This window comes from Lepus europaeus, chromosome 20, assembly GCF_033115175.1.
Source record: "Lepus europaeus isolate LE1 chromosome 20, mLepTim1.pri, whole genome shotgun sequence".
Taxonomy (NCBI): Eukaryota; Metazoa; Chordata; class Mammalia; order Lagomorpha; family Leporidae; genus Lepus; species Lepus europaeus.
The window spans coordinates 7,379,428-7,652,638 of NC_084846.1; the positions used below are offsets into that span (position 1 = coordinate 7,379,428).

Genomic DNA, 273,211 nt, shown 5'->3' on the forward strand with positions numbered 1-273,211 from the left:
ATCAAATCGGGGAACCCCAGCAGGCGAGAAAGAACTGTAGCCCCGTTAATCCTCCAACAAATGCACCTCACGCATGCGCAGCACGCACGATCAGGCCACACAAATTGCTCCGCCCCTTATGTGACGTCACGCTCTGGCCCCACCCCTCCCCTCCCTGACGCTCCGGGCCTCTTCAGAGAGGAGTGACGCGCTCCTCCCCTGAGGGGGCGGGACTCTGCCCATCATAGCCTTCAATTGGTCCAGCCCTCATCAGTGTCGCTTCTGGATTGGCCAGCTTGGCCTCCTTTCCCTCCCCCGCCCCCGCCCCTCACACACGCGCTCTCGGGGGCTTCCGCTTCCGGTTCTGACGGACGCGTTGGCCGTAACGATGATCGGAGACATCCTGCTGTTCGGGTAATTGGGGGTCGGGGGGGAACCAGGGACTGAGGGAGAGAGAGAGAGAGCCAGACGGGGCTGGGGCAGCCTTGGTAACTTAACTGTCGCTCTGCAGGACGCTGCTGATGAACGCCGGAGCGGTGCTCAACTTTAAACTGTGAGTAGGCCGCGCCGGACTGCGGCTGACACCCGGGGACCTCGCGGCCCCGCCCCCGCAGGCGTGGCGCCGCCCCGCAGGCCCCGCCTCTCCAGGGCCCCGCCCCCGCAGGCGTGGCCCCGCCCCCAATGCCCTCCCACCGCGCCTGCATTCCGGTTTGTCCCCTGTGCCATCCTCTGCGACACTCCTGGACTGTTTAAAGCCTCAGGGCCACGCCCGGAGACCTGGAGGCGCCCTTGTCCACCTTGTCAATGGCTGCAGACCGGGCTGTGACGGGCAGGGCAGGGCAGGGGGTGAGCCGGGAGTGGTGGGGGCGTTGGACCGCCCGGGGTCGCACAGCCTGGGCCCGCGACGAGGTGAGGGCTGGGGTGCCCCGTCCCCAGCGGCTGCTGTCTGCTCCCGTCTGTAGGAAGAAGAGGGACACGCAGGGCTTCGCGGAGGAGTCGAGGGACCCCAGCACAGGTGAGGCCGCCTCTCCCGGGCCCTGGGCTGGGGAGGGGGAGGGGTTGCTCCGGCGCTGGGTGACCACGAAGCAAGGGTGAGCGGTGGGTGGTAGGCCTTGGTGGGTGAAATCGCCCCTCTCCTCCCGCTGGACCTCCGTGCTGAGTCAGCACCCCCAAGGTTGCAATTTTTTTGTGTGGGTGCCGTGGTCTCTTCCCGCAATGCCCGGCCCTTGCCATTGCCGGTGAGCTCGGGGAAGGAGGAGAGGCCTCCTGGGGACCAAGCAGGTCGCCGCTTGCTCTCGGGATGCTGCGGAGCTGCCTTCCGTTTGGTTTTGCCTTTGAGTCAGACGCCCGTGCTAGCTTTTTAGTAAGGGGATTTTTGCCTAAAAAACTCACATGACCTGGTTTTTCTTGAGAAATTTGGAACATTCTGCGACTTAGAATTTGAGAGGCGCAGCGGGTTAAGCCGTGGCCTGCAGTGGCGGCATCCCATATGGGCGCTGGTTCGAGTCCTGGCTGCTCCACTTCCCATCCAGCTCTCTGCTATGACCTGGGAAAGCAGCAGGCGATGGCCCATGTGCTTGGGACCCTGCACCTGCGTGGGAGACCCGGATGGAGCTGCTGGCTCCTGACTTAGGATCAGCTCAGCTCTGGCCGTTGGGGCCATTTGGGGAGTGAACCAGCAGACGGAAGATCTCTCTCTCTCTCTCTCTGTAACTGCCTTTCAAATAAATAAATAAGCCTTTTAAACATTTTTTGAAGAGGGCTATTGGTGCCAATTGAGTGGGTTGAGAAGCCTCATTCCAGCCTCAAATCCTTAACGTTATTAAAAAATTTTTTTCTTGTTTGTTTGAAAGGCAGAATGACAGAGAGGTAGGGAGAGAGAGAGAGACAGACAGACAGAAAGCGTCCATCTGCTAGTTCACTCCCCAAATGGCTACAGACAGCCAGGGCTAGGCCAGGCTGAAGCCAGGGGCCAGGAGCTCCATCTGGGTCTCCGACGCGGGTGCAAGGATCCAAGGACTTGGGCCATCTGCCACCTTGCCAGGCGTGATAGCAGGGGGCTGAGTCAGAAGTGGAGCAGCCGGGACCCTGAGCAGTCGTCTGGCAGAGGATGCTGGTGTCACAAGCAGCCGCACCACCGAGCCCACGCCGTCCACTTCATGTTTTCGTCCTCTCCCCTTCCTGGCCCTTGGAGGCATCCGAGTTGATACTTCCTGCTGCGTTGACTGACGAGACACTTTGTGGGATCCAGGGAAGCCTGTGTGTGACTTTGTATCCATCTACTGAGTATTTACTGAGCGCCTGCTGCACACTGGCCACTGTGTGGGCTGCTGGGACTCAGCAGGGAACAAGACAGACGGCAGTGCCTGCCTTGTGGGGCTCACCGTGGGGAGAGTGAGACGGACAGTTCTGGAACAAGGGACAGACGGTGAGGGAGGTGGCGTGGGTGCTGCTGGCACTGACGGGGCGATGGCGATGGGGTTTGTGCTTGAGCTGGGCTCTGTGCAGGGAAGACCCTGGGAGCAGGGGGCATGATAGAGCATCGCACGGAGACAGAACCCTGAGAAGCAGGGTTTTTTTTTTTTCTCCCTAAAGGTTTATTTGAGGGACTGGTGTTGTGGTGTAGCAGGTAGAGCCGCCACCTGCAATGCCAACATCCCATATGGGCGTTGGTTTGAGTCCTGGCTGCTCCACTTCTATCCAGCTCTCTGCTGTGGCCTGGGAAGGCAGTGGAAGATGGCCTAAGAGCTTGGGTCTCTGCACTCACATGGGAGACCGGGAGCAGGCTTCTGGCTCCTGGTTTCAGATCAGCCCAGCTCTGGCTGTTGCAGCCGTTTAGGGAGTGAACCAGCGGATGGAAGACTTTCTCTCTCTGCCTCTGCTTCTCTGTAGCTCTGCCTTTCAAATAAATACATAAATCTTTAAAAAAGAGAGATTTATTTGAAAGGCGGAGAAACAGGAAGAGGGATCCTCCTTCTGCTGGTTCATTCCCCCAAATGGCTGCAACAGCCAGGGCCAGGCCAGGCTGAAGCCAGGAGAGAGGTCTTCCATCCGCTGGTTCACTCCCCAATTAGCCACAAGGTTGGAGCTGGACCAGTCCGAAACCAGGAGCCAGGAGCTTCCTCTGGGTCTCCCATGCGGGTGCAGAGGCCCAAGGACTTGGGCCATCTCCTACTGCTTTCCCAGGCCATAGCAGGGAGCTGGCTCGGAAGTGGAGCTGGGATGCTGGCGCCGCAGGTGGTGGCTTTACCCACTGTGCCAAAGTCCATTTTTTGACTTTTATTTGAGAGAGAGAGAGAGAGAGAGTGAGAGGTTTCCTATCTGCTTGTTTGTTCCCCAAATGCCTGCATCAGCCAGAGCTGGGCCAGCCTGGGTCTCCCACGCATGTGGCAAGGGACCAAGGGCTTGAGCCTTCACTGCGGCATTCGAGGGTGTGCGTTAGCAGGGAGCTGGGGCCGGAAGCAGGCACTCCAGGGTGGGGTGCAGGCGTCCCACCGCGCTGAACACTGCCGCGGCCCCTGGGCTTTACCCCAGAGGCTGTCTTAGTCACCATCCCGCCACGCGTCCGTGCGTGTGTCTCATTCAGCAGCCACACACACTGCTGGGCCACTCTGTGGAAGGCAGTACGTCCGCCTCCGGTGGGCGATTGGGCACAAGGGCTCGGAAGGGGCGGGAGCACCAGGAAAGGCAGCCGTGCCCCCCAATCAGGAGCTTGATTGTGCACTCTGGCATCTGCTGCTTTCCAGTGCGATTGGCTTCCCCTGCATGCTCCTGCCAGCCAGGACCCTGTGCCTGCTGCTTGCACGCATAGCTGTTCCTGTCCTCTGCCCTCTTTGCCTGGCTGACCAGGGACTAGCCCTAGGCACCTGCCCGCAGGGGCACAGCCAGACTGGGGCCACCGTCAGCTCCTGCCTGCATTTGAGGCCAGAGCTCGCGGGCTTCCTCACGGAAGCCTCTGATCCCCGTTCTCGACCCAGGCCCATACTAGGCCAGGTCTCCCCAGCACGTGTTCCCAGAACACCTGGACCCGCCCACTGTAGCGGCCATCACAGTGGGTAGCCACATGTGTGGTTCTGCATGTAGTGTCTGTCCCCCCTGTGGAGCTCCTAGGGGCAGGGACACCTGGCTAGGACCTCCCTGTACCCCTGAGCTACTGCCTGAAGCCAGGAACTTCCGGTTGGCACCTGTTGATGGTGGCAGAGGCCATGTGTGCCCATGATCCTGACATTTGGGGAGGGGTCTCGGCTGAGCACTACCCCTCAAACTTCCTGGTGCAGACTCATCTCTCTTGTGTTTATGTTTTTATTTTTTAAGAATGCACTTGTTTCAACCACTTTTAACCCTCTTAGTTTTGTTTCTGGGTTTATTTATTTGAAAGACTGTTACAGAAAGAAAAAAGGAGAGACAGAGAGGGAGATGGCCACTCCCTCAGTGGCTGCAGCAGGGCAGAGCCAGGCCAAAGCCAGGAGCCAGGAGCTTCCTCTGGGTCTCCCACATGGGTGCAGGGGCCCAAGCACTTGGGCCATCCTCTGCTGCTTTCCCAGGCGCAGTAGCAGGGAGCTGGATGAGAAGTGGAGCAACCAAGTCTCAAACTGGCACCCATGTGGGATGCCAGCATCGCGAGCGGTGGCTTAACCCTCGGCACCACATCGCCAGCCCTTAGCCTCATCTCTTACTGTTTCCAGCCTGTGTTGGGTCTGCGCTGAGCATGGGCTGTGCTGAGCACAGCGACCCCAGACCCGCGGAAGCTGTGTCCTGAGGGCGGCGAGCCTCGCCCGCCTGCTGTGTCTGAGCTCCACACTCTGCAGGCAGCACTTTGGGTTGCACCCTTGTCCATCACCTCCTCTGCACCTGGTCTTCTTTCCACTCCAGAGGCCCAGAGAGTCTCAAACCAGCCCTGTAGCGTCTGACTCTCGTGCTCTCAGCTCTCAGGGTGACTGTTTAGCCAAGGCGACCCCAGGGCAGGGGTGGATGTGGGCTTCCTGGTAAACATTTGAGGCTCTGAGTGCCTGGCCCCGAAACCTAACCCTGCCTTTGTCCTGCAAAAGTAACCTGAGATGGTATGTAAATGAGTGGGCGTGGCTGTGTGCCAATAAAACTTTATTCAGAGACGCTGAAGTTTTTCATCTTTGTAAGATTTATTTATTTTGAAAGAGTTGCAGAGGGGGAGAGAGGAGGTTCACTCCCCAGATTGCCGCAATGGCCAGAGCTGGGCCAGGCTGAAACCAGGAGCCAGGAGCTTCTTCCGGGTCTCCCATGTGGGTGCAGGAGCCCAAAGTCTCGGGCCATGTTCTGCTGCTTTTCCCAGACCATTAGCAAGGAGCTAGATCAGAAGTGGAACAGCAGGGACACAAGCTGGTGCCCGTATGGCATGCCGGCATCGCAGGTGGTGGCTTTATCTGGGCACAACGTTGCCTCCCAGACCCTGAAAGTTGAATTTTGTGTCTGGTGAAATATTCTTTTCATTCTCCCCCCTAAAAAGTCTAAAAGGTTGGGGCAGTGGTGTGGCACAGCAGGTTAAGCTGCCGCCTATGAAGCCAGCATCTGTTATCAGTACGCCAGTGGGAGTCCTGCTAATGAGTGTGGGAGAGCAGTGGAGGACGGCCCACGTGCTTGGGCCCCTGCACCAGTGTGGGAGACCCAGAGGAAGCTCCTGGCTCCTGGCTTTGGCCTGACCCAGTCCCAGCCATTGCAGCCATTTGGGGAGTGACCCAGTGGATAGAAGATTTTTCTCCCTCTGTCTCTTCCTCTCCCAGTAACACTATCTTCCAAATAAATAAATTTTTTTTATGAGATTTATTTATTTACTTGAGAGGCAGAGTTACAGACAGCTTCCACTGCTTTCCCAGGCCGTAGCAGGGAGCTGGATTGGAAGTGGAGCAGCTGGGACTTGGACCAGGACCTTTATGGGATGCAGGCACCATAGGCGAAGGCTTAACCTACTATGCCACAGTGCCGGCCATATTAATAAATGTTAAAATTACTATCGCTATCTCTCTCCCTCTCTCCCTCCCCCCCCCCCCCAACAGCCTTTCCTAGCAGACGGGCCACACAGGTCTGTAATTCACTGATTCCCTGCCCTAGAGCACTGAGCTTCCCAGTAGTTAGAGCAGAAGTCCCAGGGCAGGCTGCTATTGGGACGTGGGTCACACACCCCTCCCTGAGCCAATCAGAGGCGGCCATGGGGCTTGGTGCTCTCACGGCAGTGGCCAGTGGCTGGCGCAGCCTGCTTGCCAAGGATGGGGGCCCAGAGGGGAGGCCGCAGCTGTCGTCACCGGCGGGCAAAGCCACCGAGAGCCCCGCAGCTGTGGTGTAAGCCTGCGTTCTGATTTTCCAGGTGACAACATCCGGGAGTTCCTGCTGAGCCTGCGCTACTTCCGCATCTTCATCGCCCTGTGGAATATCTTCATGATGTTCTGCATGATCCTGTGAGTGTCCCCGCCTCAGGGCCGTTGCCCAGGGCGACCGCCCACCCAGTGGGCCTACTGCGTCCCTGTCCCTTCAGTCTATATGCTGTGCGCTTGCCAAATGGGAACTCTGCACGCGTGAGAGGCCTCTGGGGGCCCTGGGGCGTGGACCGCATGATGAGTTCCCCCGGGGGCCAGGCTGCAGTCTCCCCTGGGACGCATTGTTCTCCCGAGTCCCAGCTGCACCTGGCAGCCCTGGCCGGCTGTGCCGGACTGCGTGCGTGCGCGCTTGGCATCTGTCAAGGCGGAGAATATTTATCTAGAGTGTCGGGTGAGCTGTGGGATCCTGCCCCACCCTCCCTGGAAGTCCCCAGAAATGTCCTCGGACTGTATCTCTGCTTCTGTGCCTATGCCCAGAAGTTAAAGGACCTCGGGGAAAATGCTAGAAGGGACCAGGGGCTTCCCCCAGAAAGGAGGAGGAGGGAGAGTCAGCTGTCCTGAGCGACTGAGACGAGTCGCCGGGCAGTCCTAGTGTCAGCCCCTACAGGCTGGGCAGGGGCGTTTCGCCGAGTGGCCCAGAGGCGGGCTGAGGGCTGGGCTGTGTTCCTGGAGCACCCTTTTCAAGGTGTGCTGGTGGCCAGGCAGCCCCGTGACCGACTCCGGAAGGGGTCGGGGAATTGGCCGACGCTGTGGGAAGTGTGACTGGGGCTCACCCAGAGCAGACTCGTGTCGCGGGACCACGCCAGCCTTTTGTCTCTGGGTCTCTGCTCATTCCCAGTTGTCCATCCTGGGCGGTGCGCTTGGATTATGGCTGAGGCCGAGAACACGGCGTGGTTCCTCACCCCGGGCAGGACACTGTGTTAACAGCTGGGACATGGAGAAAAACCCAGCACAGATAGGGAGCAGTTGGTTGTGAGACGACAGTGGGAGGGGGCTCCTGGTTTCCAGGTCGGTCAGAGAGAGACTTCTTGGAGAAGGTGCTGCCTGTAGAGCTGGAGGAAAGTGTGGCAGCGCAGACGTAGCAGGTGCAAAGGCCCTGGGGCCAGAAGAACTGGGCGTGATTTCCTTGTTATGTTTTCTGTGCCTCCTCTTTGCCCTCCTCGTCCGACCCACTTCTGTTGGCTGTGACCAGGGCGGCAGCCCGAGGCTGAGTGACTTCCCAGCTCGGTTCTCCCAGGGAAGCCTCCCCAGTAGCTCAGGATCCTGACTGCGTCTCCTGAGAGCAGAGTCTGATTGGCCTACGCTGTGTCACCCGGGTCAGGTGTGGCTGGGAGTGTTTGATTCCAGCACAACCATTTAGCTTAGGGGTCAGCAAACCACGGCCCCTGTGGGCCAGACCTGCTCGCTTTGCCTGTGTTTTGTGCGTGAAGTTTTATCGCCATGGAGCCACGCCCTTGTTGGCTGCTTGCTGGCCATGCTGGAGTGAAGAAGCCGCGATTGTGACGGCGGCTGCCTGGCCTGCACGGCCTGTTTCTCTGTGACCCTTGCCCACCCGCAGCTGGGCTGGCTTCTGCAACGGGGGTGATGGGTGAAGGAAAATCCTCTTAGCGTCTGGCTTTTCCAGGGTGTTAGGATACTGGAAATCACCTAAATATCCCAGGAGCAGGGAGGGGTCAGGTAGCTTGAAGGACCGCCTGCGTGACCAGCTGTCACATCACCGCCGGTATGCCGGAGAATTCTTGTCCTCTCGGAGAAACGTTTGTAAAGGGAGGAAGGCCAGGTGTGCTGTAGGCACCGTCTGACCCCGGCTGGGGATAGCTGCTGGGTGAGCGTGGCACGGAGGCACTGTTCAGTGAGGGCATTGGAAGGGTCTGCTCTGGACGGTCCACGGTGGTGATCGCGCACAGGTGCTGAGCACGTTGGCAGCGTCTGGGCCATGATTCAGCGCTGCCTGCACCTGCCCCCATAGGGTTCGAGGCAGGCTGCTTTGCAAATTCTAAGAAGTTGTGGAAAATGTGAGGAATACAGGGAGAACCGTCCCTGAGTGTTTAGGGAGCAGCAGTGGTATTACATGTAACTTATTTCTGAAACGTCAAAAGTGTGTTGGATGTATAATTTGATAGATTACCCAGTACAGCAGAGAGTTCATTGCAGAATGTGGGTAGTGCAAGTACCTGCCGGTGTGCGTGAAACCGTTCCTCTAGCTCTTCGGTGTGTTGTAATTTTTCATCATAAAATATTGAGAGGAGAAGCCAGGAAGAAAACGAAGACGTCAGGGCACAGAGAGGGCCTTCCGAGTACAGTGGGAGTCTGCGCTCACAAGTCAGCGTTTCATTGTTGTCCATGGGGTTGTGCAGCCTCATTCCAGAACATTCTCATCACTCCCCAAAAGGAGAGCCCGTCCCCATGAGCAGTCAGGCCCCCCGCCCCCACTCCTCTACCCCAGACCCTGGCAGCCCACGGGTCTGCTTCCTGTCTGCCTCTGCCTGCCCCGGGCATTTCCCAGCCACTGAGTCTTGGCCTCTGTGGCCTTTTGGTGTCGGCCTGAGGCCGTCAGGCTTTGAGCCCGGGGCTGAGTGGCACTCTGCAGATGGCACCCCGTCACCTGCTGTCAACCAGGGGGCAGTGTGGAGGTTTCCCGTTTGGGGCCGTTAGAAGGAGCGCTGAGGCGATGTTTCACGTGCGTGTGCTTGCGTGGACCTAGGGTTAGGTGTGGATACCCAGGAGGAACTTGCTGGGTCATCTGTAACTGTGTTTATCCTTCTGAGGAGCCCCCAGACTGTTTCCCAAAGCAGCTGCGGGATTTGAATCTGCACCAGCCGTGTTGAGGGTTGGGATGTCTCCCTGTGCTCGCCGGCGCTTACCTAACGGTAGTTTTTGTTATAGTCATTCTAGTGAAGGTTTTGATTTTCATTTCCCCGATGCTTAATCATGGGGACGTCTTTTTTTTTTTTTTTTTTTTTTTTATTCTCTAGTAAGTTCTTTTCTTTTTAAATATTTATTTGAGGGGCCAGCGCTGTGGCATAGCAAGTAAAGCCTCCACCTGCAGTGCCGGCATCTCATATAGACGCCGGTTCGAGTCCCAGCTGCTCCACTTCCAATCCAGCTCTCTGCTGTGGCCTGGGAAAGCAGTAGAAGATGGCCCAGGTCCTTGGGCCCCTGCCTCTGCATGGGAGAAGCTCCTGGCTCCTGGCTTCAGATGGGCCCACCTCCGGCTGTTGCGGCCATCTGGGGAGTAAACCAGCAGATGGAAGACCTCTCTCTCTCTCTCTCTCTCTCTGCCTCTCCTCTCTCTGTGTAACTCTGAATTTCAAATAAATAGATACATTTTTCTAAAAAATATTTATTTGAAAGGGAGAGGCACAGAGAGAGAGGGAGAGACAGGCAGAGTGAGATCTTCCATCTGCTGGTTCATTCCCCAAATGGCCACAACTGCTGGGCCGGGCCAGGCCAAAGTCAGCAGCCAGGAGTTCCATCAAGTTCTCCCACGCAGGTGGCAGGGGCCCAAGCACTTGGGTCGTTCTCCACAGCCTTTCCAGGCACATTAGCCGGGAGCTGGATCAGAAGTGCGGCAGCCAGAACTTGAGCTGTGGGATGCTGACGTCACGGGCAGCGGCTTAACCCACGGCGCCTGCCCCTTGAGCTCTTGTAAGGTGCATGTCTGCCATTTGTACATCTGCTTTGGAGACGTGTCTGTTTGGATCCTCTGCTCACACGGTAATTGTGACTGACTTGTCAGAGTTTATATTCTGGGAGCCGGCGCTGTGGCCTAGCGGGTTAAGCTACTGCCTGCAGTGCTGGCATCTCATGTGGGCTGTGGTTCGAGTCCTGGCTGCTCCACTTCTGATCCAGCTCTCTGCTATGGCCTGGGAAAGCAGTGGAAGATGGTCCAAGTCCTTGGGCCCCTGCACCCATGTGGGAGACCCAGGAGAAGCTCCTGGCTCCTGGCTTTGGGCGGGCCCAGCTGTGGCTGTTGTGGCCATTTGGGGAATGAACCAACAGATGGAAGACCTCTTTCTCTCTCTCTCTGCCTCTGCCTTTCAGATAAACTGTATATTAAAAAGAAAGGTGACACGGGCCGTTCCCATCTATATCATTCTAGCAGATCTCTGGTTTTCCCCTGTAGGGCTGTGTCCGTGGCTTACAAACTCTTCACTCCAGGTCTTTGCCGTTCCAACATTTGTTTCAACAAGTTGCCTGTAATTTTTTTGTTTTGTTTTGTTTCCTTTGTTTATTCAGAGGTCCTTTTGAAAGTCCCCGCTAGCTTGCAGAAACAGAAAGTGGACCGCTGTGTCGCAGGGTCCCGGGAAGTGCAGCCATCCCTTCTTGTCCCTAGGGATTCGGTTCCAAGGCCTAGCTTGGAAGCCAGGATGCACGGATGCCCAAGTGCCTTCCACAGGATGGCGTCGTGTTTGCATTGCACAGGGGTGGGGAACGTGGGCCGCGTGAGGCCCACAAAATTATGGGGTCTGGCCCTGTCCACCGCAGCCGCGGGACTTGAAATTCCACCTGTCTACAGCCGGCTGATTTTGTTTTTTCTAGGGTTTATTTATTTATTTGAAAGGCAGAGTTATAGAGAGGGAGAGAGAGAGAGAGAAAGAGGTCTTCCATCCGCTGGTTTGCTCCCTAATTGGCTGCAATGGCTGAAGCTGTGCTGATCTGAAGCCAGGAGCCAGGAGCTCCATCCGGGTCTCCCACGCGGGTGCAGGGGCCCAAGGACTTGGGCCATCCTCCACTGCCTTCCCAGGCCACAGCAGAGAGCTGGAGCGGAAGAGGAACAGCCAGGACTTGAACTGGCACCCATATGGGATGCTGGCCCTGCAGGTGGCGGCTTTACCCGCTACGCCATGGCACCGGCCCCAAGTCGGCTGCTTTTTGAGGTGGTTGTTTTGTGTGTGACCCGTGAGCAAGGTTGCCACCTCTCGATGACTGACACGGTGCGAGTAGTGTCACGTAATGTTTAGGGGCTGATGACAAGTGGAAAACAAAGAGTATACATTCAGTGCAACCGCAGTATTTTGTTTTCTCCAAATAATTTCTGTGCACAGTTGGTTGGATCTTTGGCTGTGGACAGGCAGGCGTGGAGGCTTTTGTGTGTTTGTGACTGTCTGTGGCTTGGTGTTAAGTAGTTGGAAGTAGCGGTCAGTAACCCGGAATTGTCCATGGAAAGCCGGCCCTACCGGTTACATTTAGAGCAGTGTATTCCCGATCCTCACTGCCCTTTTTTTTCTCTCCTTTGATTTTCCCCAGGCTGTTCGGCTCCTGAGCCCCAGCCCCGGACCCAGGAGCCCGCCCTCCCGGCCGCCGAGTGTCTGTTCCTCCACTCCTGATGCCTGCGAGAAAGCCAGCGATCTGCCCTGTCGACGCGAGCTCGTGGTGGGTGGAAAAACATTTGCCAAGCTGCACGCAGCTCCCCAGCCCCCACCCCACAGGTGGTCTCTGACGCAGGACCCCCGTGCCCTGCGGGCTCCCGGGGGCTGCGGACTGTGCTAAAGTTGCCTTCCCCTGGAGATGAGAGAACACCGTCATGCCGGCTCCCTCCTCTCCCCTGGAGATGAGAGAACACCGTCATGCCGGCTCCCTCCTCTCCCAGGCTGGCCCAGGATGCCTGCTTCCCGATCCTGTGGGTTAGAATCACAAGGATTTCTTTTTTCCTTTTTCTTTTTTTAATCCTGGGGTCCAAGCAGAAGGGTTAACTACTGTTGGACAAAGCGTATCCTGTGGGCAGCGTTTGTAAAATAGCAAGCGAGCTCAGGCCACCAGGGTCCCAGTGGGTCCGACAGGGGTTTATGGGGTCAGCCGGGAGCCCTGTGTCCTGGTGCCAGAGTCGACGCGGGCTCTTGGTGCAGCTGAGGTCATCCAGGGGTGGGTGGCCCATGACAGGGTCACCACGTAGCGAGAGGGCCAGGTCAGGTTGATGGCTGCGGCTGAGGGGTGCAGAAGAGGTGGCTGGGGTGTGGGGGTGGGGAATGCCAGGAGGAGTTTCCCTTCGCCTTGAAGCTTCCTGTTAAGCGAAGTAGCCTGGGGGCCTTTCACAGCAGTTGCCAAAAAACCAGAGTGGGTTTTTTTTTTTTTAATTGGTGATAATTGAGACCCTGTTCTGAAGGCTTGAGTTTCTTCAGTGTACTTGGCCAGCAGTCGACTGATTTCAAGGTGGAAATTCAATAAATCTCAACCAAAGAAACACCACGGCGGGTTTTTTTTTTTTTTTTTTTTTTTGGTCTAGAAGCTTCTTTGAGACAGGCTGCCCTGGTTTGGTGGCCGAAGCGAAAGGCCTGGCGGCGGGCGCCTGGAGCCCAGGGCTGGGGTGGTGCGTCTGTGGTGGTTTCTGGAGCCCTGGACTTTGTAGGTAAACACACAGGCCTGTGGGGCTTCAGTAGCACTGAAAATAAACCTCATTCCTCCCAAGGACCTGTGGTTGCTAAGTTGTTTTTTGGTCCCCACCACGACGTCCACCTCGCAGCTTGGCGTTTCAGACTCCGCGGTGGGCGGGTTCGTAGCAGAGCGTGTCAGAAGTTCAAACAACAGTCAGTGGTAGGTTTGTTTTTCCCCCCTCCCCTTCGGCTCTTGCTCTGTAAACCCGTGGGTGAGAACTGAGCCCCTGAGCTGGGCTGCCTGCACCTGTAAGCTGATGGAGCCGGTGGTCCCGATGGGGGCTCGGCCAACCAAGGTCAAGTTGCCTTGTGCCTCACTCTGTACTTCTGCCTTGTGTTCCACCACTCAGAGCTGGGTTGGGTGTCCCCCAACGCCTGGGGCTCTGTGAGTGGTAGGGGTGGGGGTGGGTGGTCAGGGGCCTCTGAATGGAGCCCCGCACAGGCCGGGGAGGAGGAGGAACTGAGCCAAGGTCACGGCCGGCCCTCGGTGGACCATGTGATTGAGGAGAGGAAACCTTGGTTGCCTCATTCCGACCGGGGCTGAGGTCTCTGCCAGGCGAGGCTTTGTTCGTTAGGTGGGGTTTGTGCTCCACAAATCCTGTGCCAGAGTTTGTTTGGAATAGTCGTATTTTTCTCCGGAGAACTGTCATCCCATTGTCAAGTTCTTTATCAGCTGCGGGGGCTTTTCAGATGCCTGCTGGAGGCTGCTGTATGTTTAGAGGAAAAAAAATAAATTTTTTTGTCATATATTTGAAAGAGAGAGAGAGTGTTCCGTCCCCAGATGCCTGCAACAGGCCAGGCAGGGCTGAAGCTGGGAGCCGTGGGTGACAAGGAACCCAGTTAACTTGAGCCGTGCGTCGCCACCTCCCAGGGTCAGGAGCCGGAGCTGGGTGCCGAAACCCAGGTCCTCTGGCATAGGTCGAGAGCGTCGTGTTCACCGCCAGGCGAAATGCCCCTGGTGTACACTTGCAAAAATGCAAGTCCCGGGTGCGTCTCCTGGGAGCCTTGGCGAGACCCAGCCTTGGCATCAGAGGCCACAGAAGTCGGAACGTTGGGCGCCCGGTGCTCCCGTTCTGGGTCAGCCAAATGCGGGTTCAGATCCGCTCTCTGCCGCTTCCTTGTGGGACCCTGGGTGACAGGTTCCCTCGCCTCGACCTCAGTTTGCACCTCTCAGAGACGCGGCCCACGAGTCACGCTGGCCACTGGGCGGTCACAAGGGCTTAGCCACGTGCTCACCGGGACCTGCGTGTGTGTCTTTCCTCGCCCACCGCCATCTCTGTAGGCTGCACACGCGCCATTAAACGAGTGAGCGGGAAATTTGGAAAATGGGAGAAATTCCACGACCAGGGGCGTGGCCAGCGTGCCTGGGTGGGTCAGGCCACGTGGGTTCTACTGCTCCTTCCTCCCTCCTGTCTGCGCTGCCAGAGAGACTTCGGGGTTCTTGGTGTCAGGAACGGGGGGGGGGGGGCCCTCAGCTCTCACTGGACTTGACTTTGTACTTGGTCCCCCAGGTGTTGCCCTGGGGCAGAGGCCCAGGAGGGGCCCCACCCCCGTGCTGCATCCTCATAGTGGCTTTCAGTGGCTTCGGTTGGTTTTATGAGCGACGGTTTCTTGTTGCCAGTGCACATTCATTGCAAAAAGGTTAGAAAAAATGCAGATTTGCTAGAAGAAAAAGAAAAAAAAATCGCCCATAATCAGGTTCTCCCAGCGACGTCTTTCTGGGTACAGGTCCTTCTGCCCTTTCTCTGTGCGAAGCCATTGGGTGTGGTGCGCATGCTTTACTTATGAAAAATTAGCTTAGTGTCTCCCAGCCTGCATCTCTCGACTGATAAGACCCTGTTCCCGGCCGGCGCCGCGGCTCACTAGGCTAATCCTCCGCCTTGCGGCGCCGGCACACCGGGTTCTAGTCCTGGTCGGGGCACCGATCCTGTCCCGGTTGCCCCTCTTCCAGGCCAGCTCTCTGCTGTGGCCAGGGAGTGCAGTGGAGGATGGCCCAAGTCCTTGGGCCCTGCACCCCATGGGAGACCAGGATAAGCACCTGGCTCCTGCCATCTGATCAGCGCGATGTGCAGGTCGCAGCGCCAGCCGCGGCGGCCATTGGAGGGTGAACCAACGGCAAAAGGAAGACCTTTCTCTCTGTCTCTCTCTCTCTCACTGTCCACTCTGCCTGTCAAAAAAAAAACTTAAAAAAAAAAAAAAAAGACCCTGTTCCCATATAAGCAAATAAGGCTCCCCCCACCCCCCGGCAATATCATTGTTTTTTAAAATATTTTATTTGTTTATTTGAGATGTAGAGTTAGAGAGAGAGGGAGGGACAGAGAGAGAGGTCTTCCATCCGCTGGTTCACTCCCTAAACGGCCACTACGGCTGCAACTGATCTGATCCAAAGCCAGGAGCTTCTTCCTGGTCTCTTCTGTGGGTGCAGAGGCCCAGGCACTCGGCCGTCTTCCCCTGCTTTCCCAGGTGTGTTAGCAGGCGTGTCGCCGCCTACCCTACCCTGGAGTGTGTCGCTCGGAGTTTCCGTGGAAGTGAGACGCCATCCTTGGCCTTGGCGTTCCCTTAGCCTGCGCCCTTGCCGTTTCAACACGTGGAACGCATCTTTCCCTTGTGTGGGTTTCTCCTTGCATTTTAGTTCCGGTTACGCTGCAGCAGAAGTCGGCAGACTCCGGCCCACAGGCCAGGTCTGGCCCACTGCCTGTGTTTGTCAATAAAGTTTTACTAGCATCCAGCCACGCCCCTGTATGTCCGTCTGAGCGATCTCCCTGCAGAGTTGAGTGGTTGTGACAGGGACAGACAAGAGCCGGCCACCCTGCGTTTGCCGGGCAGGTTCACTCCTGTTACCCTGGGGCTGGGGCTGGTGGGCTCAGGTGCGCGCTTTGCTGCCAGATTGCCCCATGTGGATCAGCACCATTTGCTCCTCACGGTCTAAATTGTAAAGCCAGCATCTGCAAACCTGTTTTTAAAAAGTGAGCTGACGGTCTAGCTGGCCATTTCCAAGGGATGTGGTTAGCAGACAAAGCCCCATTTTATTCCTCTCGCTGGTGTGGGGGGGGGCGGGGGGGGGGCTTTGACAAGATTGGCTCTGCTCTGCCGTGGTCGCTTTTGAGGAGCCAGCGCGCGTGGCCCGAGCCGGACCATTTCTCTCTGTTTCATTGTCTCTTCCTCAGCCAGATCTGAGCGTGTGGACAAAAAAAAAAAAAAAAAAAAACCCTTGATGTTTTCCTGTGTGGATGAGAGACCATGTGATTTGCAGACAGAGCAAAAGGCAGGCCATTCAAAGGGAGAGAGAGGGGTCCGTGGTGCTATGATGCCGAGAGAAGCGCTGGGTCGGCCCGGAGCCTGGCTCTGGCTCCTGAGTTCCTGGAGAGCTTGGAGGCGGCACACATTCCCACGCGAGCAGCCAGGCGGAAGGATCGGGGCAAACCAGGAACACGGAGTCGGCGCTCCCCGAGAACGAAGCCCGCGCGTGGCGTGGTGGCTTTTTCCCTGCGCCTGCTGGGTTGTTTCTGATCTGCCCAGGGGCCGGCTGACTACTGTAGCCTAGCCCTCACCCTAGGAGGGCTTTTCCTTCCTGGGCCGGTGCGGAGACGCAGTGGGTTATGCTGCCACGAGCCTGCAACACCGGCATCCCACGTGGGCGCCGGTTCCAGTCGCAGCTGCTCCACTTCCCATCCAGTTCCATACTGATGCACCTGGGAAGGCAGCAGAGGACGGCCCCCAGGGCCTGGGCCCCTGCCACCCACGTGGGAGACCCAGACGAAGCTCCTGGATCCTGGCTGTTGGCGGCCGTTCGGGGAGTGGACCAGCAGGTGGAAGATCTCTCTCTGTCTCTCCCTCCCTCCCTCTGTCTCTTCTGTAGCTCTGCCTTTCAATAATTAAAAAAACAGGTGTACACAAAAAGAGTTACAGATGCCCTTCATCTGTGGGGTCGCTTTCTGTGGCTTTGGTGGCCCATAGTCTGAAATACTACATGGAAAATTCCAGAAATGCACAACTTGTACGTTTTATTATCTGTGTATTTGAGAAGAAGGACACACGGGTGTGCGCGTGCACACACACACACACCTCCCTTCTGATTTCACTCCCCAGATACCTGCAGCAGTCAGGGCTGAGGCCAGAAAGAAGCTGGGAGCTGAGAATTCAGGGCAGCCCCCCCACCCCCACCCGTGGGCAGCAGGGACCACAGAGTTCAAGACACCACCTGCTGCCCCCCAGGGCGAGCCCGAGCAGGGAGCCGGAGTCAGAGGGGGAGGAGCCAGGGCTGAAACCCGGGCCCTCCGAAGCGCCTGCCCTGGGTTTCATGCCTTTGAAATGGTTAGAACGTGGCACCTCCTCTGTGGGTTTCACTTTCCCTGCTTGTCATTGCCCAGGGTCCAAGATCTTAGGTGGAAAATTCCAGAAACAGTCCATGGGTTTTTAGATAACTCCCATTATTACAAGATATTGTTAGGGCTGTCCTGTTTTCATATTAGTTGTTATTAATCTCTTATTGTGCCTAATTTAGAAATCAGACCTTGGCCACAGATGCGTGTATGTAGGCAGAAGCGTAGCACATGTGGGGCTTGGTGTTGTCTGGAGCTTCAGGCGCCCACAGAACCTCTCGAAACACAGCTCTTGTAGGAAATGTCAGTTTGATCCATACAGAAGTTTTATTGGGATGCCGGCCTGCCCGTTCATTTGGATCGAGTCTTTTTTTTTTTTTTTTTTTAAATCAATGTATTTATTTGAAAGGAGTTACAGAGAGGGAGAGAAAGATTCTTCCGGGTCTCCCACGTGGAGGGCAAGGGCCCAGGCACTTGGGCCATCTTCTGCCTTCCCATGTGGATTAGCAGAGAGCTGGATCGGATGTGGAGCAGCCAGGACTCGAGCCAGTGGTGCGGGTATGGGATGCCGGTGCTACACACTGGCCCTTTGGGTTGAGTCCTTGCCCCCGAGAGACCAGCCAGCCCACAGAGCTGCCCCCACTCCTCGTCTGGCCTTCTGCGGCACATTTGGACGACCCCTGGTCCGTGAGCTGCTCGTTACTCTAACTGAAATACCTAAGAGGGAAGAGGGTTTGTTTCCCTCCTGAGCCCACGGTCGGGCAGCCCCATCAGCCTGGTGTCTGGTGGCGGATCGGAGTAGGGGTGGGGTGGGGGTGTGGTCTTCCTCTGTGTTCCTGTGTCTCTCTACAAGGCCACCAGGGTGCGACCCTGGGGCTCTACTGCAGGCCAACCGCTGCCCAGAGACCCCCGTCTCCCTACAGCACCATTGGCTCAGGCCTGTGCCATAACCCATCAGCCGGTCAGCCCTTGGCTGCTAACCTCAGACTTGGGGATTTAGACTCCTGCCGGAGTTCGGGCAGGCGACCCCTGTTTGTTCAAACCCTAACCCCCCCGGGCCAGGCTAAACCAGAAAGAGAGAAGACCCTCCCAGGTGGGTCTGGGTCGTCCGGGTCCAGTTCACGTTCCTATCACAGCAGTGCATGGTCTGAGCGGGTACGGGAGTGTGGAGCCGTAGAAGGTTCCCTGCAGGGGACTGGAGCCCCAGTGTGCATGTGGAAGACACCGGGCCTGGTGGCCGCAGCGGACACCGGGCTCCGTCAATTAGAGGGAATGACTTGGGGCAGTGCTGTGGTCTCCCTGCACCTGCACATCCCCCTGTGTGATGTGGGGATGGGGAGCGAGGGAGCCGCCATGTGGACGGACGCTGTGTCAGGGTCGATTGTGGTTTGTGTCGGCCGCGGTCTCTGCAGGCTTCTGTGAGGCCTAGGTGAGGGGTTGCGTCAGTCAGCTTGGGCTCCCTTGACTAGATACAGGGCACAGGTGGCTTAAACAAGAGCTTATTTTCTCACTGTTAAGGAAGCTGAAGGTCAAGGCCAAGGTGCTGGCAGAGTTGGTGTTTCTGTGAGGACTCTCCTGCTGCCTTGCAGTCAGCTGCCTTCTTTTTAATTAATTAATTTTTTAAGGGTACACATTTCATAGGTACAACTTCAGGAATATAGTGATTCTTCCCACCGTACCTGCCCTCCCACGCACACTGCCACTCCTCCTCCCTCTGCCCTTCCCAGTCCCGTTCTCCATTGAGATTCATTTTCAGTTACCTTTGTACACAGAAGACCAACTTTGTACTAAGTAAAGATTTCAACAGTTTGTACACACACACAAACACTCACAAACTGTTTGAGAAGAAGTTTTACAGTTAACCCTGATAATACAACTCATTGAGGACAGAGGTCCTGCACAGGGAGTATGTGCACAGTGACTCCTGTTGTTGATTTAACAATTAACACTCTTATGTATGATGTCAGTGATCACCCGAGGCTCTTGATATGAGCTGCCTAGGCCATGGAAGCCTTTTGAGTCCACAAACTCTGTCAGTATTTAGACAAGGCCATAAGCAAAATAGAAGTACTCTCCTCCATTTAGAGAGAAGTACCTCCTTCTTTGATGGCCACTTCTTTCCACTGGGATCTCACTCACAGAGATCCTTCATGTGGAACATTTTTGCCACAGTGTCTTTTTTTTTTTTTTTTGACAGACAGAGTGGACAGTGAGAGAGAGAGAGACAGGGAGAGAGGTCTTCCTTTACTGATGGTTCACCCTCCAATGGCTGCTGCGGCCAGCGTGCTGTGGCCGGCACACCGTGATGATCCGAAGCCAGGAACCGGTGCTTCTCCTGGTCTCCCATGCGGGCACAGGGCCCAAGGACTTGGGCCATCCTCCACTGCACTCTCGGGCCACAGCAGAGAGCTGGACTGGAAGAGGGGCAACCGGGACAGAATCTGGCGCCCCAACCGGGACTAGAAACCAGTATGCCAGCGCCGCAGGCAGAGGATTAGCCTATTGAGCCATGGCGCTGGCACCACAGTGTCTTGGCTTTCCATACCTGAAATGTTTTCATGGGCTTTTCAGCCAGACCAGGAAGCCTCAAGGGCTGATTCTGAGGTCAGAGTGTTACTTAAAGCAATCGTCATTCTATGAGTCTGCTGTGTGGCCTGCTTCCCATGCTGGAACATTCTCTCCTTTTTAATTCCATCTGTTATTATTATTACCAGACACTTGATCCTATTTATATGATCCCTTTAACAATTAACCCTATCCATAGGTTCACTTTAACACTTAATATGATCAGTTTAACACTTAAGATATTGGCCGCCTTCCTGCCTCCTCCTCACCTGGCCTTTTTCTCCATGTTTATATGTTGTTTTTTTTTTTTTTTTTTTCCTTTTTGACAGGCAGAGTGGATAGTGAGAGAGAGAGACAGAGAGAAAGGTCTTTCTTTTGCCATTGGTTCACCCTCCAATGGCAACCGCGGCTGGCGCGCGGCGGCCGGCGCACCACGCTGTTCCGAAGGCAGGAGCCAGTTGCTTCTCCTGGTCTCCCATGGGGTGCAGGGCCCAAGCACTTGGGCCATCCTCCACTGCACTCCCTGGCCACAGCAGAGAGCTGGCCTGGAAGAGAGGCAACCGGGACAGAATCTGAAGCCCCGACCGGGACTAGAACCCGGTGTGCCGGCGCCGCAAGGTGGAGGATTAGCCTGTTGAGCCACGGCGCCGGCCTCTCCATGCTTATAGCTCTCTGGATCCCCTCCTCTCCTTATTAGGACACCACCCACCCTTACAAACTGATTTAGCCTTACTTAACTCCTGAAATGCACCGTGTCCCAGTCCAGGAGGTTAGGGCTTCAGCACACACATTGCAGGAGAGGGGCACATGACACAGTCCCACCCCTAAGAGACGGCCAAGGGGCTGGCCCGCGCCAAGTATTCAGCAGCCCGTCGCTCAGCCCCTTGGCTGGCAGTGGGCCTTGAGGCGCTCCTACAAACACCCCTGAGGAGTTCTGTGAAGGGACTTGGCTCCTGACATTCCAGGATAAACCGCACTTGGCCCTCAGCATCCAGGTGTTGGATCCGCCTCAGATACCAAAGTCCCCGGACACCCAGCGTCCCTTCTGTCGGAAGGACCCACGCACATCCTCTTGGAGACTACACCGTGTCCATGGTGTCTGACACCTAACATAACACCTGGTATGGAATCCTGATAAGAAAAGGTCTCTGCTGACTCAATTTTTTTTTTTTTTTTAAAGATTTCTTTCATTTATTTGAAAGGCAGAGAGAGAGAGAGATCTTGCATCCAGTGGTTCACTCCCCAGATGGCCTCAACAGCTGGGTCTGGGCTGGATGGAAGCCAGGAGCCAGGAGCTCCACCTGGGTCTCCCATGTGAGCCCAAGGACTCAGACCATCATCCAGTGCCTTCCCAGGGAGCTGGATCAGAAGCAGAGCAGCTGGGATGCCGGTGTCGCCAGCAGCGGCTTAACCGCGCTGTGCCACGACACTCGCCCCACGTCGTGGTTGGTGGACGCCATGGTTGTGGCACCCGTGCAGGCAGAGACTGACTGTACTTGTGTGTGAGTGGATGCTGTGCTCCCCTGCAGTGTCCCAGAGTTTTACATCCCCATGCGTCCCCTGGGGACAGGTGGAGACCCCGCACGGCTACGAAGCCGCCTGCTGTCCACACTGTGAGGAGCCTGGGCCTGTGCTGGCCAGGATGACAGCCCTAGCCGTGAGCCGACTGCATGGGAAAGAGGAGCCCAGTGCCTCGGCCCCAGAAGCTGCGTTTTGCGGCCGAGGGTTCTCTCTGCAGGGCACGTGTCCCAGGGGCAGCTCGGTTACGTGGTTTGGTGAAGGACCCGGTCGTGTTTGTTCTTGCTGTGTCGCAAACGGCCGCGGGCGGTGAGCCTCACAGCACACACTGACTTCTCTCACCGGAGGCTGGGAGGTCAGGGTGGGCCTCCCCGGCGGCCGCAGGGCGTTGGCAGGGCTCATGGCTCCTGGAGGCCCTGGGGAGAATCCATGTCCTTACTTAGCCTGTGCTGTAGCTGGAGCTGCTGGGGTCCTGGGTCACAGCCTCCCCCCTCTGTCTGTGTCCTTGGGTCACGGCCTCCTCCCTCTGTCTGCCTCCTTGGGTCATGGCCTCCTCCTTCACTCTGTGTCCTTGGGTCATAGCCTCCTCCCTCCGTCTGTGTCCTTGGGTCATGGCCTCCTCCTTCTGTCTGCCTCTTGGGTCACGGCCTCCTTCCGTCTGTGTCCTTGGTTCCTGGCCTCCTCCCTCTGTCTGTGTCCTTGGGTCACAGCCTGCTCCCTTCGTCTGCCTTCTTGGGTCACGGCCTCCTACCTCCATCTGCAACTTTGGGTCACGGCCTCCTCCTCCTGTCTACATCCTAGGGTCCTGGCCTCCCCGCTCCGTCTGTGTCCTTGGGTCACGGCCTCCTCCCTCCCTCTGTGTCCTTGGGTCATAGCCTCCTCCCTCCGTCTGTGTCCTTGGGTTCTGGCCTCCTCCCTCCGTCTGTGTCCTTGGGTCCTGGCCTCTCCCCTCTCTCTCTACATCTTTGGGTCATGGCCTCCTCCCTCCATCTGCCTCCTTGGGTCACGGCCTCCTCCTCCTGTCTACATCCTAGGGACCTGGCCTCCCCGCTCCGTCTGTGTCCTTGGGTCACCGCCTCCTTCCTTTGTCTTCTGAGCCAGCAGTGGCCTTTGGAGCCCTCCACGTGGCGCCCTCTCCCTAACCCTGCCCTCCTGCCTCGGTCACCCATGAAAGGGCTCGTGGGACTGCTCGGGGCCACCGGGATGATGCAGGCCAGTGGCCCGCCCCGTCTCGAGGTCAGCCGGGGAGCAGCCTGAGCTCTCCCTGCCCAGTACCGTGGCACATTTGCAGCTTCCAGGGGGTGGACGGTGCTGAGGGGCCCGTGCTTTGCGTAATACAGGCCACGTGGCCCGTAGTTCCGTCTTAATCCACCTTCCCAACTCTGCCCTTGTAGTCTGAAAACAGCCGGAGACAGTGCGTATACAAAGGGGCCCAGCTGTGTGATGTCTTTTCTTTTTTAAAAATCTATTTATTGGGCCGGCGCTGTGGTGTAGCATGGAAAGCCATTGCCTGCAGTGCCGGCATCCCATATGGGTGCTGGTTCGAGTCCCTGCCGCTCCACTTCCCATACAGCTCCCTGCTGTGGCCTGGGAAAGCAGTGGAAGATGGCCCAGGTCCTTGGGCCCCTGCACCTGCGTGGGAGACCCAGATGGAGTTCCAGGTTCCTGGCTGGCCCAGCCATTTAAGGGAGTGAACCAGAAGATGAAACCGTCTCCCCTTCCCCACCCTTGTAGCTCTGACTTACGAATAAATAAATAAATCTTTAAAAAAACACCAGGAAAACGACAGCAGCTGAGCTTGGGGAACATTTGTCTTCTGCACACCTGTGCTCGCTTGCACGTTCCGCCTGCTGCTTGTACTGTGGCCGAGACGGGAGAACTGCGGCCAAGCCACCTGGCCTTGGTTGGCGCCGGGCTCCAGTTCCGGGATCTGCTGGAAGGAATAGTGCCGTGTAGTTAGTCACCTGCGCGGTGTACTGAGGGAGCACCGGGGACGCAGGTGGCTCCCTGGCCTTAGTACTTTGCATCAAAAAGGAAGTCTTGATTTGAGGTCAGTTGCATGGCCTGGGCAGGCAGCGGCTTGGGAAAGGCTCCCCGGGGCGGGGGATCCTGGTCATTAGGCTGCGAGCAGAAGTCGCTGCCGTGGGGCCAGACCTCTGGGCACACGCGGGGCGGCAGAGAATGCTGGCATTGGCCCCCTCTGCGGTGGGAGAAAATGGAGGCCAGGTGCAGAGAGGTGACTTGTGCAGGGTCACATGGAGTTGTGGGCGGAGCCAGCACCTGCCAGCTGCTGCAGGGGTGTGTGCGTGTGTGCGTGCACGCGCACGGGTCCAGCACACAGTAGGGCCTCAGGGGATGGTGGTCGCTGGCGCAGCGGCTCCCGAAGCTGGGGACACCCGGGGGCTGTTTTCAAACGCAGAACTCTCCTGGTTTTCCAGTGGAGGGGGATGGGCATCCAGAACCCGAAACGCTCCCACGTCCGGAACTGGTGCCATCAGTTCCACAGCACGGAGCTTTTGCTCTCGCCCAGAATCACTGTGTCCGGGGCGGGCATCGTGCTGCGGCGCGTTAAGGCGCCGTGTAGGATGTCTGTGTCCCGTATCGGAGTGCCTGGGTTCGAGTCCCGCCTCTGCTTCCCATGCAGCTTCCTGCCTGATGGAGTTCCCGGCAGTCCTGCTTCATCCTGGCCCGGCCTTGGTTGTCCTGGGCATTTGCGGAGCGCACCAGCAGGTGGAAGATCTCTGTCTTTCTGTCTCCCTCTCTCCGTCGCACTGCTTTCTGCTAAATAAATAAATACATAAAGCTTAGTAAAATTACTGCATAAAATTCACCCTCTAGGCTCTGTGTCAGAGGTGCAGATGGAACGTAACTGAATTTTGTCCCCGGGGTATCTTCGTATTCCTTAATCCAGAAAGATCAAAAATCTAGAAACGCTTTTGGTCCCAGATGTTTGGGCTAAGGGACACTCAACTTCCATTGCCCGTGGAGCTGGGATAGGACAGGTACTCTGTCAAAAGGGTGTTGGTTTTTTTTTTTTTGGGGGGGGGTATAGATTTCTTTGTTTCTTTGAGAAGCATAGTTACAAGTTACAGACAGCACGAAAGACAGAGAGAGAGAGAGAGAGAGAGAGAGAAAGAGAGAGAGAGGTCTCCCATCTGCTGTTTAACTTCCCAAATAGTTGCAATGGCCGAAGCTGGGCTGATCAGAAGCCAGGAACCAGGTCTTCTACGTGGGTGTAGGGGCCCAAGGACTCAGGCCATCCCCTGCTGCTTTTCCAGGCACGTTAGCAGGGAGCTGGATCGGAAGTGGACTAGCTGGGACTTGAACCTGCACCCATATGGTTTGCTGGCACTGCAGGGCAGAGCTTTAACCAGCTTGTGCCACAGTGCCGCCCCCCTCCCCTTGGGTTTTTGACATCAGCTCCTTGGCCTCTCCTGGGCTTGTCCCTGATGAGATCCAGATTCTGGGAACTGAGCTTTTAGGCAGGGCCGTGGCTTGACTGTGTCCCCGGGAAGTTCCTTGGAGAGGCGGACCCAGAGAGAGAGGTCACCCATTCGCTGGGTCACTCCCTAAATGCCCAGGAGCCAGGAGCTCGGTTCAGCTTGGCCACGTGGACGGCAGGGACCCAGCCATCACTGCTGCCTCCCAGGATGTCCGTTAGCAGGAAGCCGGAATCAGAGAGCCTGGATTCCCTGACTCCCGAATGGGACATGGGTGCCCCAGACGGCTGCAACAAGGGCCCGTCCCTGTCGGAATTTTAATCCCCGAATTATTATGTTACTGGGACTTGGAGGCGGGACCTCTGGAAGTAATTAGCATGAGGTGAGGTCCTTGGTGCTGGGAACTCCATGATGACACGCGCGCTCCGGCTCGCCCTGCACCACCCTCCACTGCCTTACATACGACACAGCAGACGCCAGCAGCTTAGTCTCGGCCCTCGTGAGCCTCCGGAGCCGTGAGCTGAGTGAACAACTCCTGCTCTTTATCGACCAGCTGGTGTCGGGTGCGTCATGCCTGCCATGGACGGACGGCCTCTGAGGCCTGAGGCCCAAGTCACCTGGTTGGGTGCCCAGGGTGACAGGTGCGGCGAGGACACACCCAGGGATGGTGAGAAAGAAAGCAGAATGGGAACCCCAGGCGGGGGTGGGGGGTGGAGGGTGGGGCGTGTGGATGGCACCTTTCAGTGCGTGTCGCACGGGGCTGGGGCAAGATGAGGTGGGAGACGGTGAGTTTTCTGAACGAAGAGGCAGAAGGATTCAAACCCCAGCTCTGTGGGCAGGCAGATCGGACGGGGCACGGCGCTGACATGGATAGCACGGAGTCCCACTGGGCCCAGAACCCAAGGGGCTTTCCCTCCTCCCTCCCTCTCTCTCTCTCTCTCTCTCTCTCCCTCCCCCCCCCACTCCCTATTGAGAGATAATTCACACCGTTTACCTATTTCTAAAGGGTACAACTCAGTTGTTCTTGGTGTGTTTACAGAGTTGGGCGACCACCACCAGGATAATTCCAGAATCTTTTATTTTTATTTTTATTTTTATTATTTTGACAGGCAGAGTGGACAGTGAGAGAGAGAGACAGAGAGAAAGGTCTTCCTTTTGCCGTTGGTTCACCCTCCAATGGCCGCCGCGGTTGGCGCGCTGCGACCGGCGCACCGCGCTGATCCGATGGCAGGAGCCAGGTGCTTCTCCTGGTCTCCCATGGGGTGCAGGGCCCAAGGACTTGGGCCATCCTCCACTGCACTCCCTGGCCACAGCAGAGAGCTGGCCTGGAAGAGGGGCAACCGGGACAGAATCCGGTGCCCCGACCGGGACTAGAACCCGGTGTGCTGGCGCCGCAAGGCGGAGGATTAGCCTAGTGAGCCGCGGCGCCAGCCAATTCCAGAATCTTTTATGACACCCTCTCCCCCCCACCTCCCCCTCCAGCCCCCCGCAGCCACATCTTCCTCCTGGCTGTGGATTTTGCCTGTTCTGGCCGTTTCTGTGATTGGAGCCACGCACCTTGTGGCCTTTCCTGCCTGGCTTCTCTTCTGCAGCGTCACGTTTTCGAGGGTCTTCCCCGCTGGCGCAGGTGTCGGGGCTTGGTACCTCTTGATGGCCGAGTAATATTCCGCCATATGGACCGGTGTTGATCCGTGCGGGTGCTGGTGGCCGTTTGAGCTGTTGGCACTGTGTGGCCATTCTGAACAGTGCTGCTGTTTGTTTTCTGTTTTCTTTCTTTTTTTTAAGATTCATTTATTTGAAAGAGGGAGAGGGAGAGAGAGAGAAAGGTCTTCCGTCTGGTTTACTTCCCCGCAAGTGACCACAACAGCCAGGTCTGGGCCAGGCTGAAGCCAGGAGCCAGGAGCTCTGTCCTGGTCTCCCCTGTGGGTGGCAGGGGCCCAAACACTTGGGCCATGTTCCGCTGCTGCCTTCCCAGGCACATTGGCAGGGAGCTGGGTGGGAAGTGAAGTAGCCTGGGGACTCGAGCCGGCGCCCACGTGGGTCGTCAACATCGCAAGCCAGCGGCTTGACCCACTGCACCACCCCGCCCAGCAGCCCCCGCGGAGCTGGCTACATAGAAGTCAGTGCTCCCTAACGCTCCCCTGCCACTGAGACTGAAGCTAGGAAAGCGGCTCCATCGGGATTCAGCCTTGGGAGGTTAGGCTCTTACTGGGGATTACCGAGTCACCTGGTGAGGGCCCTGGCGTCTCCCGGACATCACTCGGGCGGGATGACTCAGGAGCAGGGCACGTGTATTCCAGAAAAGGAGGAACTCCAGGAAGAAGTGTAAATAGCACCTGTCAGTCTGCCTGCGCGCACGCGCGAGCGAGCTGCTGTCAATATTTTGGTTTCTTCTTATTTTTTTTCTATTTCCCATATGCATAAATATATGTATAGTTTAATCAAACTAAAATCAATGCATATATGATTTATGTGCCCGATTTTATCATTGACCGTTCAATGTGGAGTGTCTCCCCACGTTCCCTAGTAGAGGCCTTTTAAGTCTTTATAAGCCGTGGAGGCAGGCGTAGCTTCTGTCTCTTCACCCTTATTTTTTTTTTTTTTGACAGGCAGAGTGGACAGTGAGAGAGAGACAGAGAGAAAGGTCTTCCCTTTGCCGTTGGTTCACCCTCCAATGGCCGCCGCGGTAGCGCACTGCGGCCGGCGCACCGCGCTGTTCCGATGGCAGGAGCCAGGTGCTTCTCCTGGTCTCCCATGGGGTGCAGGACCCAAGGACTTGGGCCATCCTCCACTGCACTCCCTGGCCACAGCAGAGAGCTGGCCTGGAAGAGGGGCAACCGGGACAGGATCGGTGCCCCGACCAGGACTAGAACCCGGTGTGCCGGCGCCGCAAGGCAGAGGATTAGCCTGTTGAGCCACGGCGCCGGCCTCTTCACCCTTATTGATGGACTTCTGAGGTGGAGGACACCTCGGTGACTTCCTCCCAGCACCCAGGTCAAGGTCTGGGAGACCGTGGCACCTGCAAGGCCCATCCGGAACCTTCCTGTCAGAGCAGCTCGCCCTGCCCCCTCCTCCCCCGCCCCTCCCCGTTTATTGTGATGGACTCCCCTGTCGCTGGGCATTTAGGTTGCTTCCAGTCTGCTCTTACAAACAGCACCGCCCCCGATGGCTTCCTAGAGGTGGATTCCTAGAAGCCGGGGAACACCTGGTCCAGGGCTCCGACCGCATGGGCCGTGCGCGACCTTGCCATCGTCTCTGCCTGGGCTGGCGTCCTGGCACAGCGTTCCCGAATTGGAGCAGTGATCCGAGACCCTGCCGCTCCGCTTCCGGTCCAGCTCCCTTGCCGGTGCACCTGGGAAAGCAGCAGGCCCCTGGCACCACGTGGGAGACCCGGATGGGAGCTCCTGGCTCCTGGCTGGCCCGGCTGTGGCTGTGTTGGCGACCCTCTAGGGAGGAGACCAGCAGGGATGGCAGACCTGCCATTGCAATGGACGAGGGGAATCTTCAAACAGCGCATGGAAAAACACACGGCGTGGATTTCCGAGGCTTTCTGTACCAGCGCAAGCTTCCCTTCCCATTGCATTTCTCCACGAGCTGTTGGAAGACCCCCTGGGCTAACGGGGGCCCCCATCCCAGTCCCAGTGCATGGCTTCTTAAACCTTGTGCTCAGGAGAGCAGGCTTCGCGCGTGGTGACGTTGGATTGCTCCTGCCTGTCTGTGAAGCCCTCCCCGAAAGCCACAGCCGTTTCCGGGCCGCGCCAAGCCAGTTAAAAGTGGCTCCACTTTCAAAGTAAACAGGACTTTACGCAAAGCCGAACAGAACCCCGAAACCCATCTCTGGCTGCTGCTGAGATCACGGATCCGGTTGAATGCGTTGAAACATGAGAAAGGATTTTTTTTTTTTTAATTCCCAGTGGACTTAAATACAGAGCAAAACAAAAACAAAAACGTGTGGGTCAAAGCAGGGTGGTTGATTGCGTGCCGGTTGTTTTTCCCATCCCTCGCTGGAGCCCTTGCATCCCTTAGGAAGGCCGCCCATCCTGGCCAAGGCCTGGCTCCTGGAAGCAGCCAGCACCTTCTGGCCAGTGCCTTCCTGCCGTTGCTCCCTGCCACCACATGGTGTCGCTGTCGAAGGCCAGTCTGGTACAGCTATGGGAGCCGTGGCTCTGGGCGGCCAGGTTCCTGATTGGTCCCCAGCGGATGTGGCAGGTGGTCCAGGGAACAAGACCCCCTCCCCTCACTGGCAGGCGCGGCCGAGGATGCTCTCCTGGGCTCAGAGCCACATCCTGTCTCCCCCCTCCTTTTTTTTTGGGGGGGGGCACCTCCCCAGGAGGTGAAAGGGATCTTTTTGACCATCACTGCAGGAGGATTTATCTTCGGGGGTGGGGCACCTTGCATGACTGACAGGAGCCAGGTGGACCCCGGAATCTACCCTGGACAGGGGGAGAAGCTGCTGGCGTTGGCCAGGATACCAGGTGAATGGCTGGCCAGTGTCACTACGGGCACCCTTTTCTTTCACGAGTGGAATAAAACTCTGTAGGTCTGTGTTTATGTGTACCCGCATTTATTTACAGCACTTTAATATCAGTGATTGCACACACTCCAGAACTGTGAACACCCATGTTATGCCACACCGTATCCATGGAACTATTTTATGCATTGACGTGCCTGGGTGCGGGCATGCAGGACCATGCATTCGATGGGCCGTCCATCCTCTGATGCTACAGATAATAAGTACTCCTGTGGCCACTGGAGATAGTACGAGCCTCTGCCCTTGTGGTCATCAGTCATGTTAACGCTTCTCCTTACTTTAAAAAAAAAAAAAAAGGTAAGTTGAGCGCTCTCCAGATTTTTTAATTTTTATTTTTGGATTTATTTGAAAGGCAGAGAGAGAGAGAGAGAGAGAGAGGCTGGTCTTCCACCTGCTGGGTCACTCCCCAAACGGCTGCAAAGGCTGGAGCTGAGCCGATCCGAAACCAGGAGCTTCCTCGGGGTCTCCCTCGTGGGTGCGGAGGCTGGAGCACTTGGCCCATCCTCTGCTGCTTTCCCAGGCGCATCAGCAGAGAGCTGGATTGGAAATGGAGCAGCCGGGACTTGAACCCACACCCACGTTTGATGCCAGTGATGCAGGCGGTGGCTTTACCTGCTCAGCCACAGCGCCGGCCCTTCCAGATTTTTCTTAAAATAACAAGACCCATGCAAAAACCAATTGCTTATTTCTATGTAATCCTTGATTTTTTTTTTTCTAAAAAAAAAATGAATTGGACATCTAAGTTAGCAATTAAGAGGGAGCAAGATGGGAATATGCCTGGGGAAGGGTTTTAAAATTTTTTTAAACATATTTAGCTTACTGAGATAAAGAGTATATCCAGACAGGCCAGGTCCCAGCTTGGACGGTGTACACGAAGCACCTCCTGTTGCGGAGGTACAGTGAGATACATGGCCAGTATCGGCCGACCAAGCACGACCTAGAACTGTTCACTTGTGGAGACGCGAGCAGCCACAGCCATAGCCACGTGCAGGAACAGCCGGTTTTTTTTTTTTTTTTTTTTGGGCAAATAAAAGTGCTTCCCAGAAGCATGACAAATGCAAGACTTAACAGGTGTCGGGCAGAGGTCGCACATGTGGTTCGCATCAGCCGCCTCCCTCCTGTTTTAGATCTGGGGGATCTTCCGGTAACAACGCCCCCCCCCCCAAAAAAAAGTGGTTTTTCTGGAGGCCAGGGCTGATAAGCCGCTCAGCTCGCTCGCTCGGCCCGGCGTCCCCGGCAGAGCTCCCGGGCTGCGGGGGGAGGGGAGCCCGAGGCCTGACCCCCGCGGCTCTGGGCTGACCTCCAGCCCCGGGTGACCTCCAGGCAAGGCGGCGGGGCCAGGGGACGCGCGGCCCCGTGCCTGCCACCTGGAGATGCTGCCCGCGGCGCAGCAGCAGGTGCGCGACCCCCGGGGGCCTCTGGCTCACTCAGTCCAGCCGGGGCATCGGCCTCCGCTTTCGCCGTCCGGAGCCGTGACAGAGCCCCCGACCCCCATGCCAGCCCCCCACCCACCGCCCACCCATGAGCAGCATGGGCCCCCTGGCCCCCTCGCCCCCGGAGAAGCCCTGGTGGAACGGCCGGCGCGGACTCGGAGACCTGGCAGCTCCTGTCGCCCGCGGCCCTGGCCCCCTCGGTCACTGCTCCCCGAGGACCGGGCTGGGGGGAGTCAGCCAGCCTCGCCGCCCCCACAGCCAGGAGACCGCTGCTGAAGAGGAGCCCAGGGGTGCACGGACCCGGCGCCGCGGGCTGGCGTTTCCGCAGGGAGGCCCCGCCCCCGGGCACGCCCACCAGGAGGCGGCCGTTGCCCCGCCCAACTGCCTCCCAACGGCTTCTTTGGCCGGACTGCCCAGCCGGGGGGGCAGGTGCGCCTGCGCGCGCCTGCGCGGATGGACGGGGCGTGGTGCGCCCTCGGCCCCGCCCAGGCCCCCTCGTCTCCGCCCGCCCCCATCTCCCAACCTCCTCAGCGTGGCGCCGACGCTGCGTGCGGCGCGGGTTACCCAGAGTGCTCCGCGCGGGGGCAGCTCACTGGAGTTTGGTTCTCGAGGCGGCGGCGGCAGCGGCGGCGGCGGCGGCGGCGGCTCCGTCGGCTCCTCCTCCTCCTTCGGTGGCGGCGGCGGCCCGGGCCCGAGCCCCGGCTCCGGCTCCCCTCACCGCCGCCCCGCGCGCCCCTCCTCCCCCCGGCGCCGCGGGGAACATGCGGCTCCGCTCCCGGAGGCCGGCGAGTGAGTGACCCCCGTCCCCCGCCTCAGCCCGCCCGCCCGCTGGCCCGGCCGCTCCCCCCCCGCCTCGCCCAGGCAATGACAGCGGCTCCGGCGTCTCCGCAGCAGATCAGGGACCGGCTGCTGCAGGCCATCGACCCCCAGAGCAACGTAAGTAGCCGCCGCGCGAGCCGGGACGGAGGCCGCGTGGGCCCGGGACCCTCCCCCTCCCCGGTACCCCTGGCTCCCGGGGCTCCGGGGGACCCTCCTGGCGCCCACCTCCTCCCGAGGGCCGCTGCCATCCCGGGCTCTCGCCCCCCGGGCCCGGGCCGGGGGCAGGTCGGGCAGCCGGGCGGCGTTCGGTACGTGAGGCCGAGGCTTCCGTGCGGCCTGGGCGGAGGGAGCAGCCGGAGGCTGAGGCCAGAGCCTCTCCTCCCTGCGGGCTGCAGCCCTGCGACCCTCGCGGCCGTGGACGGAGTCCACCTGCCTCGCCCTGCCCCCGGGACCGAGACCCTCGGGAAGCCCTCCCGGCAGGGGGGGAGGGGAGCGAGGCAAGCCGTGGAGCAACTGGTGTCCCGGGTCTGACTCTGGGAAGCCGTGCCTCCTGGGTGATCGGGGAAGTCGGCCTCCCGTCCCCTCCCGCCTGGAAGCGCCTCCCTGGCTTGCGAGGGGAGCCCCGGCCCGCTGTGCCCCCTCGCTAGCTGCTCGCGGCGCCTGGGACCGGACCCTGCCTTGGGCCGAGCCCCCCTCGGGGTCGTGGCGGCGGAAACGATGATGCTGGGGCGGGGGGCGGGATCCTGTCTGGGCCCCGGTGTCCGTGGCGACCCCCGATGGAGCCGGAGCCTGGCTCTTTTTGACAGTGGGCCGGGCTGTCCTCTCCCTCCGCCCACCTTTTCCTGGGGGTCTCAGCCTTGGTGGTTTGTGGCCAGGGCCGCGGCTGCTCTCTGCGGCCTGTGTGTGTCTGGTGTGCAGGGCAGGGCTCGCCACCGACCTGTGTGTCCCCCAGGGTGTGCTGGCAGCGTGGGGGTCCCTTCTCCCCCGTGACAGGAGCGGGGCCGGAGGAAGATGTGGCTGCATCCAGGTGCGCAGTGGGACCAGGAAGTGGCCGTGGAGAGCACTTTGGAACGGGCTGGGGCTGGAGGAAAAATTGTCCTGGTGGCTCCGGCCGGCATGGGAGCTCGGCTTCCCCTTTACTGAGCGCGGCTGATTCCGTCCTTAGCAGGGCGCGTTGGTCTGGGGTCTGGGGAGTAATTCACAGCGACCCGTGTGGTTTCGGTAGGGACGGAGTGGTGCTGATCTCCACAGGGCCAGGGTTGCCGTGTCATAAATACTTCTCTTGTCCCTGGTCTTGAGGTGGACTCGATGGTGCTTGTCACAAATGTCACATACAGTTGTGTTATGCCTTCGGGGGTGGAGTAGGCACACACTGTGGAAAACCTTCTAGAACGTCCTCTCTGCAGGGACTTGCTCGTCGCAGCTCCAGGACCCAAGCACAAGAGGGTAAAGCCAGTGACTTGAGCCAGCAGCCCGGGTGATGTGGGTGTCTGTGGTGGCGTTGGAGTGGATTCCACTCCGTGTGAGTTCCATGCGCCTGCGAGGTTGCTGGGATGTTCGCGCTGGTGCTGTGGGCTCAGGGCGCGGGCTTTGACGGGCGGGCACGAGGCTGTCAACTTGCTGGGGCTGTGACCGAGGGGCTCCCCAGCTGTGTGAGGGGCTCCTCTGGGAGGACGGGGAGAGGAGGAGGGAAGCGGGGTGTGCGTGCCGACCTGGAGGGATTCTCGTGACAGGTGCGTGGCGGGTGGAGCCCTCCTAACACGCCAAGGGCCCCGGGATGCAGCTGGGAGGTGGTCTGTGATGGCGACCGCTGCCGATCACGCCTCGCCGAGGTGGCCGTGAGTGGGCGCAGCGTCTCACCGAGGGCTGGGCGTGGGCCTAGGTAAGAAGAGGGCGGCTCCGGCTTGGGTGCTGCTGCCCCCTGCACGCACATGCGTGCGCACACACACGCGCACACACACACACCCTCTTCTCTGCCTGCCCCGTCGTGAACTCCACTACTGGATTGTTGGTTGACACATATATTTAAGGTGCTCATGGGAAAAAAAAAAAAAAAAACGGGGACAGTGTTGGAGAGCCAAGACTAAAATTAAACTCTTCTGAGAGAAGCGACAGAGAGTTGTGTCCTGGAATGCCTACCTTTGTGGGCACGCAACTGGTGAGCAGACAGCCGCCCCGCTAGCCACGAGTACCTGGAGAGCTGGGGACGTGGCCACATAGTGCTGAGTGCCATCTCCCGGACACACAGGCCCTGTCGCTGCTCCCCGAGGACTTGGGCCTGCCCATGCGCGCTCCTCAGCAGGCGACTGGCTGTTGGTCAGTGCCGAGACAGCGTGACCTCGCCTCCCTGGGGCTGTTCCGATTCTTGTCACCCCCTCTCAGAGTGTACTTCCTGGGGGCCGGGGCTGCTGACTGAGCCCTAGGGCCCCGTCAGACCTGTGGTCCGGGGGCTGTGTCGGAGTCTCCTTCTCTCACGAAGCCCCTTGTGGTCTCTGCACACCCCGAAGTTGGGTCGTGGGGTACCCTGAGGCCGACCTTTGCGTTGTGAGGGGCTCATGGATAGCTGAGAACGTGCTCTGTGGAAGTGTGAGGACTTGGTGCCAGCACCCCTGGTGGGTGCTGATTCCTGTCTCCGCTGCTCCACTTCTGATCCAGCTCCCTGCCAGTGGCCTGGGAGAGCAGCAGAAGCTGGCCCAAGTGTCTAGGCTCTTACCGCCCGCATGGGACGCTGGGATGGAGCTCCTAGCTTTGGTCTGGCCCAGCCCTGGCTTTTGTGGCCATCTGGGGAGTGAACCAGCAGGTGAACCAGCAGATGGAAGGTCTGTAACTCTTTCAAGTAAAATTAATATTAAAATTTTAATATTAAATAACTTTTAAAATTATGGTTATCAAACTTCGCTTTTAGAGAAACAGTCTGACAGGGACAGCTGGAGGGCAGATAACATCTCGATGAAAATCAAAATCACACGACAGAGCAGGGCTTGTTTTTTGTTTTTTTGTTTTTTTTTTTTTGACAGGCAGAGTGGACAGTGAGAGAGAGAGACAGAGAGAAAGGTCTTCCTTTTGCCGTTGGTTCACCCTCCAATGGCCGCCGCGGTAGCGCGCTGCGGCCGGCGCACCGCGCTGTTCCGATGGCACGAGCCAGGTGCTTCTCCTGGTCTCCCATGGGGTGCAGGACCCAAGGACTTTGGACCATCCTCCACTGCACTCCCTGGCCACAGCAGAGAGCTGGCCTGGAAGAGGGGCAACCGGGACAGGATCGGTGCCCCGACCGGGACTAGAACCCGGTGTGCCGGCGCCGCAAGGCGGAGGATTAGCCTAGTGAGCCGCGGCGCCGGCCGTTGTTTTTTGTTTTTAATAAATTTTTGTTTGAAAAGGAAAATGACAGGAAGAGAGAAGGAGAGACTTCCATCTGCCGGATCACTCCCCAAATGCCCATAGCAGCCAGGGCTGGGCCAGGCCAAAGCCCGGAGCCTGGAACTGCATCTGGGTCCCCCTGTGGGTGTCAAGGGCTCAAGCACTTGGCCCATCTTCTGCTGCCTCCCAAGTGCATTAGCAGAGAGCTGATCAGAAGGGGAGCAACTGGACTCGAACCAGCACTCTGATACGGGGTGCCAGCCTCGTAAGCAGTACCGCAAGCTGTTGTGCCACAGCACTGACCCACGCGGGGCTGGTTACGTGCAGGTCAAGGGGGAGTGGACGCAGGAGGCCCTGGGGAGAAGGGAGGTGAGAGCTAGTCTGGACATCCGCGTCGATGCCTCCCAGCTGTCAGGCTCTGGAGCAGGAGACCGCCTCCCCAGCTGCCGTCTTCCCCCCAGGTCACAGACTTCGGGGTCCCCGCGGAGATGAGCAGGGGGCTGTGCAGAGAGAGAACCCGGGACGTCTCGTTTTCCCACCTGGGAACGCGAAGGCTGTACTGTGGCATTTCTTCCCTGACCTGGGGGGGTTCCTCGTGGGATCGGGAGCTGGTGTACGTGACCCCACGTGCCCTCTAGATCCGGGTCCAGGTTCTGGAAGGGACTTAGAGAGGCTGAACATCCAGCATCCGTGCAGATTGCATCGCTTGAACTTCCTCAAGTAGCCGAATTCTAAATTCTAATTCAGAAGCTTCGTTTGTGTGGTGCCCTAACACCATTCTGCTTTTACCCAGCAACCCTGTGGTGGGAGGTGGGGGTGAAGCCAGCCCCCGCTCTGCAGGTGCAGAAGTACCGGCAGTGGGAGGCGCTCCAGGAGAGGACGAGAGGATTGCTGTGAGGCCCTGGCTCTCAGCACGGCCACGTGCTCCTGGAAGCTTCAGAAGGGGCATGCGGGGCAGTGATTTTGGCTGGTAAGAAAAGATTGGGGAGCCTCTTGTCTCAGAGTCCCCGGTACTGGATCTAACAGGTGACGAGACGAGATGACGTGCCCTACCAGCATCTCAGGAGCTCTGTTGTGGGCAGAGTCTTCGACTGGGCCACAGGGTGGCAGCTGCCAGCCCATAGGGAACTTTCTGTGTCTTTGTTCTCTTTTTTTTTTTTTGCTTCAAGATGCCAGCACTTTGGTTATTAACTTAAAGCACTTCTCGCCGAGAGGAGTCGTGTAAACTGGGAGGTGGAAGGTTTGACCCTGTTGCCAGTGTGGTGGAGGACAGGAAAGCTAAGCCGTGGCATTGCTTGCCCCCACCGGCTGCCCGGGTCCACAGACCGTCCTCCCTTTGCTGTCTGTGCTGTGGCATTGATGGCTGCGGGAGTCAGGGAGGCAGGCCACGGCAGTCCTTGTTTGTCACCCTGCCCCCTCCTCCCGGGGTCTCCAGGTGGGCCTCGGTCAGCTGTGCTGGGTGCAGGTGGGATGGTGCCATGGTCGCCTCCATTCCTGAGCTCGCGACACAGCCGCACGGGGTAGGACAGGCCTCTCACCATGCCAAGCTCAGGGTTAGGGGGACAGCTGGCTGCGCTTGCCTGTGCCTCCATTCTGAGTATGGCGCGAGCGACCGCAGGAGCTGCAGGGTGGCCGCAGCCGGCCTCCAGGTGACTGTAGCCCCCGTGGCCAGATCTCCCGCCCACTCCCCATGTCCTTCAGGAAGCTGGGTGCTGTGTCTGTCAGGGGAACTTGTACTTTTTATTCCTGGGGCCGGGCTGTCCTGAGGCTGCCCGGCTCTTGGGGGCCCAGGAGCCAGCGGTCCGAGCGGGCGTGGTCTGAGGTTCCGCGCGTGGCGGTGGAGGTGGTGTATTGAGCACCTTTCCAGCGCCATGCCTGGGGCGCCCTGTTCTCAGGGCATCGGGGCACAGGTCCCCAGCACAGACGACCTCCCGGGGTGTGTGTGCCATGTTCACGTGTGCCCGCAGAGTGGGGCCGGGGGAGGGCGCATCTCCATCACCAGCTGCTCGCAGGCAGAGGGCAGTGCTGAGAGGTACGCGTGAGCGCCTGTGATGCTGCGTGTGGAGGGTGCAGACTGCGGATGCCCAGCCCCGGGCCCCTTGTAGGGAGGGGCAGACACCCCGTATGCCCCAGATCGCCTGGCCTGGGCGGGGGTGGGCTGGGGTGGTGTGGATGGCCTGCCGGATCTGCGGTCGGGGCGATCTGACAGGCTGCAGCTCCAAGGTCCAGGTGGACGGCTGTCCCCGTGTCTCTCTGAAGACAGTTCAGGATGCTAACAAGAGCACGGCTCCATGGTCCGCACGTGCAGAATGAGGTTTGCAGTCAGGTGTGGGCAGTCCTTGGTGTGTCCCTGCAAGAGGACAGCGAGCTGGAGGGAACAGTGGCAGATCACTGAGCAGTTCACCCTCTTGGGTGACACCATGGGACACCATGTGCAGATGCTGGGCTCTGTGCGGGGTCCCGGGGTGGCGGCACGGGAGGCACCGTCACGGTTAGGGGGGATGTGTGCGGCTTTCAAGGGCCAGCCTCAGGAGGAAGGTGGAGTTCCTGGGGGGGAGCTCTGGACAGCCCAGGGCCCCTGGGGAGGGAGTGTGGCCCAGGAACAGGCCCCGCGTGGTGAGATTCTGTTTGGGGGGTCTGCACTCGCTGGGGGGGGGGGGGACACACCCCTCCAGGACTGCCAGGTGGGCGGGACTAACAGCCTCCAACTGCATTCCTGGACTCACCCATTGGAGGAACGGGAGTCTTGGAAACCCCAGGGAGCACATCATTCAGCTATCCCCTCCCTGCCTTCTGGACTGGGCGTGGTGTCCTGTGTGCCCTCAGGGGCCTCCGTGCAGGGCAGCCGAGGCTGCAGGGTGAGCAGCGGCCTCCTCAGGAGCACCTGCTCTGTGGCCCGGGTGAGGACGCCGCTTACGTGTTTGGACTGTTCCCAGAGGTCGGTGGGCGAGCCCGAGTCCCATGCCGGGTGGCTCTGAAGCCTTGGGTGGGCCTGATGGCTACCGACTCCCTCTTCCCGCAGAGGTAGTGCCCTGCTTGAAAGCCGAATCCTGCTGCGTCCTGAAGTCCAGCCTTGGGAACACGAGGTGGGTTTGAATGCTAGGGTTTGCGCCGCCGTGTCCTGCCTGGTCCCTGCAGCCTTTCCCCTTCGCGGCTCTCCGGCCTCACAGCCCCCGGCGTTTCTTACGGGAGCTCTCAGGGACCTGCGCATGCCCACAGGTGTGCTGAGGAGCTGTCGAGAAAACTCAAGGAGACAGGCTGCTCCTGATGCAGTCATTCTTCAGAATGGAGTGCGAGTTCTCGTCAGTGCGCGTGTGACACCGAGGAGTTGGCCTTTGGCCTCTGGTTGGGGACCCCATCATCCCAGGTGGTGTCCCTCAGAAACTGTGCAGCATTTCTTTCCTTCCTTCTTTCCTTGTTCTCCCCTCCCCCCCTTCCTTTCTTTCTTTCTTTCTTAAAAGATGTATTTATTTGTTTGAGAGGCAGTTACAGGAGAGACAGAAAGGTCTTCCACCTGCTGGTTCACTTCCCAAATGGCCACAACAGCCAGAGCTGAGCCAATCTGAAGCCAGGAGCCAGGAGCTTCCTCCGGGTCTCCCATGTGGGTGCAGGGACCCAAGGACTTGGGCTATCTTCCACTGCTTTCCAAGGCCCTTAGCAGGGAGCTGGATTCGAAGTGGAGCAGCCAGGATTAGAACCGGTGCCCACATGGGATGCTGGTGCCACAGGTGGAGGCTTAACATGCTACACCCCAGCACTAGCTCCCCTGTTTGGCATTTCAAGGCCTTTATTCCTGTGGCATTTTCCATGGGACTAAAGCTCCTGGCTAGTTGCTCCCTGGGTATCTGGAACGCCACAGCCTGTGGGTGCCCCAGTGCGAGGTGATCTTGCCACAAGAGGGCCAGGGCGGAACTGGCTGTCAGCCCTCACCGAGGTGCTAGCAGTGCTTAGCACTTCATGTGTATCCAAAACACGCCTCTCCTGGACAGCGCGCTGGGGAGGCAGGTCCTAGTGAGGAAACTGAGGCTTGGCAGCCACTCGGCCGGAGGCTGCTAGGGAACGGGCTGAGACTGGAGCTCGCCCACCTGCTAGAGGGAGCAGGCCTGGGTCCGGATCCCACACCCACCTGCTCCTTGGGGACAGCAAGTGCTTGGGGCCAGGCCAGGAGCAGTTCAGGCTTCAGAGGGTATTTTTTTGATTTTAGAATGTTTGCATGGATTTTACCAGTTGAGCATCCCTAACCCCACTAGGAAAGGTTTGGATTTCTCTGCACTTTCTCTAGAAGTGGCTGAGGAGGAGGTGTTTGTTCCTTAGCTAGCAAGTTTTTTAAAGATTTATTTATTTGAAAGAGTTACAGACAGAGGGAGGGAGAGACAGAGAGGTCTTCCATTTGCTGGTTCACTTTCCATATGGCTGCAACGGCCAGGGCTGAGCCAGGCCGAAGCCTGGAGCCAGGAGCGTCATCTGGGACTCCCCTGTGGGTGCAGGGGCCCGAACACTTGAGGCATCTCCAAGCCATGAGCAGGGAGCTGGATTGGAAGTGGAGCAGCTGGGACTCAAACTGGCGCCCATACGGGATGCTGGTGCCCAGACGAGGGCTTACCTGCTGCAGCACCGTGGTGGCCAGAGCTGCTGTTTTGTCCCCTGACAAAGGTGGTGCTTGATTTTTTTTTTTTTTTTTTTTTTGACAGGCAGAGTGGACAGTGAGAGAGAGAGATAGAGAGAAAGGTCTTCCTTTGCCGTTGGTTCACCCTCCAATGGCTGCTGCGGCCGGCGCACTGCGCTGATCCAAAGGCAGGAGCCAGGTGCTTCTCCTGGTCTCCCATGGGGTGCAGGGCCCAAGCACTTGGACCATCCTCCACTGCACTCCCAGGCCACAGCAGAGAGCTGGCCTGGAAGAGGAGCAACCGGGACAGAATCCGGTGCCCCGACCGGGACTAGAACCCAGTATGCCGGCGCCGCAGGCGGAGGATTAGCCTAGTGAGCCGCGGTGCCGGCAGTGCTTGATCTTAGATTTCCTGCCTGACCCAGGTACCTGGGGACAGTACTCAAACGCCAGATCCTCAGATCCTTCAGCCCTTGGTCAAGTGACAAAAATAAGGCATTTCTAGAACTTCCATTTGCTGTGGCCAACAAAATGGAGTGATGCTGTCTTCAGGGCACCCCCGTGGTGGGTCAGCCTCATGGCTGCTGTGAGGGCCCCGGTCACTCATGGGCTGTGTGCCCGGGGAGTTTTGTTCCCGGGGGCTGTCCGTGACTGGTCCTGACTTTGGTGAGGGCTCTGTGTCGCCAGCTTTCTGGGCAGGCTGAGCCATGCCGAGAGCCCAGTGGCCAGTCCTGCGGCTCTCCTCCCAGCCCTGGCGGCCCCACTGCCCTGCGAGTGTCCTGAGCTTGGGCAGCGCACGCGCACTCTTCTCCATCGCCTTCCCACACCTCTGACTGCGCCAGGCTCTCTGAGCAGCCTCTTGCACGCAGTGGGGGCTGGGTTCTTCTCGCCCCCCTCTCTGGCTTGTTTTGGCTCCTCCCCCACCCATCAGCAGGTCCCTGGCCCAGCTAAGGTTGGGGTGGCCACATCCTCTTTCCCCAGGGTGACCTGGCCGTTTCCATGGTAGCCAGCAGCCCTCCTGGAAGCTGGTGTGGTAGACACTGTCCAGCTTAATTCACCCCCTCCCTGCATGTCGCCGGGGCCCACGTGTGGCTGTTTCGGATGAGAGCTAGCGGGTTCACGGCCTTCCTGCAGCCGGCTGCAACGGCACCTGGCTTCACTTCCTCTCCCTGCTCCTGACCTGTCCAGTGCCACGCTGGGGCGGGAGCGTGCTGTAGAGGGGCTGCTTGCCACCGAGTGGCCTGACACGTGGCTGCCGTCAGCCCTGTGTTCTCTCCTCTCTCGGCTCTGCCGTCGGTTGTGTTGCCGCACACTGTGGGCACTGGTGTGGCGCTCGTCGCCTGTCGTCCTGACTCCTTCCAGACGCGAGTGTCTCCTTGTGCTGTCTCTGGACTTCCCCGGGTCGGCGGTCTGGGTTGCATGGTTCACCCCACGTGTGGGCAAGGTGTGAGTTCTATACAAGCAGGCCCAGAATAGAAGGGGCTACCCCCAGGGGACAGCACAGTCCCGCTACTGGGAGAAGGAGCCCTGGGGGGTGCCTGCTTAGTCCCAGGCTGGGGGGAAGTGGGTGTTCGTGCTGGGCCCGGGAGAGCTGGATCCAAAAGGCAAAATGGGAGTCCCGGAAGTGGCCAGTCCAGAGCAGATGGTGGGTATTTTGGGGGTGTGAGGTCACAGCGTGGCGCTTGGGGTTCCTCCTCGGGCTGACTGCAGACTCCGGATTTGCCTGTAGTCACCCTTGGGTGCCTCCCTGCCTGTCACGCTGTCTCAGAGCAGCTGCTGGCGGGCTTGCAGCCTCCACTCGTCCTGGGCTGAGGAGAGGATCGCATCCGCCGGTCCAGGTAGCCAAAGCCAGAGGGGTGACCAGGCAGGAGCCAAAGCATCTCTGGACTGAGAGGGCCTGGAAGGGTCTGATTGTCCCGCCCATTTCCTCTGTCAGCCCCGCCCCCTCACCAACATGGGGAACCGGAAGCAGGTACCTGCATTTCCGGGCCTGGCTTCTTCCTCTTAGGGTAACTGAGGGGTGAGGTCAGATGCTCTTTCTTTCTGTGTCTCCATTTTCCCCTCCTTGCACACCTGAAAGTGACGTCTGCTCCCCCTTTGGCTGGCGGCGTGACAGTGACTGCCGTGGGCCACGTGTTAGCAGTGAGGCTCGTCTCAGGAGGTCTGTGGACCGGCCTGCCGCTCAGCGTCTTGTGGGTTTGTGGGAGCTTCCCAGGCGTCCACGCTGGAGCTGCTGCGGGGGGCGGGAGCCTCGCCTCCGTGCGTGTGCGTGTGCCCGTTTCCCTCTGATCGCTGAACACAGCGTGGTGTGTGTGGTAGGAGCTGGAGGGAAACTGTTGTGCTTTCTGTCCTTGGCACCGTGTGTGTGACGGAGAGGCCGGCCCCTCGCTTCTGCCGCTGAAGGCCAGGCTGGAGCAGCCCCTTGGCTCCGTGTGACGGGAGGCGGGGAGCCTGTAGGAAGGGGCAGTGCCCACAGGAACTCGAAAAGTTTCCAGAAGAAGCAGAAACAGTAGGTGCCCTGGGGGCGCATGGCTGCTTTGCGTAGCCCCTTGCAGGTGGGGAAGCAGTGGTGGGAAGGCAGGTGCTCCGTGGGGCGGTTTGGATTTGGCATGGCACGGAACTTGAGCGTCCTCTCGGAACACACCGCCAGCCTGGGAGGGGTTGGGGGCGTGTCCTGGCGGTGGCCACGCCCAGCCCTGAGAGTGATGCTGAGAGCTGGTGGGTGTGGTTTTCCATCTGCTCAGGCAGCAGACTGTCCCCCTAATTGGGGACTAGGCAGTGGCATCATCTGGCTTGTAGCATGAGCCATCCCTGGGCACATGGATGCCTGTGTGTGGCTGCAGGTTGTCTTCCTGGCTCCCAGGCCGGTGCCGCGTGCACGCTCAGTCTCTTGTGGAGTGGTGGCCGCCCCGTGGCCCTCCTGTACCCTGCTGCGTTGGCCTTCCAATTCTGTCCACACCACACACCCTTTCAGTGGTGCCTGCTCCCCTGAGCGGCCCAGCCTCGCCCAGCATTGCTTGGAGTTCCTGTCTGGCGTCTGTGCCACCTTGCCTGCCACTCACACCTGGCTCTCGAGGCCTCCCGCTTCGGAGTCCGCATGCAGCCTCACTCCTGCTGCGGCACGCTGGGTGTGGTGCCAAGGGTCTCTGCCCTGTGGGTCACCTTTGAGCAGCTCAGATCCCTTTCTGCAAGCCGGATCTCTGGAGGGGGGGCTCTGGTGCAGCTCTTCCCTGGCTCTGCCTTCTCCGTGTCAGCCTCTGTGAGCACCACAAAACCCAGAGGGGGCTGTTTCACTTCCTCTGCTGGAGAAGGTGGCGGCTCCGGCAGAGCCCAGTGCGGCCTTGCTCCGCCGTGCGTCCTGCAGCCTTGGCGAGGGTTGGTCTGCAGCCCGTTTTCTCAGGAGGACGGGAGAGCGCTGCTGCGGGAGGCTGCTGAGAGTGGTTTGTGGCCCCGTGCCTGCAGGCGCCCGGGTGCTGGCGGGAGTGGCACTACTGGTACATAAGGTTGGTGGAGGGCAGCCATCCTGGTTTCCTGAGTGCTGTCTCTCCCTCCCTGCCTCCCTGCCTCCCTCCCTCCGGTCTTTGCCGTTAGATGGGGAGTAACTCAGGACTGGCCAATCGTGGAGCTGCCCGCATCCTCGGGGTACCCCTGTGACTCGGTCAGAGCTGCACTGGGGTAGGTGAGGGAGACCTGAGCCAGCAGCTGCTGGGGTCTGCTGCCCGGAGACGGCCAGCCTCCAGGCCCCCAGCCCTGAACTTTCAGCTCGGTGAGCCTGCGGCTTCCTCTGCAGTTAAGTGCACCTGAGCTGGCTCTGCTGCTGCTTGTAACCAAGAGTCTGAGCAGGATGGTCCACGCACCTCGTGCCCCAGGCTGTGACTCCCTTCCTGCTCCAGCCGCGTGCACCTGCTCATCAGTCAGCTCCCCTGCAACCAGCGCCTTCCCACTGCCTGTCTGGGCCCCTCCCCCAGTACGGCCAGTGCCCCGTGTCTTGGGAGACTGTCCCTGGGCTCCGGTCCTGTCTTGTGGAGCACCCCCATTACCCCATCTGCCGTGCCTGTCGTTGCCCGCCCCGTCCCCTGGAAGGCAGGAGTCACCCGGTTCTTCCCTTGCTGGTGTGGCGAGAGCCCATTTGTTCTGTCGGGCCTGGAAGCAATCGATAATGGATGCAAACTGCGGCCAACAGCAGTGCCTAACCTGGGAGGACTGAGTGGAGCGTGGCCCTGGGCAGGGGCGGGGGCAGCTGGCTGCTTGGCCCTCGCAGACTTCAGCCCTCTGGGTCCTCAGGTGCTGCCTGGGATCTCCCGGGGGTGGTATCCACTCCCCTTTGGTGTTGTGGGGAAGCCCTCGGGGCAGCTCCGAGGTGTGGGTCCTCTTCCATTGTTTTTGCCTGGGTGACCCTGAAGAGAATGGTGTCATCCGAGCCTCAGTCCCCTCTGACGTGGTCCTGGAGGTGCCGCAGCTGGTGATGTCCTGTGGTGCGTGAGGCATGTTGGGTGCCTGGCAGAATACTGGCCTCCCTGTAGTCACCCTGGTCCCATTGCTGTGGCAGCATGTGAGGGAGGCTCTGGGGGGCTGTCCTCACCCAGGCTCAGCGCACCAGGGCACAATAGAGCTGTGTCACCAAGGCCAGAGGGCCTGGGTGTTTGTAAGTCTAGGGAGCAACCTGCGGAACAGACCAAGTGCTGAACATCCTGCAGTGTGCGTTTTGTGGTTTTTTTAAAGACTTATTTTATTTATTTGAAAGAGTTACAGAGAGAGGTAGAGACAGAGAGAGAGTTCTTCCATCTGCTGGTTCACTCCCCTGATGGCTGCAACAGCTGGAGCGGAGCCAATCTGAAGCCAGGAGCCAGGAGCTTCCTCTGGGTCTCCCACGTGGGTGCAGGGGCCCAAGCACTTGGGTCATCCTCCACTGCTTTCCCAGGCCACAGCAGAGAGCTGGGTTGGAAGTAGTGCAGCCGGGACTCAAACCGGCACCCATATGGGATGCTGGCGCTTCAGGCCAGGGCTTTAATCCACTGCGCCACAGTGCTGGCCCCCAGTGTGTCTTTATTAGGGCTGTTTTTTCATGGGGACTACATCTTTGGACCATACAGAAACATGCGGACAACCACCTTTAGCCTTACTGTTTGCTTGCTCTGTCTGAAGAATTATCCCATTTCACAGACGAGGAGACTGAGGCCTAGCGAGGTTCAGTAGCTGGCTGCTGGCAGCTGTGGGCTGTAAGCCTGGCTCTGTCTACCTAAGATCCTTTCTTTTGTCGGGAGTAATGCGTCTGGCCACTGTAGAGGAGGGGGTGCCACCTGAATGGGACAGTGGCCATCCAGGGCTTGGGCCACCTGTGTTTTGTGTTGAGCTGTGGACTCTGCTGTCTTGTACCTGGGAACTAGGGGAGGAGGTGTGTCCGGGCTGGCATGGGGATGCAGGGGGTCTCCTGTGTCCTCCCCAGCCTGATGTGGTTTACCCAGGGTCTCTGGAACCCCGGAACTACGCCAGGTCCAGCCCATGAGGTCTGTCTTGTGGAGAACAAAGAAAGAGAAGTACTGAACGTGCGAGAGTGTTCAAGACGGACCTGGGTTCACATCTCTGCCACTCTGCCTGAGCGTTGGACAGCCGTGTCACTTAGCACTGGTGTGCGCTTGCTCACGCGTGTGCAGCGAGCACAGCCTCTGGCCCCCTGCAGGGGATGGCGCCCAGGGGAAGCTGCTGGTGCCCTCGGAGCCCCCTCCCCACTTCTCAGGGCCGGGGGACGCTACTCCCTTGCCTGAGTTTGTAGATATTTAGCTTGGGTTTTCACAGATGCTATTCTTTCTCAAATATAGTCTTTCCTTTAGTGTCAGCAATGAGCAGTTACAGAACAACATTGCATAATTTTACACATTTCTAAACGTTCCCTCGAGGGAAAACAGGAAGAAATTGATTGTAGAACAGAATCCCAGACTCGAGGAAGGCAGGCGGGCTCTGGAGGAGGTGCTGAGGTTGGAGTCGCAGTCAGGTTTAAACCCAGCCTGGGCTTTTCCAGAGCCCTGTGTGCCGCAGCTGGGGTGATGAGCACAGAGCGTGTGCAAAGGCTGCTCCTGGGGAGCCGTGTCCCTCCCGCCTGGGGAGTGCTCTCCGGATTTGTGGAGATCTCCATGACTTCAGACCTCGCTGCGCAGAGAAATGCCGATGTAACTACGGCCGCAGGAGAGACGGCTGTGCTCAGACGTGTGGGAAGAGTGGCGGTGGCAGGTCATCAAGCCTGGCCACCCGGCCGGCCAGTTGCTATCTTATATCTCCCGGCCCGAGTCCCGCTCCACCCCTCACCCCAGGCCGCCCCGCTGGCTGCAGCAGTGAGCTCCCAAGCTCCCGCCCGCACTCCTGTCACCCTTTGGAAACTATTATGTAGCAAGAGCATGGGCATGTTTTCATCCTTTGACCCAGTAATTTCACTCCTGGAAATTGATTTACAGATGCATGACGATTTTCAGTAAAAATGTTAATGGGTGGATTGATGCAATGATCACTGTTCACTGTATTAATTAGGTGGCATGAGAGAAGCTCCAGGAACTGGCGTGTCCCAAGGCAGGTGCCCTGCGTGGGGGAGGGGTGGCAGTGGGAAGCACATGGGGATGGCCACAGGAACTTGAACTTGGAGGTGGGGGAGGGGTGGCAGTGGGAAGCACATGGGGATGGCCACAGGAACTTGGAGTAAAATGGGGAGGGCTTGTGTTGGTTGGGGCAGTGGAAACGTTTGATTTTTGGTTTATTTTCCCCTACATGCCATTATCTTTTCGATTAAATCATTAAAGTGAAAGTAGTAGTAGACTGCTTTAGCCTGAAGAGCACTCGAACCGCAGCGAGCGGTCGGCGTGAAGTGGCTCCCAGCCTCTGGTCTGCAGCTGTTGGGGAGGGTGAGTGCCCCCACCTACATGTCTGGAGGCTCAGGGCAGGGGCGGGTGGCACTTAGGTCGGCCAGCCAGGGGTGTCCCTGTCCTTAGAGGCCTGGGGAGGACAGCCGTGGACTCCTGGGCTCTCCCTGTTGCGGTCTGCAGAGCCAGCCTCGGGCATCGCCCCTGCCTCAGTCGCCCTGCCCACCCGCGAGCCCCAGCAGCTGTGCCGCCCTGGCGCAGGTCTCCATCCCCCCTCTCTTCCGTCTCCCGCTTGCCCTCACCACCTGATAGCCAGATGCCCGCACTCTGTCCCTTCACATCCTTCCGTGGTTTCCAGCTCCCTTAGAATGCACGCCACCATCAGCAGATGCCACAGCACTTGCTCTTTCCTGTCCCCTCAGCTTGGGCTCCTCTCCCTGTCTCTGATGGTGGGTGTACTCTTACAGGCCTCCCTGGCCCCTTGCTGGTGTTGCAACCCACTGGGTCAGCCGGAAGGGGGGCTAGGAGGGAAACATACATGTTATGTTCCTTCAGTATGAATGCCAAGAAAAGTAAATTGCAAGGACCGGAGAATATGTTCAATACTGAGCTGGCTGGGTGCCGGCGCTGCAGTGTAGCGGATAAAGCCGCCCCCTGCAGTGCCGGCATCCCATATGGGTGCCGGTTCGAGTCCTGGCTGCTCCACTTCCCATCCAGCTCTCTGCTATGGCAAGGAAAGCAGTGAAGAATGGCCCAAGAGCTTGGGCCCCTGCACCCACGATGGAGACCTAGAAGAAGCTCCTGTTTTCAGATTAACCCAGCTCCGACCCTTGCAGCTGTTTGAGGAGTGAACCAGCAGATGGAAGACCTCTCTCTCTCTCTGCCTCTCTGTAGCTGTGCCTTTCAAATAAATAATAAAATCTTTTTTTTTTTAAATTTTTTTATTTTTGACAGGCAGAGTGGATAGTGAGAGAGAGGGAAGAGAAAGGTCTTCCTTTGCCGTTGGTTTACCCTCCAATGGCTGCTGCGGCCAGTGCACCGCGCTGATCAGAAGGCAGGAGCCAGGTGCTTCTCCTGGTCTCCCATGGGCTGCAGGGCCCAAGCACTTGGGCCATCCTCCACTGCCTTCCCGGGCCACAGCAGAGAGCTGGACTGGAAGAGGGGCAACCGGGACAGAATCCAGCGCCCCGACTGGGACTAGAACCTGGTGTGCTGGCGCCGCTAGGCAGAGGATTAGCCTGTTGAGCCACGGCGCTGGCATAAATAATAAAATCTTAAAATAGATAGTGAACTGGCATTAAAGTTATTGAAATAACTTTTTTAAAAAGATTTATATTATTTATTTGAAAGGCACAGTTACAAAGAGAGGTAGAGACAGAGAGAGAGGTCTTCCATCTGCTGGTTCACTCCCAAATTATCCACAACAGCTGGAGCTGCACCAATCCGAAGCCAGGAGCTTCCTCCGGGTCTCCCATGTGGGTGCAGGGGCCCAAACTTGGGCCATCTTCCACAGCATTCCCAGGCCATAGCAGAGAACTGTATCAGAAGAGGAGCAGACAGAACTCGAACTGGCGCCCATTTGGGATGCCAGCGCTTCAGGCCAGGGCTTTAACCAGCTGCGCCACATAGCACCTGGGGCCGGCGCTGTGGCATAGAGGTTAAAGCCGCTGCCTGCAGTGCTGGCATCCCATATGGGCACTGGTTTAAGTCCCAGCTGCTCCACTTCCCATCCAGCTCTCTGCTGTGGCCTGGGAAAGCAGCAGAAGATGGCCCAAGTCCTTGGGCCCCTGCACCCACATGGGAGACCTGGAAGAAGCTCCTGGTCCCTGACTTAGGATTGCTGCAGCTCCGGCCCTTGCGGCCAACTGGGGAGTGAACCAGTGGATGGAAGACTCCTCTTTCTGACTCTCCTCCTCCTCTCCTAACTCTGACTTTCAAATAAAAATAAATCTTAAAAAAAAAAAAAAAAAAAAGAGCACTTGCCCGTGAACATTCCTCTTGTGTGGTAGCTTGATTTGTGTTGTTTCTGTTTTGCTTGACTTGGATAATCACTGTGGAAGAATTTGTTTGCATGAGGCAATGATAATACCTACAAGCCCTTTTTTTTTATTAAGTAAACACTCAAAAATGTGTAAGTTGGCATATCCAAAGAATCTTAATTCTTCCCTCTTTTCATGTATATGTAATGTTGAAATATGGTAATGCAAATTGATTTTAGTTTCATTCAAACTTTATTTCAAGCACTTCAGAATAACAGGCTTTAATTTACATAATGCTCCTGCTTGGGTACAGCAACAGTGCATTGCTAAATATTCAACTACGGGCTCTGCGAGGGAAAGGGGAAAGAAAGCACGCACACGCAGACGCAGACACAGACGCAGACGCGTAGGTGTGTGACTTCTGATAAGTCCGGGCAGGTAACACCCGCACAGTGCTCTCCCCAGCGGCTTCCGTTGAGCCTCCTGGAGCGCTCTTGCAGCCACTTGGGAGTGTGGTTCTGAGGGCATTGGCCGTTGATACATCTGTTTATCGTAGTGAGTCAAGTGGTGTCTGTGCTGAACTGGAGGGTGGTTTTCAAACGCTGTGAGGATATTTCCTCCCTTGCTCATGCTGTCCCCAAGGCAGCAGCATCAGGAATGACAGACTCTCTAAACAGAATGGCACTGGGGGCCGGCGCTGTGGTGGAGCCGGTCAATGCTGCCTGCGGCGCCGGCATCCACATGGGCGTCAGTTCCAGTCCTGGCTGCTCCACTTCCAAATCCACCTGCCTGCTAATGCTCCTGGGTGGAGGGGCAGCAGAAGATGGCCTGAGTACTTGGGCTGCTGCCACCCACATGGAGACCTGGAGGAAGCTCCTGGCTCCTGGCTTCGGATCGGCGCAGCTCTAGGCATTGTGGCCATTTGGAGAGTGAACCGTTGGATGGAAGACCTCTCTCTCTCCCTCTCTTCTCTGCCTCTCTTCTCTCTATGTAACTCTGACTTTCAAATAAATAAATAAATCTTAAAAAAAAAAAAAAGGAAGACTCCATTTTAAAAAACATACTCTCAGCTTTGCAGGCCATAAGGCGGTGGGTCTCTGCCCCGGCTCTGCCTGTCTAGCCCCAAAGCAACTAGAGATAGTAGGGGTGCGAATGCTCCTGACTGTGCCAAGAAAACTGATATTATGTTGGTGGGAATTTCGCCTCAGCAGTGCAGGAGCACTTCAGAGACTTTGTGGAAAACTGAATTGAAAGATTAGTCTATTATGAATTTTTTTTATTTTGTTTACTTGAAAGACAGCATAGAGAAAGGTATCTTCCATCTACTGGTTCACCGCAGAAATGGACACAGCAGTTGGGGCTGGACAAAGCCGAAACCAGGAGCCTGGAACTCCATCCGGGTCTCCCACGTGGGTGCGGGGGCCAAGCACTTGGACCATCTTCTGCTGCTTTCCCAGATGCATTAGCAGGAGCTAGATTACAAACAGCGTTTGGGACTTGACTGGCACCCATGTGGGAAGCTAGTATCACAGTGGCATGAACTTTCTGAAGTTTTTTATATGCTTGAATTCAACATTTTTTGCATTAAAATAAACTCTTAAGTCTTCCATGAGCTTTTTTTAAAAAGAGATATATTTATTTATTTGAAAGTCAGCATTACTTACAGAGAGAGGAAGAGAGAGAGCTCTTCCATACACTGGTTAACCCTCCACCCCCACCCAGATGGTTGCAGTGGTCAAAGCTGGACCAGGCCAAAGCCTGGAGCCAGGAGCCTCATCGGGGTCTCCCACATGGGTGACAGGGACCCAAACACTTGGGCCATCTTCTGCTGCTCTCCCAGGGCATTGGCGGGGAGCTGATGAGGAGGTAGAGCTGCTGGGACACAAACTGGTGCCCACATGGGATGCCAGCCTCGCAGGCGGCGGTTTTATCCTCTAGGCCACAGTGCCGGCCGCTCCATGAACTTTCGGAAGTACGCGTCTGTGTAAAATGAACAACTTTACTTAAGTTGACAGGGTTAAGGATATGGGGGTGGATGTCGTTGAGTGTGGGGTCAGGAAGAGCTGCCCCAGGAGCACGCCCCTTCTACTACAGATACCGGTCACTGACAGCCTCTGGGACCTAGGTGAGTGGCCTCTGGGGCTCATGCCGGCCTTCTTTATCATGGTAACTCACTGTGTTTGTGTTTTAATACTGGCACCCAAGATTCCTGGAATTCCATGGATTCTCAAAGACTTGTGGGTGGGCCCCTTCCTGGAGTCCCTGTCCCATCACTGGACCAAGTGCCCAAGAACCCAGTGAGCCGCAAAAGGCAGAAGTACCCGGCTGTGTGCGGGCCTGGAGCCTAGCTCGCTGGGGTGCAGGCCCATCGTCCAGTGCTGCGGGAGTTCTTTTGGTTGTGGCTTCCGTCGGCCCTGCTCAGGGCCCTGCCCGTTGGGTCAGGGTGAACCGGCCGCCCCTGAGGTGGGACAGGAGGCAGTGCTGCGATCGCTGTAGGAACTTCGTTGCTGAGGTGCCCACCTTCCTGGCCTCGTGGTCACAGAGGAAGCCCTCCTGTCACCCGTGACACTGGTCATTTTTGCCGTAGTGTCGAGTGCAGTGTAGAACCTCGTTTGTGTGTCTGTTGCCCCCCCTCCCCCCCCCCCCCGTGTGAACGCAAGCCCCACTAGGACAGGGCTCCCTGCGCCCTGGGATGTCCTGCGGAGCGCGTGCAGGGAGCTTCTCTGGTCCTGACCCGTGGGCTCTGTGCGCCCCGGCTGGAGCGCATCCCACGTGCAGCTGGGTGGGTCTGGCTCCCATCTCCCGAGGTCCTCCCGCTGCTGGAGGCCGCGAACCTTCTGCACGCCCTCCCCCGGGAAACTTGAGCAGCTCCGTTTCCCTGCAGGCAGCAGTGTCTGCTGCTAGCGGCGCCCCTGGCCAGAGAGCATCGGTGTAGGTTTCAGCGTGGCTGATGCCTGTGGATCCCCAAAAGGAGCCCCACAGCCATTGCACCTTCAGGCTGGCTCATCTACTCCTGAGAGTCACGAGTCGTGGCACCCGCCCCTCCTGTCGGCCTGCTGATCCCCCCTTCTGTGGGGAGCTGGGTGACTCGCCGAGACGTGGGGAGCTGCAGGCTGGCTCTTCCTGGTTGCCTGCCATGCTAGGCCCCTCCACAGGACTGAGTTGAGGGAGGAGGGAAGCTGGCCTGCGGGAGCGATGGGTTTTCCCTGCAGTCTGCACACAGGACGCAGGCAGAGCTGCGGCCCCTGGAATGGGGCATTGGGGGAAAAGACCGAGGAGGAGAAGCACTTTGTTACCTGCAAGGCGCTGGGCAGCCAGCGGCTTCTGTTTCAGCCCCTTCCTCCCAGCCCCTCAGCCCCTCAGCCCCTCCCACCTTCCATCCCTGCCGCTCCTCTCCTTCCCGCTGCCTGTTGTGCCCTTCTCTTCTGTGTGGCTGGGGTAGGGGTGGGGACCCACGGAAGTTCAGGCTGTGGCCAGCGCGGACGCCCTGTCTGTCCCACACCCCCACGCAAGGGCGTGGTCTTGTTAGTGACCTGCCCATCTCTGATGTCTTCCTGATTCTGCCCACCCCCCACACAGTCGAATTCAAATGTTCTGATTTCAGGTGAACATTTCGCAATGGGAATTTGTGCCTTAGGTAGCAAAGTGCTTAAACTCCAGGTGAGACTCACACACATTCAACAGTCCTTAACCTGTGTACCACAGCTGGGGGATAGAGCATTTCATCACTTACAAGGCTCTCATGGGGCCGGCGTTGTGGCACAGTGGTTAATCCTCCACCTGCAGTGCCATCATTCCATATGGGCGCAGGTTTGAGTCCTGGCTGCTCTACTCCCAATCTAGCTCTCTGCCATGGCCTGCGAAAGCATTGGAAGATGGCCCAAGTGCTAGGGCCACTGCACCTGTGTGGGAGACCTGGAAGAAGCTTCTGGCTTCAGATCAGTGCAGCTTTGGCCGTTGTGGCCATTTGGGGAGTGAACCAGTGGAAAGAAGACCTCTCTCTGTCTCTCCCTCTCACTGTCTGTAACTGTACCTCTCAAATAAAATCTTTTGTTTAAAAAGATTTTATTTTTATTTATTTGAAAGAGCCACAGAGAGAGGTAGAGACAGAGAAAGAGAGGTCTTCCATCTACTGGTTCATTCCCCAGTTGGCCACAATGGCCAGAGCTGCGCCAGTCCGAAGCCAGGAGCCAGGAGCCCCCTCCTGGTCTCCCATGTGGGTGCAGGGGCCAAGCACTTGGGCCATCTTCTACTGCTTTCCCAGGCCATAGCAGAGAGCTGGATCAGAAGAGAAGCAGCCAGGACTAGAACCACACCCACATGGGATGCCAGTGCTTCAGGCCAGGGCACCAACCAACTGCACCACAGCACCGGCCCGTCAAATAAAATCTTAAAAAAAATTAGAAAGCCCCCTCTCTTGCTCAGGGCCACCGCCACAGCTGGGCGCCGGCACCCTGGGTTCTAGTCCCGGTTGGGGCACTGGATTCTGTCCCGGTTGCCCCTCTTCCAGGCCAGCTCTCTGCTGTGGCCAGGGAGTGCAGTGGAGGATGGCCCAAGTGGCTGGGCCCTGCACCCCATGGGAGACCAGGAGGAGCACCTGGCTCCTGTCTTTGGATCAGCGCGGTGCGCTGGCAGCAGCACGCTGGCCGCGGCGGCCATTGGAGGGTGAACCAACGGCAAAAGGAAGACCTTTCTCTCTGACTCTCTCTCTCACTGTCCACTCTGCCTGTCAAAAAAAAAAAAAAAAAAAGAAGAAGAAGAAGAAGAAGAAGTGAGCCAACGGATGGAAGACCTCTCTCTCTCTCTGCCTTTCAAATAAATGTAAAGAAGAAGAAAAGATGGGGCCAGCATTGTAGCATAGCAGGTTAAGCTGCTGCCTGCGGTAGTGGCATCCTTATGGTCTGTTCTACCTCTGATCCAGCTTCCAGGTAATGCGCCTGGGAAAGCAGTGGAAGATGTCCCAAGTGCTTGGGCCCCTGCACACACATGGGAGACCTGGAGGAAGCTCCTGGCTCCTGGCTTCCGCCTGGACCATCTCCAACCATGGGGGCAATTTGGGGAGTGACCCAGCAGATGGAAGACCTCTCTGTCTCTCTGTCTCTGTCTCTCTCTCTCTCTCACTCTGCCTTTCAAATCTTTAAAAAAGAAAAGAAAAATTACACTGGACAACAGGTGTAAGTAGGTGTGACGCAGCAAACCAGGCCTCTCTGTCTCTGCCTTTCAAGTTAAAAAAAAAAAAAGATTTTATAGGTCTATATATCTATATATCTGATATATCTATATGTAGATATATCTGTTTGATATTCCCTGCTTTTAGTTCTTTTGGCTGCATCTAGAAGTGGGATTGCCTGTAGCTGCTGTTGTTGGTTGTGATTGGAGAGCTTGCTGGGGGCTGGGGGTGGTGGGGGCAGGGGCAGGATGCCAGCCTCAGGTCCCGGGAAGAATCGGCGGGAGGAGAGGCCGGCTCGGGGTGGGGGGTGGGGGGTGTGTGCTGGGTGTGAGGACGACCATCCTGCGAGTGCGCTCGGTGACTGAGGAGGGGCAATGCCGGGTTCAGCCACACTTCGTGGCTGAGGGTGGACTGTGCGTTCCTGCGTTCCGGTCGGCACCACGTTCTCCTTTCAGTCAGTGATGTGCTGGTATGCGGGTGTCTGTAAAGTGGGAAGTGGTGACCGCGGGAAGTCTGTGCCCAGTGTCACCCACCCTCCATGGCCTTCGTCCCCCTGTGCACACACACACACCTTCCTCACGGGCCTGCCACCGAGAGCCCTGAGCCCTGCTGTCCCAGCACCCCTCCTCGTGCCCAACCTCTGCCGTGCTGGCTGACGCCTTGCCGCGGCCCGAGCTCTCCACCAGGCAGCCTGGGTGAGCTATTTAAAACTGCAATCTGACCGTGTCACTCCTTGTGCTGAGCATGGCCTGGGATCCATCACGAGGCCCGCTGTGAGGCCCTCCTCTGCCCTCTGGCCACACTGCTGTCCCATGCCCCGGCCTTTTGCATGTGCAACCCCCACCCCCACCCCCATCCCCTGCTGTGTCCTCACCTCCCAGGTCTGGCCTGCAGATTCCACGGAAGCCTCCCTGAGGGCTCCCTCTGTCTCCCTACTGGGAACGTCCAGGGTCACGGCCCCTCCCACCCACTCTGTTTGATGTGCTCTGATCACGCCTCTGCATGTCCAGTAAGGCCAGAAGTGCCCTCCAGGCTGTGATTGGGTTTTATCTGCATGGCCCTGAGAGGCAGCCTAGCATTGCTAAAGAGCCAGTGCTTGGGAGCTGGGCTGCCAGGGCCCCAGACCCAGCAGATGTCCTCAGCCTTGCTACTTGGAAAAAGGGGTGCTCATCTGCAGGGCTCCGTGTAGGAATTCCTTCACGGGTAAAACAGTGCCCGAGCGGCCTCCTTCTTGGGGGCTTATCCTCGCAGGTCGCGGGAAGGAAGACCCCAGAGGCCTGATGATCCTGTGCTTTGGGGACTTAGCCAGTGCAGCTGAGACTCAGGGCTCTCAGGGGCCGCCGGGGTGAGTGGAGGTCAGGTTCTCGGTCAGACACTCTGCCAAGAGGTGTCCGTTGCACGTTGTTGGAGGGACCCTAGGGGATTGCTGGGCATAAATGGGAAGAGGAGCTCCTTGAAGTTCTGACTTGAAGCGGTTTCTGAGGCCAGATCCAGGTGGCATGGTTCGATGCCGGCAAGAGAGGAGGAGGGGCGGTGTGTGCCGTCCTTTAACTCAGCCTGGTGGGAGTCCATGCTGTGCCAGGTGGAGGTGGGGCGGAGGAGGAGCCAGTCCAAGGCTGTGTGGCTGGAGGCGGGAGGGGGCCGCCGCTGGGGACGTGGCAACAGGGCGCCGTGTGACACACTGGGAGGGCACACGACAGCCAGCAAAAGGGCTCCTGCTCGGTGCTCCCCTCCTGCAGTTGCTGGGCACCCCCTCTTGGCTCCCCGTCTCACAACCGGGCATCCTTCCTCCCGTGTCAGGCAGTGGAGGTCAGGGTTTGAATTCACACCAGCGTGGGTCTCACTTCCGGGTGCTGCTGCTTTGTGGAGCCCCAGGGCGCACCTTGTCACCTGCCAGCTCTCTGCAGTCCTTAGAGCACCTGTGGCCTCCACGCACTGCTCGCTCTCCTGATGAGGCACACAGGAAAGGAAGTGGCTTGTCCAGCCCCCCTGGGGGAGCCGTGCTCCAGCAACATGGGTGGTGTGGCTTTGATGGGGCAGTGGGGGGCAGCGGGGGTGGAGGGAACGGGGTTGGTGGAGAGCTTGGGATACTCCTCAGGGGTGGTGGGAACTGCAGCCCAGCTCGGCCCATCACCCCCACCTCTTCCCCCTCCCCCCAACCCCGTGCCCGCGCCCCTGCAGCCCCTTGACCCCCTGAAACATTCTGCCTGATGCCACCTGCTTCCTCTTCTGAGTGTCCCGCGCAGGGTCAGGCACAGGCAGGCGTCAGATGGAAATTGAAAACACCTGTCACTCCAGAGGAGGCCCGGAGAAGGTCCCGGGGGAGGGCGGGGGTGCACGGGTCAGGACTGGCAGAAGGGCGGGAGGCGGCAGTGCTTCTGGGGTCCTTGGGTCCCCTCACCCCCTCCTGAGAGCAGGGAGAGGGAAGGATGGCCCTGCTGCCCTCGCGGCTGCCGGGACGTGCGGTCCGCGTTCTGCAGTCCCCAGATACCTCTGCTGCAAGTCCTGTTTGCTCTTTCATGAGAGGCCTGGGGTTTGTTGAGGGGAGCAAAGTCTCAAGTTCGGCTGTGGTTTGAGAGGGACTGCCAGTCAATCCAGCGCTGCTGTGGGTTGGGGGATCAGTAAATCCTGCCGTGGAAGAGGGCTGGATGGGTTTGGAGGTGCGTACACTTTGATAGCCATGGGCTAGTTTAATGGGGTCCTGGGAAAAATGGAAGCCAGCAGTATCGCTCCAAGCCCAGAAATTGTTGCTTAGGATGACAGTTAGGTGGGAAAACATCTAAAAGCAGCCCAGCAAAAACGGTCCGATGCCACTGGAGGTCGAGGTTGGACAGCAGTGGGTCTCCCCAGCACTTCCAGGGGCTGTCTGCGATGTGTGTCCCCCAGGGGGCAGCCGGAGAAGCCTGGCTCGGACTGGAGATTTGACCTCAGCTGTTTTCCCAGCAGATGTGCTGTGTTTACTACGATGTCCGTGTTTGTTGTAGTCATTAAACATATCCATCAACGTTGTCCCCATGCTCAGCCACTGGTGGGCTCTTTGTATTGGATTTGTTTATCATCTGCACGTTTTCTTCTTAACAGTCCACCCTGGCACTTCTTACAGACAGTGCGTGTGGCTCAGGGTTGGACATGAAGTCCGAGGTCCCTGCGGGGTGGCAGGATGGTGGGGCGGGAAGCCAGAGGGCTGTCGGAGACGGCGGCTGCCGGGGGTGTGGTGTGGCAGCAGCGGCGGAGGGAACCCGGGCAGATGGTGACTAATGCTGTGCTGGTGGCAAATGCCATGGGAGAGAGGAGCAGACTCTGGACCTGGGGCAGAGCTGGGCGTGATGTGCCCCCAGCAAGTACTGCTGGTTAGGGTGGACAGTGGAGTGCATTTGGGGGGCAGGCCAGGCCGTCACCCTTGTGTGTCCAGACCCAGGTGGGAGTTGAACCGAGGGTGTGGTTTGTGTTTGGATGCACCAAGGGCGTGGTGGGAAAGCTGCTGTGGAGGAGGTGGTGGGCACTGGACTGCCTTGGTTGGCCGGCTCAGTGTTGGTGTTCAGTGACAGTGTTACCTGTTCAGGAGGGACAAGGTGAGATGGCCGTAGTGAGGCAAGTCTTGTCTCCAGAAGGCGCTGCCAGAAGGCACCGGGACAGTGGGCCTTCGAAAGGCTGCGGTGGGGCGCTCTGCACGGAGGGCAGAGGGCGGCTGAGCGGGGCCACGCCGCGTATTGGTGAATTTGTCCTGCTGGCTGCAGGCAGCGGGAGGCACTCGGACATGGATTCAGGCCCCGCGCGCCTGGTGTGGTGGCAGGCGAGTCCTTCTCGTTCTGTGAGCTTCATCCTCACCTGTGAAGTGAGGTCACATTTGCCGTCAGGGCTGCTCAGAACTGGGATCATGGTCGTCAGCCAGCAGCGCTGGGTGCAGGGACACGGGAACAGCCACCGGGGCTGCCGTGCAGTGTGAGCACCCTAAAAGCACCCAAAGCTGCTGGAGGAGGACCCGGGCTCAGCCTTGCTGTTCTCGTGGGCCTGGGAGGTGCCTGTTAGCCTGGCCTTGGGCTTGGGGTCCGAGATCTGGGGCTGGGTGGCGGGGTCGCCATGCTCTTCTGAGGTCTGAATCTGCGGTGCCTCCGGTTCGCCTGTCCCTCGGCTGGTTGAGCACACAAGGGCCTCAGGCTGGGAGGCCGGGCAGACAGAAGGGACAGTGTGCCCTTCCTCTCATCTGGGGCCTCACTTTCCCTCTCAGGAGGGGACAAGGAGCACTGGAGAGGAGCATGCTCTGTCCCTGCCCCGTGCATGGGAACGTCCTCTCCCCAGCTACTGTGACGGTGGCCCTGGCACATGCTGGTCTCCCAGCTGCAGCTGAGTCGGAGTGGGGCGGCCTGTATTTTTTCTGTGTGTCTGCAGAGAGGCGGCCAGCACTGGCTCTTGACAGCAGAGGCTCCTGGCAGCCGTTGTGGGCGCAGTGGCCTCAGCACCAGTCCTGGGGACCCTTGACCAGTGTCTGCACTGGGTCCTCTCCCTCCCCTGCAGGAGTTCCCGCTGCCACACCTGTGCAGAGCCCCAGGAGACACAACATGCACAGGACAGCAGAGGGAAGGGCCCCTCCACAGAACAGCCCTGCTTCCTCCTTCCCTTTGAACGTGGGCGCGTTGCACGGTAGAAGCTGAGACTTAGAAGTGCCGAAACAGCGTCCATTGTAGTAAAAGTGTGTGGACTCCCGGGGCAAAGTTTGACCGATGGGAATGAATTCCTAAGGAAGAAAGGAAAGAAGAAAGTGCTTGGAGATGCTCGTGCCTGCGCTGGCTGCAGTGGGAGAGCCTGGGAAGAGATGGACTACCCCGCACTTGGAGGGTGTCAGGGAAGCCATGATGCGTTCGTGGAGAGCTGGCTGTTGGACATGAGCTCGGGGCAGATTATGTCACAGCAGGGAGAAGTGTTTGGGAACGCGCGCTCTGCAGCCACAGCTGTGAGCCGTGCTGGCTCAGGATGAGGACAGGAGAGTCAGCTCGAACCGCGGTGCAGGCTGCGGCGTTGCTCGGTTCCCAGCTTGCTTCCTAGTTCACTGATGAGGGCAGGGGAGCGGTCTGGCCGACGCTCTGGCCCCAAAGCCACTGCAGCGTGTGTCCCTTCTGTCACGCAGTGCGGCTCGTACCACTCCTGGGGCTGTTGAAGCTCAAGGGAGTACCCACCTCACAGCAGCAGGGGCTGTGCAGATGTTCTGGGGGGGCAGGGGGAGGGGTGCGACTCCAGATACCAGGGGTAAGGAGCGTGGTCGGTCAGACTGTTAGCAGGTAGGGGAGCCCCAATGCAGGCAGGCAGGTGCTCGTCACTGGTTGGGTTTGTGTCAGTCAGTAGGGGAGCCCCGATGCAGGCAGGCAGGTGCTCGTCACTGGTTGGGTTTGTGGTGATTAGTCTGCAGGGCTGGCCTGCTCGAGGCACACCTGCTGCTCCCAGAGCTGAGTCCTGCAGGAGCGAGACCTGGGAGCAGGCAGCACAGGCACTCGTTGAGGCTTGAGCTGGGGCTCCAGGGCGGGGTCAGAGGACCTGCTCAGAGAGAGAGGCTGAGCAAGGGCTGAAGGGCCCCTGGCTGTGGTGACAGGTAGCTTAGGCAGAGCCGATTCGGTCTGCGACAGGTGCGTGGAAGCCTGTGTCTGGGTCTTGCCCAGAGCCATGCTGTTGGCATTTTCTGTTGTGGGGATTAGTTGGGTTTGGCACCTGCTATACGACAAGGTAGAAAGCACAGACTTTAAGAACTGTGTGTTCAGGGCTGGCGTTGTGGTGAAGCGGGCAAAGCTGCCACCTGTGACGCTGGCACCCCACCCATAGGGGCACCAGCTGGTGACCTGGCTGTTCCATTTCTAATGCAGCTCCCTGCTAATGGGCCTGGGAAAGCGCAGGAGATAGCCGAAGTGCTTGGACCCCTGCTACCCCCGTGGGAGACCTGGAAGAAGCTCCTGGCTCCTGGCCTCAGCCTGTCTTCTCCGTGTGTTGCAGCCACTTGGGGAGTGAACCAGTGGGTGGAAGATCTCTCTGTCTCTCCCTCTCTGTACCTCTGACTTTCAAATAAAGAAATCTTAAAAAAAATTTTTTTTTTCTTTTTCTAAAAACAAGGGGTTGGGGCCAGTGCTGTGGCGTAGCGGATAAAGCCGCAGCCTGCAGTGCCAGCATCCCATATGGGCGCCGGTTTGAGTCTCAGCTGCTCCACTTCCCATCCAGCTCCCTGCTATGTCCTGGGAAAGCAGTGGAAGATGGCCCAAGTCCTTGGGCCTCTATACCCGGAAGAAGCTCCTGGTTCCTGGCTTTGAATTGGCTCAATTCCGTCCATTGTGGCTATTTGGGAAGTGAACTAGAGGATGGAAGACCCCTCCCTCCTCTCTCTCTCTCTGCCTTTCAAATAAAAAAAAAAAAATCTTAGGAAAAAAAAAATGAGGGATTAGGTACTGAGGGAGTGCTGTTAGCCGATGATGTGTGGAGGCTGCGTAGTGAAAGCCCCCAGTGCCCCTCCGTGCTCTCCGCCCACGTGTGCTTCAGATCACTGGAAAGCGGACCCCCTCTCCTGGCCCACACGGGCTCGGGCACCCAGCAGGGCCCCACTCTGCCTTGGACGTGTGGTGACGGGGCATGAGTCTGGCTGCGGGCCTCCATCTTTTGACATTTAGCTGGGGGATTGTTGGGGGGGGGGTGCTTCTGGTCTCTCGGTTCAGTTTTCTGTCTCCTCTCTACCTGGGGCATGCAGGTGCATGCTGACCCAGGGTGGGGAGCGGTTTTCCCCAGCACCACCTGAGGCCGCTCAGTCCCCAGTAGGGAAGATGAGGAGGAAGCAGTTGCTTTGGCTCTTGGTAACAAGTGTCCCTGTGGCCAAGGGGGCCCTTGACCCTGCCCGCACCCTAGCTGCTGCCATCCTGCGACAGCTGCCGGGGATAGTGATGCGTGGTTTCCTTGTGGCTTTGAGTCTAGCTTTGTGGAAATCTCACGTGGCTTCTCCTCTCTCGTCATGTAGCCCAGTGGTTGCCAGGAAGGTGAGTTGGAGAAAATGTGGTCATGGTAGCTCCCAGGGCCACTGCATGGTGGAGGGAGACTCTCCCACAAGCCCGCAGGCCCTGCTGAGCAAGCATGTTTGCCTGACGGGCCTGTGCCCCCACAGCCACAGCCGCAGTAGGTCAGTAGGACAGGCAAGGCGCTGCCACCTGCCGGCTCCAGCATCCCTGTGCCTGGCTGAGATGCACCCTTTGCCTTGGCCTTCACAGGTGTGGGGTCCACTGAGAATGGCTCTATGTTCCCATGACCCTCCATGGTGGGCAGAGCAGGTAACAGCTGGACATGGCACGGAGCAGTTTTTATTTTTATTTATTTTTTTTTCAAAAGATTTACTTATTTATTTGAATAGCAAAGTTTACAGAGAGAAAGAGGGAGAGACAGAGATCTTGCATCTGCTGGTTCACCCCCCAAATGACTTCAACAGCCAGTTCTGGGCCGCTCCGAAGCCAGGAGCTCCATCCAGGTCTCCCACGTGGGTGCAGGGCCCAAGCACTTGGGCCATCATCTGCTGCTTTCCCAGGCAGATTAGCAGGAAACTGGCTCAGAAGTGGAGCAGCCAGTACTCGAACTAGTGCCCACGTGGAATGTTGACATTGCAGGCAGCGGTTTTACCCACTGTGCTGCAGTACCAACCCCAAAGCAGTTTTCTCTCTAGACCCTACCTTGTGTCTGCAGATCCCCACTGGACACAGAAGGAGAGCCCTGTAATGTGTGTTAGCTGTGGGATGATCGTGGTGCCAAGCATCCGAGCTGATGAGCACCAGTGAGCGTCTGTGGCGTGTGAGTAGGCGGGGCTCTGAGCCAGCACCCACAGGTGAGCTCCCTTGTCCCCTGCTGGGAAGCTCACACTCCAGAGCACAGCCCGGGGGAGAGGGTGCAAGTGAAATGTATGGTGACTTCTGGTGGGCTCCTTAGCGCTGGCGGTTGGATCTGTGAGGGTCAGGGAGGACTCCTGGAAGACTTGGAGGGCCTTGGAGCCGTGTCTACCCGTGTGTGCATAGGTAGGCTCTGCACAGTCAGCACCTGACAGCCAGGTCATGTGGGAGTTTGGCCTTGGGGGTGGGGTATAGGCTTGACTTGTGTTTTTAAAACCCAGGACTTAAGGGCTGGGTTTGTGGCCTAGCCGGTTAAGCCACCGCCTGCAGTGCCTGCATCCCATGTGAGCAGCGCTCCACTTGGAATCCAGCTCCCTGCTAATGTGCCTGGGAAGGCAGTGGAGGACGGCCCAAGTGCCTGGGGCCCTGCACCCACGTGGGAGATGCAGATAAAAGGCCTGGCTCCTGGCTTCTGCCTGGCCCAGCCCCAGCTGCTGTGGCCATTTGGGGAGTAAACCAGTGTATGGAAGATACTCAAGAGTCCCTCCCCACCCCCCCAACTCTGAATGTCAAATAAATAAAATACTCTTTAAAAAAAAAAAAAAAACACGGGACCAGGATTGTGTTGTAGTGGGTAATGCCGCTGCCTGGGATGATGGCATCCCGTATGGGCGTCAGTTCTTGTCCCGGCTGCTCCACCTCCAGCTCTGGGACAAACAGCAGATGAGTGCTTGGGCCCTGCACCCATGTGGGAGACTGGGATAAGGCTCCTGGTTCTGGCCTGGCTGAGCCCTGTCCATTGTGGCCACCTGGGAAGGAAACCAGCAGAGGGAAGATCTCCCCACCGCCCCTCCTGTAGCTCTTTCAAATGAAAAAAATAAATCCTTTTTGAAAAATAGAAATTAAAAAAAAATTTCTGCTGCCACCTTTTGCACAGCTGTATTCCCAGGCAGCTGATTAGAACTGAGACAGCATTTTGCCCCACCCCGACTGCGTCCCCAGCGATGTCATCCGTGCAGCCTGCAGAAGCCACTCGAGTCCTTGTTGGGGCTGTAGCAGAGCGATCTTTGGAACACTGCCTTTGGGGTCTAAAGAAAGAGCCACCTGTTCCGCTGGAGCTCTGGGAATCCGAGATGGGGGGTGGAGGTTGCTGCTGGCTGTGGAGCTGGAGCGTGCGGTGATGGCTCCTTGCGTCCTGCTGGGGACCGGGCTTGCTGCTGTCAGGCCCTGTTTGTGAGGCATACGCGTGACGTGGTGTGCCGACATCTGCTGGGAGGGGCTGCCCAGTGGACAGGACTGAGAGCCCCCAGCCCATGCTTGCCGGTGCCGTTGTCCCCCGCAGTGGTTGTCACTGGTTGTGGTGGCCTGCCCCCCACCAGCACGGCCGTTCCCTGTCCTCCCACCGGGAGTGCCTTGTCTGGACCCTGTCACACCCCTCTGGGAGGGGCCTTCTCTGAGACTGGCATAGGATGGATAGAGCCCCCAGCTGGCCTCGAGCTCTGTGGGCTCACAGAGCAGATCACACACTCACACGCACATGCACACACACACACACTCCTCCCTTGCAGTTCAGGTCAGCGAGAGGATTGGATGAGGCCACACCTAAGGGGGCTCCGGAAAGCAGGCTACAGGCTGTGCCGGCAGCGTCACGGCTGCGAAGCCCCCACATTGGCTGGCCAGAGGAGGTGTCGGGGCTGCCAGGTGGCCCGTGGTGCTGTGCAGAACCCCCTCCCGTGCACCATCTCTGTGCAGCCATGCATTGCTGAAGCGCAGGGATGTGGCCTAAGAAACGCGTCACTCGGCGATTTCACTCTGTGATGCAAGCATCACAGACTGTGCTTGTGCGAGCTAAGATGGCGGTGACGTCACTGGGCCGTCATCGTCAACACGGGCCACTGTAGACCAGAGTGTCATCCCCGCAGAGAGGTATCAAAAAGTTCATGGAAATAGAATTAAAGGATGAGTTTATCTTGGTGCCAAAAAAATTTAGTATTACTCTAAGCATTTTTTAAATAATGTGTATTTCCATGAACTTTCTGGAGATCTGTGCGTCCGCTGGCGGGCGTGTTCTCACGCAGCTCCGATTCTGAGTCCTGGGGTGGAGTGGAGTTGTGCTGGTCTGAGCTGCACTGAGAGAGCAGTCAGGGTGCAGATTAGCATTCTCGGGGGAGGGTTGGGATTGCAGCAGGTGCAGGCCCGGAAGCTCCATCATCACAGGAGAAAGCCTGCCGACTCGGGGTGGGGGGTGGAGGGGTGGGGGTGGGCGTGGCCGTGCGCTCTGTGGGTTTGGAGGAGAGGAGGCTTGTTTGACTTCAGGTTTTCTACAGCTATTGGTGGCCCCCAGCCTGTTCTGTGTGCTTAGGATGTTGGGACTCCAAGTAAGGCCCAAGGAAACCCCCAGGCCGCCTGAGGAGGGCGCGTGCCTGTGAAGTCAGCCCTTGCTGGCTGCTCAGGGTCTCATTTCGCAACCACAGCCCATCTCCTGAGGGCTGGGGCCTGGCTCTGAGCGTGCGAGGACCGACACAGAGTGTCCTGGGAGGAAAGGCTGGAGCCAGATGTGAGGGGGAGCGCGTCGTGTGCATCCTGGCATTACTGTTCCATCTCCATGACACCCTGGGGACCCTACACGACAAGCATCCTCCTACCACTGAGGACTTCCCCAGGGGCTCTGATGCCTTCTATCAAAGAAGCCTGCTCGTGCCCTCCCCGCCCCGCCTTGCCCGTCACCTGCCCCCAAGGTTCTGTTCACGGTTGTATTGAGGTACGTCTGAGATGGCCCCGTCTGGTGCGTGTTGACGTGCAGGTGCACCTGTGACACCTCCCCGCAGTGCAGATGACGAACTTATATGTCATTTGCAGAGGCTCCCTCTGCCTGGCTCCCGCCCGCAGGCAGCCGCTGCTCCGTTCCGTGGCTGTCAGTTCTCTTTGCCTCGTTTAGAATTTTGTGGATGGGGGAGCATGCTCCTGTCAGTCAACGCTGACTGCAGATTCATGCGTGTTATGGTGGCATTGGGGCGCGGTGCCACAGCTGAGGAGCACAAGGGTACAAAACAAGGTTCCTGCAAAAATGGAACTTAAGAATAAATTTATTTTGGCACCAAAAAAAAAAAAAAAAAAAAGCAGCCCATGCATCATGTTTTCATAATACGCATTCTCTGTGAGCTTTCCGAAGACCCTGCACGTTCCACTTCGTAGGAGTGCTCTAGTGTGTTCACACGCTGCTGGGCGTTGTGTTGTAGGAGTCTGCCAAAGGCTGGCACTGTTGTATAACGGGGAACTGCAGCGCCGACATCCCAGACGGGCGCTGATTCGAGTCCCAGCTGCTCCACTTCCAATCCAGCTCTCTGCTAATGCGCCTGGGAAAGCAGTGGAAGACGGCCCAAGTCCTTGGGCCCCTGCACCCATGTGGGAAACCTGGAAGAAGCTCCTGGCTTCAGACTGACCCAGCTCTAGCTGTCGTGGCCTTTTGGGAAGTGAACCAGCGGATGGAAGACCTCTCTCTTTCTCTCGCTCTCGCTCTGCCTCTGCTTCTGCCTTTTAAGTAAAATAAATAAATCTTTAAAAAAAAAAAATTGCCAGAACATCATCCAAGGTGATTATACCATTTTGTATTGCCACCAGCGGTGTTCTGTTTTTAAAGGTGTATTCATTTGAGAGGCAGGTAGACGGAGAGAGAGAGGTCTTCCATCCAATGGTCACTTTCTAAATGGCCACAATGGCCAGGGCTGGGCCAAGCCGAAGCCAGGAGCCAGGAGCCTTTTCCCAGTCTCCCACATGGGTGCAGGGGCCCAGGCACTTGGGCCATTTTCCGCATTAGCGGGAGCTGTATGGGATACTGGTGCCTCAGGCGGAGGCTTCGCCTACCACGCCACAGGCCAGGCCCCCAGAAGTGTTTGAAAGCTCCAGCCACTCCACACCCCTGCCAGCACTTGATCTGGTCCGTCTTTTTAACTGCGGCCGATCCTACAGATAGGCAGTGGTGCTCGCAGTGGTGTCAGTCTGCATTTCCCTGACGAGTCATGATTCCTATGTCTCTTCAAGTGTTAGCCACCATATCTCTTTGATGAAAGATTTGAGTGAATTTTCAAATCAATTGCACATCCCCCTGCCTTGGTTTCTTGATGTAATGATTGAGTTGGAAGTTTCTTTAGATAACCTATATAAACCCTGTCTTGGATATATGAATTGCATATATTTTTTTCCAGTCTGTATCTTGCGTTCTCATTTGAAAAATTTTATTTGTTTATTTATTTGAAAGCCAGTTAGAGGGAGGGAGAGACAGAGAGATTTTCCATCTGCTGGTTCACTCCCCAAATGGCTAGAGCTGGGCCAGGCCAAAGCCAGGAGCCAGAAACTCCATCTGGGCCTCCCATGTGGATGCAGGGGCCCTCCTCCGCTGCTTTCCCAGGTGCATCAGTAGGGATCTGAATCGGAAGTGGAGCGGCCGGGACTAGAGTTGGCACCCATGTGGGATGCCGGTGTCTTCTCATTTTAGGAAACAGTGTCATCTTCTGAAGAGTAAGATTTTTAGTTTGCTGAAGTCCACTTTATTCTCTGTAGTTTATGGTGTTTGTGTCATGTTTTAAGTGTTTGCCAAGCCCAAGGTCACTAAGATTTTTCTCCTAGACTTTGCATGGGTTAATGTTGTGGGGCGAGGAGTGGGCTTTCTCTTTGACAGGTGGGTTTTGTGCACGTGGCCGGCCAGCCAACATAGCCCTACCTGTGGAGTTGCCTTTGTTGGGCAGCGCCGAGCCTGTGTGTGCGTCTGTGAACGGACTGGCCTTTCAGTCCCGCTGGTGTGTTCATCTTCGCTGCAGCGCCACGTTGTCGGGGTGACCCCTCTGGAGTCAGGCACGTGAGTCTCGTTTCCTTCCGTACAGAGTTCTCTGGCTGTTCCGGGTCTTTGCGTTGCCACAAAAACTCTTCCCTTCTGCCTGAGCTTCTCCAGAAGGTCGGGCTGCAGTGTTGCGAGGGCCAGCCTGACTCCGTGGGTTTGGGGGAGAGCCGGCAGCTGGATGGTCTGGAGTCTTCCTTGGGCTGGGGGCCTATCTCCGTGGAGATGAGTGCCCGTGATCTCTTGGCCACGCTTTGACGTTTCGGGGTTGAGGTCGTACCTGTCTGTCAGTTACCCTGAGTCCTGAGCGTTGTGAAGTTGCTGTTGGAAGTGGAATTGGAATTCCGGCTGCTTCCGAATGTTTGTCTGCGGAGGGAGTAAGGGGCATCTTATGGCGCTTGTGTCCAGCTCCTTTGTTCTGTATGTGCTCTCCAGTGACTGTCAACGTCGTCTAGGAATAAAGACGGGTTTACTTCCTCCTTCCCGACCTGGATGCCTGGCCTGTCTGTTCCTTGCCTCATTGCAGTGGCCAGAACCTCCTGTAGGAAGCTGAGTCAGGGTGGTGAGTGTGGACGTCTTTGCCCGCACGCCCGCTGTTAGGGCGAGACGCGGCGCCATCCGGCGGCAAGGTTCTGTCAGCGGTGGTATTCCATGGGGATTCTGAATCAGACAGCATTCCTGGCCTGCCTAGAGTTTTTATCAGGAATAGACCCACGTGGTCTTTTTTTTTTTTTTTAAGGTGTTTATTTGAGGTGGAGTGACAGAGTGAGAAATCTTTTTTTTTTTTTCTTTTTTTCGACAGGCAGAGTGGACAGTGAGAGAGACAGAGAGAAAGGTCTTCCTTTGCCGTTGGTTCTCCTTCCAATGGCCACTGCGGCTGGTGCGCTGCAGCCGGCGCACCGCGCTGATCCAAAGCCAGGAGCCAGGTGCTTCTCCTGGTCTCCCATGGGGTGCAGGGCCCAAGCACTTGGGCCATCCTCCACTGCACTCCCTGGCCACAGCAGAGAGCTGGCCTGGAAGAGGGGCAGCTGGGACAGAATCCGGCGTACCGACCAGGACTAGAACCCGGTGTGCCGGCGCCGCAGGCGGAGGATTAACCTATGAGCCATGGTGCCGGCCGAGTGAGAAATCTTCATCCACAGGTTCACTCCCTAAATGGCTGCAACAGTCAGGTCTGGCCAGGGTGAAGCCAGGAGCCAGGAGCTCCATTCACGTCTCCTCCGTGGGTGTCAGGGGCCCAAGCACTTGAGCCATCTTTCACTGCCTTCCCAGGTGCATCAGCAGAGAGCGGGATTGGAAGTGGGGCAGCCGGGGGTCAGGAAAGCTAGCGTCGCAGGCAGGAGTAGATCCAGTTCTGTCAGCGCGTTCTCCTGCATCTTTCAGGGTGGACGTGGCCTTTTCACACGGCCAGTTCTGAGGGTTTTCCAGTCCTGCCTGCCCTGGCTCCCTGTCTGGGCTGTCCCCTCTCCCTGTGTAGACAGGCGGGTTCCCCTCCCCGGGACTGCTGTGTCCGGCCGTCCCCAGTGCTGCTTGCTGCATGCGGCAGGTGTGCGCTTGACTGCACGGCAGCAGGCGAGCTTAGTGAGGAGCCCGTGGCCAGCCAGCCAGGGCCCTGCTTCCTCCCTGCGCTGGGGGCGCTGGGGGCTCAGGAGGGACCAGGATGCTGGCACACAGCTGCCTGCCCCTCTCCAATAACAGCCAAACGCCGTATCCATTCAGAAAGCACACAAGGTGTAGGTTTTGTTTTTGAAGTTTATTTATGTATTTGAAAGAAGAGAGAGATGAATCTTCCCGAAATGGCCACCACAGCCAAGGCTGGACCAGGCCAGAGCCAAGAGCCTGGAGCCTGGAACTCCATCTGGGTCTCTGTATGTGTGGCAGGGGCCCAAGCACCGCTGCCTTCCCACGCGCCTTAGTGGGAGCTGTATTTAAAGTGGAACAAAGGGGCCGGTGCTGTGGCGCAGTGAGTTAATCCTCCACCTGCGGCGCCAGCATCCCATATGGGCGCCGGTTCGAGTCCTGGCTGCTCCTCTTCCCATCCAGCTCTCTGCTATGGCCTAGGAAAGCAGTGGAAGATGGCCCAAGTGCTTGGGCCCCTGCACCTGTGTGGTAGACCTGGATGAAGCTCCTGGCTACTGGCTTCAGCCTCGCTCAGCTCCAGCCATTGAAGCCATTTAGGGAGTGAACCAGTGGACGGAAGACCTTTCTCTCTGTCTCTCCCTCTCATTGTCTGTAACTGCCTCTCAAATAGATAAAATCTTTTAAAGGGGGGTGGGGGGCGGCACCGTGGCGCACTAGGTTAATCCTCTGCCTACAGCACCAGCATCCCATATGGGCGCCGATTCTAGTCCCAGTTGCTCCTCTTCCAGTCCAACTCTCTGCTGTGGCCCGGGAAGGCAGTGGAGGATGGCCCAAGTGCTTGGGTCCCTGCACCCGCGAAAGAAGAAGCTCCTGGCTCCTGGCTTCGGATCGGTGCAGCTCCGGCCGTTGCGGCCATTTGGGGAGTGAACCAGCGAAAGGGAGACCTTTCTCTCTGTCTCTCACTGTCTAACTCTACCTGTCAAATAAATAAAGAATTTTAAAAATAAAGAAAATGGGGCCGGCGCCGTAACTTAACAGGCTAATCCTCCGCCTTGTGGCGCCGGCACACCGGGTTCTAGTCCTGGTTGGGGCGCCGGAGTCTGTCCTGGTTGCCCCTCTTCCAGGCCAGCTCTCTGCTGTGGCCCGGGAAGGCAGTGGAGGATGGCCCAAGGCCTTGGGCCCTGCACCCGCATTGGAGACCAGGAGAAGCACCTGGCTCCTGGCTTCGGATCAGCGAGAAGCGCTGGCCGCAGCGGCCATTGGAGAGTGAACCAACGGCAAAAAGGAAGACCTTTCTCTCTGTCTCTCTCTCTCTCACTATCCACTCTGCCTGTCAAAAAAAATAAAAAATAAAGAAAGTGGAACAAAAACAGAACAACCAGCACTCAAACGAGCACCCTGATACGGGTGCCGGCACCACCGGCAGCAGCGTAACCCACTGCGCCACAGTGCCGGCCCCAGCAGGCAGGACTTTTCCTGTGGACTGAGTGTTTGTGAAGCAATGCGCCTGAGTGACGCCCTCGTCCGCGGCAGGGAAGCGCGTGTCCCCTGAGAGCCACTCTTGTCCCCTCCTGGTGGCCGCCATCGAGTCTTGCCTGCTCTTGAGCTTTAGCCTGACAGGGAGCGCCGCCGCGCCGGCCACGGGCTCCGAGAGTGACGCTGCGTATCGTGAGCTGGGTGCTGCGTGGGGTGGACGGAGCGGCCTTGGCCGTGCGGGTGGCTTTCAGTTGGGGCTTTAGGAATGCGGCCACGCTCACCCTTCTCCATCCACGCGTGCTCACGTTTCTGTTGGTTCTGCCCCGGAGTAGCATTGCTGGGCCATGACGTGCATGTCTACCCCGTGTCCCCTGGTTGGTGGTGCCCCTGATGTGGCTCGTCAGGGTCGGAGCTGCCCGCCGCCCACGAGCCTCGAGTCCTTGCGGCACCTTGTGGGCTGGAGCACGTGTCGCGCAGCCTGCCGGAGAGTGTGCCAGTCTCACCAGGGCTCAGAGTCCCGTCCTGTGACGGGCACACAGGGACTTCCAGCCTGCCAAGCGGCCTGGCTCCCTAGCCAACCCGTGCGGCGTGCCCTCTTGCCGTGTCACTCTGACTTGTCTGCTCGAGCCGTGAAGGGGCTGCAGCAGCGGCGGTGCCCACCTGTGGCTTCCGTCCCTGACCCAACCTCAGGACCAGCCACGACACCCCAGCTCTCATCCAGGGGGCCAGGCGTCGGGGGAGTACCCCACAGCCATATGGCGGCTGGGGCGGAGGCCCTTTCCACCTGACGGTCAGCTCCGTTCCCGATGTCCACACGCCGTCATGGTTTCCTTGGGCCTGGGCTGGGGGCCGGGGCGGGGTAGGGGCCCTGTGCTGTGCTGTAGCACAGTGGTCCTCGCGTGCGTTCTCTCAGGGGGCAGCCCAGGGTGCCGTGGTGGCTCAGAGCGGTGTGCGGGTCCCCTCACGGGCCCCAGGTCCTGTGCAGTGTTCTGTAGCTGGCATTCTGATTAGCGGTTTCTGGGAGAGGGGGCGTTGCCGCCGGCCCAGTGTCCTCACAGAGGGCAGAGGTGAAGACCTCTGTGTGGCTCGCTCTGTCTCTCTCCCCCCCCCCCCTAGTTGTGTCCACGTCGGAAAGGAAGCAGCTGGCAGGTGACATTCTGAGACCTGGTCTGCCCCGATCCTGAGTGCAGGGGATGTGTGTGAGCCAGTGGTCGCTGGGCCGGGAGGAGCTGTGCAGGCGTGAAGTGGGCGGGAAGCGAGGAGAGTTGGGGCGGGCGGTGGCTGCGGAGCGCAGAGCCGCCGCCCTCTGCTGAGCGGAGCTCCCACCTGAGGCCTGCTGCAGCTCTCTTCCCAGGGGCCACCGAGCGAGCATTCGTGCGCTTGGGAACCCCCACTGCTGCCCCAGCAGCTTCCCATTTCTGGGCGACTCGTGGGGAGCAGCCAGGCCTCCGCCCGCTGCCCGCACCCAGGCTGGTGCTTCTGTCCCCGACCAAGTTTCCAAGTGCGATTTTGTGCTCAGCCCGTTGCTGCCCGTGGCAGGAGCTCAGCGTGCAGGGTCGTCACCCCAGGGACACTGACAGGCCGCCCAGATGGCTGGTACTCCTGGGGGCAGCAGGCTGGCAGTGCTGCCCGTGGCAGGAGCTCAGCGTGCAGGGTCGTCACCCCAGGGACACTGACAGGCCGCCCAGACAGCTGGTACTCCTGGGGGCAGCAGGCTGGCAGTGCTGCCCATGGCAGGAGTTCGGCGTGCAGGGTCGTCACCCCAGGGACACTGACAGGCCGCCCAGACGGCTGATACTCCTGGGGGCAGTAGGCTGGCAGTGCTGCCCGTGGCAGGAGCTCAGCATGCAGGGTCGTCACCCCAGGGACACTGACAGGCCGCCCAGACGGTTGGTACTCCTGGGGGCGGCAGGCTGGCCCCGCCAGTGAGGAAGTGCTTCTGCAAGTGGTCACTTGGTGGCTGTGACTGGGACACCCCACCCCCACTCCAGCCAGGCTGTTCTTCCTCTGAGAAGCCGTAATGAGGGACTCTGCCCCTGTGGGTTTGAGGCTCCCATGGGGTCCTGGCGGAGCCTAGTGGATGCTGTGGAGGAGGGGGGAGCGGGCAGCGCTGGGCTGTGTGGGGGCCGCCCCTTCTTGCAGTGACTTGCAGCGGCAGGAGCTGCCTGGGGACTCGTGGGGTTTGTCAGAAGCAGGAAGACTTAGGCTGAAGAGCACGGCCGGACCAGAGCACACACGCGTGCACCAGCAGGGCCCACTTCCTTCCCGTGTCCGCAGCACACACAGCGCATGCCCAGCCCTGTGCGGGTGGCCTCCTGCCCGGCACCACGCAGGCTGTGCTTGGGTGTGGATGGGAGCGACGGCTTGCTCACTGATGAGCACTTCCAGAGCTTTACGAGTAAGTGGTTTTGTAAATTCTTGTCTAGACCAATTCTGCCTTTAAAAATGATAATAAACCAGCAGCAGCGTCCACACTGTTAGATTCGGGGGAACCCGTTGGCACAGGTGCTTTGGGGCCGCAGCCCCGGGCGGGGGTGCTGCCCACTGCCTGGGGCGTCGGAAGGGTGGCCAGACAGGGAGTCATCGGGCCAGCGCAGCGCAGAGTGGGCTCCAGGGCCGTGGATGTGGCCCTTGGCTCAGTGAGCGTTGAGTGTGGCTGAAGACCCCGTGTGGCCTGGGGAGAACACGGAAGCAGCACCAGGGCCATCTGGAGGTGGCCCTGTGGTTTCGAGGAACGTCCTGGAACCTGTGCATTTCCTGCTGGGGAGGGTCAGAGTCTGCCACCACTGTCACTGCAGGCTGGCGGCCGGGGGTGCTCCTCAGCACGCGCCGAGGGGCGGGCGGGGCCTGTGCAGCCTTCTGGCTGGGTGCTCTGCCTCCTTGGGCCATCTGTTTCTTTACATGGAAACGGGGGCGTGGGAGTGAGCACTGAGAGACGTGGGCCAGGGCAGGCTCAGTGCTCAGGCCTGAGGGGGCGTGGCACACCGCCAGCTGCAGCCCGGAGAGGGCTCTCCCCGAGGTGGAGACGGGGCTGGGAGCGGAGGGGCCTCTCGGACTCCACGGCCGCGTGTCTCGGTTCCTCGTTTCTGCTCAGGGCTGGAAATCCCCCGCGGGCAGAGTTCCTCGGGTGCCGCAGGCGCAGCCCCGCTTGCCCAGGTGCGGCGAGCACTTTGCAGGTGTCCCCACAGCCCCACGGCAGTGCGACTTGGACGGCGGTCTGGGCTCCTGGGGGCGTGAGGGTGGCCACAAGGCAGAGCGGCCACGGCCTGTGACCCAGCTGTGGTCAGGGCATGGGGTGCTGAACTCTGCACCGTGTTCCTGCCCCCTTGCCCAAGCCCATCTGTGAGATGCTCGCAGGCCCGGGTACCCTGTGCCTGGCTCCTGGCTGCTCCCGCACGCGCACGGCGTTGTCCTCTCCACCTATGGAGACAGGCAAGGGCTTTTGATTCACCCTCGTGTGACAGACCTGGAACACCCCTCCTGCCTGCTGGCTGGTCTCGGCCGCCCGTGCACCTGCCCTCTCTGGCCATGGCCGACCTGGGCTCCCTCTAAGGGAGAAGCTTGAGAGTTAGGCCGCGGGCCGAGCGCCCAGCCCTGCCTTCTGGCTCAGGCACGCAGGCCGTTTCTGTGCTGGGACTGGTGGGGCAGACCAGCAGCCTGCGGGAGGCCCGGCAAGGAGCTCCTGGGGGCTCAGCAGATGGAGGGGCCGAGTCCTTTGGAGTGGCCCCCTCCCCGCACTGGTGGCAGATGTGGAGCCACACGCCCGCGGAGGGGCTGGCATCGGTTCTGTGCTCCCTCACCTGAGTGCCTGCCCGTCGTCTGAGCCGGAGACCTTCCGTCCAGGTGTTAACGGGTCAGGAGTGATTTGCCATGTATATACATTTGTTATCTTCAGCAAGTTTGAGACATCAAAGCAGAGAAGAGTCTGCTCCGCGCCCTGTTTGGTGGACAGCATGTGGAGCCAGTCCGCTCTGCTGCCGTCCCGTCCCCAGGAGAGGGGCAGTGCTCCCCGCGGGTGCTCCCCTGAGTGGGTCCGGCCCCGATTCCTTCGCGTGTTGGCTGTGAGACGCGCTGCCACACCTGTGCAGGAAGCCGCAGGTCTCCTGGGGCCTCTGCGCCTGTGCTTGGGTCTCGGTGGCGCGGTCACGGAAGAGCCTCCGGAGCGCTGCTGTTCCTGCAGCTGTGGGCCAGGGCTGTCCCCTCTCTGCCGCCCTGCACGCATGCCTCAGGTCCGGCTAGACCCTCAGCCCAGACAGCAGGTCACCTCTCCTTGCTAGTTCTGTCCGCCTTGACCCACCAGCCCGAGACCAGGCGTCCCCACTCGTGTCTGTGAGACCCCAGAGACACGGGCTGGCTGATGTGCCCTTTCCTGTCGGCCCCGAGTGCTCTCCAGGCCAGGATCCCGTGTGACAGTCCATAGCACCCCTGGGCCAGGCCTGCCCTGCCTGCTGCCCGACAGCCTTTGGGGTGGGCACCTCGGGGCCCCCTCCACTCCGGGCCAGTGTGGTGGTGGTGATGGGGCGGCCCCCTGGTGGAACGGGCCGGCACCGGCTTCTCTGCCTCAAGGGATGCAGTGACGTGCATCCGCTCGGGGAGCCCTGACAAACCTGAGGCCGCAGTCCCTGCCAACTCCTCCCTTCTCCGAAAGCCACTTGGCAGAGGGTGGGGAGGTGTTTGGCCTGGGAATGAATCCCCGGGAAGAAGCTGTGGGCCCCAGCGCCCTGTGTGCCGTGGGCGCTGTCGGCAGAGCCGCCCTAGGCCGTCCTCGGGGGCAGCGCCCGTGCTGGCATTCGGATCAGGCACATTTCTCCACGGGCCCCGGGAGTGACCGTGACCCGGGGCGCGGCAGCAGCGAAGGCTGGTGGGAGACAGAGTGTGTGGGAGCCAGCCTGCACCCCCTGCGTCTGTCCCCTCTCGGCCTTGCCTTGGGGGTCCGTCCTGGCTGCCAGAGCCCCTGTCAGCCACAGGCTCCCTTCACCGACAGTGGAAGGCCACCGGAGGGGTGTGGTGTGGTTGGCGAGGCAGGTTTCCCGTGGCCAGCTCGCCTCTTGCTCCTTGGGGCCCAGCACAGCTGGGTGCTAGGTGTCCCCTGGGACAGAGCGGCTGCGCGTGGGCTCTGTGGGGCTGTTGGGTGGGGCACCTTCCGTGTCCTGCCCACCTTCGTGGGGGGCCAGCACTGCATTGCTGGGGGTGGGGGCCTGACTGCTCTGGAATGTTCTGTGGTGTTCAGGGGCACGCACCCCTCTCTAGCTGACCTGGCTTTGTAGGTGGAACCCCAGGAGCCTGGCCTCCTCCCCAGCGGGCGCCTCTGCCCAGGGGTAGAGCAATCTGCAGAGGGACATGGAGGACATGGCCCGAGGCCCCAGACCTTCACCCCTCGTCCCTGCTGCCCACGCAGCTGCAGGAGGCTCTTAGGCCGGCCGCTGGCTCGGCGGTGAGCTCCAAGGGGCCGCTCGTGCCAGAGCCGGGGGTGGCCCAGGTGTTCCACCTCCTCCCTCCCGTCTGGCAGCAGGACGGCGTCTGCCCGAGGACAAGGACACTCTGTGCCGCCGGGCTCGCTGGGCCTGGGCAACGTCCCACTCTCCGGGGACTGCTGGTTCAGGAGGACGTAGGGGCCCATGGCGCTAAATATATCAGGCTGAGGTCAGTGGGGTGGAGACGAGGCCATGTGGCAAGCCCAGGAGCCCTTCGGGAACCGGCCACCCCCACCCCCGCCCCTGCCCCCTGCAGGTAAGCACAGGGTGGGCTGTTTCCTGCCCACTCTCCCCTCGGGCTGGACTCTGGCCGTGAACCACGCACTGCGAGGTTGGCCCATTGGCAGGCGGGCAGCAGAGTTGGGGGTATGGGGGCCGTAGTCACTGTTCTGTGGTCACTCTGGAACTTTAAGCTGGGGGAGGGAAGGCGATGGCTGTCGAAATGGGCCTGCAGGCGAGAGGAGCCGGGAATGCGCGGGCCGCCAGGGAAGTCCACCCCAGTCCCTCATCCTGGGCACGTGGCGTCCCGCCTGGCAGACCTGACCTAGGCTCAGAGAGCTCTGCCCGCTCTGGCTTCAGCAGGGTGACACTTGGTGACAGCCAGCAGGAAGAGGGTCCTGAGAACCCCCTGCCGGCAGGCACCCTGATCCGCGCCCAGTGAGGCCGCACGCTGCGGAGCCCGGTCCCACGGTGCGGGTGTGCACTGGTTAAACCGCTAACTGGTGAGCAGCAGGAAAGCAGTGCCAGTCCTGCCCGCCCCGCTCTTGCCCTTGGACAGTGCACGGGGCCTAGACCACCCCACGATTCCCAGTGGCCCAGCGTCGTGCCTCACACAGGCCTCCATCGAAGCCTTATTTGTGGTGGCAAGTGGGGACGCGCTGTCTCCCAACATGAAGTAGCATCCCTGCCGCTGGGGGGTGCCACTGAGCCCAGCCAGGGCTGTTTGACATGAACTTGTGGAGTCAAGCGAGAAAGCAGGGTACAGAGCCAAGGTGCTTTGGTAGCATTTTGTTTTATTTTTTTAAAGTTAATTTATTTGAAAGGCAGACACACACAGCCACCCACGAGTTCACTCCCTGAGTGGCTGCAGGCCCAGCACTCGGGCCGTCCTCCTCTGCTTTCCCAGGCCACAGCAGGGAGCTGGATCAGAAGTGGAGAGGCCAGGACGCGAACCAGTGCTCATATGGGCTACACGGCGCCCCCTGTAGGAGTGCTCGATGTGTTCTGGTCCAGACCCGGCAACTGTGCCTTACACGGTGTCTTCTAAGAAGTGAACACGTGAACTCCGGCTGGCGCCCACGTGATCCATGCTCTTCCCACGCCCACTGCCACGGGGGCTCCCAGAGGCCTGTGTGTCCTGACTGCTGAGAAACAGCCTCTGCCCCCGAGAAGCGTCGCGAGCTTGCCCATGCAGGCCTGGGGTCCACGCGGCTGGGGTGGGATTTGGCGCCCGGTGTTTGAGAGCCTGGGGTCTGCCTGTCGGCTGACCTGTGTGTCCCTCCCACCTTTGGCGGACGTGAGTGCTGTTGCACTAACCCCTGACCCTCCCTGCCTGGGGCCGTTTCCTGGGGCGGGCACTGTGCGCCAGACGGCCTGTGTGTGGCACCTGCACCGTGTGGTCGCGGCCGCTGGCTGCCTGTCACCATCGGTGATGCCTGGAGAGTGCTGGGGACGGGGCGTGGCCGCGGCAAGGTCATGGGGGGGCACTGCACCTGCCAGATAAAAGCCCAACGGTGCCGCAGCCGCGTGCCCCGGAGCCTCCTGGTACCCGCAGATAGCATTTCTGCCAGCTGGGCTGCGGGTCACGCCTCCCGGTTGGCTTCCAGAGCCGCCGGGGGCGCTGCCTGCCCGTCGCCTGGGCTCCTTGTTGGCCTCACTGCTGCCCAGGTGTCCGCTGTCCCAGACAGGTGTCACCCTCCACTTGGTGGCATTCTGCACGCACGCTTTGGTGTCTGGGGCCTTATGTAAATCAAGTTGCCCGGTGCATTCTGGGTCAGGCAGTCTCTGAAGCTTTGTGCATTTTATTGGGCAAGTCCTTCGGCTCCTGCCCCCATCACGTGACAGAACAGAGCTCACCTCCAGGACAGGAACTGGGCACGTCTGGGGAGGGGCGGCAGGCTCGCCGGCAGACTGGGGGCGAGGGCTGCCGCGGACAAGGGCAGGGCCTGAGCGCTGGTTCTTGTCCCACAGATCCGGAACATGGTGGCGGTGTTGGAAGTCATCTCCAGCCTGGAGAAATACCCCATTACCAAAGAGGCACTGGAGGTGAGTGGGCCCTGCAGCAACGCGGGGTGGGAGGGCCCCCGAGCCTGCTGGCCAGGGACCTCTCCTGTCACAAAGGACCGGGAATTCCCGTGGGTGTTCGTCTGCAGAGCCAGCAGATGGGGGCCAGTGGGGGAGGGGCCGGTCCTGGCCCCCAGGTGCGCCCCCGTCCCTGGTCCCTGTCACCATCACCATCACTGCTGTCTCTGCAGGAAACGCGGCTCGGGAAGCTCATCAACGACGTGCGCAAGAAGACCACCAACGAGGAGCTCGCCAAGCGCGCCAAGAAGCTGCTGCGGAGCTGGCAGAAGCTCATCGAGCCCGCGCACCAGAATGAGGCGGCGCTGCGCGGGCTGGCGGGGGCGGCGGGCTCAGCCAACGGGGGCGCGCACCACTGCCGGCCGGAGGCGGGGCCGCCCGGCACTCCCAAGAGCATCCAGGAGCTGAAGAGCCGCAATGACATCCAGCGGCTGCCCGGGCAGCGGCCGGACAGACTGGGCGGCCAGAAGCGCCGGGGGGACCAGCGTGACCTCGGCCACCCCGGGCCGCCTGCCAAGGTCTCCAAAGCCAGCCACGAGCCCCTGCTCCCCAATTCGTCGCCCCTCCCCACCAACGGGATCAGCGGGAGCCCAGAGAGCTTCCCTGGGCCCCCCGACGGCGGCGGTGGCGGTGGCGGCGGGGGGCACGGCCCTGAGAGCGGCCGCGTGGAGCCCCCCGAGAACGACACGCACAGCGGCAAGATCCCTGTCCACGCGGTGCGGCCGCACACCAGCTCCCCGGGCCTGGGCCAGCCCCCCGGGCCCTGCCTGCAGACTAAGGCAGCGGTGCTCCAGCAGCTGGACAGGGTGGACGAGACCCCCGGGCCCCCCCACCCCAGGGGGCCCGCGCGCTGCTCCTTCAGCCCCCGGAACTCACGGCATGAGGGCTCCTTTGCCCGGCAGCGGAGCCCGTATGCACCCAAGGGCTCCGTGTCCAGCCCCTCACCGCGGCTCCAGCCGCTCGACGCCACCCAGGTGCCATCACCTCTCCCACTGGCCCAGCCGTCCACGCCCCCTGTGCGGCGGCTGGAGCTGCTGCCCAGTGCTGAGAGCCCGGTGCGCTGGCTGGAGCAGCCCGAGGGCCGCCAGCGACTGGCGGCGCCGGGCTGCAAGGCAGGGCTGCCCCCGGCCGGCTTCTCCCCAGACTCCTCCAGGGTGGACAGCGATGCTGCCGCCGCCGGGGGCTCGGACAGCAAAAAGAAGAAGAGGTACCGGCCACGCGACTACACGGTGAACTTGGACGGGCAGGTGGCCGAGGCGGGTGTGAGGCCGGTGCGGTTAAAAGAGCGGAAGCTCACCTTTGACCCCATGACGAGACAGATCAAACCTCTGACCCAGAAAGAGCCAGTGCGGGCGGACAGCCCTGCGCGCACGGAGCAGCCGCCCAGGACAGAGCCGGACGCGCCCGAGGCCAAGGCCAGCCTCCAGAGCCCCTTTGAGCAGACGAACTGGAAGGAGCTGTCGGGCAACGAGATCATCCAGTCGTACCTGAGCCGGCAGAGCAGCCTGCTGCTGTCGTCCGGCACGCAGACGCCGGGCGCCCACCACTTCATGTCCAAGTACCTGAAGCAGGAGGAGAGCCGGCTCGGGGCCCGGCGGCCGCACGTGCTGCTGCCGCACAGCCCGCCCGCCGAGCTGCCGGGGCTGAGCCGGGAGCTCACGCAGGACGATCTCGACAGAATCCAGGCCCGCCAGTGGCCGGGGGTGAACGGGTGTCGGGACACACAGGGTAACTGGTATGACTGGACGCAGTGCATATCGCTCGACCCGCATGGCGACGACGGGCGCTTGAACGTTCTGCCTTATGTCTGCTTGGACTGACCGCCCGCCGGCCGCCAGGCGCACTCCCACCTTGCGGCGGTTGGGAGCGGGGGTGGGGGGCAGGAGCCACGCGGGCTCGCCGCCCCTTCCCCCCAGGACTCTCCTTTTGTGAAATGCTGCTACCAGTTTACTAACAAAATTGCGAAGGGAGGGCCGCGCGCACGGACGGCAAAGCGAGTTTGGAACTTGAGCGAACGCGTCAGTCCCCACCCGGGCGCCCGGGCCCCGCAGGGAGGCAGGCAGGCGGGCGCAGGGCCCCGCGCTGGGGGGAGCAGCAGGAGCACGCGTCTCAGCCTCTGCACTTGCTCTTCTGGGCCCTGGGGTCTGGGAGCCGGGGGGCCTTGGTTGGGCCCGTGTCTCGGGAGCTGACCTGGCCGCGGGCAGGCCACGTGGACGACCAGTCTAACCCACACTCCATGAGCATCCACCCATTTTGATCTGGTTTCGGTTCAGGATCCCCAGTTTTTCAAAGAAATGCTGCAAAAAATTTCAGTTCTCTCGCGTTTATTTACCATGTGACCACCAGCCAAAACCCGCCCTCCCCTGCCCCTCCCCCACACGCCTGGGGAAGTTCACCTTCCTAGAGTCCCCCCCAGAACAACACAGATGTCGCCGCGGGTGCTACTGGGTGCGAGCCGTGCCGTCGGGCGAGGAGCCGTCTGCGCTGACACTCATAACCATTCCTTTAGATTCGTTTGCCTTATGGTTATTCGTCATAAACGCGATTTGCAAAAACAAGGAGCCTTAGTGAATGTACAGAACCCAGACTTCTGCGTCCTCACGCAGAAGGGAGCAACTTTGCTATTTGGTCCAGTAAGTGGACACCTTGTGATAGAAATGTGGAAATAAAAAACCCATTTGCACAAACTCGTCTGAGAATCGTTTCCTGCTTGGGCCTTCGAACAGCCACACGGCGCCTGCCTGGATTCTGGACAAGCCGGGAGGGCCCGGGCCCTGCAGCCGGACGGCAGGCGGGGCCGCGGCCACCTGCCAGCTCGCGAGAGACCCCACAGGCGCCACGTCTGCAGCTCCGGGTTCCAGTGGCCTCGCTCCTCCCCCCGGCCCGCACCACCACCACCACCACCAAATATTTGTTGTTCTAAGAGGCCCAGCCCTTTGGCCTTAGTACCTTGATCGCTGACTTTGAAACAGCTGCCCCGCCTCCATTATAAAGGGGTAATAAGACCACCCCGATGGGCCATCCTGTCCCTGTCTCCCCCACGTCCCGCAGCCGCCCAGAGCCAGCAGAGATTTGCGACACACTGCCCTGCCCAAAACAAGGGTGCAGTGGGTTCGAGTGGCTTTGAGGGCAGGGTGAGGCTGAGCCCTGAGCCTGCCAGCCGCGGGCTCGCTCTAGCTCACTCCCTGGCGCCTGTCCCGGGAGGTGCGAGAACCAGATTAAATGATCCAAGTTCTCTCAAAAATCAACAAGCCTGTTGGTGGGTGGGCTGCGACTCCCGGCCGCGCAGCGCAGTAGGATCACTGCGCTCACTCCGTGCACAGTGGGCTCACCCTGGCCAGCTCCGGTGGCCGGCAGCTGCTACCTGCGACACAGGGTCGGAGCGCAGGGTCCGTCTCCTTCCCGCAGACCAGGGCTCTGGGACAGGCCGCTGCTTTCCCGTGTCCCCCACCCGCCCCCGACACACACCTGCCGGGAGCCGCAGGACGCCTGCCTTTGAAATGCAAGCACAAGGTAAGACAGGACCCCCTCCTACGAGCGTGCCCAGTACGGTCACGCAAGTGAGAAGCGCGTGATTTTCGGAAGAAACGCCGGCACCGCCCCCTCTCGCACAGCGCTGGACCCCCGGGCCAGGTCGTTCCCGGTCTGCACTGCCGCCTGACGCCGGCACCTACCGCACAGCGCTCCTGGCATTCGGCGGGACGCGCTGCGGGGCGATAATCTAGTCCAAAGGTCTTTTTCCATAGTCCAGCTTGCTTTCCTCGAAGGGTCTTCTCCCTTTGCCCCCGGGGTCCGCCGCGGCCAGCCCATCAGGAACCTGGCTGGGGACAACCATGACGCTCCGAGTGACGGCCGGCGAGCTCCATCATCCTCACTCACAGGTGACAGCGACGCGGCTGGGTCCTCGCGTTCCCGCTCGACCACCTCGCTCGGGCTCCAGCCCCCGTGCTCCACAAGCAAACCCAGACCAGAACAGGTCCAACTTCTAAGCAGGCCGGCACCCCCACTTCCTTCCGCTTCCGGGACTCGCCCCGCCCCTTCCGGCAGCGCATCCCAATACCAAGGCGGGGCCTGCACTCGAGACGTGGTGGCTGGCGCGTCCGTCGGCGCGCCCCAGTGACGCAGAGAGGCGGCGGCCAATGGGGAGCGGCGCTGGCCGGCGCGCCCGCCCCCCCTCGCCCGGCCCCGCCTCCGCCCGGCGTCGGGCCGTCGGACGGGCGGGAAGGGGCGGCCGCTCGGGCAGGATGGCGGCGGCGTCGGGCGCGGGCTCCGGCGCGGGCTCGGGGGGCCCGGGCGCGGCGGGCGGCGGCGGCGGCGGCGGCGGGGCGCGCGAGGGCGCGCGCGTGGCGGCGCTGTGCTTGCTGTGGTACGCGCTGAGCGCGGGCGGCAACGTGGTCAACAAGGTGATCCTGAGCGCTTTCCCGTTCCCGGTGACCGTGTCGCTGTGCCACATCCTGGCGCTGTGCGCGGGGCTGCCGCCGCTGCTGCGCGCCTGGCGCGTGCCCCCCGCGCCGCCCGTCTCGGGCCCCGGGCCCGGGCCGCAGCTGCCGCCGCGCTTCTACCCGCGCTACGTGCTGCCGCTGGCCTTCGGCAAGTACTTCGCGTCGGTGTCGGCGCACGTCAGCATCTGGAAGGTGCCCGTGTCCTACGCGCACACAGGTGACCGGGGCAGGGGGCGGAGCGGGGCGACCCCCGCGGTCGGGGCGTGCAGGGAGCCGCCCCCGCGGCGCTGGGGGCTCGCGCTGAGGGCCCCTGCCCTCTGTCTCCGCAGTCAAGGCCACCATGCCCATCTGGGTGGTCCTGCTGTCGCGGGTCATCATGAAGGAGAAGCAGAGCACCAAGGTAAGGGGCGGGCAGGTGGGGGCCGCCCGGGAGGGGCCCAGGTGGTGACGTGGTCGGGGCCACGCCGGCTTCCTGTCAGACAAGGAAGTGGGTGCGCCGGGGCCTCCCGCGGCCCTCCTATGGCTCCTCTGCCGGCGGCGGGGGGCGTGGGGAGGGGCGTGTGGCCCTGGGTGGTCCGTCTGCGGCCAGGCAGTGTCTTCCTGTTCTGATTCGCTGCCAACGTAGCTGGCGGCCTGGTCCCCTCCTGATGGGACGCCCCAAGCAGGTGCCTCCCGCCCCCCCCCCCGCGGGACCCGAGGACGGCGGGGTGGTCAGCGAGCTGCCAGGCTGACCGGGTTTGATGCCTACGGGGTCTTCGGGCTCCGTGGGTGGCCGGGGTCGGGCTGGGGAGCCGAGGTGCACCTGAGCAGGTGGCCTCTGGCACAGCCCGAGTCTGTGCCCATGGCTGCAGCCGGCGCCAGCCCTGCCCGCCCGCTGCCCGCTGCCCTCAAGTGCATGTGGGAGTCCTGGCCCTGCGCCTCTTTTGCAAGTGCTTGGCTTCCCGCGTCCTGGGTTTCTTAACTAAATCATCCCGCCGGGCTGCAGCGTGCAGCACATGTGACTGGGGAGGGGGAGGGGAGCGTGCCGCGGCGGCATCACCCAACACCGCGGGTTTCCCGCCACGTGGGGCACCGTGCCCCAGCTTGGGCACGGAGCGGGAACCTCACACGGAGCCGGCCAGCTACTGATCGTGTCGTCATAACTCGGTTGGGCCCTACCCTGCGAGGTACACAGGGGTGTGGCCTCCATCCTGAGCCGGCGTTTAGCGCCCCAGGCCCTGGCCTTGGTGGCAACCCCTGGGGGGCCCCAGGACAGAGGCAGAGGTCCTTGTGCGTCCTGCAAGTGCCCCGCGCCTTCTGCAAGGCCCCCTGTCAGTCATGCAGCCCGCACTGTTGAACACCTACTGTATACCCTGCCACCAGCTATTGAGTGCCTGCTGTGTAAAGTCGTGCACGGGGTCATGGGTATGGAGTGACCTAGCAGGCAGTGGGTGGGCGGGCGGCGCTCTGGGGGGACGCCTGGGCCGGGCAGGGTGGGGGTGCTGGGTCCCAGGAGGTGCCTATGAATGCTGAGCGGCTGAGGTGTCCCGGCCAGGGGTAGCAGCTGTACCTGGGGAGAGCCCCAAACGCCGGGGACAGAGACATCTGTTAGGTTAGGGCCCAGCGGGAGGCAGAGGCTCTCGATGGGGGTGTGCTGCGTGCAGGGACACAGCCCCCTCCCCAGGTTCCCCGGAGAGCAGCAGCTCGTGCCCAGCCGCGTCCTCCGGGCTCAGCAGCCCCCGCCCGCCCCCTGCAGGTGTACCTGTCACTCATCCCCATCATCAGCGGCGTCCTGCTGGCCACTGTCACCGAGCTGTCCTTTGACGTGTGGGGGCTCGTCAGCGCCCTCGCCGCCACGCTCTGCTTCTCGCTTCAGAACATCTTCTCCAAAAAGGTATCCGGGATTCCCGGGGGGCTGCCCGGCAGAGGGGGTGCCGGAGACCCGGGCGAGCAGAGAGGGCGTTTTGTCTGTCTGCTCTTGAGAGGATTTGTCCTCCCGCGCCGGAGCGAGCATAGGCTCGACGTGGGAAGTAGGGGAGAGTCTCACACGCGGACCCAGACGCTGTGTTGCGCACCTGCTTGGTGTCGGGCTCTGTGGCGACGCTGCCCGTGAGACCTGTGGCTGTCCAGGCAGTGCCCACCCAGGAGACCCGGCGCAGGGCTGGGCGTCGGATGAAGCCACACAGGGCTCAGGACACTGATGTCCCATATCGGAGCACCGGCTCCCGCCCCCTGCTCTCACGCACCCTGGGAGGCAGCAGCAAAGGCCCAAGTACTTGGGTCCCTGCCACCCACCTGGGAGACCCGGATGGAGCTCCTGGCCCTGGCCAGGCTGAAGCCAGGAGCCTGGAACTCAGTTTGGGTCTCCTGTGGGGAGGAGGTGGAGCCCCGGCCACTTAGCACCTCTTCCCAGCCCCGCCTTCACGCACGGGCGCGGACTCACCGCTCACGCTGGGATGTCAGAGTGCCGGGGTGTCAGAGTGCCGTGGCCATGGCTCTAGGTGGCCTTGTCCCTCCCCAGGTGCTGAGGGATTCGCGGATCCACCACCTGCGGCTGCTGAACATCCTGGGCTGCCACGCCGTCTTCTTCATGATCCCCACCTGGGTGCTGGTGGACCTCTCGGCTTTCCTGGTCAGCAGCGACCTGGTGAGTGGCCGGCGCGCCGAGGCGGGGCCCTGAAGGGGAGGGGGTGTGCCTGGCCCGGAGGTCCTCTGTCCTCGCTGTCACCTGCGGTAGAGGAAGCGGGTCCTGTGCACTTCCTGATAGCAGTCACGTGGGTGCCGGGGCTCCAGGGAGAGAGAGCGGCGCTCGGCGGGGTGGCAGTGGGGCTGCCTGCCGCCCCAGTGGTCCTCGTCAGCCCTCACCCCAACCTCTTGAGATCCCGCTGGCCCTGCGCCGCTCGTGTCCTGACAACGTCCCTGTCCACGCCCGGGAGGATGGGACTGGGAGGTTGGCTCTGGCGTACAGGCTGGGAAGGCCTTCCCCCGCGGGAAGGAGGAGGGTCTCCCTCTTTCCACGGCCCTCCTGAGTTACCCTCGCACCTGGGCCTCTCGTCCTGTGTCTCCCACATGGATGCACGCAGACCCCAGGGTCGTCAGCTGGCCCCATGCTGGGCTGTGTAACAGGAGGGGGTCCAGTGAGGAGAAGGCCACTCGGTGTCCCCTGCTCACCTCTGGCCTGTGAGGCAGAGGCCAGAGCAGGTGCGTGCCAGAGACCCCGGCCGAGCCAGGCGGGGAGGGCCAGGCTGGACAAGTGGTTGGGTTTTCCGGGGTGGAGAGAGCACCTGGGACAGCTGCTGCAGAACTGAAAACTGGCAGCAGCCAGTGGTGAGGAAACTTTTGTGGGTTTTTTTTGTTTGTTTGTTTGTTTGTTTGTTTTTTTAGATTTATTATTTATTTGAAAGAGAGGGAGAGGGATTTTATTTGCTGGTTCACTCTCCAAATGGCCTCAACAGCCAGGGCTGGGCCAGACCAAAGCCAGGAGCCAGGAGCTCCATCCGGATCTCCCATGCGGGTGCAGGGGCCCAGGCCCTTGGGCCATCCTCCACTGCTTTCCCAGGCCACAGCAGAGAGCTGGATCGGAAGTGGAGCAGCCAGGACTTGAACCAGCGCCTATGTAAGATGCCTGTGTTGCAGCTTTGAAGACAGAACTTGCTTTGCAACCACAACGCGCAGAACCAGGCCGGGCAGGCTCGTATGCTGTGCCCGGGAATGCCAACACTCTTCCTAGGATCAGTAGGGCCCAGCACGTCAGAATATGCTGTGCGCAGGACGTGGTCTGGAATGACCCAGCACGTGAAGCAGCAGGAAGATCCCCCGTCACCTGGAGAAACAGCAGCTGCCAGCCCTGGAATCAGGAGACAAAGACTTGGAAGCAGTAATTGCAACCGTGTTTCAAGAAATAAAGGCAAATACTCTTGAAACAAATGCGAAGACATAGGTCAAAGAACCAAGTGGGAGTTTTTAGACAATCGTATGTTAGAGCGAAAGAGCTCACATTCGCCAGCAACAGCCATGGGCAGAGCCAGGAGCCAGGAGCTCAACCGAGGCCTCCCACATGGGTGCAGGCACCCGACTGCCTGAGCCGGCACCGCTGCCTCGCCGGGAGCCGGAGCCGGAGCCGGGAGCAGAGCCCAGAGTGAGACCCAGGTCGTCCCGTGCAGGACGTGAGCGTTGTAACTGTGAAGCTAAATGCCCCCCGCCCCCATGGAAATTCTAGAATGGGAAAGACAGTGTCTTCAAAACCCATCGTACGCACCCAGTAGCAGAACAGGGGACAGACGAGAGTCCGCACTTTGAAAACAGACGTAGAGAAACCATGCAGCCTGCACCGCAGACCAATCCCAGGACAATGACCGAGCCCTGGGACGGCATCTGGAGTGATGAGAGAACGTGGCGCCTAGGGCTCCCCCTGAGGACCGCCCCTGTCTGGCAGAGGACGCTCCCCACAGGGTCGAGAGGCCAGGCAGGCTCCATGCAAGGAAAAACCAAAGACGTCCACACACAGATGCGTCACGACCAGTGGCACAGGAACATTCCAGAACACTGGCACATTCGTCAGAGGGGAGCCCAGCAACATTGTCAGAGCCCTGAGACTAGACCGCCATGCCAGGAGCCGGCGTGAGCACGGGCGGATGCCCCAGAAGCAGATGGCCGTGGACCGCCTGCCCACACAAAGGCGCGGGCAGCCGCAGCCGGCCGGGCCTCCTAGCATCTCCGGGACACCCAACCGCGGTGGCTCTACAGACCTGCGCTTCTTGTTTGGTTTAATGAGGATCTGTTTATTTATTTGAAAAAGTTACAGAGAGAGAAGGAGAGACAAGAGAGAGAGATCTTCCATTTGCCCAGGGTCTTGGGCCCATGCGCCCTGGCAGGGAGCGGGATTGGAGGTGCCGGGGCCACAGGCAGTGGCCCCCCCTTTTTTTTTTTTTAAGTACACTTGGACCGTTCACGGAGACATCCCATATTCTACAACTTAAAGTAAACCTCAACAAATTCTAGCGGTGGGCGGCTGGCGTCGGGCACAGCTGTGGGGATGCACACAGGGCCCTGGCTCCCGCATCGGGGTCCCCGGTTCAAGTCCCCGCTCCTCGGCTTCCAATCCAGCTCCCCGCACATGCGCACCCTGGGAGCCGCGGTGAGGGCCCCGGCGCTTGGGCCCCTGCACCCACAGGGGAGACCCGGGTGGAGCTCCAGGCTCCTGGCTTTGGCCTGGCCCAGCCCTGGCTATTTTGGCCATTTGGGGAGTGACCCAGCAAATGAGAGACCTGTGTGTGTCCGTGTCCGTGTCCATCCGTCCATCTCTCTTTAACACTGCCTTTCAAATAAATAAAATAAATCTTAGGGAGGGGGAAAAAAAAAGCCATTTGAAAGAAAAAGCCCAGATGTGCTGCCTGTCCCTGCGGGGGCATCTGTGTAAGCCAGGGGCACAGGGCTGCGGAGTCCTGGTTGGCCGACTCAGGGAGAGACCAGCCCCCCACCCCGCCCCCGAAGGAAGATGCAGGCTTGGGTTTGGGGGTTCAGGTCTTGGCTCACCCCTTCCTGGCTAGGCCACTCACCCCCCGTGGTCCTGGGTTCAGTCCCTGTGGCCTGGGGCGTGGCCCACAGAGAGCGGCCCTCCCCCCACACACACACACCTGGGCCTGCTGCCCCCAGGCCTTGGGGCCCCAGGCTGTCCAGCCCTCCCAGGGCAGTCCCACACAGCCTGGGGCGGGGTCCAGAGCCCGGGCGTCTCCCCGTGGCCGCTCCTGCCACATGTGGCCCCGGGACTGAGCCCTGCTGCTTTCCCAGGCCCATTAGCAGGGGCCGGACTGGACGTGGAGCCTCCGGGCCCGAACCGGCTACGCCCAGCCCAGCCCAGCCCCTGGAAAGCGCTTGCAAAGCGGGGTCCGGCTGGAGCCTCACGGTGCACGGGGGTCGGCCCTTCCCATCCCCCACCCGCAGGAACTGAGGCCCCGGGTTCTTGCCGCAGCCGGAGCCGCCTTCACCGCGACCTCCTGGCCTGGGGGGGCTGGGGGGACAGACCTCCACTGCGAGCCTGCTGCCTGCGCACGCGCACCCCAGGAGGCGGGCGCTGCTCCCCGGGGCCAGGCTGTGGCAGGTGCAGCGCCTCGCACTCCGGCTGTGGGGCCCCCGCGAGCCCCCGCTGACCGCGCCCCCGGCCCCGCCCCCGCAGACCTACGTGTCGCAGTGGCCCTGGACGCTGCTGCTGCTGGCCGTGAGCGGCTTCTGCAACTTCGCCCAGAACGTGATCGCCTTCAGCATCCTCAACCTGGTCAGCCCCCTGAGCTACTCGGTGGCCAACGCCACCAAGAGGATCATGGTCATCAGCGTGTCCCTGCTCATGCTGCGCAACCCGGTCACCAGCACCAACGTCCTGGGCATGATGACGGCCATCCTGGGCGTCTTCCTGTACAACAAGGTGAGGCCCGCCCGGGGCGGGGGGGGGGTCCCCCGGGCGGGACGCCGCCTCCAGGAGGTTGGCCGGGCTGCGCCGTCTCCCCGCGGCCTGAGCCGGGCTCTCCCCGCGCAGACCAAGTACGACGCGAACCAGCAGGCCCGGAAGCACCTGCTGCCGGTCAGCGCGGCGGACCTGGGCGGCAAGGAGCGGCACCGCAGCCCGGCCGAGAAGCTGCACAACGGCCTGGTCTTCCCGCAGCACCTGCAGTACGGCCGGCAGGGCCACGCCAGCGCCTACGCCCTGAACCGCTACGACGTGTAGGGCGCGGGCGGCCCTGGCCGCGCTGGACCGGATCCGGACTGACCGCGGCAGGAATTCTCCCCAAGGCGGCGCCGCCCTTTCCCGTCGTGCTTTGCGGATGCGCCCCGGCCTGCAGGCTCCGGAGCCGCCGGCAGGTGGCGCGCTGGCGAGGCGGGGCGGCGCGGAGCCACAGGTGAGCCGCTGACGCGTGCGTCGGCCGAGGAGGTGCGGCAGGTGCCGCCCTGAGCTCCGCAGTGCGTGCCAGCGTGGCCGGTGCGGAGGGAAGGGACCCTCACCTGCTCCCTCGCCTCGGCCCTGTTTCCCCCACCCCGGGGTGGGCAGGGGGCTCCCGGCAGCCTCCACGCTCGGCCTGTGGTCAGCGCCCCCTCGCCGCCTCTGGGTGTCTGTCGCTTCCGGGATGAGCCGGGGGGACCCTGGCCTTGCGTTTCCAGGACAGTTCTGTGGCCCTGCGGTTCCTGCCGGGGTCCGCGCGAGGCCCGGATGATGGCTCAGAAACGGTTCTGCGTTTGCCGCGGTTTTGGGAGAGAAGCGGTCGAGTGTGGAGAAGCCGTTCTCTGGGTGACCGCGCTCTCTGCCGAGGGAGCCCGTCCAGGGCGCAGATCCTTGGACTGCGAAGCAGCTTGGGCCGGTGCAGAATCACATCAGGAACGTCAGCGCGAGGGGGCTTCAACAAGTCGGCGGGAAATGCGCGTTCTCTCTCTTTTTTAAATCCCATTTCTCCGCCAACTTGTTGAAGCCGCCTGGTGGGACCCCCGGCGCGCGGAGGCCCAGCTGTTCCGGTGCCCTCCCCACAGGGGACCCTCGCTGGACACCCGGGACAGGTGCTCCCCGGGTCAGAGAGGACGTGACCTTATCGTCTGCCTCACCCCTGGTTTCCGGTTTTAATCTTGTAGCCGGTGGCCTCTTGATCGTTGGGACTTTGTAAGAGGTGTCGCGGGGCTCTCCTGCTGGTGCCCGGGCAGGGCCCCCGCCGGGAGGCAGCCACGGTCGAGGGTGGCGTTGGCGGGGAGAGCCTGCCCGGGGCTGCCCTCCCTGCTGGAGAAGCCCACACGGCGCCCGAGGCAGGACGCTCATCCTCTGGCCGTGGCGTGGGCGGCCGAGCCCTGAACTTGCCCTTGACCCCAAGATGAGCTGCGCACCTGTTGGGGCTCCGTGAGGCTCCCGACCTTGGCGAAGCAGGAGACACCCTGTGTCCGGTGAAGGCATGGGCTGTTGGATTCTGTAACATTTGCAGCAGGTGCACACACGGGAGCAGGCGCGGCCATCACAGGGGACCGAATCCGTGAGGCGGCCCCCAGGGCGCGCCCTCCTCGGCGCTGGGGGTCTGTGCCCACCCCCGGGGCGGTCTCTCAGATGCAGCTCCTCCGTTTGGGGAAACTGAGGCCCGCCGGCACTTCCGGAGAGCGCCTGCTCACTGCCGCGAGGCCGGGCGTTTTTAAGCACCTTATTTGAAGTCTTACTCGTCGCGTGGGCAAAATCCAGCCTGGGCAGGCAGGCCGGCCAGGGGTGGCCGGGTGAGCGGGACCTGGCTGGCTGCCACCCTGCCGCCGGCCCTGCGTCTCCGCCAGGACACCGCAGGGCTGACAGCCGTGAGCACAGAGAACATTAAATTATTAAAGGACCTGGAACTTGGTACGATTCTTTCTCGGTTTTTGTTTTGCTCTTTTAACTGTCTCCTGTTTTCGACACTTAAGTGCTGTCGGCTGTTCTGTGGGAATAATGCCATGTATCCACGTTTACCAAAAATCAGTGATGGTCCACAGGGGGCCGGGACGGGCCCTGCCCCATCGGTGAGGAGCTCTTTTTCAGGGACTGTCTTCAGCGGGCCCAGCAACACCAGCATCCCACAGGGGTGCAGGTTCAAGTCCCGGCTGCTCCACTTCCCATCCAGCTCTCTGCTGTGGCCTGGGAAAGCAGGGGGAGATGGCCCAAGTCCTTGGGACCCTGCACCTGGAGGGAGACCCGGATGGAGCTCCTGGCTCCTGGCTTCGTATCGGCACAGCTCTGGCCATTGTGGCCGGAGTGAACCAGCGGATGGAAGACCTCCCTCTCTGTCACTCTTTCAAATAAATAAATTGTTTAAAATATAAATATATAAATATATATATATATATATATATATATATGAGGTAGAAGAAGCAGGATGGGCGTGGTGCTCGAGTTCAGATGTGTTACGACCTATTTTTGTTCTTCGGAACCAAAGTTGAGGTCCTGTGGCTCTGGACTGCATGGGACAGAACCCCGCTCAGCAGTGCACAGGGAGCTAAGCGGCCGCCCTGGGGCACAGGTTCGCGGCCCGGCTGCTCCCCTTCCCACCCAGCTTCCTGCTACTGTGCCCCATCACTCTGCCTGCAAATAAAGTCCTGTGAAAAATAAAGCGGGGGCGGGCACTGTGAGGACAGCTTGTCCGGGGCACCTGCAGTAGGCCCGCATAGACGGCTTGTCCCGGGCACCTGCTGTGCGCCCCTAGTGGCACTGGGCCGTTCCCACACAACCTCGCCGGTACCTTTGTGTTGCTTCAGTCACCCTAGTTGACAGCTGAACCTGGGGTGGGGCCGCTGACTCCACAGCTGGGTCCCCGCCCACTGCTCTAACCACCTAGGAGTTTGGGGCAACACAGCCACGCCCACGGCCTCCTCCGTGGTGGGCGGGGCAGGTGACCTGAGCCTGGCCTCAACGACTGGTGGCTGTGCCTCCTCCCCTCGCCCGGGTCGGTGTGACCCGGGAGCGTGCGGGTTCTGCTGGGGACGGGCTGAGCAGGGGTGCGGGGGCTCCGGGGATGGCCTCATTGACTTGAACTTGGTCACACGAGATGCGAGCCCTGCTTTATTTTACTTTTTTTTTTTTTTTTTTTAAAAAGACTTATTTATCTGAAAGAGAGCTTCCATCCACTGGTTCACTCCCCAAATACCAGCCAGGGCTGGGCCAGGCCAGAGCCAGGAGCCTGGGCCAAATCCGGGTCTCCCATGTGGGGTGCGGGGGCCCCAAGTATGTGAGCCATCACCTGCAGGGAGCTGGGTCAGAAACCGGGGGGACTGCGAGCGGCCCTTGGATACGGGATGCGGGCAGCGCAGGCCGCGGCTGAGACCTCTGTGCCGCCACACTGGCCCCCATGTGTCCTTTTTTTTTTTTTTTTTTTTTTTGGACAGGCAGAGTGGATAGTGAGAGAGAGAGAGAGAAAGGTCTTCCTTTTTGCCGTTGGTTCACCCTCCAATGGCTGCTGCGGCCGGCGCATCGTGCTGATCTGAAGCCAGGAGCCAGGTGCTTCTCCTGGTCTCCCATGGAGTGCAGGGCCCAAGGACTTGGGCCATCCTCCACTGCCTTCCCGGGCCATAGCAGAGAGCTGGCCTGGAAGAGGGGCAACCGGGACTAGAACCCGGGGTGCCGGCGCCACAAGGCGGAGGATTAGGCTGTTAAGCCACGGCGCCGCCCCGTGTGCCCATTTCTAAGCTAGCTTAGGGTCCTATTTGCCACAACGTATTGAGGTGAGACTCTGGGGTGGCTTGGGTTGGTTCCATTTTTAGGCAACTATTAAAGGGTCTGAGCTACAACGCCCGCGTCCCATGTGGTTGCCAGTTGGAGCCCCAGCTGCTCCAGTTCCGATCCAGCTCTCTGTGCTGGGAAAGCAGCGGAGGATGGCCCAAGTCCTGCACCTGCGTGGGAGACCCGGATGGAGCTCCTGGCCCCTGGCTGTGGCCTGGCTTAGCCTTGGCCTTTGCAGCCGACCGGGGAGTGAACCAGCGGATGGAAGACCTCGCTCGCTCTCCTTCTCTGTGTAACTCTTTCAAATACATAAATCTTTAAAAAAGAGAGCTCGCTCGCCACGTCCACCATCAGTGCTTTCCTAGGATTGTTCAAAACGCCATTTAACTGAGACCAAAAATAGAAGCAAGGCAGGGCCTGCGCGCTGCGCCTGCTGTGGTCAGGGGCGGCGGCCGTGGCCGGGGATGCGCTCCAAGGCTGCGGCCCGGGGTGGGGCTGTGCGGGGAGGGCGGCGTGCGATCCGGGGGTCTCAGGCGGGCACCGGGCCGGGCGGGGGCTCCTGGGCTGGCAGCAGTGGCCTCGCGTGGCCAGGAAGAGGGGTCTGAGCCTGTGCGCGCCCCGTCCCCCCCCGGGGTGCCCTCCCACAGGCCAGCTCCGTGGGGGAAGGCACCGCGGGTGGCGCTGCCTGCAGCCTCTGCCGGAGCGCGGGCTCGAGTCCCGGCTGCTCCGCTTCCGAGCCAGCGCCCTGCCGGTGCGCCCGGGGAAGCCGGCAGAGGATGGGCCAGGTGCCTGGGGGGTTCCCGCCACCCACGTGGGGGACCCCAGGGAGCTTCTGGCTCCCGGGTTCAGCCCGGCCCAGCCCTCACTGCTGCAGCCCCCTGGGGAGTGAACCAGAAGACGGAAAAAAAAACAATCCAGAATCCACGTGCGTCCGTGTGCACCGAGAACCCGAGGGAACCTCGCAGCAGTTCCCGGAAAACGCGACCCAGAGCTCGGTTCGCTCTGCGGAGCCCCGAGCCCAGGCCAAGGCGGCGGTGCTCCGCGGTGACCGTCAGCCTCGAGGGGCGCGCGGCCCGGCCCGGGCTCCAGCGGGCGCCGCCTCCGCCCGCCCCTACAGACGCTCCGGGCCGCCGGGGCAGTGAGGGACAGCGCCCGGGCTCCCCTCGCCTCAGAGTCTCCTCCCCGAGCCCCCGGGAGACAAGGGGCCGTGACCCGGGCCCGCACGCCGGCGTCGCCCGCCCGCGGGCACGCCCCGGCGCCGGGTAACGGCCGCCCGCGACAACCCTGCGGCCCCGCGGCGCCGCGCCAGGGCCGCGAAGTGCGCACGCGCGCGCCCAGCTTTGCGCGTGCGCCTCGCTCACCACGCCCGCGCGCCGGGGCTCGCGCGGCTTCGCCCCGCCCTCCTCCTGGGGCTCACTTCCGGAGTTTCCGGGCGACGGCCGTAAGTGGCGGGCGGAAGCGGCCCGCGAGGCGCGCCGTAAACGGCTCCCGCGCGCCACTTCCGGCCGGGTTCCGCAGACGGCGCTGGTGGGCCATCGTTAAGGCGCCGGAGGACGTTCCCCGCGGCCGGAGCCATGGAGATGCCTCTGCCGCCCGACGGTGAGGCCCTGCGCGGCGGGGAGGCCGTTTCTCCCTCCCTGGCGCGCCCTGGCGCTCGGCGCCGCCCCCGGGAGCCCCCGGGCCCGGGAGGGGGCGGGGCGCGGCCCCGCGCGGCTTCGCCTGAGGCCTCCTCCCGTGGGTCCCCGCACCCCCGGCGCGCGTGCGGCCCCTGCCGGGACCCGTACGAAGGCGGTGTCTCCGGGGCCCGCCCCTCCAGGGGCACCCCCGGCCCGGGGCTCCGGGGCGGGGGCGTGGGGCGGGCTCGGCCCTCGCTCACGCCCCGCGTGGCCTCCGTGCAGACCAGGAGCTGCGGAATGTCATCGACAAGCTGGCCCAGTTCGTGGCCCGCAACGGGCCCGAGTTCGAGAAGATGACGATGGAGAAGCAGAAAGACAACCCGAAGTTCTCGTTCCTGTTCGGGGGCGAGTTCTACAGCTACTACAAGTGCAAGCTGGCGCTGGAGCAGCAGCAGCGTGAGTGTCCGCGGCGCCGATCGCGCCCCGGCCCCGGGCTCGGGCTCCCCGAGGCTGCTGTTGCGCGGGCGGGGGCGGTGGGGGGGGTCCGTCGGGTGGTCGAGGTCTGACGCATCCCCCACCACCTTGGGAGTCTCGGTTCTTGGCAGATGTTCCTGAAAGTTCGGTTGGGCGTTGGGAGGCCGGCCCCGCCCCCCACCTGGAATCGCAGGCCGGGGTCGCGGGGCGCAGGTGCCGGCGGGGAGGGGCGTGTCGTCAGGCAGCCCTTGTGTGGGTCGTGGCTGCGGAGTAGGTGTTGGGTGAGAGGCAGATGGCGCGGGGCTGGGCCGGGGCGCCGTGGGGGAGCGCCGAGGCCCCCCGGCGTGGCTGCACCCCGGGGCGGGCCCCCGCGGGGGAAGGGTGCCACGTAGAACGCCACAGGGCCGGGGCGTCTGGGTCTTGGCCCTCGTTGGGGCCGAGATGAGGCTGGGAGCGGGGTTCCTGCGGGCTGGGGCTGTGTGGCCGGCGTGGTCCCGGCCATGGGATGAAGTCGCCTGTTGGGGTGGCTGCGATCCACGGGCGGAACCCACGCAGCTCGAGGCCAGGTGGAGGTGGCCGTGTCCACTCCAGGGGTCAGAAAGCGGGGCTGCAGGGAGCCCAGCGGGGGCGGGAACCGCTCTCCGCAGGTGCTGGGAGCTGGAGTGGGCGGGGTTAGCGGGGCAGAGGGTGTGGGAGACAGCGGAGGCGCTTGGCTGGGATTGGTGGGGGCTGCCGGCGCCCAGAGCAGGGGTCCCGGCGTGGCAGGAGTGGGGGAGCGAGTAGGTAGGGCCAGGATTCATCCTGGGAGCTGCGGCGGGCTGGGGCTGGCAGGTGCACCTGCCCCTGGCCTGAGCCCCGGAGCTGCTCTTGGCAAACGCTGGGGTAAGGGCTGGCTTTTGTTTTTTGTTTTATAAAATTTCTAGTCTGAACCTGTGGGTTTTTTTTGTTTGTTTGTTTATTTATTTGGTTATTTGAAAGTCAGAGTTACAGCGTGGGGAGACAGAGAGGTCTTCCATCTGCTGGTTCACTCCCTGAATGGCCACCACGGCTGGAGCTGGGCCAGTCCAGAGCCAGGAGCTTCTTCTGGGTCTCCCAAGCACTCGGGCCCTCCTCCACTGCTTTCCCAGGCGCGTTAGCAGGGGGCTTTATCGGACGTGGCGTAGCCGGGACTCGAACCAACACCTAAGGGGATGCTGGTGGCCCAGGCAGTGGCTTGACCTGCCATGCCACGGCGCCGGCCCCGGGAGTGCAGCAAGAGCGTGAGCCACAAAGTGCCACCGTGCTCCCTGCCCTTCTGTAGCCGTCTGGTCACGCTGAGCTGCCCCAGAGCCGCCGGTATGGGAGGGCTGGGCCCGATCCGGAGACTGGGAGCGCGTGCCCGGGGCCGGGCTGAGAGGAAATAGACCAAGGCCAAGGTCTCCTCCAAGCTCCCGTTTTGCTGCAGGAAGTTAGGAACCCCGTGTGGGGCTGTTGATAGCTCAGTGGGTGCGTGTGCGGGAGAGGCCGCGGGCTCTGTCGCAGTACCCACGCCCCACGTGCAGCCACGGGGGACAAGGGCTCCGAACCCAGACAGGGCTCCCAGAGTTTAGGGGTCAGACGGGAGGGGCATCACCAGGAGTGATGGGGGAGGGGCAGGGGCAGACAGGCGTGGGAAGGGGGCAGTGAGGGCGTCCCCCGTGGCCCGGGGGACGCCGAAGCCAGGCTGCCTGGGACTAAGGGCGCTCACAGCTACGTTTGCTGAGAGGAGCGTGGGATCATGGGGCATCTTGGTGATGCCAGTGAAAGAGGGAGAGAACATTCTAGAGCGGATGTCCCCGAGGGACCTCCCTGGGAGACACCCCTCCTCCCCCCCACCCAAGGCCAGGTCGCCTTGGGGTGGCTCAGATGTTGTGACCCAACAAGGCCCAGAGCCAGGGCCGTGTCTGGTGCTCCTGTGGGCGGGGCCTGGCCAGCGCCTTCCCCACGCAGGGTGGGCTGCCGGTCAGGGTCAGGGCCTGGCGGTGTGATGTCTGCAGGGGACAGAGAGAAAGGGGACAGTGGCAGAGGGTGAGGCAGGGCGGCGCCCGGGGCGGGGGGCCACGACAGAGCGGCACTGGTGAGGGAGCAGCGTCTGGGGAGGGCTGCTGCCGCGTCGCCCTGCCCGGAGCCCAGTGAGCGCCTCTCAGCGGCCCCGCCCTCTCCCGCCAGTCATCTGTAAGCAGCAGGCGCCGGAGCTGGAGCCGCCCCTGCCGCAGCCGCCGCCGGCCCAGGGCACCCCGTCCATGGACGAGCTCATCCAGCAGAGCCAGTGGAACCTCCAGCAGCAGGAGCAGCACCTGCTGGCGCTCAGACAGGTACGGCCTCGCCCTGCTCGGGACGCGGGGCCTTCCGCCAGTTCATGGGAGACCCGTTCCAGAAAAGACGCTGGCTGGTCTCGGAATGCCTTTGTTCCTAAAGCAACTTTCTTTTTATTAAAGGTTTTTATTTATTCATTTATTTGAGAGGTAGAGTTACAGAGAGAGATACAGAGAGAAAGGTCTTCCATCTGTTGGTTCACTCCCCAAATGGCCGCAACGGCCTGAGCTGTGCTGATCCGAAGCCAGGAGCTCCATCCGGGTCTTCCACGCGGGTACAGGGGCCCAAGCACTTGGGCCACAGCAGAGAGCTGGACTGGAAGAGGAGCAGCCAGGACTCGAACCGGTGCCCATGTGGGATGCCAGTGCTTCAGGCGGCTTTACCGTCCTGAGCCAGGCCAGGGGCCCCCGCTCACACAGCCCTGTCCCTCCTGGGAGCCACAGCGCCGGCCTGTCCACTTTTTTAAGTCCTCCTGAGATGAGAGAGTGTTGCCTTGAAGAGCAAAGACCCCTGAACGCCAGCCCAGTTGTAGGTCAGGATCCAGATGTCTGACGGCCTTGTCGGGACTGCCGCCCGCGCCTTGCTCCCAGAGGGTGACGGCGGCCCCTGGCTGGTTGTCCATCCTCTCGGGTGGCCCCCGTGCCGTGGCACTGGCCTGTCGCAGGTCCCGGCGGGCGGCCCCGGTGTGACGCAGCCCCGCCCCGCCCCCGCAGGAGCAGGTCACGGCGGCCGTGGCCCACGCCGTGGAGCAGCAGATGCAGAAGCTGCTGGAGGAGACGCAGCTGGACATGAACGAGTTCGACAACCTGCTGCAGCCCATCATCGACACCTGCACCAAGGACGCCATCTCGGTGAGGGCGGCGCCGGGGCGCGGGCTGGCGGGTGCAGCCCCGGGGCCGCCCGCGCCCTGCTCACCGCAGCCCGCCTGCAGGCCGGCAAGAACTGGATGTTCAGCAACGCCAAGTCGCCGCCGCACTGCGAGCTGATGGCGGGCCACCTGCGCAGCCGCATCACAGCCGAGGGCGCGCACTTCGAGCTGCGGCTGCACCTCATCTACCTCATCAACGATGTGCTGCACCACTGGTGAGCGCCGCCGCCCCCCTGCGCGGCCGGCCCCGGGGTGGGGGTGGGGAGGGGAGCCTCAGCGCTGGGCACCCCGCCGCCCCTGTCACACTGTCCTCTCCGTGGGCCTCTCTGGGCTGACCACGCCCACTCTGTCACCTGACTGCTCTCAGCCACGCCCCTCGGGGCCCCTGGGCTGACCGCTGTCCTGCGCGGCTGCCGGCCACTTGCGTGTCTGGCGAAGGTTAACAAGAGTAACCAGACACCTGGGCTGGGCAGGGCAGGGGTGGCCCCGGGGCTAAGACACCTGTAGCTGGTGAGAGACGGATGTGTGCGAGAGCTTCTGAGCATGGCCAGGCTGGCGGGGAGGGCCGAGTTAGCCACGGGGCCCCCGTGAGTGTGACAGAAGCTGGTGGGCCTCTGTCACCCAGGTCCCCTGTGCTGTGCAGCACGGTGTTGGCTCCCCCGCCCCCGCCCCCGCCGCACTCCCTTATTTCTCCGCCGCGGGAAATAAGCAGCCACCGCCAGCTCCCTCCGGCGCCTCTGCGGGCCGGGCCTCTCTCGCCCTTCGTCGGAAGCCAAGGGCTGCTTCCCCTCCCCGTCCTTCCCGGCCCCCGGCCCTTTGCTCAGCGCTGGGGGTGGAGCCGCTCACCCCTGCCCTGCGTCCCTCCCTGGCTCGGCCACTGCCCTGCTGCCCCCCTCCCCCGTGCACTGCAGCGCTCAGTGGCCCTGAGGACACGGGAGTGGGCCCATGGCCAGAGGGTCCTCCAGGCCTGAGGGTCAGTGGCTACCCTGCCTTCCCCCCGAGAGGCTCAGCCTCGTGTTGCCTCGTGCACAGCCAGTGACAGGGACGTGGGCCTGCCCCGCCCCGGCCCCGGGGCACCCTGTGTGGACACTCGGGGCTGTGTCGAGGCTCCGCGGCCACCCCGGGAGGGACGGGGAGCTGGGGGAGAGGCCTGGCTCCGGCCGGCCCAGGCTGCAGCCTCTCCCTCCTCCCCTCGCGGCCTCGGGAGCGCAGCCGTCGCCCCGCAGGGTTGGGGGCCGTTCCCGGAGAAGGCAGAGGGTGCTGTGGCCGGAGCCGCGATGGTAACGGGCGCGTGGCCGGGTCCCGTCCCAGGGCCCTGACGCGCGGAAGGTCTCTCCCTCACAGCCAGCGCAAGCAGGCCCGGGAGCTGCTGGCCGCCCTGCAGAAGGTCGTCGTGCCCATCTACTGCACCAGCTTCCTGGCCGTGGAGGAGGACAAGCAGCAGAAGATCGCCAGGGTCCGTGGGCGCCGCGGGCGGGCGGGCGGGCGGGCGGGGAGGGCGCGCTCGCCCCTCACCCGCCTCCCCCTCCTGCCCCTCCTCCCCCACAGCTCCTGCAGCTCTGGGAGAAGAACGGCTACTTCGACGACTCCATCATCCAGCAGCTGCAGAGCCCGGCGCTGGGGCTCGGCCAGTACCAGGTGCGGGCGGGGGCGGGGCCTGCGGCTCCCCCGGATGGCATTGGGCGGCCAGCGGCGAGCTCCGAGGGGGCTGCCTGTGGTGGCCTAGCCTTCCCACCTGATGCCGGGCAGCGGCTGCCCGGGCCTGGGGGGGGGCTCGGACTCGGTGTTGCCCGTTTGTTTCGGCTTCTGGAGTGGGGTCGCAGTGATCCCAGCGTTTGGAGACAGCTCACGGACTGGGCCCACGCCCGTGCCTCCCTGGAGGGCTGGCGCCCCGTCCTCCACGTGGGGAGTTGAGGAGGCCCCACAGGCGTGGGCTTCAAGGCCGGGCGTGTCCAGCTAGCGGCAGCCCCGCCTGCCTGCCCCAGGCCCCCGCGCCACCCCGGCCCTGAGCGGCAGCGCCCTTCTCCCCAGGCCACGCTCATCACCGAGTACTCGGCGGTGGTGCAGCCGGTGCAGCTGGCCTTCCAGCAGCAGATCCAGACCCTGAAGACGCAGCACGAGGAGTTCGTCAACAGCCTGGCCCAGCAGCCGCCGCCGCAGCCACAGCCACAGCCACAGCTCCAGATGCCACAGATGGAGGCCGACGTGAAGGCCACGCCGCCGCCGCCCGCTCCGCCTCCGGCTCCCGCCCCGGCTCCGGCCCTGCCGCCAACCACCCAGCCCGGTGCGCGGCCCCCGGCCCCCTCGGCGGGCTGCCCCGGGGCCCCGGCCACCCCAGCAGCCACCCAGCCTGGTGCGCGGCCCTCGCCCCCTTGGCTCCCTCGGTGGGCTGCCCCGGGAGGGTCTGTGGTCCCAGGCCAGGGGACGCCCTGTGGCCCCTTCCTTGTGCACCGTCCTGGAGAACAGAGAGAGAGGCTGGGACAGGGACACGGTGCTGGCGCTGAGCGAGTGTGGTGCGCGGGGGCGCAGGGCGCCCCGAGCAGCGGTCCTGATCAACCCCGAGTGAAACCGCAGAGAATCGGGGGGCGGGGGGGCGGCCTGGGCGCCCCTAACCTGACACCTGGAACTCTGAGCCTTGCGCGGCCTCAGAAGAGTTGGATTTCGGGTTAAGGATGCTTGGCCAGTAAAATCTCCCAGCATCCGCGGGACCCCAGCCCCGGGGTAATACGCACCCGTCCCGGGGGCGGCGGGGCAGTGCCCCGCCAGGAAGTCCGGGAACAGATTCCACAGGGAGACGGCCCCGTGCCAGAGAGGCCAAGGTGTTTGTTTAACCAGCGCCCACAGCAGCCGCTCCGAGGAGCCATGCGTGGTCACGTCTGAAGCCAGTCTCCCCTTTCCCGTCGTCCCCTTCCTGGAAGTCACTCAGAAGCAGAGCCCCGGCCCGGTTGGCTCTGGGTGGGTGTTGAGGGCCCCCTGCCCCGCAGCGCCTCCTGCTGGTGAGCGCTCTAACTGCCTCTCGCCCGGAAGCAGATGACAGCAAGCCGGCCATCCAGATGCCTGGCTCCTCGGACTACGACTCCGCGGGGGGCGTCCAGGACCCTGCAGCCGCTGGCCCCCGGGGCCCCGGGCCCCACGACCAGATCCCACCCAACAAGCCGCCATGGTTTGACCAGCCCCACCCCGTCGCTCCCTGGGGCCAACAGCAGGTACTGCCTGGAACTCGGGCTGGGGGCAGGGGACATCCTTGGCCTGCGGGGCTGGCAGCCCCCGAGCCGCGGCCCGTTCCTGGCGCTCCACCCGAACCTCTGGGTGAGGGCTGTGCTGCCCCTGGTCCTGAGGTCCCCACCCCAGCACAGTGCGCCAGGCCGTGCGGCTTGCTGGGTCCGGTCGGAGAGACTGGCGCTGGGCGTGGGCCCCAGGGAGCAGTGGGGACAGGTGTGTGCCGGCCATTCGGCAGCTGTGGGCACAGGGGTGCCGGGGTCCAGGCGTACCTGCCCTTGTGCCCATCGTGGGGTCAGGCTCGTGCGCCGGCACCGGCCAGCAGTCAGATGTCCTAGCTCCCCCGGGGCGGCGAGGGGCCCCGCGTGGGGGCACAGAGGGCCCGGCAGCCAGCTCGCTCATGGTGCCGCCTTGCCTTGCAGCCTCCGGAGCAGCCCCCCTACCCGCACCACCAGGGCGGACCGCCCCACTGCCCGCCCTGGGGCAACAGCCACGAGGGCATGTGGGGCGAGCAGCGCGGGGACCCCGGCTGGAACGGCCAGCGCGACGCGCCCTGGGGCAACCAGCCCGACCCCAACTGGAACAGCCAGTTCGAGGGCCCCTGGAACAACCAGCACGAGCAGCCGCCCTGGGCCGGCGGCCAGCGCGAGCCGCCCTTCCGCGTGCAGCGGCCGCCGCCCTTCCGCGGGCCCTTCCCGCCACACCAGCAGCACCCGCAGTTCAACCAGCCGCCGCACCCGCACAACTTCAACCGCTTCCCGCCACGCTTCATGCAGGACGACTTCCCGCCGCGCCACCCCTTCGAGCGGCCGCCCTACCCGCACCGCTTCGACTACCCGCAGGGGGACTTCCCCGCCGGTGAGGGCCGCGCCGCGGGGCCATGCCCACCCGGGAGCAGCACCCCACAGCGGGGGGTCACGGGGCAGCAGCTTCCCTCCCAGCCTCTCCTGGGCCCACCCTGCGGGGTCCGGCCCGGAGCTGCTGCTCCTCCCGGGGGGCCTGCCCCGCAGCCCTGACACCAGTCTGGGTCTTGCAGACATGGGCCCCCCGCACCACCACCCCGGCCACCGCATGCCGCACCCCGCCATCAATGAGCACCCACCCTGGGCGGGGCCCCAGCACCCCGACTTCGGCCCACCCCCCCACGGCTTCAACGGGCAGCCCCCCCACATGCGGCGGCAGGGCCCCCCGCACATCAACCACGACGACCCCAGCCTCGTCCCCAACGTGCCCTACTTCGACCTCCCCGCCGGCCTCATGGCGCCGCTCGTGAAGGTAAGGGTGCTGGGCCTCGGGGAGCCGGGCGAGGGGGAGGGGAGCGCGAGCGCCTGCGGGGAGGTGGGGCTGCCGCTGGACCGAGGGGTCTGCATTGCGGAGCCTGCAGCCCCGGGAGTCTGGGCGCCAGCGAGGGCTGTGCTCCCCCGCAGCTGGAAGACCACGAGTACAAGCCCCTGGACCCCAAGGACATCCGCCTGCCGCCCCCCATGCCGCCCAGCGAGAGGCTGCTGGCGGCCGTGGAGGCTTTCTACAGCCCGCCCTCGCATGACAGGCCCAGGAACAGGTACCGCGGGGGGCGGTGCGTCCCCACCCCCGTCACGGCGGGACCCCAGGACGGACCCTCCTGAGGGCGACGCGGCGGCGTGGGGAGGCCGTGGGAGCCCTCCCTGTAGTGCGGGGTCGCGGCTCACGCGCCGTCCGTGTCGCAGCGAAGGCTGGGAGCAGAACGGCCTGTACGAGTTCTTCCGGGCCAAGATGCGGGCCCGGCGGCGGAAGGGCCAGGAGAAGAGGAACAGGTGCGGCCGAGGGCGGGGCGGGGGCAGGACGGGGCAGGGGCAGGGGCGCCCGGGCCCGGGCCGGCGCTCATGGCCTCTCCCCCGGCAGCGGCCCCTCCAGGTCCCGCAGCAGGTCCAAGAGCCGGGGCCGCTCGTCCTCCCGCTCGCACTCGCGCTCCTCCAAGTCGTCGGGCTCCTACTCCCGCTCGCGCTCGCGCTCCTGCTCCCGCTCCTACTCGCGCTCCAGGTCCAGGTGAGCGGGCGGGTGGGCGGCCCCGGCCCCCTCCGGCCCCCCTGACCGCCGGCCCCCTGACCGCCGCTGTGCCCGCAGGAGCCGGAGCCGGTCCCGCTCGTCCAGAAGCCGCTCCCGCTCCCGCTCGCGCTCCCGCTCCAAGTCCTACTCCCCGGGAAGGAGGCGCCGCTCGCGCTCCCGGAGCCCCACGCCACCGTAAGACTCGGCCCGGCCGCCAGCCCTGGGGCAGGCGGAGGAAGAGGGGCCGAAGCCCGCGTCCCGTCCGCGTCCCCTCCCCGCCGGCCGCTGTCCACAATAAACGTCTCCGCTCTCCTGACAGTAACCGTCTTCGTTGTAGCTCCTCGGCCGGCCTGGGCGCTAACTCGGCGCCCCCCATCCCTGACTCGAGGCTCGGGGAGGAGAACAAGGGACATCAGATGCTCGTGAAGATGGGTGAGGCCCGGGAGAGGCCGCCCGCGCCACGGCCATGGGGTGGGGCCCGCCCCGGCCACCCCGCCCCGCTCTGACGGCTCTGACGGCGCCTGCCCTCCCCCCCAGGCTGGAGCGGCTCCGGCGGCCTGGGCGCGAAGGAGCAGGGCATCCAGGACCCCATCAAAGGGGGCGACGTGCGCGACAAGTGGGACCAGTACAAGGGCGTGGGCGTGGCGCTGGACGACCCCTACGAGAACTACCGGCGCAACAAGAGCTACTCCTTCATCGCCCGCATGAAGGCCAGGGACGAGTGTGAGTGGGCGCGGGGCGGGGCCGGCAGGGGGGGCGGGGGCGGGGCCACGAGGCCCCCGTGACCGCCCGCCTCCCCCGCAGTCTCCACGTTCGGGGCCCGGAAGGAGGAGAAGGAAGACCTGACGCACGCCTAGGCAGGAGCGCGCTCCGAGGGCGTGGGACGGCCCCCACCCCCACGCGGGAATCCTCACCTGCAGGAGGGCCCCTGGCGGTGCGGGGTGGCCTGGGGGGTGGCCGGGCTGAACCGGGCGCCGGCGGCCGGCGGGGTCTCCACCGTGGCTTTAGCGTTAGAGCGAGCTCTGGCGGACCGGCCCCGGCCCTGCGCCCCGGGCCTGCTTTTCCTTTAGTTGGATACTTTGACCTTTGTGTTTTCCCTGCCCTGTGGGCGGCCGCCTGATCCCAGAGCGGAGTGGAGAGGCCCCGGGGGTGGCCGCGCGGTCCGCGCCATCGACGGCACAGACACGTTCCTGCCAAGTCTCTTCAAGGAGATGCCACGTTCCCCCCACACACCCCCGGCCCTGGGCGCGGGCCCGGCCTCTGGTTTGTCCCCCACCTCCCGTAGCTGTGACTCGTTCCAATGCGTCCGACCGGGGGACGCGCACACGTGCTGTTCACGACTTCTTGTGGATTTTACTGTTTTGCCTTCAAATAAAGACTTTTTTTAAAGCCCTTTCCTCTGTGTGGGAATCCCAGGTGGGCTCGGCTGCAGTCAGGAGGCGGTGGGTTCTGGGTGCAGGTGCAGGTGGGGCCATGCGGCAGGGGCTCTCCTCCTCCAGGCTGGCTCCGGGCCTGCTCAGGGCGGAGAGGGCTCCACCGGGACTCTGCCTGCTCGCCACAACCTGCCGAAGACTGCGCTGCCTGCCCCTCCCCCTCCGAAGGTCACCTGGGCGTGGGCGTGTCCCCTCTGGCTTGCTCTGGGCTCACAGCTCCTCCCTCACCTCCTGCAGGGCGTCCTCCATGGTCAGCCGGGCCGGCCGGTGCCGCCTGATGTACTGTGGGTGGAGGACAGACGGGGACCCTGTCACGGACAGGCGAGGGGAGGACAGACGGGGACCCTGTCACGGGCAGGCGAGGGAGGACAGACGGGGACCCTGAGACGGGCAGGCGAGGGGAGGACAGACGGGGACCCTGAGACGGGCAGGCGAGGGGAGGACAGACGGGGACCCTGTCACGGGCAGGCGAGGGAGGACAGACGGGGACCCTGAGACGGGCAGGCGAGGGAGGACAGACGGGGACCCTGTCACGGGCAGGGGCGGGGCGGTGATGTCACATGAACACACGGCCAACCGAGGAGCAGGTTAAGGACCCAGAGGGGTGCAGGCGGAGAACTGGAACGCAGGGAACTCAGACCACCAGCCTTCAGCTACACTGCCCGGAACGGCTCTCCGAGTGGGTCCCCAGCCAGCAGCGTTGCTGGGCGCTCGGCACCACTCCCAGGCAGCCCCGTGTGGGCCCAGCTCCCGGCAGCTGAAAGGAGTGAGAAGGCTGGGGGCTGGGCACGGCGCTTAAGTCACGCGGTGGAAGGCCTGCACCCCTGTCCGAGGGCCTGGGTCCCAGTCCCAGTTCTGCCCCGAGCCCAGCTCCCTGCGCATGCGCACCCTGGCAGCCAGCAGCCGTGGTGGCCCAAGCACGTGGGCCCGGCCACCCACGTGGGAGTCCAGTTGAGGTCTGGGCTCCTGGCTTCTGCCTGGCCCAGCCCCAGCTGCTGTGGGCATTTAGGGAGGGAACCGGGGGATGGAAGAGCTCTTTATGTTTGTCTATCTCTGCCTTTCAAATAAAAATGAAGACTTCTTTAAAAGTAATTGTACATAAAATGAGAAAAATATAGTACAGTACGGTGCTATTTGTCTTTGTTTTGTTTTTTTGGACAGGCAGAGTTGGACAGTGAGAGAGAGAGACAGAGAGAAAGATCTTCCTTTGCTGTTGGTTCACCCTCCAATGGCCGCTGCGGCCGGCGCACCGCACTGATCCAAAGCCAGGAGCCAGGTGCTCCTCCTGGTCTCCCATGGGGTGCAGGGCCCAGGGGCTTGGGCCATCTTCCACTGCACTCCCGGGCCACAGCAGAGAGCTGGCCTGGAAGAGGGGCAACTGGGACAGGATCGGTGCCCCGACCAGGACTAGAACCCGGTGTGCCGGCGCCGCTAGGCGGAGGATTAGCCTGTTGAGCCGCGGCGCCGGCCTGCTATTTGTTTTCAAACATTCATTTATTTACTTGAAAGAGTCCCAGAAGGAGAGGCAGAGAGAGAGCTCTTCCATCTGCTGGGTCACTCCCTAAATAGCCACAAAGGCCAGGGCTGGGCCAGGCTGAAGCCAGAAGCTTCCTCCAGGTCTCCCACATGGGTGCAGGGGCCCAAGCACCTGGGCCATCTTCCACTGCTGTCCCAGGTGCGCTAGCAGGGAGCTGGGTCGAAGTGGAGCAGCTGGGACTCAAACTGGCGCCCATATGGGATGCTGGTGCCGTCCGTAGGCGGCGGCTCCACCTGGTACGCCATAGTGCGGGCCCCATATGATGCTATTTCTATAAATGAATAAATATATAATAATATAGTTCCGACTTTGCACAGGAAAAGTCTAGAAGAATCTGGATCAAGTCAGAGGACTGGAAGTGACACATTTCTGTCACGAGGCTTTTCCAAAGTGAACACTTGCCTTAGCTGGCCACAGGGGACTCTTGGCAGGGAGGACAGCAGGACAATGGCAGGCCCCAGGGTCGCGCCCCGGGAGCGGAACCTCTCAGATCCAAGGTCAGGCGCAGCCCAGCCGGGCCAGCCACCAGGCCCCCCACCCGCTCACACCAGCTCCCTCCCCAGGGCCCCGCGGTCCGCGGTCACCTCTTTGACTTCCTCCAGGGTGTGGTAGTGGAAGGAGTGGCTGTCCAGGGACTGCAGGAGGGTCGCGTGCAGGTGCCGGCTGGCCTCCACGAAGCTCCGCGTCAGGCTCAGCTGCTGCCTCAGCAGCTCGTCCAGGGCCAGGGCGGCCGGGCGCTGCGCTGTCAGGGCTGCCCACTCCCGTCAGGCGCCAGGCCCCACGCCCCACGCCCCGAGGGACGGCCGCCCCCATTCCACAATCAATCCATCGTCAGCGACACGGCCAGTCGCCTGAACACGTTCCTGGGGGGCCGTGGGCCAGGCCGCCTCCAGCCCCAGCAGCTTTGCTTCCCGCCCAGTTCCCTGCTAATGCACCCGGCAAACGGCCTGAGAGCTTGGGCCCCTGCACCTGCGTGGGAGACCGGGAAGAAGCTCCCAGCTTCAGCCTGGCCCAGCCCTCGCCATTGTGGCCATGTGGGGAGTGACCCAGCGGATGGAACACTCTCTCTCTCCCTCTCCCTCTCCTCTCTAACTCCACCCTTCAAATAAATAAATAAATAAATAATCCTTTTTAAAACAAATCCAAACTCTCCGAGGTGGCTGCTGGGGCTCCCTCCCAGTGCCATCCCCAGTCCCGGACTCGGCCCCCAAGGCACCGTGGGTGCCCACCTATGTGGGCCGAGTGGCCTCAGGGGACAAGGCTGAGAAGGAACACACACAACACGGGGGGACATGGAGGCGGATGGTTTTCAGTGCGCTCCTCTTAGCCTTTCTCTTCTCTTTGATGTTAGAACCCCGGCAAGGGACAGGACAGAAGGTTCCGGAACCCCGCCCCCACCAACGTGCTGAACCCAGTGTTAAAGCGAGAGCAGGCGTGACTGTGTGCCCGCCTCCCAGGAGGGGCCCACCGAGCCGGCTGTACCTTCTAGCATGTCCATGCTGACGACGTGGCTGGCGATGGGTGCCGGGTCCGCGTAGGCGCCTCCCAGGGAAGGCCCGATGGTCGCCATGCCGGCTGCGGAGCCAAGGACAAGGGAAAGGTGAACGGGCAGGGTGTGGCAGCAACGCTGGGAGCCGCGTGGCCTGTCCTCCCGCTCCTGCCCTGCTTGCTTTTTGCTTGCTTGCTTGTTTGCTTATTTATTTTCATTTTATTTGAAATAGAGAGAGGGGCCGGCACTGTGGCATCGTGGGTAAAGCCGCTGCCTGCAGCGCCAGCATCCCATAAAGAGGCCAGTTCGAGTCCCGGCTGCTCCACTTCCCATCCAGCTCTCTGCTATGGCCTGGGAAAGCAGTGGAGGATGGGCCAGGTGCCTGGGTTCCTGCACCTGCACAGGAGACCTGGATGGAGCTCCTTGCTTCAGCCGTTGGGGCCATTTGGGGAGTGAACCAACACATGGAAGACCTCTCTCTCTCTCTCTCTCTCTCTCTCTCTCTCAAGTTCCAGCTCCCGCTCCCTGCGCATGCGCACCCTGGGAGGCAGCAGTGACGGCTCAAGTGCTTGGCCCCCGTCACCCACGTGGGAGACCCGGGTGGAGCTCCAGGCTCCTGGCTTCAGCCTGGCCCAGCCCGTTGTTGTGGGTATTTGGGGGAGTGAACCAGCAGATGCAAGATCCCCACGCCCGCTCTCTCTCCTAGCTCCGTGTCTGTCTCTCTGCCTTTCACATAAAGATGAAAACAAGAAGAAATGAAAGCAAAGGGGGTTGGCTCTCCTCGGCCTAAGGAAAGCCGCCCGGGGCATGCTGGGAAGGGTCACCAGCACGGGTGGCCAGAGTGGCCCTAGGCAGGGTTCAGGAACTGTCTGTCTGTTCTGAGCTGCGGGCCCCCTCAGGCAGCTGCCATCACCTGTGCTGTTAGCCGGCCACAGACACCGGCCCGGATCTCGGGAGCCCAGGCTCTGGCCAGGAAGCCCGCGCCCAGCCGGCGCCTGCCCGGGCTCTCCCGGCCGCCCTGCCCCACGCGGGGTGGCCGCACTCACCCGCCGCCCACGGGCAGGCCAGCGCGGGATCCAGGGTCTGCACGGCTGTTTCCTTGACCACGACCCTCGGCCCGTGCCTGCCCCGCCTCCTCCTGGACGGGGGTGTCCGCAGGCTGGAGGAGAGCTCGGACAGACTGTCCAGGGTTCTGTCCGCAGTCTCCGGGGAAGGGGCAGTCGGCTCGGAGGCTGACGGGCCCGGGGAGCTCTCGAAGTCCTCGGAGTAAGCCGAGCCCCCCGCAGCCTCCGCAGGGGCTCCGGGAGACGACGGCGTGCGGGACGCGCTGTCCTCGGGGCTGGCGGTGGCCGAGCGGGCGCCCAGGTGCTCGGAGATCTCGCTGGCGGTGGTGGAGGGCGCGTCCCGGCCCCTCTCCGCAGAAGGGGCGTTCCCGGGAGAGGCGGACGCCCTTGGCCGTGGCCCTGCCCGCTTCCCTGCAGGCGGCGTGGCGTGGGCGCGGTCGCCCGGTGGCTTGTCCCTCCGAGCGCCTTCTCCCTGAGACCAAGGGGAGCACAGCGGGCTGGGGAGGTGTTCTCCAGGGAGCGACCACTACAGGCCCGCAGGGGAGGAGCGACCACTACAGGCCCGCAGGGGAGGAGCGACCACTACAGGCCCGCAGGGGAGGAGCCGCGCGCCCAGAGCGCGGGAGGGGCCGCTGCACCCCCTGCAGGGTCCAGACGGGATTTCTGCACCGCTTCTGCCCTCGGTGCGCGCTCTCTCTCTCTCTCTCTCAGATTTATTGCAAGACCCGGGGTGGGGGAGGGGTCTTCCATCCGCTGGGTCACTCCCCAGATAGCTGCAACAGCCAGGGCTGGGCCAGGCCGAAGCCAGGAGCCGGGAGCTCCATCCGGGTCTCCCACGCAGGTGCAGGGGCCCACTTCCTTCCCAGGCACATCAGCAGGGCGCTGGATGGGAAGCGGAGCAGCCGGGATGCAGGCGCTGGCCCCAGCGCGCCAGGATTCTTAAAGGGGCCGCACACATCCCTGAGAGGCTGGAGCAGGTGTCAGGGGCCGCACCTCGAGGTACCGAGGGGGTGGTGAGTCCAGGGGAGCTCTGGGAGGTGGCTGGGGCTGGCTGAGGCCATCACGGAGGAGCTGAATGACGGGGGCTTGGTAAGCCGAGGCACAGGGGCCCGCAGGGGGGCTGTGGGCCCTCCGTTTCTCACCATGTGATGGCCAGCGTCACCTCGCGGCTCTGCCAGCGAGAAGCGCCACCGGCTGTGGGGTCCGGACTTGGGGCCTCCAGTAGCAGGTGACAACAAACCTCTCTCCTCTGTAAAGTAGCCGGCCTGGGTGTTTCGTTACAGTCACAGCCGAGATGCAATTTCAAGTCCCATCAGCAGGCACGGCTGAGACACGCAGGTGGCGGGGGGCTGGTGCGGGCGTGCGGCGGGTTAACTGGTGGCTTCCAACGCCAGCACCCCGGATCAGAGCACCAGTTCCAGTCCCGGCTGCTCCACGTCCAAGCCAGCTCTCTGCTCATGCATCTGGGAAAGCAGTGGAAGACGGCCCAAGTCCCTGGGCCCCTGCACCCGCGTGGGAGACCCGGATGGAGTTCCAGGGTCCTGAACCAGGCCTGGCGGTGAGGCCATTTGGAGAGTGAACCAGTAGACGGAAGACGTCTCTCTCTCTCTCTCTCTCTTCCCTTAAATAAGCATTTTTTTTTTTTTTTTTTTAAGATGCAGGTGGTCAGCAACAGGGCAGACATCACAGTAGCGCACGTGGCTGACGGAGTGCGGTTGGTGGCCCTAACCTACTGCTATGGGGCTGAGGGAGGCGCGCCTTTGCCTTCCACCGACTGTGCTAGCTTCACCCCGCTACTGCCTCAGCCGGGGTCCCCTCCTGCCTCCCGCCCTCCGCTGTGGCAGGTGACATCAGGGCCTGGAACGCTCGGCCCTGTAGGCCACTGCCACACGGCTTCGGTCCACAAGAGATGCCAGTGGCACCCACTGCCCCCTAACGGTGACAGCCAGAGCGGCCCCAGGCATGGCCAGCGCCCTCTAGGGGTCAGAACGGAGAACCCCGGGTCTAAGAGAACCAGGCCGAGGGCAGGGCTTTCCATTCCCGGGAGCACCTGCAGGGAACGGGGCTCGGACTCCGACTCACTTCCTGCACGTCGGACGTCTCACTGACGGCTCCGCCCAAGTCATCCAGGGACAAGACGTTGATTCTGAAATCTGCAGGGAGACCAGGAGGGAGACTGTCAGCCTGGCCAACCCTGCAAAGGTGCAGGGAGACGGGGAGACATGTGGACCCACCCCCAGTGAGCCAGCTTGGGAGCAGGCACCCCTTTTCTTTGAGGGCCACGTGGAAAAGACTGGGGGTTGTGTCGTGCACATGGCTGTGGCTACAGTCAGGCCTCTCCTACCTGGGGGTCCTGCACCTGGGAAATCGTGTCTGGGCGGGTGTTGGGGTGCGGTGGGAGGGGCCGCTGCTAAGGATGCCCACAACCCCCTTATCAGAGCACCTGGGAGTCCCGCCTCCACTTCCGATCCAGCTTCCTGCTGATGCGCACCCCGGGAGGTGGCAGGGGAGGGCTCAAGTCTGGGGCCCCCGCCACCCACGTGGGAGACCCGGATGGAGCTCCTGACTGCTGGCCTCGGATCAGCCCAGCTCGGGTGGTTGTGGCCATTTGGGAAGTGGGTGGAAGACCTCTGTTTCTCTCTCTCTTTCTCTGTTACTCTGCCTTTCAAATGATTAAGTAAAACTGAAAAAGAAAAACAAATGAACCCAACCATGGGGGCAGCCGGATCCTAGACTTCCAGCCTCTGGAACCGAGAGGAAGCCACGGGTGCTGCGTAAGCCGCAGGGCTCGCATTGGGCTCCTAGTCTGAACTGGTCCTAGATGGAGGTTTAAACTATTTATTTATTTTTCAAAGATTTATTTATTTATTTGAAAGGCAGAGTTACACAGAGAGAAGAGGAAGAGAGAAGAGAGAAGAGAGAGAGAGAGAGAGAGGTCTTCTATCCGCTGGTTCATTTCCCAAATGGCTACAACGACCTGAGCTGCACTGATCCGAAGCCAGGAGCCAGGAGCTCCATCTGGGTCTCCCACGCGGGTGCAGGGGTCCAAAGACTTGGGCCATCTTCTACTGCTTTCCCAGGCCATAGCAGAGAGCTGGATGGGAAGTGGAGCAGCCAGGACTCGAACCGGTGCGCATGTGGGATGCCGGCACTGCAGGTGGCGGCTTTACCTGCTATGCCACAGCACCGGCCCCGTGAGGATTTTAAAGAAAGAACCAAGATCTGCCGTGGCCCCGCCACCACTCACTACACAGCGACCACCACGCTGGGGACCCTCAAGGCAGCAGCGGAGTGAACCAGGGATGAAAGAGCTCTCTCCCTCACTCAATTTGTCTTTCAAATAAATAGATTTTTTTTTTTTTGACAGGCAGAGTGGATAGTGAGAGAGAGACAGAGAGAAAGGTCTTCCTTTTTTGCCGTTGGTTCACCCTCCAATGGCCGCCGCGGTAGCGCGCTGCGGCCGGCGCACCGCGCTGTTCCGTTGGCAGGAGCCAGGTGCTTATCCTGGTCTCCCATGGGGTGCAGGGCCCAAGGACTTGGGCCATCCTCCACTGCACTCCCGGGCCACAGCAGAGAGCTGGCCTGGAAGAGGGGCAACCGGGACAGGATCAGTGCCCCGACCGGGACTAGAACCCGGTGTGCCGGCGCCGCAAGGCGGAGGATTAGCCTAGTGAGCCGCGGCGCCGGCCAAATAAATAGATTTTTTTAAGTGTAAGATTGGGGCCAGTGCTGTGGTGTAGCCGGTAAAGCCGCCACCTGCAGTGCCAGCATTCCATATGGGCACTGGTTCGAGTCCTGGCTGATTCACTTCTGATGCAGCTCTCTGCTAACACACCTGGGAAACCAGTGGAAGGGGAACAAGTGTTTGGACTCCTGCGTCCACACAGGAGACCCGGATGAAGCTCCTGGCTCCTGGCTTTGGATCGGCGCAGCTCTGACCATTGCGGCCAATTGGGGAGTGAACCAGCGGATGGAAGACCTATCCCTCTCTCTCTCTGCCTCTCCTCTCTCTGTGTAACTCTGACTTTCAAATAAATAAATAAATCTTTAAAAACAAGTTTTTTGTACCAAAATAAACTAATGCCTTAAAATCCACACCCACGAGCTTCTGAGGCGCCGCTCGCTGGTGGAAGCCAGGTGGCATCTCCGATTATTCGTGGTGCGTCCTCTCATCCCAACATCATCCTGTCTAAACGTGGTGTCCTGACCTCCAGAAACCGACACGAAGATCCCCTGCTCGGGCCGTGAGTGGGCGCAGAGACGGGGGTGGGGGGGTTACCACTGTGGCTGTCCTCCGAGGCTTCCGACGGCGACTCCCGCCCAGGCCCGGCCTCGCTGCTGGCCGAGGACGCGAGCTCGAAGCGGCCCGTCTCGGAAGGCACGGGCTTGGCGAAGGCACCCAGGGCGGAAGGGGATGAAGTGCGGGAGGCTGTGTCGGCCGCAGTGGGCGTCGCTGGGGAGGGGGTCGTGGGCTGGCCGCCGCTGCCCCGAGCTGGCTGCGAGGTGCGCTGGCGCCACGGCCTGGAGGACTTCGAGCTGGGGAACTTCTGCACTGGGCGGGGCCGGGGCCCGACCCTACTTCGGCAGAGATAAAAAGACACAGAATTAGCAGATGTGGGCTAAGCAGGTCCCCCCTCCCAGTGCCACCTCTCAGGGCTGGCGCCGGGCACAGTGGTCAAGATATGGCCTGCAGCACCCACATCCCAGATCTCCCATGGGAGTGCTGGGGTCCAAGTCCCGGCTCCGCTCCCGACTCCAGCTGCCGGCTCCTGAGCACCCGGGGAGGCACCAGTGACGGCTCAAGTGCTGGGCGCCCTGCCACCCATGTCGGAGACCCGGATGGAGTTCAGAGCTCCTGGCTCCTGGCTTTGGCCTGGCCCAGACCTGGCTGTTGTGGCCATTTGGGGAGTGAGCCAGCAGATTAAAGATCTCTCTCTCTCTGGCCAGTGCCGTGGCTTAACAGGCTAATCCTCTACCTTGCAGCGCCGGCACACCGGGTTCTAGTCCCGGTCGGGGCGCCGGATTCTGTCCCGGTTGCCCCTCTTCCAGGCCAGCTCTCTGCTATGGCCCGGGAAGGCAGTGGAGGATGGCCCAAGTGCTTGGGCCCTGCACCCCATGGGAGACCAGGAGAAGCACCTGGCTCCTGGCTTCGGATCAGTGCGATGAGCTGGCCGCAGCAGCCACTGGAGGGTGAACCAATGGCAAAAAGGAAGGAAGACCTTTCTCTCTGTCTCTCTCTCTCTCACTATCCACTCTGCCTGTCCAAAAAAAAAAAAAAAAAAAAAAAAAAAAAAAAAAAATCTCTCTCTCTGTATTTTAAATAACATGAAAATAAATTAATTAATCAAAGAAAAATTTTTTTCTTTTTTTAAAAAAAGATTTATTTATTTGAGAGGTAGAGTGACAGAAAGAGACAGAGAGTGAGGTCTTCCACCCGCTGGTTCACTCCCTGACTGGCCGCAATGGCTGGAGCTGCACCGACGCAAAGCCAGGAGCCAGGAGCTTCCTCCGGGTCTCCCACACAGGTGCAGGGGCCCAAGGACCTGGTCCATCTTCTACTGCTTTCCCAGGCCACAGCAGAGAGCTGGATCGGAAGTAGGGCAGCCGGGACTAGAACTGGCGCCCGTATGGGATGCTGGCACTGCAGGTGGAGGATTAGCCTACTGCACTAGCGCGCCGGCCCCCGAGTCCCTTTTCTTTACCTTTTCCCCCATTTCTAGAGGTCAAGGTACAATGTGTAGATAGAATGATGTTGGGATGAGAGAATATTCCACAAATAATCAGAAATGCCACCTTGGGGCTGGCACTGTGGCTAGTAGGTTAATCCTCCACCTGCAGTGCCAGCATCCCATGTGGGTGCTGGTTCGAGTCCCGGCTGCTCCACTTCCGATCCAGCTCTCTGGGAAAGCAGTAGAAGATGGCCCAAGTCCTTGGGCCCCTGCACCCGTGTGAGAGACCCAGAGGAGGCTCCTGGCTCCTGGCTTTCAATCAGTGCAGCTCAGGTCATTGTGGACATTTGGGGAATGAACCAGCGGATGGAAGACCTCTCTCTCTCTCTCTCTCTCTCTCTCTCTCCTTGTCTATAAGTCTACCTCTCAAATAAATAATAAAATCTTGAAAAAAAGAAAGAAAAGAAATGCCACCTTGCTTTCACATAAAAGGGTGCTTCAAGAAGCTCATGGAGGGGCAGGTGCTGTGGTGTGGCAGGTAAAGCCACCGACTGCAGTGCCGTCATCCCATATGGGTGCCGGTTTGAGTCCTGGCTGCTCCACTTCCCATCCAGCTCCTTGCTAAAGTGCCTGGGAAAGCAGCGGAAGATGGAGAGACCCAGAAAGATGCCCCTGGTCCCTGATTGGCCCAGCCCAGCTCTGGCAACTGTGGCCATTTTGTGAGTGGACCAGTGGATGGAAGATCTTTGTCTCTGTCTCTCTCTTTAACTCTGCCTTTCCAAGAAATAAATAAACCTTTGGGGGAAAACAAAGCTCATGGGAAAATGAAGTTTAGGGGCCTGTGGTATGACACAGGGTTAAGTCACAGCCTGGGATGCCGGCATCCCTTATGCGTAATGGTTCAACTCCCAGCTGCTCCACTTCTTTTTTTTTTAATTTTTAATTTTAATTTTAATTTTTTTTTGACAGGCAGAGTGGACAGTGAGAGAGAGAGACAGAGAGAAAGGTCTTCCTTTGCCGTTGGTTCACCCTCCAATGGCCGCCGCGGCCAGCGCGCTGCAGCTGATCCGAAGCCAGGAGCTAGGTGCTTCTCCTGGTCTCCCATGGGGTGCAGGGCCCAAGCACTTGGGCCATCCTCCACTGCACTCCCGGGCCACAGCAGAGAGCTGGCCTGGAAGAGGGGCAACCGGGACAGAATCTGGCGCCCCAACTGGGACTAGAACCTGGTGTGCCGGCACCACAAGGCAGAGGATTAGCCTGCTGAGCCGCGGCGCCGGCCCAGCTGCTCCACTTCTATCCAGCTCTCTGCTGTGGCCCGGGAAGGCAGTGGAGGATGGCCTGAGTCCTTGGGCCCCTGCACCTGCATGGGAGACCCGGAGGAAGCTCCTGGCTCCTGGTTTTGGCCTGGCCCAGCCCTGGCCGTGGTGACCATTTGGGTAGCAGATCAGCAGATGGAAGATCTCTTTCATTCTCTGTCTCTCCGTCTCTCTAACTCTACCGAAAAAAAAAAAAAAAAAAAAAAAAAAAGGAAAAAGGAAATGGAATTTAAAACATTAGTTTATTTTGGTGCAACGAATTTTTTTTAAAAGATTTATTTATTTATTTGAAGGTCAGAGTTACATAGAGGAGAGGCAGAGAGAGAGAGAGAGAGGTCTTCCATCCGCTGATTCACTCCCCAATTGGCCACAATGGCCAGAGCTGCACTGATCCGAAGCCAGGAGCCAGGTGCTTCTCCTGGTCTCCCACGCGGGTGCAGGGCCCAAGGACTTGGGCCATCCTCCACTGCCCTCCCGGGCCACAGCAGGGAGCTGGATCAGAAGTGGAGCAGCCAGGACTCGAACCGGCGCCCATATGGGATGCTGCCGCTTCAGGCCAGGGCGTTAACCTGCTGCACCACAGTGCCCGCCCCAAGAACTTGTTTTTATAATAGGTACAAAATTCTTACTCTATGCATGAATTTCAAAATTGTTCTCGTAATAAACTAATCCTACTTGAAAAGCAATAATTATTTGAATATCAAAGCAACAAAGAGAGAGGAAGAAGGAGAGGAAGAGGGAGAGAGCTTCCATCTGCTGGGTCACTCCCCAGGTGGCCACAACAGGCTGGGTATGTGCCGGGCTGAAGCCAGGTCAGGCGCTCCGTCTGGGTCTCCCAGGTGGGTGGCGGGAGCCCAAGTAGTTGAGCCGTCATCCCGTCTCCCAGAGTGCACACAGGCCGGACGCTGGAGCCAGGAGCCAGGGCTGGTGCCCAGGCACTCTTACGGAGAACACAAGTGTCCCACCTGGCCCAGTGTGTACCCCAATAGCCTCACACTTCTAACTCCACTTATTCACGAGTGTTTCAAGTTACCTTGCTAACCACACATTTCCTACCTTAAAGCCCTTGCTGCCCGAGGAACATAAAGACCTGGGTTCTTCCCCCAACATGCAGCCTGCCTTCCGCCTCGCTATGGTGAGGACGTGCAGAGAGGGGAACCCCCAACTGCTGCTGGCGGGGGCTGGGGAGGGGGGTGCCCCACGGAGCAGCCACTATGGGACACGACCCCGCAGTGCCTCGGAAAGGCCAAACGATCACCAGGGCATGCGCAGTCTCGCTCCTCGGTGCCGAGCCGGGAGAAGGGAGAACGGAGACAGAGACTGGACACCCAGGACCTCAACGGCCGGAGGGGACGAGCCACCCACCTGTCCGTCCACAGAGGGCAGGCGCAGGATAGGAAGGGCGCGAGCACCTGCCGCGAGGTGATAAACCTTGGCCACCAGCTCCGGGCAGGCTCCCGCTGACCAGAACAGGGAGCCTGCTGGTGTACCGGGCCTGGGGCAGGGGGAGCGATGGCGGGATGGGGCTTCTCCTAGGGAGAGGAAGGTGCCACGGAGCTACACCGAGGGATGGTCGCCGCCCACTCAACCGTGCGTTCTGGGGCAGCTGCTTGGCACGGTGGATGGAACGGCACCCTGGACACCCAGAGTCCGTGTCTACTTCCGGGGCTGGCTCTGCTTCCGACTCCAGCTCCCTGCACGTGTGCACCCCGGGAGGCAACGATGACGGCTCAAGTGCCCGGGTCCCTGCCGCCCACGGGGGAGACATGGATGGAGTTCTGGGCTCCTGGCTTTGGCCTGGCCCAGCCCTGGCTGTCCTGGCCAACTGGGGAGTGAACCAGCGAATGGAAGATCGATCGATCGATCTCTCCCTCTCTCTTTAAATAAGTATTTTTTTTAAAGCTTTATTTATTTATTTGAAAGAGTTATACAGAGAGCAGGAGAGACAGAGAGAGAGGTCTTCCATCTGCTGGTTCACTCCCCAGATGGCCGCAATGGCCAGAGCTGCACCGATCTGAAGCCAGGAGCCAGGAGCTTCTTCCAGGTCTCCCACGTGGGTGCAGGGGCCCAAGGACTTGGGCCATCCTCCACTGCTTTCCCAGGCCATAGCAGAGAGCTGGATGGGAAGTGGAGCAGCTGGGACTCGAACCAGGGCCCATATGGATGCCACAGCACCAGCCTCTAAAAACTTTTAAAAATAAACTTAAGTAAAAACTTTTCAGATAAATAAATATAACATAAATAAATAAATGAAGCGCCTGGCTCCTGGCTTCAGATCGGCTCAGCTCTGGCTGTTGCGGCCATCTGGGGAGAGAACCAGTAGATGGAAGACCTCTCTCTGTCTCTCTGCCTCTGCCTAACTTTGTCTTTCAAATAAATAAATAAATCTTTTTAAAAAGGGTTACTTTGTCTAACTTAATTTTTTAAAAAACTCAGGTCTTGGAGGATTTTGAATGCTTCTTTTTAAAAAAGATATTTTTAAGTGAGTTAAACTAGACAACACTTAAGATCCTTTATCATTTTTTAAAAGATTTATTTATTTATTTGAAAAGCAGAGATACAGAGAGAAGGAGAGAGAGAGAGAGAGAGAGATCTTCTGTCTACTGGTTCACACTCAAATGGTCACAATGGCTGGGCCGCACAGAAGCCAGGAGCTTCTTCCTGGCCTTCCACATGGGTGCAGGGGCCCCAGCACTTGGGCCATCCTCCACTGCTTTCCCAGGTGCATTAGCAGGGAGCTGGATGGGAAGTGGAGCAACTGGGACCTGAACTGGTGCCCATATGGGATGCTGGCACTGCAGGTGGAGGTACGCTTCTATGCCATAGTGCTGGCTCCGTGAATGTTTCCAACAGAGAGAAACACATGCTAGCAACATACGATGCATGGACTTCAAAACATTTTTTGCACCACAGTAGACCTGTCTTTTAAAAAATTATTTATTTATTTATTTATTTGAGAGGCAGAGAAACAGAGACAAATAGATCTGCTAGTCCACTTCTCAAAAGCCTGCAACAGCCAGGGCTGGGCCAGGCCAGAGCCAGAAGCTCGGAGCTCCACTCTCGTCTCCCACGTGGGTGGCAGGGGCCCAAGCACTGGAGCCTTCACCTGCTGCCTCCCAGGGTGCTCAGTAGCAGGGAGCTGGAGTCAGGAGCAGAGCTGGGACGCAACCCCAGGCCCTCTGCCATCTTAATCAGTGTCTTAACTGCTAGGCCAAACACCCACTCCCACACTTACCATTCAGTTCCCTTCCCATGAACTTTTTGTAATTGTTTCATTTGCCAACTACACTGATCTGATTGACCAATTGTATACACAGATTGAAATGTCACACTGTACTGTCTAAATATGTAGTTATAACATGTCAATTAAAAATAAGAAATAAGGCTGGTGCTGCGGCTCAACAGGCTAATCCTCCACCTTGCGGCGCCCGCACACCGGGTTCTAGTCCTGGTCGGGGCACCGATTCTGTCCCGGTTGCCCCTCTTCCAGGCCAGCTCTCTGCTGTGGCCAGGGAGTACAGTGGAGGATGGCCCAAGTGCTTGGGCCCTGCACCCCATGGGAGACCAGGAGAAGCACCTGGCTCCTGGCTTCGGATCGGCCCAGCTCTGCTGTTGCAGCCATTTGCGGAGTGAACCAGGGGATGGAAGAACTTTTTCGCTCTCTTTTTTTTCTTTTTTCTTTTTTTTTTTTAATTTTTTTTTTTTTAAATTTTTGACAGGCAGAGTGGACAGTGAGAGAGAGACAGAGAGAAAGGTCTTCCTTTTTGCCGTTGGTTCACCCTCCAATGGCCGCCGTGGCAGGTGCGCTGCGGCCAGCGCACCGCGCTGATCTGATGGCAGGAGCCAGGTGCTTCTCCTGGTCTCCCATGCGGGTGCAGGGCCCAAGCACTTGGGCCATCCTCCACTGCACTCCCTGGCCACAGCAGAGAGCTGGCCTGGAAGAGGGGCAACTGGGACAGGATCGGTGCCCCGACCAGGACTAGAACCCGGTGTGCCGGCGCCACAAGGCGGAGGATTAGCTTAGTCAGCCGCGGCGCCGGCGCCACTCTCTGTCTTTCGATAACTCTGCCTTTCAAAGAAATCAATTTTAAAGAAAAAAAAAGAAGGAAAGAAGAGAAAAGAAATGGGGCTGGCATTGTACCTCCTGCAATGCCAACATCGCATATCAGTGCCAATTCGAGTCCCGGCTGCTTCAATTCTGATCCAGCTCCCTGCTAATGTGCCTGAGGAAGCAGTGGAGGACGGCCTCAGTGCTTGGGTCCCTGTGAGAGAGAGAAGGAGAAACACACACACACACACACGGAGGGAGGGAGAGAGAGAGAGAGAGAGGTCTCCCGTCTGCTGGTTCACTCCCCAGATGGCCACAGCAGTCGGGGACGGGCCAGGCCGAATCCAGGAGCCAGAACGTGGGCGTAGGGCCCAGGGACTTGGCTCATCTTCCGTGCTTTCCCAGGCACTCAGCAGGGAGCCAGATCAGAAATGGAGCAGCCGGGACTTGAACCGGCGCCTGTATGGGATGCTGGGGCTTAACCCACTGTGCCACGGCGCTGGCCCTCCAAAGCTGAGTCTTACCCTGACGTTACCGCTGGTGAAACCCTGGTCCTTGTAGGCTGCTTCCTCTCTGGAACTTTCCGCCAGGCTCCCCAGCAGGTCCTCCATCTCCTCTTCGTCGCTGCTGGGGGAATCAACCTTTCCAGCAGGTTCTTTCGGCCGGGGCACTTGGACATTCCTCTCTCTCCCAGGGCAAGCTTCGGGGGCTGGGTCTGCGGCGGGTGGGCCCTTCTTCTTCAGAAACCGACTGCCGCTCCCAGCCCGCGTGCTCCTCCCGCTGCCGGGACTCTCGCGGCCTTGCTTCTGGAAGGTTCTATCTGTATCCTGTGGAGGAAGCTCTGCTGGCCTGGGGAGCTGGTCCCGGGTGGGCCTCGAGTCGGAGTCTGTGTCGGCCGGGCTGGTGGGCGCCTTCCGGCTTTTGATCTTGGTTTCTATCTGGGCCAGCTTCGTAAGCACGGCGTTGGCTCTGAGCCTCGAGGCGGTGGGGGGCGGCCCGCGGGAGGAGAGCCGCGGCCCGCTCCCGGGGTCGGCGTCCTCCTTGGAGAGGAAGAGCTTCTCACCCACGGTTGCGTTTCTTTGTAGAAATCGGCCGGGGCCGGGCGCTACTTTGGTGAGACTTCTGCTCATTTTCAAGTTTTCCATTTCTCCCAGCTTTGAGATGTCGAAGGAACCATCACTGAAGTCCCCAAAGCTCCCGAGGGTGGCACGGCTGATTTTCCTGATGGAAGCCATTCTGGAGGGGAAAGACAACGCGTTGTGAAATCAGAACCCCGGATGTTTGCATGGTGCGTTGGGCCGCTCCACTGGCTAAAGATCACAGGGCCGGCTACGGTCTGCACGTGATGTGTCCACAACAAAACGCCATTGGGGCCGCCGCCGTGGCTCACTTGGTTAATCCTCCGCCTGCAGTGCCGGCACCCCACATGGGTGCCAGGTTCTGGTCCCGGCTGCTCCTCTTCCGGTCCAGCTCTCTGCTGTGGCCTGGGAGGGCAGTGGAGGATGGCCCAAGTGCCTGGGCCCTGCACCTGCATGGGAGACCAGGAGAAGCACCTGGCTCCTGGTTTTGGATCAGCACAGCGCGCCGGCTGTAGCAGCCATTTGGGGGGTGAATCAACAGAAGGAAGACTTCTCTCTCTCTCTCTCTCTCTCTCTCTATCTATCTACCTGTCAAATAAATTAAAAAAAAAAAAAGAAAGAAAGAAATGTGGCTGCCACGTACAAGGACTGGGAGGCGAGACCTGTAGGAGGTGATTAAGTGGGGCCAGCCCTGTGGCGCAGACGACCAAGCACCGCCTACGGCCCCAGCATCCCCATAGGAGCGCCCACTGGGGTCCTGGCTGTGCCACCTGCCACCAAGCTCCCTGCTAATGTGCCCGAGAGGGCAGCGGAGGATGACCCAAGTACCTGGGCCCCCACCATCCACACGGGAGACCCAGAGTTTCCAGGCTCCTGGCTTCCGCCAGGTCTGCCCATGCCCATTGCAGCCATTTTGGAAGTGAACCAGAGGATGGAAGATCTCTCTCTCTCCCTCTGTCACTTTGCCTTTCAAATGGATAAAATGAATCTTGTTTTTAAAAGATTTATTTATTTATTTGAAAGAGTTACACAGAGAGAGAAGGAGAGGCAGAGAGAGAGAGAGAGAGAGAGAGAAAGGTCCTCCATCCGCTGGTTCACTCCCCAGATGGCTTCAACAGCCGGAGCTGCGCGGATCCGAAGCCAGGAGCCAGGAGCTCCATCCAGGTCTCCCACGCGGGTGCAGGGACCCAAGGACTTGGGCCATCCTCCACTGCTTTCCCAGCCATAGCAGAGAGCTGGATCGGAAGTGAAGCAGCTGGGACTCGAACCAGCGCCCATGTGGGATGCCGGCGCTGCAGACGGCGGCTTTGCCTGCTACACCACAGCGCTGGCCCCAAATCTTTAAAATCTAAAAAAGAGGTGATTAGGTCCCTCAGAGGACCTGACAGGGTCTCTCGCAGGGGTGAGCGTGTCCTACAGGAGCGGGTGGCCGCGGGCCTTGCGCTCCGTCTTACCCAGCGCACCTGCTTGCTCGCCCACGTCTCTGCCACGTTCTGGCACGGATGCAGCCTCCCAGCCTTAGCTTTACAACCTGCAGAATCAGGAGCTGAAGAAACTTGTTCTTTGAAAGACCAATCTCAGATACTCTGCTCTGGCGACGGGAGATGGACCGGACAGTGCCCTCTACAGTCTGGCCGCGGTTCAAACCCGGCTAACGACTGGAAGCGCGAAGCACTTGGGACCCCTTGTTCGGCTCCCAGTCAGTGCCAGGAGCCAGCGGCAGGCGCATGGCCCAGCGGCGGCGGTGCTGGTTAGGACGCCCACGTCCCGGATCACAGTACCTGGCTTCTATCCCCAGCTCTGGCTCCTGCCTCCAGCTTCCCGCCAGTGCAGACTCGGGGGGCGGGGGGGCAGGCAGGGGCGATGGCTCGAGTAGTTAGGTTCCTGCACAGCCACGTGGGCGACCTGGACGGAGCTCCCAGCTCCTGGCTTTGCGTGCAGCTCCTCTCAGCACCCCGGGAGCTGGGGACTGCCACATCTTTCAGAGGAGAACAAAGCCCTCAGAGGTGCGACCACAGTGGCTGGGTCAAACTCCAAAGCCCGCACTCGGGGTAAGTCACCACGTTGCCGGGACCCCAGCGGGATGCTGTGTGAGTCCTGCTCCCCAGCCTGGCCCCCACGGTGGGGCTACTTCTTCCTTGATCCCTGAGCCCTGGGGGCGGGCACCACCTGTAACACCAGCATCTCACTGCTCTACCGCTGATCCAGCTCCCTGCTAATGAGCCTCGGGAGGCAGCAGGTGATGCTCAAGAGCTTGGGTCGCCGCCACCCACGTGGGAGACCCGGATGGAGCTTCTGGCTCCTGGCTTCAGCCTGGCCCAGCCCTGGCTATTGCAGGCATCTGGGGAGTGAACCAGCAGACGGAAGATTCATTCTTTCTCATTCTATTTCTCATTCTCATTCTCTCCCTCTCTACCTCTTTCCCTCTCTCCTCTGTCATTCTGCCTTTGAATGAACAATTTTTTAAAAGATGTATTTATTTATTTGAAAGGCAGACGCAGAGAGAGAGGTCTTCCATCCCCTGGTTCACTCCCCAAATGGCCACATTGGCTGGAGCTGCGCAGATCCGAAGCCAGGAGCCAGGAGCTTCCTCCAGGTCTCTCATGTGAGTGCGGGGGCCTGAGGACTTAGGCCATCTTCTACTGCTTTCCCAGGCCGTTAGCAGGGAGCTGGATTAGAAGTGGAGCAATCGGGATTCAAAGTAGTGCCCATACAGGATGTTGGCACTTAACCTGCTTCACCACAGTGCTGGCCCCAAACAAATATTTAAAAAATCTGTATATTTGGGGCTGGCGCCTTGGCGTAGTGGGTAAAGCAGTACTAGCATCCCATATGGGTGCCAATTTGAATCCCCGCTGCTCCACTTCTGATCCAACTCTGCTGTGGCCTGGGAAAGCAGTGGAAGATGGCCCAGGTCCTTGGGGACCAAGGTACCAAACACTGGGCTCTGTTAGTACTCCAGGTATGGACCAAGGTGGAGAACACTGGGCTATGTTAGTACTCCAGGTAGGGACCGAGGTACCAAACACTGGGCTCTGTTAGTACTCCAGGTATGGACCAAGGTACCAAAACTGGGCTCTGTTAGTACTCCAGGTATGGACCAAGGCGGGAGACACTGGGCTCTGTTAGTACTCCAGGTAGGGACCAAGGTACCAAACACTAGGCTCTGTTAGTACTCCAGGTAGGGGCCAAGGTACCAAACACTGGGCTCTGTTAGTACTCCAGGTAGGGACCAAGGTACCAAACACTGGGCTTTGTTAGTACTCCAGGTGGGGACCAAGGCAGGAGACACTGGGCTTTGTTAGTACTCCAGGTATGGACCAAGGTACCAAACACTGGGCTCTGTTAGTACTCCAGGTAGGGACCAAGGTACCAAACACTGGGCTTGTTAGTACTCCAGGTAGGGACCAAGGCGGGAGACACTGGGCTCTGTTAGTACTCCAGGTAGGGGCCAAGGCGGGAGACACTGGGCTCTGTTAGTACTCCAGGTAGGAACCAAGGCGGGAGACACTGGGCTCTGTTAGTACTCCAGGTGGGGATCAAGGTGGGAGACACTGGGCTATGTTAGTACTCCAGGTAGGGACCAAGGTGGAGAACACTGGGCTATGTTAGTACTCCAGGTAGGGACCAAGGTGGGAGACACTGGGCTCTGTTAGTACTCCAGGTAGGGACCAAGGTACCAAACACTGGGCTCTGTTAGTACTCCAGATAGGGGCCAAGGTACCAAACACTGGGCTCTGTTAGTACTCCAGGTAGGGGCCAAGGTGGGAGACACTGGGCTCTGTTAGTACTCCAGGTAGGGACCAAGGTACCAAACACTGGGCTCTGTTAGTACTCCAGGTATGGACCAAGGCGGGAGACACTGGGCTCTGTTAGTACTCCAGGTAGGGACCAAGGTACCAAACACTGGGCTCTGTTAGTACTCCAGGTAGGGGCCAAGGTACAAAACACTGGGCTTTGTTAGTACTCCAGGTAGGGGCCAAGGTACCAAACACTGGGCTCTGTTAGTACTCCAGGTAGGGGCCAAGGCGGGAGACACTGGGCTCTGTTAGTACTCCAGGTAGGGAACAAGGTGGGAGACACTGGGCTTTGTTAGTACTCCAGGTAGGGACCAAGGTGGAGAACACTGGGCTATGTTAGTACTCCAGGTAGGGACCAAAGTGGAGAACACTGGGCTATGTTAGTACTCCAGGTAGGGACCAAGGTGGAGAACACTGGGCTATGTTAGTACTCCAGGTAGGAACCAAGGCGGGAGACACTGGGGTTTGTTAGTACTCCAGGTGGGGACCAAGGTGGGAGACACTGGGCTATGTTAGTACTCCAGGTGGGGATCAAGGTGGGAGACACTGGGCTTTGTTAGTACTCCAGGTAGGGACCAAGTTGGAGAACACTGGGCTATGTTAGTACTCCAGGTAGGGAACAAGGTGGGAGACACTGGGCTCTGTTAGTACTCCAGGTGGGGATCAAGGTGGGAGACACTGGGCTATGTTAGTACTCCAGGTAGGGACCAAGTTGGAGAACACTGGGCTATGTTAGTACTCCAGGTAGGGAACAAGGTGGGAGACACTGGGCTCTGTTAGTACTCCAGGTAGGGACCAAGATGGGAGACACTGGGCTCTGTTAGTACTCCAGGCATGGACCAAGGTGGAGAACACTGGGCTCTGTTAGTACTCCAGGTAGGGACCAAGGTGGGGAACACTGGGCTTTGTTAGTACTCCAGGTAGGAACCAAGGTAGGAAACACTGGGCTTGTTAGTACTCCAGGTAGGGACCAAGGTGGGAGACACTGGGCTATGTTAGTACTCCAGGTGGGGATCAAGGTGGGGAACACTGGGCTTTGTTAGTACTCCAGGTAGGGGCCAAGGTCCCAAACACTGGGCTCTGTTAGTACTCCAGGTAGGGAACAAGGTGGGGAACACTGGGCTCTGTTAGTACTCCAGGTAGGAACCAAGGTAGGAAACACTGGGCTTGTTAGTACTCCAGGTAGGGACCAAGGTACCAAACACTGGGCTTTGTTAGTACTCCAGGTAGGGACCAAGGTACCAAACACTGGGCTTGTTAGTACTCCAGGTATGGACCAAGGTACCAAACACTGGGCTCTGTTAGTACTCCAGGTAGGGACTAAGGTACCGAACACTGGGCTTGTTAGTACTCCAGGTAGGGACCAAGGTACCAAAACTTGGCTCTGTTACTACTCCAGGTAGGGGCCAAGGCGGGAGACACTGGGCTTTGTAAGTACTCCAGGTAGGGACCAAGGTGGGAGACACTGGGCTCTGTTAGTACTCCAGGTAGGGACCAAGGTACAAAACACTGGGCTTGTTAGTACTCCAGGTATGGACCAAGGCACCAAACACTGGGCTCTGTTAGTACTCCAGGTAGGAGCCAAGGTGGGGAACACTGGGCTCTGTTAGTACTCCAGGTAGGGACCAAGGTAGGAAACACTGGGCTTTGTTAGTACTCCAGGTAGGGAACAAGGTGGGAGACACTGGGCTCTGTTAGTACTCCAGGTAGGGGCCAAGGTGGGGAACACTGGGCTTTGTTAGTACTCCAGGTAGGGACCAAGGTGGGAGACACTGGGCTTTGTAAGTACTCCAGGTGGGGACCAAAGTACCAAACACTGGGCTCTGTTAGTACTCCAGGTAGGGGCCAAGGCGGGAGACACTGGGCTTGTTAGTACTCCAGGTGGGGACCAAGGTACCAAACACTGGGCTCTGTTAGTACTCCAGGTATGGACCAAGGTGGGAGACACTGGGCTTTGTTAGTACTCCAGGTAGGGACCAAGGTGGGAGACACTGGGCTCTGTTAGTACTCCAGGTAGGGACCAAGGTACCAAACACTGGGCTCTGTAAGTACTCCAGGTAGGGGCCAAGGTGGGAGACACTGGGCTCTGTTAGTACTCCAGGTGGGGACCAAGGCAGGAGACACTGGGCTTTGTTAGTACTCCACGTATGGACCAAGGTACCAAACACTGGGCTCTGTTAGTACTCCAGGTAGGGACCAAGGTGGGGAACACTGGGCTTGTTAGTACTCCAGGTAGGGACCAAGGCGGGAGACACTGGGCTCTGTTAGTACTCCAGGTAGGGGCCAAGGCGGGAGACACTGGGCTCTGTTAGTACTCCAGGTAGGAACCAAGGCGGGAGACACTGGGCTCTGTTAGTACTCCAGGTGGGGACCAAGGTGGGAGACACTGGGCTATGTTAGTACTCCAGGTGGGGATCAAGGTGGGAGACACTGGGCTATGTTAGTACTCCAGGTAGGGACCAAGGTACCAATCACTGGGCTTTGTTAGTACTCCAGGTAGGGACCAAGGTGGAGAACACTGGGCTATGTTAGTACTCCAGGTAGGGAACAAGGTGGGAGACACTGGGCTCTGTTAGTACTCCAGGTGGGGACCAAGGTGGGAGACACTGGGCTCTGTTAGTACTCCAGGTAGGGACCAAGGTGGAGAACACTGGGCTTGTTAGTACTCCAGGTATGGACCAAGGTACCAAACACTGGGCTCTGTTAGTACTCCAGGTAGGGGCCAAGGTGGGGAACACTGGGCACTGTTAGTACTCCTGGTAGGGACCAAGGTAGGAAACACTGGACTCTGTTAGTACTCCAGGTAGGGGCCAAGGCGGGAGACACTGGGCTCTGTTAGTACTCCAGGTATGGACCAAGGCGGGAGACACTGGGCTTTGTAAGTACTCCAGGTAGGGACCAAGGTACCAAACACTGGGCTCTGTTAGTACTCCAGGTAGGAGCCAAGGTGGGGAACACTGGGCTCTGTTAGTACTCCAGGTAGGGGCCAAGGTGGGAGACACTGGGCTTTGTTAGTACTCCAGGTAGGGACCAAGTTACCAAACACTGGGCTTGTTAGTACTCCAGGTAGTGACCAAGGTACCATAACTGGGCTCTGTTAGTACTCCAGGTAGGGGCCAAGGCGGGAGACACTGGGCTTTGTAAGTACTCCAGGTAGGGACCAAGGTACCAAACACTGGGCTCTGTTAGTACTCCAGGTAGGGACCAAGGTACCAAACACTGGGCTCTGTTAGTACTCCAGGTAGGGGCCAAGGTACCAAACACTGGGCTTGTTAGTACTCCAGGTGGGGACCAAGGCACCAAACACTGGGCTCTGTTAGTACTCCAGGTAGGAGCCAAGGTGGGGAACACTGGGCTCTGTTAGTACTCCAGGTAGGGACCAAGGTAGGAAACACTGGGCTTTGTTAGTACTCCAGGTAGGGAACAAGGTGGGAGACACTGGGCTCTGTTAGTACTCCAGGTAGGGGCCAAGGTGGGAGACACTGGGCTCTGTTAGTACTCCAGGTAGGGAACAAGGTGGGAGACACTGGGCTCTGTTAGTACTCCAGGTAGGGAACAAGGTGGGAGACACTGGGCTTGTTAGTACTCCAGGTGGGGACCAAGGTACCAAACACTGGGCTTTGTTAGTACTCCAGGTAGGGGCCAAGGTACCAAACACTGGGCTCTGTTAGTACTCCAGGTAGGGACCAAGGTGGGAGACACTGGGCTCTGTTAGTACTCCAGGTAGGGGCCAAGGCGGGAGATACTGGGCTCTGTTAGTACTCCAGGTAGGGACCAAGGTACCAAAACTGGGCTTTGTTAGTACTCCAGGTAGGGGCCAAGGTACCAAACACTGGGCTCTGTTAGTACTCCAGGTAGGGACCAAGGTGGGAGACACTGGGCTCTGTTAGTACTCCAGGTAGGGGCCAAGGCGGGAGACACTGGGCTATGTTAGTACTCCAGGTGGGGACCAAGGTACCAAACACTGGGCTCTGTTAGTACTCCAGGTAGGGGCCAAGGCGGGAGACACTGGGCTTTGTAAGTGCTACCTTATCTTGGGGGTGGGCATTTTCGGGGGTGTGTGGTTGAGATGTGGCCTGGCGACAAGGTCGGCCACAGGGACCTGCACACAGACACCCGCAGGGCGTCTAAAGCTCTGGGCCTAGCGGGGAGTTCACCCAGGGAGCCGGCTGCCATGCTCCTCCCCTGGACAGTCCACTGGGGATGCGGCTGGGGCACCCAGAGACAGACGCTGCAGCTTCCTTTCACCGAAGTTGGGGTCCTGGGTGGGGGTGGGGAGGACGGCCCGGGGGCTGGGTCCCACCATGTGCACCTGTCGGTGTGCCTGGGTCAGGGCTGCGCGCATGCCCGTGTGCGTCTGTGTGCGGAGCGTGCGTCTCACCTCAGAGCCTCTGTGCTGTTCAGAGGCGCACTGGCTACCTCAGGCCCTGGCTCCGTCTGTATATGACAGAGCCCTGTCTTCCCAGGAGCAGAGAGATTGTCCTGTTCGCTGCTGACTCCCACTGCCACGTCTCCTCTCAGAGAGGAGGGGAAAGGCCTAGGACCCCCTTATGGTGTCTGCCTCCTTGCCCAAGACGAGCAACACATGGAGGAAGCGGGGCCGGGGGCAGAATGGGGACAGGCTGAACCCACGCGCCCCCAGGCCCATGTCCCAGACTGCACAGCAAATGACCATGCGACAAGGATCCAACTTCCCTCTTCCGTCTAAACAGAGGACGTCTAGTGTGGACCCACCTGGGAAGTCCCAGGGAGGCAGGGAGGAAACTGCTCAGCCAGTGCCCCTCTTACCAGTACTTCTTAAAAAAAAAAAAAAAAAATGAGGCCACTTCTGGAAGACCCACTTGGTCCATGGGAGACAAGGACATGACCAGGACGGCAGCCTTGGCCCCTTGGGAAAGAGAAGCTGCCCCTCACTGGGAGTCTCCTCAGCTGAGGACGGTTTCCGAAGGGCGTAGTGGGTACAGCCACTGCCTGCGGCGCCGGCACCCCATGTGGGCACTGGCTTGAGTCCTGGCTGCTCCAATTCTGATCCAGCTCCCTGCTAATGCACCTGGGAAAGCAATGGAAGATGACCCAAGTGCTTGGGTCCGTACATGGGAGACCTGGAGGAAGCTCCAGGCTCCTGGCTTTGGATTGGCTCATTTCCTGCCATTTGCAGTCATTTGGGGAGTGGACCAGCGGATGGAAAATCTCTCTCTCTCTCTCTCTCCCACCCTTTCTTTGCCTTTCAAATAAATAAATATTTAAAAAAAGAAAGGATCGTTCCTGTATGTTCCAGAGATGGGAACCAACTTCCTAGGCAGAGAACTAATTATTATTAAATTAGGTAGGACTGGGACTCTGATAATGGACAACTGGGAGTCTAATGAATTTCCTTAAAAAAAGTAAAACCAGGACTGGTGTTGTGGCTCAGTGGGTTAAAGCCCCAGCCTGCAGTGCAGGCATCCCATATGGGCACTGGTTCGAGACCCGGCTGCTCCTTTTCCCATCCAGCTCTCTGCTATGGCCTGGGAAAGCAACAGAAGATGGCCCAAGTGCCTGGGCCCCTGCACCCACATGGGAGACCTCGAAGAAGCTTCTGGCTCCTGACTTCAAATCAGTTCAGCTCGGGCCATTGAACCAGAGGATGGAAGACCTTTCTGTCTGTCTCTCTCCTTCTCTCTGTCTGTAACTGTCTCTCTCTCTCTCTCTCAAATAAACAAAAACTTAAAAAAAAAAAAAAAGGAGAAAAACATATTGATCTCTCATTATGGGCAAAAGAGGGAAAGAGAGGAAGACTAAAAATTAGCCCTCTAAAATTAAACCTACGGGTTGGTGCTGTGGTGTAGCGGGCTATGCCTCTGCCTACAGCGCCAGCATCCCACATGGGCGCCAGTTTGAGTCCCAGCGGCTCTACTTCCGATCCAGCTCTCTGCTATGGTCTGGGAAAGCAGTGAAAGATGGCCCATGTGCTTGGGCCCCTGCGCCCGCATGGGAGACCTGGAAGAAGCTCCTGGCTCCTGGCTTTGGATTGGCTCAGCTCCAGTCATTGCATCCATTTGGGGAATAAAGCAGCGGATGGAAGACCTTTCTCTCTGTCTCTCCCTCTCTCTGTCCTTAAATAAATACTTCTTAAATAAATAAAATCTTAAAAAACCTAAACTGCCAGAGGAAGCAGTTGATAAGAGACAGTACCCCACTCCTAACAGAGGGAGAAAGAGATTGTAACCTGGAACATTAAAGACAGACAATCAGAACCCCATATGTCCCCATATAACACCCCAATTCTTTTTTTTTTTTTTTTTGTATTTTTTTTTTGACAGGCAGAGTGGATAGTGAGAGAGAGAGACAGAGAGAAAGGTCTTCCTTTTGCCGTTGGTTCACCCTCCAATGGCCACTGCGGCCGGCACATCGCGCTGATCCGAAGCCAGGAGCCAGGTGCTTCTCCTGGTCTCCCATGCGGGTGCAAGGCCCAAGGACTTGGGCCATCCTCCACTGCCTTCCCGGGCCATAGCAGAGAGCTGGCCTGGAAGAGGGGCAACCGGGATAGAATCTGGCACCCCAACCGGGACTAGAACCCCGTGTGCCGGCGCCGCAAGGTGGAGGATCAGCCTGTTAAGCCACGGCGCCGGCCATCACCCCAATTCTTCCAGCAAAGAATTCTAACGGGTCTCACAGGTTAGTATATGACTTGAGAGCTTCAATCAAATTGTATGGGCTCACCACCCTGTGGTGCCAAATCTTATACCCAGCTCAGTAAAATTCTTCATGACCATGGATTAATGGGCTGGACTTAAAAAAAAAAAAAAAAAAAACAACAAGCTGGCGCTGCGGCTCAATAGGCTAATCCTCCGCCTTGCGGTGCCAGCACACCAGGTTCTACTCCCAGTCGGGGTGCTGGATTCTTTCCCGGTTGCCCCTCTTCCAGTCCAGCTCTCTGCTGTGGCCCGGGAGTGCCGTGGAGGATGGCCCAAGTGCTTGGGCCCTGCACCCCATGGGAGACCAGGAGAAGCACCTGGCTCCTGGCTTTGGATCAGCGCAGTGCGCCAGCCGCAGCGGTCATTGGAGGGTGAACCAACGGCAAAGGAAGACCTTTCTCTCTGTCTCTCTCTCTCTCTCACTGTCCACTCTGCCTGTAAAAAATAATAAAATAAAATAAATAAATAAATAAATAAATAAAACAAGCAAGCTTTCTGGGCCTGCCCACTAGGACCAGGGAGCAGAGACCTGTTTGCCTTCGAATGGCAAGTTCCCCGCAGGGGAAGAGAACACCAGTACAGACGGACTGAACAGCCCCAGGGTTCACTGAGGCGGCCAGCTTAGATGAAATTGTGGGACGATTTCTCGCCAGCCGGCGCCTCCCTGCCCCTGAACTGTCACACCACCCCGATGGCCGCCTGATCCCAGGGAGGGGTGGGCGAGGGCGCCCGTATTCACTGCGGATCTGTTCCGCTTTCTGGCACGGGGGTGGGCTGACCGAGCTGCACGTTCACGTTCAGCCTCCGTTTGTGTGACAGGAGGGAACAACCTGGGGCATCCGACCAGCGAGAGAAAAAGCGCCGAACCAACCCTGAGAGGGTGCCTCGCTGACACCCCATCCTGACCTTCCCCCACTGGGAGAACCACGTCACCTCTTTGTCACTGTAGGCCAGTGTGCAGCTCCCGGCTCCCGGAATCGGGATGGAAGAAGCCGGGAGCTTTGTATCGTAACTTTTGGGGAAGCACTTCCAGGGAGCACCCCACATCAGGTCAGAGACCTCTTAGGGGCTGGGGTTGTGGTGCAGCAGGTTAAACCTCTGCCTGAGGCGCCAGTTCGAGATCCAGCTGCTCCACTTCCGACCCAGCTCTCTGTTAATGCGACTGGGAAAGCAGTGGAAGACGGCCCAAGTCCTTGGGCCCCTGCACCCATGTGGGAGACTTGGAAGAAGCTCCTGGCTCCTGGCTTCAGACGGGCCCAACTCTAACCATTATGGCTATTTGGGGAGTGAGTGAACCAGCAGATGGAACCTCTCTCTCTCTCTCTCTCTCTCTCTCTCTCTCAGTCTCTCCTCTCTCTGTAACTCTGCCTTTCAATTAAATAAAAAATTAAAATCTTAAAAAAAGAAAGAAAATTTTTAAACCAAAAAACTGAAAAATGGTTGAGATTCTAATATGAGGCCATTCTCTTGGAAAAGGATGATTTAATTTTTTTTTTTTTTTTTTTTTTTTTTTTTTTTTTTTTTTACAGGCAGAGTTAGACAGAGAGACAGAGGGAAAGGTCTTCCTTCCATTGGTTCACCCCCCAAATGGTTGCTATGGCCAGTGCTGCGCCAATCCGAAGCCAGGAACCAGGTGCTTCCTCCTGGTCTCCCGTGTGGGTGCAGGGCCCAAGCACCTGGGCCATCCTCCACTGCCTTCCTGGGCCACAGCAGAGAGCTGGACTGGAAGAGGGGCAACCGGGACAGAACCGGTGCCCCAACCGGGACTAGAACCCAGGGTGCCAGCGCCGCAGGCGGAGGATTAGTCTAGTGAGCTGCAGCACCGGCCAGGATGATTTAAGATTTAATTCTTTTTTTTTTTTTTTTTTTTTTAAACAGGCAGAGTTAGTGAGAGAGAGAGAGACAGAGAGAAAGGTCTTCCTTTGCCGTTGGTTCACCCTCCAAATGGCTGCCACAGCCGGCGTGCTGCACTGATCCGAAGCCAGGAGCCAGGTGCTTCTCCTGGTCTCCCATGTGGGTGCAGGGCCCAAGCACTTGGGCCATCCTCCCACTGTCTTCCCGGGCCACAGCAGAGAGCTGGACTGGAAGAGGAGCAACCAGGACAGAATCTGGTGCCCTAACCAGGACTAGAACCCAGGGTTCCCGCACCGCGGGCAGAGGATTAGCCTAGTGAACCATGGTGCTGGGCCAATCTGGAGCCAGGAACCAGGAGCTTCTTCCGGGTCTCCCACGTGAGTGCAGGAGCCCAAGCACCGGGCCACCTTCCAACACTTTCCAAGGCGCATTAGCAGGGAGCTGGGTGGGAAGTGGAGCAGCCAGGACTTGAGCCAGAATCCATGTGGGATGCCAGCGCTGCAGGTGGCGGCTTCACCCGCTAGGCTACAGGAGCAGCCCCACCTGGCTGAGTTTGTAAGGAAGGGGGAAGCTGGTCAAACAGTGCCTGTCCATCCATGGCTGTTCAGACGTAAGTTTGACCAGACGTGAGACCCTCCTACGTGAGGGACGAGGCTGTGGATGGTTCATCCCGACTAACAGAGAAAACACATGACAGCTCCGCAGTTATTGGACGTGATAGCCACTCAGGATATGAAAGGGACAGATTAGACCGCCGGCCTGCCCACACCTGGGAGTTCGTGCCCTCAGGTGCTAAAGCCCAGGAGGGGGCCATCTGCACGGACTCCAGCTAAGCTTGTGGTGTGGTGTGCACACTTTCGGAGAGATCTGGACAGAAAGGGGCCTTACAAACGGTGACAGAAAAGAGCTGGCTCACGGAGCACCAGTCACACAGGTCTTAGCCTTGTGCTTCCCGCTGAATGGCTGTGGCGGACGCTCAGCACAAAGGAAACTCCCTGGAAGCTACCGTGAACAGGCTGGCGAACAACAGGAGAAGACAAGGAAGAGAGGCTGCTTAGAACAGGGCCCACCCAAACCAAGAACGAGCAATGGCTACTCCCCGATGGGAGGGAGACGGGAATGATGAGCAAACCAATGATGAGGGGATTGGTGGCCACATTATGGGGTCGGCGCTGTGGCGTAGCGAGTAAAGCCCCGGCCTGAAGCGCCGGCATCCCATGTGGGTGCAGGTTCGAGTCCTGGCTGCTCCACTTCCGATCCAGCTCCCTGCCAGTGGGTAAGCAGCAGAGGACAGCCCAAGTGCTTGGGTCCCCTTGGGCCCCTGCAGCCACGTGGGAGGCCCGGAAGAAGCTCCTGGCTCCTGGCTTCACATGGGCCCTGATCCAGCTGTTGTGGCTATGTGGGGAGTGAACCAGCAGATGGCAGATCTCTTTCTGCCTCTGCCTCTCTGTAACTCTTTCAAGTAAATAATCTTTTTTAAAAAAGATTTATTTTATTTATTTAAAGAGAGTTACAGAGAGGTACAGACAGAGAGGTCTTCCATCCGCTGGTTCACTCCCCAACTGGCTGCAACAGCTGGAGCTGAGCCAATCCGAAGCCAGGAGCCAGGAGCTCCATCCGGGTCTCCCACGCAGGTGCAGGGGCCCATGGACTTGGGCCATCTTCCACTGCTTTCCCAGGCCATAGCAGAGAGTGGATCAGAAGTGGAGCAGCCGGGACTCAAATTGGCGCCCATATGGGATGCCAGCACGTCAGTCCAGGGCTTTAACCTGCTGTGCCACAGCACCGGCCCCAAATAAATAGATCTTTAAAATAAAATAAAAAGATGGCCATATTGCATAGAAGGCACCATTGAGGTCCTCAGGCCGTGTAGGATACAATACCCAGAAGCCATGGCTACATAGGAATGGACACTCTCACCAGACAGGTATGCACAGGATATGTAATCTGTCAAAGATGAATTAAAAGGTCATCAAACAAACAGTTATGCGGGAGGCCCCCAGCGTTGAGACCATTTCACAGCCTCCAGGTAGACATCACCGAAACCCCCAAAGCAGGGAGATGAAACTGTTTGTCGTCATAAGGCATCTCTCTGGCTGGCCACAGCCTTCGTCTCTTATAATGGCCACTGCCGGGAATGTTACTAAAATAACCTTAAAACAGATTACACTGGGGCCGGCATCCCGTATGGGCGCTGGTTCCAGTCCTGGCTGCTCCACTTCCCATCCAGCTCTCTGCTGTGGCCTGGGAAAGCAGTGGAGGATGGCCCAAGTCCTTGGGCCCCTGCATCCTTGTGGGAGACCTGGAAGATACTCCTGGCTCCTGGCTTCAGATCGGCGCAGCTCCAGCTGTTGAGGCCATCTGGGGAGTGAACCAGCAGGTGGAAGACCTTTCTCTCTCTCTCTCTCTCTCTCTCTCTCTCTCTGCCTCTCAAATAAATAAATAAATCTTTAAAAATATTTTCCTGCGGCCAGCGCCGTGGCTCACTAGGCTAATCCTCCACCTGCAGCACCAGCATACCGGGTTCTAGTCCTGGTTGGGGCGTCGGTTCTGTCCCGGTTGCTCCTCTTCCAGTCCAGCTCTCTGCTGTGGCCCAGGAAGGCAGTGGAGGATGGCCCAAGTGCTTGGGCCCCTGCACCCACATGGGAGATCAGGAGGAAGCACCTGGCTCCTGGCTTCGGATTGGTGTAGCGCGCCAGCCATAATGGCCATTTGGGGGGTGAACCAATGAAAGGAAGACCTTTCTCTCTGTCTCTCTCACTGTCTAACTCTGGCTGTCAAAAAAATATATATTTTCCTGCATAACCACAATAAATGATCAAACCTAAAAACAAAATAAAACAAATTATATCTACATTTAGTCTGGCAATGAATAAATAAATAAATAAATCCAGAGACCAAGGAGTCCTTTCGCATGCACAATGCTAGAGGGGTCCTGAAGTGCTTGGCTGTGGGGCTACCCTTTAGGAACTGTTATGGGGACCTCTCCACCGTGCAGACCAAAGACCAATTTTTTTTTTTTTTTTAAGAACACAGTCTAGCCATTCCTCTGCTTTACTTTCTGTTCGCAGTTCATCACTTCCAAGCCGGTGACTTGGTGCTGGTTAAACCTTGGGAAGAAGACAAAACCAATGGCACCAGAAGGGTCCCTGCCAAGACCTGGCCACCAAGACTGCCGACTGCGTGAGAACTGATTAAAGGAGTGGCCTCGTTACACCCGAGTGTGCACTGGACCCAAAACTGAACTCCAGAGGAGGACGGAGACGGCGAGAGCTCCGCCAGCTGCCTGCCACTCCACTATGCCTAACTTTAAAAGGACTGTCATTGCTTCTAGGATTTTTTTTTTTTTTAGATTTATTTATTTATTTGAAAGGCAGAGTTACAGAGAGGCAGAGAGACAGACAGGCAGACAGACAGACTCCGGTGCAGACCCCTGTGAAGATCCTAGAAGCCAGGCTGGCGCTGCGCTGCAGTGGGTAAAGCCTCTGCCTGCAGCGCTGGCATCCCATATGGGCACCGGTTCGAGTCCCAGCTGCTCCACTTCCCATCCAGCTCTCTGCTGTGGCCTGGGAAAGCAGTAGAAGATGGCCCAAGGGCTTGGGCCCCTGCACCTGTGTGGGAGACCCGGATGGAGCTTCTGGCTCCTCCCTGGCCCAACCCTGGCCACTGTGGCCATCTGGGGAGTGAACCAGCAGCTGGAAGACCTCTCTCTGCGTCTTTCTCTCTTTCTGGAACTCTGCCTTTCAAATACTTTTGCTTCTCATCATCTATTCAAGGCCAGATGAACAGGTTTCCGGCCCTGAGCCTTTCAATCATCCTCAGTGTCCACCGGTGACATTATAAAATCAGATGATCTCTACAGTGGATCCAAAACATTTAAAAATTATGGAATCAGGACAAACCCTAGAAATACAGACAGGGACACGAGGCGATTGAACGTCTGGGTTGAATGGGTACAATTTTCAATACATGCTGTTACTAAAAGCAGCTGTTACACACGTGGGGCCAGATGGCCACAGGCACGAGTGGTCCCCTTCCCTCCCGCAGGGGACTCTGACCCGGGTGGAAAGGGTTTGTGCTGCGTGGGGCAACGAGAGTACTCCCAACCTGTGCCGGGATCCCGAGTGTCTCTGGGGAGTCGAACGGCAACGATTCAGCTTTAAGCCTACCACGGGCTGCCGTCTCGGGGTTTTGTGGAGGGACGAAAGCTCCGGGACCGGTTGCCATTGGTTGCACAGGGATTGTGCCCTGGTCCAACTGGTGACCCCTTGCAGCCCGGCGTCCTATACCAGGGCTCCTCCATCCACCATGGAGGCTCTTCCAAGAGCGCCCAGAGGAGTCCCTAACACAATGCTGTAGCAAATGGATACAATTTATTTTTTTTAAAAAAGTCAAGAACTATTAGACCACTTTAATCCCAGAGTATAAAATGGAAATAACACCAAGTAGTATAAAGAAAAAGAGGAGGGATTTGCGAAAAATGATCATGGTGGATTTTCCTTTCTTCTTCTTTTTTTTAAGATTTTTAAAAATTTGAGAGGCAGAGCTACAGAGAGAGAGGGAGTGACAGAGAGTTTTCCATCTGCTGGTTCGCTCCCCAAATGGCCGCAACAGCCAGACCTGGGCCAGGCTGAAGCCAGGAGCCAGGAGCTCCATCCAGGTCTCCCACATGAGTGGCAGGAGCCCAAGGACTTGGGCCATCCCTTAGCTGCTCTCCCAGGCACTTCAGCAGGGAGCTGGATGGGAAGCGGAGCAGCCGGGACTCGAACCAGTGCTCACAGGGGATGCCTGCTACACCCCATGGTGTATTTTCAGAAAAGACTTAGCTCAGCCTTACCAGCAAGTAGGATTGAGGGTTCGAGATCCAAAGTGGACCAGCCCCTGAACTTGCCTTGCAAACCCCACCCCACTTGTTATCTGGGTAACTCACAAATTTTGTGGAGCCCTGATGACATCACAGTGAAACTCCCCTCCCCCTGATCCTAGATCCGCCCAGCCGCACCCACCCATTCCCTCTCCCTCCCCCACCGAGCACCGCCCCCTCAGCTTTCTCAGCCAATCGGGAGCTGGGGGAGGGAGCTGCGCGCCCGCGGGGGCGGGGCCGGCTTCCACCTGCTGGTGGGTGTCCATCAACACCAGTGCTTCTGTGTCCATCCTTTGGTGGTTTCAGGCGGGCTGGTGGCCCGCAGACTTTTTCAGAATCATAATGGGGGGTGGGCACTGTGGCCTGAGACCCGGCTGCTCCACTTCCCATCCAGCTCTCTGCTATGGCCGGGGAAGGCAGTGGAGGATGGCCCAAGTCCTGCACCTGCGTGGGAGACCCGGAGGAAGCTCCTGGCTCCTGGCTGCAGCCTGGCCATTGCGGCCATCTGGGGAGCGAACCAGCGGATGGAAGTCCTCTCTCTGTATAACTCTGCCTTTCAAACGAATAGAATACATATTAAAAAAAAAAAAAAAAAGACGGAGGAGAATCCTGACGCACCTGCAGGCGCCAGACGCAAAGCCCCCTACCCTGTCACCGTCAGATTCCGTTCGTAAGAAACGTCCATGAATAACAAAGCTGTGCCTAAATAACGAACCTAGAGATTCTGAAAGCCGGCCGGGGGCCGGGGGCCGGGGGCCGGGGCGCACCGGGACCGCAGGCGATTCCAGGAGGAATAAAAAAAAAAGTTGTAAAGTTGGTGTGTGGGGACGGTGGCACCACTCCGGCAGATAAAGGACACCCTCATACAGTTGCCAAAAAAGACACCAGCCTGGCGAACCACAGACGCCGGTCTCTCCCGCCTTGGCGCCACCGCACCGCATCCAGCCCCTGACCTGAGGGGAGGCGCCGCCACGCCAGCCCAGCCCCGAGGGCGCCTCATTCCCCCGCAGCCCCTCTTAGGGAGCCAGCCTTGCAGCCGCCCCACCATGCCCGCTCACCTCCTCCCTCGCTGTCCATCCGCCGAGGCCCCGGGCTGCAGCACCCGGGTCAGACTGAGGCCCAAGGGGTCTGTTGCCCCGGGTAACCGCGCCAGAGTGGAAGGGACTACACTTCCCGAAGGACGCCGCGCGCCGCGGACCAATGACGCGCCAGATGACCATCGCGATGCATCATGGGAGCGGTAGTTCTGGGGGGCGGGCCCGGCGTGCTTTGCGCGCCCGGGACCAATCGTGGTCTCGGTTGTCACAATCGCGAATTATGACGGGAGTTGTAGTTTCGGGAACCGAGCCCGGCCAGCCGCAGAGACCGCCGGGAGCGAGGGGGCGGTTACAAGGAGTGGGCGCGCACGTTTCCATGGCCGGGGCTCGCGTCCACTTCTGGGCTGTTTGCGTGCTGCGGGTGGCGCTGGCCACCGTCTACTTCCAGGAGGAATTTCTAGACGGAGGTGAAGGGCCGACGGTCCCCCCGTGGATGACCGGTCCCCCACTCTTCCCCGGGACCCGGACGAACGCGTTCCCTCTGTAACCCGTGTTGTTTCCCCTCTGCAGAACGCTGGCGCAACCGATGGGTGCAGTCCACCAATAATTCCCAATTTGGGCATTTTAGACTCTCGTCGGGGAAGTTTTATGGTCATAAAGAGAAAGACAAAGGTTAGTGTAGCGTCAGGGAGTGGGGGGCCGCCTCGTAGCGACGGTGTCCAGGTAGGTTGGGGGGTCACATCCGGGGGGCTTTGGCTCGGGAGGCCAGCATCGTGTGCTCCCTGTTGCAAGTAGCTGCGGTCCGAGAGCAGGAGCTTCAAAAATAATAATAATAAAAAGTCTTCCCACGGGGGTGGGGCGGTGGCAAGGGACCCAACTGCTTGGGTCATCCCCGGGTCTGCATTAGCAGGAAGTGGGGTCCAGAGTCGGGTCCCAACCACTTCGGCCCCATGCCCACCCCCCACCTCCCCAGTAAGTTTGTTTTTGAGTTGGAGGCGTCGGGGAAACCCAGCGAAGGAACCGCTCATCCAAGGACCAGGGCACCCAGGCACAGGACACGGCCTTGTTGTCTTGTAGGGTTCTGATGGGGCCCATCCCCCCATCCTTAGGGTCTGCGCACCGCGCCCCCACCCCTATTCATGCCGCCCGTGATCCCAAGGACCGGCCTCCACCCTGGCCTGATCTGACGTCTTGGCTGCACAGCCAACGCGCTGGGAGTGGTTTTGGACGTTTTTGTATAGGCCGGGGAGAAGAGGAAAGGTGGGTGGTGTTTTATAACCCATAAAAATGATAGAAAAGTCAACGAAATACGGGCGAGGTTGAGACAGGAACCGAGTGGCCCAGGAGGTCACAGATATGTTTGCTCTCTGCCCTTAGAACGTTTGTGGGCCCTTGGATGTAGAGTTGGAGAGGGAAGGAGGCAGCAGGTGCATGTTGGCTAATGAGCACCAAGTTGGAAGGTTCTAGCGCCCCACCGCACTGCGGGGTGGTCCACACTTCACCGTAGCCTCTTACGAGGTTTATGGGTAAATAAAAGGAGGCACTCAAAGACTCCAAACCTAAAGTAACCACAAAGAGATAGAAACACTAATAATTCTGGTTTGATCTATACATGGTGTATACATTTAATAGAATTATCACACTGTGCTCTATATATAAACAGTCAAACATGGTTCAACCCCCCCCCCCCCCAGATTATTTTTTTATATTGAAGGAGCTGGGAATGCTAACCTGATTTGCCCATTGAGCTCTGTGTACAGATACGGAGTTGTCGCACTGTACCCCATAAATGGACAGTCGATAGTAAAAGCTTTCCTGCCTTCCACTTCACCTCCTGACAAGGTCCTGCTGCCTCTGCCTGTGTGTGCATTGTTTCCTGAGACCCGTGTTCCCCCCACGAGTGCTGTATGAGAGAAAGGAGACTCAGGAAATGTGTTGTTTGATAGAGCTCATTGGAGTGTCGCCCAACCCCCTCTGACACACCCGCACCGGTTCCCAGCCCGGGATCCGGGGAATCTGCTTGTCCCTCGTCCCGTCAGCGCATTGTCTGCTGTGAGCAGACCCAGGCAGGGCAGTGGGGAGATGGGCTGCTCTCCCCCTTCACCTGTGTCCTGGGACCACAGGTTGGAAGTGGTGAAGGAAGAGATCTGGTATTTAGACAAGAGATGGGAGGTTGCGGAAGAGGGGTTGCTGGGAGGTGGGGGTAAGGTAGGGTAGGGGCGCTGACATTCTCTGAGCAAAAGGCGTGAGAGTGGAGGACCAGCCATGAGTTCAGCCTCGGACACACTGGGTGCCAATGCCAAGTTCATTTATGATGTCAGAGCGGGGGAGGTGGCCAGGGTGGCTGTGTCTTCACATTGGCCAGCGCCAATGGAGGGATCAGAACCAAGGAAGGGACTTCCAGTGTGAGATGGATCGCGTGCCCAAGAGGACGGTGTCTCCATACAAAAGTCACCCCGGGGGGACGCCTGCTGGCCATCCGTGCCATGCAGCGGGTATGTGCCCTGTTGGTGACGTGCTCATCCCCCGTGTGTCTCTGGTATGAGATGGAACCAGACAGAGTGTCCCGTTGTTTGTGTTCAGCTCGATTGTGTATTCCCACCCCCTTACACTGCGTCTTTGCCATTTAGAGTTGAAGCGCTTTTGTCTGTTAAGTACAGAAACATCCAAGAAATAGGAACCCCGTGGAATCGGGCAGCCTGTCAGTGGTGTGCCCGTTGTGTCTTGTGTTAGCACGTTGGAGGCACCACATCGAGACGGGAACAGTCAGCCTGTCAGTGGAGGAGGGGTAGGTTCTGGGAACCCCTGGGCATACCAAAATCTCCATGCCCAAATCCGCTATGCGAGGGTGCTTCAGAAAGTTCACGGAAAAGTGAAATTTCAAACACAAGCTTATGGGGCCAGCGCTGTGGCGTAGCAGGTAAAACCGCTGCCTGCAGTGCTGCCATCCCATATGGGCGCTGGTTTGAGTCCCAGCTGCTCCACTTCCTATCCAGCTCTCTGCTATGGCCTGGAAAAGGAGTAGAAGATGGGCCAAGTCCTTGGGCCCCTGCACACACGTGGGAGACCCAGATGGAGCTCCTGGCTTCAGATGGCCTCAGCTCCGGCCATTTCGGCCAATTGGGGAGTGAACCAGCGGGTGGAAGACCTCCCTGTCTGTCTGTCTGTCTCTCTCTCTCTCTCTCTCTCCTCTCTCTGTAACTCTGACTTTCAAATTAAATAAATAAATCTTAAAAAAAATTACAAGCTTATTTCGGTGCCAAAAATATTTGAAAGGCAAAGTTAGAGAGAGAGAGAGAGAGAGAGAGAGAGAGAGAGAGAGACAGGGAGGTCTTCCATCTCTCTTGGTTCACTCCCCAAATGGCCACAACAGCCAGGGAGCCTGGAGTGTGGACCTCCATCCAGGTCTCCCAGGTGGATAGTAGGGACCTGAGTACCTGAGCTGTCTTCTGCTGCTCTCCCAGGTGCATTAGCAGGGAGCTGGATCGGAAGTGGAGCAGCTGGGACTTGAACCTGCACTCATATGGTATGCCAGTGTGGCAGGCAGTGGCTTAACCTTTACCACAACTCTGGCCCCTTCCCATGAACTTTTTGAAGACCTATCATGTGCATGGATTTCAAGTGTCTTTTTTTTTTTTTTTTGCACTAAAATAGACTTAATTCCAGCTTCCACAACTTTTTTGAAGTCCCCTCCTGTAAAAAAAAAAAAAAAGGCATAGTATTTGCGTGGAACCCACATACATCCTGTATACGCCATTTCTAGACGACTTAGCATCCCGTGCAAATCCTATGTAAGTAGTTGTCACGCTGTGGTGTGCAGGAAGTAGAGACCAGAAAGAGAAGGGCTGTCCACGCGGAGGGCAGTTCTCTTCCAGTGTCTGCAAGCCACGGTTGGTGGGCTCCGTGGCCGCGGCACCACCCACGGTCAGGCGGGTGGCGTGGTGGTGGAGGGGGCGGGGGGAGGAAGAGGCTGAGCCCAGAGCATCCTTCCTCCTCCCTCACGGGTGCTTTCTGTTGCAAGGTCTGCAGACCACTCAGAATGGCCGCTACTACGCCATCTCTGCCCGCTTCAAGCCCTTCAGCAACAAAGGGCGGACCCTGGTCATTCAGTACACGGTGAAACACGAGCAGAAGATGGACTGCGGCGGGGGCTACGTGAAGATCTTCCCAGCAGACGTGGACCAGAAGAACCTGAACGGAAAGTCCCAGTACTATATTATGTTTGGTGAGTTCGGAGAGCGTGGCGCTGCCTAACTGGCGACCAGAAACCCCTCCTCCATTGCTGGCTCAGTCCCCACATGGCATCAACCGCCAGGCTTGGGCAAGGCTGAAGCCAGGAGCCTGGAGCTCCATCCAAGTCGGCCCACAACCCGTGTTTGCACGCCCCTGTGAAATGGGGTTGATTTGTGCATTTTTTAAAAAAGATTTATTTATTTGTTTGAAAGTCAGAGTTACACAGAGAGAGAAGAGAGGCAGAAGAGAGAGAGAGGTCTTCCATCTGCTGGTTCACTCTCCAGATGGCCACAATGGCTGGAGCTGCACTGATCTGAAGCCAGGAGCCAGGGGCTTCTTCCGGGTCTCCCACACAGGTGCAGGGGTCCAAGGACTTGAGTCATCTTCCACTGCTTTCCCAGGCCACAGCAGAGAGCTGGATGGGAAGTGGAGCAGCCAGGACTCGAACCAGCACCCATATGGGATGCCAGCACTGTAGGAAATGGCTTTACCTGCTGTGCCACAGCACTGGCCCCCAAAATAATTTTTTAAGAAATCTTTTATTTTTTAATTTTTAATTTTTATTTTTGACAGGCAGAGTGGACAGTGAGAGAGAGAGAGAGAGAGAGGTTTTCCTTTTGCCGTTGGTTCATCCTCCAATGGCTGCTGCAGCTGGCGCGCCGCGGCCGGCGCACTGCGGCCGGCGCACCGCATTGATCCAATGGCAGGAGCCAGGTGCTTCTCCTGGTCTCCCATGGGGTGCAGGGCCCAAGCACTTGGGCCATCCTCCACTGCACTCCCGGGCCACAGCAGAGAGCTGGCCTGGAAGAGGGGCAACCGGGACAGAATCCAGCGCCCCAACCGGGACTAGAACCCGGTGTGCCGGCGCCGCAAGGTGGAGGATTAGCCTGTTGAGCCCCGGTGCTGGCCGGAAGTAGCATTTTCATACAAGTAGTTTGTGTACCCTAGCTGTAGTTTAAAAAAAAAAAAATTGAACTGGATGAGCAAAGAGGCTCTTGGAGAGCCCAGCTGGGAGGTAGACGCAGTGAGCCTCGCCTGTGCCACAAAGGGCCATTTCAAGTTCATGTAGCATTCACTCTGGAGAAATCAGAAATCGCGATGGGTTTGCCCCACAGAGTCCCCACGGGCAGTGCAGATCCGTGCACAACAGAAACACCCGGATGCATTAGCGCAGTAAGACGTCAGGTCAGAACAGCTGAAGCGGGACAGTTCCCGGCATTCTCGGGAGGCTTCGTGAACGTTCCAGACGCCTCCTAGAAGCCTTGCCTGGCCCAATCGGAGCCCCGACGTCTTTTCTCTGACCCAGAGTGTCCTGGAACTGTCTGTTTCCAGAGTGACTGAGACTTGACACCTGGCAAGTGCCAATTTAAACATCCTTATCATTTGAATGGAACTCTCTAGAATCCAGGGGTGGGGAACCTTTTTCTCTGCCAAGGGCTATTTGGATATTTAGAACATCATTCGTGGGCCTGACAAAATGATCAACTTAAACGTTAGCCTGCAAAAAGAGAAAAGAAAAAGAAAAAGTTAGCCTGCTATAGATGTATTGAATTCCAAGTTCCGGGTCAGACGGAATGACTTTTGAGAGCATTGTATGGTGTGGTTGATCTGAGTGTATGTGCTGAGCATGGCTTCTCTTTTGCTTATCATTTGAGGTTATTAAGAACAGACAGGGGGCCGGCGCCGTGGCTCAATAGGCTAATCCTCTGCCTAGCGGCGCCGGCACACCAGGTTCTAGTCCCAGTCGGGGTGCCGGATTCTGTCCCGGTTGCCCCTCTTCCAGGCCAGTTCTCTGCTATGGCCCGGGAAGGCAGTGGAGGATGGCCCAAGTGCTTGGGCCCTGCACCCCATGGGAGACCAGGATAAGCACCTGGCTCCTGGCTTCGGATCAATGCGGTGCGCTGGCCGCAGTGTGCCGGCCGTGGCAGCCATTGGAGGGTGAACCAATGTCAAAGGAAGACCTTTCTCTCTGTCTCTCTCTCTCTCTCACTGTCCACTCTGCCTGTCAAAAAAAAAAAAAAAAAAAAAAAAAGAACAGACAGGGGCTGGTGTTTTGGGCACAGGAGGTTAAGCCACCGCTTGCTACATACACTGGCATCGCATACCAGAGTGCTGGTTTGAGTCCTGGCTCTTTTGCTTCCAAACTGGTTTCCTGCTGATGTGCCTGGGACCTGGATGGAGTTCCTGGCTCCTGGCTTCAGCCTGGCACAGCCTGGGCCATTTCAGCCATTTGGGGAATGAGTCAGCCAATGGCAGGTGTCTCTCCCCACCTGCCCCCCACCATGTGCTAGTTCATTCATTCCCCAAATACCTACAATATCTAGGGCTGGGCCAGGGCCAGAGCCAGGAGCCAGGAACTCAATCCAGGTCTCCCATGTGTGTGGGAGGGGCCCAACTCCTTGAGCCATCACCCCTGCTTGCTGGGTCTGTGTTAGCCAGGAGCAGACCTGGGTGTGGAACCCAGGCCCTCCAGCGTGGGATGTGAGTATCTCACCAGCCAGGTTGACATGCTCAGCCCTTCCACAGCCTTTTTACAAGATCCCTGTGTGGAAAACGAATGGTTCGTGCGGGGGTGTGGGATGATGTTCTGTAGCGATGTATCGTGGAAGGAAATTGAGAGCAGCTCATGTTTGTTTTGTAGGACCCGATATTTGTGGATTTGATATTAAGAAAGTTCATGTCATTTTATATTTCAAGAATCAGTATCACGCAAACAAGAAGTCAATCAGATGCAAGGTAACCGTTCTCCGATTCCAGTGAGTAATGGATTGAGTTAACTCTTGCCTGTTGGTGACTAAGTTTAGAGAAAATCGTTTTGAGCTCTAAATATTTAACTGAGCCTAAGCTGGGTCTTAGCAAACACACCTCTTGTTCCTTGTGTCCCACTACCCGGGTCTGTTCCACAGTTGTCCACTCTGCCAGAGTTTTTTTTTTTGTTTTGTTTTGTTTTTTTTACAGGCAGAGTGGACAGTGAGAGAGAGAGAGTCAGAGAGAAAGGTCTTCCTTTGCCGTTGGTTCACCCTCCAATGGCCGCCGCGGTTGGCGCACTGTGGCCGGCGCACCGCGCTGATCCGAAGCCAGGAGCCAGGTGCTTCTCCTGGTCTCCATATGGGTGCAGGGCCCAAGGACTTGGGCCATCCTCCACTGCACTCCCGGGCCACAGCAGAGAGCTGGCCTGGAAGAGGGGCAACCGGGACAGAATCCGAAGCCCCGACCGGGACTAGAACCCGGTGTGCCGGCGCCACAAGGCGGAGGATTAGCCTGTTAAGCCACGGCGCCAGCCTCATTCTGCCAGGTTTTAAATCCTACAAGGAGGCCATAGTCATTTTTTTTTTTCTGGGAGCCATGTCATCCTACTAAAATTTGCCCCCAAAGAGTTCCAGTAGGAGAGTCGCGTTTCAGCCACAGCCATCGGCAGCAGAGAATGAAATACTTTTGGGACGAGGAAAACATTCTGTAGAAATGAGATAATCCTTAAAACACCAGAACAGTCTAGGCTGGGAATAGTTCCTTTTTTTTTTTTTTTTTTAAGATTTAATTATTTGGAAGGCAGAGTTACAGAAAGGGAGAGACAGAAAGAGAGAGAGTGCGCTTCTATCCATTGGTTCATTTCCTAAATGGCCACAACAGCCAGGGCTGAGCCAGGATAAAGCCGGAAGCCAGGAACTCCATCCGGGTCTCGCTTGTGTGGCAGGGTCCCAGGCACTTGGGCCATCTGCTGCTGCTTTTCCAGGGGCATCTGCAGGGAGATGGAGGGAAGAGGAGCAGCCGGGACTCGAACCGGTGCCCCTGTGGGATGCCGGCACTGCAGGCGGCGGTTTTACCCGCTACCCCACAGTGCCGGCCCCCTGTGTTGAAACATCATTGTTCTGCCCTCTCCCTCCCCTACCCCCGGGCAGGTGGACGGCTTCACACACCTCTACGCCCTGGTTTTAAGACCAGATCTCTCGTATGAAGTGAAAATCGACGGCCAAGCGATTGAGGCGGGAAGCATCGAGTACGACTGGAATTTGACGTCACTGAAGAAGATGGCGAAGTCCTCGGCAGAGCCCGAAGACTGGAGTCAGGTCAAAGAGGAAAAGGCCCAGGTATGGAATCTTCCTGGATGGCCCTGGCCGGTAGCTCAGGTTAAGGGAACAAGAGCCCCGTGGCTGTGACCCGGCGACAGCGTAACAGAGGTCCACCCCAGGGCACCGGCTAGCCCTGGATGAGCGTGTTTCCCAAACTCCCCAGACAAACGGACCTACGCAAGGCCGTCCCTATGTCACTGACTAAAGCACTTGAGGAATTTCTCTCCCAGAGTCCAAGGTTGGGGGGCCAGCATGGCTGGGTTCCGGTGAGGGCCCTCCTCCGGGCTGTAGACGGCTGCCCCCTCGCTGTCCCCGAGACCAGGAGAGCTCTCTGGGGTCCCTTCTGTGAAGGCGCGATCCCCTCCCAGATGTACTCAGCCCCCCCACCTCACACCGTCACACCGAGGCGGGGGCTTCGACACACGACTTCTGAGGGGGCCACATTCAGATCACTGCGGCCTGTTGTACAGTTGTGTGTGGTGTGTGCATGTGCATGTGTGTATGTGTGTAAAAGGATCCAGTCATGGAAGCCACCCAGCAGTCCCCACGTCGATCTTGGAAGGTCTCGTCATTGTCCAGCCTCTCTCTCTGGAACAGTTCCCGTGTGACCGTGACGTTAAAGACAGACTTCCCGTAACCTGAGTGGAAGTCTGTGTATAGCCGCTCCTCCTACCAGTACTTTTGGCCCCGTCATTTTATTTCTAAAAAGTTTTTAAGGTTTGTTTGAAAGGCAGAGTGACACACACACAGAGAGAGAGAGAGATAGAGAGAGAGAGATAGAGGCTATCTTCTGTCCACTGGTTCATTCCCCAAATGGCCACAACGGCTGGAGTCGGGCCAGGCCAAAGCCAGGAGCCAGGAGCTCCATCCAGGTCTCCCATGTGGGTGCAGGGGCCCGAGCTGTCGCTGCCTTTCCAGGTGCATTGGCAGGGAGCCGGCTTGGAAGCAGAGCTCAGGTGTGGATGCCGATGCTGCAGGCGGCAGCCTAACCCACACGCCACAACACCAGCCCTGCCCCGGCATTTCCAACTTAGCCATTCTCTCTGGCTTTCATCCTGCTGTGCCGCTCAGAACTGGGGGGAAATGCTGAAATCACCACACAGAGGGTTGGGGAGAAAAATCTGCCAAGCTGTTGCTGCCCTGAGTCCTTGGTGAGATTGACTGATGGACTTTAGAGGGAGAGAGGGAGCTCCCGTCCCTTAGTTCACTCCCCAGATGCCCAGAATGGCTGAGGCCGAGCCCAGGGCTGAAGCCAAGAGCTGAGACCCAATCCGGGTCTCGCACGGGGGCGGCAGGAACCCAGACAGCTGGGCTGTCTGCCGCGTTGGCAGGAAGCCAGACCCAGGACTCAAGCCGATACGGGCCGTGGGTATCTTAACCACTAGACCGAACGACTGCCCTGCCCCCTTTGGTGGGATTGGGAACCTCAAGTGTTTTTGGCCCTGGGGCCTGGGTTGTGGCGTAGCTGGTGAAGCCACTGCCTGCAGTGCCAGCATCCCATGTGGGCACTGGTTCGAGTCCCGGCTGTTCCACTTCTGATCCAGCTCCCTGCTGATACACCTAGGAAAGCAGCAAAAGATGGCCCAAGTGCTTGGGCCCCTGCACCCACGTGGGAGACCCGGATGCGGCTTCTGGCCCCGGGCTTTGGCCTGGCCCCCATCTCTGCCTGTTAGCATCTGAGAATTTCCTGTCTCAGATGTGAACCCCTGACTTTTTTTTAAAAAAAGACTTATTTATTTATTTGAAAAGCTGAGTGACGGCGCATGAGGCATGGAGACAGATCTTCTATCTGCTAGTTCATTCGCTAAACGCCCACAAGAGCCAGGGCTGGGCCAGGCTAAAGCCAGGAGACCCCCAGGTCTTCCTCATAGGTGGCAGGGGACGCAGGTACTTGCATGAGCCATCTGACCCACTGCCTTCCCAGGTGCGTTAGCAGGTCGCTGGACTGGAAGCGGAGTCGCGGGGACCGGCCGTGCCACCACCCCCACCCCACCCTGACTGGTCTTGCCTTTTCCACATCTTTGAAGGACTGGGAGAAGCATTTTCTGGATGCTGGCGCCAGTGAACCGAGCGACTGGAACAGTGAGCTGGATGGGGACTGGCAGGCGCCGATGCTCCAGAAGCCACCCTACCAGGTGGGCCGCCCCGTCCTTCCCATGATGCCATGGGGTGACCTTGGGCCGCCCCCTCCCAGGTGGGCCGTACCGTCCTTCCCATGATGCCCTGGGATGACCTTGGGCACCCCCCCAGGTGGGCTGCACCATCCTTCCCATGATGCCATGGGGTGACCTTGGGCCGCCCCCCCCAGGTGGGCTGCACCATCCTTCCCATGATGCCCTGGGATGACCTTGGGCCACCCCCCCAGGTGGGCTGCACCATCCTTCCCATGATGCCCTGGGATGACCTTGGGCCTTCCCCTCCCCCGGCCCTCCTCCCGGGACCACCACATGCAGCATCAGCGTCATGGTCATGGTCATGGTCATGGTCATGGTCATGGTCGTTGCAGGATGGCCTGAAGCCAGAGGGCATCGACAAGCACGTTTGGCTGTACCAGAAGATGAGGGGCACCAGCTCCCTGATGGAGTACGACCTCTCGGAGTTTGAGAACATTGGCGCCATCGGACTGGAGCTCTGGCAGGTCACTCGGTGTCTCAGTCCACTTTCTCTGGCTAGGACAGTGCACCCGCACAGTGGGCTATGCAGTGGAAAGACGTGTGTTGAGGCTGAAGTCTGGGATCAGCCGGCCTCGCAGGTGTGGCCACTGGTTAGGGCCTTCTGGCTGCCTCACAGCTTGGTGAATGGCATCCCATAGCAGGAGCACAAGCAGAGAGCGCATGGTGAGACAGGGCTAAGGGACCAGGAGCAGAGGGCGCGTGGTGAGACAGGGAGTCAGGGACCAGGAGCAGAGGGCGCGTGGTGAGATGGGGCTAAGGGACCAGGAGCAGAGAGCGTATGGTGAGACAGGGCTAAGGGACCAGGAGCAGAGGGCACGTGGTGAGACGGGGCTAAGGGACCAGGAGCAGAGAGCGTATGGTGAGACAGGGCTAAGGGACCAGGAGCAGAGGGCACGTGGTGAGACGGGGCTAAGGGACCAGGAGCAGAGGGCACGTGGTGAGACGGGGCTAAGGGACCAGGAGCAGAGGGCACGTGGTGAGACGGGGCTAAGGGACCAGGAGCAGAGGGCACGTGGTGAGACGGGGCTAAGGGACCAGGAGCAGAGGGCGCGTGGTGAGACAGGGAGTCAGGGACCAGGAGCAGAGAGCGTGTGGTGAGACAGGGAGTCAGGGACCAGGAGCAGAGGGCGCGTGGTGAGACGGGGCTAAGGGACCAGGAGCAGAGGGCGCGTGGTGAGACGGGGCTAAGGGACCAGGAGCAGAGGGCGCGTGGTGAGACGGGGCTAAGGGACCAGGAGCAGAGGGCGCGTGGTGAGACGGGGCTAAGGGACCAGGAGCAGAGGGCGCGTGGTGAGACGGGGCTAAGGGACCAGGAGCAGAGGGCGCGTGGTGAGACGGGGCTAAGGGACCAGGAGCAGAGGGCGCGTGGTGAGACGGGGAGTCAGGGACCAGGAGCAGAGGGCACGTGGTGACACGGGACTAAGAGACCAGGAGCAGAGAGCACGTGGTGAGACGGGGAGTCAGGGACCAGGAACAGAGAGCGCGTGGTGAGACGGGGCTAAGGGACCAGGAGCAGAGGGCACGTGGTGACACGGGACTAAGGGACCAGGAGCAGAGAGCACGTGGTGAGACGGGGCTAAGGGACCAGGAACAGAGAGCGCGTGGTGAGCCAGGGAGCCAGGGACCAGGAGCAGAGAGCGCGTGGTGAGCCAGGGAGCCAGGGACCAGGAGCGGAGGGTGCGTGGTGAGACGGGGCTAAGGGACCAGGAGCGGAGGGAGCGTGGTGAGACGGGGCTAAGGGACCAGGAGCAGAGGGCACGTGGTGAGACGGGGCTAAGGGACCAGGAGCAGAGGGCGCGTGGTGAGAGCACGTGGTGAGACGGGGCTAAGGGACCAGGAGCAGAGGGCACGTGGTGAGACGGGGCTAAGGGACCAGGAGCAGAGGGCGCGTGGTGAGACGGGGCTAAGGGACCAGGAGCAGAGGGCGCGTGGTGAGACGGGGCTAAGGGACCAGGAGCAGAGAGCACGTGGTGAGACGGGGCTAAGGGACCAGGAGCAGAGGGCGCGTGGTGAGACGGGGAGTCAGGGACCAGGAGCGGAGGGCGCGTGGTGAGACGGGGCTAGGGACCAGGAGCGGAGGGCGCGTGGTGAGACGGGGCTAGGGACCAGGAGCGGAGGGCGCGTGGTGAGACGGGGCTAGGGACCAGGAGCGGAGGGCGCGTGGTGAGACGGGGCTAGGGACCAGGAGCAGAGGGTGCGTGGTGAGACAGGGAGTCAGGGACCAGGAGCGGAGGGCGCGTGGTGAGACAGGGAGTCAGGGACCAGGAGCGGAGGGCACGTGGTGAGACAGGGAGTCAGGGACCAGGAGCAGAGAGCGCGTGGTGACACGGGGCTAAGGGACCAGGAGCGGAGGGTGCGTGGTGAGACAGGGAGTCAGGGACCAGGAGCAGAGGGCGCGTGGTGAGACAGGGAGCCAGGGACCAGGAGCAGAGGGCGCGTGGTGAGACAGGGAGTCAGGGACCAGGAGCAGAGGGCGCGTGGTGAGACAGGGAGCCAGGGACCAGGAGCAGAGGGTGCGTGGTGAGACGGGGAGCCAGGGACCAGGAGCGGAGGGTGCGTGGTGAGACGGTGTCAGGGACCAGGTTGGGGCAAGGCCCCCTCTTTCAGAATGATCTGCTCCTGGGGTAACAAACTGTTTTCCAGGAGACCTGATGTACTCCCTCCAGACAGCATTAATCCACTCCTGAGAGTAGAGTTCCAGACAGCATTAATCCACTCCTGAGAGTCGAGTCCCATGATGTAACCACCTCCCACTGGGCCCCACCTCTTCAAGGTCCCACCACTTCAACAGTACCGCCATGGGGACCAAGGTGCCAAGATCAAGACCTCTGGGGGGAGAAAGCACATCGAAAACATAGCCCGTTGAATATAAGTGTGCTAGACTCTGAACTTCAGCCTGAACTTGTATGTTAATGTTGTTCCCTGAGCACTTGCTGTGTGTCAGGTACCCTTACCTGAACCCTGGAGGTAGAACCGCAGTTTGTTTTTGAAAACAGATTGATATTCATTGATTTATCTAAAGACAGAGTTCAGATGAGACAGGGGGAGACAGAGATCTTCCAAGTACTGATGAGCGGCAGGAGCCAATCACTTGAGCCAGGACTGCCGCCTCCCAGGGTGTGCAGTAGCAGGAAGCAGGAGTCAGGAGCTGGAGCTGGGCTCCGCACCCAGGCCCTCTCAGGTGTGTGAGCCACGAGGCCCAATACCTACCCATCAGGAGTTTTTAAAAATGCTCTTGGTGCTCAAAGTGTGTGGCCACGTTTGACAGTCGGTGTCCCAGAATATTCTAGAAATGGGGTTCAGTACTGTTGTGTTAGAGCGCTGCGTAAACAGACCGCTGAAGTGAAACGCTGTCACACACCTCACATCGATAACGCAGGCCTCTCCCCGTGCAGGTGAGGTCCGGCACCATCTTTGACAACTTCCTGATCACAGATGATGAAGAGTACGCTGAGAATTTTGGCAAGGCCACCTGGGGCGAAACCAAGGTACGACGTACAGGAGTCACTTTTCTTGTTACACATTTACCTCCTGTGAATCTCGTCCTTCATGCACTGACCCAAACTGCTTCACACACACACACACACACACATACAACACAATCACACACGTACACACGTACACACACACAATACACAGCTACACACATACAACACACATCATACACATACATGTATACATACAACACTACACATATACACACATGTGTACACACATACATACATGTACACACAACACATACAGATACACACATACACACATACAACACAATTACACATGTACACACGTACACACACAAACACAATACACAGATACACACATACAACACACAACATACACATACATGTATACATACAACACTACACATATACACACATGTGTACACACATACATACATGTACACACAACACATACAGATACACACATACACACACATACAACACAATTACACACGTACACACAAACACAATACACAGATACACACATACAACACAACATACACATACACATACATGTATACACACAACACTACACACGTATACACACATGCATACACATACATACATGTACACACAACACAACACATACAGGTACACATACATACAACACACATTCACACACACACCACACATACACATGTACATACACACACATACCACACATACACACATACACTACACACATACACATATATACACACATATACATACACACATACATTCATATACACACAACACATACAGATACACACATACACACAACACACACATTCACACACATACCACACATACACTACATACACATATACATACATACACACATACACACATATACATACAACACATACACATACAGATACACACATATATACAACACACATACACATACATATGCATGCACACACATACACGCATACATATACATACACACATACAACACACATACACTTACATGTACTTGTACACATATACACACATAACACATGCACGCACAACACACATACACACATACAACACACATGCACACATAAACACATACACACATGTACGCATACATGCACACATACACACACACACGTAGCAGCACCCTAGAAGCTCCCCGTAGCCCTCCAAGTCAGTACTCACCCTGATCAGCCGCAACAGCAAACACTGTTCCACCCTACAGCTCAATCTCACCATTTTTCATTTGTTCGCGAGGCAGAGAGCTCCTCTCCGCTTGGCCACTCGCAGATCCCCGCTGTGGCTGGGGAAGAGCCAGGGCCAGAGCCGGGAGAAGGAACTCAGTGTGTGGCCCCCGCGTGGCAGGAAGGGCCCCAGTTCCCTGCATCACCTGCTGCCTCCCGGGGTCTGCATTAGCAGGGAGCCGGGGGCAGGGCCAGAACCGGGCATTGCATGCGGGCACGCCAGCGTGGGGTGCGGGTATCCTAACTGCTGGGTCCACCCTCATATCACTTCTTGTGATAACTCCCATGAACAGAACAGCTGACATTTGCTGTTTTAGCGGGAGCGGTGAGAATCATACACGTTCGTGCACGTCAACTAGCTTAGCGTGTTGTTCTTACTCCGAGAACATTCCAGAATGTGTGTATGCATTCTCTCTGGTGGGCTCCCAGTTTGGAACCCTACGAATGTGGCTGCTAATGAGCACTGTTGTCCTGTAGTCCCCCTGTTACCCAAGAAGGCCCAAGGATGCCTGAAACCACAAACACACGCTGTGAAATCCTAACAGGTGGTTTCTCCTAGACATACATACCCAAGAGAAAGTCTAATTTATAAAGTAAGCACAGTAAGAGAGGAACAAGAACTAATGTTAAAATAGAACAATTAGAAACGATATGCTGCTGTAAAAGTTATTTTAAAAGTATGAATTATTTCTGGAATTTTCCATTGACTATTTTTTAGTTCATCAAGGTATCTAAAACTGTGGGAAGGGCAAGACTTCTGTGTCTTTCAGGGAAGGCAAGCCCAGGAGTGAAGATCCTGGTTCCCAGGATCTGATGTAGACACACAGTTCTACATCCGTGTAGACACACAGTAGCTGCTCTACTTGCGTTCCAGCTTCCCTGCTAATGTGCCTGGGAGAGCAGCAGAAGATGGCCCAAGTCCTTGGGCCTCTGTCCCCTGCATGGCAGACCTGGAAGAAGCTCCCGGCTCCTGGCTTCAGCCTGGCCCAGCTCCGGGCATTGTGGCCATCTGGGGAGCATCTCTCTCTCTCTCTCTCTCTCTCTCTCTCTCTCTGCCTCTCTCTCTGTAACTCTGCCTTTCAAATAAATAAATAAATCTTTAATTTTTTTTACATTTTTATGATCCATCTGCTGGTTCACTTCCTAAATGGCCGTAATGGCCAGGGGTGGGCCAGGCCAAAGCCAGGAGCCAGGAGCTTCTTCTGGATCTCCCACTTGGTGCAGGGGCCCAAGGACCAGGGCCATCTTCTGCTGCTTTCCCAGGCCATAGCAGAGGGCTGGATCGGAAGTGGAGCAGCTGGGACTCGATATGTCCATACGGGATGCCGGTGCTTCAGGCCAGGGCTTTAACCGGCTGTGCCACAGCGCAGGCCCCTGTATGCAGTAACAGGTTATAAGTTCCAGGCCTCAGGGGCTCATCGACCTACCCACGGTGATGCAGAAGCTTCTAGAAGGCAAGGATTCAGCCTCCAGTACCCAGTACCCAGAATCCCCTGCTGCTGCTGCCTTTTTGTGTTTTGTTTTGTTTCATTTCCTCCAGGGACCAGAGAGGGAGATGGATGCCATTCAGGCCAAGGAGGAAGTGAAGAAGGCTCGGGAGGAAGACGAGGAGGAACTCCTGGCAGGAAGGTTTCAAGGGCGTGAGAGTCACTTCAGTCGATTCCACCAGCAGCACAATGAGCTCTGACCAGTCGCCCGCCTCGTAGGTAAAGGTGCCTGGTAAACAAACAAAAAGATCCCTTGTTCCTGCTTGGACACATTTAAAGGTTCAAATGTCTGCATAGTCATCTGTCTTAATTTTCTTTGAAATTTCGTCCCCTGCTTCTCGGTGAGGTTGGTCAGGTTTTCCCCAGTGACACCCACCCTTTAACTTCTTTGGGTTGTAACTCAGTAATGACGGAAGGGAAACTCTTCCAGCTGTGAAGCCTCTGGGCCGCGTCATTGGCATTGTGCGAAGATTTCCAGGGCCCTGAGCGGATCGTTGGTTGTTCAGGGAGCACAGGCCTCTGCGCAGGCATCTGATGTGCGACAAGGTGACACCCAGCTGCTGTGATGCCAGCAGCCTTGTTGGACCGAGCCCCAGCTCCCTGCTCCTGCTCCTGCTCCTGGTGATGACCCGATGCCCGGGACTAAGCTGGCTGAAGTCAGGAGCCAGGAGCTCATTCTGAGTCTCCCACGCGGGTGACAGGAGCCCAGCTACTGAGCTGCCATCGCTGCCTCCCAGGGCCTAGGTTAGCAAGAAGCTGGAGCCAGGAGCCAGAGCTAGGATCGAACCCAGGCATCCCCACGCGTGATGTGGGTGTCCTACCCCCCTGGACTAAGCGGCCAGCCTCCCTGGTCTTTTTAGTATATGTGCTGCTGAAGCGAACACCTCCCTGGTCTTTTTGAAGAAACCACTTTCATGCCCAAATTTGTGTTGGAAACCATCAGATTTAACAACAACAGAAATATAGGGTCCAGCACTGTTAGAAGTCAGGTGAATAAATCAGAATTTATCTAAATTACACTACAAACTAAAAGAGATGAGGGACTCGAAGTGCCCACCCAGGAAGTAAAGTTCTAGCCAGTTCTGTCCTCGCGTTGGTGGAAGCTGGCCGACCATTCATCAGCGGCCTGACTGCCGGGAGCAACTGGAGACTCTGTCCTGAGGCTGGCACGCGGCACAGCGGGTTAGACTGCTGCTGGCACACCTGGCAAGCGTCCGTGTCAGAGTGCTGGTTTCAGACCTGGCTGCTCTGCCTCTGCTCCAGCTCCCGGCTGCTCCACTTCCAACCCGGCTTCCCTGCTAATGCGCCCGGGAGACAGCAGGGGATGGCCCACGTGGGAGACCCGGATGGAGCTCCAGGCTCCTGGCTTCAGCCTGGCCCAGTCCTGGCCGTTGCAGGCATTCAGGGAGTGCACCAGCAGATTGAAACTCTCTGTCTGTCTCTTTACGTCACTCATCGCACAGGTCCACGAGCCACGCGGGAAGCACTCAGTAACACCCACGGGAAGTGGCTGCTTTGCTTGTCAGTGCGAATGGGACAGCCTCCATTGTCACAGAAAATCCTCACAGACAGCTGTGCCCCAGAAGATGAGGTCTGACTCTTCTTTTTTTTTTTTTTTTCTTTTCTTTTTTTTTTTTTTAAGATTTATCTATTTGAAAGGCAGAGTTACAGAGAGAAGGAGAAACAGAGAAAGAGAGATCTTCCATCTGCTGGTTCACTCCCTGAATGCCCGCAATGGCCAGGGCTGGGCCAGGCTGAAGCCAGCAGCTCCATCTGGGTCTCCCACGCAGGTGCAGAGGCCCAAGGACTTGGGCCATCTTCTGCTGCCTTCCCAGGCCACAGCAGAGAGCTGGATCAAGTGGAGCAGCTGGGGCTGGGTCTGGTACCCATATAGGATGCCAGTGTCATAGGCAACAGCTTTACCAGCTACACAACAATATATGACATTTTCTTTATTAAAGTGGTCACATGTCCTGAGCAGCCACCATGTTGGGCAGAGCAGCTCTGGAGCCACATAGGAGAGGTCCCAGGACAGTGGGTCCCTAGCCAGTGTGGTGGTAGCTACCATCACAGAGCGAAGCCTTGGCCACTGAGACCATGCCCCTGGCCCTGTGGGACTCACACACTCCTCAGAGCCTATTTGCAGTCCAGACAATGGCCACTTCTCTCTCTCTCTCTCTTTTTTTTTATAATGAAATCTGTATGCCTTTTTTTTTTTAAAGATTTATTTATTTATTTAAAAGGCAGAGTTACAGAGAGAGAGAGAGAGAGAAAGAGAGAGAGGGAGAGAGGTCATCCATCTGCTGGTTCACTCTCCAGAGAGAGAGAGAGAGAGAGAGAGAGAGAGGGAGAGGTCATCCATCTGCTGCTTCACTCTCCAAATGGCCACAACTGCCAGAGCTGTGCCAATCCAAAATCAGGAGCCAGGAGCTTCTTCCATGACTCCCACGTGGGTGCAGGGGCTCAAGCACTTGGGCCATCTTCTACTGCTTTCCCAGGCGCATGAGCAGAGAGCTGGATCGGAAGTGGAGCAGCCGGGACTTGAACTGGTGCCCCTATGGGATGCCGGCACTGCAGGCAGTGGCTTTACCTGCTCCGCCACAGTGCCGGCTCTGACCTCCCCTCTTTCAGTTCCTGCCGCAGGCGCTGGAAGCCTGCACACTCCACTTCCAGCCACCCTTGCCCACTGGTTTCCTGCCATGCTCTGTGAGAGGGAGTTGGAGGTGGGGGAGGAAACTTTTGTTCAGGCCTCTGCCTTAGGTGGCAGCCATGGTGGCGGCAGCAGCGAGTTCAGCGGCAGCGGTGAAAGCTGCCGTGGCTGACTTGGTGTCCGGTTCCTGTCCTCACCGCACCAGTGCCTGTGGGTGTAGGCTAACACCTTTTGTCCTTTTGATCTTTCAGCCTTAGAGGAGCTAAGCACCTCCCATGCTCACTAATCTTCAAGTAACCTTCCCCTCCCCGTTTGTTCGTCCAGTTTGTCTGCTTTAATAATCCCCCCTATTCAGTTTCCTCTGTTTGAAATACATAGAATGGGCCCAGCGTGGTGGCGCAGCGGGTTAAACCGCTGCCTGTGGTGCCAGCATCCCACGTGAGTGCTGGTTCAAGTCCTGGCGGCTTCACCTCCAACGCAGCTCCACGCTAGTGAGCCTGGAAAAGCAGTGGAAGGTGGACCAAGTGCTTAGGCCCCTGCTCCCTACATGGGAGACCCGGATGGAGCTCCAGGCCCCTGGCTTCAACCTGGCCCAGCACTGGCTGTTGCGGGCATTTGGGGAGTGAACCAGCAGATGGAAGATCTTTCTTTATCTGCCTCTGTCTCTCTGTAACTCTGCTTTCAAATAAATAATCTTAAAAAAAATCTGGAATGACTTCTTCTTGCTTCATGGAAGACTGAGAAAGGCCACAGGAGGTTAAAAGCCTCCATCAGGGCCGACGCTGTGGCGTAGCGGGTAAAGCTTCCACCTGCAGCGCCGGCATCCCACATGGACGTCGTTTCGAGTCCGGCTGCTCCACTTCCGATCCAGCTCTCTGCTATGGCCTGGGCAAGCAGTGGAAGATGGCCCAAGTGCTTGGGCCCCTGCACCCACGTGGGAGACCCGGAAGAAGCTCCTGGCTGCTGGTTTTAGACTGGCCCAGCTCAAGCTTTTTGTGGCCATTTGGGGAGTGAACCAGCAGATGCAAGACCTCTCTCTCTCTCTCTCTCTCTGCTTCTGCCTTTCGAATAAGTAATAAATAAATCTTAAAAAGAACACCTCCATCATCCCTATCTGGCCCACCTTTGTGGCTGGGTTCCCCACTTACTTCCCCCCCCCCACCTTGGCCCACCACGTCCAGTGTCCTACCGCGCTTCCCAAGTCTGTGGAAGCTTCCCATGGCTCCTCGCACAGGGGGTCCAGCCTGAGCCCCTCCGCCAGCTCCTTGCTCCTGGGCCCCCCTCGTCCCCCACCATCCCTACACACACACTGAAATTTTGTGTCTCATATTTGCAGGTCTCCTCCGTAGCACCTATCACTGTACATCTGTTTCCTCGTGGGGCTATCCTGTTTGGTAAACATGTTTCCCTCCTGTAGGCCAAGTGCTCCTCAAAACAGCTCTAGCATGCCGCTTCAGCATCATGGGGGGGGGGGTTAAGCAAAGCCAGAATGGGGGTGGGCCTCAGATTGAACCACTGCTTGGGACACGGACCTATCCCATATCGGATCTGGTTCTGGTTTGAGTCCTGGCTGCTCCATGCTCTAATCCAGCTTCCTGGGAGGCAGCAGATGATGGACCAGGTACCTGGGCCCCTGCCACACGTGTGGGAGACCTGGATGGAGTTCCAGGCCCCTGGCTTCTGCCTGGCCCAGCCCCAGCTGGTGTGGCCATTTGGGGGAAGTGATCCAGCAGGTGGAGGGTGGGCTCTCTCTCCCCACTCTGTAATTCTGACTTCCAAATAAAAAAATCTTAACCCAGTCTGTGTTTGACAAGCCCTGTGGGTGGCTCTGACACTGCTCTACAGTAGGGGTGGAGTTTATCTGCCCCTGGTCCACCCCTGGAGCATCCGTGCAAAGGCCCGGCGGCAGGCAGGCTGAGTTGCCGAAGCTAACGGGAGCAGGGGCAGAGGAGATGCAGGGGAGGCCGGGGCCGCACCTCTTCCATCTGCAGGCTTTCTGGCTTTCCCCGCCGAGGCTTGGGAGGGGAAGAGGAGGCCCAACTTCTGGAGGAAGCACACACCACTGTGGCCACTGTGGCCAGTGCCCAGGGCCTAGCTTCCTTCCCCACCCTGTCTGCAGAGGTTGCCCTGGGGTGGCGGGGGCTTTCCTGCTGCCCAGAGCTGGGCAGTGAGAGGTCTTAGAGAAGGGAGGCTGGCTCAGGGACCGGGCCGAGATCGCGCGCGCACACACAGCCACTGCTACTCCACAAAGGGGTGAGGGTCCCGACCCTTCGCGGGGTGGGCGACAAGCGTCTCCCAGAACACTGCGCGTTTGCCAGGCGCACGGGGCGGGGCGCAACGGCATCCCCTGGGCAGAGAGCCCGGGAGCCGCGAGGAGCTGGAATCACGACCCAACGCGGCAGGCTGGGGCAGTGGGCAGCCGTCTCGGCAGCCAGCAAGTGGACAGGAAAAAGCACGCGACTCTCAGCCGCGGTCCCACGGCCATCCCCACCCCCTCAGGGCCCCGCCCCCGGACCCGGCTGCGCACGCGCACTACTGCCCTCGGCCCGGCTTGCGCCTGAGTCAGGCTGCGCGCGCACCGCCCTCCCTCACGTCAGTGCGCACGCGCCAGCGCGACCCCGCCCCCTCCCACTCCCCCGGCGCCCGGAGCCCCGAGTCCGCGGGAAGATGGCGGCGCCGCTCATCCCCCTCTCCCAGCAGGTATGTCCCGGGCGGGCCTGGGGGCGGCACCGGGATTCGGGGCGCCAGGCGCATGCCGCGGAGCAACCCGGGCCTCAGGGAAGCGCAGTGCGGGGGCAGCGGCGGCTCGCGCTGAGGGGGCCCGAGGCAGGCGGGCCGGCGGCTCTGAAGGTGACAGGCAGGCCCGGCCCGCGGCCTCCCGCCCCCAGAGACCCTCGGCGGGCGGCGACAGGGCGGCTCCTCGCGCGGGGCCGCGCCGCCGGGCCGCGGGCCGCCCGTGGCGCGTCGGGTCCCTCCCCGCAGCGGGGGGAGCCTTTGTCTCCCGCGGCTCCCAGCGTCGGGGCGGACAGCGTCCCCGCCGGGGTCCCGCGGCGCGCAGGGCCGGGCCCAGCGGGAGCCCGCAGCGGCCCGCCGCGGCCTCCAGACCCGCCCCGCCCTGCTCCGGGAGCGGCTTCCGCCACCCTTTGCAAGGCTGAAAAAGGGGGGGGCTTCGCAGGTTCCCGGGGGGCGCCTGTCTGGGTCCTCAGCTTTGCCTGATGCTCACACGGAGGGGCCGTATCCGTGACGGCGACACAGACGTGCCGAAAAAAGCGTCCTGCGCAGACAGGCAGCTCTGGTTCTGCGGGGTGGGGGAGGGGCATTCATTCATCTATGGATCCAGCCCGGCCTTTGGATGGGCATTGGGTCAGGTGCTGGGAGCGCAGCTCCCCGGGCAAGGTCGCCGCTGGCTCGGAGGTGACGCTCGTGCGCGCTGCTCACAGCCGCCCCGAGCCTGTGTTGGGCCAGCCAGGCCCTGCGGAGAAGCGCTGTGCTGGAGCTGCCTAGCGCGGAGTGGTGCTGAGCGGTCGCAGCATCCTGTGTTCAGATCTTAACTCCTCCGGGCATCCTTGAGTGAAGAATCTCTTACCTGGCCTCCGGGTGCCCCGGCCGCCGCCTGCTGAACACGGGAGTGGTCAAATGTACTGGGAGAAGGTTAAGCGTGCCAAGCGCTGGAGACGGTGTCTGGCACATTGGTGTCGTCATTACATTTCTGCCAGGTTTGGCTGTCTGGGGGTAGAGACCACAGCCAGTACAGGTGCCAGACCTGGAGAGCTGTGAGGCACTTTGAGGAGACCGGGCAGCTGATCCCAAGGAGAGAGAGCAGAGGCCTTGTCAGATCTTGCAAGAACTAGCTGACAGGCAACACTGTTACTAAATTAACAGCGCTGAACTCTAGTGGTTATTAATTAACAAGTTCTTGTAATGGACAGGAAAGTGCTCTATACACTTTTTTTTTTTTTTTAAGATTTTATTTATTTACTTAAGAGGCAGAGCTGCCCACAGAGAGAGGGAGAGACAGAGAAGAAGGTCTTCTGTCACTCCCCAAATGGTCACAATGGCTGGAGCTGGGCTGATCCAGAGCCAAGAGCCAGGAGCTTCTTTCAAGGCTCCCACGTGGGTGCTGGGGCCCAGGGACTTGGGCCATCTTCTACTGCTTCCCAGGCCACAGCAGAGAGCTGGATCAGAAGTGGAGCAGCCGGGATTCAAACTGGCGCCCATATGGGATGCCAGCACCGCGGGCAGAGGCTCAGCCTACTTTGCCACAGCGCCGGGCCCTCTGTACACTGTTAAGTGCCATCCAGGTGTCAGGGGTTATTATCAGTAGCCAGGCTCCACAGTGTTGAGTGGGTGTGGTGGGTCACAGGGGTGATGGGTGTGAAACTCCCTCAGCTCTCATCTGGTGAGAAAGTACTCCCGGTTCTCTAGGGAGCAGGGGGGGTCTTTGAAAAGCTTCCTGTCTAATTTTGACGCCAGCCGTGATTGAACTTTGACAGTGACAGCAACCAGTGGTACTGAGGGCGGCAGAGTTACCTGCGTGTGGTCGCGCACCTGAACAGCCCCCCCGCAGTCAAGGAGGTGGAGCTTTGGAGGAGGGCTCTGGTCTGCTGTCCTGAGATCAGGGCGCTCTGGCCAGGTCACGTGTGCACCTGCACAGTACCCCTCGGGACAGAAGCTGTGCTGGCCAGGCGCCGGCCCGTCTCCGCCCTGTCCGCCTGTGCTCTCTCTCAGCACCCGCGTCCTCAGGGCGTCCCCACTGGCTGTTCCTGCTGGTGGCAGCTGAGATGTCATTCTTCCCAGAGGGCTCTGCTGCTCGCCTGTCACCCCACACAGCTGTCCCCTTCCCACCAGCCTTCAGCACCCAGCAGGGGCCGCGGACACTGTGTGTGTGTGTGTCTGCTGTGTGACCGGGCGGGTGTCTTGCTCGGAGCCCTGCCCTGTGCCCGGCTCCCAGGAAGTGCCAGCTGCAGCCATGACGCTGGGACCAGTGACTGCACAGCGCGGCGGAGGGAAGGCCGTGGGCGGGGCCCCAGTTGAGCCCAGGAGTTGTAAGAGCACAGCCTCGATCCCTGGCGTCTGGCCCCTCCGTACCTCTGTTGCAGGAAGGTGAGGCCAGGCTTCCTTCCCTGGAGTGCTCTGTCAGCACCCCCCCACCTCCACTCTTGCCTGCAGCTCTGGAGGCGGAGTGGGGGGGTTACTGTGGGCCCCCGTGGGAGGCCTCAGGGCGGTGGAGAGGGCTCGGGCTCCCAGGTCACAGCACAGGCCGTGTGGCTGGGGGTCCAGAGTATTTCTGGGGAGCGCCCTGGAGTTGTGCTTGGATGGAGGGTGGCAGGGCACGCGTGTGAAGCCGAAGGCCAAGGTGAGCGTTGCGTTCAGCCAGCGGAGAGCAGGGAAGAGGGAGGGTGCTTTCCTCCCCCGCCCCACAGCATTGTCTGTGTCCTTCCGGTCGGCCCCTCCCCTGAGCTGCTCCCAGATCCCAGCTTGCTTACGTAGTGTTTTCAGCCCTGGACAGAAACGTCCCATGGAAGGGTTAGTGCTCTTTGTCTGTCCCGGAGCGACTTCTCCCCGTCAGCAGCTCATCGACCTGCTTCTCCTGCATGGTGCCGTCTGCTCTCCAAAAAGCCCTCTGTGGGCAACCCCCTGGAGCAGTGCACCCCAGCCCTCCCCTCTCCAAGGTTGCCAGAGGCCCAGCCCCTCTACCCCGGCAACCCTGGAGCCAGCAGCCTGGTGTCTTCAGCCTCCCTAACATCTTTTTTTCTCCCTTCACTCTCCCTGTCCTTCCCTGCACAGTCCAGCCCCCGCCCCTGCCTGGCCCGCCCCAGCCAGCAGGCTGCTGGTTCCTGACCCCACCAGGGAGTTCACTGAGGGCGGGGCTGCTTCCAATGGAGCCTGCCTTCCCACTTCATCCCAAGCCATTGCCAGGTGATACTTCTTCTTTAAAGATTTATTTATTTATTTGAAAGGCAGAGAGGCAAAAGCAAGAGAGAGAGAAAGAGGTCTTCCACCTGCTGGTTCACTCCCCAGGTGGCTACAACAGCCAGAGCTAGGCCATTCTGAAACCAGGAGCCAGGAGCCAGGAGCTCCATCCGGGTCTCCCATGCAAGTGCAGGGGCCCAAGCCCTTGGGTCATCTTCCACTGCTTTCCCAGGCCACAGCAGGGAGCTGGATGGGAAGTGGAGCAACCAGGACCCGAACCGGCACCCATATGTGTTGCCGGCACTGCAGACTGCGGCTTTTACCCATTACACCACAGTGCTGGCCCCCCTAGGAGGTTTTATGTCCATTTTCCTTGTGCAGAATGTGAGTCTTAACAGCTTGAAGCCCCCGAGCTTGTGGGGATCCCTAGCTGCCTACTGCAGAGCCCTGCCTGCCAGTGCTCCCCACTCTTGGAGACGCCTGCTGGGCACCCCGCCCAGAGCAGCACCCGGCCAATGTGTCTGCAGCCAGCGCTGAGTGGCTCAGGACACTTGCTTGTCCTTTTGTCCTTTGTTGTTTTTCTCAAAAATAGTCACTGGCCTATTCACTAGAATGCTAGCGGAGTGAAGTGGCAGTGGATGCTCAGAGTGGAGTGTTAGGAGGAGTGACTCGGCCCCACCCCTGTGAGATTCAGAATTCCCTGTTGTCGCTCTTGTTGACCTACATCCACCTGCTTTTAAATTTCTTAATTTTTTAGTTGATGCATTATATTTGCACATAGAGCACTTCAAGCAGTTCCCAGAAAAATGAAATTACAAGTAAGTTTATTTTGGTGCAAAAGCTTATGGCATCCATGCACTTTTTTTTTTTCATGAACTTTTTGAAGGTCCCTCATGCACGGGTTTCAGCTCTTTTTGCACCAAAGTAAAATTTTAATTGCATTTTCCTTGACGCTCTTGAAGTATCTTCAGATTTATGGGGTGCAGATCAGGGTAACCGGCACACCCATCACCTCAAGCATTCAAAATCCCCTCCATGAGCAGCTGTTTTGGGGTAACACAAGGTGGAACCGTTGGTCACTGTTGCCTTCCTGGGCTGTAGCACCTTCCAGGTGGTGGTTCCTGGCTCACTGATAATGCACTGGCCTGTTGTTCCCTAACCAGCTCCCTGCCGGACAATGACGTCACTGTTTGCCCCCGTCTGCCCCAATTCTGAGCTTTAACGTGACTCTCTGATGCCCAGTTTGTAACCTCAGTCGGCTGATCTGGGCACCGGGGGTCAGGGAGTTCCTGAAAACCAAGTGTGCACTTTGCAGTTCTGGTACCTTGGGCCGGGCCAGCTGACTGTGACGGACAGACAGACACTGCCGCCAGCACTGGGTGCAGGCACCTCGTCAGTCCCACCTCCTGGCTCTCCTGACCCACGTCCAGGCCCCTCCACCACACTGTGGCTTCCTGTCCGAGCTGCGTGACGTCTCATCATCTCATTTACTGGTACATGGTGAGCGTGCTCATTGCGGGTCACAGAGCCGGAGAGGAGAGAGGAGTCTCTGGTGGAGGCTTTGTTTTATTCTGTGAGGCTCCTGTCTTTGGAAGGCCAAGGGTAAAGGCAGGGCCTGCGCCATGTCTTCATGAGGGATCAGAAGGGTTCCCAGCCAGAGCGGCCTCACGGCTGCAGGGCTGTCCCAGAAATGCCAGCCAGGCCTGGTCTGCAAGCAGGGACCGCTCGGCCCAGTGCGCACTCAGGTCACAGGTACCCCGAGCTGGAAGTGGGGCGCGCGACTCGCTTCCGTTTGGGCATTGGACCCCGTGGTGAGGAGGGAGGGGCTGCCTTTCACGCAGAAGCTGAGCCGACTGGGCAGGAGCCAGCAGGCTGCAGCTCTAGCCCAGAGCGTGGAATCATGGGACTGGGCGTGGGGACCTCGGGCTGCGTGCCCCTCTTTTATTGAGTGACCTGGGGACGAAAGGAGGAAGGGGTTCTTGTAAATGGGTTGCAGGAGCGTGTGCTTATGCCACAGATTGGCCCAGACTGATGGGCGTCTGCTTACCCGAATTGTGACTAATGGCGGGCAATGAGACCTGTCTGCCGTCTCCCCGCTGGCCGGAAAGGTGACACACCTGCATGGCCCGTGAGCCGTTCACCTTTCCAGCCCCTTTGGGCTTTTCCCAGCATAGCAATCTGGCTCTTGACACCACACGCCAGTGTGACAAAGTGGAGGTTATAGATGGCCTCAGATTTCTGCCTGGCGCAGCCCACTGTGTGGGATCGCAGTCTCCATCGTGGATCTGTGCTCTGGGTACGTGTGAACCAGGCTAACACAAAGTCCGTCTCCTGTACACACCCCCTGGAAGCACGGAAGGGTGGTTCCAGGAAGCCGGGCTGGCTCCGGGTGCGACACCCACAGCCCGAGGCTTTGCCACCACTGCTCCGCCCGTGGCCCTGGGCCCCTCCTCTTTGTGCTCTTCCTTCTCTCGGGAATGTTCTCGGTCTTCTCTGCACATCTCAGCTGCGACATCACTTCCTGCCGGGGGGGATAGGCTCCTGTCCTTGTCCAGAGCCATTTTCACTTTTCTCTTGGTGTGGTTATCTGGTTGATGGTCTATCTCCCCCGTTGCCCTGGCTGAGTCCACAGGGCACGGGCTCTGCCTGTTTTTATTCACTCTTGTACCCCAGGGTGCGACTCAGGTGCTGAGTACCCGGCTGTTGAAGGGAAGTCTGAAGTGGAGGGCGGATCCTCATGACGGGGCAGTAAGGAGCCGTGGCATCTCCCCGAGGAAGGTGTGCTGAGGTTGTCTGACTGCTTGTACAGGGGATGCTGGGAGCCGGGACGTGGAAGGCACCTGACTGCTTGTACAGGGGATGCTGTGATGTGGACATGGAAGGCACCTGACTGCTTGTACAGGGGATGCTGGGAGCCGGGACGTCTGCTGTGACGTGGACATGGAAGGCACCTGACTTCTTGTACAGGGGATGTTGGGAGCCGGGACGTCTGCTGTGATGTGGACATGGAAGGCACCTGACTGCTTGTACAGGGGATGTTGGGAGCTGGGACGTCTGCTGTGATGTGGACATGGAAGGCACCTGACTGCTTGTACAGGGGATGTTGGGAGCCGGGACGTCTGCTGTGATGTGGACGTGGAAGGCACCTGACTGCTTGTACAGGGGATGTTGGGAGCTGGGACGTCTGCTGTGATGTGGACGTGGAAGGCACCTGACGGCTTGTACAGGGGATGTTGGGAGCCGGGACGTCTGCTGTGACGTGGACGTGGAAGGCACCTGACTGCTTGTACAGGGGATGTTGGGAGCTGGGACGTCTGCTGTGATGTGGACGTGGAAGGCACCTGACGGCTTGTACAGGGGATGCTGGGAGCTGGGACGTCTGCTGTGACGTGGACGTGGAAGGCACCTGACTGCTTGTACAGGGGATGTTGGGAGCTGGGACGTCTGCTGTGATGTGGACGTGGAAGGCACCTGACGGCTTGTACAGGGGATGCTGGGAGCCGGGACGTCTGCTGTGACGTGGACGTGGAAGGCACCTGACTGCTTGTACAGGGGATGTTGGGAGCCGGGACGTCTGCTGTGATGTGGACGTGGAAGGCATCTGACTGCTTGTACAGGGGATGTTGGGAGCCGGGACGTGGAAGGCACCTGACTGCTTGTACAGGGGATGTTGGGAGCCGGGACGTCTGCTGTGATGTGGACATGGAAGGCATCTGACTGCTTGTACAGGGGATGTTGGGAGCCGGGACGTCTGCTGTGACGTGGACGTGGAAGGCACCTGACTGCTTGTACAGGGGATGCTGGGAGCCGGGACGTCTGCTGTGACGTGGACATGGAAGGCACCTGACTGCTTGTACAGGGGGTGCTGGGAGCCGGGACGTCTGCTGTGACGTGGACATGGAAAGCACCTGACTGCTTGTACAGGGGATGTTGGGAGCTGGGACGTCTGCTGTGATGTGGACATGGAAGGCACCTGACTGCTTGTACAGGGGATGTTGGGAGCCGGGACATGGAAGGCACCTGACTGCTTGTACAGGGGATGTTGGGAGCCGGGACGTCTGCTGTGATGTGGACATGGAAGGCACCTGACTGCTTGTACAGGGGATGTTGGGAGCCGGGACGTCTGCTGTGATGTGGACATGGAAGGCATCTGACTGCTTGTACAGGGGATGTTGGGAGCCGGGACGTGGAAGGCACCTGACTGCTTGTACAGGGGATGTTGGGAGCTGGGACGTGGAAGGCACCTGACTGCTTGTACAGGGGATGCTGGGAGCCGGGACGTCTGCTGTGACGTGGACATGGAAGGCACCTGACTGCTTGTGCAGGGGATGTTGGGAGCCGGGACGTCTGCTGTGACGTGGACATGGAAGGCACCTGACGGCTTGTACAGGGGGTGCTGGGAGCCGGGACGTCTGCTGTGATGTGGACATGGAAGGCACCTGACTGCTTGTACAGGGGATGTTGGGAGCTGGGACGTCTGCTGTGATGTGGACATGGAAGGCATCTGACTGCTTGTACAGGGGATGTTGGGAGCCGGGACGTCTGCTGTGATGTGGACATGGAAGGCACCTGACTGCTTGTACAGGGGATGCTGGGAGCCGGGACGCCTGCTGTGATGTGGACATGGAAGGCACCTGACTGCTTGTACAGGGGATGTTGGGAGCCGGGACGTCTGCTGTGATGTGGACATGGAAGGCACCTGACTGCTTGTACAGGGGATGTTGGGAGCCGGGACGTCTGCTGTGATGTGGACGTGGAAGGCACCTGACTGCTTGTACAGGGGATGCTGGGAGCCGGGACGTCTGCTGTGATGTGGACATGGAAGGCATCTGACTGCTTGTACAGGGGATGTTGGGAGCCGGGACGTCTGCTGTGACGTGGACATGGAAGGCACCTGACTGCTTGTACAGGGGATGTTGGGAGCTGGGACGTCTGCTGTGACGTGGACGTGGAAGGCATCTGACTGCTTGTACAGGGGATGTTGGGAGCCGGGACATGGAAGGCACCTGACTGCTTGTACAGGGGATGTTGGGAGCTGGGACGTCTGCTGTGATGTGGACATGGAAGGCATCTGACTGCTTGTACAGGGGATGTTGGGAGCCGGGACGTCTGCTGTGATGTGGACATGGAAGGCACCTGACTGCTTGTACAGGGGATGTTGGGAGCTGGGACGTCTGCTGTGATGTGGACATGGAAGGCATCTGACTGCTTGTACAGGGGATGTTGGGAGCCGGGACGTCTGCTGTGATGTGGACATGGAAGGCACCTGACTGCTTGTACAGGGGATGTTGGGAGCCGGGACGTCTGCTGTGACGTGGACGTGGAAGGCACCTGACTGCTTGTACAGGGGATGTTGGGAGCTGGGACGTCTGCTGTGACGTGGACGTGAAGTGGTCAAGGGGAACCTGGCCAATAGCCCTAGGAAGAGCCTAGTGATGGAAGGCGTGTAGGGGCTGTTCGGACAGGGGTCCCTCTCAGGGGGCACAGGAGGCCGAAGGCGTTCGTTGAGCCTCCAGGGAACCAGGTGGGTGCCTGTGATAGCCTGCAGGCTGGGTGGGCGCCTGCATTTAGGCGCAGCTGTGAAAGAACTCAACCCCTGGGCCCCGGGGCCCCCATACTCCGTTTGCTGAGCACCTGCTGTGTGCAGCTCGAGAACCGAGCTGAACAGAGCACAGCTCCCTCACCCCCAACCCATGGGTCAGCGGAGCTGGGGCTGGGTGCAGGTACCTAGGACACGGGGTGCCAGGCACCCTTGTGTAGGTCGGGGGTTGGGGACGACTGCAGGGTTGGAACAGATCTCCTCCCTGGGCTGCAAACGAGGCGGAGAGGAGCGGGCAGCCGTGCCTCCCTTTGGTCTTTCCTCTGTTCCTGCGGGACTGGTGGACACGGTGGGGGCAGCCTCTCCAGCCCCCTCCCTTGGTGCCCTCCTCATGCCCTCTGCATGGCGCCTTCCTCCTGGTGCCATCATTACGGCTTCCTGGCCCTCTCTCCACACGGTTGGAGCCCCTGAGTCTCCCGGAATAGAGGAGTGTCGTTGGACACCGACCGCCGACAGTGCCGTTGTCATTGCTGTCACCCTGCGCTCGCTTCTGGATGGGGCAGTTGAGGAGAGAGGGGCCCAGGGAGGTGGGGTGCCCAGTGGGGCCGCAGGCTCCACGTCTGCCCCTCTTGCCTGGGCTCCAAGCACTGGCGCAGTCTGTCAGGACGAGGTGCACGGTGAAGTTCAGGAGAGCAGCTGCTGGGTGGGGGTCGGGTGGTTCGTGTGGCTCGTGTGTGTGGGGGTGGGGGGCCCGAGTGTGCAGTCCAGTCAGCCCCAGCCCTGGGAGAAGCGGGCTGAGGGTCTGGACTTGACCCTCTCTGGGAAGCCAAGGGCGGCCCTGCTGAGCGGGGAAGTGGCAGAGTTCCAGGTGATGCAGGGGAAGAGGGAGGCTGGGGAGGCAGCGAGGAGGCCAAGGTGGGGGTCTGGGCAGGGGTCAGAGAGCCTGCGGCGGGGGGCGGGCCTCCTCCTTCCCGGTGAGGACACAGCTCCAGCCCCTGTGCAGTGCAGAGCGTCGGCGTGTGTGTATTCGTGTGTGTGCTGGCAGACTGGTGCTGGTTTCAGCCACACCGTGGTGTCCCGTGATGGTGGGCACCGTTCTTTGCTTGCCATGGGATCCGGGAGGCCTGCTTGGTGCCTGATGTCTCCAGGCCTCTGACAGTATTTGGCGAGTGACTAACTTAACGTACCATAGAGCAGTGGGTGCTGGGACTCTGGTGTTGCCAACAGTGAGGAGGAGGAGGAGGAGGAGGAGGAGGAGGAGACCATGGAGGGTCCACTCATGTTCTTACACCCGGCATTTTCAGAGCTGGAGTCTGCCCCTTTCCTGGCGCTGCCCCACCTGCCCTGGTCACCACTGCACTTGACCCGGCTCCCCCAGCACCTGACTCCCGTGCTGTTTCTCCTCGAGTGGTGCCGCTGCCCTTCTCTGTCGCAGCCTGTCTCCACGCTGCGTGTCCCTGGACAGGCTCTGCCCTCGCCCTGCCATGTGGGAGTGTGTGTCTGCGGCTGCGGAGCCACGCTCCACGCTGTGTGTTCCTCGCGGCCCTTGGCCTCTGTGTGCTTTGTCTGACTTCCCCACAACCCAGACCTAGTGTCCCTGACGCCTTCTCCCAGGCTCTGGAGCACGCTTGCTGTGCTGCTGCTCTGTGATGCGAGCCCCTGGTGCTCTGATCCGGCTTCCTTTGCTCTCCTGTTTCCCTTCCTGAAGCCCAGTGAGCTGTCCCACACACGTCTGTGTCCCCAGTGTCTGTGGAGTGAGTAAATGAATGAATTCCCAAGTCCCAGAGGGGAGAGCTGGCCAGTCCGGACCACTGTTTCCGGAGGTTTCCTGTGAAGGGGAGGGGTCGATGGCTTGAGGTGGAGCCAAGGTGGAGGGGGCGTTTCTGGGGTAGGACAAGGGGGATACCAAGCCACCAATCCCAGGTGGTGGGGATGCTCATCTTCCTCCTGATGGGGAGATAAGGCTCAGAGAGGCTGTACTTCCTCCCCAGGGTTGCACAGCGTTCCAGCAGTGGGCTAGGGCTCAGATCCGCGTCTGCCTGGCTGTGCTCTTGACCTCTGTGTGACATTGTTCCTCTTAGAGAGGCAAGATAGGAAGCTGTGGCTGGAATTGGTGGGCTTTCCCCAAGACCTCCCAGGCTTGGCTTAGCCCTGACTCCTCCACAGGTCCTCATTGGCATGCGTGGAGCCTGCTTCAGTGACCTTGGTCGCCGCCTCACGGCCGTTCCCAGCACAGAAAGCCAGAGAGGGATGGCCTCTGGGGAGCCTTTAGCTTTTTTTTTTTAATATTTTATTTTTTGACAGGCTGAGTGGATAGTGAGAGAGAGACAGAGAGAAAGGTCTTCCTTTTTGCCGTTGGTTCACTCTCCAATGGCTGCTGCGGCCGGTGCATCTCGCTGATCCGAAGCCAGGAGCCAGGTGCTTCTCCTGGTCTCCCATGCGGGTGCAGGGCCCAAGCACTTGGGCCATCCTCCACTGCCTTCCCGGGCCATAGCAGAGAGCTGGCCTGGAAGGGCGGCAACCGGGACAGAATCCGGCACCCCAACCGGGACTAGAACCCAGTGTGCTGGCGGCGCCGGCCTGGAGGCTTTAGCTTTTAACCCTGGGTTTTGTGCCCTGAGCTCCTTCCCCTCTCTGTCTTATTCACTGTCGGACCCTCGCCAGTGAAGGTCCAACACAGTCACGACACGATCACTGTTCATCGGTTCTCAAGGAACTTGTGGGGAGAGAAGGAAAGCGGGGAGAGGAGAAAAGAAGAGGAGGGGCCGCGGCGGCGGCGGCGGCGGTGGCTGCCAGCAGCAGCGGCCGCGCCGGCCCGCCCAGAGCCCAATGTCCCTTTATGCTGATATCGTCCAATCAGATGAGAGGGCGCGTATAGCCTCAGGTTGAAAGTTCATCTGTTTCTCCGGGTTCTTCCTAGTTGTTTATGCAGAGTCCATTCTGTTTCATCTGTTTCACCTGGCTGTTTTCGTAGGACTTGTGGTCGACTGATTGCTGCAAACTATGCAGATGAGGAGGTTCTCACAGGTGGCCAGCCTGCGGTTCCCCACAGTTCACTTTGATTCTGCTTTGTGCCTGAAGCCGCAGATGTGGGTATCTGTCCCCCTCTAGGGTAGAGACTGCAGGCTTTACCTGCCTGCCACGCCCCTCCGTAGGCTCTGTGTCCCAGGCCCATCCGTCCTCAGCGCACGCCCCCCACCCCAGGGAGAATCCATGAGCGTTCTTTCAGACCCCGCCGCTCCTCCTGTGTCCTCGCTCCCTTTTCTGTCCTGTTGAAAAAGCGGCTCTGGCTGAGAGCACCGGAAGCCAGGAGGCAGCAGACCAGCCGTGGGGACCCTGCCGCAGCAGGCTCTGTGCCATCCCTGAGTCCCGGCGGCCCAGGCTTGCGAGCAGGCTCGTGCATCTGCCGGATCCTGCCCCCTTTTCTCACTTGGCACACTCGACCCCGGCCCGATTCGTGGACGCGTGGACGTTGTGCCTGGGCTGTTTTCACCACCATGGGGTTTTTATTCTGCCCCGCAGACGCTCAGCAGTTTATCTGTGGGACAGCTCTCAGCCCCTCGCTGTCCGTGGCCGTGCCCATGGGGAAGGAAACCTGAACCAACCTCAGAGTCAGGGTGGACTCCGGGAGAAGGCCTTGAGGTAGCAGGGGTGCGCGTGTGCTTCCCGAGTTTGGCAGTGTGGTCCTGTCCGCGATGGGATTTTCTCTCCCTTAACCGTAAGCAGCCTGTGCCACGCGGGTCCTTGCCCAGGCAGAACTGTGTCGCAGTGTGGTCTTCCGCTGTGCAATGTTGAATGAGCTCCCGTGTGTCCAGCGCCGTGCCCAGCGGATGGCCGCACCTGTGAGTTCTTTCACACCTGTCCTGCTCTCAGCCCTGGGGGCCTTCCCTGGACATGTGCCTCTGCCTGTCTGAGCCGTTTTTCGTAACCACGGTGCCGTTGTCACGTGTTTCGCAGCTGGAACAGGAGCCGCCTCAGGGCTGTCCCTGCCAGCCACGTTCACATTTCCCTGAAGCTCTAAGATGTCACCTTCTATTGGGTTGTTGAGACTGCTCAGTCTCTCTCTCTCTTTAAGGGTTTATGTTATTTATTCAAATAAATAAAGGCAGAGTTAGAGCGAGCGAGCTGCCATTGGTTGCTTCACTTCCCAAATGGCCGCAATGGCAAGGGCTGGACCAGACTGAAGCCAGGACCCAGAACCCAGGAGCTTCTTCTGGGTCTTCCATGCAGGTGCAGGGCTCACAGACTTGGGCCATCCTCCGCTGTTTCCCAGGCACGTTGGCAGGGAGCTGGACCGGAAGTGGAGCAGCGGGGACTCGAACTGGCGCCCATATTGGATGCTGGCACTGCAGGTGGCAGGTTAACGCAGTACGCCACAATACTGGCTCTTTCTCTTTTTAAAATATTTATTTTTTTATTTGTTTGTTTGAAAAGCAGAGTAACAGAGAAGGAGAGAGACAGAAAGAGAAATTTTCTATCCACTGGCTCCCTTCCTGAATGCCCACAAAGGGTGGGCCTGGGCCATTTTGTTGTTCCACCTGCTTCCCTCCCAGCCACTCCCTTCCTCAACCCTCAACAGGCACTTATGGCTTCACCTCTACGATTGTGTCATCAGCGGTGCATCCCTTTTCATGGCTGAGTAGTATTCCATGAGGTGCTTAGGTCAGTGTTCAGTCCATTCCCCATTGATGACCATCCGAGTGTTTCCAGTTGGAGTGATGCCAGCTAGGGCTGCTGTCACCACTGTATGCAGGCTGTTACATGGACCTGAGTCTTGGGTCTCTAGGATGAGTGCCCAGGACAGTGGCTGATCATGTGGTACTTGTGTGTCCAGCTTCTTTTTTAATCAGTTAATTCAATCAAAATTTTATTTATTTGAAAGGCAGCGAGAGAGACAGAGATCACCTATCTGCTGGTCACTTCCTGCATGTCTGTGATAATCCAGGCTGGACTGGGCTGATGCCAGGAGCTGGGAGCTCAAACTGAATTTCCTGTGTAGGTGACAGGGACCCAAGTACTTGTGCCATTACCTGTTGTCTTCCAGAGTGCACACCAGCAGAAGGCTGGAATCAGAAGTGGAGCGGAGACCTGAGCCCAGGCACTCGGATGTGGGATGTGGGTTTCCCAGGCAGCATCTTAGCCACTGCACCAAATGCCTGCCGCAGTGTGTTCAGATTTTTAACAAGAAATGGCTTGCACACCAGCATCCCCTGTCAGCACCAGTCTGAGTGCCGGCTGCTCCGCTTCCAAACCAGCTCCCTGCTGATGCACCTGGGAAGGCAGCAGAAGATGGCCCAAGTACTTGGGTCCCTGCACCCACGTGGGAGACCCGGATGGAGTTCCAGGCTTCTGGTTTCAGCCTGGCCCTGATTTGGCTGTTGAAACCATTTGGGGAGTGAACCAGTGGATGGAAGATCTCTCTCTGTCTCACCTCCTCTCTTGCTCTGCCTATCAAATAAACAAATCTTTAAAAATAATTAAAAAAAAAAAAAAAGAAGAAGAAGAAGAAGCAGCAGCCTCTGCTGGGGCAGAGAGAGCTGTCCTTTCCACAGAGGTCGGCCACACCCCAGTTCTGCCGCGTGCCTGCTGCGTGGCTTGCAGGGTTGTGGCCAGCCTGTCAGGAGGGCTGGGCGCACCGCCAGGATCAGGGCTGTGTCAGCCCCAGGGGGAACTCCAAGCGGAAGACAGAACTGCAAGGATTATCAAGTCAGCTCTTCTCCGGGCTGTTTTCGCATCAACATCTGTTTCTCCCAGCAGCGTGGTCCGGGATGTCTTTGGGTGTTGTGAGCCAGCTTCCTGCAGAATCCGGCCGCAGCGTGGACCAGCAAGGCTGCTGTGGCGTCTCAGTTTGCTGCGGGCAATGGCGGGCTGTGCTGCTTTTCAGGTTGACTGGTACGCTCCAGTCAGTCTTGCCCTTTGACCTCTCCTGTTGAATGACACGCATGCCCGTGAGGCTGTCCTATACACAGCCCCCTGCCCGACTGCGTCCCACCTGGGCTGTCTTGCAGGGTGCCGGGGAGCGTTAGGGTGACACTGTGGGGCCAGTGACTGTGTGACCCTGGGCAGGGTGGCCTCAGGTTCCCCACCTCTAAGGTGGGGCTGGCAATAACACCCGCCCCGTGGCACCATTGGGAAGAGAAATGAGGTACTGGAGAGGAGCGTCCAGTGAGTGTGGCCCTGCTTCTCAGGACAAGGGATCAGAGGCGAACATGGCTTTGCTTTAAAAATGTCATTTGTCACCCGCGAGGCTGGTGATCCTGGCTTTGTGCCAGTGCCTCTACGATGCCCTTGACTTCCCAGGGGATTTCCGCCCCAGGAAAACCATGGGTTGAAGGTAGCGTCGAGTCAGAAGTCAAGCAGGGGGTCAGCGCCGGCCTGGAAAGAGGTCGAAGTTCAGTCACTTTTGCCTTCACAGAGCCTGAGAACCCGCAGTCGCCCCGCTGTAAGTGGGTGACACACAGCGGCAGTTGGCAGGCCACACCCAGGTGGGACGGGTGAAGGTTTAGGGAGCGTTCTGCCCCAGGCCACAGGTGCACATCAGAGCCGGGGGGGGGGGGCACTCCTGCCAGGATTTGGAGTCATTCGAACCCCGGTCTCAGAGGCCCCCACCCCGGTGGTGCTTCCTCCCAGCAAACCAGGCTTCTCGCTGGCGCTCCCCCAAACTGTGGTGTGGCGAAGGCGTCACCGAAACAGGAGGTGAAATTGTTTCGGCCCCCTCCACCCCCGCAGGTCATTTCTGGGCGGGAGTGTGAAGTGAATTGGCCGCAGGAACGATGCCTGTTGTCTCTTAGTGTTCTAAGACGCAAAGCGCGACTGAGAGGCGAGGCCGGGCCAGAAGCCACGTTGGGCCTCATCAATAATTCAGACACCGCAGGGGTGAAGGTGGCGCCCTGGGCGGTGCAGGAGAGCGCAGGGCGGCCTTGTCCCTGGGCGGCTCCCCCTCTGCCTCGCCGTAGCCGTGAGCTCACCCTCGCGTCAGTGCAGGAAGTCGGCCTGCGGAGGGCCCTCTCCCGGCTGCTCTGCGGGTTTTGGTGCGGGGCCTCACCGCAGTCTCTGTGTGGTGTGGCTCTTCCTCTTGGACGTAATGACGTACCAGGCAGCCTGCAGGGGTGACCGCTCTGTCCCCAAGAAGAAGCAGAGCCGGAGGAGAGGAGGTGACAGTTGCTGTCTGGCATTTACCCGACTGTCGTTAGCAGGGCCTGAAACCTGTGTGATTAACTCAAAGCCTCCGCTGCTGACACCTTCCCAGGTTCCCCGAGTGGAGTCCGTGGTTAGACAGGAACGCTGAGCCACCCTTCACGGCTTCTCGTGAGCGGTGAAACCGGCACCGGCGTGGAGCGTCAGAGGAGTCTTTCTGGATGAGCCTTGGCGTGGGCGGCCAGGGGCTGCAGCTTTGGGCTGTGAGCTTCGGTGGCTTTTCTGGACTGGTCAGGGTCTTGTTCCTCTTGCATGTGGATCTTACCACGCACAAGTGTCTGGGAAGTGTGAGACGGATGTGAATAACCTGTGCGTCTCAGATACCCTGTTTTTTCCCACTGGAATCACTGCTCTCCCTGAAATCGTACCAATCGTCCATTTGGAAATGCGTCTCGGAGCTGCGGTCATGGCCGGGAGGCACCTTAGTCGGCGGCGGTGGGGCCTCGAGGTCTGGGCAGGAGTGTGCTGGCTGTTGTCGGGACCCCACCACCGTCACCTTTACTGACAGTGACAGCCTGCCTGCCTTCACCCCCTTTCTGTCAGTCTCACTGCTCGGCAGAGGTGTGTTAAAAGCCTGCTGGAGTTTTGTGGTTGTGTAATTAATTTGAGAGACAGAAAGAGAGCTCCCATCTAGTGGCTTCCTCCCCAGATGCCTAGGCTGTGGCCAAATGCAGGAGCTAAGAATTCAATCCCAGTCTCCCACATGGGTGGCAAGGACCGAGCGCTGGGTCTGACACCTGCTGCCTCCCAGAGTGCGCATTAGCGGGAGCTGGGAATTGAACTCAGGCCTTCCAGTGTGGGACACAGGTGTCCTTGCCAGCATCTTTTTTTTTTTTTTTTTGACATGCAGAGTGGACAGTGAGAGAGAGAGAGACAGAGAGAAAGGTCTTCCTTTTCTGTTGGTTCACCCCCAATGGCCGCCGTGGCAGGCGCGCTGTAGCTGGTGCACCGCGCCGATCCGAAGCCAGGAGCCAGGTGCTTCTCCTGGTCTCCCATGCAGGTGCAGGACCCAAGCACTTGGGCCATCCTCCACTGCACTCCCGGGCCACAGCAGAGAGCTGGCCTGGAAGAGGGGCAACCGGGACAGAATCTAGTGCCCCAACCAGGACTAGAACTCGGTGTGCCGGCACCGCGAGGCGGAGGATTAGCCTATTGAGCCACAGCTCTGGCCCTTGCCAGTATATTGAGATTTATTTTTTAAAATCTATTTGAAAGACAGAGTTACAGAGAGGAGGATAGACAGAAGGTGAGAGAGGTCTTCCCTCCGCTGCTCCACTCCCCAGATGGCTGCAATGACCAGAGCTGGGCCAGACTGAAGCCTGGAGCCTAGGGTTTCTTCTGAGTCTCCCATGGGGGTGCAGGGGCTCAAGGACTTGGACCATCTTCTGTTGCTTTCCCAGGAGCATTTAGCAGGGAGCTGATCAGAACTGGAGCAGCTGAATTTCGAACCGGCACCCATATGGGATGCGGGCATCGCAGGCAGTGGCTTAACTTGCTTTTTTTTTTTTTTTTTTTTTGACAGGCAGAGTGGACAGTGAGAGAGAGAGACAGAGAGAAAGGTCTTCCTTTACCATTGGTTCACCTTCCAATGGCCGCCACGGCCGGTGTGCTGCAGCCGGCGCACCACGCTGATCCAAAGGCAGGAGCCAGGTGCTTCTCCTGGTCTCCCATTGGGTGCAGGGCCCAAGGATTTGGGCCATCCTCCACTGCACTCCCTGGCCACAGCAGAGAGCTGGCCTGGAAGAGGGGCAACTGGGACAGAATCCCGCGCCCTGACTGGGACTAGAACCCGGTATGCCGGCACCTCAGGCGGAGGATTAGCCTATTGAGCCACGGTGCCGGCTGCAGTGGCTTAACTTGCTATGCTACAACGCCAGCCCCCTCACCAGCGTCTGAACTACCATGCCTGATCCTAGCCCTGCATGCAGGAGTTTTAAATGCTGGAGAGGGGCCCCAGCTCTGGCTATTGTAGACATTTGGGGAGTGGACCAGCCGATGAAAGATCTGTCTGTCTCTGTCTCTGTCTCTCTCTGTTAACTCTGCCTTTCAAATACATAATTTAAAAAAAAAAAAACAAAAAAACAAAAAACCCAGGAGGCCCCACAGGGTGGGCCGTTGAAGATGCTAAGGGTGTGATGGACACCCCAGCCATTTCTGCCCTGCTGCCCCCGGGGTGGGGTCAGGCCAGGGCCCCCTGGGCAAGGCAAGCATCTGGTGGGCAGCCTGGCAGGTGTTTCTGCTCCGTCTGCGCCGGCTCCTTTGCTTGCTTTTCGTGTTGTAATTTTTCTGCCTTCTCAGGATTTCCCCGCTTTGTTTCCCCTTTTTCCTCTTGTTCTGACTCTCCTCCCTGCCCTTTCAGACCTCTCTGCCACTTTCCTCTGCTTTCCTGTGTCTTGGCATTTTTTTCTCTGCACTTTCAGTTCTTTGTATGTTGCAGGTGTCGGTGCCCCCTAGAGAGGCTGACCGTAACCTATGTGTTATTTTTGACCTGCTAGGAGCCTCAGGGCCAGCATAGGCTGTGTGATCACTCAAGGAAGCTTTTTTTTTCTCAAGATTTTTATTTTATTTATTTGAAAGACAGGGTTACAGAGAGAGAAAGAGAGAGGTCTTCCATCCATTGGTTCACTCCCCAAATGACCGCAACAGCCAGAGCTGAGCTGATCCAAAGCCAGGAGCCAGGTGCTTCTTCCGGGCCTCTCATGCGGGTGCAGGAGCCCAAGGACTTGGGCCACCCTCCACTGCTTTCCCAGGCCACAGCAGAGAGCTAGATTGGAAGTGGAGCAGCCGGGACTTGAACTGGCATCCAATATATATCCCCTCTGCTAGGCCCAGCCCTGCCCCCCACGCACGCGCCCCTCCGCTGGGCCCAGCCCTGCCCCCCACGCACGCGCCCCTCCGCTGGGCCCAGCCCTGCCCCACATGCACGCGCCCCTCCTCTCATGTGCTGCTGAGTGTAACTACGTTCTTCACTTCTCACTTGGCGATCAGGAGGTGCGTGAATGCCGCTTTTTTCACTTTCCTCCTTGCTAGTCCACTTTGTGCTGCTGTAGCAGAACACCCAAGACCAGGTACTTTATAAGGAATGGAGATTTGGGGCCTGCGCTGTGGTGTATCAGCTAAAGCTGCTGCCTGCAATGCCCGCTTCCCATATGGGTGACGGTTCAAGACCTGGCTGCTCCACTTCTGATCCAGCTCCCTGGGGAGGGGCCCGAGCTAATTCTTCTGTGCGGAGTGACCTCCGTGATAACAGCCTTAATCCATTCATGAGGACAGTCCCCATGACCCAATCACATTTTTTTTTTTAAAGATTTATTCATTTATTTGAAAGGCAGAATTACAGAGAGGCAGAGGCAGAGAGAGAGAGAGAGAGAGAGAGAGAGAGAGAGAGAGAGGTCTTACATCCGCTGGTTCACTCCCCAGGTGGCTGCAGCAGCTGGAGCTGGACCACTCGATCCGAAGCCAGGAGCCAGGAGCTTCCTCCAGGTCTCCCATGTGGGTGCAGGGGCCCAAGGACCTGGGCCATCTTCCACTGCTTTCCCAGACCACAGCAGAGAGCTGGATGGGAAGTGGACTAGAACCAGTGCCCACATGGGATGCCGGCACTGCAGGCAGAGGCTTTATCCACTACGCCACAGCGCCAGCCCCTAGTCACCTCTTAAAGGTCCCCCCAGCACTGTTGCCTTGGAGTTTTCAGTGCACACCCTCACAGCATAGCACTCAGACGCCAGCCAGCGCTGTTCCCCGCCGGGCTGGCAGGCTCTCTGGGTTTCCCCTCCCCCACCTCCTGTTGAGTCAGGAGTGGAGGTGGTGGCCATGGTGGGAAGTGTGTGAACTTGGCCAGGCTGCATGCAGGTGTGTCCTTGCTGGCTCCGACTCGTCAGCTGACCCTAGACAGGGAGGTACCTTCTGTGAAGGACAATGTCTTGGGGACCCGAGAGGCCCAGCGCAGTGTGCAGCGTGGAGCTGAGGATGCTGAACTTCCTGCCGCCCTCGTGGGACCCAGAGGGGGTGGGTCGCTGATGGAGGATGGACGGGACCCAGGGCAGGGGACGGGCCAGAAGCTGGTGCACCTGGTGGTTCACGATGACGCAGGGGCCTCCTCGTGATTCTGGGGTGGGAGCGTCTCCAAGGGTTGGGTGTCTCCTCCCTCTGAACTGTGAAAGACCGAAATCCCGGCACGCAGTGGGCAGGGGATGCCGCTAGGCTTGGCGGCGGCTGCTGCTCCCCAGCAACCACGTGTTTGGGCTGGAGTCGGGGTTCGTTGAGTATTGGAAAGACTTTTTCTGAATCGGGTAACCTGTGTCTGGGGCCTGGGAGGTGCGCGTTTCGCCTCTCCCCGTCACTTCTTGGTAGTGAGTCCGCTTTTTGACTGGTGTCTTTGGTTTTGTTCACAGATTCCCACTGGAAACCCATTGTATGAGTCATACTACAAGCAGGTAAGCTTACCTGAGCTGGGAGGCAGGGCCCCGACCTGCAGCCGACAGTCGTCGTGATGGGTGCTGCGCGGGCCCCTGCCCCGTGCCGACTGCTGCCCTCTCCTCTCAGGTAGACCCTGCGTACACAGGGAGAGTGGGGGCCAGTGAAGCCGCGCTGTTCCTGAAGAAGTCTGGGCTCTCGGACGTCATCCTCGGCAAGGTAGTGGCGCTGAGCAGTGACCTCTCCTGCCGCAGCCACTCTTACGGCCCCCTGGGCGAGGGCTGGCCTCTGCAGACCCCTCTGTGGGACGTGGCCCCTGGGGGTCATCTGGTCATCCTGAGCCCGGGATGGCAGCCGTCGCCAGTACTTGGCTGGCACAGAAGGGACCTGACCCTGGGGTCTCGGTAGCTTGCGGATTTGTGTTGGGGGTGCACAGGTTTCAGAGCCACCATTGACATGGCACAGAGAGCATCTGGAGGGGTCTCCAGGCGCTGCCCTTAGCTGGCTGGAGCCTGGGAACGGCCCCTCCTGCGTGGCAAGGCCCGGGTAGGCGGTGGCAGAGGCGGCGGGCGCTCTCCTGTGTGGGTTAGCGCGTGCGCACCCATCGACAGGCACGCTCATCAGCATGTTTGTTCTCTGCAGATATGGGACCTGGCGGACCCCGAAGGTAAAGGGTTCTTGGACAAACAGGTACATCCATGCCCATCCGGAGCAGTGAGGGCTGGGTCGGCGGGGCCCTTCCTTGCACCTTTCCCACCTCAAATGGGGGAGTTCTCACGTTGAAATAGAAGTCTCGTCAGGGTTAGCCTATCCTGGGTAGCTTGTGGACTTACTGGTGGTAAGATGTTTTCAAAACTTGGATTGTGAAATGGTTTGAGACTCGTGGAAGTTGCGCAAACGAGGGCGAGTTCCTGGATGTCTCGGCAGCTCTCCCCTAGGGATGGCGTGTGTGTCACAGCACGGTGCTGCACCGCTGAGCTCCGGGCTGACCCGGGGAGAACGGGCTGAACATGGTTTCGAAGAGGCCATCGCTCATAGACACATGTCCCCACCGCCCAGTCCCGGCACAGGACTGCCTCCCCCCAGATCTCCCTGGGCTGCGCCGAGGCAGCCCCAGCCCAACCCCTGGCAAGCCCCATCCCTGCTGCGTCATGATGATTTTATTGCTTCCAGATGGCGAACGGAGTTTTGGTGTCCTTGAGTGATTTGAAGGGACCGAGGGAGTGAGTCCAGTTAGTTCAGCCTGTCCCCACGTTGGGTGGGAAGGGTCTGTCTCGGTGATCCGGCGTGGTGGGTGGGCGTGAGAGTCACTGCTCAACGCCCTCATGGGGCAGAAGCCCGGTCACTTTGACACGGTTCCCCTGCGCACCGCCACGGGTTACTCTTCACTGCTTCTCCCGGCCAGGAGGGGTGTGGGGAGGAAAAGGCAGCCGACGGCCCGGTTCAGGTTCTGTGTCCCGCTGTGTGTGGGGGTCGGGGACGTTGTTCAGTGAGGGGGCGGGCAGGAGATCATGACGAATGCAGAAATGCAAGTTTCTGGGCAACTGTGACTGTTCCAAACCACTTAAAAAAATAAATAAATAAAACCTTGCCCACACGTGTTCTGCCGCGTGCCGCCTTCCACCTGCCCTCTCTGCTACTTTATACAGCCCGGCTGTTTGTAAGAGGTGGCAGCTTGTTGTGTTTGAGACACACATTTGTTCGACGTTTTGCAGTGTCCTGGGTGCCACGGGGCAAGCCCACTTCCGCATCGTTATTTAAGCAGTGTCCCCCCAGGGGCAGTGCCTTCCAGCCCGACCCTCTGAGTGGCCTTTGCACGGGCGGTCCTTGTTGAAGGGGAACGCTTCTTTCCCTGAAGCCCGCTGCTGGGCCCAGCACCCCGTCGCCCACCCCACGCTCTTGCCAGCCCTGCGGGGTTGACTGCTGGTTGACTGTTGATTTTTGGGTTTGCAGGGTTTCTATGTCGCACTGAGACTGGTGGCGTGTGCGCAGAGCGGCCACGAAGTCACCCTGAGCAGTCTGAGTCTGAACATGCCGCCGCCTAAGTTCGTGAGTGTCCGAGTCCCTCGGTCCCCTTTCGGATGCCGCGCTCAGGCGCCTGTGCACGCGCCTGTCTGCGGGGTCCCTCTCGCCTCTGCTCGGCGGTTGTATGCGATTCCCGTAACAGGAAACCGTGCTAAAGATTAGCAGTGGCATGTATACAGCCACGAGGTTGTGCAACCGGCACCTCTCTCTAGTTCCAGAACACTGTCGTCACCCCAGAAGGGGTCCTCACACCCATAAAGTGTTCACCCCCGATTTCTCCTCGCCCAGTGCCTGGCAGCCACCCTCCAGCTTTCTGGGTCTGGGCGTGTTGCGTGAGTGGAACAGTAGGCTGTGGCCCTTAGAGCCAGGCTCCTGTCACTCATCCGGAGGTTCTCCAGGCTGCAGGCCCGTGCCCAGTGCAGCTGGCTTTCTCCTCACGCCTGAACCTTGTTCCAGCGGGTGGCTGGACCACGTCTGTGTCCTTTGCCGGCTAGCGGGGTCGTTTCCACACTTTGGCCGTGTGCGTAGTGCTGCTTGTGAGCATTTGCGCACCAGGGTCTGTTTGCACACTGTGTGACAGTGCTCGCAAGTCTGTCCCTAGGCATGGAGGAGCCGGGTCACATGGCAGTTCTGGGTTTGGCCGTCTCAGGTCTGTCTCCCCGTCTTTGTTGAAAGTGCGTCCTTTTCAGCAAGCGCACCCTCCCGTGGTTCACGTCTGTGCCAGCCACGGGCCTGCTCCTCTCGTTCCAGCACGACACCAGCAGCCCCCTGATGGCCACGCCGCCGTCCACGGACGCCCACTGGGCCGTGCGGGTAAGTGGCAGGGAGGGCTCCTCCCCGCTCGCTGCGATGTCGCCCGTGTCCCGGTGTGAGCGAGCCCCGAGTGCAGGCAGAACTCCCTTCCCCGTGAAACTCTGGAAAACGCCCTGGCCGCGGTGAGCGGGCCTTTCTTTGTTGGGACCCCGGCCCGGTTTCAGGAGTGGGCTTCTCCGAACGCTGCGGTCCGGGTCTCGCATGTGGTTTTGTGCTGGTGCTGGCTAATTAAACAGACGAGGGCCTAGCCCCTCCCCGGCCCCACTCCCACGTTCTTGGGCCTTCCTTCCTGGCGCTCTGTGCTTTGTGGAAAGCTTCTCGGTGTGTCCATTCTTGTTTGTGTGGCTGAAGTCAGGTTCCTGCTTCTAGAACGAGAAGAGCAGCGTCTGCTAGAAAATGCAGAGCTACTCCTGGAGGGACGAGCCCCTCACCGGCGTAGGCCCTGGCTCCTGTTGGGCTTCGCTGTGGTTGTGAAATACAGAGGCGCCTCCCCCTCTCCACCCCAGGCCCTTGGTTCTCGCCTGGAAAGCCCGTGTGGCGGGTGGTGGTGGCATCTGTGCGGGGAGGGGGCGGGAAGAGGGTTTCCTGGAGCCGAGGCATCGTGAGCGGCCTCTGCACAGGCCCTGGGCCAGCGGCGATTGCTGCACTGCCGCGTGGCTTCCTCTCGCGGTGGTGCAGCCTCGCAGTGTGGACTCTGCCGAACAGCTTTTGCCAGGTCCTGCTCCTGCAGGCGTCCGGTCCTTTCCTGGCAGGGGCTTTGAGGCCTCGCAGAGATGAGCCAGGGACCCCGGGTAGGCAGTGGGGGTGCTGTTGGGAGAAAGCATTGGCATTCCGCTCGCTCGTGGAGGCCGTGCGGGAAGGAGCCTGGCTGCCAGGTGCCGGCCTCTGCGGCCAGCATTCCTGGGCTGCTCAGAGCTTGAGCGCGAGTCAGCACGTCGTCGGGTGGGCGGGCAGAGCCCGGCACCCCCCATGCTCCTGTTTCTATTGTTTTTTCTTTTTTTTACTCTCTCTCCTTGAAAACGTTTTAGTTCTGGTTAGATATTTATAACATGAAATGTACCTTCTTAATCCTTTAAGAATTTTTAGAAATTAATTTTGTTGGTTTGAAAGGCAAAGGAGCAGAGAGAGGGAGACCTTTTTCCCCCTCAAATGCCTTCAATTGCCAGGGCTGGGCCAGGTTGAGGCCAGGAGCCAGGAACTCCATCCGGGTCTCCCATGGAGGTGCAGGGGCCCAAGTCCTTGAGCCGTCACCTGCTGTACCCCGGGGTACAGATTAGCAGGGAGCTGGAATGAGTGTGGAGTCAGACCCCAGCGCAGGCATTCCGAGAGGGCTGCCTGTTAACCGTCAGCGTCGGGTGTACTGCCGCGGCTGAGTGCACGGCTCCGCAGCGTTCAGCTCGTTCGCCTTTTGTACTACACCCCCCATCCCTTTCCAGAAACTTGTCACCTTGCACAGGCGAAACTCTGAACCCATGAAACGCTCACTCCCACTCACCTCCACCCCCGCACCCCCGTCTGCTTGTGTCTTTGTGGGTGTGACCACTGTGGGGGTCTCACGGAAGTGGGTCCTTCTGTGACCAGCTGAGTTGGTTGAGCACGTTGCCCCAGGTTCATCCACATTGTGACAGGTCTGTAGAACCTTCCAGAGTGGGGTGGGCTGTGCTGTGTTTCTGCGCTCGTCAGCTGGATGCTCGCTGTGTACACTTGACCTCAGCCTTGGCGGTTGTAGGGTTTTGTCAGCACTGCCAGCGGCCAGTGTCTGCCGCGCTCTCTGCTCTCCCTCAGTCCACCTGCCCAGGGCTTCACTTCCCTCCGAGGGTACACTGGTGCCCGCTCCCAGGCCCTTGTGGCCAGCAGCCCGTGTGCTCCCTGCAGCTGCTGTTTCAGTCTCTAAGTCCTCCCTCCTCCCTCCTCCTTTGTCCTGAGCACTTTGACTGTTAAGATTTTACTCTTAGAGGCAGGGGCCTCCTGCAGTTGGCTTTGATAATTATCTTCCTGGGAACAGAGATTCGTTCACGCTTTTCTTTTTCTTATTGTGGTGAGCTCTTTGGAGGTGGTCTCCCTGGAAAGATATCCCCCCTCCCCCCAGGGAGGCCCCTGCGCACTCAGCTGGCCTGGGCCAGCTCCTGCTCCTCTGAGGTTGTCTGAGGGCTGTTTCCTTCAAGGTCAAAGTTCACTCTGGAACGCAAGTGCCCAGACTCTCCTAAGAGCACCGTGTGCTGTGGCTGCGGGCCAGGGCCCGCCCCGGGCTGCTTTCTCAGCTTTGGGTCAGGGCTGCACGTGGACCCGTGCGCTGGCACACCTGTACTCACGCTGGCTCTTTCTGTCCGACCAGGTGGAAGAAAAGGCCAAGTTTGATGGAATTTTTGAAAGCCTCTTACCCATCAATGGTTTGCTCTCTGGAGATAAGGTCAAGCCAGTCCTCATGAACTCTAAGCTACCTCTTGACGTCCTGGGCAGGGTAGGTGGCCGTGGGGTCCGTGCCTTCATGTCTGCTCCACCGCCGTGTCAGGTCATCACTGTTCTCCCTCCCTGAGGACGCTTTCCAGGCCCTGGCTTGGTGCCCAGCCTGGAGCCCCTAGGGCTTCCTGAGTGCGGGGGAATCCAGCACTAGCTACAGCCAGGCTGGCCCAGGGCCACACGAGGTCCAGTCCCGGAGGAAGACACAGGGGCACGCCTACCTCACAGATGGGGAGGCAGGCTCAGAATTGAAACCACGGCTGAGTCCGGGGTGCACAGAGCTCGGCCCAGAGCCCAGACCAGGGGCCCCTCCATTGTGCTCAGCGTGGGAGTTCTGTGTCTTTAATCCTTTTTCTTTTCTTTCCTGCCTTTTTTTTTTTTTTTCTTTTTTAAACTTGAGAGGCAGAGTGACCGAGATTGAGGGAGAGATCTTCTGCCTTGCCAGTTCACTCCCCAGATGCCTGCAACAGCCAGGGCTGAGACAGGCTGCAGCCAGGAGCCAGGAGCTCCACCCCTGTCTCCCATGTGCGTGGCAGGAACCCAAGCACTTGGGCCAGTATCTGCTGTCTCTCAAGCACATTAGCAGGAGCTGGGTTGGAAACAGAAGATCTCGGGCCTGTCTCAGGCACTCAGATGTGGAATGCCCACTATCTTTCCTATTTTTTTTAATTAACTAATTTATTTGAGAGGCAGAGTTACAGAGAGGCAGAGGTAGACACAGAGAGAGAGAGGTCTTCCGTCCATTGATTCACTCCCCAGGTGGCTGCAGTGGCTGGAACTGCGCTGATCCGAAGCCAGGAGCCAGGAGCTTCTTCGGGGTCTCTGACGCGGGTGCAGGGGCCCAAGGACCTAGGCCATTTTCTACTGCTTTCCCAGGCCACAGCAGAGAGCTGGATTGGAAGTGGAGCAGCTGGGACTCAAATGGACACCCATATGGGATGCCAGCGCTGCAGGAGGCAGCTTTAAGTGCTATGCCACAGTGCTAGCCCCCTCCCCTCCCCCCTTTTTTTTAAATTTATGTGACAGGTAGAGTTATAGACAGTGAGAGAGACAGAGAGAAAGGTCTTCCTTCCATCGGTTCACTCCCCAAATGGCCGCTACGGCTGGTGCTGTGCCGATCTGAAGCCAGGAGCCACGTGCTTCTTCCTGGTCTCCCATGTGGGTGCAGGAGCCCAAACACTTGGGCCACCATCCACTGCCTTCCCAGGACACAGCAGAGAGCTGGACTGGAAGAGGAGCAAACCAGGACTAGAACCGGCCCCATATAGGGTGCCAGCACCGCAGGCGGAGGATTAACCAAGTGAGCCACGGCCCCTTTTTTTCCTATTTTTAACTACTTTTTCTTTTCTGCCTATACAGCTCAAGGTAGAAGAATTTTTTAACTCTGTGGCAAGTTTAGAAAGAATTTTGCACAATTTCTTTAAAAAAACAGAAGTGCTCAGGTGTGTTCCTGTGAAATGCGGGTTTTCCAGTTCTCAGGGTGGGGCTTGCCTCCAGGGGACTCCCTCTCCCCGCGAGCCTTGCTGCTCTTCTCCTGCAGGTCTGGGACCTCAGCGACATCGACAAGGACGGGCACCTGGACCGAGACGAGTTCGCTGTGGTAGGCCCCACTGGGTCCCTCCCACCCCTGGGGCGAGGGCGGGGAGGCGGGGGCAGGGGGGGGGGCGCAGGGTGGTGGTGGTGGTTCTGGATTCTTTTGTTTTTCTTCTTGAATTTAAAAAAAAAATGTGAGTTTTGACAGAATTCAAGCTGTAGGGGCAGCACTTCAAAAATTTTGCGGAAAATAAGATTTGAAAGATGAGTTTGTTTTGGTCCAAAAAACGTTGAGGGGCAAGTGTGGGGTGCAGCAGGTGAAGCCGTGGCTTGGGGCGCCTGCCTCTCGTAGCCATCGTGCACTTCTGACCCAGCCTCCTGCTCTCCTGCCTGGAAGACCGTAGATGATGTCTTTGCCTCCCCTGTGCCGCCCAGATGGGGCTCCTGGCTCCTGGCTGCAGCCTGGCCTAGTCCTGGCTGCCGTGGGCATTTGGGGCTTGGACCAACAAATGGAAGGTGCCTCTCTCTCTCTCTTTCTCTCTCTCTCTCTCTCGCCGTCACTGTGCCTTTCAGATAAAATAAGTAAATGTTCAAGGAAAAGTTAGAATCTGTGCATGTCGGTGGCCTTCAACAAGTTTAAAGAAAAGGCACATTATGAAAATAAGAATCTTAACATTTTTTGCACCATAATAACCTCGTCTTAATTCCGTTTTTCCCACCGCACTTTAAAGGCCCCTCACGCAGGGAATTGTTCTGTGCGCTGTCTCCCCAAATCCCCCAGTGCTACCCTTCCACTGTGCTTGTCCAGCCTTCCCTTACCTGCTCCTGACCCCCCCACCTCTCCCCCGTCGCGCTCCTCATCTGTGGAGTACAAATCCCCCAGGGGGCCGCCTCAGCGCCGCCCTCATCTGTACCTGTAGGCCATGCACTTGGTTTACCGAGCCCTGGAGAAGGAGCCCGTGCCCTCCGTGCTGCCGCCCACCCTCATCCCCCCCTCCAAGAGGAAGAAGTCAGTGTTCCCCGGCGCCGTACCCGTCCTGCCTGCCAGCCCCCCGCCCAAAGACAGCCTGCGCTCCACTCCCTCGCACGGCAGTGTGAGCAGCCTCAACAGCACCGGCAGCTTGTCTCCCAAGCACGGCATCAAACAGACGCAGGTACGGGGCTCGCGGGTTCACGGCCTCCTCTCTCGCTCAGGAGCAGGTGGAGTTTGGGATGAAGTTGGCACTGCAGGGACTCGGGGTGAGTCGCACGCTCTGGCAGGCTCCTGTCATCTCTGGGGGCCCTGCAGATGCCGTGACCATGGCCAGTGGACTGCACCAGGCAGGGACCAGGGCAGGGAAACAATCCGTATGTCCAGTTTTTTTCAAAAATATTTTTCGCCTGTGGTTGATTGAATGTGGACACAGACCATGGAGGTAGAAGGCTGGCCGTGCCGCTCTTCTACAAGTCCTGCTCGCTGTACCCCTGGGCTCCCTCACATGTCTGCCCCCTCCAGAGGCCTCTGCAGGGTTCTGGACACAGAGCCGCCTCCTTCCTGCCTGCTGGTCCCTATGCTGGGAGGGCCCTTGCCTGGATTGCACCTCGGCATCTTGGCAGGGAGGCCAAAGTCGGCCTATCCCCACCGTGCCCTGCTCTCTCCTCCTGGTTTCTCGCAGCTGGCTGCTCCATGGTCAGTGAGGTGTTGTCTGTCTCCATGCTGCCATCCACTGCATGGAAGGTTCTTGGTTACAACCTGCATCTCCAGGAGGTGCCCCTGCTCACGTGGACGCTGAGTGAGCAGGGCGGTGAGGGAGGCCTCTGGCTCACCCTGAGGACCCCTCGGTGGCCCCTGGCCCCACACAGCAGCGCAGACCTGACTCCTGGGCCTCTGGATTCTCCTTCTGTGCACTCAGCCAAGCTCAGACAAACACAGGCTGCACACAGAGCACGCAGGGCTTGTTCTCGCCACCCTTCCCTAAACAATGCGGCCTAGCTGCTCTGTGTGGCCTGGAGAGTCATCCGGAGAGGAGTTGAAGTGTGTGGGTTCTCTGCCAGCACCGCTGTCGCCTCGCGGAAGGGACTCGAGCCGTGTGGAATTGGGGCTGGCCAGGGGAACGACTGTTGTGTAGTGGAGACCATGCTCACGTTGGTAGGTGCGGCGTGAACAGGGGTCTCTCTACAACAGAGACCATGTGAAGTGTGCGAGTGACACCTGGAAGTGGCCCTCATGCTCACGTGTGGTCGTGGCGGGCGGGGAGCAGCCAGCACCCCCACACAGCCTGGAGGGACATGAGCGAGGCCCCTCAGATAGTGCTTCCTAGGTTCCTGCTGGGGAGGCTCCCTCCCTCCCTTCCTTCCCATTTATTTATTCATTTGAGAGGCAGAGAGAGGTCTTCTATCCGCTGGTTCACTCCCCAGATGGCCACAGGGCCAGAGCTGCACCGATCCGAAGCCAGGAGCCAGGAGCCAGGAGCTGCTTCTGGGTCTCCCACGTGGGTACAGGGGCCCAAGCTCTTGGGCCATCTTCCACTGCTTTCCCTGACCATAGCATAGAGCTGGATTGGAAGTGGAGCAGGCAGGACTTGAACTGGCACCTGTATGGACTGCCGGCGCCGCAGGCGGAGGATTAGCCCACCACACCCCAGCGCCAGCCCCCAGGATGCTTCTCACAGAGCCTGTTACAAGGCCAGCCGCGAAGGGTGAGGCGGCGTCGTGGGGGCCATGCTCGCTTGGCCACCCAGAGCGGAGGCAGAGCTCACGACAAGAGGCCTGGTGTTTGCCACGTGAACAAAAAGGCATTGCTGCCTGGTTTCTGGGGTCACGAGGTCTTTGGGGAGTGAGGCTAACACCGGCTGGATACAAAGCCCAGCACCTCGGGACAGCCTCGGGTCTCCTGGGAGCGCTGTTGAGGCTGCTGACGCTGCCGTGGGGTGGCGTGGAGCGGAGCCTTCCCTGCTCTTGGAGACCGAGCTTGCCCCTCAGCTCGGCTTGTCGAGCACTGTCCCCTCTTCCTCAAGGCTCCTGGTGTCGCAGGTCAGGTGCCCGGCCACGTGACCCGAGCCTGCTGTCTTGGCGTGTTCCCTCGCCGACCCTAACTACACACGGGTGCTCTAATAGGAACAGATGCTGAGTTAGCTCACAGCTCTGGGGGCTGGGCAGGCCGAGGTGCCGGTACTGGCATCCGTCAGGACCCTTTGTGCCGCATCCCAAGGTGAGGCGGGGCGAGCGAGCCCGAGGGAACCCTCCACAGCGCAGCTGCTGCCCCCGTGACCCAGTGACGCGGGAATGGACCCAGTCGCCTGAGGTCCCACCCCTCAGTGCTGCCGCGCCGAGGACCCAGTGCCCAGCCCGTGCCCTTGGGGGCGCACGTTCCTTTCAGCGGTGTCCCTCTGTGCGTCCTCACTGCTGCCCTGGGCTTGGCCCACCGCAGGCCGAGGCAGCTTCCAGAACTCGCCCAGGAAAACGCCACCAGCACAGTGCCGGTCCTCGCACCATCTGGCGTCTCGCTGTTAGAATCAGGCCCATAGAGCTGATGAGGTGGGGCAGCTAACTGGACCACTTGCTTTACCAACTCAGCGTCCTCACGACCCGAGGCCCCAGAACCAAAGTGGCCGGGTGCGCTGGAGTCCTCTGCTTCCCAGGCTCACTGCCTGCACTCCCGGTGCTCACGGCAGTGCCCCCTGGACTTGGGCCGCGGGGGAGCCGCCCCCTTTGCCTCATCTCCACTGGATCTCCCACTCCCCGAACGCTCATGAATGGCTTTGGGTTGTCCGCACCCAGCCAGGCACGTTCCTCTTCTGCCTTGCGGGCACTCCCCAAGCAGTGCAGGGGAGCAGCTGTGTGACCAGTGTCCAGCGTGCAGGTGCAGGTGTGGGCGGTCCCTAGAGCCGCCAGCCGGGTGAGAAGGGACTTGAGCAGCCTCGGATTTTGGTATTCTCAGGGGGTTCCTGAACCCCTCTGTATCCTGGCGTATGACTGGATTGTAAAGGAAAGGGGGTGATGGGGCTGGTGCCTGGCTCACTTGGTTAATCCTCTGCCTGCGGTGCCGGCATCCCATATGGGCTCAGGGTTCTAGTCCCGGTTGCTCCTCTTACAGTCCAGCTCTCTGCTATGGCCCGGGAGGGCAGTGGAGGATGGCCCAAGTGCTTGGGTCCCTGCACTCGCATGGGAGACAAGGAGGAAGCACCTGGCTCCTGGCTTCGGATCAGTGCAGCATTGGCCATAGCGGCCATTTGGGGAGTGAACCAATGGAAAAAAGACCTTTCTCTCTCTCTTTCTGGAAAAAAAGAAAAAAATAAAAGGAAAGGAGATGTTGCCCTGTGTCTAGAGTCAAGGCCAGGGCCACTGTGAGTCTGTGTCGGCCCTGGAAGGGGCCTCTGGGGGAACCTCCAGGCTCTGCACCAGGTTGTGGGTGGGTCCTGGGCCACTCCTGCTGACATCTGCTTTTCTCTTCAGCAAACCTGGAGCAGCCTGGCGGCCTTGGGTGTGGCGTGGCCAGGGGCCCAGCCTGGGGTCCTAGCCTGGGGGTCGTGGGTGTGTTCACTTGTCCCTGCGCTTGTCACCTGTTCAGTGACATCTCCACGAGTTGGGGAGAAGGGTCTTTGTTGTCTCAGTGGGCAGGGTTGGGCACAAGCACGGGTGGTCGGCAGCACCCAGAGCTGTGGGCACTGGGAGCCTCCCGGCTGCCTGCAGAGAGGCCTGGAGAACAGGGCAGCAGGCGGGTGGGGACGGTGCTTCCGCTGCGGGGCCCGGGTGCACCTTCTGGTGAGCCTGATGGCCCCTCCTGGGAGACGCCTGCTGGCCTGTCTCCGCGCTTGGGGGTGTGGGGGGCTGTGGTCAGACGTACCAGAGGGTGAGCAAGGGGCCTTGAGGGCGGAGGCTCGGTGGGGCAGCGGCAGCATCTCAGGCTCTGTCGTCGCCCCCCCCCCCCCCCCCCCCGCGGAGCGGGCGTGCTCCTGCAGTCAGGTGGGTCAAGGCCAGGACGTGCGGGAGAGTGCTGTCGTCACCCTGCTGTGGAAATGGCGGCCCGAGGCGGGCAGACCTCTGGACTGACTGTTCTCCAAACTGCGCTTCCAGCCGGCGGCGACAAGCTGGGTGGTGCCGGTGGCGGACAAGATGCGCTTCGACGAGATTTTCCTGAAGACCGACCTGGACCTGGACGGCTACGTGAGCGGCCAGGAGGTGAAGGAGATCTTCATGCACTCGGGCCTCACCCAGAACCTCCTAGCGCACATATGGTGAGCACGGCGGCCGTGGGTGGGCGCCCGCCTGTGGGTGGCTCCACGGGGCACGAAGCGGTGAGAAGGGTGGGGCCGTCTCCAAGCCTGCCACGGGTCCCAGCGTCTGGCGTCACTTACTCTCCCTGGGTGACGGCCCAAGTGTCAGGACTGGAACCCCGGCCCATTCACCGTCTTCCACGCTGGGCGTCTGTCTGGCCCCCTCGAGAGCTCTGTTTGGACAGCGGGCTTGTTCTCGCTGGGGCTTGCCTGGCTGTGGGGGACACTGGCCTTGCCCCCTGGGTGGTCAGGGCTGCAGCTGCCCCTCAGCCGGTGAGCCAGGGTGCGACAGAGCCGCTTGAAGTGCTGGCCTCACCCCACTCCCGTCAGGGCTGGCGTCACTGTCTAGGTTTGTCCGCAGAGCTGCGGGGCCTTGGAGGAGGCTTCGGTGGGGAGTTGTAAGAGAGGACTCCGTGTAGTTCTCGAAGGTGAGCGCACTGATCAGAGCAGAGAGATGGGGCACACTTGGGAGACCCAGGGGAGGAACTCCTGGTAACGCCTCACAGGTGACCACGCTGGGCCACGAGCCAGGCATGAGAGACCAGCTGTCCCTGCCACTGCTGGCCTCGCGGGCCAGGGCCACTGATTCTCAGCCCCTTCCAGGAACGAGAAGGGTGGGCATCGTGGCACCTGTTACCATGTCTCCCACGTCCAGTCAGCTCCCAGCTGACACACGCCCTGGGAGGCAGCAGTGGCAGCCAAGTGCCTGGGCCCCTGCCACCCACTGGGAGACCTGGATGGAGCTCCAGCTCCTGGCCTTGGCCTGGCCCAGCCTTGCTGGTGTGGGCATTTGAGGAGTGAACCAGTGGATGGAAGATCTCTCTCTCTCTCTGCTATTCAAATAAATGAGAGAATTAGTAAAAATTTTTGAAAATTGCCTTTGGGCTGTGTGTAACAGGTGACTGTGACATGAGAGAATTTCGTGTTTAGACTTGGGGCTCAACCCTAAGACATCTCCTTGTGAACACGCAGATCTGAAAAACCTGAAGGAATCCCAGTATCGCAGCTGCGGGTCCGTGGACCTCACGGCTCAGGAGGTGTACTTGTACACCTGTACACTTGTACAGCCTGTAGATGACGTGGTGACATGGCCACAGCCCAGTGGAGTCACGAGTCCTTGTGGGTCCAGAGCAGGAAGGGGGAAAGGAGATAAGGGGCCCCAGCTAGCCACGGGGGGCGGAGACAAGTCTAGATTAATGGTCATTTTAATCCTGGGGAGGCAGAGACGAGTCTAGATTGATGGTCATTCTAATCCTGGGGAGGCGGAGACGAGTCTAGATTGATGGTCATTCTAATCTTGGGGGGGGGGGGGGGCGGAGACGAGTCTAGATTGATGGTCATTCTAATCCTGGATTGGAAAGGCAGGCGGAGACAGCCCTGTCCAGGTCTCCCTAAGCCCCCGAGCGTCGCTGCTGCCCCCCAGGTGTGCACCGGCAGGAAGCTGGGATCGGGAGTGGCGCACAGGCTGCTGGCTGGGGTGTCCTGGGCAGCATCTCAGCCTGTGTGCCTGCCACCCGCCCCGAGGCCTCAGCCACCCAGGGGAGGAAGTGCCGATGCGCGGCTAGTGCTCCAGGCGCGGCGCGGCGGGTGCCAGGGCCAAGGCTCTGCCCCCACCGTGGCCAGCTCCTTGCGGCTCAGGCCTGGCATGCGTGGCTGTGGGTGGACGCCGACAGCACAGCCCCGAGTCTGGGATGTGCAGCCACCTCATAACGCGACATCCACAAGACAAGCTCTGTGCCTGCCTGGCCGTTCTGTTCCCCTCCGTGCCCAGCTGTGCTTTGCTGTGCACCAGAAACCCGGCTCCGAGCCCTGCGTGGAGGGGGTGGGGAGGAAGGGAAGGTGCGTTCACAGATGTTGAGGCCGCGGCTTCCTGCTTGGGACGCCCTGGCTGCCCCAGTGCAGGGGAGCTCACTGCGGGCCCCTGTGTGCCGCCATACGAGGCAGCCCCTCTGGGCACAGGAGGCGTGGATCTGCCCGTGCTGGGGGGCTTAATGAGTACACAGACAGGTGGGGGTGCCTGAACCCCAGCTCCTGGAGGCCGGAGCTCTGAGACACGGCTTCTCCCTGTGTCCGCACATCGCAGAGGGCCAGAGAGCACCAGCTCACAGGACAGTCTGCTCCCAAAGGCCTCACCTCCCAACCCCATCCCTCTGGGGTTACGGCTTCAGCCCTGTAATTCTGGGGATCCCCACATTCAGATCAGGGGTGCTGACCCTCCCCCAGCTGGTGCTGCAGGGCAGGGTGCACAGGGCAGCGCTGGGCCTGGGTGCTCGGGGCTTGCTCCCGCAGCACTGGGGTCCTGCAGCGAGCAGGTGGAGGTCGTGCAGGAGCCTCTCGCACAGGACCGGCCCCTTGGTGGGCTTGGGGGTGGGGGCCCTGAGACTTTGCCAGGAACGGGCAGAAGGAGTGGGGGCCTGCAAGGGCGTCCCGGTGTTTGTGTCGCCGTTGCCGTCGTCAAGCCCGGGGTCCCCACCTTGCGCTCACTGCGGGGCAGGCCGAGCCCGGCGTCCTGATTTGTAATCAGCGTCCCGCGTTTCTCCCAGGGCCCTGGCCGATACGAGGCAAACGGGGAAGTTAAGCAAAGACCAATTCGCGTTAGCTATGTATTTCATTCAGCAGAAGGTCAGTAAAGGCATCGACCCCCCTCAAGTCCTCTCGCCCGACATGGTCCCGCCCTCAGAGAGAGGCACCCCGGTCCCGGTGAGTAGCGCCGGCCACACCTGCTCCCATTCGCGTTGCTTCCGCCGCTCGCCAGCAGGTGGCGCAGGCGGCCCGCGTGAGCCCCACAGTCTGCCCGACCCTCGCCTTCTTCATCCAGGAGTGGGAGCGGGGTGGGAGAGGGAGGGGTGGATCGGCCCTGGGCAGGTGTACCAGGCTCACAGGGACACCTGTGAGCTTTTGCCCTCTCATGCTGTGACCCAAAGAGAGGATTTTATCCCTGGGCACAAGACCTCCCAGCCCTGCTGTGCGGTGGTGGCAGCTTGCCCCTTAGTGACTGCCGTCCAAATTTGCTCCTAGGACAGTTCCAGTTCTCTGGGATCGGGGGAGTTCACGGGAGTGAAAGAGCTGGACGATATCAGTCAAGAGATCGCCCAGTTACAGAGGTACGCTGGCCCCTCCCCCAGGCTACCCTTGGCAATCCCAGACTCGTGTGAGGTTCCACAAGTGCAGGTTTGAAAGGGAGGGGTGCGGATTCCCGCCTTCCGAGTCGGCTGGGGGGCTCCATGTGTGAGGTCTTCCATCTGAGCCAGTGTGGGTCTGCGCCTCCTGACCGAGAGATACGAGCATTCAAGTCCACAGTGAGGCGCAAGAGGCTGGCGGTGGCATGGGGAGAGCAGGTGTGCAGCTGGGGAGACTGACAGGCGTGGGTGTGGGCACCGTGGACCAACTCCATGGCAGTCTCCTGGCTGTCACACTGCCACTTCCCGCTACAAGCCCACGGTCTTCCCGCCCCCCCTCGGAGTCACCCCACCCTTCTGACCCTCGCCCCCCCCCCCCCCGGCTTGGCTTTCCTATTCTTGCCATCTAGAATGTTCTCCCACTGTGCCCCCGTGTTCACAGCTGTCATTCATTTGTGCCTCACCCTCACCCGTCTCCCTGCCAGCCCTTGCACTGAGTGTTGAGCCCCTGAGGGGCTGTGGCGTTTGGGGAGTGTGGTTTTCCGTGCTGCGCCGTGAGCTACAGTGTAGCTGGCTCAGCACGGCACAGCTGTGGGAGCGCACAGCTCTGTAGGGAGCCAGGCAGCTCCACGGAGCTCTCTGGACAGAGGAGGGGTCTCACAAGGCTGTGGTCAAGGCGCTAGCTGGAGAAGAATCCACCTGCAGGGGGCGTGGCTCCGTGTCCTCGCTGGGTGTTGCTGGGAGAGACCACCTGCGCTCCCTATGGGGCCCCTGCACCGTCAGGGCCGGTAGGGGCGAGTGGCAGCCTGGTCCTGGTGTAGATGTCTTCGGCTCCTCTGTGGCCACAGGCAGAGGAAACACAGTGCCTCTGCAGGGTGCCGGGGTCGGGGGGGGGGGGGGAGGTGTCCTCATGCTCACAGGCCCCGCCCCATCCGTGGGGTCCCTCAGAGAGGCGACGGCCGGCTCACCGCTTCCGGGACGTGTTTTGCCCCCACCAGAGAGAAGTACTCACTGGAGCAAGACATCCGGGAAAAGGAGGAGGCGATCAGACAGAAGACCAGCGAGGTGCAGGTCAGGACAGGAGGGGTGCAGGTGTCTGCCCGGGGCCCCTCGGTGGGAGGGGCAGTGGCTTCCTTCCTGTGGAGGTGACGTCGGGTGCCACTCGGTGGATTTGGCACGGTCAGCCTCAGCTTGGTGGCCCCAGAACATTTTCATCGCTCCAGAAAGAGTCCTTATAGCCCTCGGACCTCCCGCCCTGGCCCCTGGCACCCGGCGGCCACCACTGTGCTTCCTGTTCCTGGGTCGCCGTGTGCAGGCCCACGCGGCCTGTGGCCTCCGTGTCTAGTGTCTGTCACCAGTCAGTGTCACGCTTTCAAGACACGTGCATACCACTAGCATCTCATCCCTCTTTATGGCCAAATAATATTCTACGGTGTGCGGGGGGGAGGGGGGCGTGTGTTTCAGCTCACCTGTGCCCCGGCTGATGGACACAGCAGCCAGAACTGGGCCAGGCCAAAGCCAGGAGCCCGGAGCTCTTCTCTGGGTCTCCCACCTGTGTGGCAGGGCTCAAGCACTTGGGCTGTCCTCAGCTGCTTTCCCAGCCACATTAGCAGGAAGCTGGGTTCGCAGTGGGACAGCTGGGACAGTTGGTGCTCCAGGGTGGGACGCAGGCACGCCTTGTGGTGCTGAACCTGTGCAACACAGCAAGGGTTCAAGGTTACTCGTCCTGGCGGGGGCTTCCCTCAGTGATGGGCAACCTTGGGCTCACCCTGGGCCCTGGCCTTGTCCGGCTCAGCCTCACACAGTTAAATGGCACCTCCATGCCAAGGGCCCGTGCCTGATTCTGGGCACCCCATGACCTAACACTTCTGGTCCTAAGTACTGCCCAGCGGGCGCCACCTCTGAACACCATTACACTGGGGACCAGGTGTCCTACACACGAGCCTTCGGGGAACCAGCCACGTCCCAACCACGGCGCTGTCCTCCGTGGTACTCCCCATGGCCGTTCCTCTGTGCCCCGTGCCCTGTGTGTGTGTGTCTGGGATGTGCCTTTCCCTCCACGACTGGGAAAGACTCATTGGGGAGCTAGTGAGAGGCTGGGCCCAGGGCCGTAAGCCAGGGGCCAGGCAGGCAGGTCCCCGGGACGCTGGGCCCTCGGCCTGGCTCTGAGGGTGTCCACTCGAGTCCATTTCTGCCACTCTTCCCCCAGGAACTGCAAAATGACCTAGACCGGGAGACGAGCAGTTTGCAAGAGCTCGAAGCTCAGAAACAGGACGCCCAGGACCGGCTGGACGAGATGGACCAGCAGAAGGCCAAGCTGCGGGACATGCTGAGTGACGTGCGGCAGAAGTGCCAGGACGAGACTCAGATGGTGCGGGCACGGCACGGGGAGGGCCCTGGGACGCCCTGTGGGTGTCGTGCAGCCATCCGGGCACTTACGGTCTCACCTCCGAGCCACCTGCTTGTGTTCCGGTGCCCTGGGGACGCCCCCGGCCTGGCCCCCATGACACTGCGGTCTGGGCACCTCTCTCCCCTCCTCGGGGTCTGTGCTGCTTGTTACAAGCCAGGGAGTTGGATTTGCTCCGTGTCAGGGCATTCAGCCCCTGGGGTAGAGACAGAGGCAGGTGCTTGGTCAGAGGCCACAGCCCTCCTTCGTCCAGAGCTGTCCTCCATCCGTTAGATCAGAGCCGGCCTGCCTGCCTTTCGGGTGTGGAGAGAGGAAGCTGGGGGCCGGGCTGGGCCGGGGCATCCACCCCCATGGCTCAGCTCGGTTCAGGAATGAGAACTGAGCCGCACTTCCTGCCCCCGTGCTGGAATCCCGATGTCTCCTTGCAGATCTCGTCGCTGAAGACGCAAATCCAGTCGCAGGAGTCCGACCTGAAGTCACAGGAGGACGACCTGAACCGGGCCAAGTCGGAGCTGAACCGGCTGCAGCAGGAGGAGGCCCAGCTGGAGCAGAGCATCCAGGCCGGGCGGGTGCAGCTGGAGACCATCATCAAGTCCCTGAGGTCCACGCAAGACGAGATCAACCAGGTGCGGGCGGTCACGCAGGCCGTGGGCCCTGCCACCGTGGGCGGTCACGCAGGCTGTGGGTCCTGTGCTCTCAGCCTCCTTGTTCTCATGAGGGGCTCTTCTAGGAAGTGGAGGGCCTGGCCTGGGGGTGCCCCAGGCTGTGGTCTTTGCCCCCCCAGGCTAGCACACGTCAGATCCAGGCAGCCGGCAGGGGCTGGTGGAGAACTTGGGGTCTGGGGAGCATCCTCACCAGTGCGAGGGCGACAGAGTCGGAGCAGCGGGTCCTCCGTGCACAGGCGGAAGGCCCTCCGCCACGTCCTGGAGCGCCGTTAGCACGCGGCCGTGTGTCAGTGCTCCTGCTCGGGGCGCAGCCTGTCCCGGTTCCAGATGGAGCTGGCCACCTGCGGCCCTGGGCCCTTGGGGGTCATGCTCCCTGGCTCCTCACGGACCCTTGGGCATCCAGGCACAGAGCGGCAAAGTCCTCGCTCTTTTCCTTTTCAAAAGTTGTGTGTGTTTGAACAAGGCAGACAGAGAGACCTCCTGTGTGCTGGTTTGCTCCCCAGATGCCCACAAACTGGCAGGGCTGGGCCAGGCTGAAGCTGGGAGCTGCCTCCGGGTCTCCCTTGTGGGCGCGCGTGCACAGGGGGCTGGGTCGGGAGCAGAGCTGGTGCCCGAGTCCTGAACCGGACACCTGCCCTCTCGGTCCCTTCGCGGCCGAGCTCATCGCGGCCCTTGTCTGCTGGCGCCCAGGCGGACGCTGGGCCGGAGCATGGGCTGCGCGGGGCCCCGAGCTCTCCATCCTGCTGGTCAGTTCCACCAGCCCTCAGACGGGAGCTGAGACGGGTGCTTGAGGGAGCCTCAGAAGCACCAAGCTAAGAGGTGGTGCAAAACCTCTCCCAATTCCATGTGTAGTTTTTCAGAGCACATGTTTTCCAGGAACTTTTGGAAGACCTCATATATATATGTATATGTATATGTATATGTATATGTATATATGTGTGTGTGTATATGTATATGTATATGTATATATGTGTGTGTATGCATACACACACACACATATATATGGATTTTGTTGTATGCTTTTTATGGTGTATTTATTTTATTTGAAAGAATTACAGAGAGAAAGGGAGAGACAGACAGATCTTCCATCTGCTGGTTCACTCCCCAAATGGCCGCAACAGCTGGAGCTGTGCCGATCCTAAGCCAGGAGCCAGGAGCTTCTTCTGGGTCTCCCACACAGGTGCAGGGGTCCAAGGACTTGGGCCATCCTCCACTGATCTCCCAGGCCATAGCAGAGAGCTGGATGGGAAGTGGAGCAGCCAGGACACGAACTGGCGCCCATATGGGATGCCGGCACTGCAGGCGGTGGCTTTACCCTTACACCACAGTCTGGAGCGCCGGCCCCCACCCCATCATTTCTAACGCCCCGTTTTGGAGTCAAGGAAGCAGGTTAGGTCGCTGACCTGGGATCGCACAGCGTGCGCAGGACAGTTAGGGGACTCACCGAAGTCTGACTTCATGGATGGCCTCCCTTTCCCCAGCTTCTCCAGAAGCAGAGAGGACCCCGTGGGGGCAGTGAGAACCCCGGGTCCAGGCTGGGTTTGTTGATCACTGACAGGCACTGATGCCAGCCGTGTCTTTGTCACGCAGGCGAGGAGCAAGCTTTCCCAGCTGCACGAGAGCCGTCAGGAGGCCCACAGGAGCCTGGAGCAGTACAGCCAGGCCCTCGACGGGGTGCACGGCGCCAGCCTGAGCGACCTAGCCGACCTGAGCGAAGGCATCTCCCTGGCCGAGAGGGGCGGTTTTGGAGCCATGGTAAAAGTCGAATAAGTGTTTCCCAGCCCCACTTTGCATGACTGCGGCCCTGCAGCCCGAAGCGGTGGCCACGCTCCATCCTGGTGTGCGGAACAGAGCCCGAGATAGGCCCGGGGCTCTGTAAAACCCGATTTTAAAGATCCCCGCTCTGCAGAAGTGTTTGCTTGGGCCAGCCACCCAAATTCAGAGGCCTCAGACTCCGCCAAAACGGGCCCTTCCCCGTGTTCCGCTGATTGAGGAGCTTGGTCCCGAGGCGTGTGCTGGGGCGTGCGGGGCATTCCCCAGGCAGCACCTTGACGTCAAGTTCATGTAAAGACCCAGGACAACACCAGCAGCCCTCCAGGGGCGAGTCGGCCATGCCTGAGGTCTCGTCCCTGTAACCTGGGCATGTTCAGTCAGTCCTCATGGGCCGGGAGCTCTGACCCAGCGCGCTGGGGCTGGCGGCCTCTCCAGCGGCCGTGGGCTCCCAGACGGGTGTCCTGCAGCCCTCAGTGGCCATGTCTTCCCACCCGTGCCCGCATCTGCCTTTGCCTGCCCCGAGCCTGCGCGTTGCAGGTCCCCGGCAGGCTGTCCCTGTGCTGTCGGGCAATGGATGGGACGCGGTGCCGCCTTTAACAGCTCACCCCTGCTGCAGACTCCTCGTGGGCCATCTGAGCCCGTCCGCTTCCCCGCGGGAGTCGCGCAGGCTTGCTCTCTCTCAGGCGCCCCATGCTCCTCGTTCTGTCCCTCTCCTGTCTCAGTGCCACTCACTCCGTTCTGAGGACTTCCGGGGAAGCATTTGCCTCCCCTTGGCCGCTTGGGAGACACTCGGTGTCCTGTCTCGTCTCTTGTCTCTGGCCCGCGCTGGATGTGCTGTTTTCTCGTGGGCTTGTCAATGGGCGAATTCCATACCCCTGGGCCCTCCCGCCGCCGCCGTCAGCCTCGCCGTCTGCATTTACACAATGTGCGTTCGCCTTTCGGCCAGAATTTCTCGCTCTGCTCCTTGGTTCCTGGTGTGTGCGTGCGCCTCCGCGCCTAATCCTGCAGCTGGCACCGCCCCTCGCACAGCTTCCGGCTTGCCCCGTCTGGTCTGTCTACAGGGACCAGTGCCCTCTCAGCTGGTCTCTGCCGGTTTTTGTGCGATTGCGTTCCTTGGCCAGGAGTTGTCAAGGAAGTGACAGCTTGGCAACTGGCCGGTGATATTCTCTCTCTCTTTCTCTCTCTCTTTCTCTCTCTCTCTCTCCCCCCGCCCACCCCCTTAGGTTTTTACCTGCCTTGTTATTTTTTGTTCATCTCTTAAGTCACTTACTCTTGGAATGTGGACACCAGAACTGTTACGTAGAAACTTGCCCCGGATGTCTGAAAGGAAGCTCTTATTGGTCTTGTTGTACAAATACAGTTTTTAAAGCCTGCTTTGGTTTGTTTCCATTCCTTAATAAGCGCCCTGGAGAGGGATTGTGTTTGCCGCTGTGCACCGCGAGACTTCCAGACAAGCAGGTGGGGCATCCAGAACCGTCCTGGATGAGTTTCCGAACCTGGAGTGTTGAGGTCGCACGGAGTGGCTTTGTCCAGGAGACAGACACGGGGTTCTGGAAGAAGCCAAATCTGTTTCTTGTCGCATCTGAATATGAGAACTCTGGTGTCTGCTCAGTGCGCAGAGAGAAGGTGGTACAGTCGCCGAGAGCTCGTGGCAGCTCTGCTCCTGGGGCCCAGCTGGCCCCTGTGGCATGCCCGGGCCGGCTTCATGGCCTCTGCAGAGCCAGTTACTAAACAGGAGCATGGGAGCTGGTAGAGTGCGCTTGGGTCACTTGAGCCGCACCGTGGTGGGGGTCTCTGCACCACTGCCCTTGGCAGGGGCTCCCGGTCAGGAGGCTTTGGCCCCAGGGAACTGGTCTGTCAGCTCCTCTGTAAAGAAGGGCTGACACAGGAACCTCTCAGAGTGGTGGCGTCTGCTTCCTGAGCAGGCCGGGGCCCACCCCCGCGCCCGGGAGCTGCATGCGATGTCTGTGTCGGCACAGCCGCCAGGCCCTTGCCACCGCGACTTGCTTCTCTGCGCGCGGTGATGTTTGCCCGGCAACCAGACGGCCTGGTGGCATGCCTCTCAGCCGGCGCCACGTCCTCAGGCCATCGGAGCCTGCTTGTCCCTGGGCAGGGGGCTCGGCTCTCCCTGCCCTGGGGGTGGGAGTGTTCATAGCGTCCGCATAACCGCGCCTCCCTATCAGGGAGTCAGGGCTGCCGTGGCGTCCCCCGGGAACGGGGAGAGGCCCCTGGAATCGCAGTCTCTTCTCTGCCACAGTGCACTGGGGCTCCCGAGTGAGAGCCACACTTGAGGACTTTCAAGTCCACGTCAGTGGAAACGAAAAACAGACTCCCCTGACCCCCCAAGGCCAAACTCGCAGCCTCGTCCCTCTCCGTCCACCTCTGGCACAAAGTCCGTCTGTCCCACCTGGCGCCGGAGCAGGTGTTGGGTTTTCTGCCCTGGCCCCTGGCCTTTATAGCTCAGGGCTTCCCCGAGAGCCTCGTGGGACACTGGCTCAGGGACGTGCGCGTCTCGTGGGCAACAGCGCTGTGACGCGCACACAGAACCCAAGAGCCGTCGCTGGCTCAGCACTCGCAGGCACCTGTGCCTGGGGGAGACCTGTGGTCAGAGGCCGCCGGTCACCTGTCCCAGGTAAGAAATCGGCCGGCACCTGTGTGCATTCTTGGGAAGCCAGGGTGGGGGGACACAGCTGTGTCGGTGTCTCCCAACGCCCTGAGAGCTGGTGGCATGAGGCAAATGGCCTCCTGTCAGGAAACTTACTTTTGGGCCTTCGGTGCCGCCGCCCGTGCGCTCACCAAAACTCCCGCTTTGAGGTCGCTTGTGTATTCGGGCAGTTGGAATAACAGATCTGCTCGCCGGCCTCATGGATGCCAGCGTTTTCCAGGTGTGACATCACGGGCACACCGTGTTTTCACGGCGGGCGTGTCACCATTAACCAACACAGAGCCCCAACTCCCAAGCCGAGCGCGTTGTTCCCAGGCACGTCGCCAGCCCCCCCGCCCGGGTCATTTTCCACCACGGAAATAATGTGCTCGTCAAACATTGTTTTCTTCCAGCTTAAATATTCTCGTTTGTTTTAGCTGCCTTCAAAAACAAAGACAAAAGTGCCAAGTGTTGTGTGTGGCCTGGCAGCTGTCCCCAGGACAGAAGCCGGCCACGGGTCTGTTGGTGTGGGAACGGTAGGGTGGCGGCGGCGGGCGCATGTTCCCCGCGTTTGAGGGAGGCCTGGGCTGCCGTGGCTGGTAGACTCCTCCGTGCTTGCTTTGTGGCGTTTCCAGAAACGTCACTTCTGACTCAGCGATTCCCTTTCTGAAGTCTTTATTTTATTTGAAAGAGTGTGAGAGAGAGAGATTTCTCATCCGCTGGTTCACTCCCCAAATGCCTCCAGCAGCCAGTGCTGCTCCAGGCCAGAGCCAGGAGCTGGGAGCCGGGCGCCAGGAACTACATCTGGGAGCCCAGCACTTGGGTCATCATGGGCTTACAATCAGGAGTTGGAGGTGCAGGCAGGACTTGAACCCACGCACCTGGATATAGGATGTGTGCATCCCACGCAGTGGCTTTTTCTCTTCTTTCTTTCTTTTTCTTTTCTTTTTTTTTTTTTTAAGATTTATTTGTTTATTTGAAAGGCAGAGAGACAGAGAGTGTGAGGGAGACACAGGGAGAGGTCTTTCATCTCCTGGTCCACTTCCCAAACAGCCACAGCAGCCAGGCGTGAACCAGGAACCAGGACCCCACCCGGGTCTCCCGGGCTGGGTACCTGAACCTTCATCCCTTGCTGCTTTAGATGCATTAGCTGGAGGCTGGATTCGAAGTGGGGTAGCCAGGATCTAAACTGGCACTGCCCTATGGGGTACAGGCGCCCCACAACCCACCCTCCAAGCAGCGACTTTATCACTGCCTCTGGATGCAGCGTGAAACCTGCCCTCTGAGGTGTTCCATCTATTCCCGGCGTTCTACATGGGTCACTTCTCACCCACTGCTGCCAGCCCCTGACCCCCCACCTCTGTTTCCAACCTCCGTGTGTGTGAGGACTCTGGGGACCTCACACAGGTGGCGTCCAGTGTGCATTCCTCAGTTGCTGGCTCGTGTCCCTCGGCATGGCGGGTGCTGGGGCAGGCGCACAGCTCACCTTCCTTCGCAAGACCCAGCGTGGTGATCAAGTGGATCGTGTTCATTCATCCGTCTGTTCGTGGGCACGGGGGTGGCTCCTCAGTGACTATCAAACGAACTTCTATTTTTACTGTATTTGTTTGAAAGGCAGAGTGATGGGGCCACTGCCTGCAGTGCCCACATCCCGTGTGGGCATCGGTTCCGGTCCCAGCTGCTCTACTTCTGAATCAGCTCTCTGCTATGGCCTGGGAAAGCAGTGGAAGATGGCCCGAGTGCTTGTGCCCCTGTGCCCACGTGGGAGACCCGGAAGAAGCTCCTGGCTCCTGACTTTGGGTCGGTGCAGCTCCAGCCATTGAGGCTGTCTGGGGAGTGAACCAGCGGATGGAAGACCTCTCTCTCTCTCTCTGCCTCTGTCTCTGTGACTCTGCCTTTCAAATGAGTAAATAAATCTTAAAAAAAAAAAAAAGAAAGAAGAAAAGAAAAGCAGAGTTGGAGGGAGGGAGAGGGAGAAGGAGAGAGAGAGAGAGAGCTCTTCCACCCTTTGGTTCACTCCCCAAATAGCTGCATCAACCAGGTCTGAGCCAGGTCAAAGCTGCCAAGAGCCTGGAACTCCATCTGGGTCTCCCATGTGGGTGCGGGGCCCTCCTCCGCTGCTTTCCCAGGCACCTTAGCAGGGAGCTGTGCCCTGGGACTGAAGCCCCGTGCCCACACGGGATGCCGGTATCAGAGGCGGCGCCACAATGCTGGCCCCGGATGGGCGTTTATTTCAGGATGGTTCTAAATTTATGGACAAACTGTGAGGACGGGGCAGAGTTCTGCAGGCCGGTTTCCTGTCGGTCACTTCCCAGGTGGCACGTTGGTCCCCACTCACGAGCCACTGTCGGATGTCGCCAAGTAGAGTCCGTGCCCCGTCGGCGGTTGTTTCCCGGTCCTGCTGTGGAGGGCCACGCTGTTCAGGTGGGGTTGAGAATGAGACGTGGCACTCTGTACTGTTTCAAATCAGCACTAGTAAAACCCCTGTCCTGTCTCTCCACAAAATTCTAGGACGATCCTTTCAAAAATAAAGCCTTGTTATTTAGCAACAACACCCAGGACTCGCATGCGGATCCTTTCCAGGCTGAAGACCCCTTCAAGTCCGACCCGTTCAAAGGCGCAGACCCCTTCAAAGGTATCTCACTTGGGGACCCCCCCCCTTTTGGAGGACTGGCCCTTTCATGCACATGGCTGGGAGAGCCGGCTGAGACCACCAGCCATGGCGGGAGGCGGGGGGGGGGGGGGTTGGTTCTCTGAGCCTGGGCAGCGCTGCCCGGTTGTCCCTGGGTCTTCAGTTTCCTGATGCACAGATGCACCAGCTGGTGACTTCCTCCTCGCCCACCTCACCGGCCTTATCAGACCGTCAGAGGCGCCGGAGTCGTGGAAGGGCCCAGTCAGTCCCGCGCCGGCCTCAGCCCGAGCTCTCGGTCCCCTGCGAGTCAGCGATAGGACTTTCCTAACTGCTCTCCGTTCTTCAGAGCAAAGCAGGGTTTCCAGGAAGGCTGAGGGCTGGCTGTGCTTTCTGAGAAAAATGCCAGGTCCAGGAAGAAGGCGGGGGAGCGGGGTGGGGTCGGGTCCAGATTTGGGGCTGCAGCACCTGAGCTCTGGGAGGGGAATCCGGCAGCTCCCCCCGCCCCGGGTCCGGGAAGCAGAAGCAGGGACAGAGGGGGCGGACCTGCTGTAGAAGAGACAGAGTGAGTTCTGGCTGTCCTTCCATTTCCCCCGACAACGTCCTCACCAAGAGCAACCTCCTCTGCTGGGGCTACAGCAGATAGGCCCGGGGGAGGGGGTCCCAGTCCCTCCCTGAACTGGGGAGGCGGGGGGCGGTTAAAGGCATGGCAGGTGGGTGGCTGCCCCGTGCTGTCCTTCTCAGAGCGAGACCCTTCTCTCTCGTCTGTCCAGGTGACCCGTTCCAGAATGACCCCTTTGCCGAGCCACAGACAGCGTCCACAGGTAAAGGCCCAGCCCCAGGACGTCACCAGCCCCGGTTCAAGTTGAGGAGCGTGGAGAAAGTGCTCCCCGGCCCCTCAGACAGTTCTAGAAGGAGCCCGGCCTTGGCACTGCCCCTCCCCTCTGCCGCCAGTCTCAGCATGATGAGACTCAGGACTTGAGAAGCCCTGGTGGCTGGGAGGTCGGTTGTGGGGACGCGTCCACTGCAACACTGAGCAGTTGTGACGGTGCAGACTGGGGCGGGAGAGGGGCGATTGTCCACAGCACACGCGGCCGAGCCCTGGGGAATGACTCCCCGGGCCCCTGGGCATTGGTGAGGCCAGCGCAGACGGGGTCGCTGTTGGCGTCACGTGGCCTGCTGGTTTCCGTTTTCTTTCTTGAGCCGACAGTCACCATTGTACAGTGTCCACTCCACTGAGCATGTGCACGGTGCTACGCAGCCCCCACCCGCGGCTGCAGGGCCTCGCACCCCCTGGACACACGCCGCGTCCCCCTCAGCAATCCCTCCCCGGTCCCTCCCCCAGCCCTGACCACCCAGCTCTGGGTTTAGCCATATGCGTATTATCTAGTTCTTAGAAGTTGGCTGTATTGGGAGGAATAATTCACTCGGCAGGCTCCACCACTCTGACTGCACGTGGCCCTCCCTGCCTGCCATCTTCTGGGGAGAGGATACTCGGAAAAGTGGCGTCTGTACTGAGCACACACAGGCCGTTTTTCTTGTCCTCATTCCCGACACGATGCAGCGTGGAGACTGTGTGCTGTGGGAGGCGTCAGAAGTCATCCAGACACGGCCCAGTGTCTGCCCCAGGCTGTAGGCCCCACGCCGCCGTACAGGGCCCGGCTGAGCCACTGCTGGCCCCCTTCCTGCCACTGTGATTCTTAGGTTTTCTAGAATTTCCCGTGAATGACGTGGTTGAAGCAGCGCCCTTTGGTGCTGGGTTATTCCACAAAGCACGATGCTCACTTGCTCACTTACGAGGCATTGTCCCTCCGCGTCCCTGACCCCCTCTAGATCCATTCGGAGGGGACCCTTTCAAAGAGAGCGACCCGTTCCGCGGCTCGGCCTCCGACGACTTCTTCAGGAAGCAGACCAAGAACGACCCGTTCACGAAGAACCCTCCCTTACCCTCCAAGGTGAGTGAGCCGGGGAGTCTGGGGCGGGGCGTGAACTTTGGGCGCTCCCCCCCAGCTGCTCCCCACTGCCACGCCAGCCCCAGACTGTCACCCAGGGCTGTCCACCAGGAGTGTGGGCAGTGGTGGCTGTGTGGGGCTGGCTGGGTCCAGCCTCATCTCCAGATACAAGGGCCTTGTGCCCAAGCCCCCGCAGAGGCTTCCTTGGTGAGCCAGGAAGCCATGGCCTGTGGGCCCTCTGCCCCCTGCCACTGCGTCTCCCAGAATAGACCCATCCGCCCCCTGCCCCTGCCGTCTTTCCAGTCCCCAGCACCCAGGTGGACACTGGGAGTGCTCGTCCATCCTCTGTTGCTATAAAAAGAAACTCAGTAAAGCAAGGAGGTGTGTCCTGGCTGCTGGTCCTGGAGGCTGGTGGCCGTGCCTCTGCCTGAGCCCAGCGTGCGGGAGAAGCAAGGGAAGCAGCCGTGCGCGATGGGGGCCCGGCTGCCCTCGTGGTGACAGTCCCCGTCCCCAGCACCTTACGATGCTGGGTTCTCCTTAGGCCCATTGTGGGAGAACATTCCGTGCCTGTGGTGTGGTCGGGTCATCATGGGTCGTGGGTCTCAGCGAGCGTGCCAATGCCCTGGAGGAGGGAGTGCGTCCGCAGGGCTGGGCTGCCGCTCTGTGGGTGCCCATCAGGCCGAAGTGGCCCAGACCAGCCTCTGTGTTTGCTCTACCAGTGGGGGTGGGAGCGTACTCTGTGCCCCGCCTTTAATTCTGCCGGGTTTTCCTTGGCGTCTCCGAAGCCACGTTCCAGGCTCGGGTCTCCACGCAGCACCCCTTTGTCCTCGGGTGCTGCTCTGTGTCTTCAATCTGAGTGAACCGCTGCATCCGCAGGCTTCCTGGCATCATGGTTACCTTCTCAACCACGGGCTCCCCTGGGTCTTTATATTTGAAGGATGTCTTTTCTAACCAGTGTCTCATGGGGGCTTGCTTTAAAAAGCTTTGTTTATTTGAAAGGCAGAGAGAGAGAGAGAGAGAGAGAGAGATCGAGATCGAGATCTTCCATCTGCTGGTTCACTCCCCAACATGGCCACAAAGCTTGGGCCTGGGTCAAGCCAAAGCTAGGAGCCAGGGACTCCATCCAGCTCTCCCACAGAGTGGAAGGGGCCAAGCACTTGGGCCATCACCTGCTGCCTCCCAGGCGCATTATCAGGGAGCTGGATCAGAAGCGGAGCAGCGGGGACTCAGATACGGGTTGCCACAATGCCAGCCCCTCATGTTAACATTTAAGTATTGATATGTTTGGATTTTTAAAAATTTGCTTATTTGAAAGGCAGAGGGAGGGGGGAGAAACCCATCTTGTGGTTCACTTCCCAAACGCCTGCAACAGCCAGGGCTGAACCAGGCCAAAGCCAGGAGCCCTGAACTCTGTCTGAGTCTCCCACGTGGGCGGCAGGTTCCCCCCTCCGTAAGCCAGCACTGCTGCCTTCCCCTTCCCTGAGTGTGTATTACTGGGAAGGCTGAATTGGGCGTAGAGCCAGGACAGACCCTAGGCACTCTGATAGGGGTGTGGAGGCCCAAGCCACATCTTAACCACCAGGCCCAACTGCCGTGCACACAGGGTCAGGTTTTGTTTTTTGTTTTTAAGATTTATTTGTTTTTATTTAAAAGGCAGAGATACAGAGGCAGAGGCACAGAGAGAGAGAGAGAGAGAGAGAGAGAGATCAGTCTTCCATCTGATGGTTCACTCCCCCAAATAGCCACAATGGCCAGAGCTGGGCCGGCCCAAAGCCAGAAGCTTCTTCCAGGTCTCCCATGTGGGTGCAGGGGCCCAAGCACTTGGGCCATCTTCCACTGCTTTCCTAGGCCATTAACAGGGAGCTGGGTTGGAAGTGGAGCAGCCGGGACTTGAACCAGCGCCCATATGGGATGCCGGCACTGCAGGCGGCAGCTTTACCCACAATGCCACAGCGCCAGCCCGTTTGTTTCTTTATCTGGTCTTTGGTGCGGTTTGTCAGCACCGTGGATGGGCTCAGGCAGGTTGGCTGGGCCTGGACGTGACTGAGCGGTGGGGTGGTGGACCTAACGAGCCGCTTCTCACCCTCTTCCCTGTCCTCCCCACACAGCTCGACCCCTTTGAGTCCAGCGACCCCTTCTCGTCCTCCAGTGTCTCCTCGAAAGGCTCAGGTGAGACCCCCGGCCCAGCTCCCCCTCTCTCCCGTCCTCGGGCAGAGCAGCCTGCCCAGTGAGCGCATTCGTTTCCAAAATCCACGCCTCCTTGGCCTTCACGCCCTCCATGGCAGCCTCTGGGGCCTTGCCCGGGGCCCCCAGGCCCGAGCGTGTCCCCCCGGCCGCCTACCCGCTCAGGCAAGAGCCAGTCTTTGCAGAAAGGGCTTCTGGCCCAGGAGTTCTGTGGTGGCCTGGCGTGGTCAGTTTGTTTGCTGATTCCTCGTCGGAGCCCTTGTTTGGTGTCTGGGTTTCTTTCCCAAGTCTGACCGTGGGTGCCAGCTCGTGCTGCGGGTGCCGTGTCCGAGGGAGGTCCCCCACATGGTGCCCCGCTCTCAGCTCGCCAGCGCCCCTGGACTCCCCCTTCTTGTGGGCATAGGTCCCGCTGGTCCCACTGCCTTGCCCAGCAGCAGGTGTGTGCTGGGTGACGTGGACAGGGGTCCCATCCCTCCTAGCCCCACGAAGAAAGCTCAGGAAGAACCCAGCCATAGGCTGCCTCCTCGTGAGAACCAGGTGGGCGAGGCTCACTTCAGGGGCTCTTGCCTCCTGGCCCAGGGACACAGCAGGCTCCTCCCACCCACCGTGGGGGCACTGTTGCTCCCCTAAGGACTGGCACCCCATGACACTGGTCCTTGGAGCTAGCTGTCACTGTGAGACTGTCTCGCCAAGTCGAGGCTTCATGAGCCGGGTCCTCGGGGAGGCCCTGGCCACCCCCACAGCCTTCCTGAACCCCCAGCCAGGGCCCCAGCAGGCATGTCGGGTGCAGACACACCGTGACTCGGGCTTGTTGCACCTGTTGCAGATCCCTTTGGAACCCTGGACCCCTTCGGGAGCGGGGCTTTCAGCAGCACTGAGGGCTTTGCTGACTTCAGCCAGATGTCCAAGGTAAAGTGGCCGCGTGCCACGCCCGCCAGTGTCTACATCCTCTTGTGTGGGCCAGCGGTGCGGTGTTAACGTCACGCGTGTATTTCCCCGGCGCCTCTCTGGGTGCATGCTCCCTCAGGGGCTCGGAGGCCTCACGGCGGGGGCACGGCCAGCCCTGCTCCCACTGGTGTGCTGGCAAAGCCATCTGTGCTGTGGTTGCAGGAAAGCCTGTGGCCTGTGGGCTGACGCGTTGGGAGAAGGCTGAGCGAGGGTCTGCAGCCATCGGTGGGTCAGGACTGGGCCGTGGGGGCTTCACCCAGGAGCAGACCTGCAGGCGAGCGGTGCACTCATCCAGACAAGACTGCCCGCTGAGCTAGCAGCAGGCACCAGCCGTGCTGGGCGGGCATGCTCAGAGCGAGGGCGCCACAGCGGGAAGTCAGCCGCCGGACAGCGCCCCAGGCGCCCGGGTGCGGGAACAGCATGCCGGAAGGGGCGCGGGACGGCTGCGGGTGGGAGGAGATGCGGTGCGCCGTGCGCAGTCGGGGTTTAACGATGCGCTCGCTCCTATGATAAGAATCCAGGGAAGCAGACGGCATGCCTGTCTTGGCCTGGTCCCTGCCCTTAGCACCAGCACCTGCTGTGCGCCTTCTCGGCGACCCCCAGGGAGGTAAAGAGTCCCCCGGTGGGACCACTGACACAGGGGCCCTGTGTGGCATGGGCAGCACCCAGCTGGGGGACACCCACCACCCTATGGTGGTGAGGGCCTGGGGTGGAGTTTCACCCAAGCAGCCAGGCGCATCTGTGGCCATGGGATATGGCTGCTTCTCAAAGTCACAAAGGGAGATCCACTGATTGACTCCCTAAACGGCCACAACGGCTAGGGCTGAGCCAGGCCGAAGCCGGGAACCAGGAGCGCCATCCAGGTCTCTCCTATGGGTGGCAGGGGCCCGGGACCATCATCCACTGCCTCCCAGGCGCGGTCCTGATGCAGTGTAGGTACCGGGTGAATAGCAAAGATGCAGCCTCGCATGGGGGTGATGAGCACACGACAAAGTCAGCGGTCAGCACAGGTGCAGTCGCTGCCCTTCGGGTCCTTTCCACCTGATGCGGGGCCGGTGGGTATGTGTGTGCGAGCTGAGATGGCAGGCGTGGGGCGTCTCGCTGCCGCTGGGGGCTGCACAGCACCAGGGTGCCCTGTGTGCCTCCACCAGTGTGCTGGGGACTTGTGGTCGGCTGTGGTGGCTTCGTGTGGTGATGGTGGCACGTTTTCCGAGAAACACCTGAGCTGTTGGGTGTTCAGGGAAGCAGGGTGGCAAGCCCCTGGGCCCACAGGAGCCGGGGCGGGCGGCCGGCAGCTCCTACTGAGAGGCAGCAACACCGCCTGGGACTGCCTGCTTGTCGCCTCCCCCCCTCCCGGGGGTGGGAAGCTGTCTCCTGAAATCAGCGCTCTAGCCACACGGTGGCAGCAGCGGCCCAGGAAGGTGGCCGGCTGACCTGCTCCCGCTGTCGCCCCAAAACTGGAAACTCCAGACCCCTGTGAGTAGGAGCAGCAGTGGCCGGAGCAAGGGTGGGGGGCTGCTTTCCCTGGGTGAGGAGCCTGTTTCTAGAAGCGTCTGTCCTGATGTCGGGTGTCGCAGGTGGCCACTGTGGGCCGCCAGCCTGGAGTGACTCATCCCCACTCCCTCCCCAGGCCCATCGGGTCCCAGCTGCCTTTGGGGCACCCCTTCCCTGTTTTCCACGCTGGTTGTCGCCCATGGTTGTGATTCCTGCTCTCTGGTGGGCACCTCCATGGGCGCGGGCGCTCAGGAGCAGTCCCACCTCCTGCTGGTGGCCCGGGCCCCCCGCGCGGCTGCACACGGCTGAGACCCAGGCACCTTACGGGTGCTGTTTTTCCCTTTTGGTTACCTTTCTGTTTTTCAAGAACAACATCGAGGGTATAAATAAAATGCCAAAGGAAATGAAAGTAAGTGGCAAGAAGGTGTTTGTCTTTTTTCTTTTTTTTTTTTTTTTGGTTTTCTCTCTGCGTATTTTTGTGAAAACAGCACCAGCGGTTCCCCCTCTGAGCAGGGTGGGGCAGCGATGCCCGCAGGAGCCCTGGCTCCTCCCCTCCTTGTGCTCGGCCTCGGGTCCCCACCCGCACCCAGAAGATTCTTGTAGATGCTTTCTAGCCTGAGTGACATCAGCCTGCGTTAAAAATGAGCCCCCTCCCCACTGGATTCTCAGGGAGGACGTTTGCACACAAACCAGAGTAAACTGTGTCACTGCCCCCCGAAACAGCCCAGGAGTAGGAGAGTGGGGAACCCACGTTAGGGGCGGCGGTGCCGCCTGTCATTTTCCAGCACACTTCTGAGCCCCCCCCCGGCGGGGGGACAGCCTTCCTTGCGGCCTCTGATCGGAAGGAGCCGAGTCCCAGGGGAGACTGCTCTGGAAACTTTGAAATTGGGGAAGTCGGGATTCGGAAATGACGTCGTGACGGCGTGGCGGCCAGGGGAGCCAGGGAGCCGGCTGGCTCAGGGCCGGGGCTGCCTGGCCGCGGTGTCCCCGGCCGGCTCTGCTTGCCTCCCGCCTGCACGGCCCCTTGCTTGCCCAGGCCCTGCCGCTGGGCCCCCACCCCCAGCAAGGACCAGGTCACCTCCTGTCCGCCTGGGGCAGGGCCTGGGGCAGGGCTGGGGGACGGAAGTCACCGGAAAGGAACCAGCGTCCTGCCTCCCCGTCGCCCCTTCCCCAGGCAGCAGAACCTGACCGGCCCAGGCCACTGTGACCCTCAGCCGGGGCGCCCCAACGCGGCCGCCAAGAGGCAGCAGCCCTTAGGTCCGGAAGGTGTCTGGAGCGCGCCTGCCTCCTCGGCCCGCGGACCCCCTTCATCCACGAGGGAGGGGCCCGAGCCTGGATGCCGGACGCCCCACGTAGCGCCCTGCCGTGCGCGTCTCTGTGATGAAGTCTGAGAACTGAGGCTTCGGGAGAGGCTCGCCGTGGCTCACAATAGAACAATCATAACAATGGGCTGTAATAAGAGTTATTTAAAACTTATGAAGTGTTATTTCTAGAACTTTCCATGAGACGTGTTCCGACCGCGATTGGCCCCGGGTAGGGGAAACCGTGGGACGCAGCGGGTGACGGAGCTGACTTTGTCCCTGCGCCAGTGGAACGCGTAGCCTGATGCCTCAGCCCCAGGAGTGAGGGCGTCTTGCAGATGAGAACCTGAGGCCCGGGGCGGGGCCGGGATTCCAGGCCCCACCTCTGCAGCCTGGTGGAGCCTCCCCTTGGATTGGCGGTCTCGGCAGGAAAATGAGCGTGGGGGTTGCAGATCCTCCCCCCCAGGAGCCCAAGCCACCTTCTGTCCCCCGGGACCCCTCTGCCAGCTCTGTCACTTGCCTGTGTCCATGGGTGTCTCCCACGGCTCTGAGCTTGGCCTCTGACCTGCAAGTCCCCAGGAGCCCCAGCCCCAGGCCCATCAGGACCCTCTGTGTGACCTGGGCAGGCCGCCTTGCCGCGCCGTGCCTCAGTTTCCCAGTGGGCCACTGGGAGGACAGAGTGGGAAGTTCAGTGCAGAGAGCTCTGTGGGGTTGGCTCTGTGGGTGTGGGGGGCTGGGCACCAGCAGGGTTGGCGCCCCTTAGAGCTGTGCCTGCTGCCCCGCTCCGTCCCACACAAGGCAGCTGCGGCCCTGTGACCGCACGTGAGAGGTGGGGGGACAGCCAGGGCCCTGTCCCCTGGTGCTGGCGTCCGTGGACTTGGGCCCTCCTCTCGGACCCCGACGGCCGTGCGTTGGGCCCTCGCTGGGCCCCTGGAGGGAGGCGTCATTTTTACTGGTTCCCGCCGGTTCCTTTGTTTCTGCCAGCAGTGGCTCTCTGCTAGCGCTTCTGTGTTTCAGTAGGGACTGTGCTGTTTCTACGTTCGTGAACGTAGTTATGTTCTGTCGTATCCCTGAACATTCCGTCTCTGCTCCAGTTAACGGGGCCCTCGGCCTCTCGGCAAGAGGGATCCAACCAGTGTCTGAGGGAGGGGCAGGACCCCTGTGTGTGTAGGGGCTGAGTCAGCGGCACTTGGCGGCGCAAGGGGTTCTGGGAAGGAGAGGAGTTGTTGTGAGAAGATGGGTTGACCTCAGGCAAGAGGTGGGGGCAGCGGTGGGGCCCTGTGTGCCTTGGACAGAGTCTGGAGTGGACCATTCAGTACCTAACCCGTCCGTTCGTTGTGGCTCTTTGTTTAACCCTGGGCTGTTGCAACTTGGCCTTGAGACAGTGGATGACCTGAGGGTGGTAGGAGCAGTGGGGGAAGTGGCTGCGCCGACAGCCTGAGGTTGAGGGGTGCGGTGGCCTGGGCATGCGAAGGGTCCCTGTGGCCGGGGACAGAGGGTCTGGTGCCATCCACCCCAGCACCTGTTGCTAACTGAAGGCAGTGACGCCTAGGCCGTTTTGCTGGGAGGTGGGGCCCGGGGGTCCGCCCCAGGGACCCTGTGTGCCAAGTCCAGGAGCCAGGATGTCCTCCTGTCACACAAGCCGCTGTCTGCTGCTTTGTTTGGCGGCTCGCTTTTCCCAGGCCAGAGGGCAGAGCAGGCGGCGGGTGGGGGGGCTCGAGAGAGACCCCCGCGCCTGCGCAGAGCCGAGCCGCGGCGCTCGGCGGACGTGGTCGCTTTCGTTTTAATGACTGTTTTTGCCTCTCTTTCGTGTCCTCTCTTACAGCCCCCAACTTCTGGCCCTTTCACCTCCTCCCTGGGAGGGGCAGCATTCCCAGATGACCCCTTTAAAAGTAAACAGGACACTCCTGCTCTGCCTCCGAAGAAGCCTGCTCCGCCACGGCCTAAGCCGCCCAGCGGTCAGTACGCTTTCCTCTCTCGCGGCCGCCGCCCGCCGGGGCAGCCCGGTGTGTGGGCCCTGGGGACGAGGGCCCCGGGATCAGAGCAGAGCGGGCGCCATGGGGCCTGCGCGCAGAGCGCGGTGTGTGTGTGTGTGTGTGTGTGTGTGTGGTGCGGGCCTCTTGGCTGGGCCTTCGCGCCCTCCTGTGGCCAGGGGAGCTGCCCGTGGCCCTTGCCCAGGCGCGCTGTGCGGGTCAGGGACCCGTAGCCCCTGGCTGTGCCAGTCTCTCCCTGCCCCTCCCCCTCGTTCGCACTTGCTCCCCGGTTGAGTCAGGGAGAGCCTGTCTAATCTCTCCCCAGCTGACTAAGGGCTTGGGGTGTGGGCTGGGGCATGGGGCCGGCTTCCTTGGCTGCCTACAGACCCCACCTGTTCCCCACGGCCACGGCTAGCCTCTGCCCTGCTCCCAGGAGAGGACCTGTGGTGCCCCTCGGAGGGATTTGAGCCCCCTTGAGTCGTGCATGGGGTGTCTGTTGTGTGGTGGAGCAGGGCCGACAGCTGCTGCTTGGAGTGGCAGTGGGCTCACTGCGCCATCCTGCTCCCTTGATCCAGCCCCTGGTCGTGTGGTTTGTCAGCACCCTGGCCTTGGCCTCCTTCTGCCCTCTGTCTGGGCCACGCCTTCCCTGCACTGTCCCCCATTTGGGTGGCCTCCCAGCCCCGCCTCCCAGTCCTGTCTGTTAGCTGCCCACCTTGCACCCTGAACTTGGCCCTCCTCTCGAATCTGCCCGGGGCAGGGAGGGGGCTCCGCTTCCAGGCTGTGCCGTCTTTGCAGCCCCCCATGCAGACCCAGCACTGCTCGCCTAGCCTGCTGGTTCCCCGGGATTGTGATCCTGGCCAGGCTTCCTGCACGTGGCCCACCCGCCAGTAGAGAGAAACCCAGGGCACGTTCTCTTGGGAACACCGCCCCTGCCCTGCTGTCAGCGGGGCTCTGCAGGGCTTGCTCTCGGGAGGCCCGGGACCCCGCTGCCTCGCAGCCCAGTCAGCGGATGGCCCAGGGGGATTTACAGCAGCTGCTCTGTGAACTGGGGCAGCAGCAGATGGGTGAAGAGACAATGATGCCTGTGAGCCACACATCAAAGGCAGAGAAACCAAGCCCATGGCAGGCTGCTTGCACTTTCCACTGGGGTGGTGGCTCAGAGGCGGCTGTGACAGGGTCCCGGCGGGGTGACAGATGGGAGCCATGCATGCGTGCACACACGCGTGCCGGCATTCTCCCACGCACACGGTACCTGCACACGCACACGATTGAACATGACATGAACATGTGTGCACACCCTCGGAGCACCTGTGTGCAGGCGTGCACAGGTCCGTGTGGCAGTGCACCTGCCCGCACACCGTGCCGCCTGGAGCACACACACACACTCACACAGCCCGCTTTGAAGTACTGGTGCAGCCTTCATCTTGCCTGTCCCCGTGATACCCGTGACAGACAGGGCAGGCAGCCCGATGGCCATCGCAGGAAGCGGGCAGGGAGCGAGGCTGTGCGGGCCGTTCAAGGTCACGCAGAAGGGCCAGGCCCCGACCCGGTGACTTGCCCCCCACCCCGCTCCGTCTGTGCCCCCCCCCCCTGCAGTGAGAATGAAGCCGCAAGGCAATGGTGGGGGCCTAAGCAGCCTCTTGGTCTGTGCGTGAGTGCAGTGGAGTGTGCGGGGGCTGAGCCATCTCTCCTTTGGTTCTTTCTCCCAGAAGCCGTGGCTGAGCAGAAGAACACGGCGTTGTACACAGTGCTGGGGGGTAGGTGCTGCCGTGTGAGCTGCCAGTATGGTTCCTGCCGTGGCCGCTGTGCACGCTGACCTCCAGCGCCCTGAGAACCGCAGAGCCCCAGCAGTGGCCTTGTCATATGTCGCGTCTGTTGGCGGGGTGGGGAGCATGTGGCTCTCGGAGGGGTCACAGAGGAACTTGGGTGCCCTGCACTGATTCTTGGGAGTGGATGCCCCTTCGTGCACCATCCCCTGCCTGCCCGCCGCCCACACCACACGGGCCGGGGCCCCTTACCTCCAGAAGCAGCTCCAGACACGGTAGCTGGCGGTCAGCAGGCGGACGGAGACCTGCCCAGGAATTGGTCAGGCCTGTGAGGTGCATCTCTTGCTCCTTCAGGTGGGAAGCAGCCAAGCCACCTCTGAGTTCGTTCCCTTGTGAGGCACGGAGCCTCACATTTGGTGACGTGGGAGTTCCCCTGCTCCGGGAGCCCACATGCCCAGCACGCGCCTTCCCCTGCTCACACTCGGTCACTAACGGGCTGTTCTGGATGCCGGGGGAGGGTCAGGCTGGCCTGGCTGAGCGGGAAGGAGAGCAGAGTGGACACCTTGCTCCCGGGGCGCCCCTGTGGCCCCGCAGCAAGAGACCAGCTGGCAGACAACAGGCTGCATTGAAAACGGTTTCTCTTACCACGCCGTGTGTGGTGCTGTCCCCGCAAGCCTTGGAGGTGAAGGCGAAGGATAAGCCATGCCTGGGCTCCCCCCAGGGCTCCTCCATCCCAGAGGCCCCAGTGTCTCTGTAGCCCTGCCGTCAGCTCTCTGCACCAGGGAGCGGCCCCACGGCGCGAGGCACGGCAGGAGCATCTGAGGCTGCTCCCTCTGATTCTGGGGTGCAGGACCCGCCAGGGCCCCAGGCAGACTCCCCGTGGGGCCCCGGGCAGGCAGCTGAATTGCGCCAGGCCTCCGTTTCCCTGCCTGACCAGAGCATCAGCTCAAGCCTAGCAAGTGGGCGCAGGTCAGGCAGGTGGCATGGCGAAGGGCGTGTGCACGTGTGTGCGTGTGTGTGTGCAACCCGCATCCCCGCAGGTCCACCCCGCGGGCCCGGGACACGAGCCCCTCCTCCCATAGGATGTGGGCCGGCGTCGGGGTCCCGTGGGGTCGTCGCTGCACAGGAGCAGGTGCAGGTTTGGGTCTGAGTCACGAGCAGATCCGGGTGCTCGCTCTCGTGTCCTAAAAGCTGCAGTTTTCAGACGGTGGGAACTGCTTCTGCTCTGGCTTGTTGGCTGCCCCGCTGAGGTCTGATGGACAGAAAGGGTGGAGGCTCCCGTTGTGAGCAGACAAGGGCCCTCAGAATGTTCTGGAAGAATGGCAATCAGTGAGCTGGTGATTTGGGTGCAGAAGCTAAGAGACCTACGTAAAGGTTCGTGGAAAATGCATAATATGAAAAGCTGCGTGGATTTCAAAACTGTTTTTGCCCCAGACTAAAGCTCTCTGGCCCTGGGGGGGCTTGGGAAGGGCCCTCCATCCCAGCCAGGCCGTGCCCTCAGCGACCACAGCGGGGTCGCCCTGTGGGGCGCACAGAGCTTGGGCGTCCGCAGGCACGAGGCGACGTGTGCCTGGAGGGCTTTTTCTAGAAAGGTCTCTCAAGGTATTAAATAACCAGCAGGTGTCTGTTTGGGACCCGAGAGAAGCCGGTTTCTTTCAGGCAGATGCAAAGCAGGCCCGCAGGCGGCCTCCGAAACCTGTCAGTTAGAGCCCACACTGGTGCACGCCTCCCCCAGGTAAACAGTGGCGTATTTTCTGCAACGGGCCCGAGATGGAAATCAGTCAGGGCTCACCGCCGAGGAGTTTCTAGGTAAAAGTTGTTGATTTGCAAAGAGAGAAACAGATTTTTTTTTTCAAGTGCAGGAAACGGCTGTGTGGGTGTCAGTGATTGGGCCTGGGGCCCCGCTGTGATAGTAGGAGCCTGCGACCCGGCCCCACCCTGCTGCTTCCTGCCGGCGCAGCCCTGCCTTGCGGTTCCTGCAGCGCCCGAGTGGCCCCAGCTAACCAGCCGGTAACCTTTAACCTCTGCCTAATGACAGTGATCATTTTATTCTGCTAACAACTTTTCACCTCCCGATTCTGGTGTCTCACCACCCCCTGCATGATCGATCCGGACGGCACGGGATGCCTCCGAGCCAGCGTCCTGTCCTGTCCAATGCCAGCAGCCCTCTCAGAGCAGAGAGAACACCCATTGCCCCCTCGCATCCCAGTCCCCTCAAGTCGCCGAGGCCTCTTGCTGCCACGGGCATTGTGCCAGCCAGGTCACAGAGGAAGCCCCAGGTTCCTAAATGACGCCAGCTCCCTCGTGCGCCTGGCTACTGTCCCCTACCCCACACCCCACCCGAAGCTCGAGGCTGAGGTCGAAACTGGGGTTCTCTCTTGATGACCTGTGTCCCCCAGTGTTTGCCCACTGCGGCCCCAAAACCTCCTGTTTGCTATATAAGACCCACGTTTAAAATGGCATCGCCCCTCGGGCCGTGCGGTTAGCACCTCAGCCCTGAACTTAACTACTTGAATTCCGTTCCCACGATGATCTCAGAGAGATAACTGGGCGGGTGTGTGTGCAGCCTGTTGGTGGGACAGGCGGCTCCTCCATCTCCAGGGCCTCGGGAGCCATGGAGGGGGGACCCACCGCCTTCCCTCTCTGCTCTCTGTTGTCATGGCAACATGGTGGCAGAGGCTGCCCCAGGGCTGGGTGCCACCCGTGGAGTGCGCACGGAAGGGCTGCTCTGCGGGGGAGGGGGGGCGGCCACGTCGCGCCCCCCCACCCCCACCCCACGCACACGCCAGTTTACGTTTCGTCCGCCCGCCAGCAGGTTGCTGCTCAGGCTGACTTCTGTTCTGGCAGATCAACCAAGTTTGAAAATAGAAGCATTTGCCTATCTGGGCACACACCCACCCTCCTCATCCCCACCAGGGCAGATTGAGTGGGTGTCATGTGACTCAGTTGTCACCTGGCGTTCAGCGGGGTGCGAATGCCCGGGCTCAGGCGAGGGTGCAGGCCCAGCGCTGCCCATCTCCCCCGTGCTGTGGACAGACAGGGCCCAGCGGTGCTTCCCGGGCCTCACCCAGCTCAGGGTCCACCTCCAGCCAGGTGAGGGGGCCGAGGAAGACCCATCAGAAGGGACGCGGGCCCCTGCCTCGCTGGTGGGATGCACACAGCAGCCCAGCTCCCCTGCCTGGGTCCATGTCCCTCCCCTGCCATTGCCGTCTGCACCGGCACCTGCACACAGTCCGCCATGCAGTCCCTGCTCCCCGTTGCACACGCTCCCGGCACGTGGGACCCCGGCCTTCCGTGCTCTGCAGGGCTGGCCTCCTGGCTGCGCTGGCGTGCCCAAGGCTCGCAGCAGGTGCAGACCCGGGGTGCTTGTAGATAAGCAAGACACCCCCCAGCACACACTCAAGCAGATGGGGTCCCGAGCGCCCATCACAGAACCAGTTGGAGTCTGTGTTATGTCTGCCGTGAAGCCTGGCTCGTGACCTGAAAATCCATTTCTAAACCATGCCAGCACCTGCTGCGCAGACAGGAGCCCTTGTGGTGAGTGTGTTTCTCACTTCCACTTGGCTCTTGTCTCCTGAAGTTTCCCCCAAGCTGCTCCCCTCGTGGCCCTTTCCACGGGGGCCACGCCGGTCGCCTCCATCTTGGTTGCCCAGCGTCCCTGGCAGTTGCAGGACAGTCACTGTTTGCTCACAACTAAACCTCATCCTGTTCCCTTCAACGCGCTCAGCCGATTTTTCTTGAAATCCGGTAAATATTTTCGGTGGAAAATCTCACCGCCGCGATCATGGGGATCTCAGATGTTTATCTCACGGGGGCCGTGCTGCGGGGCACGGCTTTGATCTGCAGGAGGGCGCGGGCAGGGCTGCGGGCTGCCTTGCAAGTCCATCGCCCGCCCTACATGTGTCGCCGGCCTGGGACGGGAGCCGGGGCTGGAGGGGGACGCCGGGATGTGCCTGGAACAGCTGGCTCTGCAGCGGGTCCCCAGGCAGTGATGCATTTGGAAGCCATGCCCGGGGCAGCCTGCATTTGTTTTCCCTCTCCCATCTCTGTCCTGTGAAGCGTTTTTGCTGGTGGTAAAGGCATCCTGTGTTGCTGGCCCCGGGACAGCTGTGCTGGCCTGGCGTCCCCTGCGCACTCGTGGGAGGTGTGACTCGAACAAGCCTGGCAGTTGTGTGGGCGTCGTGCGTGGCATGGGCTGGAGACGGCTGCCGTGGGCATGCCCTGTTCGCAGGCTGCAGGGGGAGTGGCAGCGGCGTGGCTGTCCTGTGTCAGAAGTGGCCAGCGTGTAGCCGATGGTTGAGGTGGGGCAGCTGCCCTGGCCACGGTTGTTTGTGTTTTTTTGCATTTCTCTCTTATCTACAGAAGCCGTGTTTGCCCAGCCCAACCCTGAGCTGTATAAAGTGAACCCAGCAAGGGTCTTGAAGGGACATACACACAACCGCCGTGTCCCGTGTGTGCGTGCGTGTTGAGATTATTTTTATGGGAACCCTGCATCACCCACGACCTGTGACCCCCTCCCACGCAAAGAACTTGAAAGGAGAGAAGTCTCCCTCCCCCACGAGGTTGCCTGGTGCTCTCTCCCCGGAGTTCAAGTTTGCAGGCAACGCCTACTTGTGTTGCACTGGGGTTTTTTGTTTGTTTCTTTATTTTTAAATCCGATGCCCCCTGTTCTGTTTTGTTTGGTTTTGCCATATCCCGACCCTCAAGCGCCCTGCACGCAGTTTCCTAAAAAGCAAGACGGGAGGGTGCAGAACGTGGAGGCTTCGCTGGCTGCTGGCCGATCCTGTGCGCCAGGGGCCTGGAAGAACTGCAGAGCGTTTAGGACAATTAACGAAATCTCTCCACTAGGGTGGGGCCGGCCACCACGGCTTTTTTTCTTTTTTTTTTTTTTAAGCAGCACACGCTGTGGTAAACCATTCGGTTCTTACTGTTTGCTGCTAAAGTCAGTCTTGTGTGCGGTTTCGGTGTACCGCTTGGGTAACTGTTGAAACTGCTGTGGTTTGAAAATAAGTCCTATTTTGCCTTCAATCTTGTATTCCTCTGGTCCTGTCGGCGAGCAGTGGGGAGGGGCGCAGGGGGGTGGCACAGCAGCACCCCCCACCCACCCACCCAGGGGGCTCTTTAATCTCCTGGTCTTCATTCCCTGGTCCCCGTGCTAATGTGGCAGATATCCAGGAATGAGCTGGGAGGGACACGGGTACCAAAGCAGGTGGGTGCCGGGGGCACGGGGTCTGGCCTCTTTTCTGAAACACACCCCAGTAATAAATAGCTCCCTCACTTATTTTGCTGGGAGCTTTGAACAAAGCCAAACACTGCCACCCCCACCCCCTGTGTGGTTGCTTTGGGGGACCCAAGAGCAGATGGAAGTCACTTCGGCACGTTCGAGATAAGCTGCACCTCAGAGAAGCCCGATTGAGGGAGCTAGCAGAAGTGGTTACATAAAAGCAGGAACTAGCCCCAGAATGTTGAGAGAGCACGGCTAAAAATAAGCGGGCGTGAGGAGTGGGGAGTTTGGGCGGGGCGCAGCCTCCCCCCGACTGTCCCCCCCAAACACACACACAGCCAGGGCCTGGGCTTCTCTGCACAGGACCCCCGATCCAGGCACCAGTGCTGACCCTGACCGTGAACCCCGGCAGCCCTGCCCCTGGCTGGTCCCGTACCGCCCGTGCCCGAGCGTCTTTGTGAAAACAGGCAACCGAGAAAAAGCCGTTTTTCTTTTTTCTTTTTTTTTTTTTTTAACCCTCTCTGAAAACAAGAGGAGCAGTGCAGCGCCCTGGTTTCGTAGTAACAGTCGCAATTTCTAAAACGTTTGTGCGCGCACGGCAGGGCCAGGCGCCCAGTTCTTGGTGCGAGCTTGGCTTCTCGTCTCTGATCATCGCTGCCCAACAAGACCTCAGCAGGCTGGGTCCTGAACCACCCCTCCCCAAAAACAGTGGAAAAACAAAAGGGCGGCTCGTGTGGTGTGGCACCGTGTGCGTGTGCGTGTGTGTGTGCGTGTGCGTGGGGCAGGGAGGTGTGCGCAGGTGTGTGATGGGACAAGGCATTCCCAGAAGCCAGGGGGCGGGGAGGGAGCTGTCCCCTAGGAGTGCTTGTCTTCCTGCTGGCACAGGTGCCAGTCAGCGTCACCCCCCCCCCCCGGCTGTTCTTCCCTTCTGCCCCCCCCCGCCCCCCGCGTGTTTTTCTTTGGAAGCCGGTCAGGCTGGTGACCACTGGCTCCTGTGTGTTCAGGGCAAGCCTTCACCAGGCTGGTCCTAGGGCCTGCCGACAGGCCAGAGGGCGTGGACTCTGGGAGGGGAGACTGAACCCCCAACCGGGGGTGGGGGCAAGGGGCCAGCTGAGCTGGACAGCGGTGGACGGTGGAAAGGGGGAGTAGCTTTGGGAGGAACTGGGCAGGGCCGCCCCGTGCCCGCCCCGTGCCTGCCCCGTGCCTGCGTGCGCATGGATTGTGGGGGCAGGACCTGAGCCATACCTGCATCCCCACCCTCCCACCCCAGGTTCTTGCATTTGGTTTGAGTCGCTGGCACTAGCAGGGTGGGCCCTGGTCACCTCGTGTGTTTGCTCCAGGCCGCCACACCGGATGCTGCACGGCGCTGGCATTTGGGCTTGGGCTCTGCTTCGTGGGGGTGATGTGGGGCAGGTGTGTGTGCAGAGAGAGAGAGGCTTAACAGCTGGGTGTGGCCAGGGCTATGAAGGCAGTGGGCAGGGTGAGTGGCCCAGTGGCCCCAGTGAGGGGCTGTTTGAGCCCAGAGCTGCGTGGGATGGGCACTTGCTCGGGCAGCGGCAGGGATGTGCTGACTGAGGCTGGGGCGTCCTGTCAGGGCTGCGGGAGCCCAGGAAAGACCTCAGCAGAGCCAGGCCTCGCCTCCTGTGGGTTTGGCTGCCGGGGCGGGGGGGTGGGGGAAGCAGGCAGCCAGCAGGGGAGGGGCTTCCAGGGACCTGGGAGAGCTTGAGATGCTACCCTCCCACCTCTGCCCCCTGGAGTCCCTGGGGTGTTCCTGGCTGCCTGCAGCGCTCGGAAGACAGCTGGGGTTTATAGGGTGTCTGGCAGGCCTCACCCCACCCCTCCCAGCAGAAGTGCCAGCCCTTTTCTGCCCCAGAGCAGGGCAGGGGTGGGGACAGGCTCCCCTCTGTCTCCTGGCCGCAGCAGGTGGCCTTGGAACGAGCCAGGGAGGCCGTGCCCCTGGCCCAGACCACCTGGCTCTGCAGCCGGCCGCTGATGTGGGCTGAGCTCGAGGCAGAGGGCAGGAGGGGCATTGTGGGTAGGAGACAAGGACCAGCAGGACTTGCCCCAGGGAGTCGGTGTCACGGAGAGAGGCCCCTTATTCATTCCTGCCACGGGGCACAGTGACCCACTGTGAGCCCTTTCGCTCGCCGTGGCCACTTGCTCGCTGACGTGGTCCATGCCTTCCTGGTCCATGTGGGTGGGCAGTGTGACCGGAGCCTGGGCCCCAGGTCCGCCCTCTGGCCCTGCAGCAAGATAACACTGTGAGGTCGTCGGGACAGGGACTGGAGTCAAGGACGCGGGGGCACTGTGCTCCCACGGTGGGGGAGAGAGCGGGTCCCTGAGGTTCCCGGGATTGAGCCCCCCCTACTCCCAGCCTCCCAGCACTGATTCCATCCTGGGGAAGGGTCAGGGTTTCAACAGAGCCCCTAGCGGGCTCCCTGCCTCTTAACTCCTCTGCCGCCCAGGCTGTGAACAGAGCCGAGATGCGGGCTGGGACCTGGCCCAGCACTGCCAAGCTGAGTAACAGGTAAACCTGTGTTTATGGAAGAGGGGCTGCTGGGTGCCAGGTCCCCCGCTGGGCAGAGTGGTGCGGGATGCCCCCCCTCCCGTGGCCTCTGCGTTCCCGGGTCACAGGCTGTGACCCTGGAGCCTCTGGGGACATCCTGGGGCCCTCAGAGACTGGCCGGCCCCGGGGCAGGTGTTGAGGAGGCCTTGGGGCTGGGACAAGGAAGGCTGGTGTCCCAGGTCAGCTGTGCCTGGTGGCAGGCAGCACTTGGTGTCCTTGTGAACATTAACTCTGAAGCCACAAGAGCCGGCATGGGCAGCTCCGAATCAGAACCCTGACAAGTCTCACTGAGCCGGGTAGGAGGGGGGTGCGAGGGCTGGGGATTGGCTTGGGCCAACCCTCGAGCAGATGAAGCCGTGTCCGGCTAGAGCATCCAGTCAGCCTGGCCTGCCGAGCTGCGGACCCGGGGCCTCCCCTGGCCAAGCCGGCCTCGGGAGATCTCTCTGGTTCCTTGTGGAATGTTCCAGCATTCTGTCTCACACAGCCAGAAGCCCCTCTCTCCTGCCTCCCTGGCCAGCTGTGCCTTACTGGGATCCAGGCAGCCTGGTGTCGCCTGCTCGGCCTAAGCCCACTCAAACCCTGCTCTTTCAGTCCTGTGTGCGGGTGTGTGACGATCGGATCAGGGTCACTGGCCTGTCCCTCAGCCCGGGCGCCTGCCGTTTCTTTGGGCTGGGGATTGCTTGCAAATACCCCGCGAGTGTCCCCCTCGGTGCTGCGCTGTGTGGTATCGGAGCCGCGTCTCCTGTCCCGGGCCTGTACCACTAACCAGCTTGCTTGTGACTGTGTGTGTGTCTTCTCGCGTGGCTCTTAACCTGGGAAGCCCCGGGAACACATGGCAGAGCGAGCCAGGATCCCTGGGCACACGCCATCCTCCCCCAACACCCCACACTCTCCCCGCAGAGGCGGAGGCCCCTCAGCTCGTGCCTGCCTGCTGTGAGTAACTTGTGTTTCTTTTTTGTTTGTTTTGTTTCTCCTTTTTCTCTCTTCTCTTCTTCTCTCTCTCTCTCCCTCTCTCCCTCTCTCCCTCTCTCCTGAACTTTCCAGGTAAAAGTACACCTGTAAGCCAGCTCGGCTCTGCAGACTTCCCCGAGGCCCCCGATCCGTTCCAGCCGCTCGGGGCTGACGGCGGCGACCCGTTCCAAACTAAGCAGGGCTTTGGGGACCCGTTTAGTGGAAAAGACCCGTTTGTCCCCTCTGCAGCTAAGGCGCCCAAGGCCTCCTCCTCGGGCTTTGCAGACTTCAGTTCTGTAAGTTGAGCCCCCACCTCCGTGCCACCCCTCCTGCCCTCTGCTTGCAGCTTCTCGGGGGTCGTGGTTTTTTTTTTTTTGGTCCCTCTCTGACGGCAACCCCACCCCCACCCCCAGCCGCACCCCTCCCCCGGCTCATTCGCGTCTTCTCTGTTGCTCACGCGAGCTGTCACTCGTGTTATTTATTCTGTACCTGCCACTTGTGTAAGGAAAGGTTTTGCAATAAAAAAAGAAAAAAAGCCGCAGTGTGGGCGTATGGCAAAGGGCAGTGTTTTCTCGCGGCTGTGCGCATGCGAGGGGCCACCGCGTGCTCCGATCCCGCCTGGAGGCCGGGATGTCCAGCGCTGCCAAAGGACGCAACCAAGCCTGCGGGAGTTATGTCGGCCGCACCGCCCCTGCCAGCCCAGGGAAGGACCGCTGGATTTGTGCACAACGACGAAACCCTCCTTGATTGCAATGACCAGCGACAGTGGCGAAAGATATCTAACCTCGAACAAGCGCTCGGACCGCCTTCCTCTTCTGCCGAAAGCAAACAAGCAAAAACAAGCCGGGAAGAGCCGCGCAGCGAGAGAAGCGCCTTTGCAGAAGTCGCGCCCAAGTCTGGCTTTGTCATCCGCCTGGGGGGGGGGGACGGGGACTCACAACTGTACAAGGCCACCCTCCTCCGGACTCCCGGATCTCCTGCTCTGAGAGCCGCCGCTGCCGGCCTCCTGGGCTCGCTGTGCCAGGTGTGCGTGTCCCCCCCCCCCACCTTGTTTTTATTTGAAGGAGTGATGGAGAGAGAGCTTGCACCACTGGGTTATTCCCCCAACGCCCACAACAACCAGGGCTGGGCCAGGCTGAAGCCAGGAGCTCCATCCGGGTCTCCCCATGTGGCTGGCTGGGCCCCAGCCGCTTGGGCTGCCACCTGCTGCCTCCTGGGCTGTGCGTCGACCAGGAGCTGGATGGGATTCATGGAGCAGCCAGGGCCTGAAGCTGACACTCCCATATGGGGCGCAGGGTACCAGGTGGCCCCTTGATCCTGATTCCATCATTTCTTTCTTTTTTAAAGATTTATTTTTTTATTTATTTGAAAGGCAGAGGGGGTGGGAAGGGAGACAGAGAAATCTTCCATCCACTGGGTCACTCCCCAAATGGCTGCAATGACCAGGGCTGGGCCAGGCTGAAGCCAGGAGCTTCATCCGGGTCTCCCACGTGGTGCAGGGGCCCAAGCACTTGGGGCATTTCCCGCTGCTCTCCCAGGCCATAGCAGGGAGCTGGATCTGGGATGTGGGCACTGGCAGTGGGCGGCTTTACCCGCTGGCCCCCAATCCACGTTTAGATGTGAGCTGTGTTCTTTGCAGAGCCTCTGGCTCCTAGGATATCTGTGGCGACACTGCGTGTCAGCGCACACACCCTGATCCAGCCCTGGGCTTGGGGGACCTGTGACCTTGTCGCCACTGCACTTAGTTGGGTGCACGGCTGTGTCGTAAGAGCCAGGAACAAAACCCGCTTTAGCCAGTGAACCTCTTGGATGGGCACTGGGTTTCTTTCCTGGTGGGAAACTTAAACACCAACGAGAAGAGCAGAGCTGTCCAGGTGTGGCGAGGGTCCCGTGTCTGGGTCGGCGGGAGCCGGGCGAGTGGAATCAGCTTGGAGAAATGACTGTTAGCTTCTTGGCACGCAGAGCTGCTGCTTCCTGTGATCTTACCTTGAAAGGACTTGTTTTTTTTTTTTTAACCCTCCCCCAAAAAATTTCTTTTTCGAAACACCCCAGGTTTCAAGCGAGCACTTTTGGGCTAACGTTTCTGGTTGTTTGTTTTGTTTGCCATGAACACGGAATGATTCACAGCAGCCCGTGTGGCAGCCTCACACGTGCGTGCACGCGTGCTGTCCCGTCGGCGCGGCCGGCACCGCTGCCTCTGCCTCCGTAGCTTTTCCTTTGCCTTACGCGTGGGGCCAGTTCTCCACCATCTGCAATGGGGAAGTTGATTTCCTGGAAGCCACGGGGTGGCTGTGAGCTGTGGTCACCCCCGCAGGGCTGCGGCCTCTCCCCAGTCCCTGCTGTCTTCAAGGGGCGGGGCAGGGGGTGGGGCAGTGGATCACAAATCCTTGTGCTAAGTCAGAAAAGGGAAAAGGCCCGAGCCCCCTGCCCCGAGGACCAGCATCTGATCTGATGTGCTGAGCGGGCAGGGGGCGGTGCAAGGGCCTGGTTGGAGATGCCGGCGTCTGCAGTCCCTGGGTTGTTTGTGCAGTCGCTTTCCGTGGCGGGTCTCCAGCAGCAAGCCCTGCTGTCTGTTAGGAAGTAGCGTCTGCAGGGTCTCTGCCCCTACCCCACCCCACCCCCGGGCGCCCACAATAAGGGCAGCGCATTGGCTGAGCTGTGCAGGAAGGACGCGGGTTCAGGCTGGGTGGGCCACTGAGCGAGGCGTGCCGTGCCACCGGGTCTGCTCCCCTCCGTGAGCTCAGGTTCCTGGGCTGCCACTGAGGAACCCCAGCGACCGTGGACTTGTAAGAGGCCGTGGAAACAGCCACTGTCCTGAGTGCCCCCCCACACCGTGGGAAGGGCAGTGTGTCCCCACCGCCGCCGCCGTCTCAGCCCCTCCATGGTGCAAAAGGGAAGCGGAATCCAGCGCTGGCGCCAGACTGCCTTGCCGGGTACCGCCCCATCGGGGAGCCCAGCGGAAGGCGGTCACCCAGGGCTGGGAAAGGCCCTGGTCCTCGATGGAGAGACGGCCCAAGCTTGTTCCCTGCTGCCACGCCGACCCAGCCTACCTACCGCAAGTCTCTGTACAGGATTCCCGCGCCGGCCTCGAACTCAGGACTCTGAAGGCGCCTGGGTCTTTCCCGCCAGCACGTTCAGCTGGAAGTGGAGGCCAGGGCCACCGGGACTCGGGTCCAGCGGGCCGTGGCCACTCGGGGCTTTGCTTCGAAGCAGGTTCAGGCAGCCTCCGTGAGCTGTGGGCTGGCGGAGGGCGAGTCCCCACCACCGCGTCAGCCACACCTGGCACAGCCCCCCATCTATCACCCTTTACCCCCACCAGCCACCAAGCTGGTCACCCCTCCCCCCACCATGGAGAGCTCCCCAAAGGGAAGTCTTGGCTTCCCCCACAGGGGCCCCCAAGCCCCTTGCAGAGATCTGGACGGGAGAACCCCACCCAACCCCGTGACCCCAAGGTTGGGCACCGAGCCCAGGCCCTAGGCGCAGCTTGTGTGTAAGGGCCTCCCCCACCCCACTGCAGTGTCCCCAGCTGTCTGAGGGACGCCGTGCTCTGTGTCTGAGATGGGTGCCGTGTGCACCCTTCCATACGTTGTTAGCGCGTCTGTCCTGGGAGCTGCCCATGGGTCCCCGCGCTTTTGGTGTCCTCTAGGCCTTTAGCGGAGAGCCAGCCAGAGGTGGCCCTGGGCTCAGGGCCACCACCCCGCCCCTGGACAGGGTGGACGGGCAGGGCTCCAGGCTGCCAGAGGAGCAGGTGGGACACGGCTGCTCCGGCCACAGCTCAGGGACTCGCAGCGGTGTGGGGTCACCCAGCTCTGGACCAGGGTGGTTTTTCTCCTCTTTTGTCAAAACCGAATAGTTCAGAAAAATAGCCACGAGTAAAAACTTCCCAGACCGAAGAATTCCGATGCCAACGCCAGGGCTTCCGTGTGTGCTCCGGGTCTCGGAGCTCACTCTGTGCCCGGCTGATGGTTGGGCTTTGGGGCTCTGAGATGCTGGGGCTTGGCGCTGGCATCCCCTCCCCTCTCCCCCCCGCCCCAGGGGACAGTGGCTTCTCTGAGAGGGTGCGGTGCTTTGGGTCCCCAGTCCCTGCTGCCTCGCACTCCGCCTGGTGCCTGATGGGGCTGTGCACCCCCCAGGCCCCCTTTGCCGGCCCTGCCCCCCCCCAGCGCCCCTGACGGCCTCCTGCGAGCCCAGGCGGCAGCCGCAGGGCCCCGTAACCCACGCTCCGTGTTTCCCTTGCAGTTTGGCAATGAGGAGCAGCAGCTGGCCTGGGCCAAGCGGGAGAGCGAGAAGGCCGAGCAGGAGCGGCTGGCGCGGCTGCGGCGACAGGAGCAAGAGGACCTGGCGCTGGCCATAGCGCTGAGCAAAGCCGACATGCCGGCCGCCTAGGACGCTTCCGGGGACAGCCCGAGACCCCTGCGCTGCCTCTGCGGGCCGCCTGGCCGTCGGGCCTCCTCCCGGAAAGTGCGCATGGCCGATGGACGGAGCCTCCCCGCCCCCTCCCCACTCCCTAGCTGCAGACCAGGCCCCCTCACCCCACCCCCGCATCAGTGAGACCCCCCCTCCCGGCGATGTATGCATTCGTTGTATAAAAATGAAGTTTGAATGATTAATATAAAATATTTTAATACAAAACGCAAGAAACACCTTCCTTGATGTATTCAGGCGTGTGTGTGCGCGCGTGCGTGCGTGGGTGAAAACGCGCGGGGGCGGGGGGGCTTCCCATTGTAACCAGAATTCTTGACTCCCAAGCCGCAAATTTTCCAGGTTGCACACTCCCCGCCCCGTCCACGTGTTGCCGACACGGGAATCTCCCTCATCTGAACCCCCGGGCGCGCAACTGGGCGACGTCACAATGGAAAATTCCACATCCGACCTCAAAGCGACAGAAAACACAGGTGCGTGGCAAACACGGAATAAGCTGACCTTGGGGCTCCGGGGGCGCCTGGACGGCTCCCAGCCCTGAGCTCTGTCCGCGGGGAAGAGGATTCTACCGGTTTGCAGAAAAAGCAAAGCTTGAAATTCACGCATTGTCCATTCCTGGAGCTCCCTGAAGGCCCCCTGCTAGGCATGAATTCCAGAATTGTTTTGCACGAAAATGAGCTTATCTTTTATAAAAAAAGATATTTATTTATTCGAAAGGCAGAGTGGCAGAGGCAGAGAGAGAGAGAGGTCTTGCATCCGCTGGGTCACTCCCCAATTGGCCGCAGTGGCCAGAGCAAGGCCATTCCGAAGCCAGGAGCCGGGAGCTCCATCCGGGTCTCCCATGCGGGTGCAGGGGCCCAAGCACTTGGGCCATCTTCTACTGCCTTCCGGGGCCACAGCAGAGAGCTGGATCAGAAGTGGAGCAGCCGGGACCAGAACCAGTGCCCATATGGGATGCAGTGCCAGCCCCATAATCTGATCTTTTAACTCAGTTTTCCCTCATATAAGCCACATGATCATCAAACCCGAAAGCCAAGATACTTTGGGTCCCAAGCATTTCAGGGAAGGGGCGGCCAGGCTGTGGCGCTGGGCAGTGAGCTCACTGCTGGCACAGCAGGCTGCACTTGGCAGGGTTCGAGTCCCAGCTGCTCCACTTCCCATCCAGCTCCCTGCTAATGCACCTGGGAAAGCAGCAGAGGATGGACCAAGTGCTGGGGCCCCTGCACCTGTGTGGGAGACCCGGATGGAGCTCCTGGCTTTGGATCAGCACAGCTCTGACATTGTAGCCATTTGGGGAGTGAACCAGTGGCTAGATCGATCTCTCTCTCTCTCTCATTGTAACTCTTCCTTCTAAATAAATAAAATAAATCCTGAAAACACCCACCAGAGTGTCTTTCCGTCGGTGAGCACCGCGGGGCAGGGGGGCCTGTGTGTCCACAGCTGCCCCGTCAGCGCTCTGGGCCGGAGGTGCTGCCCCACGTGCAGACTTCGTTGTCTCGCTCTGATTCCCTGCGCCGTGCGCGTCCCAGCTGTTTCTCAGCATGGACGTTGTCACCAGGGCGCTCTGAGTCATCCCGAGAAGCCGTCGCGTCTGCGGGAGGTTTGAGCGCGGGAGGGTCCTGACAGGGGGTGGGGGGGATGGGGGCCAGTGATTTTGGCGCCTGTCCTGGAACCAGCCCCCACCCCACCCCCACCCCGCGGACCCCCACAACCGACTGTACCCGTGGCTCAGAGGCCTGGTTCCTCTCTCTCCCGGAACCAGCGCTGCAAAGGCGACACCTGCCCACATGCGCCCGCGCCCCGGAGCGCCTTGGTCTCCCTGAGTCAGCCCTTTGAGATAGGCGACAGCTCGCAGATTTGCTGAGTCATCGTGAGTGACGTCACGGCCGGGCAAAGTCCCGCCCTGCAGGGAGCTCCAGGTGCAACCAGGCTAAGCATCCCAAGGGCGCAGAGGGACCCTCGTGGTGGCCAAGGGTGGCCGGTCACCTGTGCCGTCCTGGGCGTGAGCGAAGTCACATCTTCAAAGCCACATTCCCGAGAGGGGACGTCCTAATCCCGGGACGCTGGCGCTGGGCTATTTTTAACCTGGTACAGGAAGCTTCTGGAAAACAAACTCACTGGTGAAAGAATGGCGCGCACACTGCTGCCCCTTATCAGATCTGACTCTTGGGGAACACACTCTGCTTTGGTCTGGTTTGGTCTTGTCTTTGGTTCTGAATTTTCCCCCCGTAAAAGTTCCTAGGAGCCGTACAAAGTGTATCAGGAGCCATTGCTGGAAAAATACACAAGGAAGCGGACGTGCGATGCTTATCACGGGTTTATCCCACAGAGCTGACGTGAGGTGGGTTTGTCTGCGCCGGCCACTGTTTACAGTCCTGGAGTCTTTACTTATTTATTTATTTATTTAAAAATTAAGCCACTGTGTAGCTTTTTTTCTTTTGACAGGCAGAGTGGATAGTGAGAGAGAGAGACAGAAAGGTCTTCCTTTTGCCGTTGGTTCACCCTCCAATGGCCGCTGCGGCCTGTGTGCTGCAACCAGCGCACCGTGCTGTTCCGATGGCAGGAGCCAGGTGCTTCTCCTGGTCTCCCATGGGGTGCAGGGCCCAAGCACTTGGGCCATCCTCCACTGCACTCCCTGGCCAGAGCAGAGAGCTGGCCTGGAAGAGGGGAAACCGGGACAGAATCTGGTGTGCCGGCGCCGCAAGGCGGAGGATTAGCCTAGTGAGCCGCGGCGCCGGCCCTGTGTAACTTTTTCAAGATCCAGTTATTTGAAATGTAGAGTTAGAGGGGGAGAGAGGTTGATCTTTCATCCAAGGTTCACTCCCCCCAAATGGCTGCCATGGCCAGGGCTGGGTCAGGCCAAAGCCAGGAGCCTGGAGCTCTGTCCGGGTCTCCCACACGGGTGCAGAGGCCCAAGGGCTCGGGCCATCTTCTACTGCTTTCCCAGGCCACAGCAGAGAGCTGGATTGGAAGTGGAGCAGCCGGGACTCGAACCAGCACCCATGTGAGATGCCAGCACCACAGATGGCGACTTTACCCACTACACCACAGCGCTGGCCCCTATTTTATTTACTTATTTATTTGAAAGGCAGAGTAACCGAAAGCAAGAGCGAGAGCTCTCCTGTTTGCTGGGTCACTCCCCAAATGCCTGTGATACCCAGGGCTGAGCCAGGGGCTCCTTCTGGGTCTCCCATAGGGGTGGCAGGGACCCGAGGACATGAGCCATCCCTGCAGCCTCCCCGGGTGCACGTGAGCAGGGAATTGGAGTCCATCTGCGTCTCCCCTGGGGGCCACAGCCAGTGTCTCAGGATGCGCTGGGTTAAGCCGCCACCTGCAGCGCCAGCATCCCATGTGGGCACAGGTTCTAGTCCTGGCTGCTCCACTTCCAATCCAGCTCTGCTATGGCCTGGGAAAGCAGTGAAAGATGGCTTGGGCCCCTGCACCTGTGTGGAAGACCCGGATGGAGCTCCAGGCTCCCGGCTTCTACCTGGCCAGCAGATGGAAGCTCTCTGTCACTCTCTCAAAGTAATTAATTTAAAAATCAGAATAAAGTGGACTGAGCGCTCTCAGTTTGAATTATCAGAGGAAATCCTCTCGGGCAGCCCCTGCCTCCCTGAGCACCGGGGAGGAGTCCGGGGTCCGGCCACTGCCGGGCCCCCAGCTCGTGTCCCCTCCCCGCGTGCCCAGGTGCCCAGATCGCCAGGGCACAGAGGGTCCCCAGTGCCCGGCACCGCGGCGGTCAGAGCCAGTGGGAACCGCCGCGCTGAGTGGAACGGCCCCCAGCTCCAGAGATGAGAAGCCCTTCCCTCAGCAAACCTCAGAGTGACTCAAAACGAAGCCAGCAGCGCCCGGCAAGGTGGCCCAGGCTGCCCCGGGCCGCAACGAGGCGAGGACAGCTCAGGATGTGTTTTGAGGTTTGGGGTTCAACGGAAACACCGGGAATGGGGAGAATTGGGTCCTGCAGGTCCGGGATGTGACAGGTGAGCAGGGTGGGGGGGGCCGTTGTGGAATCTCCCAGAAGCCCCTGCGGCTGCAGAGCAAACTGTGGCCATGCAGCGAGTCTGTCCTGGCTTGGGACAGTCCCCAAAAGGCCAACCTGGGGTCAAGGTTAAAGGCAACGGCAGAGGGGGTGACTGGGGGGGTCACACACACGAGGAGGAGCCTCCAGGCGCTCGGTCTGCAGGTGGGGAGAACCATTTCCTGGATGGGGGCGACAGCTGGGAGCCGTGCACACGTGTGTATGTGTGTGTGTGTGTGTGTGTGTGGCCCAGGCTGGGAGGGAGGGGGGAAGGGCAGGTGTTGGGCGCCTCGCTGTGGGCACCTAGGGGCTGTGCTCACCGTGCAGGGCACTGGCTCAGAGATGCCCAGGGCTGCTGGACTCCGAATCCTGTCTACACCGCACACTCCACTCAGCATTACCTTGGGATCTGGAAATTGTCCCACTCCATGAATTTTTAAATTAAAGCTTTAAAAAGTATTTGTTTGGGAGATAGCTAGTTAGATAGAGACCTCCCCCCACACCCCTACCATCTGCTGGTTCCCTCCCCCTGCAGCAAATGGGGCTGGGCCAGGCCAAAGCCAGGAGCCGGGAGCTCCATCTGGGTCTCCCACGTGGGTGGCAGGGGCCCAGGCCCTCGGGCCAACACTGCTGCCTCCCAGGGTGCACATGCGCAGGGAGCTGGGCCCCAGCCCCTGGGCCACATCCCACCCTTGACACCTTGGGTTCTGAGTATGGCAGAGGAGAGCTACCGTGCCACTTCCGGTGCTGGGTGTCCTCAGCCAGGTCCCCCCGGGGCCACTAAGGAGGGGACACGGGCAGCAGCTCTGAGGCCCCCATGCTGGTGGGAGTCAGGGCAGGCTTCCCAGAGGAGGCTCAGGGGTTGTCCTGGGATTTGCCCATGGACACCCAGGAAGGGTTCCTGGTGTGGGGAACAGCCTGGGGGAAGGTGTGGGACTGGGGGGCGTTTGGAACAGTCGTTGAGGGGCTGCCTGGGGTGGAGGAGGGGCACAGCAGGATAAGCTGCCACCTGTGATGCCAGCATCCCATATGGGCACCAGTTTGAGTCCTGGCTGCTCCACTTCTGACCCAGCTCCCTGCTAGTGCACCTGGGAAAGCAGCAGTAGATGGCCCACATGCTTGGGCCCCTGCACCCGTGTGGGAGACCCGGACCCAGGCCGTTGTGGCTGTCTGGGGAGTGAAGCGGTGGATGGAAGACTCTCCCCCACCCCCCACCCCCGTCACTCCTGCATCCATGTTGGAGGGCGTGGGTGCGAGTCCCAGCTCCACTTCCCAGACCAGCTCCCTCCTCTGTCTCTTAAAAAAAAAAAAAAAAAAAAAAAGTTGGGGGAGGGGTGTAGTGTTTGTCAACAGAATGTTCTGTTCACGTTGTTCTGTTAAAACCGAGCCAGTCCCTGGCAAGCCGAGCCCCTTGGCAGGCGCCCAGCCCAGGCTCTCGTGGGGATTTGCATGGCTTGGGGTGCAGGAGGCGCTGGCTGGAGTCTGCGTGTGAGGGGGTTCCCAGTGCAGGCGCAGATGCTGTAGCATGGCGCCCACCAACGCCGACGTGCAGCGCGGCCCCGCTCTGAGCGGCTCCAGGCTGGGCGGGCCCGGCGTCAAGCAGCACCTTGCCCGCAGACCCGTCCAGGCCCTCGCCGGGCTCAGGCTGCTGCAACACCCCCATTTCCGGGCGCCCCCCGAGAATCTAGGCCGCTAGCCGTGGGAGCTGCAGCCCGAGCTGTCACCTCCATGGCGCCGAAGAGGCCCCGGGCAGAGGCGGAAGCCACTCGGGGTGAATCCAGGCATCCGAACCCTGGTGGGGCTTTGCGGGTGTGAGGCCTGGGGCGGCGGCTGTGAGCTGCAGAAGCAGAGACGGCAGCAGTGGGTTAGGCCACCGCCTGCCACGCCGCATCCTGTATCAGGAGTCCCTGGTTCGAGTCCCGGCTGCTCCACTTCCCATCCAGCTTCCTGCTAATGTGCCTGGGGGGCAGCAGGTGCGGCCCAAGTCCCTGGGCCCCCGCACCCACGTGGGAGACCCAGATGCGGCTCCTGGCTGCAGCCTGGCCCGGCCCTGGCCGTCGTGAGCCTCTGAGGAGTGAACCCGCAGATGGAAGACTTCTCTCTAACAAATAAAAGAAGAAGAAATTGAAAAATGAAAAGGAAAGGGAGCTGACGTCTGCCAAAGCTCTCATGAACCCCGAGGACCTTGTACTGAGTTGAAATACCGGAGCCCCACTTCCATGGGGTCCCTGGAGTCCTCGGGTCCATGGAGAATGGGTGGCGGGGGCGGGGGGGCGGTGCCAGGGGCTGGTTTCAGGGGTTCCATCTGGGGAGGCGAGAGGAGTGAGGGTTGCACAGGCACGTGTGCGCGCCCCAGGCCTCGGGAAGGGCTGGGTTCTGTGTATCAAACCACAATAAAGGAAAGGAAACGGGTGGTGGGAGGGGCTGGGGGCAGAGCCCGGGGCCCGCCCTCCCCGGGGCCCAGCGAGGGCAGCGCCCCTGACTGCCAGCAACCCGAGCTCGGCTTCTGGCCCCGGTCTCTCCTGGTCAGCGCCAGCCAGGGGCTGCTGCCCCTGCCCCCACCATGCCGCTGGGCACGAAACTGCTGAGAAGCAGGAGCAGCAGTGGGGGCTCAGGGACCCCTCCTCACAGGAGGAGCCACGGCTGTGCCCTGAATCCTTCCGTGGCTCCCCAGTTCCTTTAGGCCACCACTGCTGCCCGCATGGACAGAGGGGACCCCAAAAGGCAGGGGCCGGCAGATGCACCACTTTCCGTGGGGGAACTCAGTCAATATGTGGGCAGATGGCACGATGTGGGCCGTGCAAAGGCCCAGGGGTGAGCAGTCGGGAAACTTCACCAAACAGGAGCCCCAGGGTTGGGGGCTCTGGGGGCTGTGGGGGGGGGTGGCCCCGAATTCCAGGATCAACTCCAGTGCCTGTGTGCCCTCCACAGTGGAGGCCTGTTTGTTTCCTAAGGGGCTGCTCCCCTCCCAGGTCTCCTCTGTGACTCTCCCATTCTGGACTTTTCCAGAAAAATGGGCTTCCTGGGGGGTGCAGACAAAAGCGGACAGGGTTTCCAGGAACCCCCAGATCACAGGTGTGGAGGAGGCAAATGGGCCCAGCTTGTGGGAGTCCGTGTTTCTAGGCACGGGGAGGCACTGGGGCTGGGCAGACCTGGGTTCGAGTCCCGACTCCGCCGCCGGCTGACTCTTCCCTCTGCCGCCGGGCTCCTTCTGTGGGGGGCAGGGGGAGGGAGTCGGAAGAGGGCATCTCGCTGAGGATGCCCCAACATCCAAGTTCAAGTCTGCGGGGGGAGGGCGCCGTGCACACAGGCTTAGTCACACGCGAGAGTTTCGGCGCTGACTCCAGGCAGAGGTTGGAAGCTGAGTCACTTCCGAGTCACTTCAGCTGGCATCGAGGTGTCAGGGTGACAGCTGAGTGAGTGGAGGAAGGAAGGAGTGAGACCGAGAAGGATTGAGCGAGAGGAGAGGGGGAGAGAGACAGAGACACACACACACACGCCAGCGCACGGCCCCGGCGTCAGCCACACCCGGAGCTGGGCCTCACCCCGTTCTTCTGTCCCCCCTGCAGCACCCCCATTCCGCTGCCCGGGAACTGAGGCTCGGGCAAATCCACCGGGCAGCTCTGGCACAGGGTCCCCCTGGGCACGAACGGTTTTGTCTTAGCAGGGACCTGGGGGGTGACTTCTGGGAGGACAGTGCCTCTGGCCCCGAGGCGGGGAGTGGGGGAGGCCAGGGACGGGACCCCCCCCTTCCCTGGGGGTGAGCAGAGCTGGTGTGGGGGTGGGGGGAATCGCCCTGGCCGGGCACCTGCTGTCCCACCTGGGCACAGGTGACCGTCACTCGGGGTATCACGGGGCCCTGTGGACAACTCTGCCCTCTGACAAGGCACCCCCCCGCCCCCGCTTCACACCACTTGCCAGGGTGCACCTGCCGGGGTGCACAGGAAGCGCCTGGCAGAATGCACCTCCGTGCCCCCCCCCAGCCCTCTCCCCAAGCCTCGGGACCCCGCGCCCCCATGGGGACCCAGGGTGGGCAGCACACACACTGCGAGAGGCGATTTGCTTCCTGGAAAATACAATGAAAAGGGTGAGCTTGGGCGCCAGAGCGTTGATTTTGTTTTGTTTTTCTGTTTGCTGTTTCCCCAAGGAGCCTGAGGAAGATCCTCTATGGAGTCGGTGCTTGCAATTCTGTTGTCTTTGGGTGGCATCTGTGCACACGCGTTGTGGGGTGTGTGCACGCGTGTGTGCGGGCCTGGTACACTCAGTATCCCCAGTGCATCGACTCCACGGTCTCCCAAGATTGTAGAGATCTGTAGGTGCCCTGGGTGAGGTGCCCGGAACCTGCCCCCCACGCCCTCCTGGAGGTGGGAGCTCCTGAGGCCGCACCTCGTCCGTCAGATGCGGTTGGTCCGCGGCGCCCAGGTGGCCGAGCCCGCCGATGCCGAGAGCCGGCTGCCAGCGCCGTGTTTGTTTACACAGCGACTCCTGGCACGGCCAAATGGAATATCACACAGCTGTGAAAAAGACAACACCACCATTGCAGGGAGTGGGGTAGGGGAGGGGACTATCTCATGGAAAAACACGGAAAAAAACAATGGTGATCTTTTAAGATCAAAAGCAGCTTATTTTCCGTTTTTGTTTCTTTTAACTCAGCACCACTCTGCCACTCGGGGGTGGCATTGGTCTCTGGTGGCGGGGCTGGAGCAGCCCTGGTGGCCGTGGCCACCCCCTGCTGCCGATCCCAACACTGTTTGATAAATGGTGGCCTTATGCTTTCAGAAAAAAACAAAACAAAACAAAACCATGACCCCAGTGGCAGGTATTTCTAGATGACTCAGCTTGAGCCAGCGCTGCCCGAGCCCACGTCAGAGACCAGGAGCGGGGGCTTCAAAAGGCATCCTGGGAAAATGGAGCGAAAACATCAACTTGTTTGGCTGCGGGAACATAAAAAAAAAAAAAAAAAAACATACGTGGGTTTTTGTCTTGTTTTACGCTGGGCATGTGCTGAACTTTTCGAAGGCTCCTAATATGCATGGATTTTTTTTTCCTTTGCACCAAATAAAATGATCTTCGAATGCCGGATGCCAGGAAGGCCAGATGCCTGACACTTTGTGTGTGTTTGATGACTGACACTTTGATGAGTGACACTTTGTGTTTGATGAGTGATACTTTGTGTTTGATGAGTGATACTTTGTATATGTTTGACGAGTGACACTTTGTGTTGATGAGTGATACTTTGTATATGTTTGACGGGTGACACTGTGTTTGATGAGCCACACTTTGCATCCCACCCACTGGAGACGGCCCTCAGAAACAGACACTTCACAGGTTGAATCCCCCCCGCCCCCCCCCCCCCCGCACTCCCAACCTGCAAACTTGAACTTGCCAGGGAAGCATAGAAATAGTTAAAACCTCCGTGAGTCTTCTTTTTTTTTTCTTTTTCTCCTCCCCGGTGCTCTCAGCAAGCCTCAGCCACTTCCCCAGGTCGAGCCCCCCCACCCCACCCCCGCTCTGTGCTACAAACAGCGAGGGCAGAAAGCACGCTTCAAAAACACAGCCTTGGTGCTGGCGGAAGCGCCGGGGCGCACACCGTCATCCCCCGTTTCTGCTTTTCTCGTGGATTGCTAAAGCGCTCTCAGCTGTTTCCAGGGCTGCCGGGCTGCGGTCGTGGGAGTGGGAGTGGGGCGAGGAAGGCTGGGCGGTGGTGGGAGGGGAAGGAGGAATCCCCTGGCTCTGTTGCAACAGCAGGGGTGAGAGTCAAAAAAAAAAAAAAAAAAAAAAAAAAAAAACCACTCACACGGGCGGGCGTGCAGCCTCCGGGCTGTTTTCACTTTCTGGGAAACAGGTTGTGCAATGGTGGTGGCCATGGTGACCCAGCGCCTCTGAGAAGGGGAAGGCACCGATCCTGCCTGGGAGAGATGCACCTGCCGGCCCCACCGAGGGGGCTGGGGGGCTCCCCTGGGATTGGCCACTGAGGCAGGGGTTGCACTGTCTGCCTGAGCCTCTGCACCCCCCAGTGCCCCTCCTAGGGCTCAGAGGAGCCCCAGGGAGCAGCCAGGCCCCCCGTGGAGTTCCAGCTCTGAGCCCCGTCTTCCGATCTGGAACGGGGGCTCCAGTTTTTTTCCCCTCCCCTTAAGAACAAGGTGGCCCCAGACGTGGACTCCAGGGCAGTCGGGCAGGTCAGAAAACAGCACTTTACACCCCACGCCCCCAACACACACACACACACACACAGCCAGAAGTTTGGCTAAAACCTCAGAAGCTTCCAGAAAGAGGTGAGGCTTTTTTGGGCTCCGAGGGCCACGTCCGTTGGGACCACTTTCCCCAGTGCTGGGGTGGGGAAGGAGGCAATTTATGGCTCCAGGGACAACCTTAAATTAACCCTCCGGCCAGTCCCAAAATGCAGTGTTTAAATTTATAGGAAAAAACCCGCAGGTTCCTGGCAGCTGGGTGCTGCTGGCTCCGGGCCCGACTCCCCCCCCCCCCCAGAGCTGCCTCTGCCAGGAAGCCCTCCATCAAACCTCTCCTCTCCCCCACGCCCCCCAACCCTTGCCACAAGTGCCCCCCCCAGCCCCTAGCTGCCAAGCAGCCAGACCAATGCTGATTCTTTTTTTTCCAAAAGATGCAAAACGTTTTTAATTAAAAAAACACAAAACACAGCAAAAGTCATAAAAAAAGATTCGGGCGCCCAAACGGCCACCTGTCTCGGCTATTTACAATGTCACAGTCACTATGTACAATATTATATATATATATATATATATCTATGTATAGAAAATGGACAGTACAAACGGGGGCCGCCTGTCGTGGGGGGGCCTCCTAGTGTCGAGCCAGGCGGGGAGGGGGAGGCGGCCGCCACTTCACGTATTGCACCATTTTGAAACCAAAACTCGTCCGGGAAGGAGGGTCGCGTCTTCGCCCAGCGGGCCTTCAAGTCCTCGGTGAGGGCCAGAGCGGTGGCGGCGTCGTGGTCGTGGCCGTGGCCGTGGCGGTCCAGCGTGGGGGCGGGGAGGGCAGCCCCTTTCCGTGCCACGCGGTGTCCGGCTCGGGTCCTCGGGGTCCCAATAAATACCAAGTCCCAGGGGAGGGTGGGGGCCGTGCCCGGCGCGCGGGTCCCGCCCTGGCCGAGCGCGCGCAGCCCGGGGCTACAGGTGCCTCTTCATGTGCAGCGCCAGGTGGTCGGAGCGCGAGAAGGCGCGGTCGCACAGGTGGCACTGGAAGGGCCGGTGGCCCGTGTGCTTGCGGTAGTGGCGGGTCAGCTCGTCCGAGCGCGCGAACTTCCAGCCACAGCCGTCCCACGTGCAGTGGTAGGGCTTCTCGCCTGCGGGGACAACGGGGCGGCCTCAGTTTCCCTCCTAGGCACCCGCAACCTCGCCTCCAGGGGTCCCCAGGGCGCGCTGGAGCCCCGCCCCCGAGATTACAATCAACGCCCCCTCTGAAACGTCCCGTCCCGTCTCCCTAAGTGGCCCAAAGCCCCGAGCCACGCCCCCAGGGGCCCTCAGCGCCCCAGATTCCCAAGCGGTGCGCCCGATTCTGAGACGGCCCCCGCCCCCAAGCCCAGCTTCGCGCATCGCCCGCTTCCCAGCGCGGTCAGCGGCCAGGCTCCGCGCCCCCTCCCCAGCCGCCCGAGCCACGCCCCCCAGAGGGTTCCTAACCGCCCCGCAGCTCCAGCGCCGCCCACCTGTGTGCGTGCGCAGGTGCGCCTTGAGGTGCGAGCTCTTGGTGTAGGTCTTGCCGCAGCCCCGCGTAGCTGCAGGTGTGCGTGGCGGTGCGCTTGCGGGGCCAGGAGCGGCGGCCGCGCTTGGGCTTGGCCTCCAGGAGCTCCAGCGGGGACGCGGGTGGAGTAAGGAGCCCGCGGGCGGCGGGCGGCGCCAGCCCCAGGGCGGCTGCGGCGGCGGCCGGGTCGTCGAAGAGACCGAAGGCGGCGGGCGCGGGCGGCGCGTAGTGCAGACCCGGGCCGGGGGCGCCGAAGCCGGGGCCCCCAAAAGGTGGCGGGAACGGGGCGCGCGGGCCGGGCGCGGGCAGGCGCGCGGGGCCGTCGGGGCTGAGCGGCGGCGTGTCCGGCGGCGGCGGCAGCGGCGGCGGCGGGGGGCGGCCCCCGGGCCCCCGCATGCACGCCGCCGCCGGGCCCGGGGCACCCTCGCGCTTGAGACCCCGCGGCCCCGCGGGCCAGGCCGGGCGCGCAGCCGTAGCCGCCGCCGCCGCCGCCGCCGCCGTCTACTTCGGGCGGCTCGGCCTTGACCAACCGGCCGGGCGGCGCGAGCAGAAAGCGGCCGTGCAGCGCGGGGCCCGTGGGCGCGTCCAGCTCGGGCCGCAGCAGCTCGGACACCAGGCCGCCCGCGGGGGCGCCGTAGGGCGGCGGCGGCGGCGGCGGCGCGCCAGGCTCCGGGTAGTAGAACGCAGGCGGCGGGGGCGGCGGCGGCGGCTCCGGGGCAGCCTCAGCTCCCAGGCCGTCCAGGCCCATGGACAGGATGAAGTCCAGCACGCTGTTCAGGTCGTCGTCGGCGCCGCCAGCCTCGGGCTCTGCGCGCGGCCAGCGCTGCGGGGCGACAGAGCGAGGGCACGCGGGCGTGTGAGACGCACGCGCGCGCGCGCGCGCTTGCCGGCTCGGCGGGGCCTCGGGCAGGGGTTGGGTGGGTGTTTGGGGGGAGGCGGTCGCCGCCGGCCGCCCGCGATCCCCGCGTCCTGCGGTCACCCGCGGAGCCCGCAGCCTCCGCCCGCGCGCTCGGCCTCCCCCGCCGCCCACGGTCTACTTGCCCGGAGCCCCGCCGCCCTCACCTCCTGCAGGCCGCGCTCACGGCACGGGCTGGCGAAAGTGGAGAAAGACGGCAGGATGGGCTCGCTCAGCGCCATGGCTGGGGGACCACCGGGGAGGACGCGGGCGGGCGGGCGGGGACGGCTCTGCGGGCCGCGGCCGGGGCCCGCCCAAGCCTTATAGGCGCGGCGCGCGTGGGGGCCGGGCCAAGGCGGCGGCGGCGGAAACGCGTCCCGGATGGGGACGAGCTCCGGGCGCAGCCTAAATTTAGCCGCGGTATATAAGCGAGCGGGCGGCGGCGGCCCTGGCCACTGCGGCCGCCCCGGGGCCCTGCACAGCCGGGCCCCGGCCGCTCGCGCGCGCGCTCGCGCAGCCAGGCCGCGCCCCCGCCACCCCCCCCACCCCGGGCCCGCCCCCGCCCCGTCTCCACGGCGACCGCGTCAACACGCGCCCCACAACAGAGCGTGACGCGCGCAGGGATCCCCGGGGCGCCCCGGCTTGCGCCAGCCTGCAGCGCGGTGGGCCCCCGTGGCGGGGCCTCCCCGGATGCGTGGATCGAAGGGAACCCCAGCTGCCACGGGGTCCCCAGAGCCCTCAAAGGGATGGGGAGACTGGGAGGGGGGCGTGTCCCGGGACCCAGAAACAGCCGGGTGGGATCAGATCAGGAAGTGCTAAGTGTGCGAGTCCCGGCCTCGGGGGACCCCCTTGAACCCCGACCCCTACCTCACAGCCCTGCTGGCCACAGCAGCTGTCACGCCTGTCGAACGCGGCCACGGTGGGTTCTTGGAGGGCGGGAGAGGGGGCACAGCGACAAATCCCTGTCCCTGGGGGCTTCCGCTCTAGAGGGGAGATGGGAGACAGAGGCCCCCAAAGGGGGATGAGAATTTGAACCTCACCCACCCGGAGGTGATTTGTGCGCCCACGGGGTTTGAAAGCCTACAGGAGCCACGCGCCGTGTTGGAGGGGGAGCATCTCCAGGTGGAACCTGCAGCCAGGCGCTCAGGGTGCGGGGCCCCCCCACCTCCACCCCCTCCGCTGTGAGATTCGGCCTGACGCCAGCTGGGAGTTCTGCTGGGGCCGTGGTCAGGTGGGCGCCGGGATGGCTCCAGGCCAGAGCAGTGGAGGAAGGCTGTTGGCAGCCAAGGCACAGAGGCGCTTCCCATGAATCTGGATGTGGGGGGATCGTCTTGGAGTGGGGGCCGGGGGGGTCTCCCAGGCCTCCTGTTCCTTCCCTGCCTACTTTGCCTTTGTTCCTGGGGCCGGGGGGGGGGGCGCTTAGCGGCTGGATTTCCATAGACCAGGGCTGCTGTGGGGGTGGCGTGGGGTGGGGTGGGGACGGACCCCACTCTGGGGCCTGCAGCTGGGGGCCCTCCCAGCTGGAAGGAAGCTCCGAGGGGCAGCACCTCCCAGTCCAGCAAACACTTGCTTTTCTTTTTTAAAAATATGTATTTGAAAGGATAACGGGGGTGGGGTGTGTGTGTGGAGAGAGAGAGAGAGAGAGAGAGAGAGAGGCCTTCCATCTGCTGCTTCACTCCCCAAATAGCCAGACCAAAGCCAGGAGCCTGGAATTCCATCCGGGTCTCCCTATGTGGGTGCAGGGGCCCCAGCACTTGGGCCATCCTCCACTGCTTTCCCAGGTGCAGTAGCAGGGAGCTGGATGGGAAGTGGAGCAGCCGGGACTCGAACCGGCGCCCATATGGGATGCTGGTGTCACAGCACCCGCCCCTGGGCTGTGGCCATCATAATCCACCGTTAGGCTAAACACTCACTGCTGTTGGCCCTGGCTTCCTCACCCACTTGCTTTGTTCTGAGCTGCAGAGGGGGGAAGGAGCCAGCCAGCCTAGCACATAGTAGCCACTCAGTGAACACCGCACTTAGTAGCTACTCAGTAAACAGCAGACACGTGAGCACCCGAGAGCATGTGTCTCCCTTTTGTTCCGCAGCCTGGCTTCTCCCAGGCCTCTCTCATCACCCCGAGTGATGGATTGAATAGGGGTGCCCCCCTCGACCCCTCCAAACACCACTTCCTTGTCCCCAGCTGAGCTTACTGGGGACAGCGCGCTTGTAAGAGAAAGGACCCAGAGAAGGAGGGTGTGGGGGTGCGGGGGCAGAGGTTGGAGAAGCGTCCCGGTCACCAGCCGAGGAGCAGCCGGGGGCACCCGAGACCTCACAAGGCAGGGGGAGGTGGGGCTGGGGAAGCCACCTGCCCGTGACCTTGTGACCGCCAGAATTCCTAGAAGAGAAATTCCTGTTGGTCCAAGAAGCCGCTGCGCTGTCTGTCTGCAGGAAGCGTGGTATGTTGTGGTCGGCAGCCCCTCCCTCCCCGCTTCCTCTCCAGACAGCCATGATTCTTGTCGCTGTCCCCTCCCTGGGCCCGGCTGGGGTCACCCACCGAGGACCTTCTCGCACAGCACACGCTGGAGCCACCCAGGTGCAGGAAGAACAGGGACTCAGCTGTGTGACCTTGGAGGAACCGCTTAACCTCTCTGAGTGTCAGTGTCTTTTTTTTTTTAATTTCTTTGAAAGGCAGAGTGGGGGGGGGTCTTGCCTCCACTGGTTCACCCCCCAAATGGCCACGATGGCCAGAGCTGCACTGATCCAAAGCCAGGAGCTTCTTCTTGGTCTCCCATGCAGGTACAGGGGTCCAAGGACTTGGGCCATCTTCTACTGCTTTCCCAGGCCATAGCAGAGAGCTGGATTGGAAGTGGAGCAGCCGGGACTCGAACCTGTGCTCTGATATGGGATGCCGGCATCCCACTCACAGCACCACCACGCCAGCCCCTGTGCTAACCTGTTATCTGGCTGGTGGCCCACCTGCCTTAGCGCAACCGTGCAAAGAATGTGCGCTGTGCTACGTACGATGTGACAGCGGCTGCAAGGTCCTGTGACGATCTTTCGGGTCCATTATGGTGTCATCGTATGGGGCCACCACTGCGTGCATGGTCCCTTAACCGGACACATCCTAGCAAGATAGGCAGGGATTGGGAGAGTGTGCTGCAATCGATTGATCATGTCCGTGAGTGGTGGCCCCTGGCAGGGATTGGGAGCTTGTGCTGTGATGGACTGGTCATGTCTGTCACCTGTGCAGGATTGGGATACGCAGCATGTGTGCAACTTTGCTCGGGTGTCTTTCTCCAGGCTGTCCTGCACGACTTGAGAAAGGTGCAAGTCAGACGTCTGAACAGCCCGCTGCGCCGAGCTCCCTGTCTGTGCCCCTCTGGGCTTGCTTCTGCCCCACGGAGAGCTCGCCACCTGCTGTGCCGGTGCACTGGCTGTTTCCGGTCCCCTTACATTCGTCCCGGTCTGTTCGCTAGAGTCGAGGCCGCCTTTCCCTTTCCCCAGCTGTTCCGTCCCGGACAGCTATTGTGAGTGAGTGCGCCCTTGGCTGGTGGCCCAAGAGCAAGCGTTCAGGAATTCTGCAGAAAACACGTCACCTATGATACAGCTGAGTCTCCAAGAACAGTGCTGACTGCTCCAGGGGCATGACAGCCACATTACAACCACAGCTGGGCCGGGAATCCCAGCTGAGGCCGTCGGGTGTTCCCGCCGGGGCTTGCGCAAGCTTCTCGCAGCTTCTTGCCAAGCTCGGCGGCTCTGTAGCTCTGAGTCTCTGGGAGGTGGGAGCCGGCACGCGCAGGGGTGCCCCGAGACAGAGACAGAGAGAGGGGGGCCTTCCGTGCGCTGGTTCGCTCCCCCAGTGCCCTCAACAGCCGGGGCTGGGCCAGGCTGAAGCCAGGAGCTCCATCCGGGTCTCCCACATGGGTGGGCGGGGACCCAGGCCCTTGAGCCGAGGGCACCTGCTGCCTTCCCAGGGTGTGCACATGCGCAGGGGTCAGGCGCAGAGCCTGGAATTGAGCCCCGGGCCCAGCTAAACACCCAAGCCAGCGTTGTGTTTTTGGACTTCTGTCCGTCACCCATCAAAGGGCCCGAGGCCACCTGCCACGTGAGTGCAGGGACCCAAGCCCCCAGGCCACTTGCTACTGCTTTCCCAGGTGCATCAGCAGGGAGCTGGACCAGAAGTGGAGCAGCCGGGACTCGAACCGGTGCCCTGATATGGGCTATGGAAAACACCAGCCTCTATCTTGTAAATAAATAAGTAAGTAAACAAGGAAGGTGTGGGCAGGCCAGGGTGAGAACCGATTGGCAAAGTGCCCGGGGTGGGGGTGGGGGTGTGTTGTAACCTCAACCCCGCCCAGCCTCTGCCCAGCGCCTGGACAAGGACTGACATCCCAGGACTCGGCCAAGGGTTCCCGGCTGAGTCCCTCCCCCCAGTCCACCTTCCCCGCCCTCCGGAGCCCACAGCCAATCCCAGGGCTCCCTGCTGCCAGCCCCGCCTCCACCACCGTGGGACCACCGCCCTGGACATCACCAAGTTCACATCCAAGTGCCTGTGCCTGGCCACCCCAGGACAGGGGGGCGGAGAGCGCGCTTGTCCCGGGCTGGGCTGTGGAGCCCACAGAGCCAGGGAGCCAGCGCGGTGGGGGCAGCGCCACTCAGAGAAAATACTGGGCGGAGCCCTGGCCAGGGGGCTGGGCCACGAGCTTTGTCGCACACCCAGGTCGGGAGGGGGCGGGGGAATGCAGAAGGGGGAGCCAGAGAGAGATCTTCCACCCCCGAAAACACCTGCCCCAGCTGGGGGCTGGGAACTCCACCTGGGTCTCCCACGTGGGTGGCCAGGACCCGGACAATTTCCCTTCTGAGGAACTCAAATCCGGAAAAAAAAAACAAAACAAAAAAAAAAAAAACTAGAGAATTCGGGACCTTAATTACACCTGCAAAGCCCTTTCCCCTTCGCCTTAGAGAGAGAGACCTAATCAAGGGAGTGATAACCCAGCCTGTTCAATAGTTCTGCCCATACTTAGGGGATTGTGCCAAGTCTGTAGAGCAACTGATAGGACTCTCTGGAGCCTGGGAGAGGCCCCTGCCTTGTCCCCTGCTGTGGCCCCTGGGAGGAGCTGGCTGGGGGTGGGGAGGCTGGTTGGCTTTCCCTTTGTCCCCTTTCTGGGAGAACAGAGGGCCCCCTCTTTTTTTTAAGATTTATTTATTTGAGAGGCAGAGTTACAGACAGGAGAGGGAGAGGGGAGGAGGGGAGAGAGGGGAGAGGGGAGAGGGAGAGGGAGGTCTTTCATCTGCTGGTTCTCTCCCCAGATGGCCGCAATGGCCGGAGCTGCGCCGATCTGATGCCAGGAGCCAGGAGCTTCCTCCAGGTCTCCCAACACAGGTGCAGGGGCCCAAGCACTTAGGCCATTTTCTACTGCTTTCCCAGGCCACAGCAGAGAGCTGGACCAGAAGTGGAGCAGCCAGGACTCGAACCAGCACTCAGAGACCAGCCGCGGGCAGTAGCCTCAGCAAAAGCTATTTGAACTCTGGGCCGTGGACATCCGACCACCCGGGGCCCTCTCCCCAGCCTGATCGATTTGTCGCCCTGAAGGGCTTTGTCCCAGACAACCTGGGCTGTGACTCACTGCGTCCTGGGCACCCAGAGCCTGTGGACAAAGGGTGGTGACCGCCCGGGGAGGCTCCCAGCCACCCCGTGTTCTGCTGGATGCTGAATCACTGCTGAAGTCAGGGGGTGCTCCGGGGAGGGGGGGTGCTCCCTGGTGGCCCGGGGGGCCAAGGGTGCTCAGCCATGGTGGCCACCACCGGCCACGACAGCTTCTCCTGTGCTCACGGATGCCGTGGGGCCCTGGGGCCTCTCTCCCCTGCCCACCCCCATGCCCGTCCGGTCCCCCAGCCCGGCACAAGGCCGTGTCTATCCCCTGGGGGCGTCCCTCTGTGCCCCCCCACCCTCAGCCACTGCTCAGAGTCCCAGCCATTTGTTTGCTGTCCCCAGGCTGGGCTGGGGTGGGGGCTCTCAGCGACTGCACCCCCTGACCCACCACAGGGGTGGGGCTGGGTTCTGCCTGACCCCTGGTCGGACGGGATCTTCACCCAGCCTGCCCCTTGAGGGGGTCTGGTATATACTAGTTGCTCAATAAATGCTCAGATCCACACTCCATCTCCACACATTCTGCTAACGCGCGTTGAACCAACCGTGGATGGATGTGCTAAGCGGTGAGGAGTAACAGGTGCACACAGTGTGGACATTGTAGGGAGTGTGTGACGTCACCCAGGGAGGCTGTGCGTGCCAACAGCTGAGCATCTGTGCATCTGGGCATCCAAGGAGGGGGCCCTAGAACTGGCCCCCACACCCCACATGGATCCTGGGGGGCGACCAACTAACCTGCGTGCAGAAGAATTTGCTAGCGTGCAGTGCGTGCTTCCTGGGATTTGCTGATGTAGTCAGGGCATAGCATGTCCAGGGGCCTGAAGTCTCCGTCCAGCAACTCAATTTCCCTTTTCACTGCTGTATAGTATTCCATCCATGAAACCTACCACGGTTTGTTCATTGGTGATATTTGGAGAGATGAGTATCTCAATCTCTCTCTCTCTCTCCTCTGTCTCTCTCTCTCTCTCCCCCTTGCCCACAGTTGGTGAAGAGTTAAGGAAAGACCTAGAACAGGCAAGGGAGATCAGAAATGAGGGCAGGGCACGGAGCCAGCTGGGGACAGCCAAGCTTTCTGGGTGGGGAAGGGGGACGCGCTGTGCAAAGGTCCTGTGGTCAGGGCTCTGCGGGGGGACAGGGAGAGGGGCCTCCAGGATGATTCCAAAAATGTTCACGCTGGCCAAACCATTGTGTGGATTTTGCCGCTTTCCTCACAAGGGTAGCTTTTTTTTCCTTTTTTCATCTTTCCGTTCCATTTTTCCACGCACATTCTGCAGGGCCCGCGCTATGCCAGGAATGCACGCAGCCTCCCAGGCACTGTTCTTATCACGTCCTGGGGAGGGGGGGAGGGGGGGAGGGGCGGGGCCCGTGCAGCACCCCCCCACCGCCCCCACCCCACGAGGCCTCCCCAGTCCCCGGCCAGGGGCCTGGTTCATAAACTCCGAGTTACGTAAGTCCTGAGTCGGGTTTTTGGAAACCTCCCTTTTATTTATTTATTTATTTTTTCTTTGCTTCTAGAAGATTTTCCCGCTTCGCCGCTGTTTACGGCTGGCGCTCAGAACAGCGAGTCAGGAAGAGACACGGGCGAGGGCTTCTGATCGTGGAAAAATAAATGTGATCCCAGAGGGAAAAACAGCAGAGGAAAAATAAAGTGGAAATAAACTACTCACAGGATGGGTGTATTTGGGTTTCTTTTTTTTTTTTTTTTTCTGGCTTGTAGCTTTTTAAAAATTTTTTAAGAATTGATTTTTTAAAGACATTTATTTTACTTGAAAGGCAAAGAGAGAGGGAGAGAGAGAGAGAGTTTATTCCCCAGTTGGCCACAACGGCCGGAGCTGAGCCGATCCGAAGCCAGGAGCCAGGAGCTCCATCCAGGTCTCCCACACGGGTGCAGGGCCCAAGCACTTGCGCCATCTTTCATTGCTATCCCAGGCCATAGCAGAGAGCTGGATGGGAAGAGGAGCAGCCAGGACTAGAACCGGCGCAGCTGTGGAGGGGGGAAGGAGCCCCTCCCATCTGTGCCTGCGCCCACTGAGGTCCTGGCCACTCCACCTTGGAGGCAGCCGAGGGCAGCAGCCTCAGCCTCCACGCCTGACACCTGCCCCTGCGCTGCCCCCACATTAGGAGGGCCGGAGGTGAGCATCGAGGCTCAGCTGGTGACGCCGCCACCTGCCATGCCAGCATTCCACCTCAGAGTTGCAGGTTCGAGTCCTGGCTGCTCCACTTCCCGTCCGGCTCCCTGCTGGTGCACCTGGGAAAGCAGCAGGTGTTGGCCCAAGGGCCTGGGTCCCTGCACCTGCGTGGGAGTCCCGGATGCAGCTCCTGGCTCCTGGCCCAGCCATGGTTGTTGTGGGCATCTGGGTAGTGAACCAAGAGATGGAAGTCCCCTCTCTCTCTGCCTGCCTTTCAGATAAAAACGAACCTTTATTTAAAAATATTAAAAAAAAAAAAAGCATGAAGATGGCCAGAGGTGCACATACCCGGCGCGTATACCTGGAGATACAAGCCATTTCCCAGATGGCAAGACTGAGGTCCAGAAGCCGCCAGATCAAATGCAAACCTGTGCTTCTTCAAATAATAATAACAGTTGTGGGCAGCAGTGATCCTGCTGCGCGATAGAACATTGGGAGTTCTATTCCTACTTCCTCCCCACTGTACCCCAGAACCCAATAGCCACGCCCTCACTTGACTGGCAACTCAGAGACCCAGCCCCGATGGCGCTTCGAGAAGGAGTGTTCTGGAATGTTCTCGGAGGTTCTCGTGCCCCTCACCCGCACGCCCTGTGACTTGGGCCCCCCCCAGCCGGCTGCGCTGTCCCTGACAAAGGACTGGTCTTCACGGCGGGCTCACGCGCGCTGTGTCCCCAGGGGCTGAGCTCCACACGCAGGGTTTTCTTAAGACGTAAAAAAACTTTGCCAGCAAAAGGGTAGCTTCTGGAAATATGCAGAGTAAGAGGGAGTTTTTTGTTTTTTCTTCTTTTTTTTCCCCTTTCCCTGGATTAGAAAAATGAGGGTAGGGGTGGGTGGGGAGGGGCTGGGGGCTGCTAGGAGATCCCCAATGTTGATTGAAGACCTACTGTGTGCCAGGCCCGGCTTGCGAGCCCCCATTGGGCTGAGTTCAGAGCACTGAGTGTCCTTACGACCACGTTAGGGTGGGATTATGGGGAAACTGAGGCACACGGGCTGGTTGACTGAGCCACAGTGTGAGCTCTCAGCTGGGATCCAAGTGCCTGGGTTCGAGTCCCAGCTCCAGCTCCCGATTCCTGGGAGGCGGCAGGGATGGCCCAGGTGCTTGGACCCCTGCCACTCACCTGGGAGACCCAGATGGAGTCCCTGGTGTTGTGGGACGATGATGGAGATCTTGGTTCTCGTCTCACACTGAAGAAGAGTTTCCACGTGGACAGGGACGGGGCGGAAAGTGAGATTTACTGAAAGTGAGAAACTTCCTGTCACAGCAGTTGGGAGGGGGGTTCCAATGGAGGAGTTGCCAGAGAAGCGCTGGCTCTTTTATACACTAAGTGGTTCTCTGATTGGCCCCTTTCTTGAAAGTGAGTACAGTATTAACCAATCAGGAGGAGGGGCAGAACACCAACCAATCAGGAGGCCGAACTAACAACCAATCAGAAGGCAGGAATAGTAACCAATTAGGGAGCAATGTTTACTCAGATCCCTTCTGCAAACCCAACCACATCTGAAGGTTACGTTGTATATGTTTCCCCAGAGGCCCTGGAGAGTTACACCCCTGTTTTCTTCCCTACCTTTCTCCTTTTCTGGGGGCCCCCAGAGTCCCTGTCATGGGCTCCTGGCTTCAGCCTGGCCCAGCCCCTGCCATGGTGCCCATTTGGGGAGTAACCAGCAAATAGGAGATCGTCTGGGTGTGTTTCTCCTCTCTCTTTCTCTCTTCTCTGTATTTGAAACAAATAACTAAATCTTTTTTAAAACATGAAATGGAGCCGGCGCCACGGCTCAATAGGCTAATCCTCCGCCTAGCGGCGCCGGCACACCAGGTTCTAGTCTTGGTCGGGGCACCGATCCTGTCCCGGTTGCCCCTCTTCCAGGCCAGCTCTCTGCTGTGGCCAGGGAGTGCAGTGGAGGATGGCCCAAGTCCTTGGGCCCTGCACCCCATGGGAGACCAGGAGAAGCACCTGGCACCTGCCATCGGATCAGCGTGGTGCGCTGGCCGCAGCACGCCTACCGTGGCGGCCATTGGAGGGTGAACCAACGGCAAAAAGGAAGACCTTTCTCTCTGTCTCTCTCTCTCACTGTCCACTCTGCCTGTCAAAAATATAAAAAAATAAAATAAAATAAATAAAATAAAACATGAAATGGAGGCCAGTGCTGTGACGTAGCAGGTAAAGCCACCACCTGTGATGCCAGCATCCCCTATGGGCACCACTTTGAGTCCCAGCTGCTCCTCTTCCCATCCAGTTCCCTGCTAGTGCACCTGGGAAAGCAGTGGAAGATGGCCCAAGTGCTTGAGTCCCTTGCACCCACACGGGAGACGTCGGCCAGGCCCAGCCCTCCCTCTGTATGTACCAAGAAGAATTTGATCTTTGTGAGTGACCCTTGGAGCTACAGAGGACTTCCAGGGGCTTTAGGTTTCTGTCTGGCTTTTAAAGCCAATGGTGTCAAGGTCAAGGTCACAGGTCAAGGTCACAGACATGGCAATTAGAATACAGCACACCCAGTCAGATCTGCATACCAGGTAAGCCATGCTTTTTTTTTTTTTTAAGGACACATTTTAAAATATTTATTTGAAAGGCAAAGTTACGGAGACAATGAGAAAGAAGGTCTTCTATTGATGGTTCACTCCCCAGATGGCCACAACGGCCAGAGCTGTGCTGATCTGAAGCCAGGAGCCAGGAGCTTCTTCCAGGTCTCCCACGTGGGTGCAGGGACCCAAGCACTCCCAGGTGCCTCGGCAGGGAGCCGGATTGGAAGCAGAGCAGCCGGGCCTTGAACTGGCACTGTGATCATATGGAACGCCGGTGTCACGGGTGGCAGCTTCATCCACTGTGCCACAATTTGTTTACTTAAGGCAGACAGACAAGGAGATATCGATAGGAGATACACAGATAGATAATTGATAGATAGATAATTGATAGATAGATGATTGATAGATAGATGGAGACCTCTCATCTGCTGTGCCCACAATGGCTGAGGCTGGGCTGGAGCTGACGCCAGGAGCCAGGAAGGGAATCGAGGTCTTTCACACAGACCGCGGGGACCGAGGGACTTGGGCCATCACCACTGCCTCCAGCCAGGGTCTGCATTAGCAGGGAGCTGCAGTCACTAGCCGAGCCAGCGGCCAAGCCCGGGCACTCCCACGGGGACGTGAGCATCTTAACCACCAGGCTCCGTGCCCGCCCCCTGTTTACAAGTCCTGGAGGAACTTACAAATGTCCTGTTGGCCGATCTGGCCCCAGGCAGGGATTTTGCTGACGTGATAGAACATTCCGCTACTATAGAACTATTCCTGGCCTGAAATACCCAGGGTTGGTTTCGATTTCTCCCTGGCTCTGAGAAGCAACAGAAACAAAGACCTCCCTCCTCTCCCACCCTCCAAGGCAGCAAACAATGCAAGCCACCCAGTTTAGTGTGAATTTCAGAGAACCAATGATTTTGGGGGGGTGAGGGGGAAGTATAAGTATATCCCAAATAGTGCATGGAATGGGATATACTTATGCCCCCCCAAAAAAACCATTCAGTGTTTCTCTGAACCTCCGTGGGTAGGCAGCTTTGGGTAGGGGGTGGGGCTATGGATGGCAGGTGTGTCTGCAAAGGGGCTTGGAGGATTCAAGCTTAATCCTGCCAAGGTTAAGTTCAGTCAGGGGAAGAAAAAAAATCCAAAGGGAAACATCGGACCACCATGGTTTGCAGGCAGCAATGCCACCCCGGCGTGGTCTCCACTCCTCAGAAGAATTGTGCTGTTTGGGGTGGATGCCCCACAGAATTGGAGGCGGATGTTCAAGGCGACCCTAACAAACTATGCTCCCTACAGCAGTTGGCAAGAGCTGGAAACGTCACCAGTGTCCGTGGTGGTGGTGGTGGGAACCCACACGTGGCGGCCCCTCCACAGTGTGGAGTATCACTCAGCCAGGAAAAGGAGTGAGGCTCCGACACCTGCTACCACCACGTGGGTGGACCTTGAAAACCTGACCCTGAGTGAGAGCAGACGCAAGAGGCCACACCACGTGCGACTCCACGTCCAGGACAGGCAAAGCCACAGGGCCAGGCAGCGGAGGAGGGGCCGCCAGGGGCTGGGCGGGGGGAGGAGGAGTGACTGCTGATGGGGCGGGGTCTCCTTTTGGGAGGGAATGAGAATGTTCCAGAACCAGATAAAGATGGTGGTGGAAAAACCTTGAAATGGACTACAATCTACACCGTGTACTTTTTAATTATTATTTTTGACAGGCAGAGTTAGACAGTGAGAGAGAGAGAGACAGAGAGAAAGGTCTTCCTTTTTCTGTTGGTTCGTCCCCCAAGTAGCCACTATGGCCGGTGTGTTGCGGCCAGCACACTGCGCCGATCGGAAGCCAGGAGCCAGGTGCTTCTCCTGGTCTCCCATGCGGGTGCAGGGCCCAAGCACTTGGGCCATCCTCCACTGCCTTCCCGGGCCATAGCAGAGAGCTGGCCTGGAAGAGGGGCAACTGGGACAGAATCCAGCGCCCCAACTGGGACTAGAACCCGGGGTGCCAGCGCCACAGGCGGAGGATTAGCCTAGTGAGCCACGAGCCACGGTGCCCGCCCACCGTGTACTTTGAAATGTTCCAATGGGTGTGAGCGTGTAGCCTAGGAGTTCCATCCCTGGTTAAGACACCAGCATCCCACGCTGGGGCCCGGCTCCCTGTGCATGCGCACCCTGGGAGGCAGCAGTGGTGGTCCTCAGGCCCCTGCACCTGTGTGGGAGACCCGGATGGAGCTCCTGGCTCCAGGCTCCAGCCTGGCCCAGCCCTGGCTGTTGGAGCCATGGTGGGGAGGGACCTGGCCGATGAAATGGCTTTGTGCGCTTTGTGTTTGGTTTGTTTAGATCGGCCAGGCAGGAGCTGGCCAGCGCCTGGGAGAGCCTGGCTCAGGACACAGGGACCCTTTTGCTCCAACAGCTGGCGAGTGGGGGAACTGAGTACAGATCCCGCCTCTCTGGGGACGCGTGGCAGCCACTGTTCACGCGTGGTGGGGGCGGGGGTCCCTCCTGGGAGATGCCACTCCCAGGCTAGGATGCTCGGTGGCAGCTGGGGGAGGAGCCTGGCACAGCCACCTGTGGCGTGGCACCTGTGGTGGGGTGGGGGTTGGGCAAGCAGGGGGCTGAAGGTGGCCCCTTCTGACGACCCCAGGGCGGGAGGTTTCACAGGGTCTGTTAACAGCTTAACAGGCAGGGGCTGGGCCCCCAGCACAGGTCCCACGGGCCACTTGGGAAACGGACACCAGGAGCCAGGAGCTCCATCCGGGTCTTCCACGCAGGTGCCAGGGCCCCAGCATCTGGGCCGTCTTCTACTGCTTCCCCAGGCCACAGCAGAGAGCAGGACCGGAGTGGAGCAGCCTGGATTCGAACCAGCACCCCTATGGGAGGCTGGCACCACAGGTGGTAGCTTCATCCCACCCACTGAGCCACAGCGCCGGCCCCTGCTTGTATCTGAACCACTAGGCTACACCCACCCATTTCTCCACGAACTCCCCAGCCCGGCTGCCGGTGTCCAGGCCCAGCCCCGGGGGCTCACTTCCTGCTCCCAGCGGGCAGCCCGCTATAACTCCTTCTCCTCTGCCATTGCTGAAGCGATCGGAAAACCCAAACTCCCACGGGGACCCTGCTCCTGGGGGCATCCTAGAAGCCAGGCGGCTCGGGACTGTGAACTTGGCGGGGAGGATTCCCCCCACCCCCGCCCACCTCCCCGCCACAGAGCCGGGGCCAGCCCAGGGCCCCCAGCGCACCTGCTGGGCCCGGCGTGCAGCCCGGCCGGCGGCCGACGTGCGAGTGCGCGAGGAGCGAGGAGACCCTCAGCTGTCTTTATATACCGGAGTTATTTTTAACCACGGCCTCCCAGTCCATTACCGAGTTTCCTCTCCCGATGGCTCAGGAAGCCCTACTTGGCGGTGCTTCCTGCTAACACGAGGCCCGACATGGCTGACAACAGCAGGCCTGAGACTGGGCGGCTCCAGGGAGCAACGCCTGGCCCCTTGCCCAGCCCTGCGCGCCGGCCAGTGCGCGCTGCCCCGCGGCTCCCAGGCTGGAGGGCCCCTTGCATCTAGGTGGGAACAGCCCGCGAGGCCCTTTCTGTTTGAGTCCTAGAAAAGGAGCCAGGTTCAAGGTCAAGTTCATAGCGTTTAGCATGCACGACGTTGTGCACACCAGCCGCTCTGGTTCCACAATGTTCGCAGCTCCCCGCCAAAGGCGACCCCACCAACCTGCCCCTCCCGCTGCCGCCCTCCCGCGTGGGTCCTCTTGGTGATTGACAGCTGCCGCAGAGTTACCTTTCTCAACCAACTCGGCGCCTCTGTCTCTCTAACTCCTCTTACGGCTCCCTACTGACCCGAACTTGGCGATCTGGGCAAGAGACTTCCCGGCCCCCGGCCCCCAGACCTGGATGGCACCCAAGGGGAGGCCCGCTGCAGGACCCCTGCCCGTCCTGATGCAGAGAGGGAGATCCCCCCGCCATCCGGGTCCCCCGCGGGGGTGGCAGGGGCCCAAGGACCTGAGCCAGCACAGGCGCAGGAAGCGGCCAGGACTCGAACCCGGGGCTCCCTGCGTCTTCCACGGCTGCAGAACTGCCACTCGCGGGGGAGGGCGGGTCATTCTCCAGGGTGGGGGCCATGCCGGACACTGCAGCACCGCCGGCTTCCACCCAGCACGTGCCAGCAGCACCCCCGACCCCAGCGGCGACAATCAGGGGCAGGCATGCGGCACCACAGTTGGAACGCTGCTTGGGACGCCATACTGGAGGGCCTGGGTTCGAGTCCTGCCTCTGCTCGCGAGGCCGAGTTCCTGCACCCTGGGAGGCAGCAGGGGGTGGCTCAGTGAGCCGCCCGCAGGCGAGACCCAGATGGAGAGAGAGAGAGACAGAGACAGAGAGAGAGCTCTTCCATCCGCTGTCACTCCCCAGATGGCCACAACGGCCAGGGCTGGGCCAGGCTGAAGCCCGGAGCCTGGAGCTCCATCCGGGTCTCCCATTCGGGGCGGGCACTCCATCCGGGTCTCCGCCCCATCCGGGTCTCCCATGTGGGGGCGGGGAGCGCTCCATCCGGGTTCCCCCTGGGCAGCAGGGACCAGATCACTCCCAGGATGCGCATCGGCTGGAAGCCGGACCGGAAGCAGAGGCGGGACTTGAACCCCGGCTCTCCTGATAGGTGAGGCCGGCGGCGCAGGCACGCCCACCTCTGACTGTCCTTGACCCCTGATTGGTCGGGCCCACAGGTGCAGCGCCTGGCTTTCCGCCGAGAGTTCCTGGCACACGTGGGCTTACAGAGACACTGTTCAGATCGCGGTGTTTTTTTATAAATTTACAAACGAGGCAGCGTAAGAGATCAGAACGAGGGCGGTAATAAAACAGAGCGACGGCGAGGACAGAACCTTAAGGAACGTTTAGTTCTGGAATGTTCCACCGGCATCTTCCCGGCTGGAGGGGAACACCAGCCTGCGGAATGTTCTAGAACATTCTGGGCACGTGGAAAGGCGCCCTCCCCCTCCCTGGGACCCTCCCCCTCCCCGGCCTCGCCCTCCTCCGTGGCCCCTCCCCTCCCCAGCCCCGCCCTCCTCCGTGGCCCCCTCCCCGGCTCCGCCCCGCCCTCTGTGGCCCCTCCCCTCCCGGCTCTTCCCCCTCCACGGCCCCGCCCTCCTCTGTGGTCCCTCCCCAGGCCCCGCCCTCCTCTGTGACCCCTCCCCCAGCCCCGCCCTCCTCTGTGGCCCTCCCCTCCCCGGCCCCGCCCTCCTCGGTGGCCCCTCCCCCAGCCCCGCCCTCCTCTGTGGCCCTTCCCCCTCCCTGGGCCCTCCCTCTCCCTGGCCCCACCCTCCTCTGTGGCCCTCCCCTCCCCGGCCCCGCCCTCCTCTGTGGCCTCTCCCCAACCCCGCCCTCCTCTATGGCCCTGCCCTTCCCCCCGGCCCCGCCCTCCTCCGTGGCCCCTCCCCTCCCCAGCCCCGCCCTCCTCTGTGGCCCCTCCCCTCCCAGCCCCGTCCTCCTATGTGCCCCCCGGCCCCGCCCTCCTCTGTGGCCCCTCCCCTCCCAGCCCCGCCCTCCTCTGTGGCCCTCCCCTCCCCGGCCCCACCCTCCTCTGTGGCCCTTCCCCCTCCCTGGGCCCTCCCTCTCCCTGGCCCCTCCCCCCCGGGCCCTCCCTCTCCCTGGCCCCACCCTCCTCTGTGGCCCTCCCCTCCCCAACCCCACCCTCTTCTGTGGCCCTGCCCCTCCCCTCCCGGCCCCACCCTCCTCTGTGACCCCTCCCCGGCCCCGCCCCGCCCTCCTCTGTGGCCCCTCCCCTCCAAGCCCCGCCCTCCTCTGTGGCCCTTCCCCCTCCCTGGGCCCTCCCTCTCCCTGGCCCCACCCTCCTCTGTGGCCCTCCCCTCCCCAGCCCCGCCCTCCTCTGTGGCCCTGCCCCTCCCCGGCCCCGCCCTCCTATGTGGCCCCTCCCCTCCAAGCCCCGCCCTCCTCTGTGGCCCTCCCCTCCCCGGCCCCGCCCTCCTCTGTGGCCCCGCCCTCTATGGCCCCGTGGCTCTGCCGTGTTCTGGATAGTTCCTGTCCCTGGGGTCCCCCGCCGGGTGGCCCCCCGGGCTCGGCCTCCCCGGGGACGCCGGGCGCTATATTTGCCTTTGGATTTTGATCTTTTTCTTTCCCACAAACAACTCCAGTCGGCCGCAGCCCGGGGCTGGGGTGGGGGGCTGGGGGGGTCCCCCGAGAATCCTACAGAAGTTCAGACCTCGGAGGATGGGCACGCGTCGTGCCTGAAATTCCAAGTTGGGCTGGGTTTTTTTTTAAATTTAAATTTTATTTTTAATGTTTGGGCTCCGGCAGCCACAGAAGTCCCCAAGCTGAGCCAGAAATAGTTTCTGCCTTTTATTTGGAAAAAAAAAAAAAAAAATTGCAGGGCCGGCGTGCCGGCCGCGAGCCTGCCGCTCGAAGGCTGTGTTTTTTTTGGGTACTGCTTTCCGCGGGCCCTAAACGCTGCCAGCTGCCCAAATACTCAGTTGCAGGCTTTTAAACATGGCTTCTTTTTATTCCCGCCTGGAAGCGCGCCCAGCTCTTTGGGCGCAAAAACATATTGAAAATCTTGCTGGCTCAGGACATGCGTGGCTCAGAGCGAGTCTGTGTCTCCCTCCACACCGTGAGGATTTTCCTGGCTGGGGTAGGGAGGGGGCGCTGTCCTGGGCCCCCCGGATTCCACCCCGGCCTGCGGGGACCGCAGGGGGCACCTGCACAGACGGACACGCAGGTGACCCCTGGGAGCCGCAGGGGTTGTGGCCAGCAAGGGGCGCCGTGGGCAGAAAGGGGCCCTGTGGTCCCCAGGGGCGCCGAGCAGGGGCTTGAACTTGGGGCATTGGGAGAGGCGCTAGGACGCCCAGGGGGGAGGGGGCCCCGCAGGGCTGTGGCTCCTCAAAGGGTTCAGCACAGAGTGGCTGAATGCAAGGGCTTGGAAAAGATCAGGGCGCAGGTCGGCGCGCAGGTTCGAGTCCTGGCTGCTCCACTTCCAATCCTGCTCTCTGCTGTGGCCTGGGAAAGCAGTGGAGGATGACCCAGATGCTTGGGCCCCTGCACCTGCGTGGAAGACCCGGATGGAGCTCCTGGCTCCTGGCTTTGGTCTGGCCCAGCCCTGGCTGTTGTGGGCATCTGGGGAGTGAGCCAGCAGGTGGAAGATTTTCTCTCTCTCTCTCTCTCTCTCTCTCCCCCCCTCCCGTCACTCTGCCTTTCAAATAGGTAAATAAATCGTGGGTGCAGGGACCCCAGCACTTGGGCCGTCTTCCACTGCTTTCCCAGGCGCATCAGCAGGCAGCTGGACTAGAAGTGGAGCAGCTGGGACTTGAACCGTGCTCCATATGGGATGCCCGTGTCACCAGCAACGGCTGAGTCCCTGGGCCACAATGCTGCCCCCCAGGCAGAGTTATTTTCTTTTCTCCCCCTCAGCAGCCTTCAGCAAGGCCAAAAAAAAATAAAAGAACTCCTGGCCAGAGATGGTTTTTGACCTTGACCCAGGTGGTCAGTTGTGGCCCCAGGAGGGAAGTGGCTAGGAGTGGAAATTGAGAAAGTGAGGGTTGGGCGGGGCCGGGGGCGGGGAGGAGGCGGAGCCGGGGCAGACAGGGGTGGAGCCTGGGTGGGCGGGGCAGAGGCGGGGCTGGGGGCAAAGCAGGGCGGAGCCGGGGCAGGTAGGGGCGGGGCCAGCTGAGGCGGAGCTAGGCAAGCGGGGAAGGAGCTGGGGCAGGCGGGGGGCGGAGCCGGGCAGGCGGGGGCGGGACAGGCTGGTGGGGGGCCGTACTGGGGCAGGTAGGGGGCGGGGCAGGGGGCGGGTTCCTGCTGCAGCCCTGTCGTTACCCTGCCCCCCCACACACCCTCTGCTTGCCAAGGCTATCCCAGGGTCCCACAGGCAATCCGAGCTCCCCCGCTGGGGGGCGAGGCAATAGCTGGGACAGACCCGGGTATGATGATCAGGGCAGCACACAGTTAGGATGCAGCTGGGGACACACCTCCCCTCGGGGTGCCTGGGCTGTTGTAGTCCCTGGGGAGCTCCAGGGGGGCTTCCTGGAGGAGGAGGAGGCATTTGAGCTGAGCCCTGCAGGAAGTCAAGGAAGGGGCATTGAGAGCATCCGGGGGCAAGGAGCGGAGACAGCACATGCAAAGGCCCTGAGGTAGGGCCTGTGACGGTCTGTGGGGGTGGGGCTGCCAGAGATTCGTCAGAATTTAGGGAGCCGGGGATCAGCTCCCAAGGAGAAAGCTGAGGCCGGGTGGGACAGCGGGTGGCTCAAGCCGGGAGCAGAGCGAGACAGACCCCAGCCTCACCTGGCAGCCGAGGCTCTGTGCTTGAGCCGGCTTTCTCCCCGCCTGGCCTCGCCCGCCTGGGTGTCGGGATGCACAGCAGTGGTCAGCGCCCACGGGCAGGGCGGGGAAGAACAGGGAGCCCTTTGGCAGTGCGTGTGCCCCTTGGGGTGCGTGCACACTCACGCCCCCGGCTCGCCCCCTAATTGCTCAAAAAATCGTCCCCGAGCCTCCACTGCGCGCGCACGAGGGACGAGCCCAGTCCCTGCTCCGAAAACCGAACCCCAAGCCCCAACCTAAACGCCCAGTAAACAGACCCCAAATAGGCTTTCAGGTTGGAAGAACAAGAAATCAGGCGAGGCGGAGAGAGCGCCCGCGTGTGCGGGAGCCGGGGCGGGGGGCTTCTCCCGGGAGGTGAGAGAGGCCCCGGGGGACCCTCCAGGCCGCCCTGGAACTGTGTCGCTGGCGGAGGGGACAGCCAGGGCCAGGGCTCTGAGCGCCACCACCATCCTGCTGGGTTGGGGCTGTTCGTTCCATTTCTTGGATGGCTAAACTGAGGGCCCGGCTGTCCCCTCCTGCAGCCCAGCGCTGACGCCGGCTCTCTGGGTCCGCGCCAGCCTCGCGGAGGAAGTGGCTTAGCAGGTAGACAGGTAGCAAAGGTGTGGAAGCCCCAGGGGGGCCAAGGGGCAGCTCCATCCGGGTCTCCCACGTGCGTGCAGGGGCCCAAGCACCTGCTCCTTCCCCAGGTGCGCATGCGCAGGGAGCCGGGCCTGGAACAGGTGCTCCGCTGTGAGATGCGGGTGGCCCGAGTGGCGTCTCACTATGGCCGCAATTTAGGGGGGGTCTCTGTCCCTCCCCCCACCAGGGACCCCCAGACCCTCCCTCTGACGCCCCCAGTGCACAGCCAGCCCTAAGCGCCACCCCCAACCTGGAGCCGTCCCTGTCCCCTGCCCTGGCGGGCGTCACCCACCCAGGCCCCTCCCACGGGTCCCTGCTTGCCACTGGGTCTTGGCCACCATCGGAAGGGGCGGGGGTCGCCCTTCGTCCACACCCATTTCACAGATGGTAACACTGAGGCTCTGAGAGCGCGTGCGGGGCGGGGTACAGGCCTCCTGGGGTCCGAGCCGACCGGGATTCCCATCTCCGCAACACAGCTCGGATCCCGCCACGGCCCCGCGCCCGGAGCCCAGCTCCTTCGCTGGGCCTCGCTGGACGCTAACCCCGCGCAGGTCCTCCTGCCCGCCGCGCCCACTCACTCCGAGCGCCCCCGACTCACGCCCCAGCGCCCCTCCCCCACTCCCCAGCGCCCCCACTCACTCCGAGCGCCCCCGACTCACGCCCCAGCGCCCCTCCCCCACTCCCCAGCGCCCCCCCACTGACGCCCCAGAGCCCCCACTCACTCCCGAGCGCCCCCCACTCACGCCCCAGCGCCCCCCACTCATTCCGAGCGCCCCTCACTCACGCCCCAGAGCCCCCACTCCCCAGCGCCCCCCACTCACTCCTCAGATCCCCCCACTCCCCAGAGCCCCTCTTTCCTTCCTGCAGCCTCCTCCTCCAGGAAGCCACGGGGCTGAGACCCCCCCCGCCCCCTCCCCCTCCTACCCCCCTCAGAGCGGTAAACAAGCTCCCTGGTGTGAGAACCCATGAACCCCGTGCGGAGGGCAGATAACGGGGCTGCTCTCTGATAACAGCCCCAGGAGAACAGGGTGGGGGGCAGCTCTTTCTGAGAAGCACCGGGGGCCCCAAAACCACCTGCGCCCGCGGGCGATAAGAGATAAGAGCGCCCGAGCCAGCTGCGGTTTTCAGGGTGCACAGTGGCCCCGAGGCGCTCGGCGCTCGGCGCATGCGCGGCTGGCGGGCTGCGGCCCCTGGGCCTGGGCCCCCCGGGCCTGTGGTCTGAGCGCCCAGTTTGCACGTGGGGTAACCACCGGGTTGACCAGAACACTTTATGGAGGTCAGAGAAAAACCGGGGCACATTTGTCTCCGTTTCTTCAGGGGCGCTTAAGCGGGGGGCGGGGAGGGGGGGTCCCTTGTCCCCCTTCTTCTCCGGTCTGGCTCGGGCAAGGGGGTTTATCTGTGGCCACAGAGGTCTCAGCTGTGGTGGCCCAAGTGGCACCCACGTGGGAGACCCGGATGTGTCGCTGGCCATCATCTGTGGCCCTGGCCAGCCCCAGAGTGGGCACCGCCCCCGCCCCCAGCACGTGCATCAACAGATGGGGCCGGGGGGGGTGGGGGCTCCTCGCACCGGGGAATATTACTCAGCCATGAACAAGGAGCAAGGCGCCGCCGCCGGCTGCCACCCACGTGGGAAACCTGACGTGGGGTGAGAAGTCGGACAGAGAAGTGGACAGGACGCGTGCAGAGCAGGCAAAGCCACATGGACAGGAAGCCCAGGAGGGGCCGCCAGGGGCTGGGGGATGGGAGGGAGGGGACCGCTGATGGGGGTGGGGAGATGAGAATGTTCTAGAATCAGATACAGGTGATACAGGCACAACACTGGGAATGGGTTAAAACCACGGAGCCGGGGCTGGTAGTGGGCAAAGCTGCCGCCTGTGGTGCCGGCATCCCCTATGGGCGCCGGTTCGAGTCCCGGCTGCTCCACTTCCCATCCAGCTCCCTGCTAATGGCCTGGGAAAGCAGTAGAAGATGGCCCAAGTGCTTGGGCCCCTGCACCTGCATGGGAGACCCGGATGGAGCTCCTGGCTCCTGGCTTCGGATCGGCGCAGCTCCGGCTGTTGTGGCCACCTGGGGAGTGAACAGTGGGTGGAAGACCTCTCCCTCTCTCTCTCTGTGACTGCCTCTCAAATAAACAGTCTTTAAAGAAGCAACACTAAGTTATACACTTCTCAGCGGTGAACTGTAACATGCTGAGTTTTCTCCCTGTCTCTTCCCCGCTTGTCTGCACCCAGCGGGCGGCGGCTGGGGGCCAGCCTGGAGGAGGCGGCCCTCCCGCTGCACCCAGGTGGCCGTGGCCCAGGCCGCAGGGGCAGATGGGGAAGCGCCCCCCGCATTTGCATGGGCCGCCTTTACATATCTTTCCAGGGTGTGTGCAGCGGGGCCTGAAGCTGCCCGCGGGGGGCTGCGGGGGGCTCAGCCCTGCTCCGGGCCTGAGCGTCGACTTCCTGTTTGTCACCCAGGGCTTCTTAGAAAGATGTGGCCGCGGGGGGGGGGGGGGGGCTCGTGGGTGCCCTCTGCCCGCTGCTCCTGCAACACTCGGGGAGGGGTTCCATCCCATCCTGGGGTCCCGCGGGGCATATGGCCTTGGGAGGGGGGGACGGGCCCTTCTTCCACTCCTTCTTAGAGCCCTGCTGTCTCTGGGCGTCCTGGGTCACCCCAGGGCCCGCGCTGTGCACAGCAGGTAAAGCCACCGCCTGTCGCCAGCATCCCACACAGGCTCCGGTTTGAGTCCCGGCTGCTCCACTTCCAGTCCAGCTCCCTGCTCATGCATCTGGGAAAGCAGTGGAAGACGGCTCAGGTCCCTGGGCCCCTGCACCCACGTGGGAGACCCGGATGGAGCTGCTGGCTCCTGGCTTCGGCCTGGCCCAGCCCTGGCCGTTGCATCCATTTCCATTTTATAGGTGAGCACACTGAGGCCGACAGGGGTGCAGCGATCCTGCCTGTCCTGCAGGGGGCGCTCCCACCTGTTAACGGAACCTCACACACTGGCTTGGTGGGCTCCGGTTTTGTCGTCTGGCAAATGGGCTGGGCAGCCTCCCCCCATCACAGATGTTCCTGCTCATGACTTCGGTGGCCCTTGGCGTGGCGTCGATGTTGGCCTGCTGTGCTGTTGGGGGAAGGGGTGTACATGGCCGGTGCCCCACTTCACCCTGGCCGCTGGGCATCTGCCAGCTTTTCAGACACACGAGGCTCCCTGCAGCCCCCAGGTCCTTTGCACGTGCTGTGCCTGCCTCCCAAAACGCTACCACTTTGCCCGTCCAAGCTTCCAAAAACGGTCACCTACTTACCTCTCGGTCTCAGCCCAAGACCCCCAGGAGTAACCTACAGACCACCACCGAGAGGCTATTCAGTATCTTGAGCTGAGCACGAGGGCTCCTTTGCCTGCGGCTGGGGCCGTGGGTTACATCCCTAGAGGTATAAGCTCCAGAATGAGGGAGGTGATTCCCCACCCCCCCACACACCCCGTTTCCTCTCCAGGCTGGGCAGAGCAGGCAGACAGCGCCCCCTGCTGCCGGGAGAAGGAACAGACCCAGGTCCCCCAGCACCTGCCCCCCGTGGCAAACGGGCCAGCAGCGACTCTGCATGGAGGCTACACGTTCCTAGCTGACCCCAGGGGGGTGAGAGAGACAGAGAGATGGGACGGGGCTGGGGAGGGAAGAGAGGGGCCTTGGAACTGCTGCTGACCAGGTGGCCATGAAGAGAGGGCTGCAGGGGACCGGGGGCCACGCTGGGCTCTGTTTGGGTGGCCCTTGCTCGCCCTCTCCATGCTGGACGGCTGTGGGTGGAGTTCAGGCCGGGTTGCATCCAGCATGGCTGTTCCCTCTGGCCTGGGGGGCAGGGCCATGGCAGGTGCGTGGCGGGCCACGGTACCGGGCCACGCTTGGGCTCCCCTGCCTGCCCCGCATTCGGGCCCCCTCACCTCTTGCCAGGAAAGGGCCGGAGCCCTGGGGGTGGGGGAGGCGGAGGGAGAAGGAGCCCTGTTGTATTTTTATTTCACTTCTGCTTCTCACTTTTACTGGTCCCGGGAGACGCTCGGGCCCCGGTGATCGCGATGCGCCCAGGCTGGCAGTGCTGTGCTCTGGCCCGGCAGCAGCTGGACCCTGGCTCGAACCCTGAGCTTGCTGTTGGCCGATCGGGGGTTGGGGTGGCCGCTGGGGGCTCAGGGGGGGCAGTGAGCACCCTGCTGTGTGGCCTCAGGCAGGTTCCGGCCCTCTCTGGACCTGCTGGGCGAACGGGGACCAGAGCCCCGTGCATGTAATCCCTCTCTCGTGACCGGCCTGGCCGGGGCTGGGGGGGCGGGGAGCCTGGCCTTGAACCTCAAGTACAGGGTCCCGGGCCCTGGGACCCCACCCCCTCCCTCACCCCTGGGAGAGGAGAAACGGAGAGGCGCCAAGGGACAGAGCCGGCGCCCTGGAGCCTGGCCTGCGCCCCCCGCCCCCAGCCCCAGGTCCCCGTGTCCTGGCTGGGAGCCGGAGGTTGGCCACTGGCGACAGCAAAGGAGCCCGAGGCCCGGTTTATATAGTGGCTCCCAAAATATCTGGCCGCTGATTGGCCAAGCGCGGCGCGGGTGTGGGCGTGGCCGGGGTTTCCTGTCCTGCTAAGATGTTTCCTGCTGATAGCCGGGCCAGCGGACTTATCGGTGACCCTAGGGGGCACCCCAGGGGAGAGAATGTCCTGGCGCGGGCAGGGGCCGTGGGGGACCGGGAGGAGGCCAGGACGCAGGTGGCCGGTCGCCCCAGTGGACACACATGTTGGGTGGGGGAGCACTGTCCCCAGAGTCCAGCCCCCTGCAGCCGAGCTGCTGTGATGACCTCGGCTGAGCCAGGCCCCCGGGCGGGCATATGGCATCTCCATGTCTCACCAAAAACTCCTAGTCTTTGGGATGGGGGCAGAGCAGGACAAAGGGGCCCCCAGCCCTGAAGGGAGACAGTGAGGAGGGGAGGCGAATCCAGGTGGCTGCCTGGAGGAGGGGTAGCACAGCCGGGGTCTAGTAGATACATAGGAGTCTGCCAGGCAGAATTATCGTAGGACCCAGCATTCCTGCTCCAGGGCATGGACCCTCAAGGCTTTAAAACAGGGGCTCAGAGAGACCCTTGCTCACAAATACACCCAATGCGACCTGTGATATCTATAAGGGGGAAAGCCCCCATGTGTCCATCCACCCCATGGAATATTACTCAGCCATGAAAAAGGACCGAGGCGCTGACTCCTGCTACCACGTGCGTGGACCATGAAGACGTGATGCTGAGCGACAGAAACCGCGCACACAAGGCCACAGGGTGCGCGACGCCACGGACACAGGACGCAGAGGTGGGGCTGCCAGGGGCGGGGGCTAAGATGCCCCTTGGGGCACCCGCACTCCACACCAGGGTGCCAGGTTCGAGTCCCAGCTCTGCTCCCTGCTGACGGGCACCCTGGGAGGCAGCAGGTGGTGGCTCTGGGACTTGGGAGACCCGGATGGAGCTCCTGGCTCCTGGCTTCAGCCCTGGCTGTTGTGGGCATCTGGGGAGTGGAAGGCACCCCTCTCTCGCTCTCTCTCTCTCTCTCGGGCTCTGCTTGTCAACTACAGTGAAAAGCGGGGCGCGGGATGTCAGGCGAGGTCCCCTCCATGCACAGAGGCGGCCAAGCCTTGGCCACCACGGTCTCTGTCACCTGCAGTGCCCGGGCCTGGGAGCTCTGGATGCGTCCATGGGGCTGTGCCAGCCCTGACCACCAGGGGGCGCGCACGGGTCAGACATGGCGGCATGGGGACCACCGCTGAGCCCTTCTTTGCTGACCAAATGGCACGCAGGAGCCGCAGGGGGCCACGGAAAGGGACCAGGGAGGGCAGGAGCCTGCTCCATGCCACACAGCAAGGGGAGCCGAGGCTGTGGGGCCCAGCAGGCTCCCCCACCCACCCCAGGGCCAGGCCACTGGGCATTGCCTCTATGGGGGGGGCTGGTTTGAGCATGGGACACCCTGGCTGGGGACAGACCCAGGTCCCTTTATTTTATTTTATTTTTTAAGATTTATTTATTGGAAAGGCAGAGTGACACACAGAGAGAGACAGAGAGAGATCTTCCATCAGCTGGTTCACTCCCCAGGCCAAAGCCAGGAGCCAGGAGCTCCATCCAGGTCTCCCTCGTGGGTGCAGGGGCCCCAGCACTTGGGCCATCTTCCTCTGCTGTCCCAGGCGCATTAGCGGGGAGCTGGACTGGAAGTGGAGCCGCCGGGACTCGAACCGGGGCCCGTATGGGATGCTGGTTTTGCAGGCGGTGGCTTCACCTTGCCAGCCAGGTTCCCAGTGTTGAGTGGTGAAGGGGCTCCACCTGCTCACCCCACGCCGGGAGGGGTTTCGGTGTGGCTCTGTGCCGTCTCTGGGCCTCAATTTCCCCCTCGTATACAGCAGGGGGCTACTCAGCTCAGGCAGAGAGGGTAGGGTCCCTCTGCCCCTGGACAGCCCGGGCCTGGTCCTCCAGGCTGCGACAGTGGGGCTCGCCGGCTCCACTCTCGAGCGCCCCCTGCCGGCCTCCACCTGCAGCTTTGCCAGCAGGTGCACCTAGAGGCTGTGCCCTTACTGAGGCTCGGTTCCCACATCCGTCACCATCAGGCTGCAGCGAGAGCCCTCAGGCGGGCCAGCAGGGGTCTGGGAGCCCCCCAGCCTCCTCCCTCTCCTCCTCCTGGGGCCTGTCCCACTCCCCTCTCGGTGCGGCAGGTCCCCCCAAGCTGCCATGTCTGGCCCGCGCGCGCCCCCTGGTGGTCAGAGCTGGCACAGCCCCATGGGCGTGTCCATAGCTCCCAGTCCAAGCCGGCCAGGGATGCTCTGGACCCTGGGGATAGACATGGGGCTCGAGCAAATGTGAAGCAAACGACACGTGCGTGCAGCGACCAGCTGGAAGTGGCTGGGGAGACGGCGTCCAGGTCGAGCCGTGAATGGGAGGGAGGGGGCCGGTGGATCTGCAGGGCGAGCAGGGCACTGGGGAGCCATGGTAGGATTTTGAGCAGGGGAGGGGCAGGATCAGAATCTTTCTTAAGAGCGGTCTTAGGTCGTCGCGAAAGCACTGGTGATCATTACTTTTAAATATTTCTGAATGTTTGGGAGGGAGGGAGGGAATGGCTAACACAGGCAGGGCTGGGCCAGGCTGAAGCCAGGAACCTGGAGCTCCAGCCAGGTCTCCCTCGTGGGTGGCGGGGGCCTCAGCACTTGGGCCGTTGGCATTAGCAGGGAGCCGGAGTCGGGAGCCTAGGAGCTTCGATAGGGAACATGGGCGGCCTCACGAGTCTTAACCACCAGGCCAGATGGGTGCTCCCAGGATGTCAGTTTTATTTTAAGCCTTGAAGAGCTGCGATACAAACAGGAAGTGTACAGGGGCACAGGTCGGCGGTGTGTCCGGGGGCCGGCATGCTGGGTTCAGCCTCCATCTGGGCGCCAGTTCGAGTCCCGGCTGCTCCACTTCCTATCCAGCTCCCTGCTGATGTACCTGGGAAAGCAGTAGAAGATGGCCCAAGTGCTTGTGCACCTGCTACACAGGTGGGAGACCCGGATGGAGCTCCAGGCTCCTGGCTTCGGCCTGGCCCAGCCCCCTATCACAGACACTGGGGAGTGACCCAGCAGATGCAAACTTTCTCTATAACTCTGCCTTCCAAATAAATCAATAAATCTTAAAAAAAAAAAAAAAAAGATGTATGGATGCAGCAGCACCTAGATCAAAACGTAGCGGTTCCCCATCTTTCTGGAAGGTTCTCTCAGGATCCTTCCGGGTAAGGGCACTTCCGCGGAGCGCCAGGCAGGGAGGGCCGTGTGCTTCTATGGTGCTGTATACTATTCCCTTGTGCTGTCCGTCCTCTCGGGTGGGGCACCGCAGAGTCCCGGGACGGGTGAGCGCCACAGTGCACGGGACTCCGCCGTCTCAGCACCCTAGTGTGTTGCTGTAACAAGAATGTCAGAGACCGGGCAATTTACTCGAAATAGAAGTTCACGCACCTCAACGGGACTGGAGGCTGGGCAGGGTGAGGGTGCAGCTGGCGCCACCTCCTGGTGAAAGCCCTTATTGCAGCCTCGCGACATGGCAAGGACGTCATGTGGTGAGATTGAGTGTGCTAACTTGGGGTCTCTCTTCCTCTTTTTAAAATAAGATCAATTTATTTGAAAGGAAGAGTGGGAGAGGGAGGGAGAGAGAGAAATCCATGTTCCATCCCCTGGTTCTCTCCCCCAAATGCTCCCAATAGCCAGGGCTGGGCCAGACCAGAGCCAGGAGCCTGAACTCCACCCGGGTCTCCCTTGTGGGTGCAGGGGCCCAAGCACCTGGGCCATCTTCCACTGCTTTCCCAGGCGCTTTAGCAGGGAGCTGGCCCGGAAGTGGAGCAGCCAGGACTCGGATACGGGATGCCAGCTTCCCACGCAGGGACTTAACCCGCTGTGCTACAATACCAGCCCCTCTCCTCTTCTGTGTACAGCCACTGAGGCCATCACAGGTGCCCCATCTATGACCTCAGCTAACCCTGGTCACCACCCGAAGCCCCACCCCCAACACCTGCAGTGTATGAATGGGCGGGGGTGGTGGTGCTTGTTGGCCATGAGTCCCAGCTCCTTGGCTCTGGACCCAGCTCCCTGCTAATGGCCCACCCTGGGAGGCAGCAGGAGATGGTTCAAGCGCCTGGGGCTCTGCAGCCCACGTGTGAGACCTGAGTCGGGCTACAGGCTCCCAGCATCGGGGCCCAGCAGATGGAAGACCTCTGCTGTCTCTGTGTCTTCCCAAGAAAACGCTGCATGGAGACAACGTTCAAGCCACTGCCAGCGCCCCTGGGCCCTGAGTGCCCACAGGCAGGTTCCTCCCCCCACTGCTGTCCGCCTGGCAGAGCTGCCGTGAGCATCTTTTAAAAACGTCTGAAAGGCAGTGTGACGGGGTGGGGGTGGGAGGTGGGGATGGAAGATTCCACCGGCTCACTCCCCAAACGGCCACAACGGCCAGGGCTGGGCCAGGCTGAATCCGGGAGCCAGGAGCTCCACCCGGGTCTCCCACATGGGTGCAGGGGCCCCAGCACGTGGGCCATCTTCTGCTTTCCCAGTGTGTGCATCAGCAGGGAGCTGGATGGGAAGTAGAGCAGCCGGGACTTGAACCGACACTTGCACATGGGAGGCAGTGACTTCACCAACGCCGCCAGTGCGCCGGCCCCCGGCGAGCCCTGGACGCGGGCGTCAGCTCCTGCTGCTCCCCACCCACTGTGGGTCCTGGTGCCGGACAAAGGCAGGGCTGTGCGCTCCCTGTACTCTGCTGTCTGCCCCACCCGAGCGTGACAGTGCCACCTGCTGGCCGGGCGGGGTCGCGACGAGGAGGGCGCTCCCTCTGCTCTATTAGGACTCTGGGCAGCAGCCAGGGGGCAGGCACTCCATCCGGGTCTCCCTCGTGACTGGCAGGGGCCCCCCCGCCCCTGAGCCATCACCGGCTGCCTCCCAGGTGTGTGAGCAGGGAGCCGGGATTCGAGGCAGGCACTCGGATCCGGGGGCAGCCGCTTAGCTGCTCCTTTGCCAGGCTTTACTGCGATGGCGCAGTCTGGCGACCGAGTTGCCACTGCCGCACACATCGGCCCACAGAAACCCCACGTGGCCCCAGCCCGCCACAGCTGCCACGCCTATCCCACACACGCTGCAAAACCTGCAACTTCCCCAGTGCCGCCGGCCGGACACCGAGACTGGAGAGGCCCACGCCGCGGACCTGCGCTTCCTCGCCGAGACGGTTCCAAGTGCTGTAAAGCCACAGCGCGCTCTGGATGTGGCCGGGGTTCGCCCCCACCCCCCGGAGCTGGTGGAGGCTGCGGGTGCTGCCAGCTACAAGGCGGGGCTCAGCGCTCGCCGGGGACTCCCCGCTGGCTCTCACCAGCCGGAGCCTGACCTCTCCCAAGCTCTCTGCACCTGCACCGTGCTCCGAGTGGAATCCCACCACCGCCTCCCCAGGGATGCTGCTTTTAAGATTGATTGATTTATTACTCGGAAGGCAGAGTTACAGAGAGAGAATCTTCCACCCACTGGTTCACTCCCCCCAAAGCCCACAACAGTCACCAAAGCTGCGTGAGGCCGCAGCCAGGAGCCAGGGTCTCCCACGTGGGTGCTGGGTCCAAGCACTTGGGCCGTCGCCTGCTGCTTTCCCAGGCGCATCAGCCAGGGAGCTGGACCGGAAGTGGGCCCATGCAGGTGTCAGGGCCCCGAACCTTTGAAACGGAGCTAAAAGCAGCCGGCTCTTCGCAAGAGCAACCCGTGTCAGACCTGGAGTCCGAGCAGGCGCGGCCACGCGGTTACCTCGGGCTGCGTGTGAGACGCCTGAATGCCCCGTGCAGGCGTGGGCTGCGGCCCAGGCTTCTCCTCGCGAGGGTGCCACGCGGACCGCCCCCGGCGCCTGCATTTCAGAGTCCTGCTGGCGTCAGGATCAACTTAGCTTCCTCCTCCTCCTCTGCTGGGCTCTGCGCGGCTGCTCCGCCTGCCCGGCAGCAACCGACCCCTAACACCCCAATGGAGTGCTTTCCCTCTGCTGCCTCCCCGCCTCCTGCAGGCTCCCCTGGCGTCTCCCCAGGCCCCAGCCCGAACCAGGTCCGGCCGCGCCCACTTCCCTCCACAGGGAGGGCTTGGGGTCTAACCTATCACTGGGAACCCAGACCACTGCGCTCTGTCCCACAGGGGCTGGGGGGGAGGGGAGGATGGCCGAGGAGTCTTCTGTACGGGGGTCCCCGCGGCTGGCTGCTGCTGTGAGGAGGGGAGGGCCGTGAGCTGAGCGGCGTGGCTTGTGGAGGTGGGGCGGACGCCACGTTGGGCGGGGGCCACGGTTCAGCTCGGCCTTGTGAAGTCGGGGGCCCACAAGACGCCCCCGGAGGGCTGCAGCCCAGGGGAGAGGGAGCGGGTGAGGACTGGCAGCGCACCCCTGCTGGGCGTGACTGCGGAGGGCAGGGGCCTGTGCGAGGTGGCGGGAAGGACTTCCGGTCCTCTGTCCTCCGGCAGCCGTCCGTGCTGTGGACCCCGGCGGCCCCGGCTCCTCAGCTCTGGGACTTGCACCAGGCCATGGGCCCAG

General features: G+C 60.3%; 8 protein-coding genes across 20 annotated transcripts; 6 read left to right on the forward strand and 2 right to left on the reverse strand.

Moving 5' to 3' along the window:
* Positions 1-319: 319 nt before the first annotated feature.
* On the forward strand, positions 320-12,512 carry SMIM7 (small integral membrane protein 7). The gene is made up of 5 exons (XM_062179458.1): positions 320-393; positions 491-532; positions 942-994; positions 6,317-6,407; positions 11,577-12,512. The coding sequence occupies exons 1-5, from the start codon at positions 368-370 to the stop codon at positions 11,590-11,592; spliced, it is 228 nt and encodes a 75-aa protein (XP_062035442.1). The 5' UTR covers positions 320-367; the 3' UTR covers positions 11,593-12,512.
* Positions 12,513-31,222: 18,710 nt separating this feature from the next.
* On the forward strand, positions 31,223-79,529 carry MED26 (mediator complex subunit 26). Its single transcript, XM_062179457.1, has 3 exons — positions 31,223-31,445; positions 76,682-76,756; positions 76,966-79,529. The coding sequence occupies exons 1-3, from the start codon at positions 31,374-31,376 to the stop codon at positions 78,610-78,612; spliced, it is 1,794 nt and encodes a 597-aa protein (XP_062035441.1). The 5' UTR covers positions 31,223-31,373; the 3' UTR covers positions 78,613-79,529.
* Positions 79,530-81,036: 1,507 nt separating this feature from the next.
* Positions 81,037-89,936, forward strand: SLC35E1 (solute carrier family 35 member E1). The gene is made up of 6 exons (XM_062178707.1): positions 81,037-81,451; positions 81,564-81,634; positions 82,970-83,107; positions 83,735-83,860; positions 87,389-87,634; positions 87,746-89,936. Exons 1-6 carry the CDS (start codon positions 81,037-81,039, stop codon positions 87,932-87,934), a joined length of 1,185 nt encoding a protein of 394 aa, XP_062034691.1. The 3' UTR covers positions 87,935-89,936.
* Positions 89,937-92,931: 2,995 nt separating this feature from the next.
* Positions 92,932-102,956, forward strand: CHERP (calcium homeostasis endoplasmic reticulum protein). Of its 7 annotated transcripts, none has more exons than XM_062178226.1 (18): positions 92,932-93,016; positions 93,316-93,489; positions 95,695-95,840; positions 96,555-96,692; positions 96,773-96,924; positions 98,021-98,165; positions 98,258-98,347; positions 98,741-99,062; positions 99,740-99,915; positions 100,351-100,786; positions 100,965-101,203; positions 101,356-101,489; positions 101,635-101,721; positions 101,810-101,953; positions 102,032-102,148; positions 102,273-102,385; positions 102,491-102,676; positions 102,758-102,956. In XM_062178226.1, exons 1-18 carry the CDS (start codon positions 92,992-92,994, stop codon positions 102,808-102,810), a joined length of 2,877 nt encoding a protein of 958 aa, XP_062034210.1. In that variant the 5' UTR covers positions 92,932-92,991; the 3' UTR covers positions 102,811-102,956. The 7 variants fall into 7 exon arrangements, with proteins under 7 accessions (XP_062034210.1, XP_062034212.1, XP_062034211.1 ...); XM_062178228.1 differs by having other exon boundaries at positions 102,291-102,385; XM_062178227.1 differs by having other exon boundaries at positions 101,822-101,953.
* A 375-nt stretch (positions 102,957-103,331) lies between these two features.
* C20H19orf44 (chromosome 20 C19orf44 homolog) lies at positions 103,332-137,922 on the reverse strand. The gene is made up of 9 exons (XM_062179454.1): positions 137,842-137,922; positions 119,034-119,745; positions 118,603-118,712; positions 111,756-112,051; positions 109,559-109,629; positions 107,459-107,948; positions 106,406-106,498; positions 105,508-105,674; positions 103,332-103,668 (listed from the first exon to the last, which is right to left on the reverse strand). Exons 2-9 carry the CDS (start codon positions 119,742-119,744, stop codon positions 103,597-103,599), a joined length of 2,010 nt encoding a protein of 669 aa, XP_062035438.1. The 5' UTR covers position 119,745; positions 137,842-137,922; the 3' UTR covers positions 103,332-103,596.
* Positions 137,923-138,167: 245 nt separating this feature from the next.
* CALR3 (calreticulin 3) lies at positions 138,168-158,554 on the forward strand. 3 transcript variants are annotated; one of them, XM_062178206.1, is made up of 10 exons: positions 138,168-138,287; positions 138,391-138,492; positions 141,842-142,045; positions 144,695-144,789; positions 145,953-146,141; positions 148,151-148,258; positions 148,630-148,761; positions 151,693-151,785; positions 154,522-154,687; positions 158,455-158,554. In XM_062178206.1, the coding sequence occupies exons 1-9, from the start codon at positions 138,197-138,199 to the stop codon at positions 154,666-154,668; spliced, it is 1,161 nt and encodes a 386-aa protein (XP_062034190.1). In that variant the 5' UTR covers positions 138,168-138,196; the 3' UTR covers positions 154,669-154,687; positions 158,455-158,554. The 3 variants fall into 3 exon arrangements, with proteins under 3 accessions (XP_062034190.1, XP_062034191.1, XP_062034189.1); XM_062178207.1 differs by lacking the exon at positions 158,455-158,554 and adding an exon at positions 155,932-156,059; XM_062178205.1 differs by lacking the exon at positions 158,455-158,554 and having other exon boundaries at positions 154,522-155,906.
* A 1,183-nt stretch (positions 158,555-159,737) lies between these two features.
* Positions 159,738-230,486, forward strand: EPS15L1 (epidermal growth factor receptor pathway substrate 15 like 1). Of its 5 annotated transcripts, XM_062179119.1 has the most exons (25): positions 159,738-159,818; positions 180,162-180,203; positions 180,313-180,402; positions 180,826-180,873; positions 182,137-182,232; positions 182,959-183,021; positions 185,357-185,482; positions 187,022-187,081; positions 187,935-188,168; positions 192,070-192,230; positions 194,813-194,969; positions 195,288-195,373; positions 196,387-196,459; positions 197,598-197,759; positions 198,224-198,421; positions 200,051-200,215; positions 205,389-205,512; positions 206,280-206,330; positions 207,340-207,461; positions 209,567-209,627; positions 210,469-210,551; positions 215,211-215,343; positions 217,068-217,115; positions 225,959-226,161; positions 230,105-230,486. In XM_062179119.1, the coding sequence occupies exons 1-25, from the start codon at positions 159,786-159,788 to the stop codon at positions 230,249-230,251; spliced, it is 2,766 nt and encodes a 921-aa protein (XP_062035103.1). In that variant the 5' UTR covers positions 159,738-159,785; the 3' UTR covers positions 230,252-230,486. The 5 variants fall into 5 exon arrangements, with proteins under 5 accessions (XP_062035103.1, XP_062035104.1, XP_062035106.1 ...); XM_062179120.1 differs by lacking the exon at positions 217,068-217,115; XM_062179122.1 differs by lacking the exons at positions 217,068-217,115; positions 225,959-226,161 and having other exon boundaries at positions 230,105-230,197.
* Positions 230,487-240,941: 10,455 nt separating this feature from the next.
* On the reverse strand, positions 240,942-243,191 carry KLF2 (KLF transcription factor 2). The gene is given in 5 exon segments (XM_062178642.1): positions 240,942-241,626; positions 241,987-242,047; positions 242,049-242,468; positions 242,470-242,844; positions 243,084-243,191. Coding segments are annotated over 5 exon segments (1,107 nt in total). The 5' UTR covers positions 243,159-243,191; the 3' UTR covers positions 240,942-241,450.
* Positions 243,192-273,211: the final 30,020 nt, after the last annotated feature.

Bases quoted from the DNA above. Each gene is read 5' to 3' on its own strand.
- SMIM7 (XM_062179458.1), top strand. From the start codon at position 368: ATGATCGGAGACATCCTGCTGTTCGG. The intron at 394-490 runs GTAATTGGGGGT...GTCGCTCTGCAG, and splicing joins GGAGACATCCTGCTGTTCGG to GACGCTGCTGATGAACGCCG. The intron at 533-941 runs GTGAGTAGGCCG...TCCCGTCTGTAG, and splicing joins GCGGTGCTCAACTTTAAACT to GAAGAAGAGGGACACGCAGG.
- MED26 (XM_062179457.1), top strand. From the start codon at position 31,374: ATGACAGCGGCTCCGGCGTCTCCGCAGCAGATCAGGGACCGGCTGCTG. The intron at 31,446-76,681 runs GTAAGTAGCCGC...CTTGTCCCACAG, and splicing joins CCATCGACCCCCAGAGCAAC to ATCCGGAACATGGTGGCGGT. The intron at 76,757-76,965 runs GTGAGTGGGCCC...CTGTCTCTGCAG, and splicing joins TTACCAAAGAGGCACTGGAG to GAAACGCGGCTCGGGAAGCT.
- SLC35E1 (XM_062178707.1), top strand. From the start codon at position 81,037: ATGGCGGCGGCGTCGGGCGCGGGCTCCGGCGCGGGCTCGGGGGGCCCG. The intron at 83,861-87,388 runs GTGAGTGGCCGG...CCGCCCCCGCAG, and splicing joins TCCTGGTCAGCAGCGACCTG to ACCTACGTGTCGCAGTGGCC. The intron at 87,635-87,745 runs GTGAGGCCCGCC...CTCCCCGCGCAG, and splicing joins GCGTCTTCCTGTACAACAAG to ACCAAGTACGACGCGAACCA.
- CHERP (XM_062178226.1), top strand. From the start codon at position 92,992: ATGGAGATGCCTCTGCCGCCCGACG. The intron at 96,693-96,772 runs GTGAGGGCGGCG...GCCCGCCTGCAG, and splicing joins GCACCAAGGACGCCATCTCG to GCCGGCAAGAACTGGATGTT. The intron at 101,490-101,634 runs GTACCGCGGGGG...TCCGTGTCGCAG, and splicing joins CATGACAGGCCCAGGAACAG to CGAAGGCTGGGAGCAGAACG.
- C20H19orf44 (XM_062179454.1), bottom strand. From the start codon at position 119,744: ATGGCTTCCATCAGGAAAATCAGCCGTGCCACCCTCGGGAGCTTTGGG. The intron at 112,052-118,602 runs GTACAATGCCAG...CTGCCGAAGTAG, and splicing joins CGATGTTGGCATTGCAGGAG to GGTCGGGCCCCGGCCCCGCC. The intron at 106,499-107,458 runs GTGAGTGCGGCC...TTGGCTCCGCAG, and splicing joins GGCCTGCCCGTGGGCGGCGG to CCGGCATGGCGACCATCGGG.
- CALR3 (XM_062178206.1), top strand. From the start codon at position 138,197: ATGGCCGGGGCTCGCGTCCACTTCTGGGCTGTTTGCGTGCTGCGGGTG. The intron at 146,142-148,150 runs GTATGGAATCTT...ACATCTTTGAAG, and splicing joins TCAAAGAGGAAAAGGCCCAG to GACTGGGAGAAGCATTTTCT. The intron at 151,786-154,521 runs GTACGACGTACA...CATTTCCTCCAG, and splicing joins CCACCTGGGGCGAAACCAAG to GGACCAGAGAGGGAGATGGA.
- EPS15L1 (XM_062179119.1), top strand. From the start codon at position 159,786: ATGGCGGCGCCGCTCATCCCCCTCTCCCAGCAG. The intron at 180,403-180,825 runs GTAGTGGCGCTG...TGTTCTCTGCAG, and splicing joins CGGACGTCATCCTCGGCAAG to ATATGGGACCTGGCGGACCC. The intron at 197,760-198,223 runs GTGCGGGCACGG...GTCTCCTTGCAG, and splicing joins GCCAGGACGAGACTCAGATG to ATCTCGTCGCTGAAGACGCA.